The 263223-nt window shown below is 47.7% G+C and overlaps 1 protein-coding gene across 9 annotated transcripts; it reads left to right on the forward strand.

The window, feature by feature from the left end:
* The first annotated feature begins 48813 nt into the window (after window positions 1-48813).
* On the forward strand, window positions 48814-184909 carry LOC137383351 (interleukin-21 receptor-like). Of its 9 annotated transcripts, none has more exons than XM_068056068.1 (11): window positions 48814-49093; window positions 54749-54901; window positions 55649-55817; window positions 65620-65701; window positions 68992-69106; window positions 72333-72529; window positions 73240-73391; window positions 137173-137341; window positions 146314-146422; window positions 149531-149615; window positions 182101-184909. In XM_068056068.1, exons 4-11 carry the CDS (start codon window positions 65632-65634, stop codon window positions 183082-183084), a joined length of 1881 nt encoding a protein of 626 aa, XP_067912169.1. In that variant the 5' UTR covers window positions 48814-49093; window positions 54749-54901; window positions 55649-55817; window positions 65620-65631; the 3' UTR covers window positions 183085-184909. The 9 variants fall into 9 exon arrangements, with proteins under 9 accessions (XP_067912169.1, XP_067912168.1, XP_067912171.1 ...); XM_068056067.1 differs by having other exon boundaries at window positions 54757-54901; XM_068056070.1 differs by lacking the exon at window positions 55649-55817 and having other exon boundaries at window positions 54757-54901.
* Window positions 184910-263223: the final 78314 nt, after the last annotated feature.

Below are 263223 nucleotides of genomic sequence, written 5' to 3' on the forward strand. Positions count from 1 at the left end.
TGGTTGAGAGCTCTTTTTCAGGTGTGCTAAACACAGCTGTGTCCTCTGTGTCTCTGTCTGTGTTCTGTTAGAACAAACTGTCTTCAACTAAAAAGCCAGTTCAAAACTGAATTGTAACAAATGTATCACATGAAACTCACTCCCAGTGGCTATATCTATGGGAACGAGAATGCACCCTTTGAATCACAGTCTCCAAATGGCTGTTTCTAAGGCAACAAAAATGCACCTTCCTATAACTCCTGAGGCTTGCTGGTTCTTAAAGCAATACTGATCCCTTGCAAGCCTGAAAGGCAAACCGCATATTCCGAAAAAAACTACAGGACCATGACAGGTCCAAAAGCAGAGCAACCTGGGGTATACATGAATCCTTGAAGGGCAAGCTGACAAGGTATTAAAAAAGTGTATGGAATAGTTGGTTTTGTATATAAACAAATCACTGGTTAGGCCTCAGCTGGAGTATTGTGTACTGTTCCGGGCATCACACTTTAGGAAGTTTGGCAAGGCTTTGGAGAGAGTACAGAGGAAGCTTTTCATGATGATACCAGAAATGACAGACTTCAGTTATGTGGAAGAGATGGGAAAAGCTGGGGTTGTTTCCGTGAAGTAGAGAAGGTTAAGGGGATGCCTAATACAGGTATTCAACATTATGAGGGATCTTAATAGAGCGAAGGCAGAAACTGTTTCCTCTGGTGAGTGGGTTGGTAACCAGGGGTCATAGATTTAAAATAAGGCTGCGTTTGGTGATGTTGCAACTGCAGAGGGCGCACTTCCTTCACGTGCACAGCTGCAATGCCTGTGACATCAAAGCTAGTGACGTCCAAAGCAGCGACATGCATCAAAGATGGCATGGATCATCGCAGAGTTCTCCCAGCCCAGTGCAAAGGATCCTGGAGGACATATGGGGAGGTCACCTCTTGACAGTGCGACTTTGTTGACATTGCAGCAGCCAGGAGGTGGGCATGGCGAAGTGGAAAGCCCAGATTGCAATCTTCTTTATTCTGTGGATCACTCTCCAGTTTGATATTTGCATTAGTTGTTGAGCAACCAAAGAAAAAGTTGGTATTTGGGAGCATCTAGTGAGGCAAGACATTAAAAACTTTACAACAAAATCTTGGTAGGTGAAAGTTGACAATGCTGGCAGTGGAGGAGGAGCAGTGACACAGCAGTCAGTGATACATTGCTGGCAAGGTAATTAGGGCAGCTTCATGGAATCATTTCCTGAACAACAGGTTGGGATGCCCCTTAGCAAAAATAGCAACCCTGAAATGCCTGGGTCGGAAAGAGCCGAAGGCAGACTTTGCACCTCTGCAAGACCAGGAATTTCCAATGTGGCCAATTTATGCCGGGATTCTCCTGGAGTATCGATCCATTTGGGTTCAGATATAGGGAAAGAAGTGCCTGCCCTCACAACAGCATATAATTGAGGGATTTAGGACCAGACTTCTGCCTTTGTCAGATGCCCCTGACAACCTATGCCCCTGCTCAGACGACACATGTTGCCAGGACTGATTCATCATGGGAGAGTTACTTTGTTAAAGGGACACAGCTCATTGAGATTACTTGGGAGATGTTTGGCAATATCTTCCACATGGAAAGATCCCCCTACAGTCTGCATTACCAAGGGCATTCTATTTGAAAAGAGCTACTGAGTTAGAGTCTAAGAGTTGCTCAATGGAACCTAAAAACAGGAGTGGGCCATTCAGCCCCTTGAACCTGTTCCGCCATTCATTTAGGTTACGGCTGATCTATATCGCAACTCCCTCCAATTACCTTGGTTCCATAACATTGCCTATCAAAAATCTATCAATCTCAGTTTTGAAATTTTCAAGTGACCCCCAGCTTCAGCAGCATTTTGGGGCAGAGAATTCCAAAATCCCCCTACTTTTCATATGGAGAAATGTTTCCTGACATCACCCCTGAACAGCCCAGCTCTAATTTTAAGGTTATGCCCCCTTGTTCTGGACTCACTTGCTAGAGGCAAAGGTTCTTCTCCATCTACCCTATCATATCATTTAATTATCTTAAATGCCTCAATTAGATCACCCTGTGGTCATCTATGCCCATGAGAATGCAACCCTGCAAGCTCCAGTGGATCTGCACTGCTCATGAAAATCCCGATAGGAATCCCACTTAATATGATATGCGTTTTGGAGGAAGACAAGTTAGAGTAGGAGGAGACTGTATGGGTGATCACATTCATCAGGCAGCACCAGAGGAGAGCCAAACGAGTCCAGCATTACCAAACCAACAGGATCTAAAGACACCAGCGTACTTTCTGAGACCTTTCCCAGAGGCTCCGTTTCCGGAGATGGTGCTTCCTTTGGAAAGCTTTGGAGTAGCTCTGTTCACTGTTGTAGCCAGATCTGCAATCAAAGTCTGCAACACGAACAGGTCTCACTAGGGAACATCGAGTTACTACAGCTCTCAGAATTCATGCCATATGCTCATTGCCGGAAACCACATGTTCCTCTGTCCATTCTATCAATTTGCTGTTCACTTCTCTATAGGGAAAGTCACTTATACCTTCTTTCCCAGGACAGTTTAATTGAGATGATTTGACAGTGTTCCCATCCAGTTGACTGAGAGGGTCGTCAATGTTTTCAGAATTGTTGGATTCTCAGGATGATTGATTGTGTCCATATTGCACTGTGTGCTCCAAATGTAAACCCCCACAGTTATATGAAGCACAAAGACTACCATTCCATCATTCACAGCAACAACAGCTTGCATTCATGTAGCACCTTTAATGTTGTAAGATGCCCCAAGGCAACTCACAGGAGCGTTATGAAGCACAATAGACACCGAGCCTCATAAGGAGATATTAGGGAAGATGACCAAAAGGTTGGTCAAAGATTGCCATCCCTGGGCATGTCCTGTCCCACCAGCAGGACAGAACCACTAGAGGTGGCGGTAGTGGTGTAAGTTAGGGTGGGGGGTGATGGGTGGGAGCTTTCAACATTCACTAAGGTTAGGAACCCATGAAGTCTCATGTCATCAGCTCCGATGTGGGCATATATAAATGGAAAATGCTGGAAATAGCACATCAAGCAGCATGTATGGAGAGTAAGAGTTAACGCTTCATGCTGGTGTCGTTTGTCAGAATAGGACTAGAAAGTTAGGGATGTCACAAGTTTTAAGGAATTACAGAGGCGGGGAAAGGAGGACAGGACAAAGGGGAGGGTCTGTGGTCAGGTGGGAGGCAGGAGTGATTAAATACATTGCCGAATCATTACCAGCATCTGCTGCTCGAAACAGTGTGAGCAATGATTCTGATGTGAAATTGTTGAACTCGATATCGAGCCTGGAAGGTTGTTAAGTGACTAATTGAAAGGTAAGGTGAAAGAAAAGGGGTAATCTGCCATGGGTGTCTAAGGAAATAAGGGAGGCTATCAAATTGAAAAAGAAGGCATACAAAGTGGCCAAAAGCAGCATGAAACTAGAAGATTGGGAAAACTTTAAAGGTCAATAGAAAGCTACAAAAAGAGCTATAAAGAAAAGTAAGATGGAACATGAGAAAAAACTAGCACAGAATATAAAGACAGATAGCAAAAGTTTCTATAAATATATAAAACGAAAAAGAGTGGCTAAAGTAAACGTTGGTCCTTTAGAGGATGAGAAGGAGAATTTAGTTATGGGATATGATGAAATGGCCGAGGCATTGAACAGGTATTTTGTATCGGTCTTCTCAGTGGAGGACATTAATAACATGCCAGTAATTGACAAAGAGACAAACGTAGGTGAGGACCTGGGAACAATCATTATTACGGAAGAGGTAGTGTTGGGCAAGCTAATGGAGCTAAGGATTGATAAGTCTCCTGGCCCTGATGGAATGCATCCCAGGGTACTAAAAGAGATGGCGGGAGATGGCAGGTGCACTGACGGTAATTTTCCAAAATTCGCTGGACTCTGGGGTAGTCCCAGTTGATTGGAAAACAGCAGATGTGACGCCACTGTTTAAAAAGGGAGGTAGACAAAAGATGGGGAATTATAGACCGATTAGCTTAACCTCTGTAGTGGGGAAGATGCTTGAGTCTATTATCAAGGAAGAAATAGCAGGGCATCTCGATAGAAATTGTCCCGTTGGGCAGACGCAGCATGGGTTCATGAAGGGCAGGTCATGCTTGACAAATCTTTTGGAATTCTATGATGACATTACGAGCAAGGTGGACAATGGGGACCCAGTGGATGTGGTGTACCTAGATTTCCAAAAGGCCTTTGACAAGGTGCCGCACAAGAGACTGCTGCATAAGATAAGGATGCATGGCGTCAGGGGTAAAGTATTAGCATGGATAGAGGATTGGTTGACTAACAGGAAGCAGAGAATGGGGATAAATGAGTGCTATTCTGGTTGGCAATCAGTCACTAGTGGTGTGCCTCAGGGATCGGTGCTGGGACCGCAATTATTTACAATTTATATAGATGATTTGGAGTTGGGGACCACGTGTAGGGTGTCAAAGTTTGCAGATGACACTAAAATGAGTGGCAGGGCAAAGTGTGCAGATGACTGTGAAACTTTGCAGAGGAACATAGATACATTGAGTGAGTGGGCAAAGGTCTGGCAGATGGAATACAATGTTAATAAATGTGAAGTCATTCATTTCGGTAGGAGTAACAGGAAAAAGGATTATTACTTGAATGGTAAAAAGTTGCAGCATGCTGCTATGCAGAGGGACCTAGGTGTCCTTGTGCATGAATCGCAGAAGGTTGGTCTGCAGGTACAGCAAGTAATTAGGAAGGCAAATGGAATTTTGTCCTTCATTGCTAAAGGGATTGAGTTTAAAAGCAGAGAGGTTATGTTGCAGCTGTATAAGGTACTGGTGAGGCCGCACCTGGAGTACTGTGTGCAGTTTTGGTCTCCTTACTTGAGAAAGGATATACTGGCACTGGAGAGGGTGCAGAGGAGGTTCACTAGGTTGATTCCTGAGTTGAGGGGGTTGGCTTATGAGGAGAGACTGAGTAGATTGGGATTATATTCATTGGAGTTCAGAAGAATGAGGGGGGATCTTATAGAAACATATAAAATCATGAAGGGAATAGATAAGATACAAGTAGAGAGGATGTTTCCACTGGCAGGTGAAGCTAGGACAAGAGGGCATAGCCTCAAGATTAGAGGGAGCAGGTTTAGGACTGAATTAAGAAGGAACTTTTTCACCCAGAGGGTTGTTAATCTATGGAATTCCTTGCCCAGTGAAGTAGTTGACGCTTCTTCAGTAAACGTCTTTAAAGCTAAGGTAGATATCTTTTTGAACAATAAAGGAATTAAGGGATACGGTGAGAGCGCGGGTAAGTGGATCTGAGTCCACGAAAAGATCAGCCATGATCTTATTGAATGGTGGAGCAGGCTCGAGGGGCCGGACGGCCTACTCCTGCTCCTAGTTCTTATGATCTTATGATCTAAGGTGCTGTTCCTCAAATTTCATTGGAACAGTGTGGGTGGCCGAAAACAAGAGAGGTCAGAGTGGGAGTGGGGCAGAGAATTGAAATGACACGGTGACCAGAAGCTCAGTCAAGCTTGTTGCCTGAACAAAAGTGTTCAGCAAAGCAATCACCAATCTGCGTTTGATCTCGGCAGTGTAGAGGAGACCGCATCGTGAGCAGTAAATCTTTTGGGCCTCCTTATCTCGAGAGACAATGGATACGCGCCTGGAGGTGGTCAGTGGTTTGTGAAGCAGCGCCTGGAGTGGCTATAAAGGCCAATTCTGGAGTGACAGGCTCTTCCACAGGTGCTGCAGAGAAATTTGTTTGTTGGGGCTGTTGCACAGTTGGCTCTCCCCTTGCGCCTCTGTCTTTTTTCCTGCCAACTACTAAGTCTCTTCGACTTGCCACAATTTAGCCCTGTCTTTATGGCTGCCCGCCAGCTCTGGCGAATGCTGGCAACTGACTCCCACGACTTGTGATCAATGTCACACGATTTCATGTCGCGTTTGCAGACGTCTTTATAACGGAGACATGGACGGCCGGTGGGTCTGATACCAGTGGCGAGCTCGCTGTACAATGTGTCTTTGGGGATCCTGCCATCTTCCATGCGGCTCACATGGCCAAGCCATCTCAAGCGCCGCTGACTCAGTAGTGTGTATAAGCTGGGGGTGTTGGCCGCTTCAAGGACTTCTGTGTTGGAGATATAGTCCTGCCACCTGATGCCAAGTATTCTCCGAAGGCAGCGAAGATGGAATGAATTGAGACGTCGCTCTTGGCTGGCATACGTTGTCCAGGCCTCGCTGCCATAGAGCAAGGTACTGAGGACACAGGCCTGGTACACTCGGACTTTTGTGTTCCGTGTCAGTGCGCCATTTTCCCACACTCTCTTGGCCAGTCTGGACATAGCAGTGGAAGCCTTACCCATGCGCTTGTTGATTTCTGCATCTAGAGACAGGTTACTGGTGATAGTTGAGCCTAGGTAGGTGAACTCTTGAACCACTTCCAGAGCGTGGTCGCCAATATTGATGGATGGAGCATTTCTGACATCCTGCCCCATGATGTTCGTTTTCTTGAGGCTGATGGTTAGGCCAAACTCATTGCAGGCAGACGCAAACCTGTCGATGAGACTCTGCAGGCATTCTTCAGTGTGAGATGTTAAAGCAGCATCGTCAGCAAAGAGGAGTTCTCTGATGAGGACTTTCCGTACTTTGGACTTCGCTCTTAGACGGGCAAGGTTGAACAACCTGCCCCCTGATCTTGTGTGGAGGAAAATTCCTTCTTCAGAGGATTTGAACGCATGTGAAAGCAGCAGGGAGAAGAAAATCCCAAAAAGTGTGGGTGCGAGAGCACAGCCCTGTTTCACACCACTCAGGATAGGAAAGGGCTCTGATGAGGAGCCACCATGTTGAATTGTGCCTTTCATATTGTCATGGAATGAGGTGATGATACTTAGTAGCTTTGGTGGACATCCGATCTTTTCTAGTAGTCTGAAGAGACCACGTCTGCTGACGAGGTCAAAGGCTTTGGTGAGATCAATGAAAGCAATGTAGAGGGGCATCTGTTGTTCACGGCATTTCTCCTGTATCTGACGAAGGGAGAACAGCATGTCAATAGTCGATCTCTCTGCACGAAAGCCACACTGTGCCTCAGGGTAGACGCGCTCGGCCAGCTTCTGGAGCCTGTTCAGAGCGACTCGAGCAAAGACTTTCCCCACTATGCTGAGCAGGGAGATTCCACGGTAGTTGTTGCAGTCACCGCGGTCACCTTTGTTTTTATAGAGGGTGATGATGTTGGCATCGCGCATGTCCTGGGGTACTGCTCCCTCGTCCCAGCACAGGCATAGCAGTTCATGTAGTGCTGAGAGTATAGCAGGCTTGGCACTCTTGATTATTTCAGGGGTAATGCTGTCCTTCCCAGGGGCTTTTCCGCTGGCTAGGGAATCAATGGCATCACTGAGTTCCGATTTGGTTGGCTGTATGTCCAGCTCATCCATGACTGGTAGAGGCTGGGCTGCATTGAGGGCAGTCTCAGTGACAGCATTCTCCCTGGAGTACAGTTCTAGGTAGTGCTCAACCCAGCGGTCCATCTGTTTGCGTTGGTCAGTGATTATGTCCCCCGATTTAGATTTGAGGGGGGTGATCTTCTTGATGGTTGGCCCAAGAGCTCTCTTCATGCCATCATACATTCCTCTGATGTTTCCGGTGTCTGAGGCCAGCTGAATATGACTGCATAGGTGTTGCCAGTAGTCGTTTGCGCAACGCCTAGCTGTTCTTTGTGCAGTACTTCTGGCTGCTTTAAGTGCTGCAGATGTTAAATCGCTGGGGGCTTTCTTGTAGTTCAAAAGTGCAATGCGCTTAGCGGCTATGGAGGAGACCGCATCGTGAGCAGTAAATACAGTGTACTAAATTGAAAGAGGTACATATAAATCTTCATTCCACCAAAAAGGAGTGCTTGGAGTCCTTCGGCTGGAAAGGGAGCAGGTAAAAAGGCAGGTCAAGGGCCTTGTCAAACTTGGAGGGGAATCCTCGGTTGAGGAAAAAAGACATATCAGAAGCATTGGTGTGAGAGGTGACATGGAACAAATGTGACATAGAAACTGGGAGAATGGGGTGTTGGAAGAGCCACAGGTGTATGTCAGAAGAGACAGGACAAGGGGAGAAAAAAATGTTGAGATAAGCAGGGTCATGGTCCAAGGTGATGGAGGAGGACATGTCAGACAGTTGCCGTTCAGCCATCACAATACTGTCAGCAGGCTTAGTGACAGGGTTGGCAATGAAAGGACTGAGTGCAGCAAGTTCAGAGGGAGATAGCTCAGTGGATGAAGGGAGCAGAGAATCTGATGAGGGACAGCGTGTAAATGAGAAATAGGAGGGGGCCAAGGATAGATCCTTGGGGTTCAACAGAGGCCCCGGTGCAGGAACGGGAAGAGAAGCCATTGCAAGTGATATTCTGGCTATGTTTAGATAGATTAGAATGGAAGCAGGTCACTGCAGCCCACCTAGCCACATGACAGTGGAGAGGCTTTGGGGAAGGATGGTGTGGTCATCTGTGTCAAAGGTTGCAGACAGGTCACGAAGGACAAGGAGCATAGTTTACCTTTATCACAGACACAGAGGCTGGCACCTTAGAAATTCAGGTCTGGGTGGAGGAGATGCGAAAGGGGTTTTAAGAAGACGGTTTGCAGTAGAGAGAAGAAGCCAGTGGTTGTCTGTGCATTTCAAGATGATCCTGGAATAGTGAGCAGTTTTAACAGATGAGAGCAGGACCCAAAAGTGCATAGTGCATTTTGTGGTCCAGCCAGATCAGGCATTGATTGGTTGAACCAGTTGTCCACCATATCCATTCAAGTTTGCGTCCCATGGACTTAAGGGAGCAGCAATGAGAACCATACCAGGTGGAGAGCCAGGTTGAGAGACAGTAATGGTTTTATAGGAGACTAGGGCACAAATGTTGCAGTGAGAAGAGAGGCAAAGGCTAGGCGTTTGGGATGTTGAAAGTGCAGTTGTAGGTGAGTTGGGGTATAGTTTTTTTTTCCAGAGGTGAATACAGAAGGACGTAGGATTGTGGCATGGCGGGGGATTAGGGTGGAAAGTGATAACAGGAAGTGAACAGAGATGGCCTTATCTGTGATGGATACGAGGGAGATCAATGGGAGGAGTGCACACCTGAGTACTGGGCCTTATGCTCCACTCCTGTCCCCAGGTCACAGTGTGGGGGAATGGAATCTGATGTGGCTGCGCATCTTGGGGAGAAAAATGGAAAGAGTTAGCAAAATAACAACCACTTTAATATCAAAATAAACTTATTTTTGCTGTCTTTCACAATACAGCTGATTTCCACAGCATCATTTCTTTCCAACAACAACAAAGCAACTTGTATTTACAGAGTGCCTTTAATGCAAGCGCAAAGGAGGGCCAGAGGGAAAGATTTCACACCACATCACAAAAGGTAACAAACAGTATGATGTCTGACCTCCAGCATGGTCAGAAAGGCAGGTTTTTCTGGAAAGTCTTAAAGAAGAAAAGAGACATGGAAAGGCGGAGTAAAGCCTGGCTAACCGACCCGAACCCGATGAGACCCAACTACATATGTCGAGTTTGGGTTGGGTTGGGTCGGGTCTATATTCTGAGTCCAGCATTTGGGCTTGGGTCGGGTCAGGCTGGACAGTGCTGCTTCTGGGAAGTCACGGGATCAGGTTTACCCGTGTTTCTCCACAACTCCATCTGCAGGAATAGCCTGGTGCCGGAACGGATGAACAATATTCGTGTTGGGTGGAGTCGGGTCGGGCGCAAAAGAAAATTAAAGGACTCAGGCCCAGATTGGGTTCGGGTTGGCTGTGGTCGGGTCGAACCCGGGTCAGGTTTTAATTTTATACCCAAGCCAGGCTTTAAGGCGGAGAGGTTTATGAAGGGAATTCCAGAGCTTCGGGTGTAGGCAACAGAAGGCACGGACAACAATGGTGGAGCAATTACAAGTGGGGTTGCTCAAAAGTGTAGAGTTAGAGGAGTACAGAGATCTCAGAGGAGTGTGGGGCTGAAGATTATAGGGATGGAGAGGGGCGAGGAGATGGAAGGATTTGAGAACAAGAATGAGAATTATTCAATGGAGCCATTATTGAACTGGGAGACAAAGTAGGCCATTGAGCACAGTCGTGATAGGTGTATGGGACCATAAATGACTAAGTGGCATGTTCCTTGTTGGTGGCAGCAGTCATCAATCGAGGCACAAACACGACATTGGCCATGACACATGACACTCACACTGGAATGTGTGGCCGTCCACTCCAGGTGGGAAGCAGCAAAGATGAAACCATCAAGAGAAACAATGTTCACATTTCACCCAAGAAATCGTGAGCTTTGTGCTCTGGTGGTTGGGCAGCTCGGTCATGTGGGACAAGATGCACATTCAGTCTTTTTCTTACACTGCCTCTTCATACTGAATGCTTCCCAGGCGTTTGATCCCTTCGGCTGTCCTTGCTGTTTGATAGACATCAGCTGTCACGGAGCTTCAGGAGCCTCTGGGATGGTACTCCGTGAGGAAGCAGGTGTTTGTGTGAAACTGTCAATATTTTCTTCTATTGTGGTGGCCTGTGAGGTGTTTGGCTCTCTCAGTGTGACAGGATACTGAGAAGAGGGCTCCTCAGGTAAGGGGACTGAAATAGTGTGCAGGCACATAGTTCCAACTATTCATTAGGCTAGTGGGGGTAGGGTCCTTGTCATTCAGGAATGGTGATGTAAGGCTAATGTCCTCATGAGCCTCGGTGCTGGGTCCAGTTGGAAAAGTGGGGTCCAAAGTATGGTCCAATTGCTCACCAGAGCAGATGGTAAGTTCATTATCATCCAGGAACAGTGGCGTGAGACTGATGTCCTCCTGACCATCGGTGAATTGTGCAGGAACATGAAAGGCAGTTGGAACAGTAGGGCCTGCTCCATCCAAAGATATCTCATGCCAATTGTGCAACACATTACCCGGTCCAATGCCTTCATCAGGACACTTCATCTCATTTGTCAGTCCTTGCTGCTAGTTGTGAATCTGATAGTCCAGCCAGTCCACTCTTTGCTGGAAACTCGCTGCTCCACTGTGCGATAAAATGTAATGTAGCCAATGTACAATGTCTGCAGCTATACGATACTTCTCATTGCTGCTAGGGGCTTTGGCTGGGCCTCAGTAACAACAACTGCAGGAGCTATGTCTGCCTCTGTGGGCAACTGAAACGCTCATCAATGGCTGTTGGGGGCACATCTCTCCAGAGACAAGCCCAAATACCTCTGTACAACGATAGTGTGTTTGCAGGGCAACAAACTCTGAATCCAGAAGTTGCAGCAGCAGGTAGCTTGGTCACCATATGGCTGCAGTATGCAGTCCTTGTCACCAGAAATCACAGTCACTGTGCCCGTATCCTGCTGCTTGACACAGCAGCGGCAGTGGCGGACCTGGGTGGAGACTGAGTGCAGCGACCGAGGAGTTAAAGAGAGGTGGGAGAGAGGCAGCCCAGGGACTCACCAGCAGCAGCAGCGGTGGCGGACCTGGGTGGAGACTGAGCACAGTGACCAGGAGAAAGCCTCCAGCGAAATCACCAACAACAAAAGCAAAATCTGCAAAACACCTATAGTGACATCACATCCAGGGAAGGAGCCGATTGGTGAGTAGCTGGTCAGTGTTTCTAGTTAATAGTCTAAAAAGTAAAGGCATTGCAGGGCACCTCAGCCCCGTGGAACGCACCTCCTGTGCCATGTGGGAAATCCTAGACACTTCTCATGGCCTGGACGACCACATGTGGTGCACTGTGTTGCCAGTGAGAGTAGTTCGAGCTCCAGGTTTCGAGGCTTGAGCAGCAGCTGGAGTCACTACAGTTCATCTGCAAGGTTGAGAGTTTTATGTATAGCATGTTTCTGGATGTGGTCGCCCCACACCTTAAGAGAATGCATGCAGAGAGGGAATGGGTGACCGCCAGGTAGTGCAGGAGTCCCAGAGTGCATCTCGCTCTTCAACCAGTATTCAGTTCTGAATACTTGAGAGTAATGGTAGCTCTGGGAAGTGCAGGCAGAACCAAATCCATGGCATCTTGGGTGGCGCAACTGCATGGGGGTGTGGAGGAAGAAGAGTGGAAGAACAATAGCGGTAGAGGATTTGATAGTGAGGGGAACAGACAGGCGCTTCTGTGGCCGCAGATGTGACTCCAGAATGGTATGTTGCCTCCTTGGTGCCAGGGTCAAGGTCACTGAGCGGCTACAGGACATTCTGAGGTGGGAGGGTGAACAGCCAGAGGTCGTGGTCCATATCGGCACCAATGACATAGGCAGAAAATGGGATGAGATCCTGAAGGCAGAATTTAGGGAGCTAGGGGAGAGATTGAAATGCAGGACCTCAAAGGTAGTAATCGCTGTATTACTCCCGGTGCAACATGCTAGTGGTTACAGAATAGGAAGATAGAGCAGATGAATACATGGCTGGAAAGATGGTGCAGGAGTGGGGGCTTTAGATTCCTGAGGCATTGGGATTGCTTCTGGGGGAGATGGGACCTTACAAGCCAGACAGGTTGCAACTCAACAGGGTCGGGATCAATATCCTGGCATGGGGTTTTGCTAGTGCTGTTGGGGAGGGTTTCAACTAGCTGGCAGGGGGATGGCAACCTGAGAATAGATTCAGAAGGGAGAAAAGAGAAATTGGAAATTGAAGGCAGAAAATTAGTAGGCGTGTTTGGAAGGCAGAGGAAAGAAAGGCTAGAAAATAGACAACAAGGGAGCTTGGTAGCACTAAATGGTATATTCCTCAATGTAAGAAGTCTAGGGAAAAAGGCATATGAGCTGAGAGCACAGATTGAAACATGGGAGTATGATATTATAGCTATTACTGAGACACGGCTGAAAGAAGGGCAGGAAGGGCAGTTCTTCATTCCTGGTTACAGGGTTTTTTGACGAGATGGAAAAGGGGATAAAAATGAAGGAGTGGTGTTGCATTATTGATTAAAGAAACATTATAGCTGTGAGGAAGGATGATTTGATAGAAGGATCATCAAATGAGGTCATATGGGTTGAACTGAAGAACAAAACAGGAGCAATCACACTACTGGTAGTGTAATGTAGACCCCCAAATAGTCTGAGGGAGATAGAAGAGCAAATAAGTAGGCAAATTTCTGAGAAGTGTAAAAACGATAAGGCAGGATTTCAACTACCCTAATATTAACTGGGATAGTATCAGTGTAAAAGAAACAGAGGGAGCAGAATTCTTAAAATACATTCAGGAGAATTTTGTTTAGCCAGTACATAGCAAGCCCAAAAATAGAGGGGGTAGTTCGGGACTTAGTTTTAGGGAATGAAGCTGGGCAGGTGGAACGGATATCAATTGGGAAGCATATTGGTGGAATTGATCATAATTCAGTGAAATTTAGGGTAGTTATGGAAAAGGACTAAGATAGAGCAAGAATAAAAGCTCTCAATTGGGGAAAAACTATTTTACTAAGCTGAGATGTAATTTAGCTAAAGTGGACTGGAAACAGCTACTTGAAGGTAAATCATTGCCAGATCAGGGTTTGCATTCAAGGAAGAGATAGTGAGATAGTGACATGGACTGCAGCGATTCAAGAAGGCAGCTCACCGCCACCTTTTCAAGGGCAGTTAGGGATGGGCAATAAATGGTGGCCTAGCTACGGATGCCCACATCCCATGAATGAATAAAAAAAAAGTTCAGAGCAAGTATGTTCCCTTTTAGGAAAAGGTGGGACTAACAAATCTAGAGCCCCCTGGATGTCAAGGGGCTTAAAGGAGAGGACAAAGATAAAAAGATAAGCTTATGACAAATATCGAGGGCTCAATACTGCGAAGAAGCTACAGGAGTAAAAAAAGCGTAGAAGCAAAATTAAAAAGGAAATTAGGAAAGCAAAGAGAGGGTATATTATTATCAAGGAAAATTCAAAGATTTTTTTATAAATACAGAAAGAGCAAGAGAATAATTAAAGAGTATGGCCTATTAGGGACCATAAGGGTAACCTGTGTAAGGAGGCGGAGGACGTCGGTATGGTTCTTAATAGAAACATAGAAAAATAAGAGCAGGAATAGGCCATTCAGCCCTTTGAGCCTGCACCGCCATTCAATATGATCATGGCTGATCATCCAAACTCAGTACCCTGTTCCCGCTTTCTCCCCTTATCCCTTTAGCCCTAAGAACTATATCTAACTCTTGAATATATTTAATGATTTGGTCGCAACTGCTTTTCGTGATAGAGAATTCCACAGGTTCACCTCTCTCTGGGTGAAGAAATCCCCCCTCATCTCAGTTAAATACTTTGCAAATAAATACTTTGCATCTGTTTTCACAAAAGAGAGGGACAATACAGACATTGCAATCAGGGAGGGGCAATGTGAAATATTAGATGAAATTAACATAATGAGAGGAAGTATTAATGGGTTGAACATCTTTGAAAGTGAATAAATCCCGAGGCCCCAGATGAAATGTATCCGAGGCTGTTAAGAGAGAAGAAATAGGGAGTCTCTGACCATCATTTTCCAATCCTCTCTGGCTACAGGTTCAGTGCCAGAGGACTGGAGGACAGCCAACGTTGTACCATTGTTTAAAAAGGGAGAAAGGGGTAGACCGAGTAATTACAGGCTAGTCTGTCTAATTTCAGTGGTGGGAAAACTATTGGAAAAATTCCTGAGGATCAGGGTAAATCTTCATTTAGAAAGAAAGGGATTAATCAAAGAAGGTCATGTCTGAGTAACATGATTGCATTTTTTAGAGGAGGTAACAAGGAGGATCAATGAGGCTAGCGCATTTGACATAGTCCATATGGATTTTAGCAAGGCTTTTGATAAGGTCCCACATGGCAGACTGATCATGAAAGTAAAAGCCCATGGGATCCAGGACAAAGTGGCAAGTTAGATCCAAAATTGTCTCAGAGGCAGGAAGCAAAGGGTAATGGCCGATGGGTGTTTTTGTGACTGGAAGGCAGTTTTCAGTAGGGTTTTGCAGGGCTCAGTACTAGGTCCCTTGCTTTTTGTGGTATATATAAATGGTTTTGGACTTGAATGCAGGTAGTATGATTAAGATGTTTGCAGATGATACAAAAATTGGTCATGTGGTTCACGTTGAAGAAGAAAGCTGTAGACTGCAGAACGATATCAATGGACTATTTAGGTGGGCACAACAGTGGCGGACGGAGTTCAATCCGGAGAAGTGTGAGATAATGCATTTGGGGAAGGCTGAGAAGGGAAGGGAATACACAATAAATGGTAGGATACTGAGAAGTATGGGGGAACAGAGAGATCTTGGAGTGCATGTCCACAGATCCCTGAAGATGGCTGGGCAGGTAGATAAGGTGGTCAAGAAGGCATTCGGGATACTTGCCTTTATGAACCGAGGCATAGAAATTAAGAGCAGGGATAGAAAATACTAGTTAGGCCACAGCTTGATCACTGCGTGCAGTTCTGGTCACCACACTGTAGGGAAGATGTGATTGCACTAGAGAGGGTACAGAGATTTACGAGAATGTTGCCTGGACCGGCGAATTTTATTTATGAGGAAAGATTGGATAGGCTAGGGTTGTTTTCTTTGGAACAGAGAAGGATGAGGGGAGACCTAATTGAAATGTATAAAATTATGAAGGATCTAGACAGAGTGGATAGGAATGCCCTATTGCCCTTAGTTGAGGGCTCCATAACCTGGGGACACAGATTTGGGGTAAGAGGTAGGAAGTTTGGAGGGGTTTTGAGCTGAGATTTTTTCACCCTGATAGTGGTGAGGATCTGGAACTCACTGCCTGAAAGGGTAGTAGAGGCAGAAACCCTCATAATATTTAAAATGTACTTGGATATGCACTTGAAGTGCCGTAACCTACAAGGCTATGGACCTAGAGCCGGAAAGTGGCATTAGGCTGGATGGCTACTTGTCAGTCAGCACGGATACGAATGGCCTCCTTCCATGCTATGAATGTTGATGATTCTGTCATGCCCAGTAAAGACATATCATATTCCTACTTTTAAAATTCACATTTTATTCAATGTGGAAACTTTGGAATTGACTTTTCCTTTAAAAAGTGACAATGTGCTGCAAGATGGCCACCGAAGGTCACCTGACTTGGCCTGTCTTACTGTCTCGAAAGGACAAAAGGATACATTCTAGACTAAGAGGTGTCAATTACACTCATTCTGAAACCAAGAGACATTCCTAAATTGAAAAGATTGTACTGAAACAACGAAAGTATGAATTAGCCACACTATAACAGGATTCTACCCATCCAAACATCAATAGATGGCCATGGATTCCAAATCCTGGTCCATTGTGTGGTCACACCAGAGGAGAGGACCATGTGTCAACTAACAAAAACTCTAATTTGATGGATTTTGAATTTAAAAGGCAATCTTCTGGAGAGAGCGATGGAGATTACAACAACCTCACAGAAGGAGTCCAGGCAATGGCTGTGGAAAGACCCAGCCTAAACAAGAAGTAGAAGACCTGCTGCTGATTCTACACTTTAACGTGGTGCAGCAGAGAACTGAAATTGAATGCCACTTCTAGTCTGAAATCCTAACTACCAGAAATTTACAACATCTCAACAAATTCAAGACTACAAACAACACAAGCCTGCACCTTTAAAAGAGACTGTTCTACTTAGAAGATTTAACAGATTTACCATAAACCACAAAAACCTACCACATCTTGAACTCTTAGCCTTGATCTTCTATCTGTCTTCTCTTGAGAGTGTATGTGAGAGTGAATGCTTGCTTGAGTGGTGTTGCAAACATTTTGGGGAATGAATATTGTTTTATAAGTAGTTAACCTTCTGTTTTAAACCTACAAGAAAACCTGTCACTGTCTGTTTATTTAAACCTACAAGAAAACCTGTCACTGTCTGTTTATTTGGCAAGTAAAACACTCAGGGGCTAACTCATCATTTTATATAAAACACAATTGCAATCAGTTGGGAGGTGAACAATGGGAACCACCCACAGCCCTTATCACCTGGCCGTAACAATTCTATAACACTCACTTGAAGGAGGTAACTTGATTTTCATGTATCAGCTTCACAGCATGACTGGTGAACCCTCCATATAATGATTGTAGATCGGCTGGTGACTCTGCAATACACGTGAAAGAGGCTCCCTGCAGGATTGTGGAATAGGAGTGCTTCCGATCCAGGACATCATTGTGGAAGACCAGCGCTGAGGTGTATTCCTTCATGGATGAGGAAGAGTGGGGCAGGTGCTTCATCATGTCATCTTCTAACTCAATCCGATCATTGATGTTATTCTTAAAAGTTAGAACTTTTCTTTGGAAATATAATGCCAACATCTCCTTCTGTGGAAACCAGTTTATAAGCAGATACTCCTGCAGGAGTCTGTAGAGGTGGCCAATCCTTTCCAAGTATCTTGTTATTTACTCCTCCGAGGTAGCATGAACAATGTTTCTGTGACTGGGCAAAAAACATAACCTTGGAATCTCTCTGATGTCCCATAGTCTCTGCAGCTCAGACTCCAGCTCAACAACTCTGAGCAGAGTTTTTCAAGATACAGATATTCTCTGCAGATCTGGTTGTCTGGGATCACGATGCTTTCCACAAACCCCCATGTGCTGCAGTCACAGCACACCACCTGCACTGCTATCCATATATATCCCTGTTTTATTTATTTCATTACAGAACTGAAATCAATTTAACACTTGGGGTTTGTTTTTAAACTACTCTGTCACCCGCTCATTTACTGTTCCTTTTTTTTGTTTATTAGCTCCTTTATTTCACTGTTTACTCAACCCATACTTATTATTGTTATATCTCAGCTCTGACTTTAAGGCAACTTTCAAACCTTTTCAAGCCAGTGTCCTCTATTTAGTTATTTTTTATAAACTTGCCCCAGATCTGCTAAATTCATGAAGCATTAAATTCAATTATACAATCAATCATACATGTGAGTAATGATGAAATAAATTAGTCATTTAACTGCAATTCCTCGGAGACCACAACTCCTCAGATCTTTTCACAGATTCTTCCCTGTGTCACAGAGAGACCACTCCTTGCTGCTCCACTTGTGATTCACGGACACTTCTCTCTCTTCCTCTCGTGCTTTAAGGTTTCCTACTTGGCTCTACATGAGCTGGCTGTGGAGTTAGCACTCTGGAGTCATGTTTAATACCAAGACATCAGGTGGCTGCAAGCTGCCCTCGCCCGTGATCCCATCATAGTGTGTCTGGCTCAACACGTAAAAGGGCTCAAAATTCAGCTCTGTAGCACCAATACTTCAGGTACCACTGGTGCCAGGTTAGAAGTGAAGTGGTCTCTGCACTATTTCCACCCACTTCGTTACAAGTTTGACTCGCAAGTATGCAGAATAGGCAGATCATGTTGTCAGTCAGAGCCTAACGCTGTTGTGACACCAGCGCTGCCTTTTCAGATCTCAACAATTGAGTTACCACCCTCTCGTAAACAGAGATGATCTGTGTTCAGCCGCACAAGGGAACCCCCACCATCACGACGGGTAGACATGTCACATTTCGCCGTCCATTGCTGCATCTGGAAGACGACAGAGGCTGTATGCTAGGAGAGGGGATTGCATACATGGGACTTTGTGGACACCGCATCTCAATGCTGAGATGCATCGACTTACCTTTGCTCAATGCACAGCTGATGTGCAACTATGCCCAGCTCTTCATGCTGGTAAATGCCTGTTCTCCTGGCAGCAGCTTGATCTCTTCATTCTGCGCAGTCGGCAGTTCCAGCCATCTTTCGGCCACAACATCAAACCAGAGAATGCATGCTGGACAACAATATCTATCTCTCCACAACCCAGCCACTCATCGCCAGAACTTATATAATGAGACCCGTGCGACAACAAGAAATATCATTGAGCAGCAATTGGGTGCTGCAGGAAAGTTTCTGCTGCCTCAGCTGCTGTGAAGGAGCCCTCCAGCATTCGGTGGAGTGGATGTTCCAATTTCTCATGCTGTACTACGTTCTCCACAACCTGGAAATCATGAGAGCACAGCCCTTGCCACAACGGATCCAGCAACAACCTCAGGAGGAGGTGGAGGCAGCCTGAGCGCCATGCCAGATTCCGGGAGCTATCCATTTTAGCCCTGTTAATTCCAACAGTCAACAAATGTCTCAAATCAAAGTGCAGTGATGCATGGATAACACACTACACTACTAGAAATATATCAACTGCAGCATCGACCTCTGATTCGGTCTGACCCCAGTAAAACAGATCCCTGGCTGCCCCTAGTGGGCACAGCACAGATTCAGCGAGGTATACTTGAAGTGACTGGATATTTGGATCCTCCATTTCTTGATCTCCTTCTCAAGCGGCGGGTGTTGACTTTCTTAAATAGACTCCCCATTGCCTGTAACAACAACAATTTGCAGGTAAAGAGTGCCGTGAACATAAGGCACCTCAGGGGTGTGCCTGCAGACCACCCTACTTATTGAAACTTCTCCAGTTTACTGCTGGCATCGTCATAACTGTCAAACTCCAGGGATGTAAAGATGGCAAGGAATTGCTTTGTTGTATTAACTGGAGTAGCCATTATCAGCAGCTCAGGAAGGCTGCAAATGGAGCATACAGGAAGCATGAGCTGAAGGGACACAGAAGGCATTTTGTAGACAGTGTGCGTGGAAAATATGGTGCAGAATTTGGTGATCAATATTAGCTCAGAAGCGGAAGAGAAATGGTCTATAGTGCAGGAAAATAATTCCTGACTATGAAACATACAGTAGCAGGGCAAAGTTGGTAATCCAACAGCACATGGTCAGGGGATGGGCAATGGTGAGCCTCATCTAGACATGTTTGGTGGAAGAACATTAAATACTAAAGTTGGCTAAAATACACCCATTATTAGTTAGAGGAATCAAAAATGCTCACCTCTGAAGCTATTTCACTCTGTGCAAAATTTAAAATCTTCTGCTGGAGCCTACAGCTTGAAAGATATATCTACATCTTGCGTGGGTTTGAGAGGTTTCAAGAATCATTCTGCTGAGGGATACCTGCTGAGTGGGTTGACATCACCGTGCAATTGCCAGTGCATGATGACATCACTACATGCATACCTTCCGTGCCTGCGCAAACCAGTACTGGCACCAGTGAACAGGGGTTGGTGGGCGCTTTCGATGAAGTCACCAGTGGGAGAAACTGCGCATGCATGGGCAGAAACAGTGCAAGGCGAGTGCATGCGCAAAGAAGCCTTCCGATCAGGGTAAGAGTTACTGTGTTAAAATAATCGGCAAAAGAACTCAAGGGGAAATGACGAGAAATTATTTCACATAAAGGGTTGTGATGAAATGGAATGCACTACTTGAAAGGGTAGTGGTAGCAGATTCCATAGGAACTTTCAAAGGCAATTGGACATGTATTTGAACAGGATAATTTGCAGGGTTATAGTGAAAAGCTGGGCTGTGGGACAATACTGGACACCTCTTTTAAAGAGCTAGCACAGCTATGAAGGGTGAATGGACCATTCTGTACTATAAGATTCTCTAATTCTAAATATTTACCCAATTCCCTTTTGAGTGTTACTATTGAATCTTTGTCCACAACTCTTTCAGGCACATTCCAGATCACAACTCTGCGTAAAAAAATGTTTCCTCAGTTCTCTAATTCTTTTGCCAATTACCTTAAATCTGTTTCCTCTGGCTACTGACCCTTCTGCCGCTGGAAATTGTTTCTCCTTATTTACTCTATTAAAACCGTTCATGATTTTGATCACCTCTATCAATTCTCCTCTTAACCTTCTCTGTTCTAAGCAGAATAATCCCAGATTCTCCAGTCTCTCCACATAAGTGAAGTCTCTTATTCTTGGTATCATTCTAATAAATCACCTCTGCACCATCCCTAAGATCTTGACATCCTTCCTAAAGTGTGGTGTCCAGAATTGATCACAATACTCCAACTGAAGTCTAACCAGTGTTTTATAAAGGTTTACTTGTTTTTGCAGTTGTCTCTATTTATAAAGCCAAGGATTCCATACACTTTTTAATAGCCTTCTCAACTTGTTCTGTGTACACACATACCCAAGTCTCTCTGTACCATTTAGTTTATATTGCCTCTCCCTATTGTTCCTCCCAAAGTATTGACAATGTTGAAAATGCTGGTCCCTTTAATTAACCAGGACTTACTTCAGAGTTAATAGGGAGCAGGTGATGCTCATTGCAGCTTGTATTTAAGGGCTGCATTTTTCCCCACTTGAGAGTTATTTCTGGACATGGAGTGAATTTAGGAGAGAATGGAAACTAGTATTTGTACTGAACTGTGGGTTGAGAATAAAACAGTTGTGGATCACAGACTGTCTCCTGCTTCCTGATTTTGGTGAATGGATATCTGCAAATTGATCAGTATCACACTTCTGTTAAATTTCATCTGTCATTTTGTCTCTCCATTTCACTAGTCTGTCTACGTTGTCCTGAAATCAGTTACTATCCTCCTCATTGTTCATTACATTTCTGAGTTTCATGTCAACTGCAAACTTTGAAACTATGTGCTGTATATCCAATTACCCAATTCCAAGTAATATATATATATATATATAAGCAGTGGTCCTAATGCTGACCCCTGGGGAGCATCACTGTATATAAAAGCAAAATACTGCGGATGCTGGAAATCAGCACCACTGTATACTTTGCTCCAGTCTGAGAAACAACTGTTCACCACTGCTCTCTGCTTTCTGTCCCTTAGCCAATTTTGTATCCATGTTGCCACTGTCCCTTTAATCCCATGGGTTTTAGTTTTGCTAATAAGATTTAATTGACAAATCAATCAGGATGTGTAAGTTATTGACAGGGGACATGAAAGACTTGAAAGGAACAATAGGTAATACTAAATCATAACAGGATTGGAAAAAAGATACAGAAACATAGAAAGATTTACAACACAGAAGGAGGACATTCGGCCCATTTCGGTCAGTCAAAAAAGAGTTATCTAGTCCAATCCCACCTTCCAGCTCTTGGTCCATAGCTCTTGGTCCATAGCCCTGTAGGTTATGGCACCTGAAGTGCATATCCAAGTATTTTTTAAATGTTATGAGGTTTTCTACCTCTTCCACACTTTCAGGCAGTGAGTGCCAGATCCACACCACCCTTTAATCCTTCTACCAATTACTTTAAATCTATGCCCCCTGGTATTGGCCTCTCTGCTAACATAAATAGGTCCTTCCTAACCACTCTGTCCCGGCCTCATCATTTTATACACCTCGATTAATCTCCCCTTAGCCTCCTCTGTTCCAAAGAAAACAAACCCAGCCTACCCAATCTTTCCTCAGAGCTAAAATTCTCCATTCCTGACAACATCCTTGTAAATCTCCTTTGTACCCTCTCTGGTGTGATCACGTCTTTCCTGTAATACAGTTACCAGAACTGCACCGTACCCTAGCTGCAGTCTAACTAGTATTTTATTCAGTTCTAGCATAACTTCCCTGCCCTTAAGTGCTAGGCCTCGGTCAATAAAGTATCCCGTATCCCTCTTGCCCACCTTATATAGCTTTCCTGCTGCCTTCATGGATCTGTAGACATACATTGCAAGGTCCCTCTGTTCCTCTACATTTCCCAGTATCCTACCATTTATTGTGTATTCCTTTGCCTTGTTTGCCCTCCCCAAATTCATTACCTCACACATCTCTGGATTGAATTCCATTTGCCACTTTTCTCCCTGCCTTACCAGTCCATCAATACCTTCTTGCAGTCTACAGCTTTCTTCCACACTATCAAATACAATCACAGCCAATTTTCATATCAACTGCAAACTTCTTAATCATGCCCTCTATATTTAAGTCTAAATCATTGATACCTACCATGAACAGCAAGGAACCCAGTACTAAGCCCAGCAAAAATCCACTGCCACTAAAACACCAATCAACAATAACCCTTTGCTTCATGCCACTGAGCCAATTTTTTCTAGCTTGCAACTCTACCTTGGATCCCATGAGCTTTTAACTTTCTGATTAATCTGCCATGTGGGACCTTGTCAACAGCCTTGCTAAAATCCATGTAGAATATATCAAATGTGCTACCCTCAATAAACCTCCTTGTTGCTTCCTTAAAAACTTCAATTTCATCAGACATGACTTTCCCTCAATAAATCCATGCTGGTTGTCCTTGATTAATCTGTGCCTCTCTAAAGGACAATTTATACCATATCTCATAATTGTTTCCAATAATTTGCCCACCACCAAGGTTAGGCTGGCTGGCTTGTAATTACTCTTCATTCTGGAAATTGAGACCTCGGAATTCAATGAGGTCTGATCAACTGATTATTTTGCTGTTAACTCGTGGATTCTCCAGATTAAAAACTTGTAAGTGCTGTTGTTGAGTATATGTTAAATTATTGCCCTTAATAGCTATCATATGCTTAATAAATCTGGGAATATCCATCTGTAATGCTGTGAAACCCCATGATTTTGAGAAGCATGAACACTGCCACATCAGACACTCCCAAGGCAGGTACAGCATATGTTAGTTACAGACAAAGCTCCCTCTGCACTGTCCAATCAAACACTCCCAGGCACAGATTAGATACAGAGTAAAGGCAATGATGTAGACATTTATTCTACCACAAGGGGAATCACTACTCCATCTGTTGCTCATCACTTAACAGTGCCCTCAATTTCTGAAAACCTTCAACTCTCATGCAGCCAGTAAAGTAAGCAAGGCAAAGGTCACCAGATGGATCTTCCATATTTTGTTTTAAATTTTCCAAAGTGAGACAGCAATGTGTGTTTAGATTGTATTTGGTATAACGCTGGGTCAAAGTGAGGAATAGAAATTGAGAACTGCTGTCAGGAAGTCTTGACTTTGTGCACTGGTGTAAAACGGGTGATATTGAGTCAGCAACCTCTTTCACATTTTCCTCATTTTATTTCCTTTGACTTCAAAGTCAAAGATCAACACAGGTAAAACCCCTGAAATCATTACACACTGAAATTGGGAGGAAGATAATTGTAGGGTCTATGTGGTGTCCGTGGGACTATTTGATGGGACACTCGTCGAGGGAGCTTTACTCTGTATCTAACCTGTGCTGTACCTGCCATCCACTGTGTTCCCTGTCACTCAGCACAGGATGGAAGCAAGGTGCAAAAGCAGCCCTGGCCATCAGGGGCACTCACACAGCAAAGTGAAAACACAAGCCAACAGATGAAATGGACAGAGGGTCAGACACACACCCACACGGAAAGAGAGATAATTATGGAGGCATACAGTCATACCAAAACCAACATATTAAGGAAGTCATAAAGAGAAACACTCCCAAGGCAGGTAGAGCATAAATTAGTTACAGACACTCATATAGAGAGCAAGAAAAAGAATGACATGTTCAGTCAAACACAGACTGAGAGATAAATTCATGCAAATGATGCAAACGCATGCCTCCATTTTACCTCACCCTGCCTGTTGGAAACCAATTTGGGGGATGGGGGTGTGGGGTGGGGGGGGGCACTTAAAATGAAATGGAGGACTACTCACTCCTTACCTGCCCCCAAGCTGGCAGAGTCCTCTTTAAATGTACACTTGTGGCTCTGAGATTGTCATTGGGACTGACCTGCCATGTTAACTCAGAGCCTGAGCAGGGGTGTGGTGAAGGCTGGAGTGGAGACCTTGGACTGTAATTAAACCTCAGACCCAAATTTAGGCCCTCGGTGCAGACTATTCTCAGTGTAAAAGCAAGGTGAGAGGGGATTTCATCTTGAGGAGCAATTGGTAAGGAGACTTCCACATGGCAATAGGCATTATCGCAGATTTTAGGCTAGATTTTCTGATGCCACATTTCCCGTTCTCCTCCTCCGAGGCTCCACCTCTCCAGCAAAATACGCCCATCACCAATACTAAAATCAGCTGGCTCCATCCTGACCTCTGGTGCAGTAAGCAGGTGAGTTCAGCAGCGCCGGTGAGCAGGCCTCATAGTGGTGGCCCTGCATCTCCCTCATTACCTTGCACTGATACAGCCTCTTCTGAAGGGAGATTTTGCCTGGGCTATTCCAAGAACTGTCCACAAAATGGTTCCCCTTTTATGCAGAATAAGAGCTGGGGTCTAATTATCTACAACCACAGGGTCCCCAGGGTTTGGAAACAGAAGTCTGATGCAAACCGGAAATACCCTTGTCGTGGTTTTTGCATGGCTGAATAACTGCGTGTGCAGCATTGCAAGCTGATCAGCAATTGAGTGCCTCGCCTGTGGAAAGCACAGTTAAAGCAGAGCCAGAGTTTGGTCAATAATTAATTATCTGAAGTGGACAGATGAATAGATTTGCAGTCTCCTTGTTTTTGATTCCACACAGCTTATTGTTTCTCAGTAACGCCTGCAGAAATAACAACCTCCTTGACTCTTTTTATTTTATTTCTATGGTTACTGTTCCTCTGTACCCTTGTTCCTACTCAGCTCCAAATCTCCTGTCCTACACACTCTCTCCTCCCTGTATCCTCACATTTTTGGGATTGACTCATCACCCTGTCTCCTACTCTAACTAATTCTTTCCTGCAACATCACAACTGTACAACATCTCACCTCCCTCACTCTTCTATTCCTCCTACAAACTATGGTTTTTAAAATAATTCTCTTTCCATATCTGCCAACGCAATTCTAGCATATTTTAGATGCTGGCAATACTGAGATGCCTTAAAGAGTTGACAAGCTTTGCGTCCCCACAATTCAGCTGCTCAGTTGGTGCCTGTATGGCCGGTGCGATGAGATGTGTGTTTATCCCATGTTTACTCTACTCAGTATTTGAGAGCTCAGCTCACAGGGGAACTCCAAGTTCCTCAGAACTTCTGTCTAATACACAGAAGAGCCTGCGTGTATCAGTTCCCAGCATCAATTCATTCAAACTGGTTTCTTCACCTACACAGGAGAAATGAGTTTCAAAGTGAATGTTTTACAATTGATGAGAGGAGATCATTGTCTGTACTGGAGGAAGATCAGTGGCAGGTTAGAGTCATAGGACTGTTACTGAAATCCACACAAACACACACAGGCAGAGAAACACATACAGACAAACACACGTAATCAGACAGACATACACACTCAAAGATAAAGACACACAATAGACATCCACCTCCCACACCAGTGCACTGTGGCTGCAGTGTTTTACGATCTACAGAATGCACTGCAGCAACTCACCAAGGTCAGTTCACCCAGACTTCCCTCCCTGTGACCTGTACCACCAAGAAGGAAAAGGGTAAAAGGTGCTTCCTGATTGGAGATATTTTCACTCATTCTTCAACATAATTCTCCTGATTTTTATGGGATTGTGGAGGTCATTCCTGGCCTGAATGGATTTTTTTTTTTCCAAAAATATACTAAATTCATCAAAATTTTCAAAAAAAAACATTACAAAACAGTTCAAATTTAACATTTTGGAAAGTACAATAGAGATCAGATTCCTTCGATACAGAACATGAGGTACCTCATAACTCTTGCCATTCCATTTTACATGCAATGTACATTTGCATTACACAGCAAAAACATTTTTGGTGTATACAGCCTGAGGGGTTTTACACAGGTTACAGCCACTCAGTAAACTATGGTGGGAGGGCCTTACACAGTGGCCTTTCCCCATTGAGCCTTTGTGCCGGTTGCCCCAAGCTTTAGTGCGTCCCTCAGCACGTAGTCCTGGACCTTGGAATGTGCCAGTCTGCAACACTCAGTCATGGACAGCTCTTTGCACTGGAAGACTAGCGAGTTTTGGGCAGACCAAAGAGCATCCTTTGACCACAGGTCCATTAGGCAGTGGTTTGCACATAATGTCCTCAAGGCCCTGTGGGAAAAGGGGATGGTGGATCCTGTCAGCTGGTTCCCTGCGTAGACTGTTAAACTCATTTGGCAGAATGCCTCATCGCCAGAACTTTCAAACAAGCATCAAGGGGTAGCTTGGCTGATGGTGAGACGGGCCCTCCCTCCCTGTCAGATCCTTCCTGTACACCTAGAATATCACCGCCTCTGCACGCTGCCCTCGATGTGGCTGTGGTGGAGAAGAGACCATCGTCCACCTCCTTCTGGATTGTGCCTTTGCAAAGCAGGTGTGGAAAGAGATGCAGTGGTTTTTGTCAAGCTTCAATTCGAGCAGCTCTGTATACAGGACTCTGTGCTCTACAAGCTGTTCCCAGGGACGCATACCGAGATAAACATCGACTGTTGCTGGAGGACCATCAACTCGGTGAAAGACGCTCTTTGGTCTGGCCTAAATGGATCTGTGAGTTTGATGATGTCCACCTGTGTGTATGTGTGATCTATGAGATATATGGACACAGACCTATATGTAGAGAACCTCACATAACACCATCAACATCCTGGGGGTCACCATTGACCAGAAACTTAACTGGACCAACCATATAAATACTATGGCTACAAGAGCAAGTCAGAGGCTGGGAATTCTGGGTAAGTAACTCACCTCCTGACTCTCCAAAGTCTATCCACCAAGTATAAGGCACAGGTCGGGAATGTGATGGAATACTCTCCACTTGCTTGGATGAGTGTGGTTCCAACAACACTCAAGAAGCTCAACACCATCCAAGACAAAGCAGCCCATTTGATTGGTACCCCATCGACCACACTAAACATTCACTCACTCTACCCCCAGTGCACAGTGGCAGCAGTGTATACCATCTCCAAGATGCAGTGCAGAAACTCACCAAGGCTCCTTCGACAACACCTTCCAAACCTGTCACCTCTACCATCTAGAAGGACAAAGGCAGCAGCTGCATGGGAACACCACCACCTGCAAGTTCCCCTCCAAGTCACATATCATCCAGACTTGGAACTATATCACCGTTCTTTCACTGTTGCTGGGTCAAAAAACTGGAACTCCCTTCCTAACATAACTGTTGGTATACCTACACCAGATGGACTGCAGCAGTTCAAGAAGGCAGCTCACCACCACATTCTCAAGGGCAATTAGAGCTGAGCAATAGATGCTGGCTTAGCCAGCGATGCCGACATCCCAAGAACGAATAAGAAAAATGAGGGACAAAGTGCTGTTTTCATCACTGGTTTGTGCGGTTGAAAGGGCAGCTGCTTTGTGTAATTGAGGGATTGTTTTTAGCACCAGCTTGGGTTCATCCCTTCTGTTTCTGTCTCTCTGGTTTTCCCCTAGTTGCTGGTCGAACAGGTTTCAGTGCAATATAAAGGTCTGAAGTTAAAATTAAATTAAATGTAAAAGATGCGATTCTGTATTTGGTGAAATGATGCCTGTTACTTTGCTTCTCTCTCCCACATCCTACTCTACCTCTAGGTGTTGGACCTGAGTATCAATGAGGAACAGGACAACAAGTGTCACAACACAGCACCTAGCATAGGGAAGTAAGTGACTTTAAAAAAATTGTTTTTGCAATGTGAGTGAAACTGACAAGGCCACATTCATTGCCCATTCCTAGTTCAACTGAGGGCAATAAGAAGAAACCACATAATATGAGACTGGAGTCACATGTAGGCCAGACTGGTTAAGGATGAACATACAAACATAGGAACATACGAATTAGGAGCAGGAGTAGGCCACATGGACCCTTCCAGTCTGCGCCGCCATTCAACAAGATCATGACTGATCGGATTGTAACTTCAACTCCACATTCCCGCATACTCCCAATAACCTTTCACCCCTTTGCTTATCAAGAATCTATCTACCTCTGCCTTATAAATATTCAAGGACTCTGTTTCCACCGCCTTTTGAGGAAGAGAGTTCCAAAGACCCTCTCAGAGAAAAAATTTCTCCTCATCTCTGTCTTAAATGGGTGACGCCTTATTTTTAAATAGTGACCCCTGGTTCTAGATTCTCACACAAAGGGAAACATCCTTTCCACATCCACCCTGTCAAGACCCCTCAGGATCTTATATGTTTCAATCAAGTTGCCTAACTCTTCTAAACTCCAGAGTATACAAGCCTAGCCTGTCCAACCTTTCCTCATAAGACAACCAGCCCACCAGGTATTAGTCTGGTAAATCTTCTCTGAACTGCTTCCAACGCATTTACATCCTTCCTTAAATAAGGAGACCAATACTGTACACAGTACTTCAGATGTGGTCTCACCAATTGCCTGTATAACTGTAGCATAACCTCCCTATTTTTGTGTTCAATTTGCTTTGCAATAAATGATAACTTTATTGATAAATGATAACAATAAATTAGCTTTCCTAATTACATGCTGTACCTGCATACTAATCTTTTGCAATTCATGCATTAGGACACCCAGATCCCTTGCATCTCAGAGCTCTGCAATCTCTCACCATTTAGAGAATATGCTTCTTTTTTATTCTTCCTGCCAAAGTAGACAATTTCACATTTTCCCACATTTTATTGTATTTGCCAAATCTTTGCCCATTCACTTAACCTATCTATATCCCTTTGTAGCCTCCTAATATCCTCTTCACAAGTTACTTTCCTATCTATCTTTGTGTCACCAGCAAATTTAGCAACCATACCTTTGGTCCCTTCATTCATTTATATAAATTGTAAATAGTTGAGGCCTCAGCACTGATCCCTGTGGCACACCACTTGTTACCTCTTGCCAATCAGAAAATGACCCGTTTATGTCTACTCGCTGCTTCCTGTTAGCTAGCCAATCTTCTATCCATGCCAAAATGTTATCTCCTATACCATGAGCTTTTATTTTCTGCAAAAACCTTTGATGTGGCACCTTATCAAATACTTTCTGGAAATCTAAGTATAGTACATCCACCGGTTCCCCTTTATCTATAGCACATGTAACTCCCTCAAAGAATTTCAATAATTTGGTTAAACATGATTTCCCTTTCACAAAACCATGTATAATACCATGTTGACTCTGCCTGATTATCTTGAATTTTTCTAAGTGCCCTGCTATAACGTCTTTAATAATAGCTTCTAACATTTTCCCTAAGACAGATGTTAAGCTAACTCGCCTGTAATTTCCTGCTTTCTGTCTCCTTCCCTTTTTGAATAAAGGAGTTACATTCGCTATTTTGCAATCCAAAGGAACCTTCTCCAAATCTAGGAAATTTTGGAAAATTAAAACTAAAACATTAACTATCTCACTAGCCACTTCTTTTAACACCCTAGGATGAAGTCCATCAGGACCCGGGAACTTGTCAACCCGCAGCTCCAACAATTTGCTCAGTACCACTTCCCTGGTGATTGTAATTTTCTTGAGTTCCTCTCTCCCTTCCAATTCGTGATTTACAGCTCTTTCTGGGATTTTACTTGTATCCTCTGTAGTGAAGATCAATGCAAAATACCTGTTCCATTCATCTGCTATCTCCTTATTTTCCATTATTAATTCTCCAGACTCACTTTCAATAAGACCAATGCTCACTTTGTTAACTCTTTTCTTTTTTAAATATCTATAGAAACTCTTACTATCTGTCTTTATATTTCTAGCTAGCTTTCTCTCATCCTCTAATTTTTCCCTCCTTATTAATCTTTTAGTCATTCTTTCTGTTTTTTATATTCTGTCCAATCTTCTGACCTGCCACCCATCTTTGTGCATACATATGCTTTTTCTTTAAGTTTGATACTATCTTTAACATTTTTAGTTAAGCACAGCTGGTGGGTCCTTCCCTTGAAATTTTTCTTTCTTGTTGGAATGTATCTATTCTGTGTATTTTGAAATATCTCCTTAAATGTCTGCCACAGCATCTCTATTGACCTGTCCCTTAACCTACTTTGCCAGTTTACTTTTGCGAGCTCTGCTTTCATGCCCCCATAATTGCCCTTATTTAAGTTTAAAATACTAGTCTTAGACCTGCTCTTCTCTTCCTCAAACTGAATGTAAAATTCAATCATATTATGATTGCTGCTGCCGAGGGGTGCCTTAACTATGAAGTCATTAATTGATCCTATCTCATTCCATAATACCAGGTCTAGTATAATAAAAGCAAAATACTGCGGATGCTGGAAATCTGAAATAAAAACAGAAAGTGCTGGAAATACTCAGCAGGTCTGGCAGCATCTGTGGAGAGAGAAGAAGATTTAACGTTTCAGGTCAGTGGCCTTTCATCAGAACTGGCAAATATTGAAAATAAAATAGGTTTTAAGCAAGTAAAGCAGGAGTGGGGGAAAAGAGAACAAAAGGGAAGGTGTTGATAGGACAGATTGACTGAATAGGAGGTCATAGGGCAAAGGGAATGTATTAATGGTGTGGTGAAAGACAAGGCAGAGAGGGTGTTAATGACAGGATAATGAACAGCCCTAGCCAAAAGCGCAAACATGAAAAAACATGGTAAAAAAGTGATCAAACAAAATAAAATAAAATAAAAATAAAAAAGGGCCAGTCATGCTCTGAAATTATTGAACTCAATGTTCAGTCCAATAGGCTGCAGTGTGCCTAATCGGAAAATAAGGTGCTGTTCCTCGAGCTTGCCTGGATGTTCACTGGAACACTGCAGCAGGCCCAGAACAGATATGTGGGCATGAGAGCAGGGGGGTGTATTGAAAGGGCAAGCGACTGGAAGCTCAGGGTCATGTTTTCGGACTGAGTGTAAGTGTTCCACAAAGCAGTCATCCAACCTGTGTTTGGTCTCCCCATTGTAGAGGAGATTGCATTGTGAGCAGCGAGTACAATATAATAAATTGAAAGAAGTACAACTAAAAAGTAAATCGCTGCTTCACCTGAAAGGAATGTTTGGGGCCTTGAATGGTGAGGAGAGAGGAGGTAAAAGGGCAGATATTACACCTCCTGCGATTGCATGGCAAGGTGCCGTGGGAAAGGAACGAGAGTCAGGGTAATGGAGGAGTAGACCAGGGTGTCATGGAGGGAACAGTCCCTTCGGAATGCTGACAGGGGAGGGGAGGGGAAGATGCATTTGGTAGTGGCATCAAGCTGGAGATGGCAGAAATAGCAGAGGATGATCCTTTGGATGTGGAAGCTGGTGGTGTGGAAAGTGAGGACAAGGGGAACCCTGTCGTGGTTCTGGAAGGGAGGGGAAGGGGTGAGGCAGAAGTGGGGGAAATGGATCAGATACAGTTTAGGATCCTCTCAACCACAGTGAGGCAGTGGGGGGGGGGGGGGGGGGGGCGGAATCCTCGGTTGAGGAAAAAGGAAGACATTTATCAGAAGTGCTGTTGCGGAACGTTGCATCATCAAAGCAGATGCATCAGAGACGGAGAAATTAGGAGAATGGAATGGAGTCCTTACAAGAGGCAGGGTGTGAGGAAGTGTATTTGAGATAGCTGTGGGAGTCGGTGGGTTTATAATGAATATGAGTGGATAGCCTCATTCCATGACAATATGAAAGGCACAATTCAGCATAGCGGCGCCTCTTCAGACCCCTTTCCTATCCTGAGTGGCATGAAACAGGGCTGTGTTCTCACACCTACACTGTTTGGGATTTTCTTCTCCCTGCTGCTCTCAAGTCTTCAGAAGAAGGAATTTTCCTCCACACAAGATCAGGGGGCAGGTTGTTCAACCTTGACCGCCGAAGAGCGAAGACCAAAGTACGGAAAGTCCTCATCAGGGAACTCCTCTTTGCTGATGATGCTGCATTAACATCTCACACTGAAGAGTGTCTGCAGAGTCCCATCGACAGGTTTGAGGCTGTCTGCAATGAATTTGACCTAACCATCAGCCTCAAGAAAACGAACATCATGGGACAGGACGTCAGAACTGCTCCATCCATCAATGTCGGCGACCGCACTCTGGAAGTGGTTCAAGAGTTCACCTACCTCGGCTCAACTATCACAAGTAACCTGTCTCTTGATGCAGAAATCAACAAGCGCATGGGAAAGGCTTCCACTGCTATGTCCAGACTGGCCAAGAGAGTGTGGGAAAATGGCGCACTGACACGGAACACAAAAGCCCGAGTGTATCAAGCCTGTGTCCTCAGTACCTTGCTCTATGGCAGCGAGGCCTGGACAACATATGTCAGCCAAGAGTGACTTCTCAATTCATTCCATCTTCGCTGCCTCCGGAGAATCCTTGGCATCAGGTGGCAGGACCATATCTCCAACACAGAAGTCCTCGAGGCGGCCAACATCCCCAGCTTATACACACTACTGAGTCAGTGGCGCTTGAGATGGCTTGGCCATGTGAACCGCATGGAAGATGGCAGGATCCCCAAGGACACATTGTACAGCGAGCTCGCCATTGGTATCAGACCTACCGGCCGTCCATGTCTTCGCTTTAAAGACGTCTGCAAACACGACATGAAGTCCTGTAATATTGATCACAAGTCGTGGGAGTCAGTTGCCAGCGATCGCCAGAGCTGGCGGGCAACCATAAAGGCGGGGCTAAAGTGTGGCGAGTCGAAGAGACTTAGCAGTTGGCAGGAAAAAAGACAGAAGCGCAAGGGGAGAGCCAACTGTGTAACAGCCCCGACAACCAATTTTTTCTGCAGCACCTGTGGAAGAGTCTGTCACTCTAGAATTGGCCTTTATAGCCACTCCAGGCGCTGCTCCACAAACCACTGACCACCTCCAGACACTTACCCATTGTCTACCGAGACAAAGAGGCCAAAGAAGAAGAAGAAGAAGATTAGTGGATAGTCTATCCCTAGAGATGGGACAGAAAAGTCGAGGAATGGAAGTTTCGGTGATGGACCATGTAAAGTTGAGAGAAGGGTGAAAATTGGAAGCAAAGTTAACAAAATTTTCTAGTTTGGGGCGGGAGCAGGAAATGGCACTGATACATTCATCAATGTACCGGAAAAAGAGTTAGGGGAGGGGACCTGAGTAGGTCTGGAACAAGGAATGCTCAACATATCCCACAAAAAGACAGGCATAACTAGGACCCATGTGGGTACCCATAGCAACACCTTTTATTTGAAGGAAGTGAGTGGAGTTGAAGGACAAGTTGTTCAATGTGAGAACAAGTTCAGCCAGGCGGAGGAGGGTGGTGGTGGATGGGGACTGGTTGGGCCTCTGCTCAAGGAAGAAGCGGAGAGCCCTCAAACCATCCTGGTGGGGGATGGAGGTATAGAGAGATTGGACATCCATAGTGAAGAGGAGGCGGTTAGGGCATCAAAAGAGCTGAGAAGAGACTGGACCGGGGAGAAAAGATAGTCAAGATCAGAAAACATAAGTTCAGTGGGGCAGGAACAGGCTGAAACAATAGGTCTGCCAGAACAGTCCAGTTTGTAGATTTTAGAAAGGAGGTAGAAGCGGGCTGTCTGGAGTTGCGAGGTTGGAAGCTGTAGAGGGAAGATCTCCAGAGGAGATGAGGTCAGTGACAGTCCTGTAGACAGTAGCTTGATGTTCGGTGGTGGGGTCATGGTCCGGGGGAGGTAAGAAGAAGTGTCTGAGAGTTGGCACTCAGCCTCTGCAAGGTAGAGGTCAGTACGCCAGACAACAACAGCACCACCCATGTCAGCAGGTTTGATCACAATGTCAGGGTTAGACCTGAGAGAATGCAGCAAGTTCAAAGAGAGACAGGTTAGAGTGAGTGAGGGGAGCAGAGAAATTGAGATGGCTGATGCTCTTGCCGACAGTTCTCAATGAATCTAGTATATAGATCTAGTGTAGCCTGCTCTCTGGTTGGCTCCAGAACGTACTGTTCTAAAAAACTATCACAAAAACATTCTATGAACTCCTCATCTAGGCAACCTTTGCCCATCTTATTTTTCCAGTCTATATGTAGACTAAAATCCCCCACGATTATCGCTGTACCTTTCTGACAAGTTCCCATTATTTATTCCTTTATACCCCATCCTACCGTGTGGTTACTGTTAGGTGGCCTCTACGCCACTCCCACAAGTGACTTCTACCCTTTATCATTTTTCATCTCTACCCAAACCGCTTCTACATCCTGGTTTCCTGGATTTAGGTCATCCCTCTCTATTGTGCTAATACTATCATTAATTAACAGAGCCACCCCTCCACCTTTTCCTAGCTTCCTGTCCTTCCTAAATGCCATGTACCCTTCCATATTCAGCTCCCAATCTATTGTCATCCTGCAGCATGTCTCTGAAATGGCTATCAGATCGTACTTAATTATTTCTATTTGCGCTATCAGTTCATCTGTTTTGGATGGCAGGTTCCCTTTCCTGTAGGACATTAATGGACCAGGTGGGTTTAACACTGATCCAACAGCTCAATTTTATTTTTTTCTGGTGCCAACTCACATATCACCAGATTCATTGAATTTCGTTTCACAGCTTGACCTGGTAGGAGTTGAACTCACTGGGTTGCTGGTTTCGCCCATAACGACTGGGCAACTGTTCCTCCTCAGTCACACGGAAAATCCAAACCTAGCTTGCTTTACATTATCGACAGCTCATGAATAGATAGCAAGCTGGGGTGGTCTGAAGGGAATTCTAGAGGGAGGGACTGTAGCGACGGAAGGAACAGGGAATAAGGCATAATCCAGGAGGAGGAGGAACCTTTCTAGAGAATACAATCTTGCTAACTGGAATTAACTTCCTTTTTGCCCAATGTACAGGAGATAGGGACCATGCAGTACCGGGCGGGAGTGAATCGTTCCCTTGTAACCATATGGACCATATTTTAACATTTGGATTGAGTTGCAGTTTCGGAAACATCATCCTAACCGTATGACGTTGCTAACACTCATTCTACTCTGCAGAAACCTCCTGGAGAAGCGAAGCCGAGGCTACGGAACAGTGTGGGTGCGGCTGTGGCGTAGGGGCAAGGGTTCTGAGTGTGACTCAGTCTGGACTGTTCCTCACACACGAACACACTGAAAGGTCACTGGTGATTCATCATCTCGATCACTGTTGATACCAACACTCAGTAATCTCCCAAACACAGAGCCACGGTGTAAGGTGAACTACCTGTGTGTGTGTGCACAGTTTAGACCTGTGCAGTCCCATGACTTCAAAAAAATGGTATTGCACTGAACGCCGGGCCGTGTGACCGTGTTGACTCCCTCTTCATTTTTCAGTGTCAGTCTCTGGGAGCCACTTCTTGTCACGCATGGTGCCCGTGTCCTTGTTTAGTAAAGAATCGTGCCCGGTCTAAATGCTGTTATCAAGGCCAGTGAGAGTGTCAGGACCAGGTGTCAGGACCAGCAAGTGTGTCAGGACCAGTGAGTGTGTCAGGGCCTGAGTATCAGGACCAATGAGAGTGACAGGACCAGTGAGGGTGTCAGGACCAATGAAAGTGTCAGGGACAGATTATCAGGACCGGTGGGTGTGTCAGGACCAGTGTGAGTGTCAGGACCAGAGATTGTGTCAGGACCAGTGAGTGTGTCAGGGCCAGTGAGAGTGTCAGGGACACTGAATGTGTCAGGGCCAGTGAATGTGTCAGGACCAGTGAGCGTGACAGTATAGTGAGAGTGACAGGACCAGTGAGGGTGTCAGGACCAGTGAGAGTGTCAGGACCAGTGAGTGTGACAGGATAGTGAGAGTGACAGGACCAGTGAGTGTGTCAGGACCAGTGAGTGTTAAGACCAGTGAGAGTGTGAAGACCAGTGAGTGTCAGGACCAGTGAGTGTGTCAGGATAGTGAGAGTGACAGGACCAGTGAGTGTGTCAGGACCAGTGAGTGTTAAAACCAGTGAGAGTGTGAAGACCAGTGAGTGTCAGGACCAATGAGTGTGTCAGGACCAGTGAGAGTGATAGGACCAGTGAGAGTGTCACGACCAGTGAATGTGACAGGACCAGTAAGAGTGTCAGGACCAGTGAGTGTGTCATGACCAGTGAGTGTGTCAGGATAGTGAGAGTGACAGGACCAGTGAGAGTGTCAGGACCAGTGAGTGTGTCATGACCAGTGAGTGTGTCAGGATAGTGAGAATGACAGGACCAGTGAGCGTGTCATGACCAGTGAGTGTGTCAGGACCAGTGAGTGTGTCAGGATAGTGAGAGTGTGAGGATCAGTGAGAGTGTCAGGACCAGTGAGTGTGACAGGATAGTGAGAGTGATAGGACCAGTGAGAGTGTCACGACCAGTGAGTGTGACAGGATAGTGAGAATGACAGGACCAGTGAGAGTGTCAGGACCAGTGAGTGTGTCATGACCAGTGAGTGTGTCAGGATAGTGAGAGTGACAGGACCAGTGAGAGTGTCATGACCAGTGAGTGTGTCAGGTCCAGTGAGTGTGTCAGGATAGTGAGAGTGACAGGACCAGTGAATGCGTCAGGATAGTGAGAGTGTGAGGACCAGTGAGAGTGTCAGGACCAGTGAGTGTGTCAGGACCAGTGAGTGTATTTTTTAATTCATTCATGGGATGTGGGCATCATTGGCCAGGCCAGCATTTATTGCCCATCCTTAATTGCCCTTGAGAAGGTGGTGGTGAGCTGCCTTCTTGAACCGCTGCAGTCCATTTGGGGTAGGTATACCCACAGTGCTGTTAGGAAGGGAGTTCCAGGATTTTGACCCAGCGACAGTGAAGGAACGGCGATATAGTTCCAAGTCAGAATGGTGTGTGACTTGGAGGGGAACTTGCAGGTGGTGGTGTTCCCATGTATTTGCTGCCCTTGTCCTTCTAGTTGGTAGAGGTTGCGAGTTTGGAAGGTGCTGTCTAAGGAGCCTTAGTGCATTGCTGCAGTGCATCTTGTAGGTGATACACACTGTGGTCGGTGGTGGAGGGAGTGAATGTTTGTAGATGGGGTGCCAATCAAGCGGGCTGTTTTGTCCTGGATGGTGTTGAGCCTCTTGAGTGTTGTTGGAGCTGCACCCATTCGGGCAAGTAGAGAGTATTCCATCACACTCCTGACTTGTGCCTTGTAGGTTGTGGACAGGCTTTGGGAAGTCAGGAGGTGAGTTACTCGCCTCAGGATTCCTAGCCTCTGATCTGCTCTTGTAGCCACGGTATTTATATGGCTACTCCAGTTCAGTTTCTGGTCAATGGTAGCCCCTAGGATGTTGATCGTGGGGGATTCAGCGATGGTAATGCTGTTGAATGTCAAGGGGAGATGGTTAGATTCTCTCTTGTTGGAGATGGTCATTGCCTGGCACTTGTGTGGCGCGAATGTTACTTGCCACTTATCAGCCCAAGCCTGGATATTGTCCAGGTCTTGCTGCATTTCTACACGGACTGCTTCAGTATCTGAGGAGTCACGAATGGTGCTGAACATTGTGCAATCATCAGCGAACATCCCCACTTCTGACCTTATGATTGAAGGAAGGTCATTGATGAAGTAGCTGAAGATGGTTGGGCCCAGGACACTACCCTGAGGAACTCCTGCAGTGATGTCCTGGAGCTCAGATGATTGACCTCCAACAACCACAACTATCTTCCTTTGCGCTTGGTATGACTCCAGCCAGCGGAGGGTTTTCCCCCTGATTCCCATTGACCTCAGTTTTACTAGGGCTCCTTGATGCCATACTCGGTCAAATGCTGCTTTGATGTCAAGGGCAGTCACTCTCACCTCACCTCTTGAGTTCAGCTCTTTTGTCCATGTTTGAATCAAGGCTGTAATGAGGTCAGGAGCTGAGTGGCCCTGGCGGAACCCAAACTGAGCGTCACTGAGTCGGTTATTGCTAAGCAAGTGCCACTTGATGGCACTGTTGATGACACCTTCCATCACTTACTGATGATTGAGAATAGGCTGATGGGGCGGTAATTGGCCGGGTTGGACTTGTCCTGCTTTTTGTGTACAGGACATACCTGGGCAATTTTCCACATTGCAGGGTAGATGCCAGTGTTGTAGCTGTACTGAAACAGCTTGGCTAGGGGCGCGGCAAGTTCTGGAGCACAGGTCTTCAGTACTATTGCCGGAATATTGTCAGGGCCCATAGCTTTTGCAGTATCCAGTGCCTTCAGTCGTTTCTTGATATCACGCGGAGTGAATCAAATTGGCTGAAGTCTGGCATCTGTGATGCTGGGGGCTTCAGGGGGAGGCCGAGATGGATCAACAACTCGGCAATTCTGGCTGAAGATTGTTGCAAATACTTCAGCCTTATCTTTCGCACTGATGTGCTGGGCTCCCCCATCATTGAGGATGGGGATAAAAACAAGAAATGCTGTAACCACTCAGCAGGTCTGGCAGCATCTGTGGAAAGAGAAGCAGAGTTAACGTTTCGGGTCAGTGACCCTTCATCGGAACTGACAAATATTAGAAAAGTCACAGGTTATAAGCAAGTGAGGTGGGGGTGGGGCAAGAGTTAACAAAGGAGGTCTAGATTGGACCAGGCCGCATAGTTGACCAAAAGGTCACGGAGCAAAGGCAAACAATATGTTAATGGTGTGTTGAAAGACAAAGCATTAGTACAAATTAGGTGTTAATACACTGAATATTGAATAGCAGCAAGTGCAAACCTGAAAAAAACAGTGAGTAAGCAAACTGAACAAACTAAGATGAAATGAAATAAATGCAAAAAAAATTATAAAAAATGTAAAAAAGAATGTAAAAAGAAAGAAAAAAAAAATCACTAAAAATGAAAGTAAAATGGGGGGCTGTCATGCTCTGAAATTATTGAACTCAATGTTCAGTCCGGCAGGCACACTACAGCCTGCTTTGTCTTTCAACACACCATTAACATATTGTTTGCCTTTGCTCCGTGACCTTTTGGTCAGCTATGCGGCCTGGTCCAATCTAGACCTCCTTTGTTACCTCTTGCCCCACCCCCACCTCACTTGCTTATAACCTGTGACTTTTCTAATATTTGTCACTTCCGATGAAGGGTCACTGACCCGAAACGTTAACTCTGCTTCTCTTTCCACAGATGCTGCCAGACCTGCTGAGTGGTTCCAGCATTTCTTGTTTTTATTTCAGATTTCCAGCATCTGCAGTATTTTGCTTTTATTGAGGATGGGGATATTTGTGGAGCCACCTCCTCCAGTTAGTTGTTTAATTGTCCACCACCATTCACGGCTGGATGTGGCAGGACTGCAGAGCTTCGATCTGATCCGTTGGTTATGGGATCGCTTAGCTCTGTCTATCGCATGCTGCTTACACAGTTTGGCACGCAGATAGTCCTGTGTTGTAGCTTCACCAGGTTGACACCTCATTTTGAGGTATGCCTGGTGCTGCTCCTGGCCTGCCCTCCTGCACTCTTCATTGAACCAGGGTTGGTCTCCTGGCTTGATGGTAATGGTAGAGTGGGGGATATGCCAGGCCATGAGGTTACAGATTGTGTGTTAGGATAGTAAGAGTGACAGGACCAGTGAGTGTGGCATGACCAGTGAGTGTGTCAGGATAGTGAGAGTGACAGGACTAGTGAAAGTGACAGGACCAGTGAGAGTGTGAAGACCAGTGAGTGTGTCAGGATAGTGAGAGTGACAGGACCAGTGAGAGTGTGAAGACTAGTGAGTGATAGGACCAGCAAGTATGTCAGTACTGTGAATTTTTTTTTATTCGTATCCTAGGTTGTGGGTATCGCTGGCAAGGCCAGCATTTGTTGCCCATCCCTAATTGCTCTCGAGAAGGTGGTGGTGAGCTGCCTTCTTGAACTGCTGCAGTCCTTAGGCTGTAGATACACCAACAGTGCTGTTACAGAGGGGGTTCCAGGATTTTGATCCAGTGACAGAGAAGGAACGGCGATATATTTTCAAGTCAGGATGGTGTGTGACTTGGAGGGGAACTTGCTGGTGATGGTGTTCCCATGCATCTGCAGCCCTTGTCCTTCTAGGTGGTAGAGGTCACCGGTTTGGAAGGTGCTGTCGAAGGAGGCATGGTGAGTTGCTGCAGTGCATCTCATAGATGGTACACACTGCTGCCACTGTGTGTCGGTGGTGGAGGGAATGAATATTGAAGGTGGTGGATGGGGTGCCAATCAAGCGGGCTGCTTTGTCCTGGATGGGGTTGAGCATCCTGAGTGTTGTTGAAGCCGCAGTCTTTGAGGCAGGTGGAGAGTATTCCATCAAATTCCTGAAATGTGCCTTGTAGGTGGTGGACAGATCTTTGGGTGTCAGGAGGTGAGTTACTCTCCTCAGAATTCCCAGCCTCTGATCTGCTCTTGTCGCCACAGTATTTATGTTGCTGCTCCAGTTCAGTTTCTGATCAATGGTAACCCCCAAATGTGCTGTGTCCCAGTAGGGCTCAGGCACCCAGAGGACACAGGCCACAGCCATTTAATGTACCAGAGCAAGAAAGGGAGCAGCCTGTCTCCGCATCAACTCCAGGCACAGGGAGAGTACCCTGTAGAAGTGATGGTAAGCGAGCATGTAAATGCATGGACCGGCACTTGGGGTTTCACTGGATGATAATAATTTGTTAACTGCAGAAGCCTTTAATGTTCAATGTATGATGACTCGTGTTCTTATTTTTATGCAGCAGTTGGCAGTGACCAGATGTGGAATCAAATTGATGGGTGGTATGTAAACGTAAAGGCCTCATGAGCGCCTTTGTTGACAGAAGGCCTTGGCAGTGCTGACGGGTACAGAGAGATGCTAATTGTCTCTGATGAAAGGTCAGCAAGGCCACCCCTGGGAGAGAACTTCCTGGTTCAGTGGCCCCTTGTGCTTGTCCTCATGTGAAGCATCTGCTGATCAGAGTCACAAATATCGCTGTCACACATGTCACTGTTCTGTAAGCTAGCCTCTGCAGCATCATTTTTATTGTCTGGCATCTGTTGAAGGACCTCATGCTCATCCTCCTCCTCTGAGGATGAGGTTCATTCAGTTTCTTCCTCTGGCTCTCGCGCTACTCCCCTCTGAAACGCCAGGTTGTGCATTGCACAGCGGACAACTGATGCAGGATACCCAGGAGGAAGCCTATTGCCAGGCTGCCCCAGACCTATCGAGGCATCTAAACCTCATCTTCAAAAGGCCAATGGCCTGCTCAATGGTGGCCCTTGCAGTCATAAGGCAGCGATTGTATGTATCCTCTGCCTGTGTGTTGGGATTGCATACAGAGGTCAGAAGCCATAACCTCATTGGAAATCCCTTTTACCCCAGGATCCAGCCATGAAGGCATTCAGGTGGCCGGAAGAGATGAGGCAGTTGAAACTTTCTAAGGATGTAGGAGTCGTGGAAAACCTCGAGCACACCTGCATGATCCAATTACGGTGGTCGCAGACAACTTGAACATTGAGGGAGTTGAACCCCTTCCTGTTCACAGGCACCTGGCTGTTCTGAGGCAGTCTTGATGGCCACATGAGTACAGTCAATGACCCTCTGTACAGCCATGGTCCTGAAGCCAACTGCCCTCTCAGCCTGACTGGTCTGATCAGTTGTGAACTTGATATATTGGCCAGCCTGACAGTTTATGCCATCCATGACCTCCTTTATGCAGACATGGGCTGCTGACTGAGAGATGCCACATAGATCTCCAGATGATCCCTGGATGAGCCACAGGTAAAAAAGTTGAGGGCCAAATTCACCATTAAGGTTACAGGGATTGGGTGTCCACAACTTCCCATTGGCATCAACTCCTGCTCCAACATACCACACAGCTCTGGCACCACCTCCCTAGAGAGACACAGTCTTTGTTGACATTGGTGTTCAGACATCTCCATAAAGCTGAGCGTCTGACGATACACCCTTTGAGTTGGGTAGCGCCTTCTTTGACCATGAGGCTGCTCTCTTGTCCCCATGCGCCCTCCTTGACCACATCCAATGGCTTCCCCAAGCTGCTGGAGCTCTCCTGGTCACTGCACAGTAGCTCCAAGCGGCTGCATTCTCATATCTGTGCCACTCTCCTCCTGACTGGAGGAGTCAAAGTCTGAAAGCATTAATCCCATAGGTAGATGAAGCCGCCACTGCGAAAACCCTCTCAAGAACCTTGACCCGCCTCCAGTGACTGCTGTGGACCTGGGAGACGCCTCTCCACGAGCAGTACTTCACTTTGGCCCCACCCTCTGCAGTGCCTCCAAACTTGATAGTCACTTCTTGAAGACACAGCCTGTAGACAGCTTCACAGAATGGATGCCAATTCCTTCTACAACTCAGCTGCAGCTGAGATCTCACCTCATTTGGGTAGGTGAGGCTCTGAGCCTCTGTGCATCCTGTGCACCATTAGGAAAAGTCAGAAAAAGGTAGGAAAATGTATTTTTATTTGTACTTGGGATGTGAGCATTGCTGACAAGGCCAACATTTATTGCCCATCCCCATTTGCCCTTGAGCAAGTGGTGTTGAATAGCCTTCTTGAACCGCTACAGTTCAAGTGCTGTAGGTACACCCACAGTGCTGTTAGGAAGAGAGTTCCAGCATTTTGACTCAACAACACTGAAAGAACAGTTATATAGTTCCAAATCAGGATGGTGTGTGGTTTGGAGGGGAACTTGCAGGGTGTGGTGTTCCCATGCATCTACTGTCCTTGTCCATCTAGTTGGTAGAGGTTGCAGGTTTGGAAGATGCTGTCAAAGGAACTTTGGCAAGTTGCTGCAGCGTATTTTGTAGATGGTACACACTGCTGCCACTGTGCGTCGGTGGTGGAGGGAGTGAATGTTTAAGGTGGTGGATGGGGTGCCCACCAAGCAGGCTGCTTTGTCCTGGATGCTGTCAAGCCTCTTGAGTGTTGTTGGAGCTGCACTCATCCAGGCAAGTGGAGAGTATTCCATCACACTCCTGACTTGTGCCTTGTTGATGGTAGACAGGCTTTGGGGAGTCAGAAGGTGAGTTACCTGCCGCAGATTTCCCCACCTTTGACCAGCTCTTATAGCTATAGTGTTTATATGGCTGGTCCAGTTATGTTTCTAGTCAATGGTAACCCCCAAGATGTTGATGGGGGATTCAGTGAAGGTAATGACATTTGAATGTCAGGGGGAGATGGTTAGATTCTCTCTTGTTGTAGATGGTCATTGCCTGGCACTTGTGTGGAGTGAATATTACTTGCCACTTATCAGCCCAAGCCTGAATGTTGTCCAGGTCTTGCTGCATTTGGGCATGGACTGCTTGAGGAGTTGCAAATGGTGCTGAACATTGTGCAATCATCAGAGAACATCCCCACTTCTGACCTTATAATGGAAAGAAGGTCATTGATGAAGCAGCTGAAGATGGTTGGGCCTAGGACACTATCCTGAGGAACTCCTGCAGTGATGTCCTGGGACTGAGATGATTGACCTCCAACAACCACAACCATCTTCCTTTGTGCTCCAATCAGTGGAGAGTTTTCCCCCAATTCCCATTAACTTCAATTTTTCCAGGAAAATACCTGGCAATTGGCTATTTAATGACCTTAATTACCTACCCGCCACTGCTGTGTCAAGCACCGATCTGTCCCGCTGCCCAAATGTGGTAAAATCGGTCGGTGATGGGAAGAATTTGGGGAGTCAGTCTGATGTGGAACCGTGCTATTTTATTACACACCCTGCTCAATTCCCACTGGTACCATAATGTCCAATGTTTCTTTCTGTGTGTGTTCATGCGTCCATGTGTGGGTGTCATGTTGAGTGGAGCTCCTGGGCAACAATTGCTATCTGGGGCAGATGACGTGAAACAGAGTCACATTCAGAGAAGTGGGAGAGAAATGATGGGGTCTTGAAGTTACTGAACCAATAAAACAGGTGCTGGGGAGGTTAACCAGATCCAAGTTTCCGTCAACTGTTCACAGCAGCTGAAGCGAAGCTCACTGATGCACCCAGGATTTTAAAATGTTTGGATGTGAAAAGAGGAAAAAAGAACAGTTTCGGTCTCTGAGTGTCCCTCAATGTCTCAACCAAAGCAGAAGTGAGAGGTTTTACTTCAAAGAAACAGAAGAAGAATTCCTTTTATTTCTCTATTTTCACATGATGTGTTTTAGTCCACATAAATACTATAATAACACTGGTGGTCATTCTGACTGAGGAATCCTTACAAGTGTACAAGATCTGGAGACATGACTCCTTCAGACAGAAGCATGTCGTATGTACTCCTAACTGTGTGAGCAGGGTGTGCTGGTAAGTAGTGTGAGCTATCCCGAGTGCTAAACATGCTGCATGGTCTTGGGTAACATCGTTCTCGGGCGGGTCCATCTCATAGAGCAGAACAACACCAATGGCTCCATTGCACCTTCGGGTAGCATGAGTTAGGGACCGAGCCACACACAACACCGACGGCCAGCTCAGCTCCTGGACTGGCAAAGAGGACAGCGGAATCATCCCTTAGATAAATAAATCAGGAACCAGCGATTGGGGATACCGCCATGGCTTGGATTTTGAAAACTGGTGGGTTATATTTGGGAGGCTGGGGGTGAGGGTCAGACGCTCGATTTTGTGTTTCAGTCAGACAGTTTGATGAGATCAGGTTGTTTGCAATTCTAAATTTCCCTCTTAATTTGTGAGCTAATAGGCAACGATTCTCAAAATGCAGACAGTGTAAATTGAGAGGGCGGAGAGAGTGGACATTTGAAGCTACAGAATGGCGTGGAACTATGGCCTCAGTAGGACCAATAAAATATTGACAAGGGTCTGACGGAGCCTTTTGAGGTTGGAGTGAGAGAATATTTTTAGCACCCATCTGCAGTGAAATTTCCCTTACCCACCACAACATGGTCATAATATTAGCAGTTTTTCTAGATCATGAATCAGTTGATTAAATTTTACTTCAGCGAACCAGAAAGGGCCAAGTTTGGTTGTGGTAAAGGGTAAGAGTAACTTCACTTTGCCTTGGCAACAAGGAATCGAAGACTAAGTGAATGTGCTTAAGGGCTTCCGCCACCTCGCAAACCTGGTCTGAAACTGATTGCAAGCTTTTCAAAAACAAAAAAACTAATTCTGCAGCTAAACGTGAATTAATACATTTAACAACAGTAATGAAGAGCGGCTGGTACAGCTTGAGATTAGACTCTTGACTAATTATCATTGATCTGTCTGATGTAGTTTGACGGTTATGGGTTACAAGATGGTGTTTTCATTAAAAACGGGCAGTCATTCCACTAAAACAGGAGTGACATTTTATTCAGTTGCATGATTAGGGAATTGGAGTGGTTCTGTGTGACTGGATTGGCTGTTTTCTGAGTTTACTATGAGCGTCTCCCCTTTAATAACTGGAGTTAATATAAACACAGTATATTAAGGCTTAAAGTTACCCCTGTGACTCTCTGGGTAAATGCACTGCCCAGTGTGGTACTGAGCCAAACAGACCAGGAAGAATTTTTAAATATATTTGTTCTCTGGTTGTGAGTGATGTTGGTGAGGCTGGATTTACTGGCCATCACTAGTTGTATTGAAAAGGTGGTGATGGGCCATCTCCTTGAAGCGCTGCTGTCTTTGTGGTGAAGGTATTTCCAAGAAGGTATTAGGTGAGTAATTTCAGATATTGACCCAGTGATGAGGAAGGAACAGTGATACATGTCAGAGTCTGGATAGTTTGTGACTTAGAGTGGAACTAGTAGGTGTTGGTGTTCCCAAGCACCTGCTGCCCTAGTCCTTCTTAGTGGTACAGGTCACAGGGAGGTAGGTTCTGGTGAAGTACATCCTGTAGATCATAAACACTGTGCCCACAGTGCACCAGTGGGGGACAGGGTGGAGATTGAGTCCAGTGGCAGGGGGCACCATCAAGCAAAATGCTCTGTTCTGGATGGTCCTTAAATGTTGTTGTTTCTTCAGATGAGTGAAGCCTATTCCATCACACTTCTGACTTGAACCTTGTAAATGATGGAGAGACTTCCAGGCATCATGAGGTGAGCTACTTGTTGCAGAGTACCAGCCTCTGGCCTGCTCTTGTAGCCACAGTGTTAACATGGCTGGTCCAGTTCAACTTTTGGTCAATAGTGACCACAAGATGTTGATGATGGGGTACTCGACAACACTGGTGCTGTTGAAGGTGAGGGCAAGGTGGCTGGGTTTTCTCTTGTTTGAGGTGATCATTACGCAGCCTTAATGTACTGGGCCACACAAACCAGGCAAACCGCCTGGTTTTACTATGCCTGAGCCAACTGATCTCAGCTAAGGAAACAGCATGAGTGCTGCAATTGGCCATAGTGTCTGGAGCTAGAGAGGGGGAACAACTCATCAAGGTTCTCCTAGATCACTAATTACCACTTCTAACTGACTGGAAACTGCCAATATGTGAATATCAGATGTAAATGCAGTGGGATCCACTGTGATGCCATTCATGACAGAAACATCTACTGACAGTCGCTGCCTATATGCAGGAGAGATGTTATGCAGTGAATTGAGGTCCAAGAGGGTGACTGTTGAGGAACGGTACCAGCCAGTATCTTTTGGTAATAAGAAGATGACAGAATGCTGCTGCCATTATCAGATGGCCCTGTCTGTTCCACTTACAGATAATACCAGTTTCTCATTTTGACAGTCTTCCCCCATCCTGCAATCCCCTTGATTACTGACTCTGATCGTGCCTTTCCATCTGACTTTTTAACCATAATTCTGAGACTTGTGTGGGCTTATTTTGTGTGTTACTGTGGTTTTGCAAAGCCGAGAGAATTCTCCAGCTATCGGTTCTGAACATCTTACATTTATTCAATGAGAAACTTGCAAAAAGCTGCACTCTGCGTGTCTCCGTGCAGAATTAGTGCAGCTGCATCTCAAAAGCCTGGCCAGCTGCACAGTGATGCACTGCACTGCAGAGCACTGATGGCAACCAATGCTATTCCTTCCTCCTCTTACTCATGGCTCTGACAGAACCATCCTTGGGATGTGAGCTAGCATTTATTGCCCATCTCTCGTTGCTCAATACAACTAGATCACTTCAGAGGGTAGTTAAGAGTCAACCACATTGGTGTAGGACTGGCGTCACTTATAGGCCTAAAGGACAGTACTGAACCAATGGATTTTTTAATGACAATCCTGCAGCTTCATAGTCCCTGAATTTAAATCATCAAACTGCCAGGGTAGGTTTGAACTTAAGTTCCCAGCAGTATTAGCCTAGTAGCATAATCACTACACCACCGCAGCCAACACACTTCCCTGTTGGATTCACTGGCCAGAGAACAGATGTAGGAATCCTGAATGCTCCCCACCTTTATTCTTTACCCCCTACCCCGCGCAGAGATAAAAAGCCAATTAAAGTTTCCTTATCATTCATCGCCATCTCGACTGAGAGGAAGTTTGGGACTTTCCTGGGCCGTGGGTGTGTCACATTGCAGAGTGTCTCCGCTCATGCGTGGAGATGCCACTATGTATGAAGGGGCCTTCAGAGAGATATGGATGTCATTCGATCCCGATTCACCGGGCAGCACTGAAGGGTGCTGGAGTGTGCTTTGACCTGGCCCTGAATCATTTTCTGCACTTTCATGTGGTTTTTTTTTTACTGTAAACGTCACTGAAGTATGCAAGGGCCGGAATCATCTTTCACTGCTCAGTGCAACGGCGATTGTGTTGCTTCTTGTTTTCATCCCTGCTGCAGCTGTTCTGCTTTAACTCAGCACCACACTGCCACTGCACAAAAACAAAGAATCTATACATCTTCACAGCACAATTTAAAGGCTTCCTCGTGGGGGAGGGGGTGATTTCACCTGATCACTGTGTGTTAGCGGCTTCACAAAGAATGCGGACTTCTGGTGCTAATTCTCTGAGTATGTGCTGAGGTTCCTCACCGGGAGCATTAATGTTTCCCTGCCGTGGTGTCCCGGACAGCACGCCCCCCCCCCCCCCCCCGCCCAAAAAAAGGTTAACTGGTCCATAATAATATAATAAAAGCAAAATACTGCGGATGCTGGAAATCTGAAATAAAAACAGAAAGTGCTGGAAAAACTCAGCAGGTCTGGCAGCCTCTGTGGAGAGAGAAGCAGGGTTAACGTTTCAGGTCAGTGACCCTTCTTCAGAACGGATCAGTCCCTTCACTGCTGTTTGTGGGATCGTGCCGCGCGCAGATTGGCTGCTGCATCAGTCCGCATAACGAGCACACTTCAGTGGTTCAACCTGGGTGAAGCTCTCTAAAGGTGTTTCTGAAAGATGTGATAAGGTGCTAGATAAACACTAATCAAATCTTGTACATTTGGTAATGGCATGGATACATCACTGCCAGATCTCCCCCTCCCCCACTCCTAGGGACATCTTCCTTTGTGTACAGAGTTACTGAGGAATTATTGTAGCCACTAGAAGACGATACATGACAATTAAAAGAATGTTTCATTAAATGTTGCATCCTTCAAATAAAGTCCCCCCAGCCCAGTGCCTTGGAGACTGTGATGGTGACATGAGCTGGCCTGTCCTTCTACATTTCTCATTTCTTTCAATCTTATAAACCACATCCTGACCTTTTATCAATCTATGACAGAGGTGACGTCAATGATCTACAAGATTTATCTGAATGTTCCGTGTATTCACCGTCGTGTCGAGCGTGCCATCTGAGGGAGGGGTTTCAGCGCTTTCCCTTCTTCTACTTCTGGTATCTGACCAGCCCCCTTCCCTCCCCTCCCCTCTCCGCTCAGGAGATTATGGCCACTCAACAACATCAACACACAACTGCTATTTCTATCGAGTCACACAGATGTCTTTGGGATTACAAACTGCCACTAACAAGCGGACTCGACGAGTGAGGTGCCATTTTCTGTCGTATTGGGCATTAAAGACAGACTCTGAAGCTGGTAAGTGTGATGTGAGGTGAACTGAATGGTGGTGATATTGGGGAGGGGGGGGGGGGGGGGGGGTGGTGGAGGAGGAACTGAACCCCACTGGGTGGGAGATGGGATGTGGCTTTACTTCCATCCTGCCTGCTAACCGCAGCAACCAGTGCTGTTGACCATAGTCGCAGTGGCTTTTCATAACGCTCAGTGTCTCAGTAATTCTTCTGATTTCAGGCCCTTGACCCAACCAGCAGAATAAGTCATAAAAACAGAAAGTGCTGGAAATACTCAGCAGGTCAGGCAGCATCTGTGCAGAGAGAAGCAGAGTTAATGTTCCAGGTCTGTGACCTTTCAGCAAAATAAATCAACAAGACTTGAAGCTGAGATTTTAAAGACCTCCCAACCTCCGACACTCGACAAATGACGATTGGACTTTCTTACCCCATGAAGAACCTGAAGCGAGAGAGCAAGGGTGCGATATACCAACTAGGTTGGTAATGAGCCACAGACAAGGCGAGGCAACAGAGTAAGTGGAGGTTAGTGGACGCGTGTTCTGAGGGTGATTGTAAGACTGAGACAGGACAAGCAGAGAAAAAGAAAACATTAAACGAATATTCACCATCGAATCATGGTATATTTATCGGAATGAGCCCTGTTTGTGGAGGAATGCGGCAATCTCAGAGTTCCTGCCTGGATTCTAATCAGGATCCAAAAACAAACTGGGATAATAGGACCTCAGTGCAGTTCAGGACGGAAGTTTGCTTGCTGTCTGAGGACAGATGTAGCAGTGAGGCTGGCTCTTGCGGAACGCATTTTATGCAGCGGAGAACCTTGGTGTTTTGCAAAAGGCTCCGGGAAAGGATGATGTTAGATCACTGGGCAGGCCACGATGTCCTGCTGAGAGCGTCGGTATTGAAGAACGGGCTGCCCATGGGTTACTCTTAGAGATTGAACGACAGATTTCTTCCAGTTTACAGTCTGTCCGTTGAATCCTTCCCGACATATTGCCAAAAAACATCATTCGATTGCTACTACTATTGTCTTATCTGTTCGAGAAATGACAGAGGCCACGGATTCCGGCATGAACTCGATGGGCCGAATGGCCTTCCTCTGTGAAGTAATGCTTCTATGATTGCTTCTTGGGAGACCACAGGATGAAGGAGTATTTGAGGAGAGGGCAGATCCCTGTTAAAGCCAGGATTAGTTGACTCCAATACATTGCGCAGTTTGGCAGGTAATATAGCGAGATCCAGTGCCCTTAGTCCCAGTGCTGCTGTAATCCAAGCGTTCAAATATTTTATTCCAGGTTTATATCAAAATAATCAACAGTGAAAGGAACTGCTGTGTCTGACACGCACACACAACTAGGCAGTAAAGATTGCCGAACTGTCAGTGATATATTGTGCTGTGTGTTGAGGTAGTTATATAAGAACGATCATCGTCAGTGACATATACAATCATATTAAAGGCAGCAGACACTGTCACTAGACCAAAACACCCATAGTAAGAAGCCAATCATTCACACAAGCTGTCCCACTCCCAGATACCAGCTCCTTCATCACACACACACCCTGTCCCACTCTCAGATACCAGTTCCACCATCACCTGTGGACACACAGAGCCTGTACCATTTTTAGATACCAGCTCGAACATCATCCACACAGACAGCCTGTCAACTTTCAGATACCCATACCTCACCACTCAGACGCGGTCTGCCCTACTCTCTAATACTCAGCCCTCTATCAGTGTGTGAATATACACAGTCCTGTACCAGCGTGTGAATATGCACAGTTCTGTATGCATGAATATACATAGTCTTCTATCAGTGTGAATATACACAGCTTTCCATCAGCATGTGAATATACACAGCCCTGTATCAGTGTGTGAATACACACAGCTCTCTATCAGTGTGTGAATATACACAGCCCTGTACCCGTGTCTGAATATGCACAGTTGTGTATCTGTGAATATACACAGCCCTCCATCAGTGTGTGAATATATACAGCCCTGTATCAGTGTGTAAATATACACAGCCCTGTATAGGTGTGTGAATATATACAGCCCTGTATCAGTGTGTGAATAGACACAGTTTTGTATTGGTGTGTGAATACATACCGTTACATATCCATGAGAATATACACAGAATGTATCACAGTGTGAATATACATGGCTCTGTATCAGTGTGTGAATACACATAGTCCTGTATCAGTGTGTGAATATACACTGTTCTGCATCGGTGTGTGAATACATACTGTTAAGTATCAGTTTGTGAATACACACAGTTCTGTATAGGTATGTGAATATATATAGCCCTGTAGTGGTGTGTGAATACGCACAGTTCTGTACCGGTGTGTGAATACACCCGGACTTGTATCAGTATATGAATACACCCAGCCCTGTATCGATATGTGAACACACACTGTTCTGTATTGGTGTGTGAATATATGCAGCCCTGTATCAGTGAATGAATACACACTGTCCTCTACCAGCGTGTGTATATAATCAGTCCTTTACCAGTGTGTGAATGTAGACAGTTCTGTATCCCTGAGAATACACACGACCCCATTTCAGTGTGTGAATATATACATCCTTCTCTCAGTGTGTGAATATACACACTGGCTACCAGTGTGTGCATATATACAGCCCTGTACCAGTGTATGAATATACCAGTCCCTCTCTCAGTGTGTGAATATACACATCCCTCTCTGTGTGTAAATATTCACAGCACTGTACCAATGTGTGAATATACACAGTTCTGTATTCCTGTGAATACACACAGCCCTGTATCAGTGGTTGAATACACATCATTCTGTATCAGTGTGTGAATACACACAGTTCTGTATTCCTGTGAATATACACAGCCCTGTATCAGTGTGTGAATACACCCAGCCCTGTATCGGTGTGTAGTTCTGTATCAATGTGTAAAAATATGCAGCCCCGTTTCAGTGAGTGAATACACATTACCCTCTACCAGTGTGTGAATATACAAAGCTATTTACCAGTGTGTGAATGTACACAGTCCTGTATCCCTAAGAATACACACTGCCCCATTTCAGTGTGTGAATATACACATTCTTCTCTCAGTATGTGAATATACACTACCCAGTACCAGTGTATCAGTGTATGAATACACATAGCACTCTATCAGTGTGTGATTATACAAAGTTCTGTGTGCCTGTCCATACACACAGCCATGTATCAGTGTGTCAATACACACAGCCCTGTATCAGTTTGTGAATATACACAGCCCTGTATCAGTGTGTGAATACACAAAGCCCTCATTCAGTGTGTGAATATAAACTGTTCCGTATTTCTGTGAATACACACAGCCCTGTATCAGTGTGTCAATTGTCACAAAGGTTGTCTGTGTGCCTTTAAAACTGAGAAAAAAGATTTCTCTGTGAACAGTGAATGCTGAACTGGGTGGGGCAATTGTAAGGCAATCTGTTTTTCCAAGCCACTCAGCAGAGAGAAATGAATGTCACATGACTGGCTGCTGGAGAGTTTTTAGTTTCTCTTTGCAAGAAGAGACCAGTTTTGGCTGGAATATGTTGGAGACCAGAGAAAGAGATCTCTCTCTGAAGGAAAGTAAAAGGCCAGTTTGCTGCTATAAACAGGGTAAGAATACAGCCCAGAAGCTCTTTCTCTTGAGGAATAAATCATGTATTAAGTGAAATTCGAATTTCTTCATGAAGTTAAAGGAACTTTGAAAAAGTTGCAAATTTAAGGAATGGAAGCTGAAACCCTTGTTACTGGTTATGCCTGAAGAGAGAGAAAAGACCCAGGAAGAGGAGTTGCAACACTCTGTGGAGAATCACTGCTTTGGAGAAAGGCTCCTTTGTTGATAGGAAACTTTGCATTGTTAAGGGTGGAAAGATTCCTGTTGTCTCCAGTCTCTGGAAACTCTGCCTCAAAAGTGAGTCCTGTTGCCTTTTTGTGTGTTTGAAAGATCCTGAAACCTCAGGAAAGTGTATGCTGTTGGACTGCTACTTAGAAATCCAAGGAGACCTATTGCTACACCTTTTGTTGGGAGAACTGTGTGACGCCTGCTGCAGACGAATTGTCTTGAATGCCTACCCACCATAGACTGTTCATTAATTTCACCTGGAGACTTCGAGTGGCATCTGACTATTCAGCTCTGGGATGCCTTGCCAAACCAGAAATATTCGACCAGAAGTTACAACCCAGTTATTTCATTTTTCCTAAGAAACCATTGCAACTTAAATCAATCTTTTAAAACTGACTTATCATTGGGTTTTGAGTGTATGTGTGTGCACGAGGGTTAGGAAGAATAAGAAGTTATAAAATCTGTTCATACATATAGGTTTATCTCATTATCATTTAAAATTGGTTTATTAATAAATAGTTAATTTGTTGTTTAAAGAAACCTGGTTTGTTGTGCTTTATTCTGGGGAATAAATATGATGTTTAATTTAGCTAATTTCCGCTAGGTGGAAAACTTTACTAACATGTTGTGACCTGTGGAGTAGTGGGACTTTATTAACAGTGCATTACTCCCGCCTTGGTCATAACATATTAACTTGGGGCTGTTGTCGGGATCGTTTCCAATGCTAATTACGTAAATTGTGAGGGGAGTAATAATTTGAAAGAAAAAACATAAGGAACCAGGTTTCTTGTATAAGGTAAAGGCCATACTATCAGGATGGTATTGCAATTGCTGCAGCTTCTCTGGGAAAGGAGAATGTGTCCCTCAGTGACTTGGAAACTTTAACCAAGATTAAACAAAAAGACCTGGCAGCACAATTGGGGTTAGAATTGAAATCAAGTGCTAAAAAAGCAGAGATAATTGATATAATAGCCCAACATTTAAAAGTAGAAGAAGAGGAAGAACAAAAAGATAGTAAGTCAGAGGGTGATGCAGTTGAAGTGGTTAAGATTCAGTTAGAAATGGAAAAACTCAGGCTTGAACAGGAAAAAGAAATGAAAAACTTGAGGCTGAAAAGGAACTAAGAAAACTAGAATTAGAAAAAGAGGAAAGGGAGAAAGAGAGAGAGCACTTCAGAGAGAAAGTGAAAGAGAAGAGAGGGAATTTAAATTAAAAGAGAAGGAATGAAGACAAAGGGGTATCCTTGACTCCAGGGTAAATTCGGGTCAGGAAGAATCTGGATCCAGCCCAGGAGCCAGCAAAAAGCTGTTTAAATTCATACAAACTCTTCCGAAGTTTGAGAAAAGGGACATGGAGACATTTTTCATTTCTTTTGAAAAAATAGCCAAACAATTGAAGTGGCCAAAGGAAAGCAAAGCTTATACAAAGCAGGTTGATGAGCAGAGCTCATGAATTTTATGCCATGCTTCCTGAATAGGCTTCTGTAGATTATGAGATACCAAAAAGGGCTATTCTTGTTGCATATGAGTTAGGCCCTGAAGCTTACAGTCAGAAGTTTCAGAACTTACGGAGATTGGCTGGGCAGATGTATGTAGAATTTGAGAGGGAGAAGCGAATCAACTTTGATTGTTGGATACGGGCATTCAAGACGAAAGCCACATATGAGAGCCTTAGAGAAATGATTCTCTTGGAAGAGTTTAAAAATTCAATCCCTTCAGTAGTGAGATAACCTGAAAGTTTTAAAAGCCAGGCAAACAGCGGAAATTGCTGATGATTTTGAGCTTGTGAATAAGCCTAAACCTTTTGTCTGTCACCACCACAAACCTGAGAAAAATAGAAAGTGGGAGAGTGAAAGGAAGACGAGTAGCCGGGGACAAGAATGAACAGCTGGGACTGCCCCAAGATCATCATCTCAGGCCAGAAAGGAAGGTGCTGAGGGCAGAAGTGAGGTTCGCAAGCCGAAATGTTATCATTGCCACAAGGTAGGACATCTTCGTTCAGAATGCTAGAAGTTACGAGGTAAACCCATGGGACTTGTTGGGGTACACAAAATTAATGCTGAGAAAGAGCCTCTTTCTCTGACTGAAAGTACAGCAGACCAGGCTGTAGCTTTAACAGCAGCTGTAAAACCAGATGCAAAAACTAAAGTGAGTGCAGAGGTTAAGAATAAGATACCTGCAAGTTATAATGCATTCTTGTCAAAGGGAAAAGTAACTTCATGTCCCTTAAGTGAGGCAGGAAAACCTATTATACTTAGGGATACAGGAGCAATTCAAACTCTTTTGCTGGGGAAAGATATAACATTTTCACCAGAGAGTGCTTTGAACTCTAAAGTTTTAGTTCATGGAATTGACGGGCAGTATATACCCATAATTTATCTAGAGTGCACCTCGAGTGTGACCTGATATCTGGGATGGTTACTGTGGGAGTTGTCCATAGATTGCCAGTAGAAGGAATTGACTTACTCCTAGGGAATGATTTGGCCAGATCAAAAATATCAGTTTCTCCTGTAGTCACAGAGAAACAAAATGAAATTAAAGAAATGGAACAATTACAGGAACAAGTTCCAGGAATATTTCCTGCATGTATAAGTACCTGAGCAATGGCTAAACAGGTTCCATTGTCGGAGGTAAAATTGGCACCACAAACAGATAGCCGAGTATCTGAAACTTTATTTGGGAATTTGGGTAATCCAGATGAGATGTTTAACAAATCTTCTATAATTGCAGCACAACAAGCTGATCCAGAGTTACATAGAATAGCACAGGCAGCTCTGACAGAAACTGAGGCAAAAGGAGTTCCGGAAGGCTGCTACATTGAAGACGGGGTTTTGAGGAGGAAATGAAGACCGCCTCTTAGACCTGTGGACAAAGACTGGACAGTTGTTCTAAAATTAAGGTTAGCACAGGACATTCCTCTAGCAGGACATAGGGGGTTTCGGAAGACAAAATCATGTATAAATCAACATTATTACTGGCCAGGCCTTAGAAAGGACATGAGGCAGTTTTGTAGGACATGCCATACATGCCAAATGGTGGGAAAACCGCAACCTACCATAAAACCGGCACCACTAATTCCCATACCAGTTATTGAGGAACCATTTAGTAGGGTATTGGTAGACTGCATTGGACTTTTCCCAAAAACAAAAGCAGGACAACAATATATACTTACTATCATGGGTATGGCTACTCTATTTCCAGAGGCTATTCCTTTGAGGACAATTACTGCTAAAGTAGTAGTAGATAAGTTAACCGAATTCTTTACGAGATATGGATTACCACTTGAAGTTCAATCGGATCAAGGTTCTAATTTCATGTCTAAAATATTTCAAGAAGTCATAGGCAATTTAGGTATCAGACAATTGAAATCTTCAGCATATCACCCACAGACACAGGGAGCTTTAGAGAGGTACCATCAAAACAATGATTAGAACATACTGTCATGAATATTCACATGATTGGGTTAAAGGGCTAGACTTTCTTTTATTTGCCACCAGAGATTCAATGAATGAGTCAACAAGTTTTAGTCCTTTCAAATTGATTTCAGGGCATGAAGTAAGAGGCCCTCTAAAGCTTATCAAAGACAGATTCCTAGAACAAACGAATAAATCTTCAATAAAAGCAAAATACTGCGGATGCTGGAAATCTGAAATAAAAACAAGAAATGCTGGAAATACTCAGCAGGTCTGGCAGCATCTGTGGAGAGAGAAGCAGATTTAACGTTTCAGGTCAGTGCCCCTTCTTCAGAACTGGCAAATATTAGAAATGTAAAAGGTTATAAGCAAGTAAAGCAGGGGTGGGGCAAGAGATAACAAAGGAGAAGGTGTAGATAGGACAAGGTCACAGAATAGCTGACCAGAAGGTCGTGGAGCAAAGGCAAATAATATGTTAATGGATCTTCAATACTAGATTGTGTTCTGTGTATCTGTGTTCCGAGAAAGGCCCACGAAAGCTTGCAAAGTGATTCAGGAATACCTCAAGGCATCCCAAGCCAAGATGAAAAAATGGGCAGACAAGAATGCAAAGACCAGAAATTTTCAATCAGGAGACGAAGTATTGGTATTGTTACCATTACAGGGTAAACCATGAAAAGCATCGTTCAGTGGCCCATATAAAGTGATCAAAAGAGTGGATAAGATAGATTGCTTGATTGACACCCTGATTGCTGGAAAGAAAATCGGTTGTGTCACATCAATATGTTAAAGCAATATTATCGCAGGGAGGAGGATAAGCCAGTACAGATAATGTCAGGTAATTAGGACTGTTGAGAAGGAAAAGAATAGCGAGTATGAGGCAGAAAGAGGCCTAGACAATTCTCAGATTGAACCTCCTACTATCCGGTTAGCGAATACAGAATGGCTAGGAAAATTGGACAACATGCTTTTGTACTTAGATGCGAAACAACGTGAAAACCTAACAAGGCTTCTCGCAACATTTAAAAGAGTCTGTAGGGATAAGGTGGGATGTACAAACTTAGCCACACATGATGTGGATATAAGGGAATCCGTTCCTATAAAACAACATCCTTACTGCTTAAGGCCAGACAAACAGGCCCAAGTAAAAGCAGAAATTCAAAACATGCTGGAAAATGACTTAATTGAACCGAGTCAAAGTAGCTGGAGTTCACCAATAGTCTTAGTGCCTAAACCTGAGAGGTCAAACCAACTTTGCATAGAATACAGAAAAGTCAATGCAGTAACGAAGGCAGACCCCTACTCAATTCCTCGCTTAGAAGACAGATTGACAGAGTGGGCAGTGCTATGTTTCTTACCAAGATAGATTTGTTAAAGGGATACTGGCAAGTTCCTTTGACACCTCGAGCTAAAGCAATATCAGCTTTTGTCACACCAGACGGTCTTTATTAGTGCCAAGAGATGCCATTCAGGCTCAAAAATGTCCCAGCAACTTTCCAGTGATTAATGAGTCAGGTGGTAGCCAGTGTTCCCAACTGTTTAGTGTATCTTGATGTACGAATTTACAGTAACACTCAGAAAGAACGCTTAAAACAGCTAGAAATTCTGTTTTTAAAAAGTTACAATCCGCTGGTTTAGTGATAAATCTGGCAAAAAGTGAATTCGGAAAAGCAGGAGTGACCTACCTCGGACACATAGTGGGGCATAAGAACATAAGAAATAGGAGCAAGAGTAGGCCATTCGGCCCCTCAAGCCTGCCCTGCCATTCAATAAGATCATGGCTGATCTGCTCCAGACCTCAACTCCTCTTTCGTGCCAGCTCCTCATAGCCCTCAACTCCCCGATATTTCAAAAATTTATCTACCTCCTCTTTAAATACTTTCAGTGATCTAGCCTCCACAACTCTCTGGGGTAGAGAATTCCAGACATTCACTACCCTCTGAGAGGAGAAATTCCTTTGCATCTTAGTTTTAAATGAGTGTCCCCTTATTCTGTAACTATGTCCCCTAGTTCGAGATTCCCCCACTAGCGGAAACATCTTCTCAACATCTACCCTGTTAAGCCCCCCTCAGAATCTTGTACGTTTCAATAAGATCGTCCCTCATTCTTCTAAACTCTAATGAATAAAGGCCTAACCTGTTTAGCCATTCTTGATAAGCCAACACCTTCATCCCAGGAATCAGCCTAGTGAATCTCTTTTGAACTGCCTCCAATGCCAGTATATCCTTTCTTAAATACGGGGACCAAAAGTGTACACAGTACTCCAGGTGCAGCCTCACCAACACCCTGTACAGTTGTAACAAGACTTCCCTATTTTTAAACGCCAACCCCCTAGCAATAAAGTCCATTTGCCTTCTTAATTACTTGCTGTACCTGCATGCTAACATTTTGTGTTTCATGTACAAGAACACCCAGATCCCTCTGTGCTGCACTTTTTTGGAGTCTCTCTCTATTTAAATAATAGTCTGCCTTTTGATTCTTCCAAAGTGCATGACCTCACATTTTCCTACATGAAACTCCATCTGTCAAGTTTTTGCCCACTCACTCAACCTATCTATATCCCCTTGCAGATTCCTTATGTCCTCATCACAACATGCCCTCCCATCTATTTTTGTATCATCAGAAAATTTGGATACATTACACTCTGCCCCCTCCTCCAAGTCATTAATATAGATAGTAAATAATTCAGGCCCTAGGACTGATCCTTGTGACACTCCACTAGTTACGTCTTTCCAACCTGAAGAAGACTCATTAATTCTGACTCTGTCTGCTGTGTGTTCACCAATTCTCAATCCATGCTAATACATTACCCCCAATACCGTGAGCTCCTACCTTGTGCAATAATCTTTTATGTGACACCTTATCGAATGCCTTCTGGAAATCCAAATACACTACATTCACTGGTTCCCCTTTATCAACACTGCTTGTTATATCCTCAAAGAACTCTAGCAAATATGTCAAACATGATTTCCCTTTCACAAAACCATGTTGACTCTGTTTGATTGTATTAAGCTTTTCTAAATGTCCTGCTATTTCTTCTTTAATAATGGACTCTAGCATTTTCCCAACGACCGATGTTAGGCTGACTGGCCTATAGTTTCCTGCTTTTTGTCTCCCTCCCTTCTTGAACAGGGGCGTCACATTAACAGTTTTCCAATCTGCTGGGACCCTCCCAGAATCCAGTGAGTTCTGGAATATTTCGACCAATGCCGCCACTATCTCTGCAGCCACTTCCTTTAAAACCCTTGGATGTAGGCCATCAGGTCCTGGCAACTTGTCTGCCTTTAGTCCCATTAGTTTGTCAAATACTTTGCACTCATGATAGAGACTGTTGCACGATCTTTCTTCCCATTAGTTCTTTGCTCATCTGATATCTGTAGGATGTTTATAATGTCCTCCACCGTGAAGACCGATGCAAAATATTGGTTTAAATTATCTGCCATTTCCCTGTTCCCCGTTATCAATTTTCCAGTCGCATCCTCCAAGGGTCCCATGCTCACTTTAGCTACTCTCTTTTTATATACCCGTAGAAGCTCTTGCTGTTTGTTTTTATATTTCTTGCCAATTTATTTTCATAATCAATTTTCTTCCTCTTTATTAGCTTTTTAGTCATCCGCTGCTGGTTCCTAAAAAAATCCCAATCCTCTGGCCTACCACTAGTTTTCGCCACTTAGTATGCCTTAGTTTTTGATTGGATACTCTCCTTGACTACCTTTGTTAACCACGGGTGGTTCATCCTTCTCATCGAGTCCTTCTTTTTGACCGGGATAAATTTTTGCTGAGCGTTATGAAATATCAGCTTAAATGTCTGCCACTGCTCATCCTTCCCCTTAGTCTATTTTCCCAGCCTGCTTTAGACAACTCTTTCTTGTTTAAGTTGAGGACACTGGTTTGAGACCCGAGCTGCTCGCCCTCAAACTGAATTTGAAATTCTACCATGTTGTGATCGCTACCCCCTAGAGGATCCTTAACTACGATCTCTCTTATTAATCCTACCTCATTACACATTACTAGATCTAAAATAGCTTGTTCCAGGGTAGGTTCTGCAACGTATTGCTCTAAGTAACAATCCCTGATGCACTCTACAAATTCATCTTCCATGTTACCTCTGCCAATCTGATTTGTCCAGTCAATATGCAGATTAAAATCACCCATGACAATTGTAGCGCCCTTCTTACACACCTCCATTATTTCCCAATTTATACTTCGTCCTACAGTGAGGCAACTCTTCGGGGACCTATAGATGACTCCCACCCGTGACTTCTTCCCCTTGCTATTCCTTATTTCCAGCCAAACTGATTCCACATCACAATCAATTGCACCGATATCACTACTCACCACCACACTGATACCTTCCTTTATTAACAACGCTACCCCACCTCCTTTTCCTCTTTGCCTATTTTTCGGGAACGTTGAATACCCTTGAATATTGAGTTCCCAGTCTTGGTCACCCTGCAACCAGGTCTCTGTAATAGCTATCAAGTCATATTCATTTATTTCTATTTGTGCCGTCAACTCATATATCTTGTTCCAAATGTTGAGTGCATTCAGATAAAGAGCCTTAAGCTTTGACTTTTTACCATTATTACTTATTCTGGTTCTAATTTCTGCTGCTCTCTTCTGCTTATATTTTCTGCTCCTTCCTGTCACGCTTTGATTACTGTTCGCCTCTTCACTACCCTGCACCTCTGCTCTCTCATTTCTTCTTGATTTTTTAAAACTTTCCTTCGATTGAATCCCCCCCCCACTAATTAGTGGGACAAGTATTGTCAAGAACGGCAAAAGTACAAGCCTTTGTGGAGTTCCCTATTCCTAAGACTAAACATGAAATCATGAGGTTTTTGGGGATGTGTGGTTTCTACAGAAGGTTTGTACCAAATTTTAGTGCTGTAGCTGATCCATTAACCGATTTACTACAGAAAAAGAAAACCAGAGTAGTATGGTCAGATGAATGCCAGGCAGCTTTTGAAAAGCTAAAGGCAATCTTAACGAATGAACCAGTGTCGGCTGCTCCAAATTTTGCTAAACCCTTCAAGGTAGCGATTGATGCCAGTGACCTGGGGGTTGGTGCAGCCTTATTGCAGGATGATGATTCGGTCATAGAAAAACCAGTAGGGTACTTTTCAAGAAAACTGAATTGCCACCAAAAAACAGTATTCCAGCATGGAAAAAGAAATATTAGGGCTTTTGCTGGCTCATAAATATTTCAAAGTATATGTCCGCCAAGATTACAAAGTAACACTAATATACACTGACCATAACCCATTAACGTTAGTGAAAAAATTTAAAAATCAAAATGCCAGAGTATTCAGATGGAACTTGTTGTTACAGCCTTATCATTTAAAAATTGTACACATTTCGGGAAAAGACAATGTTATCACCGATACTTTGTCGTGAGTTTAACCTTGTGGAGTTACATGAATAATAATGGTACAAAGCAGAATTGTGTTAATTACCAGTAGAATGAATGGGGGCATGAATGTGAAAATATGTTATAATATTTTTTTTCCAATTTTTGCTTGATAATGAATGAAATTCAAGAATGGCGTTTCCTTTCGCCAAGGGCGGAGGTGTTACAAGAGTTGTCTGTGTGCCTTTAAGACTGAGAAAAAATTTCTCTGAACAGTGAATACTGAACTGGGTGGGGCAATTGTAAGGCAATCTGTTTTTCCAAGCCACTCAGCAGAGAGAAATGAATGACTGGCTGCTGGGGAGTTTTTAGTTTTTCTTTGCAAGAAGAGACCAGTTTTAGCTGGAATATGTTGGAGACCAGAGAAAGAGACCTCCCTCTGAAGGAAAGTAAAAGGCCGGTTTGCTGCTATAAACTGGGTAAGAATACAGCCCAGAAGCTCTCTTGAGGAATAATTCATGTATTAAGTGAAATTCGAATTTCTTCATGAAGTTAAAGCAACTTTGAAAAAGTTGCAAATTTAAGGAATGGAAGCTAAAGCCCTTGTTGCTGTTTATGCCTGAAGAGAGAGAAAAGACCCAGGAAGAGGAGCTGCAACACTCTGTGGAGAATCACTGCTTTGGAGAAAGGCTCTTTTGCTGATAGGAAACTTTGCATTGTTAAGGGTGGAAAGAATCCTGTTGTCTCCAGTCTCTCGGAAACTCTACCTCAAAAGTGAGTCCTGTTGCCTTTTTGTGTGTTTGAAAGATCCTGAAACCTCAGGAAAGAGTATGCTGTTGGACTGCTACTTAGAAATCCAAGGAGACCTATTGCTACACCTTTTGTTGGGAGAACTGTGTGACGCCTGCTGCAGACGAATTGTCTTGAACGCCTACCCACCATAGATTGTTCATTAATTTCACCTGGAGACTTCGAGTGGCATCTGACTATTCAACTCTGGGATGCCTTGCCAAACCAGAAATATTCGACCAGAAGTTACAACCCAGTTATTTTATTTTTCCTAAGAAACCATTGCAACTTAAATCAATTTTTAAAAACTGATTAATCATTGGGATTTGAATGTATGTGTGTGCATGAAGAATAAGAAGTTATAAAATCTGTTCATACATATAGGTTTATCTCATTATCATTTAAAATTGGTTTATTAATAAATAGTTAATTTGTTGTTTAAAAAAACCTGGTTTGGTGTGCTTTATTCTGGGGAATAAATACGGTGTTTAATTTGGCTAATTTCTGCCAGGTGGAAAACTTTACTAATATGTTGTGAGTTGTGGAGTAGTGGGACTGAATTAACAGTGCATTGCTCCTGCTTTTGTTGTAACACAATACACACAGCCCTGTATATTAGTAAAGGAAACTACGAAGGTGTGAAGCGCGAGTTGGCCATGACGGATTGGGAAACGTTACTTAAAGGGATGATGGTGGATAGGCAATGGCAAACATTTAAAGAGTGCATGGATGAACTGCAACAATTGTTTATCCCTGTCTGGCACAAAAGTAAAATGGGAAAGGTAGCCAAACCATGGCTTACAAGGGAAATTAGAGATAGCAATAGATCCAAGGAAGAGGCATATAAATTTTCCAGGAAAAACAACAGACCTGAGGATTGGAAGCAGTTTAGAATTCAGCAAAGGAGGACCAAGGGATTGATTAAGAAGTGGAAAATAGAGTACGAGAGCAAGCTTGTGGGGAACATAAAAACTGACTGTAAAAGTTTCTATAGGTATGTGAAGAGAAAAAGATTGGTGAGGACAAATGTAGGTCCCTTACAGTCAGAAATAGGGGAATTTATTATGGGGAATAGAGAAATGACTGACCAACCAAATGCATACTTTGGTTCTGTCTTCACAAAGGAGGACACAAATATCATACCAGAAATGTTGGGGAACACAGGGCTTAGTAAGAGAGAGGAACTGAAAGAAATCTGTATTAGTAGAGAAATGGTGTTGGGGAAATTGATGGGATTGAAGGCCGATAAATCCCCAGGGCCTGATGGTATGCATCCCAGAGTACTTAAGGAAGTGGCCCTAGAAATAGTGGATGCATTGGTGGTCATCTTCCAAGATTCTATAGACTCTGGAACAGTTCCTACAGATTGAAGGGTAGGTAATGTAACCCCACTATTTAAAAAGGGAGGTAGAGAGAAAGTAGGGAATTATAAACCAGTCAGCCTGACGTCGGTAGTGGGGAAAATTCTAGAGCCCATTATCAAAAATTTTATAACAGAGCACTTAGAGAACAGTGATAGAATCGGGCAGAGTTCGCATGGATTTATGAAAGGGAAATCATGTTTGACAAATCTACTAGAATTCTTCGAGGATGGAACTAGTAGAGAAGACGAGGGGGAGTCAGTGGATGTGGTTTATTTGGACTTTCAGAAGGCTTTCGACAAAGTCCCACATAAGAGATTAGCATGTAAAATTAAAGTGCATGGGATTGGGAGTAGTGTATTGTGATGGATAAAAAATTGGTTGGTGGACAGGAAACAAAGAGTAGGGATAAATGGGTCTTTTTCCGAATGGCAGGCAGTGACTATTGGGTAGCGCAGGGATCGGTGCTAGGACCCCAGCTATTCACAATATACATTAATGATTTAGATGAGGGAACTAAATATAATATCTCCAAATTTGCAGATGACACAAAACTGGGTGGGAGGGAGAGTTGTGAAGAGGATGCAGAGAGGCTTCAGGGTGATTTGGACAAGTTGAGTGAGTGGGCTAATGCATGGCAGAAATAGTATAATGTGGATAAATGTGAGGTTATCCACTTTGGTAGCAAAAACAGGAAGGCAGATTATCTGAACGGCTATAAACTGAGAGGGGGGAATATGCAACAAGACATGGGTGTTCTCATACACCAGTTGCTGAAGGTAAGCATGCAGGTGCAACAGGCGGTAAAAAAGGTAAATGTATGTTGGCCTTCATAGCGAGAGAATTCGAGTACAGGAGCAGGGATGTCTTGCTGCAATTATACAGGGCCTTGGTCAGGCCACACCTGGAATATTGTGTGCAGTTTTGGTCACCTTATCTGAGGAAGGATGTTCTTGCTGTAGAAGGAGTGCAGCGAAGGTTTACCAGACTGATTCCTGGGATGGTGGGACTGACATATGAGGAGAGATTGAGTCGGTTAGGATTATATTCACTGGAGTTCAGAAGAGTGAGGGGGGATCTCATAGAAACCTATAAAATTCTAACAGATCTTGACAGGGTAGATGCAGGAAGGATGTTCCCGATGGTGGGGGAGTCCGGAAGCAGGGGTCATAGTCTAAGGATAGGGGGTAAACCTTTCAGGACTGAGATGAGGAGAAATTTCTTCACCCAGAGAGTGGTGAGCCTGTGGAATTCGTTACGACAGAAAGCAGTTGAGGCCAAAACATTATATGTTTTCAAGAAGGAGTTAGATATAGTTCTTGGGTCTAAAGGGATCAAAGAATATGGGGCGAAAGTGGGAACAGGCTACTGAGTTGGATGATCAACCATGATCATAATGCATGGTGGAGCAGGCTCAAAGGGCTCCTATTTTCTCTGTTTCTATGGTATGTGAATGCACTCAGCCCTGTATCGGTGTGTGAAAATATACAGCTCTGGTCTGTCTATAAACATTAGCCCCACCCCTCCCCTTCCTCTGTATCTCGCTTCTAAAATAACCTCCTTTTGCCACTTTTGTGTTTGCTTGCAAACCCTGCTCTCACACTATGCTCTCAACTTGTTTCCAAATTCTGTCTCCCCTTTGCTGCATGTTAAGACATGTGTTCTGCATGTGATCTTTTGACAGCATTAGTCATTGTCTGATATTGGTGGTGTGTGTGACTTAGTGACTGATCTGCACTTCATCAAACAAGTGACGCTGGTATTAAATACGGTACTTTTCCTCAACAGAAAGTTCCCACAATGAGCTGTCTCTGGAGGTCCCTGTTGACCACATTCCTCTTTCTTCTCCTGTGCAGATGGACACAATGCAGTAAGTACAAACTAATGGCATTTTGCGTTAGATTTCAATTGTGCCATCCTGTCATCGGTGGGGGGAGTGGTGGGGCAATTTCTGTGGGGCTATGAGAGTGTTCATGGTACCAGTGTCTTGAGGTCTCCTGGATTAGCGAATTGCAAATTGACTTCAGCCTGAAACAGGGGTCTGAGTTTCCCTCTCAGAGGTGGGTAGGTGGATTTGAGAGATATAAGGAGAAGGCGGTAGGCGAGGTTGAAGGATATGGGGGAGAAGATGGGTAGGTGGGGTTGAGGGATATCATAAGAGTGGGTAGATGGAATTGAAGAGTATGGGGAGAAGATGGGTAGGTGAGATTGAGGTGTATGGGGAGCAGGTGGGTATGTGGGGTTGAGGGATATCGGGGGAAAAGTGGGTATGTGCAGTTGAGGGATATGGGAAGAAGTTGGGTAGGTGGGGTTGAGGAATATGGGGAGAAGTTGGGTAGATGGTGTTGAGGAATATAGGGAAAAGGCGATAAGTGAGGTTGAAGGAGATGGGAGAAGGGAGTAGGTGAGATTGAACGATATGGGGAGAAAGTTGGGAAGTGGGATTGAAGAGTATGGAGGGAATGTGGGTAGGTAGGATTGAGGGTTACGGGAGAAGAGGGGTAGGTGAGGTTGATCTGTTAGAAAGGGATGGGTTTGTTGACCTTCCCCTGTTTGTTTTTTCATATTTGTTTTCATGGTTGGGGTGATATTGGCAAGGCCTCATGTATTGCTCATCCCTAGTTGCCTTCAGGACATTGATCCTCCACAAAGTGTGGGACTGGAATCGTATTAGGGAGGCACAGTGGCCTCACAGCTCCAGGGACCCGGGTTCAATTCTGGGTACTGCCTGTGCGGAGTTTACAAGTTCTCCCTGTGACCGCGTGGGTTTTGGCCGGGTGCTCTGGTTTCCTCCCACCGCCAAAAACTTGCAGGTGATAGGTAAATTGGCCATTGTAAATTGCCCCTAGTGTAGGGAATATGGGATTACTGTACGGTTAGTATAAATGAGTGGTTCTTGGTCGGCACAGACTCGGTGGGCCGAAGGGCCTGTTTCAGTGCTGTATCTCTAAATAAATAAAGTATATCAGCCCAGATTGGGTAAGGATGGTAGATTCCCTTCCCTGAAGGACATTGGTGAGCCAGTTGGGTTTTTACATCAATCCAGTTAACTTTCATTTTCATTCTTTTGCTGCCAGCCCATAAACTGTTAGATTATTTGAATTTAATCTCACAATTTGTCATGGTGGGATTTGAACTCACGACCACTGGTTCCCAGGTCTAGAACCCAAAATTTGGCTTCACAAGGATATAGGGCACAGCTCTTTTTTAGACACCCCTGGGGCTTAGTTTCTTTATTACTTTAAGTCAACAGTGACGATATTTGAAGTTGAAAAGCAGTGAAATGCGAGAGAGGGACTCTCCACTCTGAGAAATCAGGAGATTTTGAAAAATGATGAGCATTAGCGGAGGAGGATTCCTCCCTCTGAGGCCATATTACTGACACCTCCCAGAACCAAGTGAGTTCTCTCAGGAATTGTAAAATAATTGCACACATCAAGTGGATTTAGATTGTACTGGATCTATTTAAGTATCTAGGCAGTTCTCTTGCAATCCTGGCTCTCCCATGCATCAATGAAATTGAAACTCATCATCTAGTTTCCTACTCTAGCTCATTCTTTACCAGGGCCTCAGATCTGTGAGATTCCTCCCCTCACAGCCTTTCCAACCACCTACAATCTACAGGCTTTTGAAATCTTATACACGAGTTAGTGCATAATTTAACTCCGCATTCTGTGATGCTCCTGGGTTCTATTCTGAACTATCTGATCATAGCTGGGCTGTGATAGTGCAGAGTCATGGCCTCAGTGCTCAGTGGATTAGGAGGGAGAAATCCATTAGGATTTCTGCTGCTCACTGAACAGTGTGGGAAAGAGAGTGAATGTGCAGTCATTCGGCGAGAACAGGATTGGTTTCGGGTATCATGTGTATATAATGGAACATCCCAACACAGTGTAGATACACCTGTGGGGACTGGACAGTGGGCAAGGTGTCCTTTTAGACACTATGGAAATGTAGCCAGTGAGTCAGCGCTTTCAGGGGAGGAAACTGGCAGGGAATGAGGGGAGCCACCATCTTATTATAAAGAAATAAGCGAGTAAAAAGCAATTCAGTTTCATTTTTTATTCCAAACAATTGGCGTGTGCCACACGGGAGTGTGTGCCACAATTTTTTTCTATTCATTCATGGGTTTTGAGAGTCGCTGGCTAGGCCAGCATTTGTTGCCCTAATTGCTCTTGAGAAGGTAGTGGTGGTAACCTCCACCATCAACATCCTGGGAGTTACCATTGACCAGAAATATAATGTCTAAATACTGTGACTACAAGAACAGGTCAGAGCTTGGGAATTCTGTAGTGAGTAACCTACCTCCTGACTCCCCAAAACCTGTCCATCATCTACAAGGTACAAGTCAGGAATGTGATGGAATACTCTCAACTTGCCTGGTTGAGTGCAGCTCAACAACACTCAAGAACTCGACACCATCCAGGACAAAGCAGCCCACTTGATTGGCACCCCATCCACCATCTTAAACATTCACTCCATCCACCACCAGCGCACAGTGGCAGCAGTGTGTACCATCTACAAGATGCACTGCAGCAATGCACTGAGGCTCCTTCGACAGCACCTTCCAAATCTGCGACCTCTACCACCTAAAAGGACAACGGCAGCAGACACATGGAACACCACCATCTGCAAGTTTCCGTCCAAGTCGCACACCATCCTGATTTGGAATGATGTCGCCATTCCTTTAGTGTCGCTGGGTCAAAATCCTGGAACCACCTTCCCAACAGAATTGTGGGTGTACCTATGCTAAATGGACTGTAGCGGTTCAAGAAGGCATCTCACCACCACTTTCTCAAGGGCAATTCGGGACAGACAACAAATGCTGGCCTTGCCAGCGACTCCCACATCCCATGAGCAAATAAAAAAAATGTTACAGAGAAAAGTTAATTTTAATGAAAGATTTTAATTTACATAAAGCCCTTAGCTTCTTGAGCTTCACACATACAATGAGTTACTTTTTTTTAGTGCACTGACTGTTGTCAGGCAAACGTAGCAGCCATCTTAAACACAGTAAGCTCACACAAACAGCAATGAATGTCCCACATCTGTGGTGTTGATTGCGGGAAGAAGCTGTACACCCCCAGTATGATTCAGTGTATTCAGAGGGAAATGGGATTTAAACGCCACTAATAATTCCTTCCAACGATCTCTTCCAAGCTACAGGTTGTGACAGTCTCACCTGTGTCACCGACTACTTAGAGCATATAACATGCATCTGGAGAGTCACAGTCCCACCCGAACCTGGAGTTTCGTACCATCTTACTGCAATATCGTAAGTATAGAATTATTCAAACTCTTAGACCGGTTGCATCTTTGGTCATCTGTGACATAGTGGAGCAAACAATGAAACCAAATGGCAAACAAACCATACACATCGCATCACTTGCTGTTGTGTCACATGTTCTTACACCACCAGCTGGTAAATCACTCGCTGGTACATCACACCCCGCTATATTGCTCACTCTTATATCACTGGCTGTTAATTTGCAAGCTCTTACATCATCGGCCTCGACACACACTGACAGCAAGCCTTTCATAGTAACAGATTCCTGGAATTACGAGATGCTGATTGAAACATTTATTGAATTGAACAATGAGTTGAAAACATGTGAAAATACGCACACCACAGGCATGCATGACCGTTCAACCCATCAAACTCATCCTTGCAGGTGAAGGGCCCAATCCTACAGTGCACCCGGTACTACAGAGCACTAGGTGAAGGCTCCAGTCTCACAGGGCAGCACACCAGGGGGAGGACCCAGCCCTGCAGGGCAGGGAACCAAGGGGAGGGTCTAGTCCCACAGGGCACCCATGGAGCAGCCCAGTCCCACAGTGCAGGGCACCAGAGGCAGGGCCGACACCCAAAGTGCAGGGCCCCAGTGAATGGCCCAATTTCACAGCGCAGGGCCCCAGGGGCAGGGCCGAGACCCACAGGGCACCAGGGAAAGGGCCGAGTCCCACATGGCACCAGGGAAAGAGCCTGGACCCACTGGAAAGGGCACCAGGGGAAGGGCCCAGTCCCAGAGGGCAGGAAACCAGGGGAAGGGCCAGTCCCAAATGGCACTAGAGAAAGAGCCCAGCCCCATGGGAAAGGGCACCAGGGGAACAGCCCAGCCCCAAAGTGCAGGAAACCAGGGGAAGGGCCCAGTCCCACAGGGCACCAGGCAAAGGGCTGAGGACACCACCAAAATTGTAATGAAAAGGAGATGAAGAGGTAGAACAGGAAGCAGCGACACCAAGTTTGGTCTTCATGGTGAAAGGTTGTAGCTGGAAGGGAAGTCTGAGCAAGATGAAGTTTAAGAATGGGAAGAATGAGTTAAAGTCAGAGTGAGAGAGAGATGGATGGAGAGTCGGGCAGTCCGTTACAGACAGAGAGAGAGAGAGGGACAAATCTAGAGAGAAGGAGAGAGTAATAGAGGGATCAGATGGAAAGGGAAACAGATGTAAAGAGGGATAATCGAGATACATAGTTGGATAGATATTGGGACAGACAGACAAAATGGAGAGGGACTGACTAAGACAGACAAGGAGGGATGAATGGACAGAGAACAACAGAATGATAGATAGAGGGACAGAGACAGCAAGAGAAGAGAGAGACAACAGACGAGCAGATGGACACAGATTTCGACTGAGAACAAATGGACACACAGACAGTTGATGTGCATAGTGTCTGATATAGAGAAAGCATAGCAGACAGATCAAGCTGTGGATGTGTTTGAAGTCAGGCTGACTGTTGGAAGGTCTGAGCTCAGGCGTTGTGGTTTCCCGAAAGATCTCCAGCTTTGTTTGAAGTTAGTGTGAGTGTTATGCGGAAAGTGCAGCTTAGTCAGACACCGCTCAAGCCCACTCTTTGCATCTGGTATAAATAGATTTATAAAACTCGCTTAGAAAACCACTGGTGAAAATATAACAGAAACTTCCCCCAACATCGTATGAATAAAGTGACATCACTGAATATTCCACTGACTTATTCGGGCTTAAAAATACAAAACTACTCATGATCTTTTTTAAAGTTCTATGTCTCTGGGGAATTCCACTCTCCCCAGGTTGATCATTTTTAAAAAGGTTTTAGTTCAAGCTAATTATACTACAATACAATTTTTTGACTATCAGGAGCTGTTTCATTAGTCAGACAATAAAGCTATTAAACTTAAAGAAGATTGAAGTTTCCCTCTGCATCTCAGTGTCACCATCATTATCACTTATTATTTTAATATACTTTCACTGTTTTGCAATCTATTCAAGCAGAATTCACTGCCACTTTCCACCAGTGTGTTGGCTGTAGTTCACTGAATAGCACACTTCCCTATAACTCAGAAAGTTATGGGTTCAAGGCCCATGAGACTTGAGCCCAGAATTCAGGGAGTACTGCACTGTTGGAGATACTCTCTCTTGGATAAGTTGTTAAACCAAAGACATGTCTGCTGCCTTGGGTGGACGGAAAAGGTCCTATGATACTATTTAAAAAAAAAAGCAGGAAAGGTTTCCCAGGCTGGGATTTTATGTGGGTGACGGAGGACTCAGACACTGGCTGAAGCACCAGCAACAGCCCCGTGTTGCTCCCTCTGGGGAAGGTCTGCCGCATTACGTGGCAATTAGGCACTTATGTGGACAGTGGTGGACCTTCCCCGGGATTAAGGACTCCGGTGGCGCAAGTCCTGCCTGCTTAGAACTGCCAGCCAATCAGAGGCCAGCAGCTCTTCAACTGAGCAGTGCCACTGCGAAGGCGGTGGCTGTTGCTGGTACTGAACTCAGTGGAGTTGCTGGACCCAGGCCACAGGTGAGTAAGAGCAGGAGGGGTTTTGCAGGTTGGGGGGTTGTAGGGGGGGTGGGCAGCAAGGACGGGGGGGGGGGGACTGGTGTGATGGGGGTAGCTTTCAGTGGGCCCCTCCCCTTCCCAATGCTGGATCCCTCGATCAGGCATAAAATCCACCCCCCCCTCCGCCCCACTCCACTAGTGTCTTGGTCAATATTTGTTCCTCAAACATCACTAATTATCAGATTATCAGATCATTGCTGTTTGTGGGCTCTTGCCATGTACAAGTTGGCTGCCACATTTCCTACATACCAATAGTGATGTGACATCAAAAGTACTTGATTGTTGTAAAGCACTTTGAGACATGCTGAGGATGTGCAAGGCACTAATATAAATGCAAGTTCTTTTTCTTTACTGGCCTTTCGTCATGCCTGAGTTTAGACAGCAAGTGTTGTCAGAGGTGACAAGGTCAGAGCTGAGCTATCTGCTGCCCTCCCTCTAGGACCACTTACCTTCCAGCAGGGAACATTGGATAGTATCAGCAGCAGAAACCCCGGGGGAATATTTTCCCGCTCTGGAGTAGCCGGTCCCAGAACTATTAGCACCTCTTGCTTGAGATTCCTACTGACTGGGTATTGCACCTGGAAACTTCCTGATCTGTAGTGTTCAGTACTCTGCTCATTACGGAGCTCCTGTACCAGACTATGAATCATGTGACATTTCTTCCCATTTTCCACTCTAGGCAGGAAGATGAGATTTCCTGCAATCTAGCTGTGACATCCTGTTCTGATGGGGATAAGGGTCTCACCGAGTACAAGTGTAAACTCTATGAAGAAATTGGAATTGTGATGGAAAATTACACCATGAGCATCAAGGCAAACAGTAGAGGCGAGGAGAAGTGCATCGAAACATGCCCCTACTTCGATACAACGCAAAACAGTAAGTATGAAAGCACAATGGTGTCAGTATCAGACAGGTTGGTCATCTCAGTGTTAATGTCCGAGGGAGCAGTATGAGTATTGGGGAATAAAACCCTGACCATATTTAGCCTGATTGATCAAACATTCCCAAGGAAGGTACAGCACAGGTTAGATACAGAGTGAAACCATTTGTACTTATGTGACAGAAATGAATTTACTTTGATACCTGTTGTCTTCTTTGGATGGACAGTGGGTTAAGATGAGTTTCAGACAAACAGAAATAAGCCTGACTTTTGGGTGAACGGGAAGACAATTGTCCAAGTCCAGATCTTGCAGTCCCCTCGTGATCATGTGTAATCCCACGAACACTTTTACCGTACCCCTTAATCATCTCTCTCTAAAATACATCCTATTGCATCTTCACTCCATTTCTTTCCACTTCAAGGTTCTACTCCAAAAACGAATTCCATGACTCTGTTATCCTTTGGATGAAAATGCTCCTATGACTTTCCTGCTTCCTCCCCTGTTCAACTTGTGTCCCTCTGGGATTTTCCATAACCAGCACCAACCTAATCAATTCACTTCACTACACAGAGCCTTCACACAATGTCAACTGTACTTACAATGTCTGCCCCACAACCCTGACCCTCTGAGGGCCTTCTGATCTGAAGTACTGTTCTTTTTATATTTCATAATTCAAAATTGTAAAACAAATCTCTATCTCGACAGTTAAACTACTTGCACCATTTGATCTGAATGTCTCGTATGTTGCTCCCTGTGAAATGTACAACTTCACCTGGCAAATAGCCTATAACGAGGAGCATTACATAGATGACTTCGAATACGAGCTGAGATACAAGAGGACAAAAGAAAGCTGGGAGGTAGGACTGTGGTATATCCTTCTCAGATAGTAAGTTCCCTCTTACCAGAGGTTTGTCCATTGTACCCACACATCTTTGTTTGTGCAATCGATGCCTTCCACTTCTGCACCAAAAGCACAGACTCTCACTGGAATAACAGGGGGACTGATTCTCAGTGGGGTACAGGTACTAGGGGCACTGATTCTCAGTGGGTCAAAGGTTCGAGGGGCAGTGATTCTCAGTGGGGTACAGATTCAAGGGGTACTGATTCTCAGTGGGTCACAGGTTCGAGGAGCACTAACTCTCAGTGGGATACAGGTTCCAGGGGCACTGATTCTCAGTGGGGTACAAGTTCGAGGGGCACTGATTCTCAGTGGGGTACAAGTTCGAGGGGCACTGATTCTCAGTGGGGTACATGTTCCAGGGGCACTGATTCTCAGTGGGGTACAGGTACCAGGGGCACTGATTCTCAATGGGGTACATGTTCGAGGGGCACTGATTCTCAGTGGGGTACAGGTTCCATGGGCACTGATTCTCAGAGGGGTACAGGTTCCAGGGGCACTGATTCTCAGTGGGGTACATGTTCGAGGGGCACTGATTCTCAGTGGGGTACAGGTTCCATGGGCACTGATTCTCAGAGGGGTACAGGTTCCAGGGGCACTGATTCTCAGTGGGGTACAGGTTCCAGGGGCACTGATTCTCAGTGGGTCAAAAGTTCGAGTGGCACGGATTCTCAGTGGGGTACAGATTCAAGGGGTACTGATTCTCAGTGGGGAACAGGTTCCAGGGGCACTGATTCTCAGCTGGTCACAGGTTCGAGGAGCACTAACTCTCAGTGGGATACAGGTTCCAGGGGCACTGATTCTCAGTGGGGTACAAGTTCGAGGGGCACTGATTCTCAGTGGGGTACAAGTTCGAGGGGCACTGATTCTCAGTGGGGTACATGTTCCAGGGGCACTGATTCTCAGTGGGGTACAGGTACCAGGGGCACTGATTCTCAATGGGGTACCTGTTCGAGGGGCACTGATTCTCAGTGGGGTACAGGTTCCAGGGGCACTGATTCTCAGTGGGGTACATGTTCGAGGGGCACTGATTCTCAGTGGGGTACAGGTTCCATGGGCACTGATTCTCAGAGGGGTACAGGTTCCAGGGGCACTGATTCTCAGTGGGGTACAGGTTCCAGGGGCACGGATTCTCAGTGGGGTACAGATTCAAGGGGTACTGATTCTCAGTGGGGAACAGGTTCCAGGGGCACTGATTCTCAGCTGGTCACAGGTTCGAGGAGCACTAACTCTCAGTGGGATACAAGTTCCAGGGGCACTGATTCTCAGTACGGTACAGGTTCCCGGGGCACTGATTCTCCGTGGAGTACAGATTCCCGGGGCACTGATTCTCAGTGGGATACAGGTTCAAGGGGCACTGATTCTCAATGGAGTACAAGTTCGAAGGGCACTGATTCTCACTGGAGTACAGGTTCGAAGGGCACTGTTTCTCAGTGGGGCACAGGTTCGAAGCGCATTGATTCTCAGTGGGTCACAGGTTCGAGGAGCACTAACTCTCAGCGGGATACAGGTTCCAGGGGCACTGATTTTCAGTGGGTCACAGGTTCCAGGGGCACTGATTCTCAGCGGGATACAGGTTCGACGGGCACTGATTCTCAGTGGGTCACAGGTTCCAGGGGCACTGATTCTCAGTGGGATACAGGTTCCAGGGGCACTGATTCTCAGTGGGTCACAGGTTCCAGGGGCACTGATTCTCAGTGGGATACAGGTTCGAAGGGGACTGATACTCAGTGGGTCAGAGGTTCCAGGGGCACTGATTCTCAGTGGGGTACAGGTTCGAAGGGCACTCATTCTCAATGGGGCACAGGTTCAAGGGCCACTGATTCTCAGTGGGGTACAGATTCGAGTGGCACTGATTCTGAGTGGGGTAAATGTAACAGGGGCACTGATTTTAATTGGATCCAGGTTTGAGAGGCAATGGTTCTCAGTGGGGTACAGTTTCCAGGCGCACTGATTCTCAGTGGGGTACAGATTCCAGGGGCACTAAATGTCAGTGGGGCACGGGATAGAGGGACACTAATTCAAAGTGGGTTACAGGTTCGAAGGTCACTGATTCTCAGTGGGGTACAGGTTCAAAGGGAACTGATTCTTAGTGGGGGACAGGTTCAAGGGGCACTGATTCTCAGTGGGATACAGGTTCAAAGGGAACTGATTCTCAATGGGGTACAGGTTCGAAGGGCACTGATTCTCAGTGGGGTACAGGTTCGAAGGGCACTGATTCTCAGTGGGGGACTGGTTCAAGGGGCACTGATTCTCAGCTGGTCACAGGTTCGAAGAGCACTAACTCTCAGTGGGATACAAGTTCCAGGGGCACTGATTCTCAGTGGGGTACAGTTTCCAGGTGCACTGATTCTCAGTGGGGTACAGATTCCAGGGGCACTAAATGTCAGTGGGGCACGGGATAGAGGGACACTGATTCAAAGTGGGGTACAGGTTCGAAGGTCACTGATTCTCAGTGGGGTACAGGTTCAAAGGGAACTGATTCTCAGTGGGGGACAGGTTCAAGGGGCACTGATTCTCAGTGGGATACAGGTTCAAAGGGAACTGATTCTCAATGGGGTACAGGTTCGAAGGGCACTGATTCTCAGTGGGGTAAAGGTTCAAAGGGAACTGATTCTCGGTGGGGTACAGGTTCGAAGGGCACTGATTCTCAGTGGGGGACAGGTTCAAGGAGCACTGATTCTCAGCTGGTCACAGGTTCGAGGAGCACTAACTCTCAGTGGGATACAAGTTCCAGGGGCACTGATTCTCAGTACGGTACAGGTTCCCGGGGCACTGATTCTCCGTGGAGTACAGATTCCCGGGGCACTGATTCTCAGTGGGATACAGGTTCAAGGGGCACTGATTCTCAATGGAGTACAGGTTCGAAGGGCACTGATTCTCACTGGAGTACAGGTTCGAAGGGCACTGTTTTTCAGTGGGGCACAGGTTCGAAGGGCATTGATTCTCAGTGGGTCACAGGTTCGAGGAGCACTAACTCTCAGCGGGATACAGGTTCCAGGGGCACTGATTTTCAGTGGGTCACAGGTTCCAGGGGCACTGATTCTCAGCGGGATACAGGTTCGAAGGGCACTGATTCTCAGTGGGTCACAGGTTCCAGGGGCACTGATTCTCAGTGGGATACTGGTTCCAGGGGCACTGATTCTCAGTGGGTCATAGGTTCCAGGGGCACTGATTCTCAGTGGGATACAGGTTCGAAGGGGACTGATACTCAGTGGGTCAAAGGTTCCAGGGGCACTGATTCTCAGTGGGGTACAGGTTCGAAGGGCACTCATTCTCAATGGGGCACAGGTTCAAGGGCCACTGATTCTCAGTGGGGTACAGATTCGAGTGGCACTGATTCTGAGTGGGGTAAATGTAACAGGGGCACTGATTTTAATTGGATCCAGGTTTGAGAGGCAATGGTTCTCAGTGGGGTACAGATTCCAGGGGCACTAAATGTCAGTGGGGCACGGGATAGAGGGACACTGATTCTAAGTGGGGTACAGGTCCGAAGGTCACCGATTCTCAGTGGGGGACAGGTTCAAGGGGCACTGATTCTCAGTGGGATACAGGTTCGAGGGGCACTGATTCTCAGTGGGGTACAGGTTCGAAGGGCACAGATTCTCAATGGGGTACAGTTTCAAAGGGAACTGATTCTCAGTGGGGCACAGGTTCGAAGGGCACTGAATCTCAGTGGGGTACAGGTTCGAAGGGCACTGATTCTCAGTGGGGTACAGGTTCAAGGGGCACTGATTCTCAGTGGGCTACAGGTTCGAAGGTCACTGATTCTCAGTGGGGTACAGGTTCGAAGGGCACTGATTCTCAGTGGGGGACAGGTTCAAGGGGAGCTGATTGTCAGTGGGGTACAGGTTCAAAGGGAACTGATTCTCAGTGGGGGACAGGTTCAAGGGGCACTGATTCTCAGTGGGGTGCAGGTTCGAAGGGCACTGATTCTCAGTGGGGTACAGGTTCGAAGGGCACTGATTCTCAGTGTGGTACAGGTTCAAAGGGAACTGATTCTCAGTGGGGTACAGGTTCGAAGGGCACTAATTTTCAGTGGGGGACAGGTTCAAGGGGCACTGATTCTCAGTGGGGTACAGGTTCGAAGGACACTGATTCTCAGTGGGGTACAGGTTCAAAGGGAACTGATTCTCAGTGGGGTACAGGTTCGAAGGGCACTGATTCTCAGTGGGGTACAGGTTCAAAGGGAACTGATTCTCAGTGGGGTACAGGTTCGAAGGGCACTGATTCTCAGTGGGGGACAGGTTCAAGGGGCACTGATTCTCAGTGGGGTACAGGTTCGAAGGGCAATGATTCTCAGTGGGATACAGGTTCCAGGGGCACTGATTCTCAGTGGGGTACAAGTTCGAGGGGCACTGATTCTCAGTGGGGTACAAGTTCGAGCGGCACTGATTCTCAGTGGGGTACATGTTCCAGGGGCACTGATTCTCAGTGGGGTACAGGTACCAGGGGCACTGATTCTCAGTGGGGTACATGTTCGAGGGGCACTGATTCTCAGTGGGGTACAGGTTCCAGGGGCACTGATTCTCAGTGGGGTACATGTTCGAGGGGCACTGATTCTCAGTGGGGTACAGGTTCCAGGGGCACTGATTCTCAGAGGGGTACAGGTTCCAGGAGCACTGATTCTCAGTGGGGTACAGGTTCCAGGGGCACTGATTCTCAGTGGGTCAAAGGTTCGAGTGGCACGGATTCTCAGTGGGGTACAGATTCAAGGGGTACTGATTCTCAGTGGGGAACAGGTTCCAGGGGCACTGATTCTCAGCTGGTCACAGGTTCGAGGAGCACTAACTCTCAGTGGGATACAAGTTCCAGGGGCACTGATTCTCAGTACGGTACAGGTTCCCGGGGCACTGATTCTCCGTGGAGTACAGATTCCCGGGGCACTGATTCTCAGTGGGATACAGGTTCAAGGGGCACTGATTCTCAATGGAGTACAGGTTCGAAGGGCACTGATTCTCACTGGAGTACAGGTTCGAAGGGCACTGTTTCTCAGTGGGGCACAGGTTCGAAGCGCATTGATTCTCAGTGGGTCACAGGTTCGAGGAGCACTAACTCTCAGCGGGATACAGGTTCCAGGGGCACTGATTTTCAGTGGGTCACAGGTTCCAGGGGCACTGATTCTCAGCGGGATACAGGTTCGAAGGGCACTGATTCTCAGTGGGTCACAGGTTCCAGGGGCACTGATTCTCAGTGGGATACAGGTTCGAAGGGGACTGATACTCAGTGGGTCAAAGGTTCCAGGGGCACTGATTCTCAGTGGGGTACAGGTTCGAAGGGCACTCATTCTCAATGGGGCACAGGTTCAAGGGCCACTGATTCTCAGTGGGGTACAGATTCGAGTGGCACTGATTCTGAGTGGGGTAAATGTAACAGGGGCACTGATTTTAATTGGATCCAGGTTTGAGAGGCAATGGTTCTCAGTGGGGTACAGTTTCCAGGCGCACTGATTCTCAGTGGGGTACAGATTCCAGGGGCACTAAATGTCAGTGGGGCACGGGATAGAAGGACACTGATCCTAAGTGGGGTACAGGTCCGAACGTCACTGATTCTCAGTGGGGGACAGGTTCAAGGGGCACTGATTCTCAGTGGGGTACAGGTTCGAGGGGCACTGATTCTCAGTGGGGTACAGGTTCGAAGGGCACAGATTCTCAATGGGGTACAGTTTCAAAGGGAACTGATTCTCAGTGGGGCACAGGTTCGAAGGGCACTGATTCTCAAGTGGGGTACAGGTTCGAAGGGCACTGATTCTCAGTGGGGTACAGGTTCGAAGGGCACTGATTCTCAGTGGGGGACAGGTTCAAGGGGAACTGATTGTCAGTGGGGTACAGGTTCAAAGGGAACTGATTCTCAGTGGGGGACAGGTTCAAGGGGCACTGATTCTCAGTGGGGTACAGGTTCGAAGGGCACTGATTCTCAGTGGGGTACAGGTTCGAAGGGCACTGATTCTCAGTGTGGTACAGGTTCAAAGGGAACTGATTCTCAGTGGGGTACAGGTTCGAAGGGCACTGATTTTCAGTGGGGGACAGGTTCAAGGGGCACTGATTCTCAGTGGGGTACAGGTTCGAAGGACACTGATTCTCAGTGGGGTACAGGTTCAAAGGGAACTGATTCTCAGTGGGGTCCAGGTTCGAAGGGCACTGATTCTCAGTGGGGTACAGGTTCGAAGGGCACTGATTCTCTGGGGGACAGGTTCAAGGGGCACTGATTCTCAGTGGGGTACAGGTTCGAAGGGCAATGATTCTCAGTGGGGGACAGGTTCAAGGGGCACTGATTCTCAGTGGGGGACAGGTTGAAAAGGAACTGATTCTCAGTGGGGGACAGGTTCGAAGGGCACTGATTCTCAGTGGGGGACAGGTTCAAAGGGCACTGATTCTCAGTGGGGTACAGGTTCGAAGGGCACTGATTCTCAGTGGGGGACAGGTTCAAGGGGCACTGATTCTCAGTGGGGGACAGGTTCAAAGGGAACTGATTCTCAGTGGGGGACAGGTTCAAAGGGAACTGATTCTCAGTGGGGTACAGGTTTGAAGGGCACTGATTCTCAGTGGGGTACAGGTTCGAAGGGCACTGATTCTCAGTGGGGTACAGGTTCGAAGGGCACTGATTCTCTGGGGGACAGGTTCAAGGGGCACTGATTCTCAGTGGGGTACAGGTTCGAAGGGCAATGATTCTCAGTGGGGGACAGGTTCAAGGGGCACTGATTCTCAGTGGGGGACAGGTTCAAAAGGAACTGATTCTCAGTGGGGGACAGGTTCGAAGGGCACTGATTCTCAGTGGGGGACAGGTTCAAAGGGCACTGATTCTCAGTGGGGTACAGGTTCGAAGGGCACTGATTCTCAGTGGGGGACAGGTTCAAGGGGCACTGATTCTCAGTGGGGGACAGGTTCAAAGGGAACTGATTCTCAGTGGGGGACAGGTTCAAAGGGAACTGATTCTCAGTGGGGTACAGGTTTGAAGGGCACTGATTCTCAGTGGGGTACAGGTTCGAAGGGCACTGATTCTCAGTGGGGCACAGGTTCAAACGGAACTGATTCTCAGTGGGGTACAGGTTCGAAGGGCACTGATTCTCAGTGGGGGACAGGTTCAAAGGGAACTGATTCTTAGTGGGGTACAGGTTCAAAGGGAACTGATTCTCAGTGGGGTACAGGTTCCAGGGGCACTGATTCTCAGTGGAGTTCAGGTTTGAAGTGCCACTGATTCTCAGTGGGGTACAGGTTCGAAGGGCACTGATTCTCAGTGGGGGACAGGTTCAAGGGGCATTGATTCTCAGTGGGGGACAGGTTCAAAGGGAACTGATTCTCAGTGGGGGACAGGTTCAAAGGGAACTGATTCTCAGTGGGGTACAGGTTTGAAGGGCACTGATTCTCAGTGGGGTACAGGTTTGACGGGCACTGATTCTCAGTGGGGGACAGGTTCAAGGCTCACTGATTCTCAGTGGGGTACAGGTTCGAGGGGCACTGATTCTCAGTGGGGTACAGGTTCGAAGGGCACAGATACTCAATGGGGTACAGTTTCAAAGGGAACTGATTCTCAGTGGGGCACAGGTTCGAAGGGCACTGATTCTCATTGGGGTACAGGTTCGAAGGGCACTGATTCTCAGTGGGGTACAAGTTCAAGGGGCACTGATTCTCAGTGGGCTACAGGTTCGAAAGGCACTGATTCTCAGTGGGGTACAGGTTCGAAGGGCACTGATTCTCAGTGGGGGACAGGTTCAAGGGGCACTGATTGTCAGTGGGGTACAGGTTCAAAGGGAACTGATTCTCAGTGGGGGACAGGTTCAAGGGGCACTGATTCTCAGTGGGGTACAGGTTCGAAGGGCACTGATTCTCAGTGGGGTACAGGTTCGAAGGGCACTGATTCTCAGTGGGGTACAGGTTCAAAGGGATCTGATTCTCAGTGGGGTACAGGTTCGAAGGGCACTGATTCTCAGTGGGGGACAGGTTCAAGGGGCACTGATTCTCAGTGGGGTACAGGTTCGAAGGACACTGATTCTCAGTGGGGTACAGGTACAGGGGCACTGATTCTCAGTGCAGTTCAGGTTTGAAGTGCCACTGATTCACAGTGGGGTACAGGTTTGACGGGCACTGATTCTCAGTGGGGTAAATATAACTGGGGCACTGATTGTAATTCGATTCAGGTTGGAGGGGCACTGATTCTCAGTGGGGTACAGTTTCGAAGGGCACTGATTCTCAGTGGGGGACAGGTTCGAAGGGCACATTTCTCAGTGGGGGACAGGTTCGAAGGGCACTGATTCTCAGTGGGGTACAGGTTCGAAGGGCACTGATTCTCAGTGGGGGACAGGTTCAAGGGGCACTGATTCTCAGTGGGGTACAGGTTCGAAGGGCACTGATTCTCAGTGGGGGACAGGTTCAAGGGGCACTGATTCTCAGTGGGGTACAGGTTCGAAGGGCACTGATTCTCAGTGGGGCACAGGTTCAAACGGAACTGATTCTCAGTGGGGTACAGGTTCGAAGGGCACTGATTCTCAGTGGGGGACAGGTTCAAAGGGAACCGATTCTTAGTGGGGTACAGGTTCAAAGGGAACTGATTCTCAGTGGGGTACAGGTTCCAGGGGCACTGATTCTCAGTGGAGTTCAGGTTTGAAGTGCCACTGATTCTCAGTGGGGTACAGGTTCGAAGGGCACTGATTCTCAGTGGGGGACAGGTTCAAGGGGCATTGATTCTCAGTGGGGGACAGGTTCAAAGGGAACTGATTCTCAGTGGGGGACAGGTTCAAAGGGAACTGATTCTCAGTGGGGTACAGGTTTGAAGGGCACTGATTCTCAGTGGGGTACAGGTTCGAAGGGCACTGATTCTCAGTGGGGTACAGGTTCAAAGGGAACTGATTCTCAGTGGGGGACAGGTTCAAGGGGCACTGATTCTCAGTGGGGCACAGGTTCAAGGGCCACTTTTTCTCAGTGGGGTACAGGTTCGAAGGGCACTGGTTCTGAGCGGGGTAAATGTAATAGGGGCACTGATTGTAATTGGGTCCAGGTATGAGAGGCAATGGTTCTCATTGGGGTACAGTTTCCAGGCGCACAGATTCTCAGTGGGGCACAGGTTCGAATGCCACTAATTCTCAGTGGGGTACAGGTTTGACGGGCACTGATTCTCAGTGGGGGACAGGTTCAAGGCTCACTGATTCTCAGTGGGGTACAGGTTCGAGGGGCACTGATTCTCAGTGGGGTACAGGTTCGAAGGGCACAGATACTCAATGGGGTACAGTTTCAAAGGGAACTGATTCTCAGTGGGGCACAGGTTCGAAGGGCACTGATTCTCATTGGGGTACAGGTTCGAAGGGCACTGATTCTCAGTGGGGTACAGGTTCAAGGGGCACTGATTCTCAGTGGGCTACAGGTTCGAAAGGCACTGATTCTCAGTGGGGTACAGGTTCGAAGGGCACTGATTCTCAGTGGGGGACAGGTTCAAGGGGCACTGATTGTCAGTGGGGTACAGGTTCAAAGGGAACTGATTCTCAGTGGGGGACAGGTTCAAGGGGCACTGATTCTCAGTGGGGTACAGGTTCGAAGGGCACTGATTCTCAGTGGGGTACAGGTTCGAAGGGCACTGATTCTCAGTGGGGTACAGGTTCAAAGGGATCTGATTCTCAGTGGGGTACAGGTTCGAAGGGCACAGATACTCAATGGGGTACAGTTTCAAAGGGAACTGATTCTCAGTGGGGCACAGGTTCGAAGGGCACTGATTCTCATTGGGGTACAGGTTCGAAGGGCACTGATTCTCAGTGGGGTACAAGTTCAAGGGGCACTGATTCTCAGTGGGCTACAGGTTCGAAAGGCACTGATTCTCAGTGGGGTACAGGTTCGAAGGGCACTGATTCTCAGTGGGGGACAGGTTCAAGGGGCACTGATTGTCAGTGGGGTACAGGTTCAAAGGGAACTGATTCTCAGTGGGGGACAGGTTCAAGGGGCACTGATTCTCAGTGGGGTACAGGTTCGAAGGGCACTGATTCTCAGTGGGGTACAGGTTCGAAGGGCACTGATTCTCAGTGGGGTACAGGTTCAAAGGGATCTGATTCTCAGTGGGGTACAGGTTCGAAGGGCACTGATTCTCAGTGGGGGACAGGTTCAAGGGGCACTGATTCTCAGTGGGGTACAGGTTCGAAGGACACTGATTCTCAGTGGGGTACAGGTACAGGGGCACTGATTCTCAGTGCAGTTCAGGTTTGAAGTGCCACTGATTCACAGTGGGGTACAGGTTTGACGGGCACTGATTCTCAGTGGGGTAAATATAACTGGGGCACTGATTGTAATTCGATTCAGGTTGGAGGGGCACTGATTCTCAGTGGGGTACAGTTTCGAAGGGCACTGATTCTCAGTGGGGGACAGGTTCGAAGGGCACATTTCTCAGTGGGGGACAGGTTCGAAGGGCACTGATTCTCAGTGGGGTACAGGTTCGAAGGGCACTGATTCTCAGTGGGGGACAGGTTCAAGGGGCACTGATTCTCAGTGGGGTACAGGTTCGAAGGGCACTGATTCTCAGTGGGGGACAGGTTCAAGGGGCACTGATTCTCAGTGGGGTACAGGTTCGAAGGGCACTGATTCTCAGTGGGGCACAGGTTCAAACGGAACTGATTCTCAGTGGGGTACAGGTTCGAAGGGCACTGATTCTCAGTGGGGGACAGGTTCAAAGGGAACCGATTCTTAGTGGGGTACAGGTTCAAAGGGAACTGATTCTCAGTGGGGTACAGGTTCCAGGGGCACTGATTCTCAGTGGAGTTCAGGTTTGAAGTGCCACTGATTCTCGGTGGGGTACAGGTTCGAAGGGCACTGATTCTCAGTGGGGGACAGGTTCAAGGGGCATTGATTCTCAGTGGGGGACAGGTTCAAAGGGAACTGATTCTCAGTGGGGGACAGGTTCAAAGGGAACTGATTCTCAGTGGGGTACAGGTTTGAAGGGCACTGATTCTCAGTGGGGTACAGGTTCGAAGGGCACTGATTCTCAGTGGGGTACAGGTTCAAAGGGAACTGATTCTCAGTGGGGGACAGGTTCAAGGGGCACTGATTCTCAGTGGGGCACAGGTTCAAGGGCCACTTTTTCTCAGTGGGGTACAGGTTCGAAGGGCACTGGTTCTGAGCGGGGTAAATGTAATAGGGGCACTGATTGTAATTGGGTCCAGGTATGAGAGGCAATGGTTCTCATTGGGGTACAGTTTCCAGGCGCACAGATTCTCAGTGGGGCACAGGTTCGAATGCCACTAATTCTCAGTGGGGTACAGGTTTGACGGGCACTGATTCTCAGTGGGGGACAGGTTCAAGGCTCACTGATTCTCAGTGGGGTACAGGTTCGAGGGGCACTGATTCTCAGTGGGGTACAGGTTCGAAGGGCACAGATACTCAATGGGGTACAGTTTCAAAGGGAACTGATTCTCAGTGGGGCACAGGTTCGAAGGGCACTGATTCTCATTGGGGTACAGGTTCGAAGGGCACTGATTCTCAGTGGGGTACAGGTTCAAGGGGCACTGATTCTCAGTGGGCTACAGGTTCGAAAGGCACTGATTCTCAGTGGGGTACAGGTTCGAAGGGCACTGATTCTCAGTGGGGGACAGGTTCAAGGGGCACTGATTGTCAGTGGGGTACAGGTTCAAAGGGAACTGATTCTCAGTGGGGGACAGGTTCAAGGGGCACTGATTCTCAGTGGGGTACAGGTTCGAAGGGCACTGATTCTCAGTGGGGTACAGGTTCGAAGGGCACTGATTCTCAGTGGGGTACAGGTTCAAAGGGATCTGATTCTCAGTGGGGTACAGGTTCGAAGGGCACTGATTCTCAGTGGGGGACAGGTTCAAGGGGCACTGATTCTCAGTGGGGTACAGGTTCGAAGGACACTGATTCTCAGTGGGGTACAGGTACAGGGGCACTGATTCTCAGTGGGGTACAGGTTCGAGGGGGACTGATTCTCAGTGCAGTTCAGGTTTGAAGTGCCACAGATTCACAGTGGGGTACAGGTTTGACGGGCACTGATTCTCAGTGGGGTAAATATAACTGGGGCACTGATTGTAATTCGATTCAGGTTGGAGGGGCACTGATTCTCAGTGGGGTACAGTTTCGAAGGGCACTGATTCTCAGTGGGGGACAGGTTCGAAGGGCACATTTCTCAGTGGGGGACAGGTTCGAAGGGCACTGATTCTCAGTGGGGTACAGGTTCGAAGGGCACTGATTCTCAGTGGGGGACAGGTTCAAGGGGCACTGATTCTCAGTGGGGTATAGGTTCGAAGGGCACTGATTCTCAGTGGGGGACAGGTTCAAGGGGCACTGATTCTCAGTGGGGTACAGGTTCGAAGGGCACTGATTCTCAGTGGGGCACAGGTTCAAACGGAACTGATTCTCAGTGGGGTACAGGTTCGAAGGGCACTGATTCTCAGTGGGGGACAGGTTCAAAGGGAACTGATTCTTAGTGGGGTACAGGTTCAAAGGGAACTGATTCTCAGTGGGGTACAGGTTCCAGGGGCACTGATTCTCAGTGGAGTTCAGGTTTGAAGTGCCACTGATTCACAGTGGGGTACAGGTTTGACGGGCACTGATTCTCAGTGGGGTACAGGTTCGAGGGGGACTGATTCTCTGTGAAGTTCAGGTTCGAAGTGCCACTGATTCACAGTGGGGTACAGGTTCGAGGGGCACTTATTATGAGTGGGGTAAATGTAACTGGGGCACTGATTGTAATTCGATTCAGGTTGGAGGGGCAATGGTTCTCAGTGGGATACAGTTTCCTAGGGCACTGATTCTCAGTGGGGCACAGATTCGAGTGCCACTAATTCTCAGTGGGGTACAGATTTGACGGGCACTGATTCTCAGTGGGGCACAGGTTCGAGTGCCACTAATTCTCAGTGGGGTACAGGTTCGAATGCCACTGATTCTCAGTGGGGCACAGGTTCGAAGGGCACTAACGCTCAGTGGGATACAAGTTCCAGGGGCACTGATTTTCAGTGGGTCAAAGGTTCGAGGGGCACGGATTCGCAGTGGGGTACAGATTCAAGGGGTACTGATTCTCAGTGGGGAACAGGTTCCAGGGGCACTGATTCTCAGTGGGGTACAGGTACCAGGGACACTGATTCTCAGTGGGGCAAATGTTCGAGGGGCACGGATTCTCAGTGGGGTACAGATTCAAGGGGTACTGATTCTCAATGGGGTACAGGTACGAGGGGCACAGATCCTCAGTGGGGTACAGGTTCCAGTGGTACTGATTCTCAGTGGGTCACATGTTCGAGAAGCACTAACTCTCAGTGGGATACAAGTTCCAGGGGCACTGATTCTCAGTGGGGTACGAGTTCAAGGAGTACTGATTCTCAGTGTGTCAAAGGTTCGAGGGGCACTGATTCTCAGTGGGGTACAGATTCAAGGAGTACTGATTCTCAGTGGGGGACTGGTTCAAGGGGCACTGATTGTCAGTGGGGTACAGGTTCGAAGGGCACTGATTCTCAGTGGGGGACAGGTTCAAGGGGCACTGATTCTCAGTGGGGTACAGGTTCGAAGGGCACTGATTCTCAGTAGGGGACAGGTTCGAAGGGCACTGATTCTCAGTGGGGTACAGGTTCAAAGGGGTGGAGGAGTTGCATTACTGGTCAAAGAGGATATCACAGCTGTGCTGAAGGAAGGCACGATGGAGGACTCGAGCTGTGAGGCAATATGGGCAGAACTCAGAAATAGGAAGGGTGCGGTAACAATGTTGGGGCTGTACTGCAGGCCTCCCAACAGCGAGCGTGAGATAGAGGTACAAATATGTAAACAGATTATGGAAAGCTGTGGGAGCAACAGGGTGGTGGTGATAGGAGATTTTAATTTTCCCAACATTGACTGGGATTCACTTCGTGTTAGAGGTCTAGATGGAGCAGAATTTGTAAGGAGCATCCAGGAGGGTTTTCCAGAGCAGTATGTAAATAGTCCAACTCGGGAAGGGGCCATACTGGACCTGGTGTTGGGAAATGAGCCGGGCCAGGTGGTTGACGTTTCAGTCGGGGACTACTTTGGGAATAGTGATCACAATTCCGTAAGTTTTAGAATACTCATGGACAAAGATGAGAGTGGTCCTAAAGGAAGAGTGCTAAATTGGGGGAAGGCTAACTATACCAAAATTCGGCAGGAGCTGGGGAATGTAGATTGGGAGCAGCTGTTTGAAGGTAAATCCACATTTGATATGTGGGAGGCTTTTAAAGAGAGGTTGATTAGCATGCAGGAGAGACATGTTCCTGTGAAAATGAGGGGTAGAAATGGCAAGATTAGGGAACCATGGATGACAGGTGAAATTGTGAGACTAGCTAAGAGGAAAAAGGAAGCATACATAAGGTCTAGGCGGCTGCAGAAAGACGAAGCTTTGAAAGAATATCGGGATTGTAGGCACAATCTGAAACGAGGAATTAAGAGGGCGAAAAGGGGTCATGAAATATCTTTAGCAAACAGGGTTAAGGAAAATCCCAAAGCCTTTTATTCATATATAAGGAGCAAGAGAGTAACAAGAGAAAGGATTGGCCCACTCAAGGACAAAGGAGGAAAGTTATGCGTGGAGTCAGAGAAAATGGGTGAGATTCTAAACGAGTACTTTGCATCGGTATTCACCGAGGAGAGGGACATGACGGATGTTGAGGTTAGGGACAGATGTTTGATTACTCTAGGTCAAGTCGGCATAAGGAGGGAGAAAGTGTTGGGTATTCTAAAAGGCATTAAGGTGGACAAGTCCCCAGGTCCGGATGGAATCTATCCCAGGTTACTGTGGGAAGCGAGAGAGGAAATAGTTGGGGCCTTAACAGATATCTTTGCAACATCCTTAAACACGGGTGAGGTCCCGGAGGACTGGAGAATTGCTAATGTTGTCCCCTTGTTTAAGAAGGGTAGCAGGGATAATCCAGGTAATTATAGACTGGTGAGCCTGACGTCAGTGGTAGGGAAGCTGCTGGAGAAGATACTGAGGGATAGGATCTATTCCCATCTGGAAGAAAATGGGCTTATCAGTGATAGGCAACATGGTTTTGTGCAGGGAAGGTCATGTCTTACCAACTTAATAGAATTCTTTGAGGAAGTGACAAAGTTGATTGATGAGGGAAGGGCTGTAGATGTCATATACATGGACTTCAGTAAGGCGTTTGATAAGGTTCCCCATGGTAGGCTGATGGAGAAAGTGAAGGCGCATGGGGTCCAGGGTGTACTAGCTAGATGGATAAAGAACTGGCTGGGCAACAGGAGACAGAGAGTAGCAGTGGAAGGGAGTTTCTCAAAATGGAGACGTGTGACCAGTGGTGTTCCACAGGGATCCGTGCTGGGACCACTGTTGTTTGTGATATACGTAAATGATTTGGAGGAAAGTATAGGTGGTCTGATTAGCAAGTTTGCAGACGACACTAAGATTGGTGGAGTAACAGATACTGAAGGGGACTGTCAGAGAATACAGCAGAATATAGATAGATTGGAGAGTTGGGCAGAAAAATGGCAGATGGAGTTCAATCAGGGCAAATGCGAGGTGATGCATTTTGGAAGATCCAATTCAAGAGTGAACTACACAGTAAATGGAAAAGTCCTGGGGAAAATTGATGTACAGAGAGATTTGGGTGTTCAGGTCCATTGTTCCCTGAAGGTGGCAACGCAGGTCAATAGAGTGGTCAAGAAGGCATACGGCATGCTTTCCTTCATCGGACGGGGTATTGAGTACAAGAGTTGGCAGGTCATGTTACAGTTGTATAGGACTTTGGTTCGGCCACATTTGGAATACTGCGTGCAGTTCTGGTCGCCACATTACCAAAAGGATGTGGATGCTTTGGAGAGGGTGCAGAGGAGATTCACCAGGATGTTGCCTGGTATGGAGGGTGCTAGCTATGAAGAGAGGTTGAGTAGATTAGGATTATTTTCATTAGAAAGACGGAGGTTGAGGGGGGACCTGATTGAGGTGTACAAAATCATGAGAGGTATAGACAGGGTGGATAGCAAGAAGCGTTTTCCCAGAGTGGGGGATTCAATTACAAGGGGACACGAGTTCAAAGTGAAAGAGGAAAAGTTTAGGGGGGATATGCGTGGAAATTTCTTTATGCAGAGGGTGGTGGGTGCATGGAACGCTTTGCCAGCGGAGGTGGTAGACGCGGGCACGATAGCGTCTTTTAAGATGTATCTAGACAGATACATGAATGGGCAGGAAGTAAAGAGATACAGACCCTTAGAAAATAGGCGACAGGTTTAGATAGAGGATTTGGATCGGCGTAGGCTTGGAGGGCCGAAGGGCCTGTTCCTGTGCTGTAATTTTCTTTGTTCTTTGTTCTTTGTTCTTTGATTCTCAGTGGGGTACAGGTTCGAAGGGCACTGATTCTCAGTGGGGTACCGGTTCGAAGGGCACTGATTCTCAGTGGGGTACAGGTTCAAAGGGAACTGATTCTCAGTGGGGGACAGGTTCAAGGGGCACTGATTCTCAGTGGGGTACAGGTTCGAAGGGCACTGATTCTCAGTGGGGGACAGGTTCAAGGGGCACTGATGCTCAGTGGGGGACAGGTTCAAAGGGAACTGATTCTCAGTGGGGTACAGGTTCGAAGGGCACTGATTCTCAGTGGGGTACAGGTTCGAAGGGCACTGATTCTCAGTGGGGTACAGGTTCAAAGGGAACCGATTCTCAGTGGGGTACAGGTTCGAAGGGCACTGTTTCTCAGTGGGGTACAGGTTCGAAGGGCACTGATTCTCAGTGGGGTACAGGTTCGAAGGGAACTGATTCGCAGTGGGGTACAGGTTCGAAGGGAACTGATTCTCAGTGGGGGACGGGTTCAAGGGGCACTGATTCTCAGTGGGGTACAGGTTCGAAGGGCACTGATTCTCAGTGGGGGACAGGTTCAAGGGACACTGATTCTCAGTGGGGGACAGGTTCAAAGATAACTGATTCTCAGTGGGGTACAGGTTCGAAGGGCACTGATGCTCAGTGGGGGACAGGTTCAAGGGGCACTGATACTCAGTCGGGTACAGGTTCGAAGGGCACTGATTCTCAGTGGGGGGCAGGTTCAAAGGAAACTGATTCTCAGTGGGGTACAGGTTCGAAGGGCACTGATTCTCAGTGGGGTACAGGTTCGAAGGGCACTGATTCTCAGTGGGGGACAGGTTCAAAGGGAACTGATTCTCAGTGGGGTACAGGTTCAAAGGGAACTGATTCTCAGTGGGATACAGGTTCCCGGGCCATTGAGTCTCAGTGGGGCACAGGTTCGAATGCCATTAATTCTCAGTGGGGTACAGGTTTGACGGGCCCTGATTCACAGTGGGGTACAGGTTTGACGGGCACTGATTCTCAGTGGGGTACAGGTTCGAGGGGCACTGATTCTGAGTGGGGTAAATGTAACTGGGGCACTGATTGTAATTCGGTTCAGGTTTGAGGGGCAATGGTTCTCAGTGGGAAAAAGTTTCCTGGGGCACTGATTCTCAGTGGGGCACAGGTTTGAATGCCACTAATTCTCAGTGGGGTACAGGTTTGACGGGCACTGATTCTCAGTGGGGTACAGGTTCGAGGGGGACTGATTCTCAGTGGAGTTCAGGTTTGAAGTGCCACTGATTCACAGTGGGGTACAGGTTTGACGGGCACTGATTCTCAGTGGGGTACAGGTTCGAGGGGGACTGATTCTCAGTGGAGTTCAGGTTTGAAGTGCCACTGATTCACAGTGGGGTACAGGTTTGACGGGTACTGATTCTCAGTGGGGTACAGGTTCGAGGGGGACTGATTCTCTGTGAAGTTCAGGTTCGAAGTGCCACTGATTCACAGTGGGGTACAGGTTCGAGGGTCACTGATTATGAGTGGGGTAAATGTAACTGGGGCACTGATTGTAATTCGATTCAGGTTGGAGGGGCAATGGTTCTCAGTGGGATACAGTTTCCTAGGGCACTGATTCTCAGTGGGGCACAGATTCGAGTGCCACTAATTCTCAGTGGGGTACAGATTTGACGGGCACTGATTCTCAGTGGGGCACAGGTTCGAGTGCCACTAATTCTCAGTGGGGTACAGGTTCGAATGCCACTGATTCTCAGTGGGGCACAGGTTCGAAGGGCACTAACGCTCAGTGGGATACAAGTTCCAGGGGCACTGATTCTCAGTGGGTCAAAGGTTCGAGGGGCACGGATTCTCAGTGGGGTACAGATTCAAGGGGTACTGATTCTCAGTGGGGAACAGGTTCCAGGGGCACTGATTCTCAGTGGGGTACAGGTTCCAGGGGCACTGATTATGAGTGGGGTAAATGTAACTGGGGCACTGATTGTAATTCGATTCAGGTTGGAGGGGCAATGGTTCTCAGTGGGATACAGTTTCCTAGGGCACTGATTCTCAGTGGGGCACAGATTCGAGTGCCACTAATTCTCAGTGGGGTACAGATTTGACGGGCACTGATTCTCAGTGGGGCACAGGTTCGAGTGCCACTAATTCTCAGTGGGGTACAGGTTCGAATGCCACTGATTCTCAGTGGGGCACAGGTTCGAAGGGCACTAACGCTCAGTGGGATACAAGTTCCAGGGGCACTGATTCTCAGTGGGTCAAAGGTTCGAGGGGCACGGATTCTCAGTGGGGTACAGATTCAAGGGGTACTGATTCTCAGTGGGGAACAGGTTCCAGGGGCACTGATTCTCAGTGGGGTACAGGTACCAGGGACACTGATTCTCAGTGGGGCAAATGTTCGAGGGGCACGGATTCTCAGTGGAGTACAGATTCAAGGGGTACTGATTCTCAATGGGGTACAGGTACGAGGGGCACAGATCCGCAGTGGGGTACAGGTTCCAGTGGTACTGATTCTCAGTGGGTCACATGTTCGAGAAGCACTAACTCTCAGTGGGATACAAGTTCCAGGGGCACTGATTCTCAGTGGGGTACGAGTTCAAGGAGTACTGATTCTCAGTGTGTCAAAGGTTCGAGGGGCACTGATTCTCAGTGGGGTACAGATTCAAGGAGTACTGATTCTCAGTGGGGGACTGGTTCAAGGGGCACTGATTGTCAGTGGGGTACAGATTCAAGGAGTACTGATTCTCAGTGGGGGACTGGTTCAAGGGGCACTGATTGTCAGTGGGGTACAGGTTCAAAGGGAACTGATTCTCAGTGGGATACAGGTTCCCGGGCCATTGAGTCTCAGTGGGGCACAGGTTCGAATGCCATTAATTCTCAGTGGGGTACAGGTTTGACGGGCCCTGATTCACAGTGGGGTACAGGTTTGACGGGCACTGATTCTCAGTGGGGTACAGGTTCGAGGGGCACTGATTCTGAGTGGGGTAAATGTAACTGGGGCACTGATTGTAATTCGGTTCAGGTTTGAGGGGCAATGGTTCTCAGTGGGAAAAAGTTTCCTGGGGCACTGATTCTCAGTGGGGCACAGGTTTGAATGCCACTAATTCTCAGTGGGGTACAGGTTTGACGGGCACTGATTCTCAGTGGGGTACAGGTTCGAGGGGGACTGATTCTCAGTGGAGTTCAGGTTTGAAGTGCCACTGATTCACAGTGGGGTACAGGTTTGACGGGCACTGATTCTCAGTGGGGTACAGGTTCGAGGGGGACTGATTCTCAGTGGAGTTCAGGTTTGAAGTGCCACTGATTCACAGTGGGGTACAGGTTTGACGGGCACTGATTCTCAGTGGGGTACAGGTTCGAGGGGGACTGATTCTCTGTGAAGTTCAGGTTCGAAGTGCCACTGATTCACAGTGGGGTACAGGTTCGAGGGTCACTGATTATGAGTGGGGTAAATGTAACTGGGGCACTGATTGTAATTCGATTCAGGTTGGAGGGGCAATGGTTCTCAGTGGGATACAGTTTCCTAGGGCACTGATTCTCAGTGGGGCACAGATTCGAGTGCCACTAATTCTCAGTGGGGTACAGATTTGACGGGCACTGATTCTCAGTGGGGCACAGGTTCGAGTGCCACTAATTCTCAGTGGGGTACAGGTTCGAATGCCACTGATTCTCAGTGGGGCACAGGTTCGAAGGGCACTAACGCTCAGTGGGATACAAGTTCCAGGGGCACTGATTCTCAGTGGGTCAAAGGTTCGAGGGGCACGGATTCTCAGTGGGGTACAGATTCAAGGGGTACTGATTCTCAGTGGGGAACAGGTTCCAGGGGCACTGATTCTCAGTGGGGTACAGGTTCGAGGGTCACTGATTATGAGTGGGGTAAATGTAACTGGGGCACTGATTGTAATTCGATTCAGGTTGGAGGGGCAATGGTTCTCAGTGGGATACAGTTTCCTAGGGCACTGATTCTCAGTGGGGCACAGATTCGAGTGCCACTAATTCTCAGTGGGGTACAGATTTGACGGGCACTGATTCTCAGTGGGGCACAGGTTCGAGTGCCACTAATTCTCAGTGGGGTACAGGTTCGAATGCCACTGATTCTCAGTGGGGCACAGGTTCGAAGGGCACTAACGCTCAGTGGGATACAAGTTCCAGGGGCACTGATTCTCAGTGGGTCAAAGGTTCGAGGGGCACGGATTCTCAGTGGGGTACAGATTCAAGGGGTACTGATTCTCAGTGGGGAACAGGTTCCAGGGGCACTGATTCTCAGTGGGGTACAGGTTCCAGGGGCACTGATTATGAGTGGGGTAAATGTAACTGGGGCACTGATTGTAATTCGATTCAGGTTGGAGGGGCAATGGTTCTCAGTGGGATACAGTTTCCTAGGGCACTGATTCTCAGTGGGGCACAGATTCGAGTGCCACTAATTCTCAGTGGGGTACAGATTTGACGGGCACTGATTCTCAGTGGGGCACAGGTTCGAGTGCCACTAATTCTCAGTGGGGTACAGGTTCGAATGCCACTGATTCTCAGTGGGGCACAGGTTCGAAGGGCACTAACGCTCAGTGGGATACAAGTTCCAGGGGCACTGATTCTCAGTGGGTCAAAGGTTCGAGGGGCACGGATTCTCAGTGGGGTACAGATTCAAGGGGTACTGATTCTCAGTGGGGAACAGGTTCCAGGGGCACTGATTCTCAGTGGGGTACAGGTACCAGGGACACTGATTCTCAGTGGGGCAAATGTTCGAGGGGCACGGATTCTCAGTGGAGTACAGATTCAAGGGGTACTGATTCTCAATGGGGTACAGGTACGAGGGGCACAGATCCGCAGTGGGGTACAGGTTCCAGTGGTACTGATTCTCAGTGGGTCACATGTTCGAGAAGCACTAACTCTCAGTGGGATACAAGTTCCAGGGGCACTGATTCTCAGTGGGGTACGAGTTCAAGGAGTACTGATTCTCAGTGTGTCAAAGGTTCGAGGGGCACTGATTCTCAGTGGGGTACAGATTCAAGGAGTACTGATTCTCAGTGGGGGACTGGTTCAAGGGGCACTGATTGTCAGTGGGGTACAGGTTCGAAGGGCACTGATTCTCAGTGGGGGACAGGTTCAAGGGGAACTGATTCTCAGTGGGGTACAGGTTCAAAGGGAACTGATTCTCAGTGGGATACAGGTTCCCGGGCCATTGAGTCTCAGTGGGGCACAGGTTCGAATGCCATTAATTCTCAGTGGGGTACAGGTTTGACGGGCCCTGATTCACAGTGGGGTACAGGTTTGACGGGCACTGATTCTCAGTGGGGTACAGGTTCGAGGGGCACTGATTCTGAGTGGGGTAAATGTAACTGGGGCACTGATTGTAATTCGGTTCAGGTTTGAGGGGCAATGGTTCTCAGTGGGAAAAAGTTTCCTGGGGCACTGATTCTCAGTGGGGCACAGGTTTGAATGCCACTAATTCTCAGTGGGGTACAGGTTTGACGGGCACTGATTCTCAGTGGGGTACAGGTTCGAGGGGGACTGATTCTCAGTGGAGTTCAGGTTTGAAGTGCCACTGATTCACAGTGGGGTACAGGTTTGACGGGCACTGATTCTCAGTGGGGTACAGGTTCGAGGGGGACTGATTCTCAGTGGAGTTCAGGTTTGAAGTGCCACTGATTCACAGTGGGGTACAGGTTTGACGGGCACTGATTCTCAGTGGGGTACAGGTTCGAGGGGGACTGATTCTCTGTGAAGTTCAGGTTCGAAGTGCCACTGATTCACAGTGGGGTACAGGTTCGAGGGTCACTGATTATGAGTGGGGTAAATGTAACTGGGGCACTGATTGTAATTCGATTCAGGTTGGAGGGGCAATGGTTCTCAGTGGGATACAGTTTCCTAGGGCACTGATTCTCAGTGGGGCACAGATTCGAGTGCCACTAATTCTCAGTGGGGTACAGATTTGACGGGCACTGATTCTCAGTGGGGCACAGGTTCGAGTGCCACTAATTCTCAGTGGGGTACAGGTTCGAATGCCACTGATTCTCAGTGGGGCACAGGTTCGAAGGGCACTAACGCTCAGTGGGATACAAGTTCCAGGGGCACTGATTCTCAGTGGGTCAAAGGTTCGAGGGGCACGGATTCTCAGTGGGGTACAGATTCAAGGGGTACTGATTCTCAGTGGGGTAAATGTAACTGGGGCACTGATTCTCAGTGGGGTACAGGTACCAGGGACACTGATACTCAGTGGGGCAAATGTTCGAGGGGCACGGATTCTCAGTGGAGTACAGATTCAAGGGGTACTGATTCTCAATGGGGTACAGGTACGAGGGGCACAGATCCTCAGTGGGGTACAGGTTCCAGTGGTACTGATTCTCAGTGGGTCACATGTTCGAGAAGCACTAACTCTCAGTGGGATACAAGTTACAGGGGCACTGATTCTCAGTGGGGTACGAGTTCAAGGAGTACTGATTCTCAGTGTGTCAAAGGTTCGAGGGGCACTGATTCTCAGTGGGGTACAGATTCAAGGAGTACTGATTCTCGGTGTGTCACAGGTTCGAGGAGCACTAACTCACAGTGGGATACAAGTTCCAGGGGCACTGATTCTCAGTACGGTACAGATTCGAGGGGCACTGATTCTCAGTGGACTACAGGTTCGAAGGGCATTGATTCTCAGTGGGATACAGGTTCGAGGGCCACTGATTCTCAGTGGAGTACAGGTTCGAGGGGCACTGATTCTCAGTGGAGTACAGGGTCGAGGGGCATTGATTCTCAGTGTGGTACAGGTTCGAGTGCCACTAATTCTCAGTGGGGTACAGGTTCCAGGGGCACTGATTCTCAGTGGGGTACAGGTACCAGGGGCACTGATTCACAGTGCGGCACTGCTTTGAGGGCACTGATTCTGTGCGGGGTAAATGTAACAGGGGCACTGATTGTAATTGGGTCCAGGTTTGAGAGGCAATGGTTCTCAGTGGGGTACAGTTTCCAGGCGTACAGATTCTCAGTGGGGTACAGATTCCAGAGGCACTAAATGTCAGCGGGGCACGGGTTAGAGGGGCACTGATTCTCAGTGGGGTGCAGGTTTGACGGGCACTGATTCTCAGTGGGGTACAGGTTTGAGGGGCACTGATTCTAAGTGGGGTACAGGTTCCCGGGCCATTGATTCTCAATGGGGGAAAGGTCTGAGGGGCACTGATTCTCAGTGGGGTACAGGTTCGAGGGACACGGAATCTCGGTGGGTCACAGGCTCCGGGGCACTGATTGTAATTCGGTTCAGGTTAGAGGGGCACTGATTCTCAGTGGGGCACAGGTTCGAGTGCCACTAATTCTCAGTGGGGTACAGGTTTGATGGGCACTGATTCTCAGTGGAGTACAGGTTCGAGGGGCATTGATTCTCAGTGGGGTACAGGTTCGAAGGGCACTGATTCTCAGTGTAGTACAGGTTCGAGGGGCACTGATTCTCAGTGGGGTACAGGTTCGAGTGCCACTAATTCACAGTGGGTCAAAGGTTCCAGGGGCACTGATTCTCAGTGGGGTACAGGTACCAGGGGCACTGATTCACAGTGCGGCACTGCTTTGAGGGCACTGATTCTGAGCGGGGTAAATGTAACAGGGGCACTGATTGTAATTGGGTCCAGGTTTGAGAGGCAATGGTTCTCAGTGGGGTACAGTTTCCAGGCGTACAGATTCTCAGTGGGGTACAGATTCCAGAGGCACTAAATGTCAGCGGGGCACGGGTTAGAGGGGCACTGATTCTCAGTGGGGTGCAGGTTTGATGGGCACTGATTCTCAGTGGGGTACAGGTTTGAGGGGCACTGATTCTAAGTGGGGTACAGGTTCCCGGGCCATTGATTCTCAATGGGGGAAAGGTCTGAGGGGCACTGATTCTCAGTGGGGTACTGGTTCGAAGGACACGGAATCTCGGTGGGTCACAGGCTCCAGGGGCACTGATTGTAATTCGGTTCAGGTTAGAGGGGCACTGATTCTCAGTGGGGCACAGGTTCGAGTGCCACTAATTCTCAGTGGGGTACAGGTTTGATGGGCACTGATTCTCAGTGGGGTACAGGTTCGAGGGGCATTGATTCTCAGTGGGGTACAGGTTCGAAGGGCACTGATTCTCAGTGGAGTACAGGTTCGAGGGGCATTGATTCTCAGTGGGGTACAGGTTCGAGGGGCACTGATTCTCAGTGGGGTACAGGTTCGAGTGCCACTAATTCACAGTGGGTCAAAGGTTTGAGGGGCACTGATTCTCAGTGGGGTACAGATTCAAGGAGTACTGATTCTCAGTGTGTCAGAGGTTCGAGGGGCACTGATTCTCAGTGGGATACAGGTTGAGGGGCACTGATGCTCAGTGGGATACAGGTTCGAGGGGCACTGATTCTCAGTGGAGTACAGGTTCGAAGGGCACTGATTCTCAGTGGGATACAGGTTCGAGTGGCACTGATTCTCAGTGGGATACAGGTTCGAGGGGCACTGATTCTCAGTGGGGTACAGGTTCGAAGGGCACTGATTCTCAGTGGGATACAGGTTCAAGGGGCACTGATTCTCAGTGGGATACAGGTTCGAGGGGCACTGATTGTCAGTGGGGTACAGGTACCAGGGGCACTGATTCACAGTGGGTCAAAGGTTCGAGGGGCACTGATTCTCAGTGGGGTACAGATTCAAGGAGTACTGATTCTCGGTGTGTCACAGGTTTGAGGAGCACTAACTCACAGTGGGATACGTTCCAGGGGCACTGATTCTCAGTACGGTACAGGTTCCCGGGGCACTAACTCTCAGTGGGATACAAGGTCCAGGTTCACTGATTCTCAGTGGAGTACAGATTCCAGGGGCACAGATCCTCAGTGGAGTTCAGGTTCAAGGGCCACTGATTCACAGTGCGGCACAGCTTCGAGGGCACTGATTCTGAGCGGGGTTAATGTAACAGGGGCACTGATTGTAATTGGGTCCAGGTTTGAGAGGCAATGGTTCTCAGTGGGGTACAGTTTCCAGGCGCACAGATTCTCAGTGGGGTACAGATTCCAGGGGCACTAAATGTCAGCTGGGCACGGGTTAGAGGGGCACTGATTCTCAGTGGGGTGCAGGTTTGACGGGCACTGATTCTCAGTGGGGTACAGGTTCGAGGGGCACTGATTCTAAGTGGGGTACAGGTTCCCGGGCCATTGATTCTCAATGGGGGAAATGTCTGAGGGACACTGATTCTCAGTGGGGTACAGGTTCGAGGGACACGGAATCTCGGTGGGTCACAGGCTCCAGGGGCACTAATTCTCAATGGGGTACAGGTTCGAGGGGGACTGATGCTCAGTGGGGTAAATGTAACTGGGACACTGATTGTAATTCGGTTCAGGTTTGAGGGGCAATCGTTCTCAGTGGGATACAGTTTCCTAGGGCACTGATTCTCAGTGGGGCACAGATTCGAAGGGCACTGATTCTCAGTGGGTGACAGGTTCGAAGGGCACTGAATGTCAGTGGGTGACAGGTTCGAAGGGCACTGAATCTCAGTGGGGCACAGGTTCGAAGGGCACTGATTCTCAGTGGGGGACAGGTTTGACGGGTACTGATTCTCAGTGGGGCACAGGTTCGAAGGGCACTGATTCTCAGTGGGGGACAGGTTTGACGGGTACTGATTCTCAGCGGGGTACAGGTTTGACGGTCACTGATTCTCAGTGGGGCACAGGTTCAAGGAATACTGATTCTCGGTGTGTCACAGGTTCGAGGAGCACTAACTCACAGTGGGATACAAGTTCCAGGGGCACTGATTCTCAGTACGGTACAGGTTCCCGGGGCACTAACTCTCAGTGGGATACAAGGTCCAGGTTCACTGATTCTCAGTGGAGTACAGATTCCAGGGGCACAGATCCTCAGTGGAGTTCAGGTTCAAGGGCCACTGATTCACAGTGCGGCACAGCTTCGAGGGCACTGATTCTGAGCGGGGTTAATGTAACAGGGGCACTGATTGTAATTGGGTCCAGGTTTGAGAGGCAATGGTTCTCAGTGGGGTACAGTTTCCAGGCGCACAGATTCTCAGTGGGGTACAGATTCCAGGGGCACTAAGTGTCAGCTGGGCACGGGTTAGAGGGGCACTGATTCTCAGTGGGGTGCAGGTTTGACGGGCACTGATTCTCAGTGGGGTACAGGTTCGAGGGGCACTGATTCTAAGTGGGGTACAGGTTCCCGGGCCATTGATTCTCAATGGGGGAAATGTCTGAGGGACACTGATTCTCAGTGGGGTACAGGTTCGAGGGACACGGAATCTCGGTGGGTCACAGGCTCCAGGGGCACTAATTCTCAATGGGGTACAGGTTCGAGGGGGACTGATGCTCAGTGGGGTAAATGTAACTGGGACACTGATTGTAATTCGGTTCAGGTTTGAGGGGCAATCGTTCTCAGTGGGATACAGTTTCCTAGGGCACTGATTCTCAGTGGGGCACAGATTCGAAGGGCACTGATTCTCAGTGGGTGACAGGTTCGAAGGGCACTGAATCTCAGTGGGGCACAGGTTCGAAGGGCACTGATTCTCAGTGGGGGACAGGTTTGACGGGTACTGATTCTCAGTGGGGCACAGGTTCGAAGGGCACTGATTCTCAGTGGGTGACAGGTTCGAAGGGCACTGAATCTCAGTGGGGCACAGGTTCGAAGGGCACTGATTCTCAGTGGGGGACAGGTTTGACGGGTACTGATTCTCAGCGGGGTACAGGTTTGACGGTCACTGATTCTCAGTGGGGCACAGGTTCGAAGGGCACTGATTCTCAGTGGGTTACAGGTTCGAAGGGCACTGATTCTCAGTGGGGCACAGGTTCGAAGGGCACTGATTCTCAGTGGGGGACAGGTTTGACGGACACTGATTCTCAGCGGGGTACAGGTTTGACGGGCACTGATTCTCAGTGGGGCACAGGTTCGAAGGGCACTGATTATCAGTGGGGCACAGGTTCGAAGGGCACTGATTCTCAGTGAGGGACAGGTTCAAAGGGCACTGATTCTCAGTGGGTCACAGGTTCCAGGGGCACTGATTCTCAGTGGGATACAAGTTCCAGGGGCACTGATTCACAGTGCGGCACAGCTTCGACGGCACTGATTCTGAGCGGGGTAAATGTAACAGAGGCACTGATTGTAATTGGGTCCAGGTTTGAGAGGCAATGGTTCTCAGTGGGGTACAGTTTCCAGGCGGATACTCAGTGGGGTACAGGTTACAGGGGCACTGATTCTCAATGGGGCACATGTTCGAGTGCCACTAATTCTCAGTGGGGTACAGGTTTGACGGGCACTGATTCTCAGTGGGGTACAGGTTCGAGGGTCACTGATTCTCAATGGGGCACAGGTTCGAGTGCCACTAATTCTCAGGGGGTACAGGTTTGACGGGCACTGATTCTCAGTGGGGTACAGGTTCCCGGGCACTGATTCTCAGTGGGGTAAAGGTCTGAGGGGCACTGATTCTCAGTGGGGTAAAGGTCTGAGGGGCACTGATTCTCAGTGGGGTACAGGTTCCAGGGCCACTGATTCTCAGTGGGGTAAAGGTCTGAGGGGCACTGATTCTCAGTGGAGTACAGATACCAGGGGCACTGATTCTAAGTGGGTCAAAGGTTCGAGGGACACGGATTCTCAGTGGGGTACAGATTCAAGGGGTACTGATTCTCAGTGGGGAACTGGTTCCAGGGGCACTGATTCTCAGTGGGTCACAGGTTCGAGGAGCACTGAATCTCAGTGGGATACAAGCTCCAGGGGCACTGATTCTCAGTACGGCACAGGTTTCAGGGGCACTGATTCTCAGTGGGGTACAGGTTCGAAGGGCACTGATTCTCAGTGGGGTACAGGTTCGAAGGGCACTGATTCTCAGTGGAGTACAGGTTCGAAGGGCACTGATTCTCAGTGGGGCACAGGTTTCAGGGGCACTGATTCTCAGTGGGGTACAGGTTCGAAGGGCACTGATTCTCAGTGGGGCACAGGTTGGAAGGGCACTGATTCTCAGAGGAGTACAGATTGCCGGGGCACTGATTCTCAGTGGGATACAGGTTCGAAGGGCACTGATTCTCAGTGGGGTACAGGTTCGAAGGGCACTGATTCTCAGAGGAGTACAGATTGCCGGGGCACTGATTCTCAGTGGGATACAGGTTCGAAGGGCACTGATTCTCAGTGGGGTACAGGTTCAATGGGCACTGATTCTCAGTGGGTACAGGTTCCAGGGGCACTGATTCTCAGTGGCGTAAATTTCGAGGGGAATTAATTCTCAGTTGGGTACAAGTTCAGCAGCACTGATTGTCAATGGTGTGAAGGTTCGAGCGGCACTTATTCACTTTGGTGTACATGTTCGATGGGCACTGATTCTCAATGGTGTGAAGGTTCGAGCGGCACAGATTCACTTTGGGGTACATGTTAGACGGGCACTCATTTTCAATGGGATACAGGTTCCAGGAGCACTGATTCTCAGTGGGCTAAAGGTTCAATGGGCACTGATTCTCAGTGGGGTACAGATTGCAGTGTCACTGATTCTCAGTGGATTACAGGTTCGATGGGCACTGACTCTCAGTGGGTACAGGTTCCAGGGGCACGAATTCTCAGTGGGGTACAGGTTCGAGAGTACTAATTTTCAATGGGGTACAGTTTCCAGGGGCATTGATTCACAGTGGGGTAAAGTTTTGAGGGGCACTGATTCTCAGTGCGTTGCAGATTCCAGGGGCACTGATTCTCAGTGGGGTACAGGTTCCAGGGACACTGATTCTCAGTGGGTCACAGGTTCCAGGGGTACTAACTCTCAGCGGGATACATGTTCCAGGGGCACTGATTCTCAGTGGAGTCCACGTTCGAAGGCCACTGATTCTCACTGGGGCACAGGTTCAAAGGGCACTGATTCTCAGTGGGTCACAGGTTCGAGGAGCACAAACTCACAGCGGGATAGAGGTTCCAGGGGCACTGATTCTCAGGAGGGTACAGGTTCCAGGGGCACTGATTCTCAGTGGGGTACAGGTTCGAAGGGCACTGATTCTCAGTGGGGTACAGGTTCGAAGGGCACTGATTCTCAGTGGAGTACAGGTTCGAAGGGCACTGATTCTCAGTGGGGTACAGGTTCGAAGGGCACTGATTCTCAGTGGGGTACAGGTTCGAAGGGCACTGATTCTCAGTGGAGTACAGGTTCGAAGGGCACTGATTCTCAGTGGGGTACAGGTTCGAAGGGCACTGATTCTTAGTGGGATACAGGTTCGAAGGGCACTGATTCTCAGTGGGGTACAGGTTCGAAGGGCACTGATTCTCAGTGGAGTACAGGTTCAAGGGGCACTGATTCTTAGTGGGATACATGTTCGAAGGGCACTGATACTCAGTGGGGTACAGGTTCGAAGGGCACTGATTCTCAGTGGAGTACAGATTCCCGGGGCACTGATTCTTAGTGGGGTACAGGTTCGAAGGGCACTGATTCTCAGTGGGGCACAGATTCGAAGGGCACTGATTCTTAGTGGGATACAAGTTCCAGGGGCACTGATTCTTAGTGGGGTACAGGTTCGAAGGGCACTGATTCTCAGTGGGGCACAGATTCGAAGGGCACTGATTCTTAGTGGGATACAAGTTCCAGGGGCACTGATTCTCAGTAGGGTACTGGTTCCAGGGGGACTGAATCTCAGTGGGGCACAGGTTCCAGAGGCACTGAATCTCAGTGGGATACAAGTTCCCGGGGCACTGATTCTCAGTAGGGTACTGGTTCCAGGGGGACTAATTCTCAGTGGGGCACAGGTTCGTAGGGCACTGATTCTCAGTGGGTTCAGGTTCCAGGGGCACTGAATCTCAGTGGGATACAAGTTCCAGGGGCACTGATTCTCAGTGGGTCATAGTATCCGGGCTCACTGATTCTCAGTGGATTACTGGTTCGATGGGCACTGACTCTCAGTGGGTACAGGTTCGTAGGGCACTGATTCTCAGTGGGTTCAGGTTCCAGGGGCACTGAATCTCAGTGGGATACAAGTTCCAGGGGCACTGATTCTCAGTGGGTCACAATTTCCGGGCTCACTGATTCTCAGTGGATTACTGGTTCGATGGGCACTGACTCTCAGTGGGTACAGGTTCCAGGGGCACTAATTCTCAGTGGGGTACAGGTTCGAGAGTACTAATTTTCAATGGGGTACAGCTTCCAGGGGCATTGATTCACAGTGGGGTAAAGTTTTGAGGGGCACTGATTCTCAGTGCGTTGCAGATTCCAGGGGCACTGATTCTCAGTGGGGTACAGGTTCCAGGGACACTGATTCTCAGTGGGTCACAGGTTCCAGGGGCACTAACTCTCAGCGGGATACATGTTCCAGGGGCACTGATTCTCAGTGGAGTACACGTTCGAGGGCCTCTGATTCTCACTGGGGCACAGGTTCGAAGGGCACTGATTCTCAGTGGGTCACAGGTTCGAGGAGCACGAACTCTCAGCGGGATAGAGGTTCCAGGGGCACTGATTCTCAGTAGGGTACAGGTTCCAGGGGCACTGATTCTCAGTGGGTCACAGGTTCCAGGGGCACTGATTCTCAGTGGGGTACAGGTTCGAAGGGCACTGATTCTCAGTGGGGTACAGGTTCAAAGGGCACTGATTCTCAGTGGAGTACAGGTTCGAGGCGCACTGATTCTCAGTGGGGCTCAGGTTGGAAGGGCACTGATTCTTAGTGGGGTACAGATTCGAAGGGCACTGATTCTCAGTGGGGTACAGGTTCGAAGGGCACTGATTCTCAGTGGGGTACAGGTTCGAAGGGCACTGATTCTCAGTGGAGTACAGATTGCCGGGGCACTGATTCTCAGTGGGATACAGGTTCGAAGGGCACTGATTCTCAGTGGGGTACAGGTTCGAAGGGCACAGATTCTTAGTGGGGCACAGGTTGGAAGGGCACTGATTCTTAGTGGGGTACAGATTCGAAGGGCACTGATTCTCAGTGGAGTACAGATTGCCGGGGCACTGATTCTCAGTGGGATACAGGTTCGAAGGGCACTGATTCTCAGTGGGGCACAGGTTGGAAGGGCACTGATTCTTAGTGGGGTACAGATTCGAAGGGCACTGATTCTCAGTGGGGTACAGGTTCGAAGGGCACTGATTCTCAGTGGAGTACAGATTGCCGGGGCACTGATTCTCAGTGGGATACAGGTTCGAAGGGCACTGATTCTCAGTGGGGTACAGGTTCGAAGGGCACTGATTCTCAGTGGGGCACAGGTTGGAAGGGCACTGATTCTTAGTGGGGTACAGATTCGAAGGGCACTGATTCTAGGTGGGGCACAGATTCGAAGGGCACTGATTCTTAGTGGGATACAAGTTCCAGGGGCACTGATTCTCAGTGGGGTACTGGTTCCAGGGGCACTGATTCTCAGATGGGTACTTGTTCCAGGGGGACTGATTCTCAGTGGGGCACAGGTTCGTAGGGCACTGATTCTCAGTGGGTCACAGGTTCCAGGGGCACTGAATCTCAGTGGGATACAAGTTCCAGGGGCACTGATTCTCAGTAGGGTACTGGTTCCAGGGGGACTGATTCTCAGTGGGGCACAGGTTCGTAGGGCACTGATTCTCAGTGGGTCACAGGTTCCAGGGGCACTGAATCTCAGTGGGATACAAGTTCCAGGGGCAGTGATTCTCAGTGGGTCACAGGTTCACGGGGCACTGATTCTCAGTGGGGTACAGATTCAAGGGGTACTAATTCTCAGTGGGGAACAGGTTCCAGGGGCACTGATTCTCAGTGGGTCACAGGTTCGAGGAGCACTGAATCTCAGTGGGATCCAAGTTCCAGGGGCACTGATTCTCAGTACGGTACAGGTTTCAGCGGCACTGATTCTCAGTGGGTCACAGATTCCCGGGGCACTGATTCTCAGTGGGCTACAGGTTCCAGGGTCACTGATTCTCAGTGGGATACAAGTTCCAGGGGCACTGATTCTCAGTTGGTTACTGGTTCCAGGGGGACTGATTCTCAGTGGGGCATAGGTTCGTAGGGCACTGATTCTCAGTGGGTCACAGGTTCCAGGGGCACTGAATCTCAGTGGGATACAAGTTCCAGGGGCACTGATTTTCAATGGGATACAGGTTCCAGGAGCACTGATTCGCAGTGGGCTAAAGGTTCAATGGGCACTGATTCTCAGTGGGGTACATATTGCAGTGTCACTGATTCTCAGTGGATTACAGGTTCGATGGGCACTGACTCTCAGTGGGTACAGGTTCCAGGGGCACGAATTCTCAGTGGGGTACAGGTTCGAGAGCACTAATTTTCAAAGGGGTACAGTTTCCAGGGGCATTGATTCACAGTGGGGTAAAGTTTTGAGGGGCACTGATTCTCAGTGCGGTGCAGATTCCAGGGGCACTGATTCTCAGTGGGGTACAGGTTCCAGGGACACTGATTCTCAGTGGGTCACAGGTTCCAGGGGCACTAACTCTCAGCGGGATACATGTTCCAGGGGCACTGATTCTCAGTGGAGTACACATTCGAGGGCCACTGATTCTCACTGGGGCACAGGTTCGAAGGGCACTGATTCTCAGTGGGTCACAGGTTCGAGGAGCACGAACTCTCAGCGGGATAGAGGTTCCAGGGGCACTGATTCTCAGGAGGGTACAGGTTCCAGGGGCACTGATTCTCAGTGGGTCACAGGTTCCAGGGGCACTGATTCTCAGTGGGGTACAGGTTCGAAGGGCACTGATTCTCAGTGGGGTACAGGTTCGAAGGGCACTGATTCTCAGTGGAGTACAGGTTCGAGGCGCACTCATTCTCAGTGGAGTACAGGTTCAAGCGGCACTGATTCTTAGTGGGATACAGGTTCGAAAGGCACTGATTCTCAATGGGGTGCAGGTTCGAAGGGCACTGATTCTCAGTGGAGTACAGATTGCCGGGGCACTGATTCTCAGTGGGATACAGGTTCGAAGGGCACTGATTCTCAGTGGGGTAGAGGTTCGAAGGGCACTGATTCTCAGTGGGGCACAGGTTCGAAGGGCACTGATTCTTAGTGGGGTACAGGTTCAAAGGGCACTGATTCTCAGTGGAGCACAGGTTCCAGGGGCACTGAATCTCAGTGGGATACAAGTTCCAGGGGCACTGATTCTCAGTAGGGTACTGGTTCCAGGGGGACTGATTCTCAGTGGGGCACAGGTTCGTAGGGCACTGATTCTCAGTGGGTCACAGGTTCCAGGGGCACTGAATCTCAGTGGGATACAGGTTCCACGGGCACTGATTCTCAGTGGGTCACAGGTTCATGGGGCACTGATTCTCCGTGGGGTACAGATTCAAGGGGTACTAATTCTCAGTGGGGAACAGGTTCCAGGGGCACTGATTCTCAGTGGGTCACAGGTTCGAGGAGCACTGAATCTCAGTGGGATACAAGTTCCAGGGGCACTGATTCTCAGTACGGTACAGGTTTCAGGGGCACTGATTCTCAGTGGGTCACAGATTCCCGGGGCACTGATTCTCAGTGGGCTACAGGTTCCAGGGGCATTGATTCTCAGTGGGGTACAAGTTCAATGGGCACTGATTCTCAGTGGGCTACCGGTTCCAGGGTCACTGATTCACAGTGGGGTACAAGTTCAATGGGCACTGATTCTCAGTGGGCTACAGGTTCCAGGGTCACTGATTCTCAGTGGGTACAGGTTCCAGGGGCACTGATTCTCAGTGGCGTAAATTTTCGAGGGGAATTAATTCTCAGTTGGGTACAAGTTCAGCAGCACTGATTGTCAATGGAGTGAAGGTTCGAGCGGCACTTATTCACTTTGGTGTACATTTTCGACGGGCAGTGATTCTCAGTGGTTTAAAGGTTCGAGTGGCACAGATTCACTTTGGGGTACATGTTCGACAGGGACTCATTTTCAATGGGATACAGGTTCCAGGAGCACTGATTCTCAGTGGGGTACAGGTTCCAGGGGCACTGATTCTCAGTGGGGTACGGATTGCAGGGTCACTGATTCTCAGTGGATTACAGGTTCGATGGGCACTGACTCTCAGTGGGTACAGGTTCCACGGACACTGAATCTCTGTGGGGTACATGTTCGAGGGCACTAATTTTCAATGGGATACAGCTTCCAGGGGCATTGATTCACAGTGGGGTAAAGTTTCGAGGGGCACTGATTCTCAGTGCGGTGCAGATTCCAGGGGCTCTGATTCACAGTGGGGTAATGGTTCGAGGGCCACTGATTCTCAGTGGGGTACAGGTTCCAGGGACACTGATTCTCAGTGGGTCACAGGTTCCAGGGGCACTAACTCTCAGCGGGATACATGTTCCAGGGGCACTGATTCTCAGTGGAGTACACGTTCGAGGGCCACTGATTCTCACTGGGGCACAGGTTCGAAGGGCACTGATTCTCAGTGGGTCACAGGTTCGAGGAGCACGAACTCTCAGCGGGATACAGGTTCCAGGGGCACTGATTCTCAGTAGGGTACAGGTTCCAGGGGCACAGATTCTCAGTGGAGTACAGATTCCCGGGGCACTGATTCTCAGTGGGGTACAGGTTCGAAGGGCACTGATTCTCAGTGGGGTACAGGTTCGAAGGTCACTGATTCTCAGTGGGGCACAGGTTCGAAGGGCACTGATTCTCAGTGGGATACAGGTTTGAGGGGCACTGATTCTCAGTGGGGTACAGGTTCGAAGGGCACTGATTCTCAGTGGGGCACAGGTTCGAAGGGCACTGATTCTTAGTGGGGTCCAGGTTCGAAGGGCACTGACTCTCAGTGGGGCACAGATTCGAAGGGCACTGACTCTCAGTGGGGCACACGTTCGAAGGGCACTGATTCTCAGTGGGATACAGGTTCGAAGGGCACTGATTCTCAGTGGGATACAGGTTCGAGGGGCACTGATTCTTTGTGGAGTACAGGTTCGAGGGGCACTAATTCTCAGTGGGGTACATGTTCGAGGGGCACTGATTCTTAGTGGGGTAAAGGTTCGAGGGGCACTGATTCTCAGTGGGTCACAGGTTCGAAGGGCACTGATTCTCAGTGGGATACAGGTTCGAAGGGCACTCATTCTCAGTGGAGTACAGATTGCCGGGGCACTGATTCTCAGTGGGATACAGGTTCGAAGGGCACTGATTCTCAGTGGGGTAGAGGTTCGAAGGGCACTGATTCTCAGTGGGGCACAGGTTCGAAGGGCACTGATTCTTAGTGGGGTACAGGTTCGAAGGGCACTGATTCTCAGTGGAGCACAGATTCGAAGGGCACTGATTCTTAGTGGGATACAAGTTCCAGGGGCACTGATTCTCAGTAGGGTACTGGTTCCAGGGGGACTGATTCTCAGTGGGGCACAGGTTCGTAGGGCACTGATTCTCAGTGGGTCACAGGTTCCAGGGGCACTGAATCTCAGTGGGATACAAGTTCCAGGGGCACTGATTCTCAGTAGGGTACTGGTTCCAGGGGGACTGATTCTCAGTGGGGCACAGGTTCGTAGGGCACTGATTCTCAGTGGGTCACAGGTTCCAGGGGCACTGAATCTCAGTGGGATACATGTTCCACGGGCACTGATTCTCAGTGGGTCACAGGTTCATGGGGCACTGATTCTCCGTGGGGTACAGATTCAAGGGGTACTAATTCTCAGTGGGGAACAGGTTCCAGGGGCACTGATTCTCAGTGGGTCACAGGTTCGAGGAGCACTGAATCTCAGTGGGATACAAGTTCCAGGGGCACTGATTCTCAGTACGGTACAGGTTTCAGGGGCACTGATTCTCAGTGGGTCACAGATTCCCGGGGCACTGATTCTCAGTGGGCTACAGGTTCCAGGGGCATTGATTCTCAGTGGGGTACAAGTTCAATGGGCACTGATTCTCAGTGGGCTACCGGTTCCAGGGTCACTGATTCACAGTGGGGTACAAGTTCAATGGGCACTGATTCTCAGTGGGCGACAGGTTCCAGGGTCACTGATTCTCAGTGGGTACAGCTTCCAGGGGCACTGATTCTCAGTGGCGTAAATTTTCGAGGGGAATTAATTCTCAGTTGGGTACAAGTTCAGCAGCACTGATTGTCAATGGAGTGAAGGTTCGAGCGGCACTTATTCACTTTGGTGTACATTTTCGACGGGCACTGATTCTCAGTGGTTTAAAGGTTCGAGTGGCACAGATTCACTTTGGGGTACATGTTCGACAGGGACTCATTTTCAATGGGACACAGGTTCCAGGAGCACTGATTCTCAGTGGGGTACAGGTTCCAGGGGCACTGATTCTCAGTGGGGTACGGATTGCAGGGTCACTGATTCTCAGTGAATTACAGGTTCGATGGGCACTGACTCTCAGTGGGTACAGGTTCCACGGACACTGAATCTCTGTGGGGTACATGTTCGAGGGCACTAATTTTCAATGGGGTACAGCTTCCAGGAGCATTGATTCACAGTGGGGTAAAGTTTCGAGGGGCACTGATTCTCAGTGCGGTGCAGATTCCAGGGGCTCTGATTCACAGTGGGGTAATGGTTCGAGGGCCACTGATTCTCAGTGGGGTACAGGTTCCATGGACACTGATTCTCAGTGGGTCACAGGTTCCAGGGGCACTAACTCTCAGCGGGATACATGTTCCAAGGGCACTGATTCTCAGTGGAGTACACGTTCGAGGGCCACTGATTCTCACTGGGGCACAGGTTCGAAGGGCACTGATTCTCAGTGGGTCACAGGTTCGAGGAGCACGAACTCTCAGCGGGATACAGGTTCCAGGGGCACTGATTCTCAGTAGGGTACAGGTTCCAGGGGCACAGATTCTCAGTGGAGTACAGATTCCCGGGGCACTGATTCTCAGTGGGGTACAGGTTCGAAGGGCACTGATTCTCAGTGGGGTACAGGTTCGAAGGTCACTGATTCTCAGTGGGGCACAGGTTCGAAGGGCACTGATTCTCAGTGGGATACAGGTTTGAGGGGCACTGATTCTCAGTGGGGTACAGGTTCGAAGGGCACTGATTCTCAGTGGGGCACAGGTTCGAAGGGCACTGATTCTTAGTGGGGTCCAGGTTCGAAGGGCACTGATTCTCAGTGGGGCACAGATTCGAAGGGCACTGACTCTCAGTGGGGCACACGTTCGAAGGGCACTGATTCTCAGTGGGATACAGGTTCGAAGGGCACTGATTCTCAGTGGGATACAGGTTCGAGGGGCACTGATTCTTTGTGGAGTACAGGTTCGAGGGGCACTAATTCTCAGTGGGGTACATGTTCGAGGGGCACTGATTCTTAGTGGGGTAAAGGTTCGAGGGGCACTGATTCTCAGTGGGTCACAGGTTCGAAGGGCACTGATTCTCAGTGGGGCACAGGTTCGAAGTGCACTGATTCTCAGTGGGATACAGGTTCGAAGGGCACTGATTCTCAGTGGAGTACAGATTGCCGGGGCACTGATTCTCAGTGGGATACAGGTTCGAAGGGCACTGATTCTCAGTGGGGTAGAGGTTCGAAGGGCACTGATTCTCAGTGGGGCACAGGTTCGAAGGGCACTGATTCTTAGTGGGGTACAGGTTCGAAGGGCACTGATTCTCAGTGGAGCACAGATTCGAAGGGCACTGATTCTTAGTGGGATACAAGTTCCAGGGGCACTGATTCTCAGTAGGGTACTGGTTCCAGGGGGACTGATTCTCAGTGGGGCACAGGTTCGTAGGGCACTGATTCTCAGTGGGTCACAGGTTCCAGGGGCACTGAATCTCAGTGGGATACAAGTTCCAGGGGCACTGATTCTCAGTAGGGTACTGGTTCCAGGGGGACTGATTCTCAGTGGGGCACAGGTTCGTAGGGCACTGATTCTCAGTGGGTCACAGGTTCCAGGGGCACTGAATCTCAGTGGGATACATGTTCCACGGGCACTGATTCTCAGTGGGTCACAGGTTCATGGGGCACTGATTCTCCGTGGGGTACAGATTCAAGGGGTACTAATTCTCAGTGGGGAACAGGTTCCAGGGGCACTGATTCTCAGTGGGTCACAGGTTCGAGGAGCACTGAATCTCAGTGGGATACAAGTTCCAGGGGCACTGATTCTCAGTACGGTACAGGTTTCAGGGGCACTGATTCTCAGTGGGTCACAGATTCCCGGGGCACTGATTCTCAGTGGGCTACAGGTTCCAGGGGCATTGATTCTCAGTGGGGTACAAGTTCAATGGGCACTGATTCTCAGTGGGCTACCGGTTCCAGGGTCACTGATTCACAGTGGGGTACAAGTTCAATGGGCACTGATTCTCAGTGGGCTACAGGTTCCAGGGTCACTGATTCTCAGTGGGTACAGGTTCCAGGGGCACTGATTCTCAGTGGCGTAAATTTTCGAGGGGAATTAATTCTCAGTTGGGTACAAGTTCAGCAGCACTGATTGTCAATGGAGTGAAGGTTCGAGCGGCACTTATTCACTTTGGTGTACATTTTCGACGGGCACTGATTCTCAGTGGTTTAAAGGTTCGAGTGGCACAGATTCACTTTGGGGTACATGTTCGACAGGGACTCATTTTCAATGGGACACAGGTTCCAGGAGCACTGATTCTCAGTGGGGTACAGGTTCCAGGGGCACTGATTCTCAGTGGGGTACGGATTGCAGGGTCACTGATTCTCAGTGGATTACAGGTTCGATGGGCACTGACTCTCAGTGGGTACAGGTTCCACGGACACTGAATCTCTGTGGGGTACATGTTCGAGGGCACTAATTTTCAATGGGGTACAGCTTCCAGGGGCATTGATTCACAGTGGGGTAAAGTTTCGAGGGGCACTGATTCTCAGTGCGGTGCAGATTCCAGGGGCTCTGATTCACAGTGGGGTAATGGTTCGAGGGCCACTGATTCTCAGTGGGGTACAGGTTCCAGGGACACTGATTCTCAGTGGGTCACAGGTTCCAGGGGCACTAACTCTCAGCGGGATACATGTTCCAGGGGCACTGATTCTCAGTGGAGTACACGTTCGAGGGCCACTGATTCTCACTGGGGCACAGGTTCGAAGGGCACTGATTCTCAGTGGGTCACAGGTTCGAGGAGCACGAACTCTCAGCGGGATACAGGTTCCAGGGGCACTGATTCTCAGTAGGGTACAGGTTCCAGGGGCACAGATTCTCAGTGGAGTACAGATTCCCGGGGCACTGATTCTCAGTGGGGTACAGGTTCGAAGGGCACTGATTCTCAGTGGGGTACAGGTTCGAAGGTCACTGATTCTCAGTGGGGCACAGGTTCGAAGGGCACTGATTCTCAGTGGGATACAGGTTTGAGGGGCACTGATTCTCAGTGGGGTACAGGTTCGAAGGGCACTGATTCTCAGTGGGGCACAGGTTCGAAGGGCACTGATTCTTAGTGGGGTCCAGGTTCGAAGGGCACTGATTCTCAGTGGGGCACAGATTCGAAGGGCACTGACTCTCAGTGGGGCACACGTTCGAAGGGCACTGATTCTCAGTGGGATACAGGTTCGAAGGGCACTGATTCTCAGTGGGATACAGGTTCGAGGGGCACTGATTCTTTGTGGAGTACAGGTTCGAGGGGCACTAATTCTCAGTGGGGTACATGTTCGAGGGGCACAGATTCTTAGTGGGGTAAAGGTTCGAGGGGCACTGATTCTCAGTGGGTCACAGGTTCGAAGGGCACTGATTCTCAGTGGGGCACAGGTTCGAAGGGCACTGATTCTCAGTGGGATACAGGTTCGAAGGGCACTGATTCTCAGTGGAGAACAGATTGCCGGGGCACTGATTCTCAGTGGGATACAGGTTCGAAGGGCACTGATTCTCAGTGGGGTAGAGGTTCGAAGGGCACTGATTCTCAGTGGGGCACAGGTTCGAAGGGCACTGATTCTTAGTGGGGTACAGGTTCGAAGGGCACTGATTCTCAGTGGAGCACAGATTCGAAGGGCACTGATTCTTAGTGGGATACAAGTTCCAGGGGCACTGATTCTCAGTAGGGTACTGGTTCCAGGGGGACTGATTCTCAGTGGGGCACAGGTTCGTAGGGCACTGATTCTCAGTGGGTCACAGGTTCCAGGGGCACTGAATCTCAGTGGGATACAAGTTCCAGGGGCACTGATTCTCAGTAGGGTACTGGTTCCAGGGGGACTGATTCTCAGTGGGGCACAGGTTCGTAGGGCACTGATTCTCAGTGGGTCACAGGTTCCAGGGGCACTGAATCTCAGTGGGATACATGTTCCACGGGCACTGATTCTCAGTGGGTCACAGGTTCATGGGGCACTGATTCTCCGTGGGGTACAGATTCAAGGGGTACTAATTCTCAGTGGGGAACAGGTTCCAGGGGCACTGATTCTCAGTGGGTCACAGGTTCGAGGAGCACTGAATCTCAGTGGGATACAAGTTCCAGGGGCACTGATTCTCAGTACGGTACAGGTTTCAGGGGCACTGATTCTCAGTGGGTCACAGATTCCCGGGGCACTGATTCTCAGTGGGCTACAGGTTCCAGGGGCATTGATTCTCAGTGGGGTACAAGTTCAATGGGCACTGATTCTCAGTGGGCTACAGGTTCCAGGGTCACTGATTCACAGTGGGGTACAAGTTCAATGGGCACTGATTCTCAGTGGGCTACAGGTTCCAGGGTCACTGATTCTCAGTGGGTACAGGTTCCAGGGGCACTGATTCTCAGTGGCGTAAATTTTCGAGGGGAATTAATTCTCAGTTGGGTACAAGTTCAGCAGCACTGATTGTCAATGGAGTGAAGGTTCGAGCGGCACTTATTCACTTTGGTGTACATTTTCGACGGGCACTGATTCTCAGTGGTTTAAAGGTTCGAGTGGCACAGATTCACTTTGGGGTACATGTTCGACAGGGACTCATTTTCAATGGGATACAGGTTCCAGGAGCACTGATTCTCAGTGGGGTACAGGTTCCAGGGGCACTGATTCTCAGTGGGGTACGGATTGCAGGGTCACTGATTCTCAGTGGATTACAGGTTCGATGGGCACTGACTCTCAGTGGGTACAGGTTCCACGGACACTGAATCTCTGTGGGGTACATGTTCGAGGGCACTAATTTTCAATGGGGTACAGCTTCCAGGGGCATTGATTCACAGTGGGGTAAAGTTTCGAGGGGCACTGATTCTCAGTGCGGTGCAGATTCCAGGGGCTCTGATTCACAGTGGGGTAATGGTTCGAGGGCCACTGATTCTCAGTGGGGTACAGGTTCCAGGGACACTGATTCTCAGTGGGTCACAGGTTCCAGGGGCACTAACTCTCAGCGGGATACATGTTCCAGGGGCACTGATTCTCAGTGGAGTACACGTTCGAGGGCCACTGATTCTCACTGGGGCACAGGTTCGAAGGGCACTGATTCTCAGTGGGTCACAGGTTCGAGGAGCACGAACTCTCAGCGGGATACAGGTTCCAGGGGCACTGATTCTCAGTAGGGTACAGGTTCCAGGGGCACAGATTCTCAGTGGAGTACAGATTCCCGGGGCACTGATTCTCAGTGGGGTACAGGTTCGAAGGGCACTGATTCTCAGTGGGGTACAGGTTCGAAGGTCACTGATTCTCAGTGGGGCACAGATTTGAGGGGCACTGATTCTCAGTGGGGTACAGGTTCGAAGGGCACTGATTCTCAGTGGGGCACAGGTTCGAAGGGCACTGATTCTTAGTGGGGTCCAGGTTCGAAGGGCACTGATTCTCAGTGGGGCACAGATTCGAAGGGCACTGACTCTCAGTGGGGCACACGTTCGAAGGGCACTGATTCTCAGTGGTATACAGGTTCGAAGGGCACTGATTCTCAGTGGGATACAGGTTCGAGGGGCACTGATTCTTTGTGGAGTACAGGTTCAAGGGGCACTGATTCTCAGTGGGTCACAGGTTCGAAGGGCACTGATTCTCAGTGGGGCACAGGTTCGAAGGGCACTGATTCTCAGTGGGATACAGGTTCGAAGGGCACTGATTCTCAGTGGAGTACAGATTGCCGGGGCACTGATTCTCAGTGGGATACAGATTCGAAGGGCACTGATTCTCAGTGGGGTAGAGGTTCGAAGGGCACTGATTCTCAGTGGGGCACAGGTTCGAAGGGCACTGATTCTTAGTGGGGTCCAGGTTCGAAGGGCACTGATTCTCAGTGGAGCACAGATTCGAAGGGCACTGATTCTTAGTGGGATACAAGTTCCAGGGGCACTGATTCTCAGTAGGGTACTGGTTCCATGGGGACTGATTCTCAGTGGGGCACAGGTTCGTAGGGCACTGATTCTCAGTGGGTCACAGGTTCCAGGGGCACTGAATCTCAGTGGGATACAAGTTCCAGGGGCACTGATTCTCAGTAGGGTACTGGTTCCAGGGGGACTGATTCTCAGTGGGGCACAAGTTCGTAGGGCACTGATTCTCAGTGGGTCACAGGTTCCAGGGGCACTGAATCTCAGTGGGATACAAGTTCCACGGGCACTGATTCTCAGTGGGTCACAGGTTCATGGGGCACTGATTCTCCGTGGGGTACAGATTCAAGGGGTACTAATTCTCAGTGGGGAACAGGTTCCAGGGGCACTGATTCTCAGTGGGTCACAGGTTCGAGGAGCACTGAATCTCAGTGGGATACAAGTTCCAGGGGCACTGATTCTCAGTACGGTGCAGGTTTCAGGGGCACTGATTCTCAGTGGGTCACAGATTCCCGGGGCACTGATTCTCAGTGGGCTACAGGTTCCAGGGGCATTGATGCTCAGTGGGGTACAAGTTCAATGGGCACTGATTCTCAGTGGGCTACCGGTTCCAGGGTCACTGATTCTCAGTGGGCTACAGGTTCCAGGGACACTGATTCTCAGTGGGTACAGGTTCCAGGGACACTGATTCTCAGTGGCGTAAATTTTCGAGGGGAATTAATTCTCAGTTGGGTACAAGTTCAGCAGCACTGATTGTCAATGGAGTGAAGGTTCGAGCGGCACTTATTCACTTTGGGGTACATGTTCGACAGGCACTCATTTTCAATGGGATACAGGTTCCAGGAGCACTGATTCTCAGTGGGGTACAGGTTCCAGGGGCACTGATTCTCAGTGGGGTACGGATTGCAGGGTCACTGATTCTCAGTGGATTACAGGTTCGATGGGCACTGACTCTCAGTGGGTACAGGTTCCACGGACACTGAATCTCTGTGGGGTACATGTTCGAGGGCACTAATTTTCAATGGGGTACAGCTTCCAGGGGCATTGATTCACAGTGGGGTAAAGTTTCGAGGGGCACTGATTCTCAGTGCGGTGCAGATTCCAGGGGCTCTGATTCACAGTGGGGTAATGGTTCGAGGGCCACTGATTCTCAGTGGGGTACAGGTTCCAGGGACACTGATTCTCAGTGGGTCACAGGTTCCAGGGGCACTAACTCTCAGCGGGATACATGTTCCAGGGGCACTGATTCTCAGTGGAGTACACGTTCGAGGGCCACTGATTCTCACTGGGGCACAGGTTCGAAGGGCACTGATTCTCAGTGGGTCACAGGTTCGAGGAGCACGAACTCTCAGCGGGATACAGGTTCCAGGGGCACTGATTCTCAGTAGGGTACAGGTTCCAGGGGCACAGATTCTCAGTGGAGTACAGATTCCCGGGGCACTGATTCTCAGTGGGGTACAGGTTCGAAGGGCACTGATTCTCAGTGGGGTACAGGTTTGAAGGTCACTGATTCTCAGTGGGCTACAGGTTCCAGGGACACTGATTCTCAGTGGGTACAGGTTCCAGGGGCACTGATGCTCAGTGGCGTAAATTTTCGAGGGGAATTAATTCTCAGTTGGGTACAAGTTCAGCAGCACTGATTGTCAATGGAGTGAAGGTTCGAGCGGCACTTATTCACTTTGGTGTACATTTTCGACGGGCACTGATTCTCAGTGGTTTAAAGGTTCGAGTGGCACAGATTCACTTTGGGGTACATGTTCGACAGGCACTCATTTTCAATGGGATACAGGTTCCAGGAGCACTGATTCTCAGTGGGGTACAGGTTCCAGGGGCACTGATTCTCAGTGGGGTACGGATTGCAGGGTCACTGATTCTCAGTGGATTACAGGTTCGATGGGCACTGACTCTCAGTGGGTACAGGTTCCACGGACACTGAATCTCTGTGGGGTACATGTTCGAGGGCACTAATTTTCAATGGGGTACAGCTTCCAGAGGCATTGATTCACAGTGGGGTAAAGTTTCGAGGGGCACTGATTCTCAGTGCGGTGCAGATTCCAGGGGCTCTGATTCACAGTGGGGTAATGGTTCGAGGGCCACTGATTCTCAGTGGGGTACAGGTTCCAGGGACACTGATTCTCAGTGGGTCACAGGTTCCAGGGGCACTAACTCTCAGCGGGATACATGTTCCAGGGGCACTGATTCTCAGTGGAGTACACGTTCGAGGGCCACTGATTCTCACTGGGGCACAGGTTCGAAGGGCACTGATTCTCAGTGGGTCACAGGTTCGAGGAGCACGAACTCTCAGCGGGATACAGGTTCCAGGGGCACTGATTCTCAGTAGGGTACAGGTTCCAGGGGCACAGATTCTCAGTGGAGTACAGATTCCCGGGGCACTGATTCTCAGTGGGGTACAGGTTCGAAGGGCACTGATTCTCAGTGGGGTACAGGTTCGAAGGTCACTGATTCTCAGTGGGGCACAGGTTCGAAGGGCACTGATTCTCAGTGGGATACAGGTTTGAGGGGCACTGATTCTCAGTGGGGTACAGGTTCGAAGGGCACTGATTCTCAGTGGGGTACAGGTTCGAAGGGCACTGATTCTCAGTGGGGCACAGGTTCGAAGGGCACTGATTCTCAGTGGAGTCCAGATTCCCGGGGCACTGATTCTCAGTGGGATACAGGTTCGAAGGGCACTGATTCTCAGTGGGGTACAGGTTCGAAGGGCACTGATTCTCAGTGGGGCACAGGTTCGAAGGGCACTGATTCTTAGTGGGGTCCAGGTTCGAAGGGCACTGATTCTCAGTGGGGCACAGATTCGAAGGGCACTGACTCTCACTGGGGCACACGTTCGAAGGGCACTGATTCTCAGTGGGATACAGGTTCTAAGGGCACTGATTCTCAGTGGGATACAGGTTCGAGGGGCACTGATTCTCAGTGGGGTAAAGGTCCGAGGGGCACTGATTCTCAGTGGGTCACAGGTTCGAAGGGCACTAACGCTCAGTGGGATACAAGTTCCAGGGGCACTGATTCTCAGTGGGTCACAGGTTCGAGGGGCACTGATTCTCAGTGGGTCACAGGTTCGAAGGGCACTAACTCTCAGTGGGATACAAGTTCCAGGGACACTGATTGTCAGTGGGGTACAGGTTCCAGGGGCACTGATTCTCAGTGGAGTACAGATTTCCGGGGCACTAATTCTCAGTGGAGTACAGGTTCGAGGGGCACTAATTCTCAGTGGGGGACAGGTTCGAGGGGCACTGATTCTCAGTGGGGCACAGGTTCGAAGGGCACTGATTCTCAGTGGGTCACAGGTTCGAAGGGCACTAACTCTCAGTGGGATACAAGTTCCAGGGACACTGATTCTCAGTGGGATACAGGTTCGCGGGGCACTGATTCTCAGTGGGATACAGGTTCGCGGGGCACTGATTCTCAGTGGGGGACAGGTTCGAAGGGCACTGATTCTCAGTGGGGTACAGGTTTGCGGGGCACTGATTCTCAGTGGGGGACAGGTTCGCAGGGCACTGATTCTCAGTGGGTCACTGGTTCGAAGGGCACTGATTCTCAGTGGGTCACAGGTTCAAGGGGCACTGATTCTCAGTGGAGTACAGGTTTGAGGGGCACTGATTCTGAGTGGAGTACAGGTTCGAGGGGCACTAATTCTCAGTGGGGTAAAGGTTCGAGGGGCACAGATCCTCAGTGGGGTACAGGTTCCAGGGTTACTGATTCTCAGTGGGGTACTTGTTCGAGGGGCACTGATTCTCAGTGGGGTACATTTTCGAGGGGCACTGATTCTCAGTGGGGTACATATTCGAAGGGCACTGATTCTCAGTGGGGTAAAGGTTCGAGGGGCACTGCTACTCAGTAGGGTACAAGTTCCAGGGGCATTGATTCTCAGTGGGGGACAAGTTCAAGGGTCACTGATTCTCAGTGGGGTACATGTTCGAGGGGCACTGATTCTCAGTGGGTACATGTTCGAGGGGCACTGATTCTCAGTGGGGTGAAGGTTCGAGGGGCACTGCTACTCAGTAGGGTACAAGTTCGAGGGTCACTGATTCTCAGTGGGGGACAAGTTCGAGGGTCACTGATTCTCAGTGGGGTACAGGTTCCAGGGGCATTGATTCTCAGTGGGTCAAAGGTTCGAGGGGCACTGATTCTCAGTGGGGTACAGATTCAAGGAGTCCTGATTCTCAGTACGATACAAGTCCCAGGGGCACTGATTCTCAGTACGGTACAGGTTTGAGGAGCACTAACTCTCAGTTGGATACAGGTTCCGGGGCACTGCTACTCAGTAGGGTACAAGTTCCAGGGGCACTGATTCTCAGTGGGTTACAGGTTCGAAGGGCACTAACTCTCAGTGGGATACACGTTCCAGGGGCTCTGATTCTCAGTGGGTCACAGGTTCGAGGGGCACTGATTCTCAGTGGGGTACAGATTCAAGGAGTCCTGATTCTCAGTACGATACAAGTCCCAGGGGCACTGATTCTCAGTACGGTACAGGTTTGAGGAGCACTAACTCTCAGTGGGATACAGGTTCCGGGGCACTGCTACTCAGTAGGGTACAAGTTCCAGGGGCACTGATTCTCAGTGGGGTACATGTTCGAGGGGCACTGATTCTCAGTGGGGTACAGATTCAAGGAGTACTGATTCTCATTGTCTCACAGGTTCGAGGAGCACTAACTCACAATGGGATACAAGTTGTAGGGACACTGATTCTCAGTGGGTTACAGGTTCGAAGGGCACTAACTCTCAGTGGGATACACGTTCCAGGGGCTCTGATTCTCAGTGGGTCACAGGTTCGAGGGGCACTGATTCTCAGTGGGTCACAGGTTCGAAGGGCACTAAATCTCAGTGGGATACACGTTCCAGGGGCTCTGATTCTCAGTGGGTCACAGGTTCGAGGGGCACTGATTCTCACTGGGTCACAGGTTCGAAGGGCACCAACTCTCAGTGGGATACAAGTTCCAGGGGCACTGATTCTCAGTGGGTCACAGGTTCGAGGGGCACTGATTCTCAGTGGGTCACAGGTTCGAAGGGCACTAACTCTCAGTGGGATACAAGTTCCAGGGACACTGATTGTCAGTGGGGTACAGGTTCCAGGGGCACTGATTCTCAGTGGAGTACAGATTTCCGGGGCACTAATTCTCAGTGGAGTACAGGTTCGAGGGGCACTAATTCTCAGTGGGGGACAGGTTCGAGGGGCACTGATTCTCAGTGGGGCACAGGTTCGAAGGGCACTGATTCTCAGTGGGTCACAGGTTCGAAGGGCACTAACTCTCAGTGGGATACAAGTTCCAGGGACACTGATTCTCAGTGGGTCACAGGTTCCAGGGGCACCGATTCTCAGTGGGATACAGGTTCGCGGGGCACTGATTCTCAGTGGGGGACAGGTTCGAAGGGCACTGAATCTCAGTGGGGTACAGGTTTGCGGGGCACTGATTCTCAGTGGGGGACAGGTTCGCAGGGCACTGATTCTCAGTGGGTCACTGGTTCGAAGGGCACTGATTCTCAGTGGGTCACAGGTTCAAGGGACACTGATTCTCAGTGGAGTACAGGTTTGAGGGGCACTGATTCTGAGTGGAGTACAGGTTCGAGGGGCACTAATTCTCAGTGGGGTAAAGGTTCGAGGGGCACAGATCCTCAGTGGGGTACAGGTTCCAGGGTTACTGATTCTCAGTGGGGTACTTGTTCGAGGGGCACTGATTCTCAGTGGGGTACATTTTCGAGGGGCACTGATTCTCAGTGGGGTACATATTCGAAGGGCACTGATTCTCAGTGGGGTAAAGGTTCGAGGGGCACTGCTACTCAGTAGGGTACAAGTTCCAGGGGCACTGATTCTCAGTGGGGGACAAGTTCAAGGGCCACTGATTCTCAGTGGGGTACATGTTCGAGGGGCACTGATTCTCAGTGGGGTACATGTTCGAGGGGCACTGATTCTCAGTGGGGTGAAGGTTCGAGGGGCACTGCTACTCAGTAAGGTACAAGTTCCAGGTGCACTGATTCTCAGTGGGGGACAAGTTCGAGGGTCACTGATTCTCAGTGGGGTACAGGTTCCAGGGGCATTGATTATCAGTGGGTCAAAGGTTCGAGGGGCACTGATTCTCAGTGGGGTATAGATTCAAGGAGTCCTGATTCTCAGTACGATACAAGTCCCAGGGGCACTGATTCTCAGTACGGTACAGGTTTGAGGAGCACTAACTCTCAGTTGGATACAGGTTCCGGGGCACTGCTACTCAGTAGGGTACAAGTTCCAGGGGCACTGATTCTCAGTGGGTTACAGGTTCGAAGGGCACTAACTCTCAGTGGGATACACGTTCCAGGGGCTCTGATTCTCAGTGGGTCACAGGTTCGAGGGGCACTGATTCTCAGTGGGGTACAGATTCAAGGAGTCCTGATTCTCAGTACGATACAAGTCCCAGGGGCACTGATTCTCAGTACGGTACAGGTTTGAGGAGCACTAACTCTCAGTGGGATACAGGTTCCGGGGCACTGCTACTCAGTAGGGTACAAGTTCCAGGGGCACTGATTCTCAGTGGGGTACATGTTCGAGGGGCACTGATTCTCAGTGGGGTACAGATTCAAGGAGTACTGATTCTCATTGTCTCACAGGTTCGAGGAGCACTAACTCACAATGGGATACAAGTTGTAGGGGCACTGATTCTCAGTGGGTTACAGGTTCGAAGGGCACTAACTCTCAGTGGGATACACGTTCCAGGGGCTCTGATTCTCAGTGGGTCACAGGTTCGAGGGGCACTGATTCTCAGTGGGTCACAGGTTCGAAGGGCACTAAATCTCAGTGGGATACACGTTCCAGGGGCTCTGATTCTCAGTGGGTCACAGGTTCGAGGGGCACTGATTCTCACTGGGTCACAGGTTCGAAGGGCACCAACTCTCAGTGGGATACAAGTTCCAGGGGCACTGATTCTCAGTGGGTCACAGGTTCGAGGGGCACTGATTCTCAGTGGGTCACAGGTTCGAAGGGCACTGATTCTCAGTGGGATACAAGATCCAGGGGCACTGATTCTCAGTGGGTCACTGGTTCGAGGGGCACTGATTCTCAGTGGGTCACAGGTTCGAGGGGCACTGATTCTCAGTAGGGTACAGGTTCCATGGGCACTGATTCTCAGTGGGTCACTGGTTTGAGGGGCACTGATTCTCAGTGGGTCACAGGTTCGAAGGGCACTAACTCTCAGTGGGATACAAGTTCCAGGGGCACTGATTCTCAGTGGGTGACATGTTCGAAGGGCACTGATTCTCAGTGGGGGACAGTTTCGAGAGGCACTGATTCTCTGTGGTGTAATGGTTCGAGGGCCACTGATTCTCAGTGTGATACAGTTTCGAGGGGCACCAATTCTCAGTGGGGTACAGGTTCGAGGGGGACTGATTCTCAGTGGGGTACAGGTTCGAGGGCCACTGATTCTCAGTGGGATACAGGTTCGAGGGGCACTGATTCTCATTGGAGTACAGGTTCGAGGGGCACTAATTCTCAGTGGGGTACATGTTAGAGGGGCACTGATTCTCAGTGGGGTAAAGGTTCGAGGGGCACTAATTCTCAGTGGGGTACATGTTAGAGGGGCACTGATTCTCAGTGGAGTACAGGTTCGAGGGGCACTAATTATCAGTGGGGTAAAGGTTCGAGGGGCACTGATTCTCAGTGTTGTACATGTTCGAGGGGCACAGATCCTCAGTGGGATACAGGTTTGAGGGGCACTGATTCTCAGTGGAGTACAGGTTCCATGGGCACTGATTCTCAGTGGGTCACAGGTTCGAGGGGCACTGATTCTCAGTGGGTCACAGGTTCGAGGGGCACTGATTCTCAGTAGGTGACAGGTTCGAAGGGCACTAACTCTCAGTGGGATACAAGTTCCAGGGGCACTGATTCTCAGTGGGTGACATGTTCGAAGGGCACTGATTCTCAGGGGGGACAGTTTCGAAAGGCACTGATTGTGGTGTAATGGTTCGAGGGCCGATGATTCTCAGTGTGATACAGGTTCGAGGGGCACAAATTCTCAGTGGAGTACAGGTACGAGGGCCACTGATTCTCAGTGGGGTACATGTTCGAGGGGCACTGATTCTCAGTGGAGTACAGGTACGAGGGCCACTGATTCTCAGTGGGATACAGGTTCGAGGGGGACTGATTCTCAGTGGGGGACAGGTTCGAGGGGCTCTGATTCTCAGTGGGTGACAGGTTCGAGGGGCACTGATTCTCAGTGGGTCACAGATTCGGAGGGCACTGATTCTCAGTGGGTTACAGGTTCGAAGGGCACTAACTCTCAGTGGGATACAAGTTCCAGGGACACTGATTCTCAGTGGGGTACAGGTTCCAGGGGCACTGATTCTCAGTGGAGTACAGATTTCTGGGGCACTAATTCTCAGTGGAGTACAGGTTCGAGGGGCACTAATTCTCAGTGGGGGACAGGTTCGAGGGGCACTGATTCTCAGTGGGGCACAGGTTCGAAGGGCACTGATTCTCAGTGGATCACAGGTTCGAAGGGCACTAACTCTCAGTGGGATACAAGTTCCAGGGACACTGATTCTCAGTGGGTCACAGGTTCCAGGGGCACCGATTCTCAGTGGGATACAGGTTCGCGGGGCACTGATTCTCAGTGGGGGACAGTTTCGAAGGGCACTGATTCTCAGTGGGGTACAGGTTTGCGGGGCACTGATTCTCAGTGGGGGACAGGTTCGAAGGGCACTGATTCTCAGTGGGTCACTGGTTCGAAGGGCACTGATTCTCAGTGGGTCACAGGTTCAAGGGGCACTGATTCTGAGTGGAGTACAGGTTTGAGGGGCACTGATTCTGAGTGGAGTACAGGTTCGAGGGGCACTAATTCTCAGTGGGGTAAAGGTTCGAGGGGCACAGATCCTCAGTGGGGTACAGGTTCCAGGGTTACTGATTCTCAGTGGGGTACTTGTTTGAGGGGCACTGATTCTCAGTGGGGTACATTTTCGAGGGGCACTGATTCTCAGTGGGGTACATGTTCGAGGGGCACTGATTCTCAGTGGGGTAAAGGTTCGAGGGGCACTGCTACTCAGTAGGGTACAAGTTCCAGGGGCACTGATTCTCAATGGGGGACAAGTTCGAGGGTCACTGATTCTCAGTGGGGTACATGTTCGAGGGGCACTGATTCTCAGTGGGTCAAAGGTTCGAGGGGCACTGATTCTCAGTGGGTCAAAGGTTCGAGGGGCACTGATTCTCAGTGGGGTACAGATTCAAGGAGTCCTGATTCTCAGTACGATACAAGTCCCAGGGGCACTGATTCTCAGTACGGTACAGGTTTGAGGAGCACTAACTCTCAGTGGGATACAGGTTCCGGGGCACTGCTACTCAGTAGGGTACAAGTTCCAGGGGCACTGATTCTCAGTGGGGTACATGTTCGAGGGGCACTGATTCTCAGTGGGGTACAGATTCAAGGAGTACTGATTCTCATTGTATCACAGGTTCGAGGAGCACTAACTCACAATGGGATACAAGTTGTAGGGGCACTGATTCTCAGTGGGGTACAGATTCAAGGAGTACTGATTCTCAGTGGGTTACAGGTTCGAAGGGCACTAACTCTCAGTGGGATACACGTTCCAGGGGCTCTGATTCTCAGTGGGTCACAGGTTCGAGGGGCACTGATTCTCAGTGGGTCACAGGTTCGAAGGGCACTAACTCTCAGTGGGATACACGTTCCAGGGGCTCTGATTCTCAGTGGGTCACAGGTTCGAGGGGCACTAACTCTCAGTGGGATACACGTTCCAGGGGCTCTGATTCTCAGTGGGTCACAGGTTCGAAGGGCACTAACTCTCAGTGGGATACACGTTCCAGGGGCTCTGATTCTCAGTGGGTCACAGGTTCGAAGGGCACTAACTCTCAGTGGGATACACGTTCCAGGGGCTCTGATTCTCAGTGGGTCACAGGTTCGAGGGGCACTGATTCTCAGTGGGTCACAGGTTCGAAGGGCACTAACTCTCAGTGGGATACACGTTCCAGGGGCTCTGATTCTCAGTGGGTCACAGGTTCGAGGGGCACTGATTCTCAGTGGGTCACAGGTTCGAAGGGCACTAACTCTCAGTGGGATACACGTTCCAGGGGCTCTGATTCTCAGTGGGTCACAGGTTCGAAGGGCACTAACTCTCAGTGGGATACAGGTTCGAAGGACACTGACTCTCAGTGGGGCACAGGTTCAAAGGGCACTGATTCTCAGTGGGATACATGTTCGAGGGGCACTGATTCTCAGTGGGATATAGGTTCGAGGGGCACTGATTCTCAGTGGGATACAGGTTCGAAGGGCACTGATTCTCAGTGGGGCACAGGTTCGAAGGGCACTGATTCTCAGTGGGTCACAGGTTTGAAGGGTACTAACTCTCAGTGGTATACAGGTTCGAGGGGCACTGATTCTCAGTGAGATACAGGTTCGAAGGACACTGATTCTCAGTGGGTCACAGGTTCGAAGGGCACTAACTCTCAGTGGGATACAGGTTCGAAGGGCACTGATTCTCAGTGGGATACAGGTTCGAGGGGCACTGATTCTCAGTGGGGCACAGGTTCGAAGGGCACTGATTCTCAGTGGGATACAGGTTCGAGGGGCACTGATTCTCAGTGGAGTACAGGTTCGAAGGGCACTGATTCTCAGTGGGATACAGGTTCGAAGGGCACTGATTCTCAGTGGGGCACAGGTTCGAAGGGCACTGATTCTCAGTGGGGCACAGGTTCGAAGGGCACTGATTCTCAGTGGGATACAGGTTCGAGGGGCACTGATTCTCAGTGGAGTACAGGTTCGAAGGGCACTGATTCTCAGTGGGATACAGGTTCGAAGGGCACTGATTCTCAGTGGGGCACAGGTTCGAAGGGCACTGATTCTCAGTGGAGTACAGGTTCGAGGGGCAGTGCTTCTCAGCGAGGTACAGGTTCCAGGGGCGCTGATTCTCAGTGAGTAAAGTTTCGAGGGGCACTGATTCTCAGTGGGGAAATGGTTCGAGGGGCACTGATTCTTAGTGGGATACTGGTGCCATGGGCACTGATTCTCAGTGGGCTACAGGTTCCGGGGCACTGATTCTCAGGAGGGTTCAGGTTTCGGGTTCACTGATTCTCAGTGGGGAAATGGTTCGAGGAGCACTGATTCTTAGTGGGATACTGGTGCCATGGGCACTGATTCTCAGTGGGCTACAGTTTCCAGGTGCACTGATTCTCAGTGCGATACAGGTTTGAGGGGCACTGACTCTCAATGGGAGACAAGGTCAAGGGGCGCAGATTCTCAAGGTGTACAGGTTCAAAGGGAACTGTTTCTCAGTGGGCTACAGGTGCGAGGGGCACTGATTCTCAGTGGAGTACAGATTCCAGGGTCACTGATTCTCAGTGCAGTACGGGTTTGAGGGGCACTGATTCTCAGTGGGGTGCCAGTTCCAGGGGCATTGATTCTCAATGGGGTACAGGTTCATGGGGAACTGATTCTCAGTGGAGTACAGGTTCCAGGGGCACTGATTCTCAGTGGGCTACAGTTTCCAGGGGAATTGATTCGCAGTGGGGTACAGGTTCTTGGGCACTGATTGTCAGTGGTCTACAGGTTCGAGGGGCACTGATTCCCAGTGAGGTACAGTTTCCAGGGGCACTGATTCTCATTGGGCTTCAGATTCTAGGGACACTGATTATCAGTGCTGTACAGGTTCCGGGCTCACTGATTCTCAGTGGGGTACACGTTCCAGAGCACTGACTCTCAGTGGGGAACTGGTTCGAGGGGAACTGTTTCTCAGTGGAGTATAGGTTCGAGTGGCACTGATTCTCAGTTGGGTACCTGTTCGGTGGGCTCTGATTCTCAGTGGGGTACACGTCCGAGGAGCACTGATTCTCAGTGGGGTACTGGTTCAAGGGGCAGATTCTCATTGGGGTACAGGTTCAAGGGGCACTGATTCTCAGTGGGGTACAGGTTCAAGGGGCACAGATTCTCAATGGCATATGGGTTACACAGACACCAATCTCATCGGAGAATGGTTTCCACAGGCACTGACTTTCGCTGGGGTACCGGTTCAAGGGGCACTAACTCATTGTGGTACAGGTTCCTTGGGAAGTATTTCTCACTGCGATATGTGTTCCACAGACAATGAGGGATGGATGGAATAAAGGGAAGGATAAGCAGTAAATGGTGAGAGAGTGGTAGGACAGCATGCAAGGAGCAGCACCAGGCATACCTGAAAATGAGATGTCAGATGTCAACCTGGTAATGCTACAACACAGGACCACATGCATGTCAAATAGTGAACACAGCATGCTATAGTCAGAGTTAAGCGATCCCACAACCACGGATTAGATCAAATCTCTGCAGTCCTGTCACATCCAGTCATGAATGGTGTGGACAATTAAATAACTAAGGGGTGGTGGGGGGGAGGAGGAGGCTCCAAAAACGTCCCCATCCTCAACAATGGCAGAGCCCAGCAGGTCAGTGCAAAAGATGAGGCTGAAGCATTTGCATCTATCCTCAGTCAGGAGTGCTGAGTGGATGATCCATCTCGGCCTCCTCTTAAGGTCCCCAGCTTCACAGATGCCAGTTTTCAGCCAATCCGATTCACTCCACATGATATCAAGAAACGGCTGAGCACACTGGTTGCAGCAAAGGCTATGGGCCCTGACAATATCCTGGCTGTAGTACTGAAGACTTGTGCTCCAGAACTGGCCATACCCCTAGCCAAGCTGTTCTAGTACAGCTACAACACTGGCATCTACCCGATAATATGGCAAATTGCCCAGGTATGTCCTGCCACAAAATGCAGGAAAAATCCAATCTGGCCAATTGCCGCCCCATCAGTCTACTCTTAATCATCAGCAACGTGATGAAGAAGTGATAGAAGGTGTCGTCGACAGTGCTATCAAGCGGCACTTACTCAGCAATAACCTGCTCACCAATGCTCGTTTTGGGTTCCTCCAGGGCCACTCAGCTCCAGACCTTTTTACAATCTTGATCCTAACATGGAAAAAAGAGCAGAATTCCAGAGGTAAGGAGAGTGACTGCAATTGACATCAAGGCTCCATTTGACCCATTGTGGCATCAAGGAACCCTAGAAAAATTGAAGTCATTGGGAATCAGGAGAAAACTCTCCGCTGGTTGGAGTCATACCTAGCACAAAGGAAGATAGTTGTGGTTGTTGGAGGTCAATCATCTCAGCCCCAGGACATCACTGCAGGAGTGTTGTAGCTGCACTGGAACAACTTGGCTAGGGGCACGGCTAGTCTGCAGCACAGGTCTTCAGTATTACAGCCAGGACTTGGAACTGTATTGCCGTTCCTTCACTGTCGCTGGGTCAAAATCCTGGAACTCCCTCCCTAACAACACTATGGGTGTACCTACACCACATAGACTGCAGCGGTTCAAGAAGCTGGTTCACCATCACCTTCTCAAAGGTAACTAGGGATGGGAAATAAATGCTTGTCTAGCCAGAGACGCCCACATTCCAAGAATGAACAAATAAAAATAAATTGCTTCGACTAGTCAGTGAGACAATTACAGGAGGTTCAAACTTAATATAAAATAACTAGGAAAATATCTTTACACAGAATGTAGGATTCTAGGGCACAAACCCATGTTGGAGCAGAATCCAGGAATAAGAGGAGAATTTGGTAGTTGCTTGAACTAGCAATAGTAAAGGGTACAAGAAGAGAGTAGGAGAGTGGGATTAGACTGGGTTGGGTATTAAAGAGTATGGAGAGTGAGCAGGAGAGTGGGATTAGACTGGGTTGGGTATTAAAGAGTATGGAGAGTGAGCAGGAGAGTGGGATTAGACTGGGTGGGATATTAAAGGGTATGGGGAGTGAGCAGTAGAGTGCCATTAGACTGGGTGGGATATTAAAGGGTATGGGGAGTGAGCAGTAGAGTGGGATTAGACTGGGTATGATATTAAAGGGTATGGGGAGTGAGCAGTAGAGTGGGATTAGACTGGGTGGGATATTAAAGAGTATGGAGAGTGAGCAGGAGAGTGGGATTAGACTGGGTGGGATATTAAAGGGTATGGGGAGTGAGCAGGAGAATGGGATTAGACTGGGTGGGATATTAAAGGGTATGGAGAGTGAGCAGTAGAGTGGGATTAGACTGGGTGGGATATTAAAGGGTATGGGGAGTGAGCAGGAGAATGGGATTAGACTGGGTGGGATATTAAAGAGTATGGAGAGTGAGCAGGAGAGTGGGATTAGACTGGGTGGGATATTAAAGAGTATGGAGAGTGAGCAGGAGAGTGGGATTAGACTGGGTGGGATATTAAAGGGTATGGAGAGTGAGCAGTAGAGTGGGATTAGACTGGGTGGGTTATTAAAGAGTATGGAGAGTGAGCAGGAGAGTGGGATTAGACTGGGTGGGATATTAAAGGGTATGGAGAGTGAGCAGGAGTGGGATTAGACTGGGTGGGATATTAAAGGGTATGGAGAGTGAGCAGGAGAGTGGGATTAGACTGGGTGGGATATTAAAGGGTATGGGGAGTGAGCAGGAGAATGGGATTCGACTGGGTGGGATATTAAAGGGTATGGGGAGTGAGCAGTAGAGTGGGATTAGACTGGGTGGGATATTAAAGGGTATGGAGAGTGAGCAGGAGAGTGGGATTAGACTGGGTGGGATATTAAAGGGTATGGAGAGTGAGCAGGAGAGTGGGATTAGACTGGGTGGGATATTAAAGGGTATGGAGAGTGAGCAGGAGAGTGGGATTAGACTGGGTGGGATATTAAAGGGTATGGGGAGTGAGCAGGAGAGTGGGATTAGACTGGGTATGATATTAAAGGGTATGGGGAGTGAGCAGTAGAGTGGGATTAGACTGGGTATGATATTAAAGGGTATGGGGAGTGAGCAGTAGAGTGGGATTAGACTGGGTGGGATATTAAAGAGTATGGAGAGTGAGCAGGAGAGTGGGATTAGACTGGGTGGGATATTAAAGGGTATGGGGAGTGAGCAGGAGAATGGGATTAGACTGGGTGGGATATTAAAGGGTATGGAGAGTGAGCAGTAGAGTGGGATTAGACTGGGTGGGATTTTAAAGGGTATGGGGAGTGAGCAGGAGAATGGGATTAGACTGGGTGGGATATTAAAGAGTATGGAGAGTGAGCAGGAGAGTGGGATTAGACTGGGTGGGATATTAAAGGGTATGGGGAGTGAGCAGTAGAGTGGGATTAGACTGGGTGGGATATTAAAGAGTATGGAGAGTGAGCAGGAGAATGGGATTAGACTGGGTGGGATATTAAAGAGTATGGAGAGTGAGCAGGAGAATGGGATTAGACTGGGTGGGATATTAAAGGGTATGGGGAGTGAGCAGGAGAATGGGATTAGACTGGGTGGGATATTAAAGGGTATGGAGAGTGAGCAGTAGAGTGGGATTAGACTGGGTGGGATATTAAAGGGTATGGGGAGTGAGCAGGAGAGTGGGATTAGACTGGGTATGATATTAAAGGGTATGGGGAGTGAGCAGTAGAGTGGGATTAGACTGGGTATGATATTAAAGGGTATGGGGAGTGAGCAGTAGAGTGGGATTAGACTGGGTGGGATATTAAAGAGTATGGAGAGTGAGCAGGAGAGTGGGATTAGACTGGGTGGGATATTAAAGGGTATGGGGAGTGAGCAGGAGAATGGGATTAGACTGGGTGGGATATTAAAGGGTATGGAGAGTGAGCAGGAGAGTGGGATTAGACTGGGTGGGATATTAAAGGGTATGGGGAGTGAGCAGGAGAATGGGATTAGACTGGGTGGGATATTAAAGGGTATGGAGAGTGAGCAGTAGAGTGGGATTAGACTGGGTGGGATATTAAAGGGTATGGGGAGTGAGCAGGAGAATGGGATTAGACTGGGTGGGATATTAAAGAGTATGGAGAGTGAGCAGGAGAGTGGGATTAGACTGGGTGGGATATTAAAGAGTATGGAGAGTGAGCAGGAGAGTGGGATTAGACTGGGTGGGATATTAAAGGGTATGGAGAGTGAGCAGTAGAGTGGGATTAGACTGGGTGGGTTATTAAAGAGTATGGAGAGTGAGCAGGAGAGTGGGATTAGACTGGGTGGGATATTAAAGGGTATGGAGAGTGAGCAGGAGTGGGATTAGACTGGGTGGGATATTAAAGGGTATGGAGAGTGAGCAGGAGAGTGGGATTAGACTGGGTGGGATATTAAAGGGTATGGGGAGTGAGCAGGAGAATGGGATTCGACTGGGTGGGATATTAAAGGGTATGGGGAGTGAGCAGTAGAGTGGGATTAGACTGGGTGGGATATTAAAGGGTATGGAGAGTGAGCAGGAGAGTGGGATTAGACTGGGTGGGATATTAAAGGGTATGGAGAGTGAGCAGGAGAGTGGGATTAGACTGGGTGGGATATTAAAGGGTATGGAGAGTGAGCAGGAGAGTGGGATTAGACTGGGTGGGATATTAAAGGGTATGGGGAGTGAGCAGGAGAGTGGGATTAGACTGGGTATGATATTAAAGGGTATGGGGAGTGAGCAGTAGAGTGGGATTAGACTGGGTATGATATTAAAGGGTATGGGGAGTGAGCAGTAGAGTGGGATTAGACTGGGTGGGATATTAAAGAGTATGGAGAGTGAGCAGGAGAGTGGGATTAGACTGGGTGGGATATTAAAGGGTATGGGGAGTGAGCAGGAGAATGGGATTAGACTGGGTGGGATATTAAAGGGTATGGAGAGTGAGCAGTAGAGTGGGATTAGACTGGGTGGGATTTTAAAGGGTATGGGGAGTGAGCAGGAGAATGGGATTAGACTGGGTGGGATATTAAAGAGTATGGAGAGTGAGCAGGAGAGTGGGATTAGACTGGGTGGGATATTAAAGGGTATGGGGAGTGAGCAGTAGAGTGGGATTAGACTGGGTGGGATATTAAAGAGTATGGAGAGTGAGCAGGAGAATGGGATTAGACTGGGTGGGATATTAAAGAGTATGGAGAGTGAGCAGGAGAATGGGATTAGACTGGGTGGGATATTAAAGGGTATGGGGAGTGAGCAGGAGAATGGGATTAGACTGGGTGGGATATTAAAGGGTATGGAGAGTGAGCAGTAGAGTGGGATTAGACTGGGTGGGATATTAAAGGGTATGGGGAGTGAGCAGGAGAGTGGGATTAGACTGGGTATGATATTAAAGGGTATGGGGAGTGAGCAGTAGAGTGGGATTAGACTGGGTATGATATTAAAGGGTATGGGGAGTGAGCAGTAGAGTGGGATTAGACTGGGTGGGATATTAAAGAGTATGGAGAGTGAGCAGGAGAGTGGGATTAGACTGGGTGGGATATTAAAGGGTATGGGGAGTGAGCAGGAGAATGGGATTAGACTGGGTGGGATATTAAAGGGTATGGAGAGTGAGCAGTAGAGTGGGATTAGACTGGGTGGGATATTAAAGGGTATGGGGAGTGAGCAGGAGAATGGGATTAGACTGGGTGGGATATTAAAGAGTATGGAGAGTGAGCAGGAGAGTGGGATTAGACTGGGTGGGATATTAAAGAGTATGGAGAGTGAGCAGGAGAGTGGGATTAGACTGGGTGGGATATTAAAGGGTATGGAGAGTGAGCAGTAGAGTGGGATTAGACTGGGTGGGTTATTAAAGAGTATGGAGAGTGAGCAGGAGAGTGGGATTAGACTGGGTGGGATATTAAAGGGTATGGAGAGTGAGCAGGAGTGGGATTAGACTGGGTGGGATATTAAAGGGTATGGAGAGTGAGCAGGAGAGTGGGATTAGACTGGGTGGGATATTAAAGGGTATGGGGAGTGAGCAGGAGAATGGGATTCGACTGGGTGGGATATTAAAGGGTATGGGGAGTGAGCAGTAGAGTGGGATTAGACTGGGTGGGATATTAAAGGGTATGGAGAGTGAGCAGGAGAGTGGGATTAGACTGGGTGGGATATTAAAGGGTATGGAGAGTGAGCAGGAGAGTGGGATTAGACTGGGTGGGATATTAAAGGGTATGGGGAGTGAGCAGGAGAGTGGGATTAGACTGGGTGGGATATTAAAGGGTATGGGGAGTGAGCAGGAGAGTGGGATTAGACTGGATGGTTTAAATTGACCAGATGTGGCCGTGTGCTGAAACATCTTGTGTCCACTTTGCTACAATGTGTTATCGGGTTCATTCCGCTTGCAATTGTCACCCTGCAGCCCCCTCCAGTGGCTGCTTGATGTACTGCCTCATTCTGCCAGCTGAATCATTTCCTCCTAATTCTGGGGCTCCCTCCATTGAGGCGAGGGTCAGAAAGCATTAATGTTAATCTCCTCTCATTTCTGCTTTTTGTACTAGCTTATGTGTCTCAACACAAGAGATACAGCAACATTAAAACCAAAAATAGGGTTAATGTGAAGAAACGTATCCAGTTACTGAGGCCACGCTGACTGGAATGGGAGATTTTTCCCAGACAGATTTCTAAAAGCTGTTAATCTTGTGGTCAGAAGGCGATTCTTGGGCGACCTTCCAATGGGCTCATGCAGAAGGTTGCGGAGGACTGAGGACTGACCTCCTAACCATGGTTGCAGTCCTGCTCACCAGCTTGTCTTACTTAAAAACCTAGGCTGAACGGTGAGAGGCCCCTGGGGTTACTTGCTGGCAGTGCAGTACTGCCCCTCCTCCAGTGCAGCACTCCCTCAGTACTGCCCCTCCTCCAGTGCAGCACACCCCCAGTAATGCTCCTCCTCCAGTGCAGCACTCCCCCAGTACTGCCCCTCCTCCAGTGCAGCACACCCCCAGTAATGCTCCTCCTCCAGTACTGCCCCTCCTCCAGTGCAGCACACCCCCAGTAATGCTCCTCCTCCAGTGCAGCACTCCCCCAGTACTGCCCCTCCTCCAGTGCAGCACTCCCTCAGTACTGCCCCTCCTCCAGTGCAGCACTCCCCCAGTGCAGCACTCCCCCAGTACTGCCCCTCCTCCAGTGCAGCACACCCCCAGTACAGTCCCTCCTCCAGTGCAGCACTCCCCCAGTACTGCCCCTCCTCCAGTGCAGCACACCCCCAATACAGTCCCTCCTCCAGTGCAGCACTCCCCCAGTACTGCCCTTTCTCCAGTGACTGATGTGGGCGGGGCCAATGCTGTAACTCACTGACTGGGGACGGCCCAATGCTGCAACACACTGACTGACAGGGGGTGAGGCCAATGCTGTAACTCACTGTCTGACTGGGGGCGGGGCCAATTCTGCAACTCACTGATTGACTGGGGGCGGATTTCAATGTGGCAACTCACTGACTTACTGGGGACAGGGCCAATGCTGCAACTCAATCACTGACTGAGGGCGGGGCCAATGCTCTCTCTCACAGACTGACTTGGGGTGAGGCCAATGCTCTCACTCACTGACTGACTGGGGGTGAGGGCAAAGCGATAACTCACTCACTGACTGAGGGCGAGGCTAATGCTGTAAGTCACTGACTGAGTGGGGCGAGGCCAAAGCTGCAACTCACTGACTGACCGGGGGCGGGGCTAATGCTCTTTCTCACTGACTGGCTGGGGTTGGGGAAAATGCTGCAACATACTGAATGACTGGGGGCGGGGCCAATGCTGCAACAAATTGACTGACTGGGGGCGGGGCCAATGCAGTAACTCACTGACTGATAGGGTGCGTAGGCCACGGCTGCAACTCACTGACTGACACCCCCAGTACTGCCCCTCCTCCAGTGCAGCACACCCCCAGTACTTCCCCTCTTTCAGTGCAGCACTCCACTAGTACTGTTATTCCTCCAGTGCAGCACTCCCCCAGTACTGCCCCCCCTCCAGTGCAGCACTCCCCCAGTACTGCCCCTCCTCCAGTGCAGCACTCCCCCAGTACTGCCCCTCCTCCAGTGCAGCACTCCCCCAGTACTGCCACTCCTCCAGTGCAGCACTCCCCCAGTACTGCCCCTCCTCCAGTGCAGCACTCCCCCAGTACTGCCCCTCCTCCAGTGCAGCACACCCCCAGTATTATAATAAAAGCAAAATACTGCAGATGCTGGAAATCTGAAATAAAAACAAAGTGCTGGAATGCTGAGCAGGTCTGGCAGTGTCTGTGGGGCGAGAAGCAAGTTAACTCTGTTTCTCTCTCCACAGATGCTGCCAGACCTGCTGAGCATTTCCAGCATTTTCTGTTTTTATACCCTCAATATTGTCCCTCCGCCCGTGTAGCATTCCCTCAATACTGCCCCACTGATGGTGCAGCACCCCCTCAGTACTGTCCCTCTGACAGTGCAGTGCTCCCTCAGTACCGTCCCTCTGCCCATGTAGCATTCCCTCAATACTGACCCTCTAATGGTGCAGTACCCCCGCAGTACTGACACTCTGATGGTTCAGTGCTGCCCACTCCAGTGCAGCACTCCCTCAGTACTGCCCCTCTGCCCATGTAGCATTGCCTCAATACTGACCCTCTAATGGTGCAGTACCCCCGCAGTACTGACACTCTGATGGTTCAGTGCTGCCCACTCCAGTGCAGCACTCCCTCAGTACTGCCCCTCTGCCTATGTAACATTCCCTCAGTACTAAACCTCCGTCAGTGCAGCGCCCCTTCAGTACTGACCTTCCAACAGTGCAGTACACCTTCTTCTGCACTGCAGCATGAGCCTGGATTAAATTCCTTAGGGGAAATTTTATGCTGGCAGCGAGGGACTTGACATCGGGGGAACCTGACGCCGGGATCCCCACGTCGCCACTTTTCTGGAAGGCCCACCGAATTTTGTGCCAATTAGGCACTTAAGTGGACAGCAGCAGGCCTTCCACAGCATTTAGTACCTCGTTGCCAGAGGTCCCGCCCTTTGAGAGCTGTCAGCCAATCAGAGGCTGGCAGCTGCAGTGACACTGTGGAGGCGCTGGCTTCTGCTGGAGGTGACCGTCCTGGAGGCGGAAGCACATCGCTGGAACCAGGCCTCAGGTAGATCAGGGCGGGAGGGGTGTCGTGGGGTGTGGGTCACGGGGGAGGGGGGTTGGCAGCAAGCGCAGGGTTGTCTCTCAGCAGGCCTCCTCTCTTCCTGATGCCAGGTCTCTCGTTTAGGCACTGTGCCTTTGAACAAGGGATCCCCCTGCACCCTCCCCACCCCTCCCCACGTCCCCGCACTGCCCATCCCCCCCCCCCCCCCCCCCCCCCGAGCCGGGTAGCTGCCCACACGGTTTTTCCTACCACAGTTCCTGTGCAGTGACAGGGCCGCCCGCCGCACAGGTAATTGCAGCTGCAGTGGGAAGAGGCCTTTAATTGGGGGTTAATTACCCAGTTAATGGCCTCAATTGGCAGCAGGGTGGGAAGGCCGTTCACGGGCGTTCCCACCCTAGACTAAATTTCAGCAGAGGTGGGATGGTGGCGGCAACCCCCACACCCAGCCCCCGCACCCCCCCCCACCCCCCGGCACCATGCCACCCGATTTTATACTCTCCCCGCATCCAAACCCGCTGCGAGAGAGAGCATAAAATTCCACTCCTGGAGTGGAATATGAAACACAACCTTCTGATTCTGAAGTGAGAGTGCTACCCACTGAACCACAGCTGGCCCCATTCAATGATGAATTTAAACAAGCTGACTGCCTGGTTACATTGGAGATCAGATAAACAGAGCAAATGTGATGACCACAATCTGTCCACAGGAAGCAACTAATTCAGTTCTGAGCCGAAGAGTTTGTAGTATCAATGATTAATGAAATTATTGCTTTGCATTTACAGCGCCAGAAAGTCAAGCGTGTAACAAATAACCAGAGGAATTTCCCACTGATGGCCTCGGAGTTGGTCTCGGACACAGAGCATTCAGCACAGATCCGCAGTCGTCCTGCAGAAAGCTCTGTTTACACAGGGACCTGGAGTGACTGGAGCCACCCAGTGAAGTGGAGGACAGGTTAGTTACCCACTCAAAATCACAGGGGCGAGGGGGGAGGGTGGGTGGGGGTCAGTGGATTTCTTTGTTCAAAGGATCTCCATTCCCAAACCTGGGCAGAATTGTTGGAGAATGGAGACCACTGGTCTGAACATGTTAGCAAAATATGGGGGGGAAGGGAGGGGAGGAGAGGGCTGAGGTGGAGAAGAGAGGGGTGGAGAGGAGAGGGGTAAGGGAGAGGGAAAGGAAAGGAGAGGAGGGGGTTAGGGAGGAGAGAAGAGAGGAGGATGGGGAGGCTGAGGAGAAGTCCCATTCTGTGCTCCCCAGCATCACAGTTACTGTAATGTGAAGCTAGTTCTGTTGTGACCGGTAGAATTCTGTTTCCTGTTGTATAAAACTCATCTAAGTCCCTCAAGACATCAGTCACTTTCTACTGGGCCAGGTTAGCTTTGTTCCCCCTCACTCCCTAGTTCCCCTCTGCTCCCGAGTATTGCCACCTCCCTCTGGGACTCAGTTACACTGGCTCCTCCAGCCCCTGACCAAGCAGCCATTCTGAGTGTCGGCAGTGAGTGTTGGAAGTGTCGACAAGTTCAGAGGTCACAAAGGCCTCTCCGAGTGAGTGCAGCCATTTCCAGGAGCCCTGATCTGTCTCCCATTGCTGCCCAGGTGCTGACACCACTCCTAAAGGTGCTGACACAATTGCCAGTCCCTCACCCGAGCTCACATCCTTCATGGCAAACCTAAACAGTGAGTATCCATTGGCTTTTTGACTGTGTAGGGCATCACAGCTGAGTCCAATCCTAATCTTATGCCACCCACCACGCACCCCTCCTCCCCCACCCACATCTGAGATGTCTCAGTAGAAATCAAGGGCTAGGACAGTGGCTGTTTTGCTTTGCTCTCCATTACCCAGGCCAAGTATCAGAGCTTAATCAAAACAGAAAATGTTGGAAATACTGAGCAAGTCTGGCAGCAGCTATGAAGAGAGAAACAGAGTTAATGTTCCAGATCGATGGTCCTTCGTCAGAACTGGGAATCATTTGAGACGTAATCATTTTAAACAAAGCAGGGAAAGGGGGAGGAAAGGAAAGTACAAAAGGGAAGGTCTGTAATAGGTTGGAAAGCAGGAGAGATTAAATGACAAAAGGGATGATAGTGCAAGGAAAAGGAGGTGGTAATGGGACAAGTAAAGAAACAAAAGATGTGCCTAGAGGATGTGAAAAACAAAATCATTCTGGTGTCCAGAAACATTTAAAAAAAAATTAAAAAAATGTAAACAGAGATTATAACCTGAAATTGTTGAACTCAATGTTGAGTCTGTAAGGAAATAAAGTGCCGAATCAAAATATGAGGTGCTGTTCTTCGAGCTTATATACATTCATATAAACATAGTAAAATTTACGGCACAGAAGGAGGCCATTCAGCCCATCATGTCCATGCCAGCCAAAAAAGAGCTATCCAGTCTAATCCCACCATCCAGCTATTGGTCCATAGCCCTGTAGATTACAGCATTCAAGTGCATATCCAAATATTTTTTAAATACAATGAGGGTTCCTGCCTCTAACACCCTCTCAGGCAGTGAGTTTCAGACCGCCACCACCCTCTGACTTCACTGAGGAGTTTTGATATCGATCCCAAGTCCTGGGAGAAGCTTGCCAGGATTGCAACACCTGGCGTAACCAAATAAAAAAGGGTGCAACCTCCTTTGAAAGTAAGTGCATATCAATGTCAAAGAAAACGCAAGGAGAGGAAATCCTGAGCCAGCAGCTCGTCTAAAACTCAATCGTCTACGATATCCTGTCCTATTTGCAGCAAAACCTTCTGGGCTCAGATTCGCCTTAGTTGTCACCTACGTACCCACCGGAACCCTACCAAACACCCCAGATGATGGACATGGTCATCTTCACCTCGAAGGATGAACAACTGCCACCCTCTGGGTGAAAAAATTACTCCTGAACTCCTCTCTAATCATTCATCCAATTATGCCCCCTGGTTATTAACCTCCCTGCTGACAGAAATAGGTCCTTCCTATCCGGTCTATTTAGGCCCTTCACAATTTTATACACTTCAATTAAATCTCCCCTCAGCCTCCTTTGTTCCAAAGAAAACTATCCCAGTTTGTCCAATCTTTTCTCATAGCTAAAATTCTCCATTCTTGACAAGATCCTTGTAAATCTCCTCTGCACCATCTCTAGTGTGATCATACCCTTCCTATAATAGTGAACAGAACTGTACATAGTACTCTAGCTGCGGTCTAACTAGTGTTCTATTGGTTCTAGTATAACCTCTCTGCTCTTATATACCATATGCCTTGGCCAATAAAGGGAAGTATCCTGTATGCCTTCTTGATCACCTTACTCCAAGGCGCCTCTGTTCCTCTCCACTACTCAGAATCCTCCCAGTTGTTGTGTATTCCCTTGCATTGTTTCTCCTCCCCAAATGCATTACCTCACACTTCCCTAGATTGAATTCCATGGGCGCGATCTGCTAGCAGTGACAAAGTCCCAACATTGAGACATAAAGCAGGTGGCGTGGCCATGCGGGCGGGCGCGGAAGCAAGTAAGCAATATTATTGCGGTTATCCAATTAATGAATGGCAGGCGGGGGAGGCGGCCAATTAAGGATGGTAGGCGGACCTTCCATGCTGCCAGCCCAGTCAGAGGACCGGCAGCTTTGTAGCCTCAGCAGCACCCACCAAAAGTGGTGACCACTTCTAAGGTGGCAAGGGAAATGCCCTCGCAGAGGTGGCAGAGATTTGTTTTCTTCGTCGGGGCCAAGCAGGCAGGCCCCGGTAATTGGAGGACAAACCCCTCCAGCAGCAGTAACGGGGCCACAGGGGCAGCCTTTGGTGCTGGCGGTCCCCTCCTAGGGCCATGGAGCCTCTGGCTCTGACGGCACCCCCTGCCCCCACCACCCTCAGGAATCCGCTGGGAGGCTGCCTCCATGCAGATGGCTCCCAACATGGCGGGGGGGGAGGTGGGGGGTGGGGAGGGGGGGCCACTGTTAGTGGCTTCGGAAAATGGTCCTTAATTGGGCCTTCAATTATTCAATAATATAGCAAAATACTGCGGATGCTGGAAATCTGAAATAAAAACAGAAAGTGCTGGAACTACTCAGCAGCTCTGGTAGCCTCTGTGGAGAGAGAAACAGAGTTAATATATCAGGTCAGTGCCCCAAAAGTCTTCAACCTGAAGAATTAACTCTGTTTTTCTCTTCACAGAGCTGCTGAGTATTTCCAACACATTCTGTTCTTTAATTATTCAAATTGGCCATCTGCTTTTGGTCAGCAGGTAGCCAAGCTGCTGATGTTCCCAACACTGGGAAACATCCCCAAGTGACATAACTGCATCAGGAGATGTTTAGATTCTCTCTTGTTGAAGATGGTCATTGCCTGGCAATTGTGTTATGTAAATGCTACTAATCAGATTCATTTAATTGAATTTAAAATCCCTCAGCTACCTTGGTGGGATTTGAACTCATGTTTCTGGAGCATTAGTACAAGCATCTGGATTACTTGTCCAGTAACATTACCACCATGCTACCTTGCTTACTATCAACCATATGGCCAATTTTTGTATTGTCTGCAGACTTCTTGATCATGTCCTCTACATTTAAGTCTAAATCATTGCTATACACCATGAAAAGCAAGTGTCCCAGTACTGAACCCTGCGGAACCCCACTGGAAACAGCCTCCCAGTTTCAAAAACACTAGTTGACCACATACTCTTCTTTCTGCCACTGAGCCAATTTTGAATCCTACTTGCACTTTCCCTTGGAACCCATGAGCTTTTAATTTTCCGACCGTCTGCCATGTGGGACCTTGTCAAAAGCATTGCTAAAATCCAAGTAGACTACATCAAATGCACTACCCTCATCGGCCATCATTGTAACCTCCTCAAAAAATTAAATCAAGTTTGTCAGACATGTCCTTCTGTTATCAATGCTGACTGTCATTGATCAATCCATGCCTTTCTAAATGACAATATATACTTTCAGAATTTTTTCCAATAATTTGCCCACTACTGAAGTGAGGCAGACTGGCTTGTAATTACTTGGGCTATCCTTTCCTCCGTTTTTAAACAACAGTAGAACATTAGTTGTCCTCCAGAACCATGCCTGTAGCTAGTGAGGATTGGTAAAGAATGGTCAGAACCTCCGCTTTTCTTCCCTTGCTTCTCTTAGCAGCGTGGGATAAATTTCATGTGGGCCTGATAATTTATCCACTTTCAAGGATGCTAAACACTTTATTATTTCTTCCCTCACCATGTTTATCACTTCCAATATTTCACATTCCTTCTCCTTAACTACAATGTCTGATTCGTCCCCATCTTTTCTGAAAACAGATGCAACGTATTCCTTAAGAACCATGCTGTACATTGAGCCTTGTTGGATCAGTGTAGGTGGCCGGGTACAGAAAGGGCTGAGTGGAAGGGGAGTGTGGAACTAAAATGATAGGTGACAGGAAGCTGGGGTCATGCTTGCAGACTGAATGGAGGTGCTCTTCAAGCAGTCACCCAATTTGCATTTGGTCTGTCCAGTGTAGGGGAGACCACAACGTCAGCAATGAATACAGTACATTAAATTGAAAGAAGTACAAGTAAATTGCTGTATCACCTGGAAGGAGTGTATGGCCCTTGGACGTTGAGAAGGGAGGAAGTAACAGGGCAGGTGTTGCATCTCCTGCACTTGCATAGGAAGTTAATGTGGGAAGGGGCGGAGGTGTTGGGGTGATTCAGGAGTGGACCAGGGTGTTGTGGAAGGAATGATCCCTTCAGAATGTTGAAGGGCAAGATGTGTTTGGGAGTGGCATCGCACTGGAGTTGGCAGAAATAGTGAAGGATGATCCTTTGAACTCTGAGGTTGGTGGGATGGAAGGTGAGGACAAGGGGAAGTCTATCATATTCTGGGAGGAAGGGGAAGGGGTGGGAGCAGAAGTGCAGGAATGGAATGGATATGGTCAAGGGCCCTGTCAGCCACTTTGGGTGAATCCTCAGTTCAGGAAAAAGGAAGACATATCAGAAGTGCTGGTATGGAAGGTGGAATTTTCAGAACAGATGTGACGGAGATGGAGAAACTAGGAGAATGGAATGGAGACCTTGCAACAAGTGGGGTGGTGAAGAAGTGTAGTCAAGGTAGCTTTTGTTTTTATTTGTTCATGGGATGTGAGCGTCGCTGGCAAGGCCAGCATTTGTTGCCCATCCCCAATTGCCCTTGAGAAGGTGGTGGTGAGCCGCCTTCTTGAACCACTGCAGTCCACCCTCAGTGCTGTTAGGAAGAGAGTTCCAGGTTTTTAATCCAGCAACAGTGAAGGAATGGTGATATAGTTCCAAGTCAGGATGGTGTGTGGCTTGGAGGTGAACTTGCAGGTGGTTGTATTCCCATGCAACTGATGCCCTTGTCCTTCTAGGTGGTAGAGTTTGCGAGTTTGGAAGGTGCTGTCTAAGGAGTCTTGGCGAGTTGCTGCAGCACATCTTGTAGATGGTACACACTGCTGCCACTGTGCACTGGTTGTGGAGGGAGGGAATGTTTAAGGAAGTAAATGGGGTGCCGATCAAGCGGGCTGCTTTGGCCTGGATGGTGTCAAGTTTCTTGAGTGTTGTTGGAGCTGTAGTCATCCAGACAAACGAAGAGTATTCCATTACACTTCTGACTTGTGCCTTGGTAGATGGTGGACAGGCTTTGGGGAGTCTGGAGGTGAGTTACTTGCTGCAGAATTCCCAGCCTCTGACCTGTTCTTGCAGCCACAGTATTTATATGGTTGATCCAGTTATGTTTCTAGTCAATGGTAACCCCCAGGATGTTGATAGTGGGGGATTCAGTGATGGCAATGTCATGAAAGGTCAAGGGGAGATGGTTAGTTCTCTCTTGTTGGAGATAGCCATTGCCTGGCAATTGTGTTGTGTGAATGCTACTTGACACTAATCAGCCCAAGCCTGAATGTTGTCCAGGTCTTGCTGCATGCAGGCATGCAGATCATTCAGTATATGAGGAGGCGCAAATGGTACTGAACACTGCAACCATCAGTGAACATCCCCATTTCTGACCTTATGATGGAGGAAGGTCATTGATGAAGCAGCTGAAGATGGTTGGGCCTAGGACACCACCCTGAGGAACTCCTGCAGTGATATCCTGGAGCTGAGATGATTGACCTCCAACAACCACAACCATCTTCCTCTGTGCTAGGTACGACTCCAAACAATGGAGAGTTTTACCCCCAATTCCCATTGACTTCAATTTTGCTGTAGGAGTCATTTGGTTTATAGTGAATATTGGTTGATAGCCTATCCCCAGAAATGGAGACAGAGATCCTGACAGCCAAGCTCAACGCCATGCGCTGCCACATCTATGCTCTCAATCCTCTCTTCAGTAGCACCGTCTCACTCTATCTCAAAGCTGTCCTGATCTGCTGTTCCATTTCATCCTAAGCCTCATCAAAAACATTTTTTCTCCCTTTCAGGTATTAAGGATTGCAACATCCCACAGGATCCTTCTTATCCTTTATATTCCACTAACCCCATCCCTTCTTCCAATCACACCCCTTGCCATAGAGAGATACAACACTGAAACAGGCCCTTCAGCCCACTGAGTCTGTGCTGACCAACAACCACCCATTTATAATAATCCTACATTAATCCCATATTCCCTACCACATCCCCACAATTCTCCAACCACCTACCTACACGAGGGGCAATTTACCATGGCCAATTTACCTATCAACCTGCAAGTCTTTGGCTGTGGGAGGAACCAGAGCACCCAGCAGAAACCCACACAGTCACAGGAGAACTTGCAAACTCCGCACAGGCAGTACCCAGAACTGAACCCAGGTCTCTGGAGCTGTGAGGCTGCAGTGCTAACCACTGTGCCACTGCGCCACCCATCTTTTCACAATTCCCCTCTGACCTGCCCCTCTCTGAATTTGAACAGTCAGTCCTCAGCAAAGGCCTCAGCTTCAATCCCTATGCCCCCACGTCAGTGAATTTTGAGTTTGGCATGATACTGAGCTCTTCCTCCATCTCCTTTGACTCCATGACCACTTCTTTTGCTAAGAGTGTTTCCCCCACCACATAGTGGACAGTGGACCTCCACCCCCACCTTCAGAATTTCCTTTCACCTGGACCCCTCCCTCTGGTCTCTATACTCTCTACATCTTTTCATTGAGAACTGCTGGCGTGACATCGGTCATCTTAATTTCTCTACTCCCCTCGTTCTAACCTATGTCCCTCTGAACTTCCATTCTCTCAGGTCCAACCCTAACATTGTCAACAAACCTGTTGACAAGGGTGCTTCTGTTGTTATTTGGCAAACTGATCTTTACCTAGTGGAGACAGAACGCCAACTCTCTGACACGTCTTCCTACCTCCTTCTAGACTGTCATCCCACCTCTTTTTCCAGTATATTGATGACTGTATCAGTGCTGTTTCCTGCTCTCGTCATGGACTGGCAAATTTCATCAACTTTGCTTCCAATTTCCACCCTTCCCTTGCCTTAACATGGTTCATCTCTGGCTCTTCACTTCCCTTCCTCAACTTCTCTGTCTCCATTTCTGGGGATACACTATCAATCAATACTCACTATAAACCCACTAACTCTCACAGCTACCTTGACTACACTATCTCACACCCTGCTTCTTGTAAGGACTCTATTTCATTCTCCCAGTTTCTCCAGTGCATCTGTTCTGATGATGCAACCTTTCATAGTAGTGCTTCCGATACGTCTTCCTTTTTTCCTCAACCAGGGATTTCCCCCCCCCCCCCACCCCACAGTGGCAGACATGGCCCACAACCACCGTGCCCATTCCATTTCCCGCACTTCTGCCCTCATCCTCCACCACCACCCCCCCCCCGTCCTCCCCTTCCACCCAACCAGCCTCTACATTCATCCTCCACCATTTCACCACCTCCAGTGCGATGCCACCACCAAACGCATGTTCCTCTCCCCATTTTGCATTCTGAAGGGATTGTTCACTCCACAACACCCTGCTTCACTTCTCAATCACCCCTGACTTCCCCACCCCTTTCCACAGCATCATCCCATTGCAAGCGCAGGAGATCCAACACCTGCTCTTTTACCTCCCCCCTTTTCACTGTCCAAGGCCCCAAAAACTCCTTCCAGGTGAAATGCAATTTACTTGCACTTCTTTCACGCTGCAGCCTCCTCTACATTGGAGAGACAAGACACAGTTTGGGTGATTGCTTTGCGGAACACCTCCATTCAGTCTATGAGCGTGACCCCGAGCGTCTGGTCGCCTGTCATTTTAATTCTCTGCTCCACTCCCAATCTGACCTCTCTGTCCTTGGCCTCCTATACCATTCTAATGAAGCTCATTGTAAGTTCGAGAAATAGCACCTCATCTTTTGACTAGGCATTTTACAGCCTTCCAGACTCAACATTGAGTTCAACAATTTCAGATCATAGTCTCTGCCCCATTTTTATCTTTATGTACTTTTTGTGTTTTTTTTTGTTTTTGGACAGCAGCTGTTGGTGATGTTTCTGCTTTTCACAATTACATCTTCCCTAGACACATTTTTTTTTCTTTATTTGTCCCATTACCAACACTTTTTGCCTTGCAGCATCATCCCTTTATGTCATTTAATGTCTCCTGCCTTCCACCCTAACACAGACCTTCCAGTTTGTTCTTTCCTCCCCTCCCCTGCCCACTTTCCCTGCCTTGCTTAAAAACTGTTACGTCTCAAAGTACTCCCAGACCTGAAGAAGGGCCTTCGACCTGAAATGTTAACTGTTACTCTCTCCACAAATGCTGCCTGAGCTACTTAGTATTTTCAAAATTTTCTGTTTCATTTCAGGTTTCCAGCATCTGCAGTACTTGGCTCTTGTACAAGTATCAGAGCAGCTGTTTGTATAGCACTAGTGTAGACTTGGACCTGTGTACATGCCTTCAAGAGAGAAAACACCACTAAAATGGAAAAAACGATTAACATTTAAAACTGCCACTTTTAATGGAATAACCTTGTCTTTTTTTTTGCACTCTACAGCAGTGTGCAAGACAGACCTGGATCAGATACCCTGGCTTCCACTTCTCTGTGGCTTCACACCGACACTGATTTTAGTTATAGTAGTTGTGATCTTCAATGTACCTCAGAGGTAAGACCACCTGACATTTGCCTCACTTTCCGTAATGTGTACTGGTTCTCTCACAGCCCACGTGTCCTATTCAGTGGGTACGACGTCAGTATGATGGTGCATTACTTGCCATTTTATTCCTGAAGTACAACCCTGTATCTTCCCTGTTACTCCCTTTTTGTGCGGGTTTCCCCATAGAGACCCACCAACACACACACACTCCCCAAACTTGTTCAGTCCTTCTCTCTGCTAAACTCTCTCCTGTTTTCTCCTAAACCTTCTCCTGCTCTCTCTCCTATACCCTCTTGCACTGTTTGTCTGAAACCCTCTCCCATTGTCTCTCCTAAACCCTCATTCATTGTACAGGATCAAAAACAGCCAAAACACCATTGTATACAATCCCAATAAACTAACAACTTCCCATTCACTCCCACTGTGTAGAATGCCAATGGACCAAAACCCTTCCCATTCTTCATGTACAACCCAACAATGACTGTTGGCAGGATATTTCACAATGGGGACCTTGGGTCAAACCAAGACTATCCTCAACTAAGAAAGACACACACATTTCCAACAAGGACAGGTGGAGTAATTAGAACCAGAAACCTGAGCTGATATTCCTTGCTGATCCCAAGGGAACTGAAGCCATTATTAGAACTCCTACTTCCATTACAGCTGAGAGGAATTATCCCCACATTGATTGAGGATTGAATCCTGTGTGTGCTGCTGTGACTCAGTTCCACATCAGCCATTGCAAAATGAAATCTTCATTTAGGGGAACTAATGTTCTGAAATCAGGTTGTGTGGGCCTGGGGGCGGGTGTAGGATATATCATGCAGTGTGGAAAAAGATATAGAGACTGCATAGCTACCTCTATCAAAGACATTCTGCTGGCTTGGCTTGGCTGCGGTCCCTCGCCTCCTCCTCTCGTTTTCACTCAATCATATTTCCCCAGGAAGCTGCTTGTCAGCTTAAGTGAAAGTATAAAAATACAAGCGGGGCAGACAGACCCTAAAAATAAAAACATGCAGCTGTGGCACAAACCTCAAATCAGCCGTTAGTTTTCCTAAAGGCAGAAGTCACATCTGTTTAAGTCCTTTTGAATCTTACAGTAACTCAATTTGAATTGGCTTCTATCCTTGAATTATGATTCGTTACAATTATACAGAATGACAAGCCACTCGGCCCAATCAAGCTCCACTCAAGCCGTACACTAATCCCATATACCCACCCTGTTCCCATATCCCTTTATCCCCCTTTTGTTAAACCACCATATCTAACCTATTCTCAAATCTTGACAAGCTTCAATCACTAACTCTGGTAGTGAATTCACAACCCTCAGTGTAAAGACATTCAGCGAAGAGTTTTCATAAGGTGAGTAGAGAAAGATTATTACCTCTGTTAGGGAGTCAATGCCAAGGAGTAAGATAATAAGAAGAATGAGGAGAGAGGCTAGGAGCCATGTCTTCACACAGAATTGTTGGAGCATGGAATGTTTTGCCACAGGTATGGTTGAGGCATCTTTTAAGGGAAAATTGGATCAATATTTGAAGAGGAAGATTCCTAGGAACAGGAGTAGGCCATTCAGTACCCCAAGCCTGTTACACCAGTCAATTAGAACCTGGCTGATGAACTCTATCCACTTTTGCTCCCAATCCCTTGATACTCTTACCTAACAAAAATCTGTTAATCTCGGTCTTAAAAATTTCAATTGCCCTCAACATCCACAGCTTTTTAGCAGAGTTCCAGATTTCAATACCCTTGATGTGAAAAAATGCTTCAGAAGTTAATTCCTAAACAGCTTAGCTCTTATTTTAAGATTGTGTCTTGTTCTGGCTTCCCCTGGTATAATCTTCTGTTGAATCAACGTTGTACCCCCTCCAAGATCAGTGTATCCTTCCTGAGTTGCTGTGATAAGAACTGAATGCAATTCTCCAGGTGGGGTCTGAGCAAAGCTCCATACAACTGAATTATCACATTTTCCCCTTTATATTCCAAACCCATGAGATAAAGGCCAACAAACCATTCGCATTCCTGATTCCTCTATCTATACACCTGATTTGTGTACTTGGACACCCAAATCCCTTTGTTCTTCCACAGCTTCTATTCTCTCACCATTAAGAAAATATTCCAATTTAGTTTTCTCAGATGCAATGGATTATCTCACCCTTCCCCACATTGAACTCTATCTGCTATAGTTTTTTCCTCATTCACTTAGTCTGTCTATGTCCCTTTGAAACTTCCTCTTCATAGCCACACAACTTGCCAGCTATGGGGACAGGTGGGGCAGTGGGATTAGTTTTGGATTGTGCTCATAAAGAACCAGCCCTGACATGGTGGGCCGAATGGCTTCCTTCTGTGCTGGAAACTTCAACATCTCTAAGTGTCAGCTTCTGTCAGTTGGTAGCTCTGACTCTGACTCAAGGTTGTGGGGTCAAGCCTCACTAGAGACATGAGCACAATCTCAGTACTGAGGGAGCCTTGTATGTTGAATGGGATGTCAAGAAGAGGGGCCACTTAGCTGTTTGTACATGTCCCAGCCTGGCAAACATCCCCATCTCAGCCAGTGCCACTAATCCAGACAAGTCTCTCTGCTGTGCCTGAGAATTTAATGCATCCCAAGCAAAGTAAAGGGGAAAAGAGGGGTAGAGACTCATTACATCAGGGCCAGAGTATGCTGAGGCCTGGTATCAGCATCTTAATGAGGCTCTTCCCAAGTTCCCACCTCACTCTCGGCATCCCACAACCTCAGTGGAAAGCTGACTGATAAAAACCTGGCACAAAGGTCAGCGCTGAAACCCCAGAGACTGGAAGAGTCTATATGCTTCCAGGGGAAAGCAGGACATTTCTGAAACCATCAGATCTCTTGCCCATCCCCAGGCAATTTTCTGCCTTGGGGCCTCTGCCCCATCTGTTGGGCTTCCATTGGGTAACCTGAGAGAGTATTCACTCCTCCAGTCATTCATTGTTTTATGGTCTGCTGTGCACAAAATTAACAACTTCATTTGCCTATACGACTATGCTTTAAAGGAATTAATTGCATGCGGCATGCCTTTGGCTGCGATGAACTGAGATATAAATGTAGGCTATGACTCGCGTTCTCCCTCACTAACTCATCTCCTTTTACAGACTGCGGAAGAAACTGTGGGTGATGACTCCCAATCCAGCCCCATTCTTCAAGCCGCTGTTTGTGGATCACGGAGGGAATTTCACGGTAATGATCCATTACATATTTAACAGGAGATTGGAAGCTCGGGATTCTCACAGCACTGAGCAAATGGCGCAACTCTAAGGCAGGGTCTTTGAAAAATAAAATAGCCAGTGACATTTGAATGTAGTTACAGCATAGAGTGTCATGGGGAGGGAGGTTAATACCAGTGATACTCATACGTGACTACAGCATAGAGTGACACGAGGTTGGAAATTCCTTCAAACTCATTTCTGGGCCTGAAATGGACCCCATGCATGGAGTGAGCACCTGAACTAAGAGACCTGAAGCAGTCCCAAAATTGAGTCTCATTAACATAATCTGCAGCCCATCCCAGCACTGGTAACAGCTACCCAGTTTTCCAGAGGAAGGCGAAAAGAGGTTGAGCCCTCATTTACATATGTAATGGGCCTAACACCCTTTTTAGGCAGCCACCAGTGACGAGTGAAAACTGGCCCAACCCAATATCAGGTTGAATGGCTTTCAGATGTCCTTTGATCATGGGACTTTGGTCCCCAAAATTAACACTCATTTCACTTGATTTATGGTTATGAAACGGGCACTACAAGGTCCAATTGCTTCTCCTCACTGTTTAAAAAGGAATCCTGCATTATTCTTTATTTGAAGGCATTCTGTGTGAGACTGTCTGTTCTGATGATGGGATGAGGCAGTATCCTAGTGCTCATGTGACAGTCCTAATGGGACTCTTTCCACCTGGAAGGGCCCTCAGTGAATGAGTTTGGGACTCTCTTTGCCAAACCCAAGCCGACTGTGTTCAATCAACACTCATTGAAACTCCTCCCCTCTCTGTCTTTCTTCCCTCCTGCACTCTGCAACCTTTTAAACACCAAGCATGGTGTCAACTAGAATTATAGAATGGGCACAGCACAGAGGAGTCTCTTTGGCCTATTGCTCTCTGCAAGATCAACTCAGCTAGTCCCACTGCTCCACCCTTTCCCCTGTAAATTTCTTCTGCTCAGATAATTATCCAATTCTCTTTTGAATGCCACGATTCAATCTGCCTCCACCACACTCTCAAGCAATGCATTCCAGATCCTAACCACAGGCTAAATAAATATTTTTTCCTCATGATCTCTTTGGTTCTTTTGCCATTCGCCTTACATCAGTGTCCTCTGGTTCTCAACCCTTCCGCCAATGAGAACAGTTTCTCTCTATCTACTCTGTCCAGATCCCTTGTAATTTTGAACGTCTCAATGAAAACTCCTCTCAAAGTTCTCTTCTCTTAGGAGAACAGCCCCAGCTTCTCCAATCTATTCACATAACTGAAGTCTCTCATCCCTGAAACCATCCTCATTAGAGCCTTGGTTCAAACATGGACAAAAGAGCTGAACTCAAGAGGTGAGGTGAGAGTGACTGCCCTTGACACCAAGGCAGCATTTGACTGAGTATGGCATCAAGGAGCCCTAGCAAAACTGGAGTCAATGGGAATCAGGGGGAAAACTCTCTGCTGGTTAGAGTTATACCTAGCGCAAAGGAAGATGGCTGTAGTTGTTGGAGGTCAACCATCTGATCTCCAGGACATCACTGCAGGAGTTCCTCAGGGTAGTGTCCTAGGCCCAACCATCTTCAGCTGCTTCATCAATGACCTTCCTTCAATCATAAGGTCAGAAGTGGGGATGTTCACTGATGATTGCACAATGTTCAGCACCATTCGCGACTCCTCAAATACTGAAGCAGTCCGTGTCGAAATGCAGCAAGACCTGGACAATATCCAGGCTTGGGCTGATAAGTGGCAAGTAACATTTGCGCCACACAAGTGCCAGGCAATGACCATGTCCAACAAGAGAGAATCTAACCATCTTCCCTTGACATTCAATGGCATTAACCATCACTGAATCACCCACTATAAACATCCCAGGGGCTACCATTGACCAGAAACTAAACTGGAGTAGCCATATAAATACCATGGCTACATGAGCAGGTCAGAGGCTGGGAATCCTGCGGCGAGTAACTCACCTCCTGACTCCCCAAAGCCTGTCCACCATCTACAAGGCACAAGTCAGGATGGAATACTCTCCACTTGCCTGGATGGGTGCAACTCCAACAACACTCAAGAAGCTCGACACCATCCAGGACAAAGCAGCCCGCTTGATTGGCACACCATCATCAAACATTCACTCCCTCCATCACCGACGCACAGTGGCAGCAGTGTGTACCATCTATGAGATGCACTGCAGCAACGCACCAAGGCTCCTTAGACAGCACCTTCCAAACCCGTGACCTCTACCACCTCGAAGGACAAGGGCAGCAAATGCATGGGAACACCACCACCTGCAACTTCCCATCCAAGTCACACACCATCCTAACTTGGAACTATATCGCCATTCCTTAACTGTCGCTGAGTCAAAATCCTGGAACTCCCTTTCTAACAGCACTGTAGGTGTACCTACCTCACATGGACTGCAGCAGTTCAAGAAGGCAGCTCACCACAACCTTCTCAAGGGCAATTAAGGATGGGCAATAAATGCTGGCCTGGCCAGCGATGCCCACATCCCAAGAATGAATTAAAAAAAAATTCTCATGTATCTTTTCTGCACCCTTTCTAAAGCCTTCACACCCTTCCTAAAGTGTTGTACCCAGAATTGGACACAATACTCCAGTTGAGGCCAAACCAGCGTTGCATACGCATATATGAATTAGGAACAGGAGTAGGCCTAATGGGCCCTCGAGCCTACTCCACAATTTGATAAGATTTGATAAATGTTTTATAAAGGTTCACCATAACTTCCTTGCTTTTGTACTTTATGCCTCTATTTATAAAGCCCAGGATCTCATATGCCTTATTAACTGCTTTCCCAACCTGCTTTGTCCCTTCAGTGATTTGTGCACATATGCTCCTGCTCTTGCACCCCGTTAGAATTTTATTCTTTAATGTATATTGCCTCTCCTCATTCCTCTGCCCAAAATGTATCACTTCACACTTCTCTGCATCAAATTTCATCTGCCATTTGTCTACCTATTCCACAAGTCTGTCTATGTCTTGAGGTCTATCACTATCCCCATCACAGTTCACAATACTTCCATGTTTGTGTCATCTGCAAATTTTGAAATTGTGCCCTGCACACCCAAGTCTAGGTCATTAATATTGATCAGGAAAAGCAGTGGTCCTAATACTGATCCCTGGGGAACCTCACTCTATACCTTCCTCCAGACCAAAAAACAACTGTACGCCTCTACTCTGTTTCCTGTCATTCACCCAACTTCGTATCCATGCTGCTACTGTCCCTTTTATTCCATGGGCTTTAATTTTTCTGAAAACCTGTTATGTGGCACTTTATCAAACGCCTTTTAGAAGCCCATGCACACCACCTCAACCACATTACCCTTATCAACCGTCTCTGTACCTCATCAAAAAACTCAATTAAGTTAAGTGAACACGGTTTGCCCTTAACAAATCAGTGCTGGCTTTCCTTAATTAATCTACATTTGTCCAAATGACTGTTAATTTTGTCCAGGATTATCATTTCTATAGGCTTTCTCACCACTGAGATTAAACTCACTGGCCTGTATTAACTGGGCTTATCCCTGGACACTTTTGTCAACAAGGTTGAAACATTTGCAATTCTCCAGTCCTCTGGCTCCACCCCTGTATCTAAAGAGGATTGGAAGATTATGGCCAGTGCCTTTGCAATTTTCACCCTTACTTCTCTCCGTATCCTTGGATGCATCTGATCCAGCCCTGGTGACTTCAACAACAACAACATAGCCCCTTTGACTTTTTTTATTCATTCATGGGATGTGAACATCGTTGGCTAGGCCAACATTTATTGCCCATCCCTAATTGCCCTTGAGAAGGTGGTGCTGAGCTGCCTTCTTGAACCGCTGCAGTCCTTGGGGTATAGGTACTGTTACGACTGAGGTGGGAGGAGTGCACTGTTTTTTCTAGTTCCACTTCTCCACAGGTCACAACATATATTTAAATGTTTACCCACCTACCAATATGGTCAATCTTATACTCTACTTTTTATCCCTGAATAAAATACACCAATAAGGTTTCTTTAACAAACAACAAAATTATCAGTTTATTATAAAACAAGACTTATCCAGTAACAAAGCAAAGTATTAACACACAGACTGAAATATGAAAGTTCCCTTTTTACCTTAGCCCCTCATACACACACACAGATACACAAACACACATACACACCGGTTAAAGGAAAAATACAGATTTTCTCTGCAGAGCACTTTTACAAAAAAAAAACAAATAAAAATGAATACTTTGGCCAAATACTTGTTAATTCCTGAAGAAAATGGACGATAGATGTTGTATCCCAAAATGGCATACAGTCTGACATCCAAATACACATAGACAGCTCACTGGGATCTTTTCTGGAGCAATTCTTTTCATGTGACATCGAGAATTAATCTGGCAAACTTTCCAGGAGCTCCTCAGGAGAAACATGGCATTTCACAGAGACAAGTGGAAGGAGGCAAGCTGGATGTTTCTCTCTTGGCAGATTGATTTCCAATTGCTTTCAAACACGGCCCGTACCCCAACTGAACCAAAACAAAATCACCGAAGCAAAACCAAACAACAAGTCAGAAACTCCTGACCCTCATAAATTGTGACATGTCACTTCTCTGTAAACATCTCCCCCAAGTCACCAAAATTTCTGTTGTTTATTGAGCTTAAGGCATGTGACTTCCAGTAAAGGTTGTTTTCAAACAAGACCCCAAGTGTCCTTCCGGCGACCTCTGTTAAAAACAAAGTCCAGTATCTATGGAATCACCTCGGTTCTCCAATGAATCCATCTCCACAAATCTAACACACAAATCCTCAAAAAAAATTAATAAAATAGAAGCACCTTCATAACAGTGCACCAAATGCTGTTAGGAAGGGAGTTCCAGGATTTTCACCCAGCGACAGTGAATGGTGATATAGTTCCAAGTCAGGATGGCTTGGAAGGGACCTTGCAGGTGGTGATGTTCCCATGCATCTGCTGCCATGTCCTTCTAGGTGGTAGAGGGTGCGGGTTTGGAAGGTGCTGTCGAAGGAGCCTTGGTGAGTTGCTGCAGTGCATCTCATAGATGGTACACCCTGCTGCCACTGTGCATCGGTGGTGAAGGGAGTGAATGTTGAAGGTGGTGGATGGAGTGCCTATCAAACGGACTGCTTTTTCCTGGATGGTGTCGAGCTTCTTGAATGTTGTTGGAACTGTACCTATCCAGGCAAGTGGAGATTATTCCATCACACTCCTGACTTGTGCCTTGTGGATGATGAACAAGCACTGGGGAGTCAGGAGGTGAGTTACTTGCCACAGATTTCCCAGACTCTGAAATGATCTTGTAGCCAGAGTATTTATATGACTGATCCAGTTCAGTTTCTGGTCAATGGTAACCCCCAGATGTTGATCGTGGGGGAATTCAGCGATGGTAATGCCATTGAACATTAAAGGGAGATGGTTAGATTCTGTCTTGTTTGAGATGGTCATTTGTGTAGCGCGAATGTTACTTGCCACTTATCAGCCCAAGCCTGGATAGTGTCCAGGTCTTTCTGCATCTGGACAAGGGCTGCTTCATTATCTGAGGAGTCGCGAATGGTGCTGAACATTGTGCAATCATCAGTGAACATCCCCACTTCTGACCTTAAATTGGAGGGAAGGTCGTTGAGAAAGCAGCTGAAGATGTTTGGGCCTAGAACACTACTCTGAGGAACTCGTGCTGTGATGTCCTGGGACTGAGATGATTGACCTCCAACAGCCGCAACCATCTTCCTTAGTCCTAGGTATGACTCCAACCAGTAGAAAGTTTTCTCCCGGATTCCCATTGACTCCAGTTTTGCTTGGGCTCCTTTTTTTTCTTATTAGAGGGAGCTTTACTCTGTATCTAACCCTGTTTTTATCCCTTTTTTTAGATCTTTACTCTGTATCTAACCTATATATTTTTTTGTGAATGTGTTGTTTGGGCTCCTTGATGCCATACTCGATCAAATGCTGCCTTGATGTCAAGACAGTCACTCTTGCCTCATCTCTGGAGTTCAGCTCTTTTGTCCATGCTTGGACCAAGGCTGTAATGAGGTCAGGAGCTGAGTGGCGCTGGCAGAACCCAAACTTAGCATCAGTGACCAGATTATTGCTGAGCAAATGCCGCTTGATAGATGACCCCCTTCACTGCTTTGCTGATGATCAAGAGTAGATTGATAGGGCGGTAATTGGCCGGGTTGGATTTGTCCTGCTTTTTGTGGACAGGACATACTTGGGCAATTTTCCACATTGCTGGGTAGATGCTAGTGTTGTAGCTGTACTGGAACAGCTTGGCTAGGGGCATGGCTAATTCTGGAGCACATGTCTTCAGTGCTATTGCCAGAACATTGTCAGGGCCAATAGACTTTGCAGTATCCAGTGCCTTCCGAAGAAGGGTCACTGACCCGAAACGTTAACTCTGCTTCTCTTTCCACAGATGCTGCCAGACCTGCTGAGTGGTTCCAGCATTTCTTGTTTTTATTTCAGCTTTTCTAACACCTCTTTATCAACTTTTAGCCCATCCAGTGTCTCAACTACCTCCTCTTTCACTATGACTTAGGCAGCATCTTCTTCCTTGGCAAAGACAGATTCAAAGTACTCAATAAGTAAGTCAGCCATGCTGCCTGCCTCCATGTGTAATTCTCCTTTTTTGTCCCTAATTGGCTCCACTCATCTTTTTATCACCCTTTTACTATTTGTGTCCTTGTAGAAGACTTTTGGATTCCCTTTTATGTTAGCCATGAATCTCTTCTCACACTCTGTGTCTTTGTTTTTATCACTTCCCCCCTGAGCTTTCTATAGTCAACCTGGTTCTCACTTGTATTATCAACCTGACATCTGTCATACGCACCCTTTTTCTGCTTCATCTTACTCTCTATCACTTTCATTATCCAGGGAGCTCTGACATTGTTTGTCCTACCTTACCCCTCATGGAAAGTACCTTGACTGTACCTGAACTAACTCCTCTTTAAAGGCAACCCATTGTTCCTTTACAGTTTTGTCTGCCAATCTTTGATTCCAATTTACCTGGACCACATCCATTCTCACACCATTGAAATTCGCCTTCCCCTAATTAATTATTTTTATCATGTATTGCTCCTTGTTCTTTACCATAGCTAACCTGAACTGTCATTTAAATGTATCCATAGCAACATTTGATCCATTTGACCCACCTCATTCCCCAGAACCAGAATTGCTTTCTTTCTCTTCTCTGTCCTTTCCTCTGACCAACAATTTTCATTTTACCTCAACGTCTTTCCTACTCTCTCCAACCATTCTGGTGTCTCGCACTGTGGGAATGGCTTCTCCTCCTGGTCTCCTGCCCCGTACGACTCAGCCTTTCACCTGGCAATTTTAGTTCAAAATAGAAATCTGAACCTGAACAGGGACAAATCTGAACAGTTCACAGGTTGTCTGGCTGGACCCCGAGATACATGTGATGTGCAGCTTCAGCTGCCTACACTATTCAGTTCCACCACTAGATGTCATGGGCGTACTGCATCATTGCCTATTGCTGTTAAACTGCTCAATGCAACGTGGACAATTGATAGTTTTCTGACATGCACTGAGTGTGGCTGGTTAGAGAACAGTTTGCAATGGATGGAGTGAGAAGGAAGTAGAGAGAGAGGCTGGAGACTACTGCTGAGAGAAGGATTGTTCGGATAAATCTTCCTCTACTCTGTCTCATCAACACTCCCAGGGCAGGTGCAGCATGGATTCAATACAGAATAAAAGCTTCCTTTTTCACTGTCCCATCAAACACTCCCAGGACAAGTAGAGAACAGGTTAAATACAGAGTGGAGTGGGAAAATCTTCCTTGCAATTTGACATTCCAAAGGCCTTACATGATGCACCCCAGCCCCCCCAATTCCATTTTACCAAAAGCCCTGTATCAATCACATACTTATCCCACTGCCCTACTCTCTCCCCAGAACCCTGTATCAATCACTTACCATACTTATCCCACTGCCCTACTCTCTCCCCAGAACTCTGTATCAATCCCAAACTAATCCCACTGCCCCACTCTCTCCCCAGAACCCTGTATCAATCACATACTTATCCCACTGCCCCACTCTCTCCCCAGAACCCTGTATTAATCACAAACTAATCCCACTGCCCTACTCTCTCCCCAGAACCCTGTATCAATCCCAAACTAATCCCACTGCCCTACTCTCTCCCCAGAACCCTGTATTAATCACAAACTAATCCCACTGCCCTACTCTCTCCCCAGAACCCTGTATCAATCCCAAACTAATTCCACTGCCCTACTCTCTCCCCAGCACCCTGTATCAATCCCAAATGAATCCCACTGCTCCACTCTCTCCCCAGAACCCTGTATCAATCACAAACTAATCCCACTGCCCTACTCTCTCCCCAGAACCCTGTATCAATCACTTACCATACTTATCCCACTGCCCTACTCTCTCCCCAGAACTCTGTATCAATCCCAAACTAATCCCACTGCCCCACTCTCTCCCCAGAACCCTGTATCAATCACATACTTATCCCACTGCCCCACTCTCTCCCTCGAACCCTGTATCAATCACATACTTATTCCACTGCCCCACTCTCTCCCCAGAACCCTGTATCAATCCCAAACTAATCTCACTGCCCCACTCTCTCCCTAGAACCCTGTATCAATCACATACTTATTCCACTGCCCCACTCTCTCCCCAGAACCCTGTATCAATCCCAAACTAATCTCACTGCCCCACTCTCTCCCTACAACCCTGTATCAATCACATAATTATCCCACTGCCCTACTCTCTCCCCATAGCCCTGTATCAATCCCAAACTAATCCCACTGCCCCACTCTCTCCCCAGAACCCTGTATCAATCCCAAACTAATCCCACTGCCCCACTTTTTCCCCAGAACCCTGTATCAATCCCAAATGAATCCCACTGCCCTACTCTGTATCCATAGCTCTGTATCAATCTCAAACCAATCCCATTGCCCATATTTCAGCTGCCCCCCACCCAAGACCCAATGTCACTCATTGTCCAGTCACCAGCCCCACCCACCATCCCTGCAATGTCATTTGTTGCTGACCAGATGCATTTCCAGAATTCCTCACACCAAGTTGAATCATCAATAGATTGTTGGTTGCTTTTCAATGTAGAGCATCACTGGACGCTGACTGTACAATAAAGGAGATGTTCAAAAATATTCTCGATGCCCACAAATGCCATCCGTTGATCTTATTAAGGCAAAGAGAATCAAAACATCCGGCACTTGCTGCAGTGACAGGAAGCTCAGCCAAAAGTAGGTTTTGCGACAAGTTGATGACATGCTCAGATACTTGAAGATTAAGGAGATAGACTTCCTGCCCCCTGAATGTTGCACTGATCAAGACTTAAATCTGCTTTTTCCTTTACAACTGTTGGCAGTTGCTCTTTGCAGATACCTTACAGCAGTGTGTGCATTGAATGGAATCCCAATGAGGCAAACCCCTTCCCATTCACTATCATTGTACAAATTTCCAACAGACCAAAACTGTTCCCATTCATTCCCATTGTATAGAATTCCAGTGGTGCAAACCCCTTCTCATTCACCCCCTCTCTCCAGAACCCCAATGGACCAATCCCCTTTCCATTCAGGAGAGGTGGGGATTTGAAACCCATTTAGAATCAATGCCTTCAGGAGAGGAAGGGAGCTGTACCCCAGTAAGAATCAGCGTCTTCAGGAAAGATGGGAATCTAAAACCCAATGAGAGTCAGCGACTCCAGGAGAGTTGTGGAGAAAATTGGTCTCCAAGGTAATTAGCATCCAAGATAACACTTACAAATTGGCTATCAGTATAACATGCTGACAATGAGTTGAAGTGCTGATGTCTCCTCAACCTTTACAGAATTCTGATGCCACTACTGAGTTTCACAAGCTTTGGCTCATAGATAATTCTTTCAGAAAAGATGCAGCCCAGGAACTGAACTCACCTTGAATGACACTTGGTGAGATGCAAACATATGTCACTGGTTTTTGATGGGCCCTTTCTTATTTTTGATTGGATGGGCTAGTTGCCATGCAGATGGTATGGCCTGATGTTTTGTGCTATCCTTCTATCAGGTCTTAGCTTCCTCTGATGAAAATCGAAGCAACATAACTCTGCAGTTGCCCAGAGAATTTAACATACTTACAAAAGAACTCCCTTTGCAATGGTCTTATGTAGGCTGACTGTTGAACAGGAATAAACTACAGCAAGAAGGACTTTGAATAAAAAGTTCACTGCTGCTCTACTTTAATCAGTACTTCCAACATTTTCCAGTTTTGTGCATCCACTCAATACACTGTGAGCAAAAGCTCACGAGACATGGGAACTGGAGAAACAGCAAAAATCCCACATGCTGTTTTTTTTTATTTATTCTTTCACGGTGCTTTCCTGTGCTGTACTGTTCTTTGTATGACTCCAACCAGCGGAGGGTTTTCCCCCTGATTCCCATTGACTTCAGTTTTGCTAGGGCTCCTTGATGCCATACTCGGTCAAATGCTGCCTTGATGTCAAGGGCAGTAACTCTCATCTCACCTCTTGAGTTCAGCTCTTTTGTCCATGTTTGAACCAAGGCTATAATGAGGTCAGAAGCTCAGTGGCCCTGACAGAACCCAAAGTGAGCATCAGTGAGCAGGTTATTGCTGAGTAAGTGCTGCTTGATAGCACTGTCGACGACACCATCCATCACTTTGCTGATGATCAACAGTAGATTGATGGGGCGGCAATTGGCCAGGTTGGATTTGTCCTGCTTTTTGTGTACAGGACAGACCTAGGCAATTTTCCACATTGTCGGGTAGATACCAGTGTTGTAGCTATATTGGAACATCTTGGTTGTTGTACTGTTTGCAGGATCACAAGAATGGATCAGATGTAGAAGGTCTTTCTGTACTAATGACCTCGGCTTTGCAGATTACCAATCCCACCCTATCAACAGTGAAGCCTTTCAGATCCACTGGTGTTAATAACCATGACCAATATGTAAATGACTCCACTGCGAGCCATGTAGCTTGGTAATTGGCTTGGATACGTAGATCCCAGCCAGATAATATTCTCGTAGTTAAGTAATGGACACCATTTTTGGGTGTTGTGAATATGAACCAAAGCTTTGGCCGAATTGGCTGTCTTCACTGTCTGTATTTAGGTGAATGTCAATTACTCCATTATACACAACCACTGGTTGATGAAGGCTATGGATTTGAGTCCCACAGTCAGGCTTCAGTTTATCATCCAGGCTGATACTCCAGTGCAGTAGTGAGTAAGGGCAGCATTGTCAGAGGTTCCATCCTTTAGATGAGATGCTAAACTGAGCTCTGTTTGCTTGTTCAACATATTAAAAAATATCTATCACTGTTAGAACAGGGCGTTCTCCCAGTGTCCGGTCTAATGTTGCTCCCTCAATCAATGCTCAATCATGTGTTATAAAATCAGAAAATGCTGAAAATACTCCATAGGCCTGGCAGCATCTGCGGAGAGAGCAACACAGTTAATGAGCAGAATTTTCCAAGCCCCAGGGTGGCAGGCTTGGAGGTGGTAGGGCCAGGAAAACATCAGGGAGCTGGATCAGGATAGCACCCTGACATATTCCCGCTGCCGGAGATGTTTCCCAGAGGCTGATCAGGATGTGGATCGGCTGCCTGCTGAACAGAAGTGGGCAGTAGAGCATGGCTACCCAACCCGAACCTGATGGGACCCGACGACATGTGTCGGGTTCGGGTTGGGTCGGGTCGCTCTTCCGGGTCCGGCACTTGGGCTCGGGTCTGCTCGGGTCAGGCCGAGTCGGACACAGTGACAGCCAGGACATCAAAGCGGGAAACACTTCGCACTAGTCTGCAGTGAGCAATTCCATCCAAGGTAGAGCACAACCTCTTTAATATAATCAACTTTATTTCAGTGGTTGGGTTGGGTCGGGTCGGGCACGGGAAAAAATGAAAGAGTTCAGGCCGGGTCGGGCTCTCGTCGGATGTGGTTCCGTCGGGCTCAGGTCGGGTTTCATTTGCAGACCTGAGCAGGCCTTTAGTGGACAGACACTTTAAATAGTTAAGGCCCCAATTAGGGGCAATTTAGAGGGCCTGCTGGCCCTCAATGTAGGGAGTCACCCTGCGGCAGGCTGAGGGGCTATCAGAGCTGGAGGCTCCATCCCACAAAGAGGGCACCACTGGCAGCAATGGCCGCACCTGTGCTCCAAACACTGCTGCTGGAGGGGATTGCCCTCCACTCCAAAGGGTCTGCCTGCTTGGCCCCTCTGAATTTATAGTATAAATTTATGTCTCTGAGGGCGCCTCTATTTTGGGGCACCCTGGAGGTCTTCTACCTGCCTCAGCAGTGCCCACCTCTCCCGGTGGGGCTACCGCAGCTCTACAGCTACCGGCCCTGTGATTGGGCTTGCAGCATTGAAAGTCCACCCACCATCCAAAGTGTTGAGCACAATTAATGCAAGTATTATTTCCATGAAACACCCTCCTGTGACTGACCTGTTCAACAAGTTAGGATCAACTCAGATGTCAGCCAAAGAGAAACTTATGTTCCAGATTATAGTCTTGATGCAAGGACAGAACGTCAGGAAGAGGAATGATGGGGCTGAAGGGGTGGGGGGAGGGATGTTGGGGAGCGGGGGTCAACAGTTGGAAATAAAACCATTGTTCCTAGTTTGAATTAGAGTGTAATAACATTATCATCAGTGCCTCTTTCAAAGAGAGAGTGTCACCATTCAGATCCCCTTTGGAATGGACGGAATGTCACCATTTGGACCTCTTTTCTGGACAGAGTCTCGCTGTAGAATTTTACAGCAGAGAGGAGGCTATTCAGCTCATTGGGCCTGAGTTGGAACTTTAAAAAGAACTACCCATTCAGCCCCATTATCTTCCCCTCTTCTATATCATTTTATTTTTCAAATATTTGTCCACTTCCTTGTTAAAAGTTATTCTGGGATTCTGTTTCTGGTCAGATATTCCATGTTCTAACAACACACTGTGTTAAAAAAAAAGAAAAAACAATCTCCTTACCTCTCCCTTTGTTCATGAACTTCACTTTATGCCCACCGGTTACTGATTCTCATCCATCAGTGGGCATAGTTTTTCTTGATTTATTTTATTAAAAGCCCCTCATAATTGAACCCCTCTATCAGATCTTCTTGTCTCTTCTAATGAATTCTTCTAATCTCTCCTCATAACAAAAGCCCTCATCCCTGGGATCATCTTAGTGAATTCTTTTGCACCCTCTCCACAGCCTTAATATTCTTCCTAAAGCAAGGTGCCCAAAATATCCCAACTCCAAACTAACACCAGGAGTAGCCCATTCAGCTCCTCAAGTCTGTTCTGCCATTCAGTCAGATCATGGTTGATTTGTGCCTTACACAGAAACATAGAAAATAGGAACAGGAGTAGGCCATTTGGCCCTTCGAGCCTGCTCGGCCATTCATTATGATCATGGCTGATCATCCAACTCAGTAACCTGTTCCCGCTTTCACTCCATACCCTTTGACCCTTTACACCCAAGAGCTATATCTAAATCCTTTTTGAAAACATTCAATGTTTTGGCCTCAACTGCTTTCTGTGGTAGCGAATTCCACAGGCTCACCATTCTTGTGGTGAAGAAATTTCTCTTCATCTCAGTCTGAAAAGTTTACCCCGTATCCTTAGACTATGACCCCTGGTTCTCGACTCCCCCAACATCGGGAACATCCTTCGTACATCTACCCTGTCAAGTCCTGATAGAATTTTATAGGTTTCTATGAGATCCCCCCTCACTCTTCTGAACTCCAGCGAATATAATCCTAACTGACTCAATCTCTCCTCATACGTCAGTCCCGCCATCCCAGGAATCAGTCTAGTAAACCTTCCCTGCACTCCCTCTACATCCTTCCTCAGATAAGGAGACCAAAACTGCACACAATATTCCAGGTGTGGCCTCACCAAGGCCCTGTATAATTGCAGCAAGACATCCCTGCTTCTGTACTCGAATCCTCTCGCTATGAAGGTCAACATACCATTTGCCTTTTTTACCGCCTGTTGCACCTGCATGATTACCTTCGGCGACTGGTGTACGAGAACACCCAGGTCTCGCTGCATATTCCCCTCTCTCAGTTTATAGCCGTTCAGATAATAATCTGCCTTCCTGTTTTTGCTACCAAAGTGGATAACCTCACATTTATCCACATTATACTGCATCTGCCATGCAGTTGCCCACTCACTCAACTTGTCGAAATCACCCCGAAGCCTCTCTGCATCCTCCTCACAACTCACCCTCCCACCCAGTTTTGTGTCATCTGCAAATTTGGAGATATTACATTTAGTTCCCTCATCTAAATCATTAATATATATTGTGAATAGCTGGGGTCCTAGCACCGATCCCTGCGGTACCCCACTAGCCACTGCCTGCCATTCGGAAAAAGACCCATTTATCCCTACTCTTTGTTTCCTGTCCGCCAACCAATTTTCTATCCATCACAATACACTACCCCCAATCCCATGCGCTTTAATTTTACATGCTAATCTCTTATGTGGGACTTTGTCGAAAGCCTTCTGAAAGTCCAATAAACCACATCCATTTGCACCCCCATATCAACTCTACTTCTAGAGTTGAAGAATTCTAATAGATTTGTCAAGCATGATTTCCCTTTCATAAATCCATGCTGTCTCTGCCCGAATCTACCACTGTTCTCCAAGTGCTCTGCTATAAAATCTTTGATAATGGACTCTACAATTTTCCCCATTACCGACGTCAGGCTGACTGGTTTATAGTTCCTGCTTTCTCTCTACCTCCCTTTTTAAATAGTGGGGTTACATTAGCTACCCTCCAATCTGTAGGAACTGTCCCAGGGTTTATAGAATCTTGGAAGATGACCACCAATGCATCCACCATTTCTACGGCCACTTCCTTAAGTGCATACCATCAGGCCCTGGGGATTTATTGGCCTTCAATCCCATCAATTTCCCCAACACCATTTCTTTACTAATACTGATAATCACCTCCATTCACCAGCTTTTGCTCCTTAGATTTTTGTACGGTAAGGTCTCAGTCTAGAAAATGAGAGCTACAACATGACTTTTATAAATTTAAACTTCCTCTTTCCAGGTTTAATCCAGCATTAAGGTAATCCAATCATCTGCACCCACTTTTTAGGAGAGAGATCTAGGGTCCAAAGTGAGCCAAATCCAACCATTGGTCTTCTGTATTGGCTATTCAGAGCCAGGAAAGGTTCGGAGTGCTATGATGTGTCATTGGGCTGAGGACAACATTCCCATTCCTAATAATTATCCACTCAGTCCTGTTGAAAGGTGCACACACCAGCACTGGGGTGAGAACAGAATTGTCATTCCCTCCCATTGTCATATAACCAATTGACAATCATGCTCTGGATTCTGTTATGGCTATGTGGTGAGGGGTGTGGGTGGGTCCCACTTTTTAACTCCCACCTGACCGCAGCAAGTGTTCTTTTGTTACTAGAGTTTTACCCCTTTGTGTTTTATTTGTCAAATAGACAGCGATAGATTTTCTTGTAGGTTTAAAACAGATTAATTATTTATTGAGCAATATACCTTATCCTAAAATTGTTAGAACCGCATCCACTCACATGTTCACTCGTACACATGCACACACAAGAGACAGATAGAGAGGAAAAGAGATAAGTGGTTGTAAGTGGGAGTAGGTTTTGGGGGTCATGGTAAACCTTTTGAATTCTCTTGAAAGTCAAGTTCTTGTTGGTTGCAAGCCTGAGGTGTTTGTAGGTTTCTCTCTTGTTTGAATGTTCAGTTGAATACAGTGGATCACTGCTAATTCACTGCTGTTTAAGTAAAGATGTAGAATTTTACAGCAGGGCGCTTCCCTTCTGACTTGCTGGATCTTTCCCAGCACCTTAGCTGGAAACCAGATTCTTGGTGATGCTTCTTTCTGGGTGTCTTCCTCTCTCTCTTCAGGGAGCTGCCTTTAAGGTCAAAAATGTTTTCACACCTTTGTCTTGGTTGGGAGATGTGGATCTCCCTCCCTATGGTGACCAACAATGGCATAGGATGTGGCGACTTCACACTTTCTTTGTTTCAGAGGAACCCATTCCATTCAAAATTGTCTCTTGATGGCTTCAGGATGAGAATAATCTGGTAATGGTGTTTCCACTTTATACCTTCTTTGTTTCAGAACCCATTCAATTAAGGATGGGTGTAATTGACCACTCCCAGCCAAAAGATATTCCTTTGTCCCTGTCAGACAGTTTGAATATATAAAGGCCAGGTCATTTACCTTTGGCAGCCATTTTTAGCAGCATTGTCCGTTTTTTAAAAAATGGTCAATTTTTATAATTCTTTAGCCTGTATTTTTTCATCGTTGCACTTCTTGTACACATGGCAATTCTGACAGGAATAGTGAGCATCCAATAAAGCCTCCATAGGCAGCTGCTGAATTGCACCCAGTGTGAAGCTCTGCACGTAGAAGAAAAGAGGAAGGAATTTGAAGAAAATAAGAGTTCCCATTTATAGAGTTGCTAATGATTTTGTAGTTTCCCAGTCTGAGATGAAGTAGATGAATCCCATCTACCTCTATTGCTTTTAAATGGATAAGCTTATCAGAGCAGGAGTCAGTTGATGCACGCACAGATGCAAACACGCAAAGACTCGAACTCACTCAGACACACACGAGTACACTCGAACTCACTCAGACACACACGAGTACATACACACTCAGCATTCATACACACACAGGCTAGCAATCAGAAACCATGAAGTGTTGTTCATGTTTTTTCCTGTTTGATGGCCCTTTGAGATATTATGATCGATCAGTACAAGAGCTTGTGTAAATAACAATAGCAAGTGAGAAAACCTCGAAGCTTGCTCAAAACTTAGAGAGAGAGAGAGAGACACGCCACACAGTTTCCTCTCAAGAGCAAAGCAGATCAGCAGCACGTACGAGGAAGAATTAGGAATCGGCATGCAGGACTTGCTGTGGCTTGTGGTGATGCTGCTAAACCTGTGAATTTATCTATGCTTCACAGTATCAGTCTCCTGATTTCATATTTTTTAAACACAGTTGTTTTTGTAATAGTATCATAGAATGATACAACACAGAACACATTTGGCCCATCGAGCTTGTGCCAGTTCTTTGAAAGAGCTAACCAATTAGTCCCACTCCCTTGTTCTTTCCCCATAGCACTGTAAATTTCATTTCTTCAAGTATTTATTTAATTCTCTTTTGTAAGTTACTATTGAATCTGCTACCACCTTCCTTTCAGGCAGTGTATTCACAATCACAAAAACTTGCTGTGTAGAAGAGAAACTTGTATCGCCTCTGGTTCTTTTGCCAGTCACCTTAAATCTGCGTCCTCTGGTTACTAACCCTTCTGCCACGAGAAACAGATTCTCCTTATTTACTCTATCGAAATCATTCATAATTTTGAATACTTCTATTAAATCTCCCCTTAACCTTCTCTGCTCTAAGGAGAACAACCCCAACTTCTCTAGTATCTCCGCCTAACTGAAGCCCCTCATCCCTGCTACAATTCTAGTAAATCTCTTCTGTATCTTTTGCAAGACCTTGACATCTTTCCAAAAATGCGGTGCCCAGAATTGAACACAGTACTCCAGCTGAGGCCTAACCAGTGTTTTGTAAAGGTAAAGCCTAACTTCCTTGCTTTTGTACTCTATTAATAAAGCCAGGGATTCCATATGCTTTTTTAACAGCCTTCTCAACTTGTCCTGCCACCTTCAAAGATTTGTGTATATATACCCCCAGGTCTCTCGGTCCCTGCATTCCCTTTAAAATTGTACTATTTAGTTTATAAGAGGTGAGTAAAGGAGTGCACAGGACAATGTCTATGGAAATTTCTATATGAACTTCAAGAAGACATTCATTATAGTCTCTCATAATAGACTTCGTTAAAATTGAACATCATGCAATTGAGGGCAAATTATTGATCCGGTTAGGAAATGGTCTAAGCGGCAGGAGACAGAGAGTAGGGATACTACTCAGGTACTCAAAGTAGCAGGATGTGATGATGTCCCATAAAAATCTGTATTGGGGCCTCAACTAATTTATTATTGTATTTATTAACAACTTAGATGACGGGATAAAGAGCCACATATCCAATTTGCTGACAACACAGAGATAGACAGGATTATAAACAGTGTAGATAGAAGCATTAAATTATAAAGAGATATAAATAGATTAAGCGAATGGGAAAATCTGTGGCAAATGAATTTCAATGTAGGCACTTGGGACCAACAAAGAATAGATCAGAGTACTTTCTAAATAGTGAAAGGTTGGAAACAGTCAAGATTTTAAGTGCACTTGATAGGGTAGATAGAAAGAAACTATTTCCACTGGTTGGAGAGTCTAGGACTAGGGGACATAGACTAAAATTAAAGCCAGACCTTTCGGGAGTTAGGAAACACTTCTACACACAAAGGGCTGGATTTTGTGTAGGAGGCGGGAGAACCCCGCCTCTGCATTTTCGTGGGCCCTGGAGCGATCCTCCAGTGTTTTTAAATACAAGTTTCAGGAGGTGGGTTCCCCATCCCTTTAAAGTTGGGGATCCCACCTCCATGAGCTGCCATCCAATCAGAGGGCCGGCAGCTTCACAATATCGGCAGCACCACTGGGAGCAGTGGCCATTGTTGGTACTGCAGAGGCCTCGGACCCTGGCCCGCAGTGGCACCCTGGACAAGAGGTAGGTAGGCGGGGTTGCCAAGGCCAGTCTGGAAGGCCCTGGCGAGGGTGGGCTGGGGGGTGGTCTAGCGGTCCAGGGTGTGGGGGGGGGTAGTCCTAGGGCATGAATTGGTTCCCGGTGGGGGTACTCCGTGGGCCACAATTTTCCCACATAGGAGGGACCCCCCCCACAACCAAGCCCACAGGGAGGGCACCTCATTTTACAAGGCGTCCACCCTGCACGGGTGGAGGCAGCCCCACCGGTGGTAAGATCCCAGCCGTGGCAGGAAAAGGCCCCTAATTGGCCATTAATAGGCTAAAAGGGTCTCAACTGGCCTCTAGGTGGGAAGGCTGTCGTCGGCCTATCCCGCCCCCAGGACGATCACTGGGCGACAGGGAGGCAACGGGCCCTCCGCCCCACTGTCACCCCACCACCCATCATGGTACTCCATGCCCCTCCGCCTTTGATTGCACCCCGGGGAGGCTCATAAAATCCAGCCCAAAGGGTGGTGGAGTTTGGAACTCCCTTCTGCAAATGGCTGTAGATGCTGGGTCAATTGTTAATTTTAAGTCTGAGATTGATAGATTTTTGTTATAGGAACATAGGAACAGGAATTGGCCATTTAGACCCTCGAGCCTGTCCCGACATTCAATGAGATCATGACTAATCTGTGACCTAACTCCATATACCTACGTTTGAACTATATCCCTAAATACCTTCGGTTAACAAAAATCTATCAACATCAGATTTAAAATTAACAATTGATTGAGCATTAATTTGTGGAAGAGAGTTTTAAATTTATACCAGCTTATGTGTTTAGAAGAGTTTCTTAATTTCACTCTTGAAATGTCTGGGTCTAATTTTTAGATTAGCCCCCTAGTCTTAGACTCCCCAATCAGTCTCTATCTACCCTATCTGAATGCCTTAGTATCTTGAAAACCTCAATCAAATCACCCTTTAACCTTTTAAATTTCAGGGAATATAACCCTAGTTTGTGTAATCTCAAAATTTGACCCTTGGAGTCCAGATATCATTCTAATAAATCTACGCTGCATTCCCTCCAAGGCCAAAATATCCTTCCTAAGCTCTGTACTCCAGATGTGCTCTAACCAGGGCTTTGTACAGCTGAAGCACGAGTCATAGAGTAATTTACGGCATACAAGGAGGCCATTCTGCCCATCGCATGCCCGCTCTCTGTGGAGCAATCCAGCCCCACTCCTTGCTCGATCCCTGTAGTTTGCAAGTTTATTTCCTTTAAGTGCCCATCCAATTTCCATTTGAAATCATTGATTGTCTCCACTTCCATCACCCTCATGGGCAGTGAGTTCCAGGTAATTACCACTCGCTGCATAAAAAAGTTCTTCCTCACATTCTCTCTGCATCTCTTCCCCAAAGCCTTCAATCTGTGTCCCCTAGTTCTTGTACCATCAGTTAATGGGTACAGTTTTTCCTTGTCTAAATTACCTAGGTCTGTCATAATCTTCTACACCTCTATCAAATTTCCCCTCAATTTCCTTTGCTCCAAGGAGAACAACATCAGCATTTCCAACCTAACCTGGTAACTCAAATTCCCCATCCCTGGAACTATTCTGGTAAATTTCCTCTGCACCCTCACAAGGACCCTCAGATCCTTCCTAAAAAGTGATGACCAGATCTGGATGCAATACTGTAGTTGGGGCCTAACCAGAGCTTTATAAACGTTCAGCAAAACTTCCCTGCTTTTGTACTCTATGCCTCTATTTCTGAAGCCCAAGATCCCATATGCTTTGCTAACCACTCTCCCAATAGGTGCTGCCACTTTCAAAGATCAATGCACATGTACCCCCAGGTCCCTCTGTTCCTGCACACTCTTTAGAACTGCGTCATTAAATCTATATTGCCTCACCCTATTAAATTCCATCTGCCACTTGTCTGCCCATTTTGCTAACCTATCTATGTCCTGTGGCAGGCAGTTTGTATCATCCTCACTGTTTGCCACTCCTCCAAGTTTGGTATCATTGGCAAATTTTGAAATTCTACTTTATATTCCGAGATTCAAGTCATTTAAGTGTAGCAAAAAAAGCAGTGGTCCCAGCACTGACCCTTGAAGAACACCGCTGTCCACCATCCTCCGGTCTGAAAAACAACTATTTACACAACTCGCTGTTTTCTGTCCTTAAGCCAATTTTTTTATCCAAGCTGACACTGACCCTCCTATTCCATGAGCCTCAATTTTGTTAATCAGCCTTTTATGTGGTACTTTATCAAACGCTTCCTTAAAATCCATATAGACAACATCCACCACATTCTTTCATCAACCTTCTCTGTTACTTCATCAAAAAAATCAGTTAGATTAGTCAAGCATGATCTGCTTTTTCAAATCCGAAAAGCATGCTAGCTGTCCTTAATTAACTCAAATGTCGCCAAGTGCCTGTTGATTTTTTTCCCTGATTATTGTTTCTAAAACCTTACCCAGCAGTGATGTTAAACTAACTTGCCTGTAGATTAGATTAGATTAGATTAGAGATACAGCACTGAAACAGGCCCTTCGGCCCACCGAGTCTGTGCCGAACATCAACCACCCATTTATACTAATCCTACACTAATCCCATATTCCTACCAAACATCCCCACCTGTCCCTATATTTCCCTACCACCTACCTATACTAGTGACAATTTATAATGGCCAATTTACCTATCAACCTGCAAGTCTTTTGGCTTGTGGGAGGAAACCGGAGCACCCGGAGAAAACCCACGCAGACACAGGGAGAACTTGCAAACTCCACACAGGCAGTACCCAGAATCGAACCCGGGTCCCTGGAGCTGTGAGGCTGCGGTGCTAACCACTGCGCCACTGTGCCGCCCTAAAGTTACTAGAAATGTCCTTACACCCTTTCTTGAATAAGGGTGTCACATTTGCCACTCTCCAATCCTCTGGAATCTCCCCCATATCTCGGGAAGTTTGGAAGATTATGGCAAGCCCTTACGCTATCTCCACCCTCAACTTCCTTTAACAACCTGGATTGGAAACCAGGTGACTTATCCATCCTAAGCATAGCCAGCCTTTCCAGTATCTCCTCACTTTCAATGTTTAGCCTCTCCATTGCCTCTACTGTCTCCACTTCTACTGATATTTTGTCAGATTCCTCTTCCTTAGTAAACACCGATACAAAGAACTCATTAAGTATTGTAGCCTCGCCCTGTGCCTCTAAACATATATTATCCTCTTGTCCCTAATCGGCCCCACTCCACCCCTTATTTCCGGTTTACTATTTACATGCTAGTAGAAGATATTTGGGTTCTCTTTTATGTTGACTGCCATTCTATTCTCACATTGTCTTTTTGCCAGTCTTATTTTCCTCTTTGCCTCCCCTCTCAACTTATTGTATTTGGCCTGGTTCTCAGTTGAATAATTCACCTGACATGCATCATACGCCATCTTTTTTTTGTTTGATCATAATCTCTATCTCCCTCGTCATCCAAAGCACCCTGTTTTTGGTTCCCCTACCTTTCGCCCTTGTTGGAATGTACCTAGTCTGTACCTGAAGCATCTCTTCCTTAAAGATCACCCATTGTTCCATTACAGTTTTTCCTGTCAGTCTTTGGTTCCATATTATCCTAACTAGATCCCTTCTTATCGCAATCTTCTCAATCTAATCTTTCTACCTTATATTGTTCCTTGCTTTTCTGCATTACAAGTCTAAACCTTATGATATGATGATCACTCTTACCCAAGTGCGCCCCCACAAATACTTAGTCCACTTGGCTCAACTCATTTTCCAGCACCAGATCCAGCAATGCCTCCTTTCTAGTTGGACTAAGAACATATGGATCAAGGAACTTCACCTCAACACAATCCAGAAATTCCTCCTCCTCCTTTCCCTTTACTCTAAAATGATCCTAATCCATATTTGGGTAATTAAAATCCCCCAATATCACCATTTCTTGCGTATCTCTGTGCTTTTCCTGCAGATTTGCTCCTATATCTCTCTCTCACTATTTGAAGGCCTATAGAATACCCCTAGTAGTGTGATCATTACCATTTTTGCTTCTCAACTCTAACCAATAGATTCTGTCCTTGTCCCCTCAAGGATATCCCCTCATTCCAACACTACAATGTCTTCCCTAATCTATACTGCCATCCCACCTCCCTTTTTTCCTTCTCTATCTTTTCTGAACACTTTATGTCCTTGTATATTAAGTGTTATATATTGTTAGCGTAGTTCAAATGTTGTTTACAGATGTCTCGGAGTCTTTGTATGGCTAAATAGTAACATGTTTATTTTATATACGTAACTATTTACACCCTCATTAAGCCTGTTCAGCTAGCACCTCTCAAGATGCTTCGAGCTTCTGCCAAGCCTAATACCCATGTGATTATTACATCACCATCACTACAATGGGAGGAGTTACACTCACTGTCTCAAACATTAACCTTTTCAGATCCTTATACTGTATCACCCCCCCCAAGTCTTTGTCCGTTTATATTTTTGATATATATGCATTCATTTTGACTTTACATACTACCCCATCTCCCTACAAATCTCTGACATCACAGATTCAGTCTGTCAGGCGCTTCACAACTCTCCCTGATCGTGTTCTTGTCGGATTTGGAAGCTCTGTAGTCTTTCTTGAAAGTCTTGTTCGACGACTTGGATGGCCTTGACCAATGTTTGTAGTATTCTGTTGTCACTGGGTTTGTTGATCATCATCTGGCTGCTCCAGATATATGACTGGTTTTTGTGTTTGAGGAAGAGAAATAAGGTTTCTCCTACTTTGGCGTATAGTACCCTCAGGAGCATGTACTACATAAGATCTCAGATGAACTTAGTCTCTCTGGATGACTCTACCTTCACATCCTAGATTTCCTATCCATACCTTCTCTCCATCCTTTAACATTGGTAGGTTTCTGGTACGAAATCTCTTGTTGGTTCCTGTAAGACTTCTCTCTGTCTTGAACTTTTTTTGTAGTCTTTTATGTCTAGTTCCAGAAGTAGTTTTCTGGGTAGAATAGGAAGGTTTGGTTTTGGCTTCCTCCCCACTAACAGCTCTGAAGATGCAAGTCCACTTAACAACAGAGTAGATCGATAATTCAATAGTGTATTGGAAGATTTTTGTTCTTCTTCAACAATGATTTAATAGTTCATATACTCCTCTCTCCGCTTCACCATTCGATTGAGGGTAACATGGGGAACTTGAGATGTTCAAATCCTCACCTCCTCGCAAATTGTGTGAAGTATTTATTTGCAAACTGTGTTCCATTGTCTGACACAACATCATCAGGAATACCACCTGTTGCAAAGATCTCCTGTGAAACTCTAATAATAGATTTTGTTTTTGTTGAGTACAGTCTTTTCACTTCAATCCATCTTGAGAAATAATCGATCACTATGATGTAAGATTTTCCATTGTACATAAATAAAGTTATTCCTAGACATTCCCATGGTCTGGTTAGAAATTGTATAGTTATCAGAGGTTCCCTCTGGTCTGGTCTGTGTACTGTGCATACCCGGCAATTCAAAATCATGTTTTCTATGTCTTTGGATATTCCTGGCCACCAAAGATGACTGAGCTCGTGCTCTGTATTTTGTGATTCCCATGTGTCCTTGATGGATTCTTGCCAAGACATCTGATCGAAGAGAAATCGGAATGACCAGTCTGACGTTATACACCAGCAAATCGTCTACAATTGTGAAATGTCTCCTGAATTTGAAGAAAATTTTCATTACCTTCCCACTAGGATGTTCCTGTGGCCAACCTTGTATACAATACTGGTGTATCCGAATGCATTTCTCATCCTGCTTTTGAGCGTGACGAATTTCTTGAAGTTTCTGTATATTTGCCGGCCATTATGACACTGTGTACTGTGAAAACAACTCTATCTCTTCAACAAAGTTAACATCCTGTTGCGTAGAATGGTCAACAGTTGCTCTTGATAATGCATCAGTGTAAGTCTGCATCTTTTCCTGAGCATATATCGTCTCATAGGTATATCTCATCAACCTCAATCGGAATCTGAGTTCTGGGAGGCATCCTTGCAATTTCCTTCTCATCCAGTAAGGAAACCAAGGGTTTGTGGTCTGTCTCAATAACCACTTTCAGGCCAATAATGTAATCAGAAAACTTCTTGCAAGCCCACTTGACTGCAAGTGCTTCTTTTTCAATGACAGCAACCCTGGTCGCTGTCTTGGACAAAGCTCTAGATGCTTAAAAGATTGGTCTTCGACATCCATTTGGCTGTTCTTGAAAGAGACCTGCCCCGAACCCTGTAGTTGAAGCGTCTGCTGCAATTATAGTTGGTAATGAAGGGTTGTAATGTATCTCTGGTGAGACTAGCATCTCATTAATTATTCGAAATGCCTGCTCCTGATTTGTGTCCCAATATTACGCTTGATCTTTTTTCAAGAGTTGTCTTAATTGTTCAGTTACTTGCACCAAATTGAGTAAAAAATTTTGCTAATTGATTCACCATTCCAAGGAATCTTTGGAGATGTTGGACTGAAGTTGGGTTGGGAATTCATTAATAGCCCTCGGCTTTTTCAGGTCTGCCATTATGTCCTTGTTACTTACAATATGTTTCTAGAAACGAATAGACATTTTTGAGAATTTACACTTATCATTAAGTGTCAGCCCTTCTTCTTGAAGATGACTTAAAACCTCTTTTACAATCTGGTCATGTTCTTCGATGGATTCCCCATGGACCAGGATGTTGTCCATGTGAGATATCACCCCTTTGACGTCTTGCAGAATGTTGGACATGGTCCTTTGGAAGATTTCCGGTGCAGATGTTATATCGAATGGTAAACAATTGAAGCAAAATCTTCTGGATGGTGTGAACGGAACCTGCCAAAAGCCACTATTTGTGTCAAGTTTAGTGAACATTATGCTTTTGGATAGGGTGGCCAGGCTTTCGCCCACTGAAAACATAGCCTGGATTTTCCTTGCCACTGCTTTGTTAAGCTGCGGTAAGTCCACACAAATATGAAGAGTACCATTTGGTTTTGGAACTGGAACCGTAGGTGAACACCACTCTGTTGGCTTCATGACTGAAGAAATGATTCCCATTCTGGTCATCTCTTCCAGCTGATTTTGTACTTGGTTCATCAACGGGGGTTGTATCTTTCTGGGTATAAAGATACAAACCGGTCTGGCATCTTCTCTTAACATTATGCAATACTCGGACTTCAGGCTTCCTAGAACTGAAAATAGCTTTGGAAAGTCTGCTTGAAAGTGACTGTTGGACTCTGGCTGTTTGATTTCATCCATCGTTTTGATTAAATGTAAGTCTAAGCACGCTTTTCTGCTTAACGTTGAAAATTCTTGGTTTTTCAGAAAGTATAGGGTTTCCATTATCCATCTTCCCCTATATTGAAGTGTAGCTTGTAGCTTTCTCTTGACTTTTAGTCCCAGGACCATGTAACTGAGTGTCAACAGGTTGTAAGCAATGTGTCAACTCCTGGTCTGACAGAACTGTGACACTTGCACCTGCGTCCTATTTGAAATTAATAATATGTCCATTGTCATAAATGTCCACCGTCCAGAAGGCCTGATTGGGGTCATTAATTTCCCCTAGGAAATCTCCTAATTTATCGGGGCGGCACAGTGGTTATCACCGCAGTCTTACAGCTCCAGCAACCCGGGTTCGATTCTGGGTACTGCCTGTGCGGAGTTTGCAAGTTCGCCCTGTGACCGCATGGGTTTTCGCTGGGTAACATTTGCAATCCTCCAGTCCCCTGGCACCACTCTCATATCCAAGGAGTATTGGAAGATTGTGGCCATTTCTGCAATTCCCACCCTTTTGTCCCTCAGTAAGCAAGGATGCATCCCATTCGGACCAGGTGACTTTTCAACTTGAGGACTACCAACTTGTGCCTGCAGCTCACCAATCTTAGTTACCACATTATGTGCACTTATGTACATGCAGTCCAAACCCATCTTAGACTGCCTCACATTTGCTCCAGTTCGCTCTCTGCTATTTGTGAACTATTATTTACTCTAGTGCTATTTGCCTCTCCCTTTCCTCTGTACACCTTGTTTCTCCCATCTAACGTTTCATCCTAGTGCCCATCCCCCTACCAAATTAATTTAAACTCTCCCCCACAGTACTGGTTAACCTTCCCACAAGGAATTTGGTCCCAGTTCTGCTGAGGTGCCACCCATCCACATTGAAAAGATTCCTCCTGTCCCAGAACTGATCCCAATGCCCCAGAATCTGAAGTCCTCCCTCCTGCACCATTTCTCCAACCACACATTAGTCTGTTTTATCCTATCATTCCGATACTCACTAGCGTGTGGCACTGGGAGTAATAGAGAGATTATTACCTTTGAAGTCCTGCTTTTTCCCGAGCTCCTGAAACTCTGTCAGCAGAACCTCAATACCTTTCCTTCTTGTGGCATTGGTTTCTATAAGGATCACGACTTCTCACTGTTCCTTTCTTCCCTCAAAATGCTCTGCACCCTCTTGTTGGTGTCCTTATCCTGGCACCAGGGAGGCCCTAAATACACACCATGCAGAACATACATCAATGCTTGCAGAAACACCTGTCCAATCCTCTGACTATCAAATTCCCTATGACCACTGCATTTCTTCACTTTGCTGTGCCTCCCTCACAGAGCTGTGGATGTGCTCTAGACTGTACTCCCCCAAGGTGACATCATCCTTACTGGTATTCAATGCTGAAAGCCAATGAGATTGGCTAATTTTTTTTTATTCTTTCATGGGATGTGGGCATCACTGGCAAGGCCAGCATTTGTTGCCCACCTGTAATTGCCCTTGAACTGAGTGCCTTGCTCAGCCGTTTTAGAGGGCAGTTAAGAGTCAGCCACATTGCTGTGAGTCTGGAGTCACATGTAGACCAGACCAGGTAAGAACAGCAGATTTCCTTCCCCAAAGGACATTAGTGACCCAGATGGATTTTTATGATCGATAGTTTCATGGCACCATTACTGAGATTAGCTTTCAATTCCAGATTTGTATTAATTAATTGAATCTATTAATTAATTGAATTTAAATTCTACCAGCTACCATGGTGGGATTTGAACCCGTGTCCCCAGGGAATTAGCCTGGGCCTCTGGATTACTAGTCCAGTGACTTTACCACTATGCTACCGCCTCTCTCCTTTAAAGTCCCGACATTGACACACATTCAGTTGTCGGCAGTCCTGCATTACCTCACTTAATGAGCCATTCTTCATGTGCGAGTCTCACCGGTGAGTGGCGGCAGGTCATCTTCCCGTAACCCTCTTGCCTCCCTCGGCTCAATATCTACTGTCTGATGAGAGGACACCGAGGGGTCCTATTTCCAGGCCATTGCCTCTGTTCTCCAAGAAACTACTGGAGCACAGATATGATTAACCTCAAGGTGTAGGGTGTGGAAGACACTCTTTCGAACTTCAGTCTGTGCTGGGCTAACTGAACTCAAACTAGGGAGCAATTAAGGTTCTCCAAGTAGCCTCAATGCACCAGGTTATAAAGCTGAAAAAAAATCAGGTAGGGTATTTTATCCTCACAGGTATACAACATAGAGGCAGAGACAGCCCAAGAGGGAGACGGGAAGAGAGAGAGAGATAGACAGACAGACAGACAAATAGAGAAGCACAGACAGAGGGGGAGACAGAGAGGAAGATAATCTGTTTTAGTGATGTTGGGCTGAGGGATAAATATTGGCCAGGACATCGGGGCGAACTCCTCTGCTTTACTTTGATATAATACCATGGGATCTTTTACCTACATCTGAGAGGCAGACAGACTCATCTTAACCTCTCACACTACATATTTAAACTTTCTAATGTTTGACATTCTTATAACAGCAGAGATCTATCTTAGTCAATATTCTAATCTTCTCCAAATGCCCTTCTGAACATTATCTAAAATCATATTTTGCATCAAGAAAATACAAAAACAGTCAGCATGTTATCAGTAAGATTGATTTGAAACAGAATGCAGTAAGTTTGCAGAAGATTATTTGTTGCATCTCAGTCACAAGCATCTGTCAGGTACAGAACGGAACAGCCCAACAGCTTGGTCTGTTTACACATAATTTTCTGGGGAACATATCACAGTCCTTAGCAGTTCGTCTTGTAATTTTGTTTTCTCGTGCAAGGCAGTTATTCTTGACTGTTGAAGACCGAATTGGTATGAGACTGTGTTCTAACATGGATTTAATACTAGTCTTTCATCTCAAGAATCAGAGTTTAACTTTAGTGGGAACTGATAGCTCTCCAGCCAATAACCATCCTATGTAAAATGGGTTTGGACGTGGTCCAAACATGATCCAGACACAGTACCGTCCCTTGTAGGCACTGCTCAGTGGCACAGAAATGCCCATAATTTGGCATTAAATTGGCACTCTCCTTCACACCCATAGGATAGCTAGTGTAGAAAATGGAAATGTGTCACTAGAAGGAGACATAAAAGCCGATTTTAAAAGTTTCTATAGGTATGTAAAAAAGAGATTAGCAAAGGAAAATGTAACCTTACAGACAGAGGCAGTAGAAATTATAATGGGAAATAAAGATATGGCAGAGAAGTTAAACAAATACTTTGTATCTGTCTTCATAAAAAAAGACACAAAAAACAATCCAAAAGTAGCGGGGAACCAAAGGTTTGTGGAAATGAGAAACTTAAAGAAATTAGTATTCGTAAAGAAATAGTACTGGAGAAATTAATGGGACTAAAAGCTGACAAATCCCCTGGACCTGATGGCCTACATCCTAGGCTTTTATAAGAGGTGGCTCCAGAGATAGTGGATGAATTGGTTTTGATCTTCCATGGCAGATAAGGGAGAACCAGTGGATGTAGTGTTTTTAGATTTTTAGAAAGCGTTCAATAAGATATCACACAAGAGGTTATTATACAAAATTAGGGCTCTTGGGATTGGGGTAATATATTAGCGTGGATTTAGATTGATTAATGGACAGAAAACAGAACAGGAATAAAAGGGTCATTTTCAGGTTGGCAGGCTGTAAGTAGCAAGAATGTGGCAGATGGATATAATGTGGTGAAATGTGAAGCTATTCACCTTGGTAGGAAAAGTAGAAAAGCAAAATCTTTTTTAATTGGTGAGAGACTGGGAAATGTTGGTATTCAGAGGAAACTGAGTGTCCTTGAGCACAAATCACTGAAAGTTAACATGCAGATACAGCAAGCAATTAGGAAAGTAAATGGTATGTTCACCTTTTTTTATCAAAGGATTGGAGTATAAGAATAAAGAGGTCTTACTGCAATTCTAGGCCTATATTTCCTAGAGTTTAGAAGAATGAGGGGTGATCTCGTTGAAACATATAACATTCTTAAGGGGCTTTACAGGGTTGATGTCGGGAGGATGTTTCCCCTGAATGGGGAGCCTAGAACTAAGTGTCACAGTATCAGAATAAGGGCTCAGCCATTCAGGATTGAGATGAGCAGAAATTCCTTCACTCGCAGGGTTGTGAATCTTTACAGTTTTCTATCCCAGAAAGCTGTGAATGCTCCGTTGCTGAGTATTCTCAAGACAGAGGTCGATTGATTTTCGGATACTAAGGGAATTAAAAGATATGGGAATAGTGCGGGAAGATGGAATAGAGGTTCGAGATCAGCCATGATCTTACTGTATGGTGGAGCGGGCTCGAAGGACCAAATAACTTATTCCTGCTCCTATTTCTTATGTCTTACGTTTCAATGGTGCAGTGGGATTCCACTTCTCTCATTGGGGCTAAGGCATCATTTTCTGGGAAGATTGAAGGAGCTTTAGCCTCGACTACACCATCGAACTGTAAAGGTTCTGAGCAGTTCTGAACCTTATTTGGGCTCTTCAGTAAGACAAAACATTTGCAGACAGTAGTTCTGGTGCAATTAAGGCCTGCTCAGATCTGCAAATGAAACCTGACCCAAGCCTGACAGAACCGCATCCGACCCTAGCCCAACCCGGTCCAAGTCCTTTAATTTTTTCCCGCACCGACCCGACCACTGGAATGAAGTTCATTATATTAAAGAGGTTGTGCTCTACCTTGGATGGAATCGCTCACTGCAGACTAGTGCGGAGTGTTTCCTGCCTTGACGTCCTGGCTGTCACTGTGTCCGACCCAAACCCGAATGCCAGACCTGGAAGAGCTACCCGACCCGAACCTGACACATGTTGTCGGGTCCCGTCAGGTTCGGGTCGGTTAGCCATGCTCTAGGTACAACAAATTAAGAGGATTTATTAAGTAACAAAATTATACTTAACAACCAGGCAATAGTTTACAAGTCTTGGACACAGATTGTTGTAAGTTCTGGCCTCTTCTTACTTCTTTCTTTTATTTGCTTTTCTTCAGTAAAGCTGTATGCCAAAGGCTACCGGGTATTGTCTTTTGATCCTTTCTTGGAACTTTACACCCCTAACCGAATGACCCTCCCTAGTTCTTTTGATTGGTCTCAGGTGCATGTGATCACTTTCTTATTGGTTTCTTAAAGTGATAGACACCTAGGGCAGCACCATCCAATAAGTGGCCCATTTGTTCTCGAGAGATAAGGGGTCACATGTTTTATTAGGGTCTTGTAATTTCCAGGAATCCTGCTCAACACTGCAACTGAGGAGACCACATGATTTCCAGGAATTCAAACTCTGCGGGCTCATGTGGTCTCCAGGAAAAGGTCTGCACATCGCATATTAAAATTATAAACTTATTAAGGTTGAATAATGTTTTCAACCATGACAAAAGTTAGCAGGTACATTGCATATTCTCAAAACTAATACAAAACTAAAAGCTAGTCCATGTAACAACCAGGATGTATAACGATGTATATAAATATATAACTAGAGTATATAAAATAATAATGTATAAAAATATGGTGTATAAAAAAAGGCAGCAAGATTTCAAAATACACTTGATTGATACAAGTGCATGGATAAATGAATCGCAATGTAGTTCATATTCTTACAGCGTCTGTCCTGTACCTGCCCTGGGAGTGTTTGATGCAACAATGTAGAGAGAGTTTTACCCTTTATCTAGCCTGTGCTGTCACTGCCCTGGGTGTGTTTGATGGAACAATGCAGGGGAACTTTACTCTGGCAATCCTTCTCTTAGCAGTAGTCTCCAGCCTCTTTCTTTACTTGTCTCTCAGTTTGATTGATAGTACCAGATTCACTACTTCTCTATACTTTCCAGTCTTGCTTCTTCTGGGATCTAAGTATTCCAGTGCTGCGTGATCAGTTCTCTCCAGCTTTGCTCGAGAGAAATCATGTATGATCATAGTTTTCTACTCTGACTCATTCTCCCCCAGGACCTAAATCTTGTGAAACTCCTTATTTCCCTTAGTCTTCCCTTCCACAATCAACAGGCTTTTACAACGTGGCACCACTTAACCATCACTCCTTCATTTACCTCATGTCTGTCATGCTGTTCAATCATTACAACACTGACTACACTTGTGAAGTGCTTGATTAGCTATATAGCACTTTGAGATGTCCTGTGGTCATCAAAAGCCCGAGGGATGCAAGTTCTGTCTGTCTTTCTATCCTGGCAGTTCTTGCCTTTCACCTGGGTTTCTAGAGTTTAAAAAAGGCAGACATGATTGACATGTCCTTCTTCAATAATACTTATGTTATCATGTTAACTTATTTCTTTTGTTCCCATATAATGCAGCAGAATCTTTTTATATAGAAGTGAAAAGGGGCATTCTGAGTTATGTGATGCTGTCGAATTTCTGGTATTAACTAATAGATGATATTAGTTGCTTAATGTTATTTGATTTACATTAAGAAGTTGGTTGTATTTTGTAATCTCTTGTATAGTGGACAGCTATTTTACTAATCTGAATACTGCACTTTATATCAATATTATTTCATCTATACTGCCAGATAAAAGTTTATATGTAATATGTAATATGAAATACAAGTCAACGACTTATCATCTTTAGCTGCTTTTAACTGGTCTCCTTTTACTGTTTCAGAGCTGGGTTAACGCTCAACACCCAGATGCATTGTATGAAGTCAATGAGAAAAATGCAATGGTCTTGGAGAAGGGAGACAGTGTACAGGTATACGATGGACCAATTGCTCATGAGGAAACATTGATGATAGGATTGAAATCCTGGGACAAACAGTCTGAGATTCATTCCTCATGGCAGGCCTTGTGTGGCCCGAGTTCCTGTCTTTCATCTCACTCTGGGGGCCAATTTGGGAACAACATTCAACAGTGGAAGGATAAATCCTATGGACAGATATCTATCGACACTGTGACAGTGACTGATGAGGCTGTGCCTTGTTGTTCCCAATGCAGTTACAAATGCAAGCCAACGAGACCACCCTACTTGACCCAGTGTAAGAGTAATTCTGATGCAGACAATTCAAATGTACAGGATTATCCCACCAGCAGCCAATTGTTCACTCATTTGCACCCAGTTATGTCAGGAACCCCTCAGCATTGTGACAGCAACACACCACACAACACCATGATGTCCCTGTTACAATGCACTGCTGCCCAAGAGGCGACAAGTGGGAATGTTCTAGACCTTCAGTGTCTCAACATGGCTGACTGGGGACCAGAAAATGAACCTTTTTCTTTGAATGATGGTGAAGATGCCTCTTGGAATGACAGAAATGTAGGTGAAGGTGGTTCTTGGAGTGATGGAAGCCTAGATACCATCTCATCATGCAGTAGGCTAGAACCAGACCTTGGTTATCCAAAGATATCACTGGATTTAGATACTGTTGACAGTGGATTCACCGAGACTGACACCGATTCTATGACCGCTGTTGATTCCGGATATAAAAGTAACACAGGCACAGGCAGAATAATCAGAGCAGAGTCCAAAAAAGAGTCGGACGATAACAGCCCTGTTAATTCAGAGCAGGAACAACTGTATTACAGAAGCTATGTCAAGCAGTGGGCCAGATCCACGTCTACCTGTACAGACTACAGCAGTCATGGATAATGGCCCTGGCTAGTGTCTAACCACCTCTGGCAGGCATAGCTCAATGGGCCATAGAGCGATGTTGTAAATGCTTTGTACTTGATAGTTAGACACCAATAGTGCAGCGAGACCCCCAGATGCAAATAATCAAGCTCTTTCCATGCTATCACTCTTTTCCTTCCCCCTTTGAAAGCTGGGAAAATTCAGCCTTACCTTTTTAAACTTCTGGATTAGAGGACTGAATGGTGCAAAAATTCTGCTCCATGATTTCACCAATTGGTGAAAGATTTTTCTGGTTCCCCAGGTCCAAAGAATTTGAAAGCCTATCAATCTCTCTCTGCTCCATTATGATCAGTGGATTTAACTATGATTTGTTTCAGCTCCCATTGCTGAAAATGACAGCACTTTGTGAGAGTAATTCACCTATTGACTAAAGACGGTCAGAACTTGTTTTCCTTTTAATCGACTCTGAGTGCAGAAAAAGGGAATTGTGTTACAGATCAAACCTCGTCACATGACGTCTATTTCCAGTAGTAATATTAACTCATTTTGTTTAGATTTCCTGTCTGATACTTCAGAAATTCTGCTAATTAACTCAATTTTGCAAAGCTTCTCACATCCTCCATCCCAGTTTAGATTTTAGTAAAGATAGGAAATATATTTTTGAAAAAATCACAATTTGGCAACACCAACCTTGTGAAATTGCATTCAGTTAAGCTTCAGCTTGTTCCCAGAAGCAGTAGCCAATATGTAACAGAATCTATAATTATACAACTAACTGTTTCATTGCAGACTGAGTATGGAAATTTCACACCTTCCATTATATGTCACAACATCCTCATGATTGCACTGATCACTCAAGAGGATGCGAGATGCACTCACCACAGGTGTTGTGTCATTCAGTATTCTGCTACTTTCAAACTGTGACTCTCATTTAACTGCTGTCATATTTGGTTCAACACTGAAGGCAAACTACGATCCATTTCTAAAGCACCAGCCTTTCATGCAGTTTGTGTGTGGGGGTGGGGGGCCCATCCCCTGCAAATATCCAGACAGCCCCCACCACACCCTCCCCCATAGCCCAATCCCCTGCAAATATTGACACTCTACCAGGTGCACTCCTGCAAATATCCAATGTTACGGCCAGGTGAGGATGGATCACAGGCTTGCCTCTTGTCCTTCCTCTTATTTGACCGCAACAGAGATTATTCCTTTTTTAAACAGCTTACCACTTCAGTGAGTGTTAGGGTTTGGGGGTGTGGTTATTTTCAGGGTGCGTCTGGGTTTGTGGATATTTGCAGGAGTGGGCCTGGGGCGTGGATATTTGCAAGGTGAGACTGGGGTGTGGATATTTGCAGGGTGGGTCTGGGGTGTGGATATTTGCAGGGTGGGTCTGGGGTGTGGATATTTGCAGGGTGGGTCTGGGTTTGTGAATATTTTCAGGGTGAGTCTGGGTTTGTGGATATTTTCAGGGTGACTCTGGGTTTGTGGATATTTGCAGGGTGTATCTGGGGTGTGGATATTTGCAGGGTGGGTCTGGGTTTGTGGTTATTTTCAGGGTGCGTCTGGGTTTGTGGATATTTGCAGGGTGAGTCTGGGGTGTGGATATTTGCAGGGTGAGTCTGGGGTGTGGATATTTGCAGGGTGGGTCTGGGGTGTGGACATTTGCAGGGTGGGTCTGGGGTGTGGATATTTGCAGGGTGGGTCTGGGTTTGTGAATATTTTCAGGGTGAGTCTGGGTTTGTGGATATTTTCAGGGTGAGTCTGGGTTTGTGGATATTTGCAGGGTGTATCTGGGTTTGTGGATATTTGCAGGAGTGGGTCTGGGGAGTTGTAGTTATTTTCAGGGGTGGGTCTGGGGGTGTGGTTATTTTCAGAGTGGGTTGGGGGGGTAGATATTTGTGGGGGTGGGTCTGGAGGTGTGTGGATATTTGTGGGGGTGGGTCTGGGAGTGTGTGGATATTTGTGGGGGTGGGTCTGGGGGTGTGTGGATATTTGTGGGGGTGGGTCTGGGAGTGTGTGGATATTTGTGGGGGTGGGTCTGGGGGTGTGTGGATATTTGTGGGGGTGGGTCTGGGAGTGTGTGGATATTTGTGGGGGTGGGTCTGGGAGTGTGTGGATATTTGTGGGGGTGGGTCTGGGGGTGTGTGGATATTTGTGGGGGTGGGTCTGGGAGTGTGTGGATATTTGTGGGGGTGGGTCTGGGAGTGTGTGGATATTTGTGGGGGTGGGTCTGGGAGTGTGTGGATATTTGTAGGGGTGGGTCTGGGGGTGTATGGATATTTGTGGGGGTGGGTCTGGGAGTGTGTGCATATTTGTGGGGGTGGGTCTGGGGGTGTGTGGATATTTGTGGGGGTGGGTCTGGGAGTGTGTGGATATTTGTGGGGGTGGGTCTGGGAGTGTGTGGATATTTGTGGGGGTGGGTCTGGGAGTGTGTGGATATTTGTGGGGGTGGGTCTGGGAGTGTGTGGATATTTGTGGGGGTGGGTCTGGGAGTGTGTGGATATTTGTAGGGGTGGGTCTGGGGGTGTATGGATATTTGTGGGGGTGGGTCTGGGAGTGTGTGGATATTTGTAGGGGTGGGTCTGGGGGTGTATGGATATTTGTGGGGGTGGGTCTGGGAGTGTGTGCATATTTGTGGGGGTGGGTCTGGGAGTGTGTGGATATTTGTGGGGGTGGGTCTGGGAGTGTGTGGATATTTGTGGGGGTGGGTCTGGGAGTGTGTGGATATTTGTGGGGGTGGGTCTGGGAGTGTGTGGATATTTGTAGGGGTGGGTCTGGGGGTGTATGGATATTTGTGGGGGTGGGTCTGGGAGTGTGTGCATATTTGTGGGGGTGGGTCTGGGGGTGTGTGGATATTTGTGGGGGTGGGTCTGGGAGTGTGTGGATATTTGTGGGGGTGGGTCTGGGAGTGTGTGGATATTTGTGGGGGTGGGTCTGGGAGTGTGTGGATATTTGTGGGGGTGGGTTGTTGTGATAGTAAAAGAACCAATCGGACAGTTTTCTTGAGTTTATTCTACTTAAGAATCTAAACCTGATCTAAATAAAATAATAAAAAATATGCTACACGTTCACACACACACTCATGAGAATCACACACATAAATAGATTACAGAGTGCTAAGTAGATTTGTGGTTGGATTAGCGTCCATATTAAATAAAAATTAATAAACAGTCTGTGAGTTTGGATGATTTTGTTGTCTTCCAGCTGAAGTTGTGTTCTTGGAGTCTTTGGCTGGTAGAAGTGCACTTTGCGGCTAGCCCACCTTGTTCAGGGTTTTCTTGGTGGTAGAATTATAGGTGGCTTTCTTCCCCTGGTGGCTTTGTCTTGGATCCAGCAACCAGCAGCTGGGCTTCACACGCCCCACTGAGCCTTCTGGAGAGGCAGAGAGAGAGGGAGACACAGCTCTTCTGCTTCTGCACAGTCTGAGTCTCTGGCTTGTATGTCTTGTCCAAGGGAAACTTCCAGCTTTCATAGAGATGGACAGATGGTCACATGACCGCCTCAGTGTATCTTCTGGTACCTTCTAATGAAATTCACGTTTAGGATTTTCCGGTCTCAGGATGCCAATATTTACGCTTGGAGGGGTTTGTCCTTTCAATGTTAGTGTTCCAGGATGGCTTTGAATGTCACGCTAATGAAAGCAATCTCAGGTAATTCAATCAAAAGAGCAAGTCATTGTTTTGGTGCAGGCTCATCAGACATGAGACTCTTCTTTGATGCCTTGGAATGTGAAAGGTGTTTCAAATGCAAATTCTGGTGGTCATCTTGGCTGCCAGGTTTTTTTTTAAGTTAACTGGAGGTTTTCAGCCTTTTTTTCATTAAATGTTTAATATGAGTTTCCAACCGATGAATTAAAATTCCTCATTTGGCATATGTTTTCTTGACACCATACACCCCCAGACCCACCCTGAGAAAATCCACTCACCCACAGAGCCACTCCTGCAAATATCCACACACCTCCAGAGCCAGTTGATCATCCATCTCGGCCTCCTCCTGAAGTCCCCAGCATCACAGATGTCAGACTTCAGCCAATTTGATTCAATCCGCGTGATATCAACAAATGACTGAAGGCACTGGATACTGCATAAGGCACTGGGCCCTGACAATATTCCGGCAATAGTACTGAAGACTTGTGCTCCAGAACTTGACGCGCCCCTAGCCAAGCTGTTCCAGTACAGTTACAACACTGGTATCTACCCGGCAACATGGAAAATTCCCCAGCTATTTCCTGTACTCAAAAAGCAGGACAAGTCCAGCCTGGCTAATTACCGCCCCATCAGCCTACTCTCAATCATCAGTAAAGTGATGGGAGGTGTCATCGACAGTGCTATCAAGCAGCACTTGCTCAGCAATAACCTGCTCGGTGACACTCAGTTTGGGTTCCGCCAGGGCCACTCAGCTACTGACGTAATTACAGCCTTGGTTCAAACATGGACAAAAGAGCTGAACTCAAGAGGTGAGATGAGAGTTACTGCCCTTGACATCAAGGCAGCATTTGACCGAGTCTGGCATCAAGGAGCCCGAGCAAAACTGAAGTCAATGGGAATCGGGGAAAACTCTCCGCTGGTTGGAGTCATACCTAGCACAAAGGAAGATGGTTGTGGTTGTTGGAGGTCAATCATCTCAGTTCCAGGAGATCACTACAGGAGTTCCTCAGGGTAGTGTCCTAGGCCCAACCATCTTCAGCTGCTCTATCAATGACCTTCCTTCAGTCATAAGGTCAGAAGTGCGGATGTTCGCTGATGATTGCACAATGTTCAGCACCATTCGCGATTCCTCAGATACTGAAGCAGTCCGTGTAGAAATGCAGCAAGACCTGGACAATATCCAGATTTGGGTTGATAAGTGGCAAGTAACATTCATGCCACACAACTGCCAGGCAATGACCATATCCAACAAGAGAGAATCTAACCATCTCCCCTTGACATTCAATGGCATTACCATCACTGAATCCCCCACTATCAACATCCTGGAGGTTACCATTGACCAGAAACTGAACTGGAGTAGCTATATAAATACCGTGGCTACAAGAGCAGGTCAGAGGCTATGAATCCTCCTGACTCCCCAAGGCACAAGTCAGGAGTGTGATGGAATACTCTCCACTTGCCTGGATGGGTGCAGCTCCAACAACACTCAAGAAGCTTAACACCATTCAGGATAAAGCCACCCACTTGATTGGCACACCATCCACAAATATTCACTCCCTCCATCACCGACACACAGTGGCAGCTGTGTATACCATCTACAAGATGCACTGCAGCAACGCACCAAGGCTCCTTGGAAAGCACCTTCCAAACCCGCGATCTCTACAAACTGGAAGGACAAGGGCAGCAAATGCATGGGAACACCACCACCTGCAAGTTCCCCTCCAAGTCACACACCATCCTGACTTGGAACTAAATCGCCGTACCTTCACTGTTACCAGGTCAAAAACCTGGAACTCTCTTCCTAACAGCACAGTGGGGGTACCTATCTCACATGGACTGCAGCGGTTCAAGAAGGCAGCTCACCACCACCTTCTACGAGGGAATTACGGACAGGCAATAAATGTTGTCCAAGCTAGCGATGCCCAAATCCCATGAATTAATTTTTAAAAAACACCCCAAGACCCACCCCTGCAAATATCCACACACCTCCAGGGACACTACAGCAAATATCCACACCCCCAGACCCACCCTGAAAATATCCACAACCCCAGACCCACCCTGAAAATATCAACAACCCCAGACCCACCCTGAAAATATCTACACCCCCAGACCCACCCTGAAAATATCCACAACCCCAGACCCACCCTGAAAATATCCACAACCCCAGACCCACCCTGAAAATATTCACAACCCCCAGACCCACCCTGAAAATATCCGCAACCACAGACCCACCCTGAAAATATCCACAACCCCAGACCCACCCTAAAAATATCTACACCCCCAGACCCACCCTGAAAATATCCACACCCACAGACCCACCCTAAAAATATCCACACCCCCAGGCCCACCCTGAAAATATCCACGACCACAGACGCACCCTGAAAATATCCACAACCCTAGACTCACCCTGAAAATATCCACAACCACAGACCCACCCTGAAAATATCCACAACCCCAGACCCACCCTGAAAATATCCACAACCCCAGACCCACCCTGAAAATATCCACAACACCAGACCCACCCTGAAAATATCCACAAGCACAGACCCACCCTGAAAATATCCACAACCCCAGACCCACCCTGAAAATATCCACAACCACAGACCCACCCCGAAAATATCCACAACCCCAGACCCACCCTGAAAATACCTACACCCCCAGACCCACCCTGAAAATATCCACAACCCCAGACCCACACTGAAAATATCCACAACCCCAGACCCACCCTGAAAATATCTACACCCCCAGACCCACCCTGAAAATATCCACAACCCCAGACCCACCCTGAAAATATCCACAACCACAGACCCACCCTGAAAATATCCACAACCCCTGACCCACCCTGGAAATATCCACAACCACAGACCCACCCTGAAAATATCCACACCCCCAGACCCACCCTGAAAATATCCACAACCACAGACCCACCCTGAAAATATCCACAACCCCAGACCCACCCTGAAAATATCCGCAACCCCCAGACCCACCCTGAAAATATCCACACCTATCCACACCCCCAGATCCACCCTGAAAATATCCACACCCCCAGACCCACCCTGAAAATATCCACAACCAAAGACCCACCCTGAAAATATCCACAACCCCAGACCCACCCTGAAAATATCCACAACCACAGACCCACCATGAAAATATCCACAACCCCTGACCCACCCTGAAAATATCCACAACCCCAGACCCACCCTGAAAATATCCACACCTATCCACACCCCCAGATCCACCCTGAAAATATCCACACCCCCAGACCCACCCTGAAAATATCCGCAACCACAGACCCACCCTGAAAATATCCACACCCCCAGACCCACCCTGAAAATATCCGCAACCCCCAGACCCACCCTGAAAATATCTGCAACCACAGACCCACCCTGAAAATATCCGCAACCCCAGACCCACCCTGAAAATATCCGCAACCCCCAGACCCACCCTAAAAATATCCACAACTACAGACCCACCCTGAAAATATCCACACCCCCAGACCCACCCTGAAAATATCCGCAACCACAGACCCACCCTGAAAATATCCGCAACTACAGACCCACCCTGAAAATATCCACAACCCCAGACCCACCCTGAAAATATCCACAACCCCTGACCCACCCTGAAAATATCCGCAAGCCCCCGACCAACCCTGAAAATATCCACAACCCCAGACCCACCCTGAAAATATCCACAACCCCAGACCCACCCTGAAAAATATCCACAACCCCCAGACCCACCCTGAAAATATCCACAACCTCATACCCACCCTGAAAATATCCACAACCCCGAGACCCACCCTGAAAATATCCACAACCCCAGACCCACCCTGAAAATACCCGCAACCCCAGACCCACCCTAAAAATATCCACAACTCCAGACCCACCCTGAAAATATCCACAACCCCCAGACCCACCCTGAAAATATCCACAACCCCAGACCCACCCTGAAAATATCCGCAACCACAGACCCACTCTGAAAATATCCACAACGACAGACCCACCCTGAAAATATCCACAACCCCAGACCCACCCTGAAAATATCCGCAACCACAGACCCACCCTGAAAATATCCACAACCCCAGACCCACCCTGAAAATATCCGCAACCCCAGACCCACCCAAAAAATATCCACAACTACAGACCCACCCTGAAAATATCCACAACCCCCAGACCCACCCTGAAAATATCCGCAACTACAGACCCACCCTGAAAATATCCACAACCCCAGACCCACCCTGAAAATATCCACACCCCCAGACCCACCCTGAAAATATCTACAACCGCAGACCCACCCTGAAAATATCCACAACCCCAGACCCACCCTGAAAATATCCGCAACCACAGACCCACCCTGAAAATATCCACAACTACAGACCCACCCTGAAAATATCCACAACCCCAGACCCACCCTGAAAATATCCACAACCCTAGACTCACCCTGAAAATATCCACAACCACAGACCCACCCTGAAAATATCCACAACCCCAGACCCACCCTGAAAATATCTACACCCCCAGACCCACCCTGAAAATCTCCACAACCCCAGACCCACCCTGAAAATATCCACAACACCAGACCCACCCTGAAAATATCCGCAACCACAGACCCACCCTGAAAATATCCACAACCCCAGACCCACCCTGAAAATATCCACAACCACAGACCCACCCTGAAAATATCCACAACCCCAGACCGACCCTGAAAATATCCACAACCACAGACCCACCCTGAAAATATCCACAACCCCAGACCCACCCTGAAAATATCTACACCCCCAGACCCACCCTGAAAATATCCACAACCCCAGACCCACCCTGAAAATATCCACAACCCCAGACCCACCCTGAAAATATCTACACCCCCAGACCCACCCTGAAAATATCCACAACCCCAGACCCACCCTGAAAATATCCACAACCCCAGACCCACCCTGAAAATATCCACAACCACAGACCCACCCTGAAAATATCCACAACCCCTGACCCACCCTGGAAATATCCACAACCACAGACCCACCCTGAAAATATCCACACCCCCAGACCCACCCTGAAAATATCCACAACCACAGACCCACCCTGAAAATATCCACAACCCCAGACCCACCCTGAAAATATCCACAACCCCAGACCCACCCTGAAAATATCCACACCCCCAGACCCACCCTGAAAATATCCACAACCACAGACCCACCCTGAAAACATCACACAACCCCAGACCCACCCTGAAAATATCCACAACCCCAGACCCACCCTGAAAATATCCGCAACCCCAGACCCACCCTGAAAATATCCACAACCCCAGACCCACCCTGAAAATATCCACAACCCCAGACCCACCCTGAAAATATCCACACCTATCCACACCCCCAGATCCACCCTGAAAATATCCACACCCCCAGACCCACCCTGAAAATATCCACAACCCCAGACCCACCCTGAAAATATCCACACCCCCAGACCCACCCTGAAAATATCCACACCCCCAGACCCACCCTGAAAATATCCACAACCCCAGACCCACCCTGAAAATATCCACAACCACAGACCCACCCTGAAAATATCCACAACCCCAGACCCACCCTGAAAATATCCGCAACCCCAGACCCACCCCGAAAATATCCGCAACCACAGACCCACCTTGAAAATATCCGCAACCCCAGACCCACCCTGAAAATATCCGCAACCCCTGACCCACCCTGAAAATATCCGCAACCCCAGACCCACCCTGAAAATATCCGCAACCCCAGACCCACCCTGAAAATATCCACAACCCCAGACCCACCCTGAAAATATCCGCAACCACAGACCCACCCTGAAAATATCCACAACTACAGACCCACCCTGAAAATATCCACAACCCCAGACCCACCCTGAAAATATCCACAACCCTAGACTCACCCTGAAAATATCCACAACCACAGACCCACCCTGAAAATATCCACAACCCCAGACCCACCCTGAAAATATCTACACCCCCAGACCAACCCTGAAAATATCCACAACCCCAGACCCACCCTGAAAATATCCACAACCCCAGACCCACCCTGAAAAATATCCACAACCTCCAGACCCACCCTGAAAATATCCACAACCTCATACCCACCCTGAAAATATCCACAACCCCGAGACCCACCCTGAAAATATCCACAACCCCAGACCCACCCTGAAAATACCCGCAACCCCAGACCCACCCTAAAAATATCCACAACTCCAGACCCATCCTGAAAATATCCACAACCCCCAGACCCACCCTGAAAATATCCACAACCCCAGACCCACCCTGAAAATATCCGCAACCACAGACCCACTCTGAAAATATCCACAACGACAGACCCACCCTGAAAATATCCACAACCCCAGACCCACCCTGAAAATATCCGCAACCCCAGACCCACCCAAAAAATATCCACAACTACAGACCCACCCTGAAAATATCCACAACCCCCAGACCCACCCTGAAAATATCCGCAACTACAGACCCATCCTGAAAATATCCACAACCCCTGACCCACCCTGAAAATATCCACACCCCAGACCCACCCTGAAAATATCTACAACCGCAGACCCACCCTGAAAATATCCACAACCCCAGACCCACCCTGAAAATATCCGCAACCACAGACCCACCCTGAAAATATCCACAACTACAGACCCACCCTGAAAATATCCACAACCCCAGACCCACCCTGAAAATATCCACAACCCTAGACTCACCCTGAAAATATCCACAACCACAGACCCACCCTGAAAATATCCACAACCCCAGACCCACCCTGAAAATATCTACACCCCCAGACCCACCCTGAAAATATCCACAACCCCAGACCCACCCTGAAAATATCCACAACACCAGACCCACCCTGAAAATATCCGCAACCACAGACCCACCCTGAAAATATCCACAACCCCAGACCCACCCTGAAAATATCCACAACCACAGACCCACCCTGAAAATATCCACAACCCCAGACCGACCCTGAAAATATCCACAACCACAGACCCACCCTGAAAATATCCACAACCCCAGACCCACCCTGAAAATATCTACACCCCCAGACCCACCCTGAATATATCCACAACCCCAGACCCACCCTGAAAATATCCACAACCCCAGACCCACCCTGAAAATATCTACACCCCCAGACCCACCCTGAAAATATCCACAACCCCAGACCCACCCTGAAAATATCCACAACCCCAGACCCACCCTGAAAATATCCACAACCACAGACCCACCCTGAAAATATCCACAACCCCTGACCCACCCTGGAAATATCCACAACCACAGACCCACCCTGAAAATATCCACACCCCCAGACCCACCCTGAAAATATCCACAACCACAGACCCACCCTGAAAATATCCACAACCCCTGACCCACCCTGAAAATATCCACAACCACAGACCCACCCTGAAAATATCCACAATCCCAGACCCACCCTGAAAATATCCACACCTATCCACACCCCCAGATCCACCCTGAAAATATCCACACCCCCAGACCCACCCTGAAAATATCCACAACCCCAGACCCACCCTGAAAATATCCACACCCCCAGACCCACCCTGAAAATATCCACACCCCCAGACCCACCCTGAAAATATCCACAACCCCAGACCCACCCTGAAAATATCCACAACCACAGACCCACCCTGAAAATATCCACAACCCCAGACCCACCCTGAAAATATCCGCAACCCCAGACCCACCCTGAAAATATCCGCAACCACAGACCCACCTTGAAAATATCCGCAACCCCAGACCCACCCTGAAAATATCCGCAACCCCTGACCCACCCTGAAAATATCCGCAACCCCAGACCCACCCTGAAAATATCCGCAAGCCCAGACCCACCCTGAAAATATCCACAACCCCAGACCCACCCTGAAAATATCCGCAACCACAGACCCACCCTGAAAATATCCACAACTACAGACCCACCCTGAAAATATCCACAACCCCAGACCCACCCTGAAAATATCCACAACCCTAGACTCACCCTGAAAATATCCACAACCACAGACCCACCCTGAAAATATCCACAACCCCAGACCGACCCTGAAAATATCTACACCCCCAGACCAACCCTGAAAATATCCACAACCCCAGACCCACCCTGAAAATATCCACAACCCGAGACCCACCCTGAAAATATCCGCAACCACAGACCCACCCTGAAAATATCCACAACCCCAGACCCACCCTGAAAATATCCACAACCACAGACCCACCCTGAAAATATCCAAAACCCCAGACCGACCCTGAAAATATCCACAACCACAGACCCACCCTGAAAATATCCACAACCCCCAGACCCACCCTGAAAATATCTACACCCCCAGACCCACCCTGAAAATATCCACAACCCCAGACCCACCCTGAAAATATCCACAACCCCAGACCCACCCTGAAAATATCTACACACCCAGACCCACCCTGAAAATATCCACAACCCCAGACCCACCCTGAAAATATCCACAACCCCAGACCCACCCTGAAAATATCCACAACCACAGACCCACCCTGAAAATATCCACAACCCCTGACCCACCCTGGAAATATCCACAACCAGAGACCCACCCTGAAAATATCCACACCCCCAGACCCACCCTGAAAATATCCACAACCACAGACCCACCCTGAAAATATCCACAACCCCTGACCCACCCTGAAAATATCCACAACCCCAGACCCACCCTGAAAATATCCACACCCCCAGACCCACCCTGAAAATATCCACAACCACTGACCCACCCTGAAAATATCCACAACCCCAGACCCACCCTGAAAATATCCACAACCCCAGACCCACCCTGAAAATATCCACACCTATCCACACCCCCAGATCCACCCTGAAAATATCCACACCCCCAGACCCACCCTGAAAATATCCACAACCCCAGACCCACCCTGAAAATATCCACACCCCCAGACCCACCCTGAAAATATCCACACCCCCAGACCCACCCTGAAAATATCCACAACCCCAGACCCACCCTGAAAATATCCACAACCACAGACCCACCCTGAAAATATCCACAACCCCAGACCCACGCTGAAAATATCCGCAACCCCAGACCCACCCTGAAAATATCCGCAACCACAGACCCACCCTGAAAATATCCGCAACCCCAGACCCACCCTGAAAATATCCGCAACCCCTGACCCACCCCGAAAATATCCGCAACCCCAGACCCACCCTGAAAATATCCGCAACCCCAGACCCACCCTGAAAATATCCGCAACCCCAGACCCACCCTGAAAATATCCGCAACCCCCAGACCCAACTTGAAAATATCCACAACCCCAGACCCACCCTGAAAATATCCACAACCACAGACCCACCCTGAAAATATCCACAATCCCAGACCGACCCTGAAAATATCCACAACCACAGACCCACCCTGAAAATATCCACAACCCCAGACCCACCCTGAAAATATCTACACCCCCAGACCCACCCTGAAAATATCCACAACCCCAGACCCACCCTGAAAATATCCACAACCCCAGACCCACCCTGAAAATATCTACACCCCCAGACCCACCCTGAAAATATCCACAACCCCAGACCCACCCTGAAAATATCCACAACCCCAGACCCACCCTGAAAATATCCACAACCACAGACCCACCCTGAAAATATCCACAACCCCTGACCCACCCTGGAAATATCCACAACCACAGACCCACCCTGAAAATATCCACACCCCCAGACCCACCCTGAAAATATCCACAACCACAGACCCACCCTGAAAATATCCACAACCCCTGACCCACCCTGAAAATATCCACAACCCCAGACCCACCCTGAAAATATCCACAACCCCAGACCCACCCTGAAAATATCCACACCCCCAGACCCACCCTGAAAATATCCACAACCACAGACCCACCCTGAAAATAACAACAACCCCAGACCCACCCTGAAAATATCCACAACCACTGACCCACCCTGAAAATATCCACAACCCCAGACCCACCCTGAAAATATCCACAACCCCAGACCCACCCTGAAAATATCCACCCCTATCCACACCCCCAGATCCACCCTGAAAATATCCACACCCCCAGACCAACCATGAAAATATCCACAACCCCAGACCCACCCTGAAAATATCCACACCCCCAGACCCACCCTGAAAATATCCACACCCCCAGACCCACCCTGAAAATATCCACAACCCCAGACCCACCCTGAAAATATCCGCAACCCCAGACCCACCCTGAAAATATCCGCAACCCCTGACCCACCCTGATAATATCCGCAACCCCAGACCCACCCTGAAAATATCCGCAACCCCAGACCCACCCTGAAAATATCCGCAACCCCTGACCCACCCTGAAAATATCGGCAACTCCCAGACCCACCCTGAAAATATCCACAATTACAGACCCAACCTGAAAATATCCACAACCACAGACCCACCCTGAAAATATCCACACCCCCAGACCCACCCTGAAAATATCCACAACCACAGACCCACCCTGAAAATATATACACCCCCAGACCCACCCTGAAAATATCCACACCCCCAGACCCACCCTGAAAATATCCACAACCCCAGACCCACCCTGAAAATATCCACAACCACAGACCCACCCTGAAAATATCCACAACCCCAGACCCACCCTGAAAATATCCGCAACCCCAGACCCACCCTGAAACGATCCGCAACCACAGACCCACCCTGAAAATATCCGCAACCCCAGACCCACCCTGAAAATATCCGCAACCTCTGACCCACCCTGAAAATATCCGCAACCCCAGACCCACCCTGAAAATATCCGCAACCACAGACCCACCCTGAAAATATCAGCAACCCCCAGACCCACCCTGAAAATATCCACAATTACAGACCCAACCTGAAAATATCCACACCCCCAGACCCACCCTGAAAATATCCACAACTACAGACCCACCCTGAAAATATCCACACCCCCAGACCCACCCTGAAAATATCCGCAACCACAGACCCACCCTGAAAATATCCACACCCCCAGACCAACCCTCAAAAGATCCGCAACCCCCAGACCCACCCTGAAAATATCCGCAACCCCAGACCCACCCTGAAAATATCCGCAACCCCCAGACCCACCCTAAGAATAACCACAACTACAGACCCACCCTGAAAATATCCACACCCCCAGACCCACACTGAAAATATCCGCAACCACAGACCCACCCTGAAAATATCCGCAACTACAGACCCACCCTGAAAATATCCACAACCCCAGACCCACCCTGAAAATATCCACAACCCCTGACCCACCCTGAAAATATCCGCAAGCCCCCGAAAAACCCTGAAAATATCCACAACCCCAGACCCACCCTGAAAATATCCACAACCCCCAGACCCACCCTGAAAATATCCACAACCCCAGACCCACCCTGAAAATATCCACAACCCCAGACCCACCCTGAAAATATCCGCAACCCCAGACCACCCTAAAAATATCCACAACTACAGACCCACCCTGAAAATATCCACAACCCCCAGACCCACCCTGAAAATATCCGCAACTACAGACCCACCCTGAAAATATCCACAACCCCAGACCCACCCTGAAAATATCCACACCCCCAGACCCACCCTGAAAATATCTACAGCCCCAGACCCACCCTGAAAATATCCACAACCCCAGACCCACCCTGAAAATATCCGCAACCACAGACCCACCCTGAAAAATTTCCACAACTACAGACCCACCCTGAAAATATCCACAACCCCAGACCCACCCTGAAAATATCCGCAACCACAGACCCACCCTGAAAATATCCGCAACCCCTGACCCACCCTGAAAATATCTGCAACCCCCAGGTCCACTCTGAAAATATCCACAACCCCAGACCCACCCTGAAAATATCCACACCCCCAGACCCACCCTGAAAATATCTACAACCCCAGACCCACCCTGAAAATATCCACACCCCCAGACCCACCCTGAAAATATCCACAACTCCCAGACCCACCCTGAAAATATCCACAACTACAGACCCACCCTGAAAATATCCACACCCCCAGACCCACCCTGAAAATATCCGCAACCACAGACCCACCCTGAAAATATCCACAACCCCAGACCCACCCTGAAAATATCCACAGCCCCAGACCCACCCTGAAAATATCCACAACCCCAGACCCACCCTGAAAATATCCGCAACTCCCAGACCCACCCTGAAAATATCCACAACTACAGACCCACCCTGAAAATATCCACACCCCCAGACCCACCCTGAAAATATCCGCAACCACAGACCCACCCCGAAAATATCCACAACCCCAGACCCACCCTGAAAATATCCACAACCCCCAGACCCACCCTGAAAATATCCACAACCCCAGACCCACCCTGAAAATATCCCCAACCCCCAGACCCACCCTGAAAATATCCAGAACCTCATACCCACCCTGAAAATATCCACAACCCCGAGACCCACCCTGAAAATATCCACAACCCCAGACCCACCCTGAAAATATCCGCAACCCCAGACCCACCCTAAAAATATCCACAACTACAGACCCACCCTGAAAATATCCACAACCCCCAGACCCACCCTGAAAATATCCACAACCCCAGACCCACCCTGAAAATATCCGCAACCACAGACCCACCCTGAAAAAATCCACAACTACAGACCCACCCTGAAAATATCCACAACCCCCAGACCCACCCTGAAAATATCCGCAACTACAGACCCACACTGAAAATATCCACAACCCCAGACCCACCCTGAAAATATCCACAACCCCAGACCCACCCTGAAAATATCCGCAACCACAGACCCACCCTGAAAATATCCACAACTACAGACCCACCCTGAAAATATCCACAACCCCAGACCCACCCTGAAAATATCCGCAACCACAGACCCACCCTGAAAATATCCACAACACCAGACCCACCCTGAAAATATCCGCAACCACAGACCCACCCTGAAAATATCCACAACACCAGACCCACCCTGAAAATATCCGCAACCCCTGACCCACCCTGAAAATATCTGCAACCCCCAGATCCACCCTGAAAATATCCACAACCCCAGACCCACCCTGAAAATATCCACACCCCCAGACCCACCCTGAAAATATCTACAACCCCAGACCCACCCTGAAAATATCCACACCCCCAGACCCACCCTGAAAATATCCGCAACCCCAGACCCACCCTGAAAATATCCACACCCCCAGACCCACCCTGAAAATATCCACAACCCCAGACCCACCTTGAAAATATCCGCAACCCCCAGACCCACCCTGAAAATATCCACAACTACAGACCCACCCTGAAAATATCCACAACCCCAGACCCACCCTGAAAATATCCGCAACCACAGACCCACCCCGAAAATATCCACAACCCCAGACCCACCCTGAAAATATCCGCAACCACAGACCCACCCTGAAAATGTCCGCATCCACAGACCCACCCCGAAAATATCCACAACCACAGACCCACCCTGAAAATATCCGCAACCACAGACCCACCCTGAAAATATCCACAACCCCCAGACCCACCCTGAAAATATCCGCAACCACAGACCCACCCTGAAAATATCCGCAACCCCAGACCCACCCTGAAAATATCCGCAACCCCCAGACCCACCCTAAAAATAACCACAACTACAGACCCACCCTGAAAATATCCACACCCCCAGACCCACACTGAAAATATCCGCAACCACAGACCCACCCTGAAAATATCCACAACCACAGACCCACCCTGAAAATATATACACCCCCAGACCCACCCTGAAAATATCCACACCCCCAGACCCACCCTGAAAATATCCACAACCCCAGACCCACCCTGAAAATATCCACAACCACAGACCCACCCTGAAAATATCCACAACCCCAGACCCACCCTGAAAATATCCGCAACCCCAGACCCACCCTGAAACGATCCGCAACCACAGACCCACCCTGAAAATATCCGCAACCCCAGACCCACCCTGAAAATATCCGCAACCTCTGACCCACCCTGAAAATATCCGCAACCCCAGACCCACCCTGAAAATATCCGCAACCACAGACCCACCCTGAAAATATCAGCAACCCCCAGACCCACCCTGAAAATATCCACAATTACAGACCCAACCTGAAAATATCCACACCCCCAGACCCACCCTGAAAATATCCACAACTACAGACCCACCCTGAAAATATCCACACCCCCAGACCCACCCTGAAAATATCCGCAACCACAGACCCACCCTGAAAATATCCACACCCCCAGACCCACCCTGAAAAGATCCGCAACCCCCAGACCCACCCTGAAAATATCCGCAACCACAGACCCACCCTGAAAATATCCGCAACCCCAGACCCACCCTGAAAATATCCGCAACCCCCAGACCCACTCTAAAAATAACCACAACTACAGACCCACACTGAAAATATCCACACCCCCAGACCCACACTGAAAATATCCGCAACCACAGACCCACCCTGAAAATATCCGCAACTACAGACCCACCCTGAAAATATCCACAACCCCAGACCCACCCTGAAAATATCCACAACCCCTGACCCACCCTGAAAATATCCGCAAGCCCCCGAAAAACCCTGAAAATATCCACAACCCCAGACCCACCCTGAAAATATCCACAACCCCCAGACCCACCCTGAAAATATCCACAACCCCAGACCCACCCTGAAAATATCCACAACCCCAGACCCACCCTGAAAATATCCGCAACCCCAGACCACCCTAAAAATATCCACAACTACATACCCACCCTGAAAATATCCACAACCCCGAGACCCACCCTGAAAATATCCACAACCCCAGACCCACCCTGAAAATATCCGCAACCCCAGACCCACCCTAAAAATATCCACAACTACAGACCCACCCTGAAAATATCCACAACCCCCAGACCCACCCTGAAAATATCCACAACCCCAGACCCACCCTCAAAATATCCGCAACCACAGACCCACCCTGAAAAAATCCACAACTACAGACCCACCCTGAAAATATCCACAACCCCCAGACCCACCCTGAAAATATCCGCAACTACAGACCCACACTGAAAATATCCACAACCCCAGACCCACCCTAAAAATATCCACAACCCCAGACCCACCCTGAAAATATCCGCAACCACAGACCCACCCTGAAAATATCCACAACTACAGACCCACCCTGAAAATATCCACAACCCCAGACCCACCCTGAAAATATCCGCAACCACAGACCCACCCTGAAAATATCCACAACACCAGACCCACCCTGAAAATATCCGCAACCACAGACCCACCCTGAAAATATCCACAACACCAGACCCACCCTGAAAATATCCGCAACCCCTGACCCACCCTGAAAATATCTACAACCCCAGACCCACCCTGAAAATATCCACACCCCCAGACCCACCCTGAAAATATCCGCAACCCCAGACCCACCCTGAAAATATCCACACCCCCAGACCCACCCTGAAAATACCCACAACCCCAGACCCACCTTGAAAATATCCGCAACCCCCAGACCCACCCTGAAAATATCCACAACTACAGACCCACCCTGAAAATATCCACAACCCCAGACCCACCCTGAAAATATCCGCAACCACAGACCCACCCCGAAAATATCCACAACCCCAGACCCACCCTGAAAATATCCGCAACCACAGACCCACCCTGAAAATGTCCGCATCCACAGACCCACCCCGAAAATATCCACAACCACAGACCCACCCTGAAAATATCCGCAACCACAGACCCACCCTGAAAATATCCACAACCCCCAGACCCACCCTGAAAATATCCGCAACCACAGACCCACCCTGAAAATAACCGCAACCCCAGACCCACCCTGAAAATATCCGCAACCCCCAGACCCACCCTAAAAATAACCACAACTACAGACCCACCCTGAAAATATCCACACCCCCAGACCCACACTGAAAATATCCGCAACCACAGACCCACCCTGAAAATATCCACAACCACAGACCCACCCTGAAAATATATACACCCCCAGACCCACCCTGAAAATATCCACACCCCCAGACCCACCCTGAAAATATCCACAACCCCAGACCCACCCTGAAAATATCCACAACCACAGACCCACCCTGAAAATATCCACAACCCCAGACCCACCCTGAAAATATCCACAACCCCTGACCCACCCTGAAAATATCCGCAAGCCCCCGAAAAACCCTGAAAATATCCACAACCCCAGACCCACCCTGAAAATATCCACAACCCCCAGACCCACCCTGAAAATATCCACAACCCCAGACCCACCCTGAAAATATCCACAACCCCAGACCCACCCTGAAAATATCCGCAACCCCAGACCACCCTAAAAATATCCACAACTACATACCCACCCTGAAAATATCCACAACCCCGAGACCCACCCTGAAAATATCCACAACCCCAGACCCACCCTGAAAATATCCGCAACCCCAGACCCACCCTAAAAATATCCACAACTACAGACCCACCCTGAAAATATCCACAACCCCCAGACCCACCCTGAAAATATCCACAACCCCAGACCCACCCTGAAAATATCCGCAACCACAGACCCTCCCTGAAAAAATCCACAACTACAGACCCACCCTGAAAATATCCACAACCCCCAGACCCACCCTGAAAATATCCGCAACTACAGACCCACACTGAAAATATCCACAACCCCAGACCCACCCTGAAAATATCCACAACCCCAGACCCACCCTGAAAATATCCGCAACCACAGACCCACCCTGAAAATATCCACAACTACAGACCCACCCTGAAAATATCCACAACCCCAGACCCACCCTGAAAATATCCGCAACCACAGACCCACCCTGAAAATATCCACAACACCAGACCCACCCTGAAAATATCCGCAACCACAGACCCACCCTGAAAATATCCACAACACCAGACCCACCCTGAAAATATCCGCAACCCCTGACCCACCCTGAAAATATCTGCAACCCCCAGATCCACCCTGAAAATATCCACAACCCCAGACCCACCCTGAAAATATCCACACCCCCAGACCCACCCTGAAAATATCTACAACCCCAGACCCACCCTGAAAATATCCACACCCCCAGACCCACCCTGAAAATATCCGCAACCCCAGACCCACCCTGAAAATATCCACACCCCCAGACCCACCCTGAAAATATCCACAACCCCAGACCCACCTTGAAAATATCCGCAACCCCCAGACCCACCCTGAAAATATCCACAACTACAGACCCACCCTGAAAATATCCACAACCCCAGACCCACCCTGAAAATATCCGCAACCACAGACCCACCCCGAAAATATCCACAACCCCAGACCCACCCTGAAAATATCCGCAACCACAGACCCACCCTGAAAATGTCCGCATCCACAGACCCACCCCGAAAATATCCACAACCACAGACCCACCCTGAAAATATCCGCAACCACAGACCCACCCTGAAAATATCCACAACCCCCAGACCCACCCTGAAAATATCCGCAACCACAGACCCACCCTGAAAATATCCGCAACCCCAGACCCACCCTGAAAATATCCGCAACCTCTGACCCACCCTGAAAATATCCGCAACCCCAGACCCACCCTGAAAATATCCGCAACCACAGACCCACCCTGAAAATATCAGCAACCCCCAGACCCACCCTGAAAATATCCACAATTACAGACCCAACCTGAAAATATCCACACCCCCAGACCCACCCTGAAAATATCCACAACTACAGACCCACCCTGAAAATATCCACACCCCCAGACCCACCCTGAAAATATCCGCAACCACAGACCCACCCTGAAAATATCCACACCCCCAGACCCACCCTGAAAAGATCCGCAACCCCCAGACCCACCCTGAAAATATCCGCAACCACAGACCCACCCTGAAAATGTCCGCATCCACAGACCCACCCCGAAAATATCCACAACCACAGACCCACCCTGAAAATATCCGCAACCACAGACCCACCCTGAAAATATCCACAACCCCCAGACCCACCCTGAAAATATCCGCAACCACAGACCCACCCTGAAAATAACCGCAACCCCAGACCCACCCTGAAAATATCCGCAACCCCCAGACCCACCCTAAAAATAACCACAACTACAGACCCACCCTGAAAATATCCACACCCCCAGACCCACACTGAAAATATCCGCAACCACAGACCCACCCTGAAAATATCCACAACCACAGACCCACCCTGAAAATATATACACCCCCAGACCCACCCTGAAAATATCCACACCCCCAGACCCACCCTGAAAATATCCACAACCCCAGACCCACCCTGAAAATATCCACAACCCCAGACCCACCCTGAAAATATCCGCAACCCCAGACCCACCCTGAAACGATCCGCAACCACAGACCCACCCTGAAAATATCCGCAACCCCAGACCCACCCTGAAAATATCCGCAACCTCTGACCCACCCTGAAAATATCCGCAACCCCAGACCCACCCTGAAAATATCCGCAACCACAGACCCACCCTGAAAATATCAGCAACCCCCAGACCCACCCTGAAAATATCCACAATTACAGACCCAACCTGAAAATATCCACACCCCCAGACCCACCCTGAAAATATCCACAACTACAGACCCACCCTGAAAATATCCACACCCCCAGACCCACCCTGAAAATATCCGCAACCACAGACCCACCCTGAAAATATCCACACCCCCAGACCCACCCTGAAAAGATCCGCAACCCCCAGACCCACCCTGAAAATATCCGCAACCACAGACCCACCCTGAAAATATCCGCAACCCCAGACCCACCCTGAAAATATCCGCAACCCCCAGACCCACCCTAAAAATAACCACAACTACAGACCCACACTGAAAATATCCACACCCCCAGACCCACACTGAAAATATCCGCAACCACAGACCCACCCTGAAAATATCCGCAACTACAGACCCACCCTGAAAATATCCACAACCCCAGACCCACCCTGAAAATATCCACAACCCCTGACCCACCCTGAAAATATCCGCAAGCCCCCGAAAAACCCTGAAAATATCCACAACCCCAGACCCACCCTGAAAATATCCACAACCCCCAGACCCACCCTGAAAATATCCACAACCCCAGACCCACCCTGAAAATATCCACAACCCCAGACCCACCCTGAAAATATCCGCAACCCCAGACCACCCTAAAAATATCCACAACTACAGACCCACCCTGAAAATATCCACAACCCCCAGACCCACCCTGAAAATATCCGCAACTACAGACCCACCCTGAAAATATCCACAACCCCAGACCCACCCTGAAAATATCCACACCCCCAGACCCACCCTGAAAATATCTACAGCCCCAGACCCACCCTGAAAATATCCACAACCCCAGACCCACCCTGAAAATATCCGCAACCACAGACCCACCCTGAAAATATCCACAACTACAGACCCACCCTGAAAATATCCACAACCCCAGACCCACCCTGAAAATATCCGCAACCACAGACCCACCCTGAAAATATCCGCAACCCCTGACCCACCCTGAAAATATCTGCAACCCCCAGGTCCACTCTGAAAATATCCACAACCCCAGACCCACCCTGAAAATATCTACAACCCCAGACCCACCCTGAAAATATCCACACCCCCAGACCCACCCTGAAAATATCCACAACCCCCAGACCCACCCTGAAAATATCCACAACTACAGACCCACCCTGAAAATATCCACACCCCCAGACCCACCCTGAAAATATCCGCAACCACAGACCCACCCTGAAAATATCCACAACCCCAGACCCACCCTGAAAATATCCACACCCCCAGACCCACCCTGAAAATATCCACAACCCCAGACCCACCCTGAAAATATCCGCAACTCCCAGACCCACCCTGAAAATATCCACAACTACAGACCCACCCTGAAAATATCCACACCCCCAGACCCACCCTGAAAATATCCGCAACCACAGACCCACCACGAAAATATCCACAACCCCAGACCCACCCTGAAAATATCCACAACCCCCAGACCCACCCTGAAAATATCCACAACCCCAGACCCACCCTGAAAATATCCCCAACCCCCAGACCCACCCTGAAAATATCCAGAACCTCATACCCACCCTGAAAATATCCACAACCCCGAGACCCACCCTGAAAATATCCACAACCCCAGACCCACCCTGAAAATATCCGCAACCCCAGACCCACCCTAAAAATATCCACAACTACAGACCCACCCTGAAAATATCCACAACCCCCAGACCCACCCTGAAAATATCCACAACCCCAGACCCACCCTGAAAATATCCGCAACCACAGACCCACTCTGAAAATATCCACAACTACAGACCCACCCTGAAAATATCCACAACCCCCAGACCCACCCTGAAAATATCCGCAACTACAGACCCACACTGAAAATGTCCACAACCCCAGACCCACCCTGAAAATATCCACAACCCCAGACCCACCCTGAAAATATCCGCAACCACAGACCCACCCTGAAAATATCCACAACTACAGACCCACCCTGAAAATATCCACAACCCCAGACCCACCCTGAAAATATCCGCAACCACAGACCCACCCTGAAAATATCCACAACACCAGACCCACCCTGAAAATATCCGCAACCACAGACCCACCCTGAAAATATCCACAACACCAGACCCACCCTGAAAATATCCGCAACCCCTGACCCACCCTGAAAATATCTGCAACCCCCAGATCCACCCTGAAAATATCCACAACCCCAGACCCACCCTGAAAATATCCACAACTACAGACCCACCCTGAAAATATCCACAACCCCCAGACCCACCCTGAAAATATCCGCAACTACAGACCCACACTGAAAATATCCACAACCCCAGACCCACCCTGAAAATATCCACAACCCCAGACCCACCCTGAAAATATCCGCAACCACAGACCCACCCTGAAAATATCCACAACACCAGACCCACCCTGAAAATATCCGCAAACACAGACCCACCCTGAAAATATCCACAACACCAGACCCACCCTGAAAATATCCGCAACCCCTGACCCACCCTGAAAATATCTGCAACCCCCAGATCCACCCTGAAAATATCCACAACCCCAGACCCACCCTGAAAATATCCACACCCCCAGACCCACCCTGAAAATATCTACAACCCCAGACCCACCCTGAAAATATCCACACCCCCAGACCCACCCTGAAAATATCCGCAACCCCAGACCCACCCTGAAAATATCCACACCCCCAGACCCACCCTGAAAATATCCACAAACCCAGACCCACCTTGAAAATATCCGCAACCCCCAGACCCACCCTGAAAATATCCACAACTACAGACCCACCCTGAAAATATCCACAACCCCAGACCCACCCTGAAAATATCCGCAACCACAGACCCACCCCGAAAATATCCACAACCCCAGACCCACCCTGAAAATATCCGCAACCACAGACCCACCCTGAAAATGTCCGCATCCACAGACCCACCCTGAAAATATCCACAACCACAGACCCACCCTGAAAATATCCGCAACCACAGACCCACCCTGAAAATATCCACAACCCCCAGACCCACCCTGAAAATATCCGCAACCACAGACCCACCCTGAAAATATCCGCAACCCCAGACCCACCCTGAAAATATCCGCAACCCCCAGACCCACCCTAAAAATAACCACAACTACAGACCCACCCTGAAAATATCCACACCCCCAGACCCACACTGAAAATATCCGCAACCACAGACCCACCCTGAAAATATCCGCAACTACAGACCCACCCTGAAAATATCCACAACCCGAGACCCACCCTGAAAATATCCACACCCCCAGACCCACCCTGAAAATATACACAACCACAGACCCACCCTGAAAATATCCACAACCCCTGACCCACCCTGAAAATATCCACAACCCCAGACCCACCCTGAAAATATCCACAACCCCAGACCCACCCTGAAAATATCCACACCCCCAGACCCACCCTGAAAATATCCACAACCCCAGACCCACCCTGAAAATATCCACAACCACTGACCCACCCTGAAAATATCCACAACCCCAGACCCACCCTGAAAATATCCACCCCTATCCACACCCCCAGATCCACCCTGAAAATATCCACACCCCCAGACCAACCCTGAAAATATCCACAACCCCAGACCCACCCTGAAAATATCCACACCCCCAGACCCACCCTGAAAATATCCACACCCCCAGACCCACCCTGAAAATATCCACAACCCCAGACCCACCCTGAAAATATCCACAACCACAGACCCACCCTGAAAATATCCGCAACCCCAGACCCACCCTGAAAATATCCGCAACCCCTGACCCACCCTGATAATATCCGCAACCCCAGACCCACCCTGAAAATATCCGCAACCCCAGACCCACCCTGAAAATATCCGCAACCCCTGACCCACCCTGAAAATATCCGCAACCCCCAGACCCACCCTGAAAATATCCACAATTACAGACCCAACCTGAAAATATCCACAACCACAGACCCACCCTGAAAATATCCACACCCCCAGACCCACCCTGAAAATATCCACAACCACAGACCCACCCTGAAAATATATACACCCCCAGACCCACCCTGAAAATATCCACACCCCCAGACCCACCCTGAAAATATCCACAACCCCAGACCCACCCTGAAAATATCCACAACCACAGACCCACCCTGAAAATATCCACAACCCCAGACCCACCCTGAAAATATCCGCAACCCCAGACCCACCCTGAAACGATCCGCAACCACAGACCCACCCTGAAAATATCCGCAACCCCAGACCCACCATGAAAATATCCGCAACCTCTGACCCACCCTGAAAATATCCGCAACCCCAGACCCACCCTGAAAATATCCGCAACCACAGACCCACCCTGAAAATATCAGCAACCCCCAGACCCACCCTGAAAATATCCACAATTACAGAACCAACATGAAAATATCCACACCCCCAGACCCACCCTGAAAATATCCACAACTACAGACCCACCCTGAAAATATCCACACCCCCAGACCCACCCTGAAAATATCCGCAACCACAGACCCACCCTGAAAATATCCACACCCCCAGACCCACCCTGAAAATATCCACAACTACAGACCCACCCTGAAAAGATCCGCAACCCCCAGACCCAACCTGAAAATATCCGCAACCACAGACCCACCCTGAAAATATCCGCAACCCCAGACCCACCCTGAAAATATCCGCAACCCCCAGACCCACCCTAAAAATAACCACAACTACAGACCCACCCTGAAAATATCCACACCCCCAGACCCACACTGAAAATATCCGCAACCACAGACCCACCCTGAAAATATCCGCAACTACAGACCCACCCTGAAAATATCCACAACCCCAGACCCACCCTGAAAATATCCACAACCCCTGACCCACCCTGAAAATATCCGCAAGCCCCCGAAAAACCCTGAAAATATCCACAACCCCAGACCCACCCTGAAAATATCCACAACCCCCAGACCCACCCTGAAAATATCCACAACCCCAGACCCACCCTGAAAATATCCACAACCCCAGACCCACCCTGAAAATATCCGCAACCCCAGACCACCCTAAAAATATCCACAACTACAGACCCACCCTGAAAATATCCACAACCCCCAGACCCACCCTGAAAATATCCGCAACTACAGACCCACCCTGAAAATATCCACAACCCCAGACCCACCCTGAAAATATCCACACCCCCAGACCCACCCTGAAAATATCTACAGCCCCAGACCCACCCTGAAAATATCCACAACCCCAGACCCACCCTGAAAATATCCGCAACCACAGACCCACCCTGAAAATATCCACAACTACAGACCCACCCTGAAAATATCCACAACCCCAGACCCACCCTGAAAATATCCGCAACTACAGACCCACCCTGAAAATATCCGCAACCCCTGACCCACCCTGAAAATATCTGCAACCCCCAGGTCCACTCTGAAAATATCCACAACCCCAGACCCACACTGAAAATATCCACACCCCCAGACCCACCCTGAAAATATCTACAACCCCAGACCCACCCTGAAAATATCCACACCCCCAGACCCACCCTGAAAATATCCACAACCCCCAGACCCACCCTGAAAATATCCACAACTACAGACCCACCCTGAAAATATCCACACCCCCAGACCCACCCTGAAAATATCCGCAACCACAGACCCACCCTGAAAATATCCACAACCCCAGACCCACCCTGAAAATATCCACAACCCCAGACCCACCCTGAAAATATCCACACCCCCAGACACACCCTGAAAATATCCACAACCCCAGACCCACCCTGAAAATATCCGCAACTCCCAGACCCACCCTGAAAATATCCACAACTACAGACCCACCCTGAAAATATCCACACCCCCAGACCCACCCTGAAAATATCCGCAACCACAGACCCACCCCGAAAATATCCACAACCCCAGATCCACCCTGAAAATATCCACAACCCCCAGACCCACCCTGAAAATATCCACAACCCCAGACCCACCCTGAAAATATCCCCAACCCCCAGACCCACCCTGAAAATATCCAGAACCTCATACCCACCCTGAAAATATCCACAACCCCGAGACCCACCCTGAAAATATCCGCAACCCCAGACCCACCCTAAAAATATCCACAACTACAGACCCACCCTGAAAATATCCACAACCCCCAGACCCACCCTGAAAATATCCACAACCCCAGACCCACCCTGAAAATATCCGCAACCACAGACCCACCCTGAAAATATCCACAACTACAGACCCACCCTGAAAATATCCACAACCCCCAGACCCACCCTGAAAATATCCGCAACGACAGACCCACACTGAAAATATCCACAACCCCAGACCCACCCTGAAAATATCCACAACCCCAGACCCACCCTGAAAATATCCGCAACCACAGACCCACCCTGAAAATATCCACAACTACAGACCAACCCTGAAAATATCCACAACCCCAGACCCACCCTGAAAATATCCGCAACCACAGACCCACCCTGAAAATATCCACAACACCAGACCCACCCTGAAAATATCCGCAACCACAGACCCACCCTGAAAATATCCACAACACCAGACCCACCCTGAAAATATCCACAACCCCTGACCCACCCTGAAAATATCTGCAACCCCCAGATCCACCCTGAAAATATCCACAACCCCTGACCCACCCTGAAAATATCCACACCCCCAGACCCACCCTGAAAATATCTACAACCCCAGACCCACCCTGAAAATATCCACACCCCCAGACCCACCCTGAAAATATCCGCAACCCCAGACCCACCCTGAAAATATCCACACCCCCAGACCCACCCTGAAAATATCCACAACCCCAGACCCACCTTGAAAATATCCGCAACCCCCAGACCCACCCTGAAAATATCCACAACTACAGACCCACCCTGAAAATATCCACAACCCCAGACCCACCCTGAAAATATCCGCAACCACAGACCCACCCCGAAAATATCCACAACCCCAGACCCACCCTGAAAATATCCGCAACCACAGACCCACCCTGAAAATATCCGCATCCACAGACCCACCCCGAAAATATCCACAACCACAGACCCACCCTGAAAATATCCGCAACCACAGACCCACCCTGAAAATATCCACAACCCCAGACCCACCCTGAAAATATCCGCAACCCCCAGACCCACCCTGAAAATATTCACAACTACAGACCCACCCTGAAAATATCCACACCCCCAGACCCACCCTGAAAATATCCGCAACCACAGACCCACCCTGAAAATATCCGCAACCACAGACCCACCCCGAAAATATCCACAACCCCAGACCCAGCCTGAAAATATCCGCAACCACAGACCCACCCCGAAAATATCCACAACCACAGACCCACCCTGAAAATATCCGCAACCACAGACCAACCCTGAAAATATCCGCAACCACAGACCCACCCTGAAAATATCCACACCCCCAGACCCACCCTGAAAATATCCGCAACCCCCAGACCCACCCTGAAAATATACGCAACCACAGACCCACCCTGAAAATATCCGCAACCCCAGACCCACCCTGAAAATATCCGCAACCCCCAGACCCACCCTGAAAATATCCACAACTACAGACCCACCCTGAAAATATCCACACCCCCAGACCCACCCTGAAAATATCCGCAACCACAGACCCACCCTGAAAATATCCGCAACTACAGACCCACCCTGAAAATATCCACAACCCCAGACCCACCCTGAAAATATCCACAACCACAGACCCACCCTGAAAATATATACACCCCCAGACCCACCCTGAAAATATCCACACCCCCAGACCCACCCTGAAAATATCCACAACCCCAGACCCACCCTGAAAATATCCACAACCACAGACCCACCCTGAAAATATCCACACCCCAGACCCACCCTGAAAATATCCGCAACCCCAGACCCACCCTGAAACGATCCGCAACCACAGACCCACCCTGAAAATATCCGCAACCCCAGACCCACCCTGAAAATATCCGCAACCTCTGACCCACCCTGAAAATATCCGCAACCCCAGACCCACCCTGAAAATATCCGCAACCACGGACCCACCCTGAAAATATCAGCAACCCCCAGACCCACCCTGAAAATATCCACAATTACAGACCCAACATGAAAATATCCACACCCCCAGACCCACCCTGAAAATATCCACAACTACAGACCCACCCTGAAAATATCCACACCCCCAGACCCACCCTGAAAATATCCGCAACCACAGACCCACCCTGAAAATATCCGCAACCCCAGACCCACCCTGAAAATATCCGCAACCCCCAGACCCACCCTAAAAATAACCACAACTACAGACCCACCCTGAAAATATCCACACCCCCAGACCCACACTGAAAATATCCGCAACCACAGACCCACCCTGAAAATATCCGCAACTACAGACCCACCCTGAAAATATCCACAACCCCAGACCCACCCTGAAAATATCCACAACCCCTGACCCACCCTGAAAATATCCGCAAGCCCCCGAAAAACCCTGAAAATATCCACAACCCCAGACCCACCCTGAAAATATCCACAACCCCCAGACCCACCCTGAAAATATCCACAACCCCAGACCCACCCTGAAAATATCCACAACCCCAGACCCACCCTGAAAATATCCGCAACCCCAGACCACCCTAAAAATATCCACAACTACAGACCCACCCTGAAAATATCCACAACCCCAGACCCACCCTGAAAATATCCGCAACCACAGACCCACCCTGAAAATATCCACAACTACAGACCCACCCTGAAAATATCCGCAACCCCTGACCCACCCTGAAAATATCTGCAACCCCCAGGTCCACTCTGAAAATATCCACAACCCCAGACCCACCCTGAAAATATCCACACCCCCAGACCCACCCTGAAAATATCTACAACCCCAGACCCACCCTGAAAATATCCACACCCCCAGACCCACCCTGAAAATATCCACAACCCCCAGACCCACCCTGAAAATATCCACAACTACAGACCCACCCTGAAAATATCCACACCCCCAGACCCACCCTGAAAATATCCGCAACCACAGACCCACCCTGAAAATATCCACAACCCCAGACCCACCCTGAAAATATCCACACCCCCAGACCCACCCTGAAAATATCCACAACCCCAGACCCACCCTGAAAATATCCGCAACTCCCAGACCCACCCTGAAAATATCCACAACTACAGACCCACCCTGAAAATATCCACACCCCCAGACCCACCCTGAAAATATCCGCAACCACAGACCCACCCCGAAAATATCCACAACCCCAGACCCACCCTGAAAATATCCACAACCCCCAGACCCACCCTGAAAATATCCACAACCCCAGACCCACCCTGAAAATATCCCCAACCCCCAGACCCACCCTGAAAGTATCCAGAACCTCATACCCACCCTGAAAATATCCACAGCCCCGAGACCCACCCTGAAAATATCCACAACCCCAGACCCACCCTGAAAATATCCGCAACCCCAGACCCACCCTAAAAATATCCACAACTACAGACCCACCCTGAAAATATCCACAACCCCCAGACCCACCCTGAAAATATCCACAACCCCAGACCCACCCTGAAAATATCCGCAACCCCAGACCCACCTTGAAAATATCCGCAACCCCCAGACCCACCCTGAAAATATCCACAACTACAGACCCACCCTGGAAATATCCACAACCCCAGACCCACCCTGAAAATATCCGCAACCACAGACCCACCCCGAAAATATCCACAACCCCAGACCCACCCTGAAAATATCCGCAACCACAGACCCACCCTGAAAATATCCGCATCCACAGACCCACCCCGAAAATATCCACAACCACAGACCCACCCTGAAAATATCCGCAACCACAGACCCACCCTGAAAATATCCACAACCCCCAGACCCACCCTGAAAATATCCACAACCCCAGACCCACCCTGAAAATATCCGCAACCACAGACCCACCCTGAAAATATCCACAACTACAGACCCACCCTGAAAATATCCACAACCCCCAGACCCACCCTGAAAATATCCGCAACTACAGACCCACACTGAAAATATCCACAACCCCAGACCCACCCTGAAAATATCCACAACCCCAGACCCACCCTGAAAATATCCGCAACCACAGACCCACCCTGAAAATATCCACAACTACAGACCCACCCTGAAAATATCCACAACCCCAGACCCACCCTGAAAATATCCGCAACCACAGACCCACCCTGAAAATATCCACAACACCAGACCCACCCTGAAAATATCCGCAACCACAGACCCACCCTGAAAATATCCACAACACCAGACCCACCCTGAAAATATCCGCAACCCCTGACCCACCCTGAAAATATCTGCAACCCCCAGATCCACCCTGAAAATATCCACAACCCCAGACCCACCCTGAAAATATCCACACCCCCAGACCCACCCTGAAAATATCTACAACCCCAGACCCACCCTGAAAATATCCACACCCCCAGACCCACCCTGAAAATATCCGCAACCCCAGACCCACCCTGAAAATATCCACACCCCCAGACCCACCCTGAAAATATCCACAACCCCAGACCCACCTTGAAAATATCCGCAACCCCCAGACCCAACCTGAAAATATCCACAACTACAGACCCACCCTGAAAATATCCACAACCCCAGACCCACCCTGAAAATATCCGCAACCACAGACCCACCCCGAAAATATCCACAACCCCAGACCCACCCTGAAAATATCCGCAACCACAGACCCACCCTGAAAATATCCGCATCCACAGACCCACCCCGAAAATATCCACAACCACAGACCCACCCTGAAAATATCCGCAACCACAGACCCACCCTGAAAATATCCACAACCCCAGACCCACCCTGAAAATATCCGCAACCCCCAGACCCACCCTGAAAATATCCACAACTACAGACCCACCCTGAAAATATCCACACCCCCGGACCCACCCTGAAAATATCCGCAACCACAGACCCACCCTGAAAATATCCGCAACCACAGACCCACCCCGAAAATATCCACAACCCCAGACCCACCCTGAAAATATCCGCAACCACAGACCCACCCCGAAAATATCCACAACCACAGACCCACCCTGAAAATATCCGCAACCACAGACCAACCCTGAAAATATCCGCAACCACAGACCCACCCTGAAAATATCCACACCCCCAGACCCACCCTGAAAATATCCGCAACCCCCAGACCCACCCTGAAAATATACGCAACCACAGACCCACCCTGAAAATATCCGCAACCCCAGACCCACCCTGAAAATATCCGCAACCCCCAGACCCACCCTGAAAATATCCACAACTACAGACCCACCCTGAAAATATCCACACCCCCAGACCCACCCTGAAAATATCCGCAACCACAGACCCACCCTGAAAATATCCGCAACTACAGACCCACCCTGAAAATATCCACAACCCCAGACCCACCCTGAAAATATCCACAACCCCTGACCCACCCTGAAAATATCCGCAAGCCCCCGACCCACCCTGAAAATATCCACAACCCCAGACCCACCCTGAAAATATCCACAACCCCCAGACCCACCCTGAAAATATCCACAACCCCAGACCCACCCTGAAAATATCCACAACCCCCAGACCCACCCTGAAAATATCCACAACCTCATACCCACCCTGAAAATATCCACAACCCCGAGACCCACCCTGAAAATATCCACAACCCCAGACCCACCCTGAAAATATCCGCAACCCCAGACCCACCCTAAAAATATCCACAACTACAGACCCACCCTGAAAATATCCACAACCCCCAGACCCACCCTGAAAATATCCACAACCCCAGACCCACCCTGAAAATATCCGCAACCACAGACCCACTCTGAAAATATCCACAACTACAGACCCACCCTGAAAATATCCACAACCCCAGACCCACCCTGAAAATATCCGCAACCACAGACCCACCCTGAAAATATCCACAACCCCAGACCCACCCTGAAAATATCCGCAACCCCAGACCCACCCTAAAAATATCCACAACTACAGACCCACCCTGAAAATATCCACAACCCCCAGACCCACCCTGAAAATATCCGCAACTACAGACCCACCCTGAAAATATCCACAACCCCAGACCCACCCTGAAAATATCCACACCCCCAGACCCACCCTGAAAATATCTACAACCCCAGACCCACCCTGAAAATATCCACAACCCCAGACCCACCCTGAAAATATCCGTAACCACAGACCCACCCTGAAAATATCCGCAACCACAGACCCACCCTGAAAATATCCGCAACCCCTGACCCACCCTGAAAATATCTGCAACCCCCAGATCCACCCTGAAAATATCCACAACCCCAGACCCACCCTGAAAATAACCACACCCCCAGACCCACCCTGAAAATATCTACAACCCCAGACCCACCCTGAAAATATCCACACCCCCAGACCCACCCTGAAAATATCCACAACCCCAGACCCACCCTGAAAATATCCGCAACCCCCAGACCCACCCTGAAAATATCCACAACCCCAGACCCACCCTGAAAATATCCACACCCCCAGACCCACCGTGAAAATATCCGCAACCACAGACCCACCCCGAAAATATCCACAACCACAGACCCACCCTGAAAATATCCGCAACCACAGACCCACCCTGAAAATATCCGCAACCCCAGACCCACCCTGAAAATATCCGCAACCACAGACCCACCCCGAAAATATCCACAACCACAGACCCACCCTGAAAATATCCGCAACCACAGACCCACCCTGAAAATATCCGCAACCACAGACCCACCCTGAAAATATCCACAACCCCAGACCCACCCTGAAAATATCCACAATCACAGACCCACCCTAAAAATATCCACAACCACAGACCCACCCTGAAAATATCCGCAACCCCCAGACCCACCCTGAAAATATCCACAACCCCAGACCCACCCTGAAAATATCCACAACCACAGGCCCACCCTAAAAATATCCACAACCACAGACACACCCTGAAAATATCCGCAACCCCCAGACCCACCCTGAAAATATCCACAACCCCAGACCCACCCTGAAAATATCCGCAACCCCCAGACCCACCCTGAAAATATCCACAACCCCAGACCCACCCTGAAAATATCCACAACCCCAGACGCACCCTGAAAATATCCGCAACCACAGACCCACCCTGAAAATATCCACAACACCAGACCCACCCTGAAAATATCCGCAACCACAGGCCCACCCTGAAAATATCCACAACACCAGACCCACCCTGAAAATATCCGCAACCCCTGACCCACCCTGAAAATATCTGCAACCCCCAGATCCACCCTGAAAATATCCACAACCCCAGACCCACCCTGAAAATATCCACACCCCCAGACCCACCCTGAAAATATCTACAACCCCAGACCCACCCTGAAAATATCCACACCCCCAGACCCACCCTGAAAATATCCGCAACCACAGACCCACCCTGAAAATATCCACAACCCCAGACCCACCCTGAAAATATCCACACCCCCAGACCCAGCCTGAAAATATCCTCAACCCCAGACCCAACTTGAAAATATCCGCAACCCCCAGACCCACCCTGAAAATATCCACAACTACAGACCCACCCTGAAAATATCCACACCCCGAGACCCACCCTGAAAATATCCGCAACCACAGACCCACCCCGAAAATATCCACAACCCCAGACCCACCCTGAAAATATCCGCAACCACAGACCCACCCTGAAAATATCCGCATCCACAGACCCACCCTGAAAATATCCACAACCACAGACCCACCCTGAAAATATCCGCAACCACAGACCCACCCTGAAAATATCCACAACCCCAGACCCACCCTGAAAATATCCGCAACCCCCAGACCCACCCTGAAAATATCCACAACTACAGACCCACCCTGAAAATATCCACACCCCCAGACCCACCCTGAAAATATCCGCAACCACAGACCCACCCTGAAAATATCCGCAACCACAGACCCACCCCGAAAATATCCACAACCCCAGACCCACCCTGAAAATATCCGCAACCAACGACCCACCCCGAAAATATCCACAACCACAGACCCACCCTGAAAATATCCGCAACCACAGACCCACCCTGAAAATATCCGCAACCACAGACCCACCCTGAAAATATCCACACCCCCAGACCCACCCTGAAAATATCCGCAACCCCCAGACCCACCCTGAAAATATCCACAACTACAGACCCACCCTGAAAATATCCACACCCCCAGACCGACCCTGAAAATATCCGCAACCACAGACCCACCCTGAAAATATCCGCAACTACAGACCCACCCTGAAAATATCCACAACCCCGGACCAACCCTGAAAATATCCACAACCCCTGACCCACCCTGAAAATATCCGCAACCCCCAGACCCACCCTGAAAATATACGCAACCACAGACCCACCCTGAAAATATCCGCAACCACAGACCCACCCTGAAAATATCCGCAACCCCCAGACCCACCCTGAAAATATCCACAACTACAGACCCACCCTGAAAATATCCACACCCCCAGACCCACCCTGAAAATATCCGCATCCACAGACCCACCCTGAAAATATCCGCAACTACAGACCCACCCTGAAAATATCCACAACCCCAGACCCACCCTGAAAATATCCACAACCCCTGACCCACCCTGAAAATATCTGCAAGCCCCCGACCCACCCTGAAAATATCCACAACCCCAGACCCACCCTGAAAATATCCACAACCCCCAGACCCACCCTGAAAATATCCACAACCCCAGACCCACCCTGAAAATATCCACAACCCCCAGACCCACCCTGAAAATATCCACAACCTCATACCCACCCTGAAAATATCCTCAACCCCGAGACCCACCCTGAAAATATCCACAACCCCAGACCCACCCTGAAAATATCCGCAACCCCAGACCCACCCTAAAAATATCCACAACTACAGACCCACCCTGAAAATATCCACAACCCCCAGACCCACCCTGAAAATATCCACAACCCCAGACCCACCCTGAAAATATCCGCAACCACAGACCCACTCTGAAAATATCCACAACTACAGACCCCACCCTGAAAATATCCACAACCCCAGACCCACCCTGAAAATATCCGCAACCACAGACCCACCCTGAAAATATCCACAACCCCAGACCCACCCTGAAAATATCCGCAACCCCAGACCCACCCTAAAAATATCCACAACTACAGACCCACCCTGAAAATATCCACAACCCCCAGACCCACCCTGAAAATATCCGCAACTACAGACCCATCCTGAAAATATCCACAACCCCAGACCCACCCTGAAAATATCCACACCCCCCAGACCTACCCTGAAAATATCTACAACCCCAGACCCACCCTGAAAATATCCACAACCCCAGACCCACCCTGAAAATATCCGCAACCACAGACCCACCCTGAAAATATCCGCAACCACAGACCCACCCTGAAAATATCCGCAACCCCTGACCCACCCTGAAAATATCTGCAACCCCCAGATCCACCCTGAAAATATCCACAACCCCAGACCCACCCTGAAAATATCCACACCCCCAGACCCACCCTGAAAATATCTAAAACCCCAGACCCACCCTGAAAATATCCACACCCCCAGACCCACCCTGAAAATATCCACAACCCCAGACCCACCCTGAAAATATCCGCAACCCCCAGACCCACCCTGAAAATATCCACAACTACAGACCCACCCTGAAAATATCCACACCCCCAGACCCACCCTGAAAATATCCGCAACCACAGACCCACCCCGAAAATATCCACAACCACAGACCCACCCTGAAAATATCCGCAACCACAGACCCACCCTGAAAATATCCGCAACCCCAGACCCACCCTGAAAATATCCGCAACCACAGACCCACCCCGAAAATATCGACGACCACAGACCCACCCTGAAAATATCCGCAACCACAGACCCACCCTGAAAATATCCGCAACCACAGACCCACCCTGAAAATATCCACAACCCCAGACCCACCCTGAAAATATCCACAACCACAGACCCACCCTAAAAATATCCACAACCACAGACCCACCCTGAAATTATCCGCAACCACAGACCCACCCTGAAAATATCCGCAACCACAGACCCACCCTGAAAATATCCACAACCCCAGACCCACCCTGAAAATATCCACAACCACAGACCCACCCTAAAAATATCCACAACCACAGACCCACCCTGAAAATATCCACAACCCCAGACCCACCCTGAAAATATCCACAACCCCAGACCCACCCTGAAAATATCCGCAACCACAGACCCACCCTGAAAGTATCCACAACACCAGACCCACCCTGAAAATATCCGCAACCACAGGCCCACACTGAAAATATCCACAACACCAGACCCACCCTGAAAATATCCGCAACCCCTGACCCACCCTGAAAATATCTGCAACCCCAGATCCACCCTGAAAATATCCACAACCCCAGACCCACCCTGAAAATATCGTCACCCCCAGACCCACCCTGAAAATATCTACAACCCCAGACCCACCCTGAAAATATCCACACCCCCAGACCCACCCTGAAAATATCCGCAACCACAGACCCACCCTGAAAATATCCACAACCCCAGACCCACCCTGAAAATATCCACAACCCCAGACCCACCTTGAAAATATCCGCAACCCCCAGACCCACCCTGAAAATATCCACAACTACAGACCCACCCTGAAAATATCCACACCCCCAGACCCACCCTGAAAATATCCGCAACCACAGACCCACCCCGAAAATATCCACAACCCCAGACCCACCCTGAAAATATCCGCAACCACAGACCCACCCTGAAAATATCCGCATCCACAGACCCACCCTGAAAATATCCACAACCACAGACCCACCCTGAAAATATCCGCAACCACAGACCCACCCTGAAAATATCCACAACCCCAGACCCACCCTGAAAATATCCGCAACCCCCAGACCCACCCTGAAAATATCCACAACTACAGACCCACCCTGAAAATATCCACACCCCCAGACCCACCCTGAAAATATCCGCAACCACAGACCCACCCTGAAAATATCCGCAACCACTGACCCACCCCGAAAATATCCACAACCCCAGACCCACCCTGAAGATATCCGCAACCACAGACCCACCCCGAAAATATCCACAACCACAGACCCACCCTGAAAATATCCGCAACCACAGACCCACCCTGAAAATATCCGCAACCACAGACCCACCCTGAAAATATCCACACCCCTAGACCCACCCTGAAAATATCCGCAACCCCCAGACCCACCCTGAAAATATCCGCAACCACAGACCCACCCTGAAAATATCCGCAACCCCAGACCCACCCTGAAAATATCCGCAACCCCCAGACCCACCCTGAAAATATCCACAACTACAGACCCACCCTGAAAATATCCACACCCCCAGACCCACCCTGAAAATATCCACAACCACAGACCCACCCTAAAAATATCCACAACCACAGACCCACCCTGAAAATATCCGCAACCCCCAGACCCACCCTGAAAATATCCACAACCCCAGACCCACCCTGAAAATATCCGCAACCCCCAGACCCACCCTGAAAATATCCACAACCCCAGACCCACCCTGAAAATATCCACAACCCCAGACCCACCCTGAAAATATCCGCAACCACAGACCCACCCTGAAAATATCCACAACACCAGACCCACCCTGAAAATATCCGCAACCACAGGCCCACCCTGAAAATATCCACAACACCAGACCCACCCTGAAAATATCCGCAACCCCTGACCCACCCTGAAAATATCTGCAACCCCAGATCCACCCTGAAAATATCCACAACCCCAGACCCACCCTGAAAATATCGTCACCCCCAGACCCACCCTGAAAATATCTACAACCCCAGACCCACCCTGAAAATATCCACACCCCCAGACCCACCCTGAAAATATCCGCAACCACAGACCCACCCTGAAAATATCCACAACCCCAGACCCACCCTGAAAATATCCACAACCCCAGACCCACCTTGAAAATATCCGCAACCCCCAGACCCACCCTGAAAATATCCACAACTACAGACCCACCCTGAAAATATCCACACCCCCAGACCCACCCTGAAAATATCCGCAACCACAGACCCACCCCGAAAATATCCACAACCCCAGACCCACCCTGAAAATATCCGCAACCACAGACCCACCCTGAAAATATCCGCATCCACAGACCCACCCTGAAAATATCCACAACCACAGACCCACCCTGAAAATATCCGCAACCACAGACCCACCCTGAAAATATCCACAACCCCAGACCCACCCTGAAAATATCCGCAACCCCCAGACCCACCCTGAAAATATCCACAACTACAGACCCACCCTGAAAATATCCACACCCCCAGACCCACCCTGAAAATATCCGCAACCACAGACCCACCCTGAAAATATCCGCAACCACTGACCCACCCCGAAAATATCCACAACCCCAGACCCACCCTGAAGATATCCGCAACCACAGACCCACCCCGAAAATATCCACAACCACAGACCCACCCTGAAAATATCCGCAACCACAGACCCACCCTGAAAATATCCGCAACCACAGACCCACCCTGAAAATATCCACACCCCTAGACCCACCCTGAAAATATCCGCAACCCCCAGACCCACCCTGAAAATATCCGCAACCACAGACCCACCCTGAAAATATCCGCAACCCCAGACCCACCCTGAAAATATCCGCAACCCCCAGACCCACCCTGAAAATATCCACAACTACAGACCCACCCTGAAAATATCCACACCCCCAGACCCACCCTGAAAATATCCGCAACCACAGACCCACCCTGAAAATATCCGCAACTACAGACCCACCCTGAAAATATCCACAACCCCAGACCCACCCTGAAAATATCCACAACCCCTGACCCACCCTGATAATATCCGCAAGCCCCCGACCCACCCTGAAAATATCCACAACCCCAGACCCACCCTGAAAATATCCACAACCCCCAGACCCACCCTGAAAATATCCACAACCCCAGACCCACCCTGAAAATATCCACAACCCCCAGACCCACCCTGAAAATATCCACAACCTCATACCCACCCTGAAAATATCCACAACCCCGAGACCCACCCTGAAAATATCCACAACCCCAGACCCACCCTGAAAATATCCGCAACCCCAGACCCACCCTAAAAATATCCACAACTACAGACCCACCCTGAAAATATCCACAACCCCCAGACCCACCCTGAAAATATCCACAACCCCAGACCCACACTGAAAATATCCGCAACCACAGACCCACTCTGAAAATATCCACAACTACAGACCCACCCTGAAAATATCCACAACCCCAGACCCACCCTGAAAATATCCGCAACCACAGACCCACCCTGAAAATATCCACAACCCCAGACCCACCCTGAAAATATCCGCAACCCCAGACCCACCCTAAAAATATCCACAACTACAGACCCACCCTGAAAATATCCACAACCCCCAGACCCACCCTGAAAATATCCGCAACTACAGACCCATCCTGAAAATATCCACAACCCCAGACCCACCCTGAAAATATCCACACCCCCAGACCCACCCTGAAAATATCTACAACCCCAGACCCACCCTGAAAATATCCACAACCCCAGACCCACCCTGAAAATATCTACAACCCCCAGACCCACCCTGAAAATATCCGCAACTACAGACCCATCCTGAAAATATCCACAACCCCAGACCCACCCTGAAAATATCCACACCCCCAGACCCACCCTGAAAATATCCACACCCCCAGACCCACCCTGAAAATATCTACAACCCCCAGACCCACCCTGAAAATATCCGCAACTACAGACCCATCCTGAAAATATCCACAACCCCAGACCCACCCTGAAAATATCCACACCCCCAGACCCACCCTGAAAATATCTACAACCCCAGACCCACCCTGAAAATATCCACAACCCCAGACCCACCCTGAAAATATCCGCAACCACAGACCCACCCTGAAAATATCCGCAACCACAGACCCACCCTGAAAATATCCGCAACCCCTGACCCACCCTGAAAATATCTGCAACCCCCAGATCCACCCTGAAAATATCCACAACCCCAGACCCACCCTGAAAATATCCACACCCCCAGACCCACCCTGAAAATATCTACAACCCCAGACCCACCCTGAAAATATCCACACCCCCAGACCCACCCTGAAAATATCCACAACCCCAGACCCACCCTGAAAATATCCGCAACCCCCAGACCCACCCTGAAAATATCCACAACTACAGACCCACCCTGAAAATATCCACACCCCCAGACCCACCCTGAAAATATCCGCAACCACAGACCCACCCCGAAAATATCCACAACCACAGACCCACCCTGAAAATATCCGCAACCACAGACCCACCCTGAAAATATCCGCAACCCCAGACCCACCCTGAAAATATCCGCAACCACAGACCCACCCCGAAAATATCGACAACCACAGACCCACCCTGAAAATATCCGCAACCACAGACCCACCCTGAAAATATCCGCAACCACAGACCCACCCTGAAAATATCCACAACCCCAGACCCACCCTGAAAATATCCACAACCACAGACCCACCCTAAAAATATCCACAACCACAGACCCACCCTGAAAATATCCGCAACCACAGACCCACCCTGAAAATATCCGCAACCACAGACCCACCCTGAAAATATCCACAACCCCAGACCCACCCTGAAAATATCCACAACCACAGACCCACCCTAAAAATATCCACAACCACAGACCCACCCTGAAAATATCCACAACCCCAGACCCACCCTGAAAATATCCACAACCCCAGACCCACCCTGAAAATATCCGCAACCACAGACCCACCCTGAAAATATCCACAACACCAGACCCACCCTGAAAATATCCGCAACCACAGGCCCACCCTGAAAATATCCACAACACCAGACCCACCCTGAAAATATCCGCAACCCCTGACCCACCCTGAAAATATCTGCAACCCCCAGATCCACCCTGAAAATATCCACAACCCCAGACCCACCCTGAAAATATCCACACCCCCAGACCCACCCTGAAAATATCTACAACCCCAGACCCACCCTGAAAATATCCACACCCCCAGACCCACCCTGAAAATATCCGCAACCACAGACCCACCCTGAAAATATCCACAACCCCAGACCCACCCTGAAAATATCCACACCCCCAGACCCACCCTGAAAATATCCACAACCCCAGACCCACCTTGAAAATATCCGCAACCCCCAGACCCACCCTGAAAATATCCACAACTACAGACCCACCCTGAAAATATCCACACCCCCAGACCCACCCTGAAAATATCCGCAACCGCAGACCCACCCTGAAAATATCCACAACCCCAGACCCACCCTGAAAATATCCGCAACCCCCAGACCCACCCTGAAAATATCCACAACTACAGACCCACCCTGAAAATATCCACACCCCCAGACCCACCCTGAAAATATCCACAACCACAGACCCACCCTGAAAATATCCGCAACCACTGACCCACCCCGAAAATATCCACAACCCCAGACCCACCCTGAAGATATCCGCAACCACAGACCCACCCCGAAAATATCCACAACCACAGACCCACCCTGAAAATATCCGCAACCACAGACCCACCCTGAAAATATCCGCAACCACAGACCCACCCTGAAAATATCCACACCCCCAGACCCACCCTGAAAATATCCGCAACCCCCAGACCCACCCTGAAAATATCCGCAACCACAGACCCACCCTGAAAATATCCGCAACCCCAGACCCACCCCGAAAATATCCACAACCACAGACCCACCCTGAAAATATCCGCAACCACAGACCCACCCTGAAAATATCCGCAACCACAGACCCACCCTGAAAATATCCACAACCCCAGACCCACCCTGAAAATATCCACAACCACAGACCCACCCTAAAAATATCCACAACCACATTCCCACCCTGAAAATATCCGCAACCCCCAGACCCACCCTGAAAATATCCACAACCCCTGACCCACCCTGAAAATATCCGCAACCCCCAGACCCACCCTGAAAATATCCACAACCCCAGACCCACCCTGAAAATATCCGCAACCCCCAGACCCACCCTGAAAATATCCACAACCCCAGACCCACCCTGAAAATATCCACAACCACAGACCCACCCTAAAAATATCCACAACCACAGACCCACCCTGAAAATATCCGCAACCCCCAGACCCACCCTGAAAATATCCACAACCCCAGACCCACCCTGAAAATATCCGCAACCCCCAGACCCACCCTGAAAATATCCACAACCCCAGACCCACCCTGAAAATATCCACACCCTCAGACCCACCCCTGCAAATACCACAACCTCCAGAACCTTTCCTGCAAAAATCCATTCTCTTACGATACAGAAACTGTAAAAACTGTCAACAAACAGAAAAATGATGAAAAATTCAGAATTTAGAACATATGGAACACAGCTCACAGCCTAGATAAACCAAGCTCAGCTAGACAACAATCAGATGACCCTACAAATCCCCTGGGAATCCAGTGGGCAACAGACAGTCAATGGGTCATATCTGTCCCACAAACTTCTTCCAACCAATTCCTGTACTTTCTTTAAACACACAAAGCCAATTCCATTGGGAGCTGAAATAAACCATAGTTAAATATACTGATCATAATGCAGCAAAGAGGGATTGACAGGCTTTTGAATTCTTTGGACCTGGAGAACCAGAAAAAGCTCTCACCAATTGGTTGATTTACACAAATCAGGGAGCAAAATTTTTTCACTATTCAGTCCTCTAGTCCATAAGTTTAAAAAGGTAAGGCTGAATTTTCCCAGTATTCAAACTTGGGAATATAGGGGGAAGGAAAAGAGTGATGGCACGGAAAGAGCTTGAATATTTTTGCATCTGGGGGTTTCGCTGCACTATTGGGAGCTGACTTGTCCTGGGCTTTGAAATCCTGACTTCTGTTATGAACTAACAGAGACCCATTAAACATTTGTCATCAAATTAGTATCTTTATTGCAATATTTCTTTAAATACAGGATTTCTAGTTATTCTTTTCCCAAAGACTTTAACAGAATCTAAACTTCTCACTCTGGAAAAAGGAACATAAAGCTGTCCATGTGTTAAAAACAGGCCTCAGAATAGAAGTACACATTTTGTCAAGAGTCTGGCTTTGTGACTTGTTTATAGTCATAGAATAAAAAGGTCTAATTGGTAACTGTTTTGTCCTGAGTTGAAAAGGTAGGTTTACATCTGATCGACTCAATATTATTGAGGAATAAACACTCTACTTCCTTGAAATCTGCCTGTTATAATTTCAGCATCTATCAAAGACAAATGACAAATGCTATGTTTAGGGTTCAAATTTCATAACAACATTCTAATTGCTCCTTCCTTTAGTCTAAGTATGTGCAGCAACATGCCCATTACAGTTAGACTGTGTAGAAACTCTGTTTCATTATCATCTTCTTCGTCTATAGAATCAATGCAGATATAATTCTTTAATTTACCTGACAGCTTTTTTAAAACTTTTGTCATGCATATCTAGTGAATCTTAATTTTTAGCACAAAGAATAGGTTTTGAATAATAAGTGTAGCCATGAATTGTCCCTGCCATTTTGCCACTCTTAACCAATTCCACCATCTCGTCCACCCCTCTCGTGCCATCCCGTACTTCCCATGACATCCCTCTCATGCTTTCCCCATCCCATTTCTTCCATCCCTCCCATAAATCCCATCCCATTCTATTCCTCATGGAAACAATCTCTCCAGCCAAGGTAACTTTGTTGTTGGGCTCCCCTTACCTTCTGCTGTTTTTGTTCTCCACTGACACCGCTGCCACCACCAGCTGTTGGCAGCTGCATGTGTGACCCGCATTCCAGTCCTTTGCGTGGCACATGTGTCTCTGTGTGCACCAGGCACCATCCACCAGGTTAACCTACCAACAGACACGTCCTTAAATTGACCAGTCATATCACTTCAGACAGACAAAATCTGAGTATTATTATTATAGATAGAAGCGTTAAAATTGTTATTCCACAAGCCTGAGCACATGATCAGCACTGTAGATCGCACTGATTCGCAAAGCATCATCAATTGAATTGAGTGCAAAAGTATGAAGCTGGATTTTGCCAGCCCTCAAGGGATGGGCTGGGAGGTGGGGTGGCGTCAAATGGCAAGGGAAGGTGGGGGTTGGAGTGCCTGTCGCCTTCCGATGCATGGAATCTTACCAGGGGCAGGGAAGGTCGAGGATGGCATTCCCGCCCAGAGGTCAATTGAGGTCTTTAAGTGGCCAATTAAGGGCCTCTTCCTGCTGCTGATGGTATTTTACCAGTGGCTGTTTGAGACACTGCCCAGTAAAAGCTGGCAGCCTCCCTGCAGGCATGGTGAGGGGGCCCTCCTGTTTGGGCACCCTGTGGCCCATGAAGGGTCCCCCTGCAAGGGCTGCCCCCTTGGAACCCCCCCCCCCCCCAGCGTCTGACCCCACCATGGCCTGCCTGACTGGCCCCCGGTAAGCCTCTCAAACTCACCTTGATTCCGAGGCCTCCCCCATGTTGGCTGGTCTGGGCCTGCTGCATTCCCAGCAGTGACCACAGCTCCTGGTGGTGCTTGTGGGACTGAAAAGCTGCTGGCACGCCAATTGGCTGGAAGCTTTTGGTGGCAGGACCTCTGCCCTGAAAGGGGCGGAAACCCCGATGACAGGCAGTTAACTATCTGATTGCCATTGAATTCCATTGGGGCTTCCGAAAATGGTTGCAGCGGGGTTGCTCCTGGCTTTCTGGTCCAGTGTTGGGACCCCTGCTGTAGGAACAAAATCCAGCCCATGGAATTTAAGTCTAGTAGATATCCCTTTAAATCCTGTTACAGAATATTAGCATTTCTGAGAAACATGTCCATTGCTGTGACTCTCAATTACAGAACCCTGGAGCTTCATTGAAAGAAAAGATCAGTTTAAATCGTCTGAAAGAGAGAAAAAACAATCCAATAACAAGTTTTGTACTGAGGCCCACAGAGAAAAGAAATTCAACAAAGAATGAGGAATCACTGTGTGCATGTGAAATTTATTTACGTAGGTTCAAACTTGTTCTCGGATTTGGAATCTTTATCTACTTGAGTTAAATCGATTTTCTACCATAATTACATTAATGGACGATGCAACTGTTTCCTGCTTGTGTTTGTAAAATAAATTTGCTAAAGGTTAAACTTAAATAAAAGTCTGAAAGGTGTGACATTCTAATCACTCACTGAATTTCAAAGAGGTCCAATGAAGGTAATATATAAGTTCATTGGTTCACCAGACGCTTACTGGCAATTTCCAGATGGGTTATTTTCTGGGTGCATTACTCTTAAGTTTATCTAGACCCTGAGGGTAAGGTAGACACTCATCACAAGTGGAGAATTGGATCTTGCGCACGGAAAAGATCCAAGATATGAGTTAATTATCTTGACATCAAAATAGTAGAAAAGACCATAAGTAGACACTTAATTGATATTTTTCTTCTTCTCTCTATCCCTCCCTCCCTGCCCCACCATCCCCAGCTCTGACTCTCAGGGCATGAAATTCAGTTGCGCAGAGCCAAGGCCTACCAGAGGTTTCTATGTGTGCGGTGCGCTGCTGGCCACTTCCTGTACTGAAGTGGAGTGGCACATGCAAGTGTGTCCCCTGCACTCACCTGAAGACCTCGAATGGACGCTATCATGACCCAAATAGGCTGATGCAATGCCGGGATACCAAATTTAGTCAACGCATGTGTCGGCAGCGTCTTCGCTAATTACTTCTGAAACAGCAAGCATTATGAAGCAAGATGGGTCCTATTCTGGGGCTATTTAAAGGGCCACTCAACAACAAGTTGCACCTGAGGTGCTTTTGACCTATTTTTGTTAAGGCAAAGTTTGTGGAAACACTGTGGGAGTTGCTGGAGTAATCTGCAGGTTTTTGCAGCACACAGGCAAGTCCAGTCTACTAGACAAATGCCAGTGCCTAATATAGGAATGGGGGCAATAGTTGAATTACCGCTTTGGTAATCCATCTCTTGAACTCAAGCATCCAGTTGTGAGTGTAGATTTGGAGACTAGAACCATGTGAGGTCCAGGAATGTTTCTGTAATGTTTCATGTACCCAAGAAGAGCAATAGTTTGCAAAGTCTTCCCAAGACCCATTTCATCTGCCAGGATATCATTAATGCCATTCTCACATAAAGAAACCAGCCAATTCAGTCCAAGTATCTGGTAGTCTCTGAGTTTTCCTCCTTTTACATAAGATGCAGATTCTTCAAACCTTGTGCAGACATTGGTTGTCTTGCTGTTTTATGACAGTAGCTCTTATACCACTCTGCAACATGAGCAGGACATGGAGAGGAGGAGGCAGAGAGAGGAAGCTCTGTGAGGAGGGAGAAGAAGGCTGGCTCTCTATAGAAGGCCCTACCCACAAAGAGGCTTCCGGGATCACCACTCCTACTTATCCATGAGCCAGGAGCAGTGCTTGAGAAGCCTACACTTCAAAAAGGAGGTCGTCATGGAGTTGTGCCATGGCCTTCACACCAGCATGGATCCTCAAAGCAGGGTGAGGGCAGCCCTCCCAGTGGCTGTGAAAGTCACCGTGTGTTCTGTGCCAATGGATCCATACCGGCAGCAGCAGGCGACACAAACAACATATTACAGCTTGCTGTGCATAAATGCATCAGGAAGGTCACAGAGATACTACATGTCAGGAGAGGGGATTTTATCCTTTTCTCCCTGAGAGGGACCACCAGGATTTAAGGACACGTGGATTCACCAGGATAGTGGGCTTCCTGATGGTGCAGGACACCATCAACTGAACACACGTGGCTCTGTGGATCCCAAGTCAATGGGGAGCAACCTCAAGGGCTACCACTCTCTGAATGTGTAGCTGTTGCATGACCACACCAAGAAGTTCATCACGGTGAAAGACCGCAATCCTGGCAGCACCTACAATACTTTGATCCTATACCAGTCCGCAATACCTACCATCTTCGGGCTCTAAGACCCACCGGAGGATGGCTAATAGATGACCAGGACTAAGCCCTTCACATGATTTATGACTCCCTTCCATCATCCCACCACACAGGGTCAGAGGGCCTTCAATGAAAGTCATTGAGCCACCCGCAATACCATGGAGAAAGCCATCAGCCACCTCAAGCAAAGGTTTCACTGCTTAGATCACTCTGGGGACCTCTGCAGTACACCCCCAAAAGGGTCTCAATGTTTGTGATGGCGTGATAGGTCCTCCATAACCTCACAATTCTGAGGGCTCTGCCATTATCTTCTGGAATCTGGAGGCCACCTTGGAAGGAGGAGGAGACAGGGAGGAGGGGTCCACCATGTGCAACTGGACTGAGCAAGAGGGATCGCACTTTGAGGCTTTGCATCAGTTAAAAGAAACTTCCCACTCCAACATAGACCCACCACTTCCTAACAGTACATCCATTTCAAACTCTCCATCACAATCATCTTGGTCAATTTCATTTATTAAAGGGCAACAGCAAAAACCTTTATGCAACAACTTTATCCAGCAACACATCACTAGTACAAAATAGAACTAATCATCCTTATGGATCCCTTTAGTGCCTGTCTTGCACGTGCCTTTGCCTGCTCCTGAACAGTGCTATCTTTTAAACTAAATAGTTGGGGGAGGGTTCATTTAGAAAGTTAATTTAAAAAAAGGGCAAGGCAGTAGTACAGGCTAGGGATGTGGGTAATGATAACCAGAGCAAGACAGGAAGGGACAAAGCGTACAAACATAAAAAAGATAAAATTAAAGGCTCTTTATCTGAATGTACATAGCATTCGTAACAAGACTGATGAATTGATGGCACGAATAGAAATAAATGGATATGATCTGATAGCCATCACAGAGACGTAGTTTCAAGGTGCCCAAGGCTGAGAACGGAATATTTGGGTACTTGACATTTTGGAAGGATAGGCAGAAAGATAAAGGAGAAGGGGTCGCTCTGTTAATAAAGGATGAGATCACTACAGTAGTGAGAAGTGATCAGTTTGAGTGTTTGAAACTTGGTGCTGAAACTAGTGTCTTGAACTTAAATAAAGACAATTACTAAGGAACGAAGACAGAGTTGGCTAAAGCAAACTGGGAAAATAGATTAAAAAGTAAGACGATAGATAAACAGTGGCAGACATTTAAGGAGATATTGCATTATGCTGAACAAAGATATATTCCACTGAGAAAGAAAGACTCTATGAGAAGGATGCATCATCTGTGACTAACTAAGGAAGTTAAGGATAGTATCAAATTGAAAGAAAAGTCATACGATGCTGCGAAGATTAGTAGTAGGCCAGAATACTGGGAAAATTCTAGAAACAGCAAAGGATGACTAAACATAATAAAGGGGAGAAAATAGATTATGTGAGTAAACTAGCAAGAAATGTAAACCAGGCAGAAAGAGCTTCTACAAAGTATAATAAAAATGAAGAGAGTAACTAAAGTAAACATTGGTCCCTTACAGGATGAGACTGGGAATTAATAATGACAAACAGGGAAATGGCAGAGACTTTGAACTAATATTTTGTATCTGTCTTCATAGCAGAAGACACTAAAAGCATCCCAATAATAGTTGAAAATCAAGGGGCAAAAGGAACTTAAAACAATCATTATCACTAGAGAAAAGTACTAGGCAAACTAACGGGACTAAAGGCTAACAAGTCCCCTGGACCGAATGGGTCTTAAAAGAAGTGGCTGCAGACATAGTGGATGCATTGGTTGTAATCTTCCAAAATTCCCTAGATTCTGGAAAAGTCCCAGCAGATTGGAAAACTGCAAATCTCACGACCCTATTCAAGAAAGGAGGGAGACAGAAAGCAGGAAACTGTAGGCCAATTAGCCTAACATCTGCCATTGGGAAAATGCTAGAATCCATTATGAAGGAAGTAGTAGCTGGACATTTAGAAAATTATAATACAATCAAGCAGAGTCAATATGGCTTTATGAAAGGGAAACCGTGCTTGAGGATGCAACGAGCAGAGTGGATATAGGGGAACCAGTAGATGTAGTGTATTTGGATTTCCAAACATCATTTGATAAGGTGCCACATAAAAGGTTACTGCACAATGTCACAGTGTTGCGGGTAATATATTAACATGAATAGAGGATTGGCTAACTAACAGAAAGCAGAGAGTTGAGATAAAAGGGCCACTTTCAGGTTGGCAAACTGTAACTAGTGGAGTGCCATAGGGCCTCAACTAGTTAGAAACGATATTAATGACTTGGGTGAAGGAACAGGGTGTCTAGATATCCGAGACCCCTTGGGGATGGGCGACCATAATATGATAGAATTCTTCATCAAAATGGAGAGTAACATAGTTGATTCTAAGACTAGGGTTCTGAATCTTAATAAAGGAAACTATGAAGGCATGAGGCGCGAGTTGGCTATGATGGATTGGGAAACGTTACATAAAGGGATGACAGTGGATAGGCAATGGCAAACATTCAAAGAGCGCATGGATGAACTGCAACAATTGTTTATTCCTGTCTGGCGCAAAAGTAAAATGGGAAAGGTAGCCAAACCATGGCTTACAAGGGAAATTAGAGATAGCATTAGATCCAAGAAAAAGGCATACAAATTCGCCAGAAAAAAACAACAGACCTGAGGATTGGGAGCAGTTTAGAATTCAGCAAAGGAGGACCAAGGGATTGATTAAGAAGGGGAAAATAGAGTACGAGAGTAAGCTTGCGGGGAACATAAAAACTGACTGTAAAAGTTTCTATAGGTATGTGAAGAGAAAACGATTGGTGAAGACAAATGTAGGTCCTTTACAGTCAGAAACAGGGGAATTTATTATGGGGAACAAAGAAATGGCTGACCAACTAAATGCATACTTAGGTTCTGTCTTCACAAAGGAGGACCTAAATAACATACCAGAAATGTTGGGGAACACAGGGTTCAGTGAAAGGGAGGAACTGAAGGAAATCAGTATTAGTAGAGAAATGGTGTTAGGGAAATTGATGGGATTGAAGGATGATAAATCCCAAGGGCCTGATGGTATGCATCCCAGAGTACTTAAGGAAGTGGCCCTAGAAATAGTGGATGCATTGGTGGTCATCTTCCAAGATTCTATAGACTCTGGAACAGTTCCTACCGACTGGAGGGTAACTAATGTAACCCCACTATTTAAAAAGGGGGGTAGACAGAAAACAGGGAATTATAGACCAGTCAGTCTGACGTCGGTCATGGGGAAAATTCTAGAGTCCATTATCAAAGATTTTATAGCAGAGCACTTGGAGAACAGTGGTAGAATCGGACAGAGTCAGCATGGATTTATGAAAGGGAAATTATGCATGACAAATCTACTAGAATTCTTTGAGGATGTAACTAGTAGAGTTGATGAGGGGGAGCAAGTGGATGTGGTTTATTTGGACTTTCAGAAGGCTTTCGACAAAGTCCCACATAAGAGGTTCGTGTGTAAAATGAAAGCACATGAGATTGGGGGTAATGTATTGCGTTGGATAGAAATTTGGTTGGCAGACAGGAAACAAAGAATAGGAATAAACGAGTCTTTTTCGAAATGGCAGGCAGTGACTAGTGGGGTACCGCAGGGATTGGTGCTAGGACCCCAGCTATTCACAATATATATTAATGATTTAGATGAGGGAACTAAATGTAATATCTCCAAATTTGCAGATGACACAAAACTGGGTGGGAGGGTGAGTTGTGAGGAGGATGCAGAGAGGCTTCAGGGTGATTTCGACAAGTTGAGTGAGTGGGCAAATGCATGGCAGATGCAGTATAATGTGGATAAATGTGAGGTTATCCACAAAGGTAGCAAAAACAGGAAGGCAAATTATCTTCTGTACGGCCATAAACTGAGAGAGGGGAATATGCAACGAGACCTCGGTGTTCTCGTACACCAGTTACTGAAGGTAAGCATGCAGGTGCAACAGGCGGTAAAAATGCAAATGGTATGTTGGCCTTCATAGTGAAAGGATTCGAGTACAGGAGCAGGGATGGCTTGCTGGAATTATACAGGGCCTTGATGAGGCCACACCTGGAACATCATGTGCAGTTCTGGTCTCCTTATCTGAGGAAGGAGGTTCTTGCTATAGAGGGAGTGCAGCGAAGGTTTCCCAGACTGATTCCTGGGATGGCGGGACTGACATATGAGGAGAGATTGAGTTGGTTAGGATTATATTCGCTGGAGTTCAGAAGAGTGAGGGGGGATCTCATAGAAACCTATAAAATTCTAACAGGACTTGAAAGGGCAGATACAGGAAGGATGTTCCTGATGGTAGGGGAGTTCAGAACCAGGGGTCATAGTCTAAGGATACGGGGTAAACCTTTCAGGACTGAGATGAGGAGAAAGTTCTTCACCCAGAGAGTGGTGAGCCTCTGGAATTCGCTACCACAGAAAGCAGTTGAGGCCAAAACGTTTTATGTTTTCAAGAAGGAGTTAGATATAGCTCTTGGGTCTTAAAGGGATCAAAGGGTATGGGGTGAAAGCGGGAACAGTTACTGAGTTGGATGATCAGCCATGATCATAATGAATGGCGGAGTAGCCTTGAAGGGTCGAATGGCCCACTCCTGCTCCTATTTTCTATGTTTCTATGTATAGTAGCCAAATTTGCAGATGATGCAGAGATAGGTGGGAAAGCAAGTTGTGAGGAGGACAGAAAGGGCTGAGCTTTGTCAACTCTGCAGACGTTTCACTGCTGGGGCCGGAAGCAGAGCAGACCAATGAAAAGGCCGCCGCTTGGGTTGCTGTCCAATTGAGAATAGCAGCCAGGCCCCCAGCACTGACAGCCCAATCAGAACACCAGCAGCTCAGCACCCTCGGCAGTGCAAGGATGAGGATGTCTCAATGCTGTGATGCCCTCAAAGATCGGTGAGACTTTTTGGGGAAGTTGGCTCCAGGCAGGCAGGCCCTGGTGATTGGGGGTGGGGGGTTGTGGTGTACTGGTGACGTGTTAGGCATGGAGCAGCCATTACCACTGGAGTGCCTCTCCATGGGGCATGGAGAGACAAAAAAGGAGGCCCCTGCCCTCAGAAGCCCACTGGGAGACTGCCAAGGTTTACTTGGCGGTCTTCCCATACACCGGCGGGCCCTCACAACACAGACAAAATGCCCACAGGGGCAGGCCCTTAAGTGGCTTAATTGGTCCCCCAGTGGGCAGCCGCACCACTAAGGTTCACGCCGCTGGCAATATGTCATTGCAGCAGGAAGACATCAGGCTCCCCTCCCAATGCCTTCCACCGCCACATGACCAGCCCTACTGCCTCCCAGCCTGTCTCCAAAGGGCTGGGAAAATCTGGCCCAAAGAGACTGTAAAGGGATGTAGATAGGTTAAGTGAATGGGAAAAGAAATTTGCAGATGGAGTATAATGTAGGAAAATATGAGGTGGCCACTAAGGTAAGAAGAATAGAAAAGCAAAATATAATTTAAATAGAGTGAAATTACAGAATGCTGCGGTACAGAGGGATCTGGGTTTTCCCATACATGAAACACAAAAAGGTATAGCAAGTAATTGGGAAGGCAAATGGAATATTGGCATTAATGAAAGGAGAATGGGGCATAAAAGTAGGGAAGTCTTGCTACAAATGTACAGGGCATTGGTGAGACCAGACCTGGAGTACTGCATATATTTGCATTGGAGGCAGTTCAGAGAAGGTTCACTGGTTTGATACCTGGGATGAAGGGGTTGTCTTATGAGGAAAGGTTGAGCAGGTTGGATCTGTACTCATTGGAGCTTAGAAGAATGAGAGATGATCTTATTGAAATATATAAGATTCTGAGGGGACTTGACAGGGTAAATGTAACTAGGAGAGGATGTTTTCCCTCGTGGGGGAATTTAGAACTAGGGGGCATAGTTTCAGAATGGGGAGTTGAGGAGGAATTCCTTCTCTCAGAAGGTTGTGAATCGGAATTCTCTACCCCAGAGAGCAGTGAAGGCTGAGTAATTGAATATATTCAAGGCTGTGATAGACAGATTTTTGAACTATCGAGGAGTCAAGGGCTATGGGGAACAGGCAGGAAAGCGGAGCTGAGATTAGCCATGATCTTACTGAATGGTGGAGCAGGTTCAAGGGGTCATATGGCCTACTCCTGCTCCTATTTCTTATGTTCTTATGTTCCCCACTGTCTGCAGCATGACAGGTGGAAAGCTGCTGACTTTCACTGGGGGAGACTGAGATGGCCTTGCAGGATGCCCTCGAGCAGCTCTGGGCTGAGAAGGCACAGTTTTGACTGCACCACCTTGGCATGGATGGCAGCAGTCTGGGCTGGCTGGCTGAGAGACAACATTAAGGGCACTGGCAGATTGGCAGTAGTGGAAGCATGAATGCCATTATTCTGAGACAGCATAGCAGGTTCATACTCCACAGTGCCACTGCCACTCCTATGGGGCGGCCCCTAAGCAATTCTTGTAATCGTGGGAGCACAGCTTGCTAGACTGCTGTGAGAGCTGCCCTGTAGAGCACTGATATCCACATCAATGTTGCCAGCAGTCTGAGGCTGAATGCCAGCAGCCATGGATCTCATTACTTCTGTCTGAGCTTCCACTGCAGCACTGAGACATTGCGAGGCTTCCGCCTGCGCTGTAGTAGAAGCTCAGACAGTGGCCCGCAGACGATCCATAATAGATTGGTATGGCAGTGCTGCTATGGAGGAAAGGATGGGCGCCAAGCTCTACCTGGTGCCTTCTGCCATGTTGAAGCCTGATTCCTCCATGCTCCCAGCCCAAGGGTAAGCAACCAGTGGCTCCAGAGCCGCATACTGCTCATTAAGGACTCGTGCAGCTCCTGACCTTGATCGATCGAACATATTTTTTCTCATCATCAATATTTAGAAAACAGTTAATCTAAATGTGTTTCTAATTTTAAAAGCATATCAGATATCAAAAAATCTCCTTGCCGATGGATATTTTAACAGATAACAGCAAGAACTTGTGAAATGTTCCATCACAAAAATATGAAATTATGTCAAAAACCTGCGTGGATCAAAAGTCATAAGTTACAGTTGCACTGTTTAGGCAAGCAAAACGATGTCATATGCTGTAGTATAAGGATGTAAAGGGTTAATGCTGAAGACAGTGAGAACAACCCCTCCCACTGTAAGAGTGATGATGTCATCGTCACATGAAGTTAGGCTGGAGAGAAGGAGAGAGAGCAGCACGAAGGATGTTAGCTTAGGAAGCTTGATGAGAGTGTATATAGTATTTTGTAAATAATAAATAGTTATTAGTTGACCTGAGTCTGAGACTTTCTCCAGAAGGTCCCTGCTACGTTACTAAATATAACAACACACATGTGCCATCGCTTTAATGGTTATGTATCACTCACTAGCTGATCAGGTGAGTCACTTGCAGATGTAGATGTATACATCAATAAAGAAAGTAACTGTGGCCAGGTTTTGAGCTGTTTTGCTACAAAAAATTTTATTTTATTTCAGGAAACAGAAGTTTCATCAATAGTACTGTGCGGAACAATAAGGTCAACTGACATTTTTTGAAGTGATTCATGTTATGAATTAATGCATGTATGCTTATGAGCGTCAGTAACAAGATATTGTATAGAAGTCCACAAATATGTCTCTGTCTTGTTTTTCATTATTATTGGCATTTGAGTAACAACACTATGATTCTTATGTTACTGCGTTTTGACTAAATTATAAAAATTGCTCTTCTTGTTATTAAGATTGCCTATCCCTGTTCCATTCAGTGACTGGAGGCTATCTGGCAGGCCGGTCAATGCACCAAGCATCTCAATATGCATCTTCATCAGCATTTTGCTGTAGCCCACCCCAACGAGGTCTTCATTTGAGTCCCCTGGAGCAGAACATGTCTGAAAATCCGTCCTCTGGGGGGTTCTCACATGAGCTGACCTATCCCCCATCCTGATTGCAGCCCGCTCTTACCCGCTGACTCACAACATGCAGATCCCAACTCCACACCAGCATGGAACATTCTCGCAGTGCCATTGTCTGAGCTGGTGGCTACAACTGTAAGGTCAAGTGATGGTGCCTCCTCTTCACTCTTGTGGGGTTGCTCTTCCTCTTTCTCATGGCTCTATGGAGACTGAACAAACATCAGTTCTTGACTATCAGAAAGTACTAAAGCATCAGGGGAGGGGAGGGGTGAGGGCAGGGGGATGGGGAGGAAAGTATGAGTTTCACAGTCATACCATTAGCAGTTTCCATTTCATGGTACCTTTCAGGATGAGGGTGAGGTGTGAGTGGAGAAGCGCAGAAGGCAGCAACTTAACATCACCCTCGAAGGTCTCGACAGTGCCGAGTGCCACTGACTCTGACACATTGGCCCTGATGATTCATTGGACCATTTCCTTGAGGCACTGAGCAGATGGAGACGTGCTGGTTCTCCTCTGGGTCCTTGGGCTTCCAGCCTGGTGTTTGCCACCTTTTCCTGTAAGAGAGAGGGCAGAATGTCAATGACTGTGTGTCAATGTGGTTGGGCGATGTTCCTGCCATAGCTGAATAGCTGTAGGTTTGTGGAGGCCTGTAGAGGTGTGTGCACAACATAATTGGAAGGTGAAGTAAAAGGATGTTAGGGGTGAGTGCTGGGTGTCAGGGTATGCTGCTGGGTGAGTGATGGTGTTGTGATGCAGTGAACAGTGTGAGAGTTGGGTGGGTGGTGTGTGTGAAAGCTGATGTGCAGAAACATTCACTCACCTTGACCACCCGAGTGAGGTCATTAAACTTCTTTTGGCACTGCTGCCATGTCCTGGATGTGACACTCTGGGCATGAACTGCCTTTCCCATTGTCGCCATTCCCTTCTGAGGCTCATTCGTGAAGGCTTCCTGACCCTGGCAGAAACATGGCCTCTGTCCTGGCCTCCACCTGTCTGACCAGTGCTTCCAGGGTGGTGTCACTGAAACGGAGAGCCCTTTCCCTGGCTCAGTTCAACAACTCCCTTGACCCTGAGTGTTTGAAAGTGATTATCCAGCAGCCTGCAGTGCACTAGTGCAGCTTCCTTTTCAGAGGGACTGCACTTTTCAAAAGGAATGGCTTTCTGGAGAATGCGGCTTGTTCTGAACACACTACTTGGCCCCTGCGGTGCGTAGAGACCGCCGGCAGCGATACAGAGAGGAGTGCAATACGGGAGTCACTACAATTATGAAAAGAAGGGTGTGCACCAATTTTACATGCTTCCCACCACGTTTGGAACTGGTGTAAGTGGGTTGTGAATCATGACCCCCATGCTCAAAAACAGGGCTATCCAATTTCTGTATTGAGGAGCTATACCCCAGTGAGAGTCAGCACCTTCAGTACAGGAGAGGTCCTGTACCCCAATGAGAGTCAGCACCCTCTGAGGTGGAAGAGCTATAGTGATAGGGGATTCTATTGTAAGAGGTGCAGATAGGTGTTTCTGTGGCCGCAAATGAGACTCCAGGATGGTATGTTGCTAGTGTGAAGGATCTCTCGGAGCGGCCACAGGACATTCTGAAAGGGGAGGGTGAGCAGCCAGAGGTCGTGGTCCATATTGGTACTAACGACATAGGCAGGAAGAGAGATGCAAAGTGAATATAGGAAGTTAGGCAGAAGGTTAAAAAGCAGGACCTCTAGGGTTGTTATCTCAAGATTACTCCCTGTGCCACGTGCTAGTGAGGGTAGGAATAGGAGGATAAGACAAATGAATATGTGGCTGAAGAGCTGGTGTAGGCAGGAGGGCTTCAGCTACTTGGATCATTGGGATCTCTTCTGGTGCAGAGGTGACCTGTACAAGAGGGACGGGTTGCATCTGAACTGGAAGGGGACCAATATCCTTGCGGGGAGGTTTGCTAGTACTACTCGGGAGGGTTTAAACTAGTCTGGCGGAGGGGTGGGACCCAAAGTAGTAGTCTCTCTGATGAGATAGTTGAGGTAAATGTCGAGGTTAAAGCAAGCAAGTCCAGTAGGCAGGCCGGGCAGGGGCAGGACAGGGAGCATGGAAGGTCTGGTAGGCTAAACTGCATTTACTTTAATGCAAGAAGCCTTACAGGTAAGGCAGATGAACTCAGAGCATGGATCAGTACATGGGATTGTGATATTATAGCTATTACGGAAACGTGGTTGAGGGATGGGCAGGACTGGCAGCTCAATGTTCCGGGGTACCGATGCTTCCGGCGTGACAGAGGTGGAGGTAAGAGAGGAGGGGGAGTTGCACAATTGATTAGGGAGGACATCACAGCAGTACTTAGAGAGGATATCCCGGGGGGAACGTTCAGCAAGGCCATATGGGTAGAACCTAGAAATAAGAAAGGGATGATCACTTTGATGGGGTTATATGACAGGCCCCCCAATAGTCAGAGGAAATTGGAGGAGCATATATGTAGGGAAATCACAGATAGGAGTAGGAATGATAGGGTTGTAATAGTAGGTGATTTTAACTTCCCTAATATTGACTGGAGCTGCCTTAGTGCTAAGGGATCAGATGGGGAAGAATTTGTTAAATGTGTCCAGGATAGTTTTCTGAAGCAGTATGTGGATGGCCCTACTAGAGGAGGCTACACTGGACCTCCTCTTAGGAAATGAGGCTGGACAGGTGGTTGATGTGTCAGTGGGGGAGCACTTTGGAACCAGTGACCATAACTCTTTTAGCTTCAAGATAGTTATGGAAAAGGATAGGACTGGTCCTCAGGTAGAAGTCCTAAATTGGGGGAAGGCTAATTTTGATGGCATCAGACAGGAACTCTCAAAAGTTGAATGGGAGAGGTTGTTATCAGGTAAAGGGACGTCTGGCAAGTGGGAGGCTTTTAAAAGTGAGATAGGAAGAGTTCAGGGCCGGCATGTTCCTGTTAGATGGAAGGGCAAGGCTGGCAAATTTAGGGTACCTTGGTTGACAAGGGATATTGAGGGTCTGGTTAGGACAAAGAAGGAGGCATATGTCAGGTATAGGCAGCTGGGATCAAGCGAGTCCCTCGAGGGGTATAGGGGATGTAGGAGTACACTTAAGAAGGAAATTAGGAGGGCAAAAGGGGCCATGAGATTTCCCTGGCAGATAAGATAAAGGAGAATCCTAAAAGATTCTATAAGTATATTAAGAGTAAAAGGGTAGCTAGGGAGAGAGTAGGTCCCCTTAAGGATCAGTGTGGTAATCTATGTGTGGAGCCACGGGAAATGGGCGAGGTCTTAAATGAATACTTCTCGTCTGTATTTACCGTGGAGAAGGTCATGGAAGCTAGTGAGTTCAAGGGAGGGAACAGCGATATCCTGGAGCATATCAACATTACAAAGGAGGAGGTGTTGGAGGTTTTGAAGCGCATGGAGGTGGATAAATCCCCAGGGCCTGACCAGGTGTATCCTAGGATGCTTTGGGAAGCAAGGGAGGAGATTGCTGGGGCGCTGGCAGAGATTTTTGTATCATCGTTAGCCACGGGTGAGGTACCAGAAGACTGGAGGATAGCTAATGTTGTGCCTTTATTTAAGAAAGGCAGCAGGGATGAGCCAGGGAACTACAGGCCGGTGAGCCTTACATCAGTGGTGGGAAAGTTATTGGAAGGGATTCTGAGAGACAGGATTTATATGCATTTGGAAAGGCAAGGTCTGATTAGGGATAGTCAGCATGGCTTTGTGCGTGGGAAATCATGTCTCACGAATTTGACTGAGTTTTTTGAGGAGGTGACCAAGAGGATTGACGCGGGCAGGGCGGGATGTTGTCTACATGGACTTTAGCAAGGCCTTTGAAAAGGTCCCGCATGGTAGGCTGGTCCAGAAGGTTTGAACACATGGGATCCAGGGTGAGCTGGCCAATTGGATACAAAATTGGCTTGGTGATAGGAGGCAGAAGGTGGTAGTGGAGGGTTGTTTTTCAGATCGGAGGCCGGTGACCAGTGGTGTGCCGCAGGGATCGGTGCTGGGCTCTCTGTTGTTTGTCATATATATTAATGACTTGGATGTGAATGTAGGGGGCATGATTAGTAAGTTTGCAGATGACACCAAAACTGGTGGTATAGTGGACAGTGAAGAAGGTTGTCTAAGATTACAACAGGATGTAGATAAACTGGGAAAGTGGGCAAGGGATTGGCAAATGGAATTTAACGCAGACAAATGCGAAGTGTTGCATTTTGGGAAGTTAAACCAGAGCAGGACATATACAGTGAATGGCAGGGCCCTGGGGAGTGTTGTTGAGCAGAGAGACCTTGGGGTGCAAGTACATAGTTCCCTGAAAGTGGCAACACAGGTAGACAGGGTGGTGAAGAAGGCGTATGGCATGTTTGCCTTCATCGGCCGAGGCACTGAGTACAAGAGTTGGGACGTCATGTTACAGTTGTACATAACGTTGGTTAGGCCGCATTTGTACTGTGTGCAGTTCTGGTCACCGCACTACAGGAAAGATGTGATTAAGCTAGAGAGGTGCAGAAAAGATTCACAAGGATGTTGCCTGGTTTGGAGGGCTTGAGTTATAAAGAGAGATTGGATAGGCTGGGTCTGTTTTCCCTGGAGCGAAGGAGGCTGAGAGGGGACATGATAGAGCTATATAAAATTATGAGGGGCATAGAGGTAGATGGCCAGAGTCTGTTTCCCATGGTAGGGGTGACTAAAACTAGAGGGCATAGATTTAAGGTGAGAGGGAGGAGGTTTAAAGGGGATCAAAGGGGTAAATTTTTCACACAAAGAATAGTGGGTATCTGGAATGAGCTGCCTGAGGAGGTGGTGGAGGAAGGAACAGTAGCAACATTTAACAGGCATCTGGACAGGTACTTGAATGAGCAAGGCATAGAGGGATATGGAATTAATGCAGGCAGGTGGGATTAGTATAGATAGGCATTATGGTCGGCATGGACGCGGTGGGCCGAAGGGCCTGTTTTTATGCTGTACGACTCTATGACTCTATGACTCAGGACAGGAGGGAACCTGTACCCCGGTGAGAGTCAGCAACCTCAGTGAGTGAGTGAGGAAAAAATTGGATAAGGCCCGAAAACCGAATCAAAGGTCGTGATGTGCGATTAACCTATGCCCATTCATTGCAATGCAGGCAGCAGCAAACCTCATGCTTCCTGCTAATTTAAATGATACTAGCCTGAAGCCCAGTGCTAAGCATGTTTACAAGTGTCTGCATGCCTCAGCAGGGTCCCAAATTTGTGCGAGGATAGCACCACATAAAGCCAGCCTGCACTACTTAAAGCTAGCCTGCATCTCTTAAAGGTGCAGTGCCTTTTGGCTGCTGCAGGTGCTGGAGGTGACTAAGGAAGGGTCTTTGAGCAGGAAGAAGAGTAACAATGGTGCTACAGGGCAGAGAATGCTCTTCAAGTTTCTCTGAGGCCTTGGTGCAGGAGGTGGACAGGAAGAGAGAGGTTCTCTTCCCACAGACATACTGGGAGGGCAGTGAGAGCAGACAGCCATCACTGTCAGTGTAAGCAGTCTAGCCCTGAGGCTCTGGATGCCCTGCAGTAAGGAGTTTATTGACCTCACACTAATGGTCAAGGTCAGTGAATGCATTATCAAATGCCATATTCTTACAAATGAACTACTCACCTCACACACTGGTCAACTTCCACCACCACTTTACTCACCTACCAACATCCTCTATCAAGCACAACTCATACCGAACATGCATAGCCTCACCTCACCCTCGCACACTTAGCCCTGCTGTTGGTTGGTATCCTTCCACCTGCAAAAGATGATGGACAGACAGCAAATAATCCATTTAAGCGAGGTGTCTTCTCTTGGTACATCTTTGTTGATGGCTTTGAAGGCCAATCCTTGAGAGGCAGGTTCTGCCACAAGTGCCGCACATGAAGCTGCCTGTTGCCAAGTTGCTGTAACAACAGTTCATCACAGTAGTGCACACCTGTCCACAGGATGTGTCACCATTTCCCTCTTTCGCCAGCTAGTGACTCCCTGGTGCAATAGTCAACATTTAGGGCCGTCATGCCACGCTTGCAAGCATCCTTGAAGTGGAGCTTTGGTTGCCCCACTGGTCATCTGGCCCCGGCCACCTCATCATTACAGAAGGTCCTTGGGTACACGACTGTCTTTCATCCTGAAGCCGCATCTGTTTGATAAGTGCCACTCAATAACACCCAAATGGAAGTGATTAGCAAATTCTGCTACCTTGTTTCCATGGTGACAGACAATCTGAACCTTGATGCAGAGCCTGATACATACATAGGCAAAACAGCTACCACCTTTGGCCGACTTGCAAAACATGCATGGGATAACACCAAGCTGACTCTTAGGACCAAGCTGATGTTTATAAGGCCTGTGATTTCAGCGACTTGCTGTATGGTTGTGAAACATGGGCGACTTACAGCTACCAGGAAAAAAGTCTCAATAATTTCCATCTTAGCTGTCTGTGGCGCATTATGGATATATCCTGGCAGGACAAAGTAACACAGCTGCAAGCCTCAAATCCACATCTCTCAGCCTGCACACACTGCCAGCGATTCACCTATGAGAGGCACATCACCCAAACAGATTGCAATACACTCCCCTCTCTCTTGCAGGACAAGGTGGCACACATAACCAGAGGCAGCAGCAGCATTTAACTATCAGGGGACAGGCGCGACTGCATATCCTCAGCCACATGGAGGAGACAGTGCTCGCCATCAATGGGGTGGTAGGCGCTGAGACCATGGCCAGGGATGGGGTTGTAACCATAGAACATGATGGTATGTTTCTACTGATTCCATCTTATCACACCCCACTTCCACCTCATCCCACAATGTCTCTGATGTACAAGCTGCAAATGGTGTGAGTATGCACCTCTTGCTTCCAACACACCACACCACCTACTTCTGTTATTGCGACCCTACCCCTGTGCCTTTCTACTTTCAGATACCTAAGAATTGCCACTTGGTCAACCACTGGTGCGGGAGTGTGAAGTCCAAGAGAAGCAGGACACTGATGATAAAGAAACATTGTCACTTGACCTTACAGCCACCAGCTCAGATACTGGCAATACGTGGACTTTGGAAGGTAGCGTAGAGGTGGAATCTGAGGGCTGGATTTTGTTCTCAGCCTGACATCGGGTTCCATGGCGAAGTGGGAGGTAGGATGGGAGCGGCCGGAGAATCGGAGTGGCAGCAGCCGCCACGGAACCCGAAGCTGGGATTGCCAGGCCCTATCTTCCCTGCAGCGGAGAAGCTCCGTGCCAGCCCCTCTGCCACTCTGCAATGGATTAGATATTTAAAATAGCTATCTGCATGCATTACCATATCATCCACCGCAATCTTCCCATTGTTCCTGATCTTCAGTGTGACGTGCGGCCTTCATTTTCTCATCCGGGAGAAGCTGGTGCCACCGAGGAGAGGAAAGGGTCTCCGCTGCATTCTGAGTATAGACGGTGGTAGGGGAAGGGGTCAACACTGCATTGTGTCAGGATCAGGGGGGAATGGGGAAACTCTGCAATATTTTGTGCATATGGGGGTTGAACAGGGTCAACTCTACATTATTTAGTGTATAGGGTGGAAGGGATTAACTCTGCATTATTTTGAACTGTCTACAGGGCTGACAGCCTTTTAAAAATGGCGCCAACATCTGCTCCTGCATCAGGTGGTGCCATGAACGGCGTCGCCAATGCTGCCCCCGCCACGTGATTGTGGGGGTAGGGGGGGTGGTGTGCAGCCGTCATCAATATGTTAAGTGGCCGCTCGCTGTGTAATCATGGCGGCGCGGTGGTGTGACAACAGAATCCAGCCCTTAATCTGCACATGGTGAATCACTGGGCAAGAATGGAATGCTGCCAAGGCTGGGGGAAAGGGTATTACAGATGCCAGCTCCCTGGAGGACAAGGTTGCACCAGAGTTGTGTTGCAGAGGGCTCAGATGAGGACATTGATGTAGCGGTGTACAGGAAAAGGCTAATGGGCATGCACAATGGAATGCTTGGTGCATTGCAGGCCTACCAGAAAGCTTGCTATCACTGTTAAGGAGCACGGAGGAGCCCAGCACCAACTTGGCACAGGGCTTTGCACAGAGCTTCGAACCCATCCTTCCCAATGTGGAAGTGGTGGCCAACTCCATGGGAACACTTGCAGACCCAGCCATAATGCAGCATCTGATAGCCGTGTCTCAGCCTCCATTGCAGCACAAGCAGAAGCCACCCAATGTCTGCATACTGTAGTGAAAGCTTAGACTGAGGTAATGAAATTTCAGTATGTTGCTGTGCAGGCTCAGACTGCTGCCAGCAAAGCTATGAATACCAGTGCTCAAAGCATCTTGCAGGATCTCACAGCAATCCAGCAATCTGCAGATTACTAGAATTGCTGAGGCACCAGCTGAGTGGAATGGCAATGGCATCCTGCTATCCTCTCTCAGGATGATAGCATTTGTCTCCCATCACTGTTACTCCACTACTGTCCTTGTTGTTGCCTCTCAGCAAGCCAATGCTATTTGGCATCCATGCTGAGGTAATGCAGTCCAAAGCCGGATCTTCTAAGCCCAAAGCTGCTCAAGGTCATCCTGCAAGGCCATCTGCTGTTTCCCCCACTGAAAGTCAGCAGCCTTCCACCGATCGTGCTGTAGACACTGAGGTAGCAATGTGTAGCAGCACCAGGACAGACAAAGGCACCTGCAAGACAAGCGCTAAGAGAATCCACAAGGGTCATTAGTTAGCTTTTGTATGGAATATTGGATGGCTTGTTTAATAAAGTTGGTTTGGAATGGCTGTCTTATAGTAGCTTTTGTTTCAACATTGTGGCCAAGAGCACACGCTGATGGTCAGTGACAGAGGGATGGTAAGGTGTGTGACTGATGTGAAATGGTGATTTTGGGTTGTGTTCAGTGGAACTGTTGTCAGATTAGGTGATCATGAACAGTTGGCTGGAAAGGGGACAGAGTTACAGAGCTGAATTTTGTGCCAGCACCTTTAAGAGAGGAGGGGACCTGTACCCCCTTGAGAGTCAGCACCTCCAGAAAAGGAAGGAAGAATATCTGGAGAAAAAAATGACAAGCAAAGTTTACATAAACACCCACAAAGGTTGCCTTACTTAAAATAGGTCCTGGTAACTGTATCAAAAAATAAATACAGTTAAAGGTGATTGCTGCATATGACAGGCAAAAAATTAATAAAATCAACTCACAATGATCCATTTAACTCAAATTAATCTGACTTTGCTCTTCTGTTATGGACAGGAGATTGATGTTAGGGATGACTCCCACGTTTCACCTCACGAATGACCAAAGACAGCATGTTTAAAAAAAGTGTTTTAGCTCTTGAGTACTTTAATTGTCAGGAACAGATAAATGACAGGTTTTCCCATAAGTTTTGAAAGAAAGATAAATGTTTATTGTTCAACACTCAAATAAACACGATTACACCCACTTTACACTCACACAGATAAACACACACTCAAGAAAAGATTGCCATTATAAAAGTAGCATGCATTTAAGTCTTAAGATTTCAAGAGTTCTCTGTTACATTTGCTTTTCCCCGGGGTGAAGACTTAAAATGATACAAGCCTGTAATCATTTTTGTGTCCACTGAAGAAAAGCTCTGGAGGTTTATGAGTATGGATTCACTATTGTTTTATGTTTGCAGGAACAGATTTTTCTTCTTATACTCCAGTTGAGGTTCAATGGTGAAACCCTGGTATGGTTCCTCAGTGGAGAGTTCAGGGCCAACTTGAGTCTGTACTTACATGTGACGTAAAACAGGTGGTCTTAGGCAGGGTCTTTTCACTTTGCTGGCATAGATGTTTTTTTCCCTCTGTCTACTCAGAATGTCTCTTATTAAAACCCCTAATCAGAAACCTAGTTTCTGTCATGTGATCAGAGCATCTCTCTCCATTGGCCCCATAAATAGTTTCTGTTGGTTCGGCTATTGTCAGACAATGGAGTCTGGGTATCACTCATCCACAGACCAGCTTGATAAAGGGGAGCTTTTCACATCCATTTTCTGGATTTCAAGTTTGGAGTTGAAGAGTCTGCAACAGTATTGTGAACACAGATTATTTTTAATTAGTTGGAGAAATGCAGCCATTACCACAGGTAAGGTCATTTGCATTTTAATGACTTCTGAAAGATATGTCCAGAAAGGTCATTTGTATTTTAATGACTTCACCAAGACTTGTCCAGACATGAAAATTAATTTGGGGTTCTTGCATAAAAACAAGAAATGCTGGAAATACTCAGCAGGTCTGGCAGCATCTGTGGAGAGAGAAGCAGAGTTAACGTTTCAGGTCAGTGACCCTTCTTCAGGTCACTGACCTGAAATGTTAACTCTGCTTCTCTCTCCACAGATGCTGCCAGACCTGCTGAGTATTTCCAGCATTTCTTGTTTTTATTTCAGATTTCCAGCATCCGCAGTATTCTTGCAATTCCATGTATATTAGCAGGAATGAAAAGCTCACGTGACCTCTCAACTCCATTTTGTTTTACAGGAAAGTGTCCATTTCAGGTTTATACTTCATAAGTTCATATTTATAGTTCATAAGTTCATATTGCACAAGTGTGCCACTTCTCACTGCTCAACTGGGCTCAGTTTTCCCAGGTCACTTGGTTGAGGCTCCAGAGAATGCTGCTGTTGTGACAGTGTGTTGGTTAGTATGTTAAATATAATCACCTAAATATGCATTTATGCTAATAAATATGTCATCATAGGAAGTGATGCAATATTACATGATTCAGTTCTCTTGTACAGTTAGCATGTGTAAACGGAAGCAACAAGAAGTCTCCATTAAAGCTCTGTGTTCAACCTCTATGCTTCCCCTTCAGTTTTGTTTTAATTAATCTCAAAAGAGATAATACAATATGGTGACAGTGGTAGTGTGTTCACAGCACTGATAAGCAGCTGAAAATGACCATTCAAGTCAGATGCCCTACCTGAAGCGCTGCGACTGGATCATAGCTCTCATATTGGGGCAGCAACTATGTGAGTAGAGATTGAAGGTGAATTGGTCGCACTCCCATTTTACCCCAAGCCGGCAAGACAAAAATCAACAGTAGTCTCAGCCACAGGGATCAGTGCAGCTTTGTGTTTTGGTGCAGATTCTTTCCTACCATCGCTGCACATGCACACAATTAACCAACCCCGTGCCAGGGCCCCTCCAGCCTACAAGCTCACAAGACCGCACTACAGCAACACAACTCAGGGGGTGGCTCCTACTCTTCTGCAGACATCGCAGCTTGCTGCAACTTTTAAAACAAGATTTGCTCCTCAGGGAGGGAAAACAGTAGAAGGCTGAGGCAATGGCAGCCAGATTCCCAGAGGTGGACTGGAAAGCTGATGTCCCAGGCAAGTTCAAACTGATTAAACAGAGGATTTTTAAAAAATTCTTCCATGGGATGCAGGCATCACTGGCAAAACCAGCATTTGTTGCCCATCCCCAATTGTCCTTGAACTGAGCTTTTTGCCAGGCCATTTCAGAGGGCAGTTAGGAGTCAACCACATTGCTGTGACTCTGGAATCACATGTAGACCAGACCAGGTAAGGATGGCAGATTTCCTTCCCTAAAGGACATTTGTGAAACAGATGGGTTTTTAGCAACAATCGACAATGGTTTCGTGGTCACCATTAGACTATCTTTAATTCCAGATTTATTAATTGAATTCAAATTTCACCATCTGCCATGGTGGGATTCAAACCCATGTCCCCAGAGCATTAGCCTAGGCCTCTGGATTACTAGTCCAGTGACATTACCACTACACCACCGCCTCCCCATCATTAAACCATGCTTCCTACACCACGCAGTTGTGGAGAAAAACAGGCTATAAAAACTAGGAACACCATAGGAAACAAAGTTCTGCGCAAAATCAATACCCTCTGGTTTATCTGATGCTGACCAGAAGGATCCATCCAAAGCTATGGGCAACATTAGAAAGTCAGTTTAAGATTAAAGCTAATTTCAGAGTACGCCACCTAGAACTCATGCGGTATAGACAGAAAGCTGACGAGAGCTTGGACGACTTTGTTAACTGATTCACAGAGAAAGCAAAAGAATGCAACTTCTCTGATGCTGAACTCTCGGAATGAATTATGGAATTGGTTATCGCCTCCACTTCTATTGAGGCGTTCCTGAAAGACCTCCTTGAAAAGCCAAAGGGACACGGCCTGGAGACCATAATACAGGATGGACGCAGAGACAAGGAAATTATCACAGGGAGACAGTGTTTACAAGCCTTAGGGTCCAAAACGCCCATCTGTACAATATCCAAGGTACCCAAACAGAACAAGGTGTGCAGTAACTGCCAGCTCTCCCATCAACCGCATAGATGCCCGGCATACACAGACACGTGCAAAGCATGGGGCATATAGGGCACTGGGCCAAACTTTGCTGAAGGCCCAGCAGCAGGAACGCAGGGAGAAGCCAGAGTAGGCAGGGCTCAAACCGCAGAAGTATGCCACCCAGAGGCGAAGGGAGGCAAAACACTTTCAGACGTCGCCAAAAACATAGATCCATCCATGAAATGGGGGAACGCCTGACCAAAATGGATGAGGTGGATCGAGGTGAAGACACTACAGGTGAATAGCTATTTCACACGATCACCTTAGTGGAACAGGCCCATTCCGTTAACAAAACAGAAGCTTTTGCAACACTCCAGATTGCCTGCCCCAATAAAGCTGGACGAGAGTGAAGATTGACACAGGTGCAAGTGCCAACACTCTACCTTTCTGCATTCTCAAGATCATGTACCACGAAGCATAAAAGTCTGTGGTCCAACCCACAAGCGTGAAGCTTACAGCATACACTGGCTCGACAATAAAGTGTCTAGGTTCCATAGACCTGGAATGCAGGTGCAAAGAGTCAACATAGTCTATTCAGATATTCTACATAGTGGATTAAAGGCTGGCTACCCGACCTGAACCTGACCAAACCCGACTACATGTGTCGGGTGCGGGTCGGGTCGAGTCTGTATTCTTCGTCCAGTATTCGGGCTCAGGTCGGGTTGAGTGGGACTGTACTGTTTTGTTTCATATTGTTTTCGTTTTAATCTATGATTTTTTTTCTGTTTCAATAATGTTTGTTATTTTCCGGTCGGGTCGGGCATTTAAAAAAATTAAAAGGACTCGGGCCCGGGTTGGGTTTGGGTTGGCTGTTGTCGGGTTGGGCCTGGGTCAGGTTTTAATTTAAATTTTATACCCGAGCCAGGCTTTATAGTGGATGTATAGTGGTCACTGACCTGAAACGTAAACTCTGTTTCTCTCTCCACAGATGCTGCCTGACCTGCTGAGTATTTCCAGCATTTCTTGTTTTTATTTATAGTGTATGTGTCAGGATCAGCAGTAGCAGGGCTGCTGGCATGCAACAAAGTTAATGTGGTCACCATCCATGAGCTGGTGTTAGAAGACCACAGCAGTCAAAACAGAGGCGCACTGGCACACCCATTGGATCAGTACATGACCTCCAGAGGTGGTACCCAGACCTGTTTGACAGTCCTACACCTTAAAGAAAGTGCAATGCCATCAACTGACCCACTGCGAAAATGCAGCGTGCACATTTGAAAAAAAGTTGAAGATGGAATTGGATGGAATGGAAAACCAAAGCATCATGCGCCAAGTGCAACATCACACGGACTGGTGCAGTTCCATCACTAGTGAAAACAAGAACAACAGTTCTGAGGAGACCTGAGGAGGTTAAACAAAGCCTCCTCATAAGATACCAACACTAGAAGAGTTAAATCCAATGTTTGCTGGAGTGAAACACTTTTCCAAATTAGACACAAAAAACAGATATTGGTCTGTTCATTTGTCAAGAGAGTCTCAAGAGCTAACAACGTTCAGAAGTCCTTTTGACAGGTTCTTCTATTTACCATTTGGGCTGTCGGTCAGCCAGGATATAGTGCAACAGCATATGGACTGGATAACAGAATAAGTAGACTTGTTATTGGAGACTGCCAGACACAAAGGTTTGGTTTTCAACATCAAAAAGTGCTCCATTAAGGCAGACCACATAAATGTTTTCAGTGCCATTTACTCAAGCTCAGGTATCTGCCCAGATCCTGTGAAGGTCGAAGACATCCAGTCAATGCCAACACTGCAGGACACGGATGGCCTCCAAAGCTGTCTAGGTCTATTCAACTTCCTTGCTGCGTACATACTGAGCTTCTTAGAGAATTGCTGAAGAAAGACATGTCGTTCCTATGGCAGAACGATCAACAACATGCATTTAATGCATTGAAACAAGCACGATCAGCCGAGTCATGCCTTCAGTACTATGACCCTCAGAAGCCAACAACATCAGAAGTGGCTACATTGCAGAAAGATCTCAGTGCCTGTCTTCTTCAAGACACTAAGCCTGTTGCATTTGATTCATATGAATTAGGAGCAGAAGTAGGCCATTTGGCCCCTTTGAGCCTGCTCCGCCATTTGATAAGATCATGATTGTGGCCTCAACTCTACTTTCCTGTCTACCCCCTATACCCTTTGACTCCCTTGTCAATCAAGAATATATCTAATTCAGCCTTAAAAATATTTAATGACCCTGCCTCCACTGCTCTCTGGGGAAGAGAATTTCACAGACTAACAACCATCTGAGAGTAACAATTTCTCCTCATCTCCATTGTAAATGGGAGACCCCCTATTTTTAAATTGTGTCCCCGAGTTCCAGTCTCTCCCACAAGGAAAACATCCTCTCAGCATCCACCCTGTCAAGTCCCCTCAAGATCTAATATGTTTCAATCTGATCACCTCTCATTCTTCGAAACTCCAATGCATACAGGCCCAACCTGTCCAACCTTTCCTCATTCCAGGAATCAGTCCAGTGAACTCCTTCTAATGCAGTCGTATCTTTTCTTGAGTAAGGAGATCAAAACTACACAGTACTCCAGATGTGGTCTCACCAATACCCTGTACAACTGTAGCAAAACTTCCCTACTTTTATAGTTGATTCCCCTTGCAATAAACAACAACATTCCATTTGCCTTCCTCATCAATTGCATACTAACTTTTGAGATTCATGTACCAGGACACCCAGATCCCTCTGTACTGCAAAGTTCTGCAATCTCTCACCATTTTAATAATATACCACTTTTCTATTCAACTACTGGCCTATGAGGGGCACACGCTGCTGTGACAGAGCTGAGCTTGCGGTAATCGATGGTCAGGCTCCAGCTATCGACAGGCTTTCTAACCGGCCAAATGGATGAATTGGTTGTGAAAGTGCCAGGCCTGACAATGCCATGTTTAAGGAGGGAGTCGAAAATGTCTTTAAGTTAAGGGTAGCTCTCTTTTGGAATTGAATACAGTTTTACAGGGGAAGGAGGAGGTCCGTTCATCGCTTCTTCACCCTGCATTCACCACAGTCATGTTTGGGTGTTGTAACGCTGCCAAATGGGACTGAATCAAATGATTAACTCTGGCCTCTAAATGGTCAGGGACTTCACATGAGCAGGCCTTTTTGATGGCAAAAACTGAGTGAACATCTGAAACCTCGACCAATTCACCATTCACAGTTCCTATCCAATCACAACTCTGGTTATAATCGATAATTGCTCTGTGGTGACCCAGAACATCACACCCCAATATCCTATTACCATCAGGGGTAATCATCACAACAGGCAACTTAACAGCAAGTGTAACATTTCTCGCATGGCTCTCTAAAGCATTCCCCTTAAATGCAGTCAACGCTTCACCATTCAGAATCACAGAATAATACAGTGCAGAAGAGGCCCTTCGGCCCATCGAGTCAGCACCGATGCATTAAAGACACCTGACCTGTCTACCTAATCCCATTTGCCAGCACTTGGCCCATAGCCTTGAATGTTATGACGTGCCAAGTGCTCAACCAGGTACTTTTTAAAGGATGTGAGGCAACCCGCCTCTACCACCCTCCCAGGCAGGGCATTCCAGACCATCATCACCCTATGGGTAAAAAAGTTCTTCCTCAAGTCCCCCTTAAACCTCCCGCCCCTCACCTTAAACTTGTGACCCCTCGTAACTGACCCTTCAACTAAGGGGAACAGCTGCTCCCTATCCACCCTGTCCATGCCCCTCATAATCTTGTACACCTCGATCAGGTCACCCCTCAGTCTTCACTGCTCCAGCGAAAACAACCCAAGCCTATCCAACCTCTCTTCATAGCTTAAAGGTTCCATCCCAGGCAACATCCTGGTGAATTGTCTCTGCACCCCCTCCAATGCAATCACATCCTTCCTATAATGTGGCAACCAGAATTGCACACAGTACTCCAGCTGTGGCCTTACCAAAGTTCTGTACAACTCCAACATGACCTCCCTGCTTTTGTAATCTATGCCTCGGTTGATAAAGGCAAGTGTCCCATATGCCTTTTTCACCACTCTATTAACCTGCCCTTCTGCCTTCAGAGATCTATGGACAAACACGCCAAGGTCCCTTTGTTCCTCGGAACTTCCCAGTGTTAGGCCATTCATTGAATACTTCCGTGTCACATTACTCCTTCACCTCACACTTTTCATCGTTAAATTCCATCTGCCACTTTTCTGCCCATTTGACCATCCCGTCTATATCTTCCTGTAACCTAAGACACTCCACCTCACTGTTAACCACTCGGCCAATCTTTGTGTCATCCGCAAACTTACTGATCCTACCCCCCACATAGTCATCTATGTCGTTTATGTAAATGACAAACAATAGGGGACCCAGCACAGATCCCTGTAGTACGCCACTGGACACTGGCTTCCAGTCACTAAAACAGCCGTCTGTCATCACTCTGTCTCCTACAGCTAAGCCAATTTTGAATCCACCTTATCAAGTTACCCTGTATCCCATGTGCATTTGCTTTCTTGATAGGTCTTCCATGTGGGACCTTGTCAAAGGCTTTGCTGAAATCCATGTAAACTACATCAACTGCACTACCCTCATCTACACACCTGGTCACATGCTCAAAAAATTAAATCAAATTTGTTAGCCATGACCTCCCTCTGACAAAGCCATGCTGACTATTCCTAATCAAATTTTGCCTCTCCAAGTGGAGATAGATTCTCTCCTTCAGAATTTTCTCCAATAGTTTCCCTACCACTTTCGTGAGACTCACTGGTCTGTAGTTCCCTGGCTTATCTCTACAACCTTTCTTAAATAGTGGGACCACATTAACTGTTCTCCAGTCCTCTGGCACCTCCTCCGTGGCCAGAGAGGAACTAAAAATTAGGGTCAGAGCCCCTGCAATCTCCACCCTCACCTCCCACAACATCCTGGGACACAAATCGTCCAGACCTGGAGATTTGTCCACTTTTAAGCCTTCCAAAACCTCCAATACCTTGTTACTCCCTATGACAATTTGCTCAAGAACCTCACAGTCTCTCTCACTAAGTTCCATATCTACATCCTCATTCTCTTAGGTGAAGACAGATGTGAAGTATTCGTTCAACACCCTATCAATGTCTTCTGGCTCCACCCACAAATTTCCCCCTTGGTCCCTAATGGGTCCTACTCTTTCCCTGGTTATCCTCTTCCCATTGATATACTTATAAAATATCTTGGGATTTTCCCTACTTTTACCAGCCAGAGCTTTCCCATATCCCCTCTTTGCTCTCCTAATTGCTTTCTTAAGCTCCATCCTACACTTTCTGTACTCCACTAATGCTTCCATTGATTTGCTCTCCTTGTATTTGCTAAAAGCCTCTCTTTTCCTTCTCATCGTACCCTGAATGTTTCTGGTCATCCATGGTTCTCTGGGCTTGTTGCTCATACCTATTACCCTAGAGGGAACATGTTGGGCCTGTACCCTCCCCATTTCCTTTTTGAATGCCCCCCACTGCTCTCCTGTATATTTCCCGACAAGTAACTCTTTCCAGTCTACCTTGGCCAGATCCTGCCTTATTTTACTAAATGTCGCTCTACCCCAATCCAAAACCTTTTTTTGCAACTTGTCTATTTCTTTCTCCATAACAAGCTTAAATTGTACCATGTTGTGGTCGTGATCACCAAAATGCTCCCCCACCAACACATCAACCACCTGGTCGGATTCATTCCCCAGAATTAGGTCCAGCACTGCACCCTACCTTGTTGGATCCTCTACATATTGAGCTAAAAAGTTCTCCTGTATACATTTTAAGAACTCCACTCCATCTAAGCCCTTAATACGATGACTATTCCAATTAATGTTGGGAAAGGTGAAATCACCTAATATAATTACCCTATTATTTTTACACACCTCTGCAAATTGCGCACATATTTGCTCCTCAATTTCCTGCTGACTATCTGGGGGTCTATAATAAACACCTAGCAATGTGGCTGTCCCTTTTTTATTCCTAAACTCCACCCATAAAGCTTCATTTGATGCCCCCTCCAAGATACCATCTCTCCTTACTGCAGTGACTGACTCCATAACTAATATTGCAATGCCCCCTCTTCTTTTACCCCCTCCTCTGTCTCGCCTGAAGATTCGATATCCCGGGATATTGAGCTGCCAATCCTGCCCCTCCCTCAACCATGTCTCCGTGATGGCTACTATATCACAATTCCACGTGTCAATCCTTGCCTTAACTCATCCATTTTACCGGTAATACTCCTGGCATTAAAGTAGAGGCCTTCCATCCTGGTCTTACTCCCTTGAAACTTACTTCCGCTGTATTCCCTCTGATTTGTTCACTTTCCTGTGTTTAGCTGTGTCCCTATTCTGCTAGGAGTCTACATCCCCTCCCCCTGCCAAATTAGTTTAAACTCTTCCCAACAGCACTAGCAAACCTGCCAGCAAGGATGTTAGTCCCCCTCATGTTCAGATGTAGACCTTCCCGCTTGTACAGGTCCCACCTTCCCCAGAAACAGTCCCAGTGGTCCAGGAATCTAAAACCCTCCCTCCTGCACCAACTCTTAAGCCACGCATTCATCTGTGCTATTCTCCTATTTCTATACTCGCTAGCACGTGGCACTGGGAGTAATCTAGAGATTACAACCCAAGAGGTCCTGCTTTTTAGTCTACTGCCTAACTCCCTGAATTCTTGATGCAAGACCTCATCCCTCTTTCTACCTATGTCATTGGTACCAACATGTACCATGACCTCTGTCTCATCACCCTCCCCATTCAGGATGCCCTGCAGCCGTTCAGTGACATCCCGGACCCTGGCACCAGGGAGGCAACACACCATCCTGGTGGCACGTTGAGGGCCACAGTAGCACCTATCTGTTCCCCTGACTATAGAATCCCCTATTACTATTGCTCTTCCTCTCTTTCCCCCTTCCTGCACAGACAGGCTGCTTGCGGTGCCAGAAGCTTGGCTCTGTCCGCACTCCCTGGAGGAACCAGCCTCATCAGCCTCCAAAATGGAATACCGATTTGCAAGCGGGACCCCAGGGGACTCCTGAACTACCTGCCTGTTTCTCTTGGACTGCCTGGTGGTCACCCATTCCCTTCCTTCCTCAAGTCCCTTCAGCTGCGGTGTGACCACCTCTCTATATGTGCTATCCACGATGCTCTCAGACTCGCGGATGCTCCACAGTGTTTCCAGCTGCCATTCCAGCTCTGAAACCCGAGCTTCCAGGAGTTGCAACTGGACACACTTCCTGCACACATGCTGGTCCCGGGGACTGGAAATGTTCCCGGATTCCCACATGCAGCAAGAGGAGCAAACCACAGCTTTAAGCTCTCCTGCCATGACTAAATCCTTTAAATTTAAAACTTTAGAAGACTATTATAATTAAAAACAAAACAACTGTCTAGCTAAAACAGTGACTTACATTAAAGTCCTTTCGCATTAAGAATTCCTTGCCGGCCACCACATGGCATTGAGGATGTGGGATATGGACGATGGTAACGGCAGAACTGATGTCAATTAACATCACTTGTTGCCTGCCCCCCGGTAAAACAACTGATTCCACCAGTCGCCCATTATCATCACGTCAGAATCCCACTTCTGATCAAGAGGGGGCCACGCCCCTTGATGCAGACCCATGTGGTGGGCAGGGTGGTGACACACACAGGGTGGCCTCCGCTTCCTCCCTGAGTGTGTGCCTGGGTGATCATAACAGCCACTAACTTATCAAGGTTATTGCACAATTTACCAATTTTGGCTTCCAAATTGAACTCGGGTCAAGGCGTGTATCCAGGAGGTGGCCTCGAGTATCCCCTGTTTGGTAGCACATTCTTCCCCGGCCTTTTAGGCACCGTACAATCTCTCGCTATGTGACCTGTTGGTTCACAGTTACAGAAACATCCCTGTGATCAAGGAGATTGAGCCAGGGGTGCAGAGGGAATCACACAGGGTGCCTTAACTTTGGTGATGGGTTTCTTAACAATTCCTCCCTTAACTTGGGACTTCAACATCCTTTTTATCCCATGCTCTCATTGCACAATCGAAAACCTTGCTCCACCTGTTTATCTGTCCCACTATTACACCCTAGCTGGGGTAAGAGATTATCTAAGAACAACTGTTTAAACTGGGGCTCCTCTAGGTATCACTGAAGTCTCCATGGGGATTCACCTGGAACCATCTATAAATGTTGTACAAGCAGAAGGCAAATGCCTGAGGACTTTCACCTGATTCCTGTTTGGTTGCATGTAATGCGTCCCCGATATTGCAAGTCTAGGGCCTCACAAATTATCACTAGGCGGTCGACTGAGGCACTGTCTGGGTTATAAAAATCTGGGGGAAGGTGAGACTTCAGGCTGTTTTCACAAACTGCCATCAGAACATGTTTTTGATCCCCTACGTCCAACTCTGGATGGGTCTGTCGGAAGTTCGACCATATACGGTTAACCTCAAACAGGTGTCACTATCTTTAATTGGTCCTAATTCACAGACACATGCCCGTAACTTGCATAGACTCAGGGGAGCAGACTGGTCCTCGATTCGGACATTGTTCCAGTCCTCACTTATCATATTCGTGGTCGTGACTGAAACCAGACAGGAGGGGGGAGGGGAAGGCTTTATTGGGGGCCCTGGGTCATCGTCATGGTGACCGTATGCGGTTCCTCGCTCTGTCAGAGGGTTCCAGCTGATCTCATCCTCACTATCGCTATTATCTTGTTTGGCTGCCACCACCGTGACGGCGCTGACAACTATCTGTTGTTTCCCCAATTTACTTTCAAATTCTGAAATGTTCTATTTACACTGAGTATGGTCCACTCATCTATGGAGTTGCTTAAGTGCTTCTCGGAGGACTCCTCTAGTATCCTCCAAATCCTGTCTAAGTTTTCCATTCTCTTTCTGACATTTTTCCAGTGTCTGTCTCATCTCCTGATCTTCCTGTATAGCAGTCATGTTCTGTTGCTGCATGAGAGCGGAAGACTATTCCGCACCCAATTCTAAGACACGGATCTCTCTTTTTAAATTCTCAATTTCTTCCTGCTGTTTCTGAGTATGCTTATCATCTCTCTGGGCACAGTAAAAGGCTGCATAAGGCACTAACTTAATTGGATTATCTGGCTGAATTTTCTTTTGACTTACTCGTTCCTGGATAAGGTTAACTACTTCTTCAAAGGGTAGTCTGTTCCCCCTTAGACAGACATTCTGTCAATAACATTTGCATCTCTTCCATGCACACCTTATTAACTATACCTGACTATACTTTTTGCAGCCATCATTTACTCTCTATTAAACTCTAAACGTCTAGAAATATCTGCGTGAAAAACTCACCCGCCTCCCCGCACACACCCTCTCCCCCATGGGATTCCCTCTCTGGTGTGGGTATTGATCAGACAGCCACTCCAAAGACTAATTTGTTATAAACTAATTGTCTGCGGTGTCTTGTCCCCTCTGTGTTGCCAATTTGTATAGGTTCTGGGCACTTCTGAACCTTATTTGGGTTCTTGCACAAGACAAAACAATTGCAGACAGCAGTTCTGGTGCAACAAATTAAGAGGATTTATAAAGTAACAAAATTAGACTTAACAACCAGGTGATAATTTACAAGTCACACACAGGCTTTATCTCCAAGGCATTTGGACACAGATCAATGTTAGTTCTGGCCTCTTCTTACTTCATTCTTCATTTTTCTTTCTTTCGAAAGGCTGTGTGCCAAAGGCTACTGGGCATGATCTTTTACCCCTTCTTGGAGGTTTACACCTCTAACCAAATGACCCTCCCCAGTTCTTTTCATTGGTCTCAGGTGCATATGACCCCTTTCTTACTGGTTTCATAAAGTGACAGACACCTTGGGCAGAGCCATCCATTAAATGGCCCTTTTGTTCTCTAGAGATAAGGGGCCACATGTTTTACATGAATTAGGGTCATGTGATTTCCAGGACTCCTGCTTATCACTGCAATTGATGATTTTCAGGAATCTAAACTCTAAGGGGAGGCACATCTCATATTATCTTATAAATGAAATTATTAAGGGCGAATTATGTTTTCAACCATGACAAAAGTAAGAGGGTACATTACGTAATCTCAGGGGCGGCACAGTGGCGCAGTGGTTAGCACCACAGCCTCACAGCTCCAGCGACCCGGGTTCAATTCTGGGTACTGCCTGTGTGGAGTTTGCAAGTTCTCCCTGTGTCTGCGTGGGTTTCCTCCGGGCGCTCCGGTTTCCTCCCACATGCCAAAGACTTGCTGGTTGATAGGTTAATTGGCCATTATAAATTGCCCCTAGTATAGGTAGGTGGTAGGGAAATATAGGGACAGGTGGGGATGTGGTAGGAATATGGAATTAGTGTAGGATTAGTATAAATGGGTGGTTGATGGTCGGCACAGACTCGGTGGGCCGAAGGGCCTGTTTCAGTGCTGTATCTCTAAACTAAACTAAACTAAACTAATGCAAAACTAAAAGGTAGTCCATGTAACAACTAGGATGTATAATACCAATATGGCAGCAAGATTTCAAAATACATTTGATTGATACATGTGCATGGATAAATAAATCACAACACAGTTCATATTCTTACAAATTTTCTGATAAAAAAAGTGTTCGGAAGCCAGGCAAAGTATCCAAGTTGCATTATTGCATCTTCAAGCAACGCCATTAGACTGCAGATTGCCATCACTGACTGAGATTCTGTTTGGTCGACCGATAAGAACCACAGTATCAAGCTATCATCTCACCAAGTCGTCCTTGACACAGATCGGTTATGTCAGAAACAAGATGAAAGGTAACATGACGTGCATGCGGGTACAGAATTACTGCCACTATACTTTGGCCAGAAGGTGAGTGTCATACACCCACAAGAACGGAGATGGATCCCAATGGTGTCCAAGGTGTTCAAAGAACCACATTGATGTGAGGTGACAACAGCAAATGGTGCAGTACTGCAAAG

This window comes from Heterodontus francisci, chromosome 24 (genome assembly GCF_036365525.1).
Source record: "Heterodontus francisci isolate sHetFra1 chromosome 24, sHetFra1.hap1, whole genome shotgun sequence".
NCBI lineage: Eukaryota > Metazoa > Chordata > Chondrichthyes > Heterodontiformes > Heterodontidae > Heterodontus > Heterodontus francisci.

Bases quoted from the DNA above. Each gene is read 5' to 3' on its own strand.
- LOC137383351 (XM_068056068.1), top strand. From the start codon at position 65,632: ATGAGCTGTCTCTGGAGGTCCCTGTTGACCACATTCCTCTTTCTTCTC. The intron at 73,392-137,172 runs GTAGGACTGTGG...TTGCATTTACAG, and splicing joins GGACAAAAGAAAGCTGGGAG to CGCCAGAAAGTCAAGCGTGT. The intron at 146,423-149,530 runs GTAAGACCACCT...CTCCTTTTACAG, and splicing joins ATCTTCAATGTACCTCAGAG to ACTGCGGAAGAAACTGTGGG.